The sequence below is a fragment of the Carcharodon carcharias genome, chromosome 8 (genome assembly GCF_017639515.1).
Source record: "Carcharodon carcharias isolate sCarCar2 chromosome 8, sCarCar2.pri, whole genome shotgun sequence".
Classification (NCBI taxonomy): Eukaryota; Metazoa; Chordata; class Chondrichthyes; order Lamniformes; family Lamnidae; genus Carcharodon; species Carcharodon carcharias.
The window spans coordinates 12,200,067-12,414,918 of NC_054474.1; the positions used below are offsets into that span (position 1 = coordinate 12,200,067).

Consider the following 214,852-nt stretch of genomic DNA (forward strand, 5'->3'; position numbering starts at 1 on the left):
TCCCCCCACCCCCCATCCCCGCCCCATCCCCCCACCCCCCATCCCCGCCCCATCCCCACTCAGCCCAGCCTCCCCCCCAACCCCACCCAGCCACTCCCCCACTCCTTGCCCTGCCCAGCACACCCCACCCCCACCCCCCCATCCCCACTTATGTTCCCCTCCTCTAACCTTCTTCCGCTCTAATCGGGCCCAACTGGGCCGCACAAGCGAAAAACATCAACGGGAACAATTCACATTCAAACTAATACCAATGTTCACCCCTCCCACCCGGGGAGGGGGGGAGTGAAGGCCTCTGCTCTCAGACCGCCCCCGCCCCCCCATAGCCCCCCATAGCCCCCGAACCCTCCCCGCAGCCGGCGCACTGACCTTGTCATCCGCCATCTTACCCGCGCCTGCGCACTCCGCTCTTCCCGCTGCCTGATGGCTGCGCACGCGCGGTGTCCGGCAGCCGGTCAGGTTGCGACGCTGCCGCTGGAGGGCGGTGTGGAACTCCAACTGGGAGATTGCCAAAGCTGCCCCCTCCTGGTAGAACCTGGAGCTAACACCTCCTCCCCCACACTGAATGATTCATTCTGAACGCTGAGTGAAAGCTTGAGAGTTAAACTCATGGAACCATTACGGCACAGAAGGAGGCCAATCAGCCCATCGGGTCCATGCCAGCTCTCCAAGGAGCAGTCCAGTCAATCTCATTCCACGCTCTGTCCCTGCAAGTTTACTTCCCTCAAGTGCCTAGTCAATTGAAATCATTCATTGTCTCTGATTCCACCCTCATGGGCAGTGAGTTCTAGGTTCTTACCACTCACTGCGTAAAAAGTTCTCCCTTACATTCCCTCCCCCTCCATCCTCATGTGTCCCCTCGTCCTTGTATCATAAACTAATTGAAACAGTTTTTCTTTGTCTACCTTATCTCATGCTGCTGTTATCTTGTACACCTCTATTAAATCTCCTCGCAATCTCCTTTTCTCCAAGGAGAGCAACCCCAACTTCTCCAACCCAATCTTGTCACTAAAATTCCCCAACCCTGGAACCATTCTGGTTCTCCGCACCCTCTCTGTACCTGTCAAGGACCCTCACATACTTCCTAAAGTGTGGTGACCAGAACTGGACACTATATTCTAGTTGTGGCCTAACCAGAGCTTTACAAAGGTTCAGTATAACTTTCTTGTTGTACAAAATGCCTCTGTTCATAAAGCCCAAGATCCCATATGCTTTGCTAATCTCTCTCTTTACAGAATAAACCCACAGGTCCCTCTGTCCCTGAACCAGTGATGGCTGTGCCTTCAGCTGCCCGGGCGCAAAGTCAATATGGAGTGAGTTTCAACCTCTCTGTTGATTCTACCTCTTCCTCTCCTCCTTCAAGATGCTCCTTAAAACCTCCCTCTTTGACCAGCATTTCATCACCTGTCCTAACATATCTTTTTGTCTTCATCCTCATGGATGCCCAGTTTCGAGTTGCTACATCTGTTCTAAATCTATCCCATTTAGTGTTGTTGTATGCCTTTAAGGGATAGCAGCATGCCACCATAATATGAGTGTTCAGCAGAGCAAGTGTTAATATGTGAATGGAGAACAGTACCGCCCAGGGCGTGGTGTAGAGAGTCACATGATGGCAGACTGTGTGTAGTGGAGTCTGGAAGAAGCGAGCATGGAGATAGCACCCAAGCAAGGCATTGCCTTCGATGTGTACATAGTTATGGGTTAACAATAAACATTCAACCACACAAGTCTACCAACCTCTCCATGAAACACCAAACCACCTTACAACATGGTGGCAGTGGTGGGATGAGGACCCTGAAATCCCAGAGATGCTGGCGAAGGAACCCAGATTCTCAAAGCATGAAAAAATTAAGAAACTGAAGCCTGACCTGAGAGAAATGTGCCTAAATTGAAGAAACAGTTGGAGATCTCCTAGACACAAAGCTCCATTGCAGACATGGAGGTCGATGGACTCCACCAAGGCATGCGCCAGAGCTGATCAAACGTGGAGTCAAGGGATCTATCTGGATCACAAAAAGGTTCAGCACATTTTTTTTTTAAAAAGGCTGAAAAAGCAGCAGAATAATCCACTGTGCAGATGAAAAGAAAAAGCTGAGTAAGCTGCAGTGAAGGACCCAGCCAAATCACAAGAAGGGTGAGCAAAATACAGTAAAAAAAAAGCTGAAATTACCCTTTAAAATAGGCAGCAATCAGGACCAGTACATTCAGGGTACAGCTACAAGAAAGCTGCAGCTATAGTTCTACAGCCGACGCAGTAACAAGCGGTGGCTGAGCTCGACTGAAGGGAGGAAAAAGCTTTTTAAAATGGTCGGCAGAGTTTAAAGATCAGCTTCTATTTGAGTCCCAGGCTTGAAGGAGCACATAGCTGGCCCAAACGATGTGTTTCAAATGTCTCCAGCAGAAAGAAAGAATCGTTAACTAGAACAGCCCCATCAGCACAACAGGAGCCTGCCGAAACTGAATAAAAGCACAGCAAGAACAGAGAGAGAAAAAAATTGCAACTGCGGTGTCATTTTGAAGCAAAAAAATTAAGGAGGTATTCACCTGTTATAAAAAAAGGCCATTGGTTGAAAATTAAAACTACCAGACCAATTTTGACTAAGGCAAGGACTAAACCAAACCCAAGATTGGGACTGTTGGAAAAGAAAAATTTTAGATTACAGGAATACATCAGGCTTAAGGAAGAAATCAGAAGAAGTACAAGTTTATAAGTCTTTATATTTGTTTGGTGCATGTACGGATGATGTAATCCTAAAACAAGATACAGATGAATCCTCAACCACATTTGATGAGATATGAAAAGCCTTTGAAAAATATTTTAAACTGAAAGTTGTGGAGAATGGAGACCTCAAAAGAAGGTCTATAACACCCCCTGTAAAGCACGGAAAGGATGAGGAGACTCCAGGCCGAGCGAGACAATATCTGAACAAACCACATGAGGGCGTCAGAAAGGCACAGAGCTTTCCAGAAGTCCCAGGAATCTACCTTTTTGGGAAACCCAAGACAGAAGTCCCAAATGATTTCCTTTTCAAAGGCACAGACATATTTCCACAACTGTACCAGCAGATGGTAGGGAAGAACAAGGGAAAAGCCCTGCGGCAAGTGGAGCAAGAAAAAGCAGAAATAAAAACAGAAAATGTTTACATCAAAGCTGAACTGGTAGACCTGAAGCACAAGATTCAAGCTGAGTATATGCCTTTGAAAACACACGATACACTGACGTCTTCAATAAACCAAACTGTTCGAGATCTGAGCAAATAAATTTCAGAGACTACACAAAGGTTGCAGGAGGAAATAGTGACCCCCAGTTCCACGAATGGCAAACTGAAATGGGAGTTGGGAAAACTCAACCAGCCGTACAGCCGGGCACAACATCAGGCAGAAACAACACCCAAAGAAGCTGCGGCCCTGAAAGGCTCCTTGAAGAATCAATACATAGCCATGAAGAGCTGAAAGAGATATTGAATACTACTTCAACAAATGCAGTGTTAGAGCTATCAGTAGCAACAAAGTAATACACTGAAGTGTAGTGTGAGTTGACAAGAGGTCAAAAGGAAAATAAACATTTGGAAAAAAGTGGCTTGTCCTTCAAGATCAAATGCAAAAGAAGTACATAATCCTTCAGCAGAATGAAGACTGTCTTAAACAGCAGAATGGGAAAAGAGCAGAAAAAACTCAAAGAGACGCTGTTGAATGACAAGAAAACTCAAGATGATGCAATTGAGCTTTGCAAAGTAAAGGAAAACCTATTGAAGGACCTTCACATGAACAAGGATCCCCTCAGGTCAAAGTTTGCTCCTCTGGAAAATTATGAAGAGAAGCAAAATAAATTTAATGCCACTCTGAAGGAGCTAAGGAGCCTGTAGGCAGAGAAGGCTCGGCAATGTTCAATATTCCAGGACAATGCCCAGAGCCCAAAAAATTGGCAGCATTGGTTGCGATCTGAAATTGTTGAATTAAATATTGATTCAGGAAGGCTGTGAAGTGTCTAATTGACTGATGAGGTTCTGTCAGTTTATGCTGAGCTTCATTTGAGTTCTGTACTACACATAATGACATTCGCTGACTGTTTTATGTTGTTTTGAGAAAACAGAAAAGACAAGAGGTACATCTGAGCTCAGTCACTATCTGCATGAAGAAGGTAAACAATGGTTGGCATGATGCTTTGTATTGGAAGATCCAGTCAGAAAGCCAGATGCTGACTGTCCGCTCCCCCCGCCCTCCACACCAAACCCCTCCGGATTTCCCCTTTTTTAGTTTGGCTTTCCAGTGTTTTCATTTATTCATTCATGGGAAGTGGGTGTCACTGGCTAGGCCAGAATTTATTGCCCATCCCTAATTGCCCTTGAGAATGTTATGGGGTACTTCCTTATTGAACCGCTGCAGTCTATGCATTACAGCAACACCCACAGTGCCGTTATGAAGAGAGTTCCACCATTTTGACCCAGTGACAGTGAAGGAATAGCAATATAGTTCCAAGTCAAGAAGATGTGTGGTTTGGAGAGGAACTTGCAGGTGGCGGTGTTCCCATCTATCTGCTGTGCTTGTCCTTCTCTGTGGAAGAGGTCGCAACTTTGGAAAGTGCTTCCGAAGGAGCCTTGGTGAGTTGTTGCAGGGTATCTTGTAAATATACGCACTGCTGCTACTGTGTGTCGGTGGTGGAGGGAGTTGATGTTGAAAGCAGTGAATGGGTGTCAATCAAGTGGGCTACTTTGTCCGGGATGGTGTTGAGCTTCTTGAGTGTTGTTGGAGCTGCACTCATCTAGGTAAGTGGAGAGTATTCCATCACACTCCTGACTTGTGCCTTGTAGATGGTGGACAGGGATGTCAGGAGGTGGGTTACTCTCACAGCTTTGCACGGTATCTCCCTGTATTTCTTTTGATGCTGAACTGCCTCAGATGGAAGGAGAGAGAAAGAAAGAGAGTGAAAGAACCAAAGACAGGGAATAAGATCAATGAGGGACAGAGATGTTCAGAGAGACGCAATGTTCAGAGCCTTCAATATGAAGCAAAAATGGCATCATATTCTCACCAAGGACATTGAAGACATTGCTAATTCAATGAGACTTTTCTGTGTCCACTACTCCTTTGGGAAATTATCTGCTGATGATTACTTAAACTGCCTCAGGTGTGAACTTCTGAGTTGGTACAAAAATTATATTTCACAAAGATTAACGGTTCTTAAAATACTAAAATTCAACCTCCTCCTCTCTTCCACTCACTGTAAGATGAACTGATTCCTAATGAATGGTATTCACACCAGCGCTCAGCAGAGTTATTGCGTCATAGAGTCAATACAGAGGGAGGCTATTCAGCCCTTCGAGTCCCTGCCAGCTCCCGGTGGAGCAATCAAGTCACTCCCTTTCCCCTGCTCTATCCCCATATTCCTGCAAGTTTATTTCCCTCAAGTGCCCATCCAATTTCCTTTTGAAAGCATTGATTGTCTCCCCTTTCACCATCCTCATGGGCCACGCTTCACAGATCATCATCACTCGCTGCGTAAAAATATTCTTCCTCACATACCCCCTGCATCTCTTTCCCAGAAGTTTAAATCTGTGTCTCCTAGGGCAGAAGTGTTATGGTTCCCCAACTGGTGGGTTGGCAGGGGTGGGTGGGGGGGTGGGGGGGTTGCCCATAAAATTTCCCGGGTGGTCTTCCTACCACCATGCGACCTGCCCCTCCGATCGGTTCATAATTTTATGTGGGGCGGGCAAGACCTAGGACAGCTCACCCCCCCCTCACCCTAACTGGGGCCTTTAAAGCATCAATTATTGGCCACTTAAGGGCTGCTTCCTGCCTGGCCGCATTTTGTTTTGGCCAATGGGAGGAGTTCAAGGACGTGGACGGAGAAGCCTGGTGGGTCACCCTGGCAGGGAGGGGTGAGGGTGGGGGGCGGGGGGCACTGGCCTCCTTTCTCTACTATCACTGGCCTCCTTTACAGATCAGGCACCCCCCTCCTGCAAGGCCTGGTCCCCCCGCCCCCACCCCCCATCCCTAGTTTTCCATCCCCCGCCCGGCTTCTCCATCAAGACCCTCACACCCTCCCCTTTTTGCCCGCGGCCTCACCCTGGCAGTGGGACACTGCGCCTCCCTGTTCCTGTGGGCCCTGCCATTTAGAATCTGGGTACTGCTTGTGGCTGGAGCAGTGGCCGACTCTCCTGGTGACGCTCCTGGGACTACAGAGCTACCGGCCAGTCAGATTGGCTGGCAGCTCTCCGAGGTGGGACCTCCTCCCGAGTGAGGGGCGGAAATCCCACCTTCAGCCAATTAACACTCCCCGCCAACTTTGGGCGGCATGTCAAGAAACCCCATCACCCTTAAGACTCTGCTCCTATCCCTGGTACCAGCGGCTAATGGAAACAGGTGGTGCCTGAAGTATTTGCTAATGTTGCCCATTTACTGGTACTTACCACACACTTACTGTATATAAACTAATTTAAAAAACTCTTTTCTTTTAGGTACCCGATCCTCTCAGAGGTTAGGATAGCCGGGGATCCCTGAATGAGTGTCAAAATTGGCAAAGGATCCCAGATTTTGCACTGCGATTTACAGGAGTTTCCTGGATTATGTGTTAATATTTGCAGAGGGTCTGCGGAGTGTCAGGATTTTCAGGAGCTCTCGAAGATGAGACATTATTTGCAGGGCGTCCGTGGGAGGCTGAGAACATTTGACAAAGTGTCAGTTTTTAACAGGGTTCTGGGGTATTTGTCAATGTATGCGCACACAAACATAGGAATTAGGCCACTCAGCCCCTCGAGTCTGCTCCGCCATTCAATAAGATCATGGCTGATCTGAATGTAACCTCAGCCCCACATTCCTGCCTACCCCCGATAACCTTTCACCCCCTTATTAATCAAGAATCTATCTACCTCTGTCTTAAGAATATTCAAAGGCTCTGCTTCCACTGCCTTCTGAGGAAGAGAGTTCCAAAGACTCACAACCCTCTGAGAGAAAAAAATTCTCCTCATCTCTGTCTTATATGAGTGACCCCTTATTTTTAAACAGTGAGCCCTAGCTCTAGAGTCCCCCACAAGAAGAAACGCTCTCTCTACATCCACACTGTCAAGACCCCTCAGGATCTTAAAGGTTTCAATTAAGTCGCCTCTTACTCTTCTAAGTTCCAGTGGATATAAGCCCAACATGTCCAACCTTTCCTCATAAAACAACCCACCCATACCTGGTATTATTCCAGTAAGCCTTCTCTGAACTGCTTCTAATGCATTTACATCTTTCTTTAAATAAGGATCACAGGGAGTATGATAGTGAGTATGTTGATATTTCCAGGAGTCCTCTAGTTTGAGAACCAACCCTTTGATTTGTTCATTCCGGATACTTAAAAATGCAGAACTCCTTACAACTCCCAGTCCTCCCTTCCTCCTTACAGTTTAAAGCTTTTAATCCAAGTTTACCATGATTTAATCTATTCTTTAATCTGCACTGCTACTGTTAAACTTGAAGCTATCCAGCAGCTAATGTTTCTCAATATGATTACGCAGCTTTTATAATGGATTTGATAGCGGGTAAAAATGTTCCCTATTTCAAGTACCTTTTACCCTTTGTGCATATCAACAACAGTACAGTATCTTTAAAGTGTTAAAGTGAGCCTAGGTGCTGCGTAGGAGGAATTTTCAGGCAGAATTTACCACAGAGCCTCACAAAGAGGTATTAGGACAAATTACTATAAGCTTGGTCAAAGTGATAGGTTTCAAGGAGCATCTTAAAGGAGGAGTGAGAGGTGGAGAGGTTTGGGATTCAGAAGGGGCTCTGCACTTGTTCAGGATGACTGGTGAAACCACTGAGGAGACTATCTCGTTAATAGCAGAGATTTTGGGGGGAGGTGTAGGAGGATCCCTGTATAACAATATAGGGATAAAAACTCAGGCCCTGGGAGATGTACAGTAAAGGGTTAATTCTAACAATAGCTACTGAGCATGTGCATAAGGAACTGAGTCATAGTGATGTCACTCACTGAGAGAAGATAAGTTGTTCCCCAGGGCTCGGTATTGGGACCCTTGCTCTTCCTGATATATATAAATGATCCAGATCTTGGTGTGTAGGGGACAGTTTCAAAGTTTGCGGATGACACAAAACTTAGGAGAATTGTAAACTGTGAGGAGGACAGTGTAAAACTTCAAAAGGACATTGTCACATTGGTGGAGTGGGCAGGTAGGTGGCAGATGAAGTTCAATGTGGAGAAGTGTGAGGTGATGCACTTTGGTACAAAGAACATGGAGAGACAGTATAAAATAAAGGATACCATTCTAAAGGGTGCTCAGGAGCAGAGAGAGACCTGGGTGTACATGTACACAAGTCATTAAAGATGGCAGGACAGGTAGAGAGAGCTCTTTCTAAAGCATACAGCATCCTAGGCTTCATTAAAGGGCCATAGAGTACAAGAGCAGGGAGGTTATGATAAACTTATATAAGACACTGGTTAGACCTCAGCAGGAGTATTGTGTACAGTTTTGGGCACCACACTATGGGAACGATGTGAACACGTTGGAGACAGTGCAGAAGAGTTTTAGGAGAATGGTTCCAGGGATGAGACACTTCAGTTATGAGGAAAGATTGAAGACGTTGGGACTGTTTTCCTTGGAGAGGAGAAGGTTTAGAGACAACTTGATAGAAGTTTTCAAAGTAATGAGGACAGAGTAGATAGGGAGAAACTGCTCCCGCTTGTAAATGGATTGAGAACCAGAGGGCACAGTTTTAAATTGTTTTGCAAAAGGAGCAAATGCGAGTTGAGAAAAAACATTTTCACAAAGCGAGTGGTTAGGGTTTGGAATGCACTGACTGGAAATGTGGTGGAGGCTGGTTCAATTGAGGCATTCTAGAGGGCATTGGATGTTTATTTAAATAGAAACAATGTGCAAGGTTACGGGGAAAAGGCAGGAGATTCGTACTAAGTTAAAATGCTCAGAGAACTGGTACAGACATGATGGGCTGAATGGCCTCCTTTTACACCATAACAATCCTGTGATTCTGAGTGAGAACCACCACAGAGAGGAGCTGTAGCTATGTCCTGATGTTATAACTTTGTAAGTCGTTAGTAATGTAGGTAAAGGTATTTTGAACCTTTGTCTCCAGCAATGGTTCTAGAAGATCTTCTAGAGTAAGAAACCAAGGAATCCTGAGACAAGCCACAATAAGATACCCCCAATGCACACCCCCCACCCAGTTCTGCTTCTGTTTTATATCAACCTGAGAGGGCAGGCAAGCTTCACTTTCAAGTCTCATCCCAAAAGACAGCACCTCTGACAGTGCAGCACACCCTCAGCACTGGTGCTGGGTCAGGTGTTCAGGTTTTTGCAAGGGCCTGGAACCCACAACCTTGAGGCATAGTCGATACAAGTAATGCTGCCTCGGACTAGATAAATCATAACGGTGCAAGATTTTAATGTTTGCAGCTGAAAAGTAACCTTAAAAAGAGAAATGAAGCAGTTAGGAATACAAGATACATGTGGCCTTCACAAATATCTACAACCAAGTAACAATGGGTTAGGAATCAATGGCACAAACATTTCTCCCCGTGCTGTAATATTATCAGTGCATTGATCCTGGGTTCTATATTTAGGAGCCAGGATTCATTCTGTATTCCACTGCCAAATTCATTCTGAATCAATATAAGAAAAATCTTGGATAAACAAACCATCAGCAACTTTTAACTCATTCCTCAGTGAGTCTGAATAGCTTGGACAATGTGACTCTGCCTTTAAATAAACTGTATTTGACCTGGATGACCTACTGTGCTTAGACGATGGACTTAAAGTGGGGGAAACGGGGGGCTCAGAAAGGAATTCTCCAGATTTCCTTCACCTCATGGCCTTGGCTTTATGTTTTATCCCCCGCCCGGTTTTAAGGATGGAAGGAGGGAGTCCAGAGGGCGTAACTTTAAAATTCGAGTTGGGCCATTCAGGAAGCATTTCCTCACACAAAGGGCAGCAGAAACCTAGAACTCTCTCCCTCCAATGAGCTGTTCGGGCTGGGGTCAATTGAAAATTTCAAAAAGATGGATAGGTTTCTGCTGAGTAAGGGCATTAAAGGTAGGGGGCTAAGACAGAAAAGGGGAGTTATGATCCAAATCAACCCATCACAGAACAGGCCTGAGAGGTTGAATGGCCTCCTCCTGTTCTTGCACTCCTATGGGGAGAGGGAGGTATTGGGTTCCATATATTGTGGTACACAGAGCATCACAATTGTGTGGGACAACAACAACCTGCATTTATATAGCACATTTAATGCAATAAAATGCCCCAAAGCATTTCGTAGGAGCATTATCAAACAAAATGTGACAGCAAGATGCATAGGGAGATATTTGGACAGATGACCAAAAGCTTGGTCAGGGCGTAGGTTTTAGGGATCATCTTAAAGGAGGAGAGAGAGAGAGAGAGAGAGGTGGAGAGGTTTAGGGAGGGAATTCCAGAGCCTGGGGCCCAAACAACTGAAGATATGGCCACCCAGTGGGGAATTGATTAAAATTGGGGATACTCAGGAGACCAGAATTAGAGGGGCGCAGAGGGTTGTGGGGCTGGAGGAGATTACAGAGATAGGGAAGGGGCTAGGTCTAGGAGGGGTTTGAAACCATGTTGGAGAATTTTAAAATTGACAGGCTGAATGGAACACCAGATCTATTGAAGATCATTATTTTTCACATGCCTGGACACTCTGTATCCTTGCTTCAAAGAACAGTTGTTGTTAATTATTTGTCAGGACCAAACAATATCTTGCCTAATATTCCCCCTGGAAAGTACAGCCTCACAGACTGATGGGAGATGTGACTGTGCCAGTGTCTCTTTTTATTAATTCATTTATGGGATGTGGGCATCACTGGCTAGGCCAGCATTTATTGCCCATCCCTAATTGCCCTTGAGAAGGTGGTGGTGAGCTGCCTCCTTGAACAGCTGCAGTCCATGTGGTGTAGGTACACCCACAGTGATTTTAGGAAGAGCGTTTGACCTAGCAGCAGTGAAGGAACGGTGATATATTTCCAAGTCAGGATGGTGAGTGATTTGGAGGGGAACTTTTGAGTGGTGGTTTTCCCATCTATCTGCTGCCCTTGTCCTTCTAGATGGTGGTGGTCGTGGGTTTGGAAGGTGCTGCCTAAGGAGCCTTGGTGAGTTTCTGCAGTGCATCTTGTAGATGGTACACACTGCTGCTACTGTGCGTCGGTGGTGGAGGGAGTGAATGTTTGTAGAAGGGGCTGCTTTGTCCTGGGCGGTGTCAAGCTTCTTGAGTGTTGTTGGAGCTGCCCTCATCCAGGCAAGTGGAGAGTATTCCATCACACTCTTGACTTGTGCCTTGTAGATGGTGGGCAGGCTTTGGGGAGTCAGGAGGTGAGTTACTCACTACAGGATTCCTGGCCTCTGACCTGCTCATGTAGCCACAGCACATATATAACTAGTCCAGTTCAATTTCTGGTCAATGGTAGCCCTCAGGATGTTGACTGAACAGGTTCTTGATCTCGAACATTCTGTTCCAGGAATATAATTGTTCCTGAGATGTGAGCAATGTTGGTAAGGCTGGCATTTAATGCCCATCCCTAATTGGCTTGAGATGATTGTGGCTGTTGTAGGTTCAATATGTCTGAAGAAGTCTTCATAATCATACGTAGGTTAACTGTAAGTCTTTATTGACTCTTAGAACTAGTTACAGATAAACAGTAAAGGGTACAAGCTAGAAGCTGTCTCCACGCTGGCTGGTACACACTGCTCTGTCCAACACTCAGCTGAGCCTGGGTATGGATCATGTGCCTTTTACATCACTATGTGGGCAGTACTGTATTCTGATCCACATTAACCCTGTATGTACCAGACCCTTATATCCCAGTGGGTGGTGAGCCTTCGTTAAAATAGCAAATGTTGACCAACTGAATAGCACTCCAGCTACTTCAGAAGGCATTAAGCGTCTCGCAGGTCGTATAGCCTGGAACCGAGTGTAGGTCAACAGGTAGGCTTGACAGGTGTACCCATCTCTAACAGATGGGTTTTGTTGATCACACAGTAGTTTCGTGGCCATTATTTTTGGTGTAAACCTAAAAAGTGTCAGATTAATTGAGTTCAGGCATTCCCCAGGAAGAGTCTCAAAAGCTTCAGGGCTAATAGTCCTATTAAATAACTATATTTAATCATGTTTTTTACTTGCCTTATCGAATCTGCTACAACCTTGTCTCCTTAAAAATTCCATTTGCTCATTGCCCCTGTGCTCTCACCGACTTGATTTAACATTTCTCATCTTGGTGTTCAAATCCCTCCATTGTCACTCCGTGGCCATGACCCTGCCTGTTTCTGTAAACTCCTCTAGCCCTACAGCCCTCTGAGATCTCTGTGTTCTTCCAATTCTGACCTCTTGCACCTCCCTGATTTCCATTGCTCCACCATTGGCAGACGTGCCTCCAGCTACCTGGGCCCCGAGCTTTGGAATTCCCTTCATAAACCACCTCGCTTCTCTACATCTCTCTCCTCATTTAAGATGCTCTCTAAGACTTACTTCTTTGACCAAGCTTTTGGTCAGCGGTCCTAATATCTCCTCAAGTGGCTTGGTGTCAAAGCTTGGCTCTCGCACTCTGGGAAGTCTTCACTACATTAAAGGTGCTATATAAATGTAACTTGTTTAAAAAGAAGTGGATAAATATTTGAAAATTGAAAAATAGAAAGGCTGTGGGAAAAGGGTGAAACTTCGGGAATAAGTTGAAAGTTCTTTCAGAATATTAGCACATGTGTGCAGGGAAACATCTTACTGTGCTGTAGAGTACTTTTTCACGTGTACATAGTTCTTGTCATCAGTGGACTCAATGGCCTCTTCTCAAGCCATGCATATAAATCTGAGTCTAAACAAATGTTCCAGAGATAAGCAACCCCTCCTGTAAGGAATGGACAGCACAGAAACAGGCCATTCAGCCCAGCTGGTCCATGCTCGTATTTATGCTCCTCATTAACATCCTCCCACCCTTCTTCATTTAATTCCCATCAACATTTCCTGCTATTCCTTTCTCCCTCGTGTGTTTATCTAACTTCCTCTTAGCATCTAGCAACATAAGAAATAGGAGCAGGAATAGACCAAAGGCCCCTCGAGCCTGCTCCACCATTTCATAACACCATGGCTGATCTTATGACTCAACTCCACTTTCCTGCACTATCCCCATATCCCTGGGATCCCTTGGTATCCAAAAATCTATCATTCTCAGTATCGAACATACTCAATGACTGAACATCCTTGGCCCACTACGATTGAGAATTCCAAAATTTCACAGCTCTCTGAAGGAAGAAATTTCTCACCTCAGTCTTAAATGATTGGCCCCTTATCTTGAGATTATGAACATTTGTTCTAGGCTTCCGAGCCAGGATAAAATAGACTCCCAGCATCTGCCCTGTCAAGCTCTCTAAGAATTTTCTATGGGCAGGATTTTTCGAATGGCGGAGTTTCTCGTCCTGCCACCCGAAGACTCGATGGGTAATGCATCCACCATGATACCAGCTGCCCCACAGCCATTTCACATTCCGGGGAGTGTTAATTGGCTGGAACTGGGACTTCCACTCCTCACGTGGGCAGAAGTCCCACCTCAGGTTGGTTGGCAGCTCTGTAGCCCAACAGCACCAGCAGCAGCAGCAGTGGCCAGGACTGGGACTGCAAGCCATCCCCAGGTTCTATTTCCTGGAGTCCAGGACCATGTAAGTGCAGGGGGCTTCATTACAGGAAGGGGAGACGAGGCCAGGAGAAGGGTTAGGGGTCTTGATGGAGGGGCCCAGGGCGGGGGGTGGGGGGGGTGGTTTGGTAGGGGGGTAGTGGGAGTGGGTGGTGTAGTGAGGGAGCACCCGAGGGGAGGGGGGAAGAACTTGGGGTTTGCCTGATGAGGGAGGTGTTTCCCCTTTCCTACCCAAGGCTCACGCAGGGTGGTCTGCTGGGCTTTCGCCTGCCTCTGAATTCCTCCTGTCAGTCTCAAAATTGAGGCTTGGGTGGGAAGGGGCCCTTGAGTGACAAATAAACCTGCCCAAAGGGGTCTGTAAAATTCTGCCCTCTGTTTCCATGAGATTACCACACATTCACCCGGACTACAAAGGCCAATTCTACTCACTCTCTGCTCCTGGGACAACCCTGTCAACCTAGGAATCAGTTCAGTGAAACATCATTGAACCCCATCTAAGGCCAATAAATTCTTCAATCTAACCCTGTAGCATTTATCCCATTTGCCTCAATCCCTCCACATGTCAACAAAATTCGAACTGCTTCTTGTGAAAGTATTTACAGTAAAATTCTACAAGCAAGGCAAAGGCTGTTCATCTTAATGCCAGCTAAAGCGACCACTTTTGATCAAACTGGGGAATCGGTGCCAGGGAAATTAAGCAACTTCCACTGCAGTTATTCAACTTCTCATAATTAAAGAGGCTTTTAGCATAGACCTGAGTAACCTCTGTGATTCAGGCTGGTTGCCTTGTGATCATTAACCCTTATTTCCAGAACGTGGTGAGATTATCTCCACATTTTCCTCTCCCTTTTGTTCTTGACAGTTTTGCTGTGCAGACAGTGTCGTCTTGACACATAGCAACGCTTTGCATTTTACACAGAATTACATTGAGTTCAGACCATTCAGCTCACCTCAGTTTGATGCTAGTAGTTATGCTCCACACAAGCCTCCCATTCTACTTACTTGACCTAACCCCATCAGAAGAATCTTCTAGAATCGTAGAATGATACACGACAGAATGAGGCCATTTGGCCCGTCGTATCTGTGTTAGCCCTATGTCCAACTCATTGGTGGAATGGGCAAACACTTGGCATTGAAATTTTATCACACAGAACATGTGAAATGATTCACTTTGATAAGAAGAATAAGCAGAGGTATTATAATATAAATGGTACATTTCTAAAAGGATTGCAGGAACAAAGTGTAGACACACAAGTCTTTGACATTGGCAGGTTGGAAAGGTTGTGAGAAAGGCATACAGGATCCTTGACTTTATAAATGAAGGCCTGGAGCATAAAAACGAGGAAGTTATGGTAAGTTGTTATAAAACACTGGTGAGGCTTCAGCGAGAATTATTGTGTCCAATTCTGGGCACTGCACAATAGAAAAAATGTCAAGGCCTTATAAGGACTGGAAAGAGTGCAAAAAACATTTACGAAGATGATGCCAGAATTGAGAGAGTGTAACTATAAGGAAGGGTTAAACAGGATAGGGTTCTTTACCCGAAGACAGAGAAGGCTAAGGGTTAACCTGAAGGAGAGGTCTTTAAGACTATGAAAGGGTTTGAAGAAAAGATAGTTCCAATTGTAGGGGAGACAGAATGCAGGAGATATTTATTGTCATGATCCTGGGGATGAGGGGCCTCAGTCACATAAAGAGATTGGAGAAGCTGGGATTGTTTTCCTTAGAACAGAGAAGGTTAAGGGGAGAATTGATGGGGGTGTTCAGAAACATGCTTTTGAGAGTAAATGAAGAAGGATTGTTATCAGTGGCAGGAGGATTTATAATCAGAGGACACAGATTTAAGATAATTGGAAAAAGAACCTGAGATAATATGAGAAATAATTAAAATTATTCAGTGAGCTTTTATGCTCTGGAATGCCCTCTAATCCTTTTCCGCTCATGTTTATCTAGCTTCCTCTTAAATGTACCTATGCCATTCACCTCTACTATTCCCTGTGTTAGTGAGTTCCACATTATCACCACTCTCTGAGCAAAGAAATTTCTCCTGAATTCCTGACCGGATTTATCAGTGACAGTCTTATATTTATATTGTCTTATATTTATGACTCCTAGTTTTGTCTCTCTCATAGTTGGAAACATTTTCTCTTCAAACCATATTGAACCCTCTCAGATGAGCTTTTACAACAATTGACAATGGTTTCATGGTCATCATTAAATATTTAATTCCAGTTTTTTTATTGAATTCAAATTTCACCAACAGCTGTGGTGGGATTTGAACCCGGGTCCCAAGAGCATTATGAAGAAGAGTCATACGGACTTGAGACATTAACTCTGTTTCCCTCTCCACTGCCTGAAAGGGTGGTTGAGTCAGAAACTCTCGTAACATTTAAGAAGTATTTAGATATTCTCTTGAGTTTCCATAGCCTCCAGGACAATGGGCCAGGTGCTGGAAAATGAGATTAGTGCAGTCAGATCTTTGTTGACTGGCACGGACATGATGGGCCGAATGGCCTCCTTCTGTGCTGTAAACACCTATGAGTCTATGAATCTTAAAGGCCTCCATCAGGTCAACACCTCGCCTTCGCTTTTTTGGAGTAAAGAGCCCTGTCCTGTTTAATTTTTCCTAATAGCTACAATCTCTCAGTTCTGGTATCACCCTTCAGTGCTTCTACATCTTTTTGTGATATGGAGGTATAACTCGTACAATGCTTCTTGCGTGAATAAAGACACTTGAAGACTCCTCATGTCAAGGATGAACAAGGAACACAGCAACAATGTGAGACATTTACTCCGTTATAACTGGGGTCACAGTCCGCATCTGCTTTTGCAGTGCGAGTTCATGTGAATGAGAATTGGGCCACTGTACCCAATGGCTGGTCTGTTTGGATTGCAGTGTTACAGCACTCGACTATATAACATAAATGTTATAGATCACCATTGAACATCACCGAACGAGACGACTTGCAACGCAACAATTTTCAATCAAATTACAGGCAGTACTAGGTATAAACTGTAATTCCCACCATTTAAAGGAGGGGGGGGGCACAAGATATCGAGGTCATGGAATAGTATTCTTTTTTATTCATGGGATGGGGGTATCGCAAGCTAGGCCAGCATTTATTGCCCATCTCTAACTGCCCTTGAGAACTGAATGGTTTGTAGGCCATTTGAGAGGGCATTTAAGAAACTACCACATTGCTGTGGGTCTGGAGTCACATGTAGGCCAGACCAGGTAAGGATGGCAGATTTCCTTAACAAAATATCTAAAAAAATACCTGGAAAAACTCAGCAGGTCTGTCAGCATCGACGGAGAAGAGTATAGTTGATGTTTCGAGTCTTCATGACCCTTCAACAGAACTAAGTAAAAATAGGAGAGGGGTGAAATATAAGCTGGTTTAAGGGGTGGGGGTGGGGGTAGGTGGAAGAGAGAAGTGGGGTGGTGGTTGTTGGGACAAGCAAGCAGCGATAGGAGGAGATAACCAAAAGATGTCACAGACAAAAGAACAAAGAGGTGTTGAAGGTGGTGATATTATCTAAAAGAATGTGCTAATTAAGAGTGGATAGCAGGACAAGCAAGGTACAGATAGCTCTAGTGGGGGTGGGGTGAAATAAAACTAAAAGGGCATAAAAGGTATAGATAAATGATTGGTGGAATACATTTAAAATAATAGAAATAGGTGGGAAAAGAAAAATCTATATAAATTATTTGCAAAAACAACAAGGAGGAGAGGGAAGAAACGGAAAGGGGGTGGGGATGGAGGAGGGAGTTTAAGATCTAAAATTGTTGAACTCAATATTCAGTCCGGAAGGCTGTAAAGTGTCTAGTCGGAAGATGAGGTGCTGTTCCTCCAGTTTGCGTTGAGCTTCACTGGAACAATGCAGCAAGAATTTCCTTTCCTAAAGGACATTAGTGAATCAGAAGTGTTTTTACAACAATGGTTTCATTAGACTTTTAATTCTATATTTTTTATTGAATTCAAGTTTCACCATCCACGGTGGTGGGGTTCAAACCTGGGTCCTCATAGAAGAAGAGTCATAGGGGTTCAAAATATTAACTCTGTTTCTCTCTCCACAGATGCTGCCAGACCTGCTGAGTTTTTCCAGCATTTTTTGCTTTTATTCCCCAGAGAATTACCCTGGATTACTAGGCCAATGGCAATACTACCACGCACTTTAACCAGGCGTGATCTGGTGAGAAAACACGGTTGCTTCTGCACAACACACATGCTAAAAGATGCTATAACCGGCAACTTTGAAAAGAAACGTTAATGGCCCAGATTTTGCTGTGGGAAACTGTCAGCTTTGGCCATCATTATACCACTGAAACTGACAGCAATTCTGGGCGTCTGCACAGACATACAATTACGTTGAAATCCAGAAGTTGGTGTCAGTAATTTTACGCTCCTCTGGGGGAGTGTGCTGCTGAGGTTCCCCCCAGAATCCAATCCCTAAGCAGTCGAATTAACAAAACCCTTGCGCTTTAGTCTCATTGTAAAAACCCCTGAAAAGGAGGCCATTCGGCCCATCATGTCTGCACCTTTTCGATTGAAGCGTAACTGGGTTTTGAACAGTGTACTAACTTCATAATTAACATTGGCCCTGGAATACTCATTTCAAACTTGTAGAATGTCAAATTTCTAGGTTATGATATAAATTTCACATGTTTAAGTTTATGTACCCTTATTTGGCTTCCAACTTAATCCAAGCATAAACATACTCTAAGTTTTCCTCTTCTTTTTGCCATCCTTTGCTGATTTCTGATATTTCCAGATCTTCTCGGCTACCGCTAATCTTCACAGATTTTGTACATCTTTTCTTTCAATTTGATGCCATTCTTAACTTCCTTAGTTAGCCATGGATGGTGCATCTTCCCCGTAGAGTTTTTCTTTCTCAGTGGAATATATCTTTGTTGAGAGTTATGAAATATCTCCCTAATTATCTACCATTGTTTCTCTACCATCTTACTTTTTAACCTATTTTCCCAGTTCACGTTAGCCATATAATTGCTTTTATTTAAGTTTGAGACACTAGATTGAGGCCCAAATTTCTCACCCTCAAACTGAACGTGAAATTCTACCGCATTATGATCACTCTTATCCAGAGATAATTTGCTATGTGGTCATTAATTAATCCTGTCTCATTATACATTATCAGGCCTAAAATAGCCTATCTCTGATTGGTCCAACAGTGTGCTGTTCTCAGAAACAATCTAGAATTCTCTATGACCTCATTTTCCAGGCTATCATTGACAATTTGACTCATTCAATCAATATGAAGATTAAAATCACCCATGATTATAGCAGTACCTTTATTACAAACCCCCATTATTTCTTGATTTAACCTCTGCCCTACCAGTGTAGCTGATGACACCCTCCTGTCCCTGACCACAGACCTGAAATAGGGGGTGTAACTGCCTCCTGGAACAAAGTATCCAGGTAACATTTCCCCATCCCTGATGCATCTCAATGTCCTATGCTCGGACTCCATCTCAACAACTCTGAGCCAAAGTTTCTCAAGCAGCAGATGTAGTTGCCGTGGAACACAGACAGAGGTGTCCACCAGCTCCCACATGTTACAGCCTTGCCAGCGATGCCCACATTGTATGGATGAATAAATAAATAACAACTCTTTTATGAAGTCAGTGGAACAGAAAGCAATTCTATGAATGGATTTTTATTGCAGTAATGACTGTCGTAGTGAGAAAAAGGATTTCAGGCCAACAAACGCATCATCATAAGTAATTTTAGTCACTGGACAAGAGCCATATTGATAATCATTTTCCAACATTCTCTCATAGGAGGACAGCTTTAAAAGTCCTATTATTTGGAGGTAGATTTAATGTATTTGTTGATCCTATGTATTACTGTTAGCCGTCAGGTTAGGGGCTTATCCTTATATCATCTTTTTGTACAAGGGTGTAACCTTTGCAATTCTTCAGTCCTCTGGCACCTTGAAGGAGGATTGAAAGATTATAGCCTGTGCATCCGCAATTTCTCCCCTTACATCCCTCAGTATCCTGGGGACTTATCAATTTTAATCCAGTATTTCTAATGTCTTCTCTTTATCAATAATAAGTCCACTAGCAGTGAGTTCAGGAGTAGGCCTTACAGGCTGTTGAGCCTGCTCCGCCATTCAATACGATCATGGCTGATCCTCTGTCTCAACTTTACATTCTCACCTGCTCCCCATATCCTTTAATTCCCTGACAGTCCAAAAATATGACTATCCCAGCCTTAAACGTATTCAACAATGGAGCATCCACAACCTCCTGGAGTGGAGAATTCCAACCTATTGAGTGAAGAAACCATCATCTCATCGTCATCATCTTGCATCTACACCTGCCCGTTTCTTGCATTTCCCTGGTTGATGTAGCTAACCCTGTTCCATGTAACCCCACCCCATTTATCTTGTGCTGTAATATCTCCCCCTCATTCTGTAATGATTGAATTCAGGTGAAACTTTACCCAGAGAGTAGCTGAGGTAAGTAGCATTGATACATTTAAGGGAAGCGAGCTAAACACACAAGGGTGAAATGTTGATGGAGTGAGATAAGGAAGGGTGGGAGGGGGCTCGTGTGGAGCACTAACAGCAGCACAGATTTGTCCCGATGCTGTCAGTGCCAAGTAAGGCTGAGGATTCACTGGAGAGCCAGCAGAAGAGGATGGAGGATGGAGGGATTGGATTAAGAGGAGTGATCACGGTTTTAACGGAAAAGTATGAGAAGTGATCTGAATGCCACTTTTAGGATTCTAGAGGGACTTGATGGCATCGACCATGACACGCTATTTCACAGTGTGCAGAGGCAGTAAAATAGGAAGGTGAAACAAAACTTCAATCGGAGGGGGAAGGGAAGAGGTGGAGAGGGGAGGAGGGAAGGGTGAGGGGGGTGGGTGGGAGGGAAGGGTGAGGGGGTGGGAGGGGGTGGGAGGGAGGGGGAGGGGGAGGGGTGAGGGAGGGGGGAGGGAGGGGGGGAGGGGGGAGGGAGGGGGGGAGGGAGGGGGAAAGTGGAGAGAGGAGGGGGGCAGGGAGAAGGGGGCAGAGGGGGGAGGGGGAGGGGGGGGAGGGGGAGGGGGAGGGGGAGGAGGGGGTGGGGGAGGGGGGGAGGGGGAGGGGGAGGGGGAGGAGGGGGTGGGGGAGGGGGGGAGGGGAGGAGGGGAGGGGGTAGGGGAGGGGGTGTGAGGAGGGGGTGTGAGGAGGGGGGCTGTGACGGGGAGGGGGTGTGAGGAGTTGGGGGAAGGAGGTGTGAGGGGTTGGGGGGAGGGGGATGTGAGGGGGTGTGTGTGGGGTGGGGGTGTGTGTGGGTGGGGGTGGGGGGAGGGGGTGTGGGGGTGGGTGGGGGGAGGGGGTGTGTGAGGGGGTGGGGGGGAGGGGGATGTGAGGGGGTGTGAGTGGGGTGGGGGTGGGGAGGGGGGGTGTGAGGGGGTGTGTGAGGGGGTGGGGGGAGGGGTGTGTGAGGGGGTGGGGGGAGGGGGGTGTGAGGGGGTGTGTGTGGGTGGGGGTGGGGAGGGGGTGTGTGAGGGGGTGGGGGGAGGGGGTGTGTGAGGGGGTGGGGGGAGGGGTGGGGGGAGGGAGTGGTGGGGGGAGGGAGGGGGAGTGAGGGGGATGGCGGAGTGAGGGGGGAGGGAGGAGGGGTGGGAGGAAGGAACATGAGGAGGGAGAGGAGATTGGAGGAGGCAGAATGGATTGGGGAGGGAGAGGGGAGAGTGGGAGGAGGGAGTGAGAGACGGGAGGAGAGAGATGGGATGGAGATGTGAAGGGGGAAGATGGAGAGGATGGAAATGGGGAAAGAAGGAGAGGGGAAGAGGGGAGGGAGAGGGTTGTGTGGAAGAAGGAGATGGGTAGAGAGGGAGGGGTGAGGAGGGAGAGAGGGAAAGAGACAGAGGGGAGGGGAGGAGAGGAGGGACAGGGAGGGAGATGTGGAGGGGAGCGAGGGAGAGATGGGAAGGAGGGAGAGGGTGAGGGAGGAGGGAGGAGGAGGAAGGTAGGAAAAGCAGAAGAGGAGGGGGAGGGGGATAAAGGAGCAAGAGTGGGGGGAGGGGGTAGAGGTGGATGGGAGGAGGGGTGGGGGGTTGAGGTGGAGGGGTGGAGGGGAGGAGGGGGATAGAGAAGAAAGAGTGGGTTGAGGGGAGGGGGTAGAGGTGGACGGGAGGAGAGGTGGGGGGGAGGAGGAGGAGGGGTGGGGAGGAGGAGGAGGCGTGGGGAGGAGGAGGAGGAGGGGGGGGGGAGGAGGAGGAGGAGGGGGGGGGGGGGGGAGGAGGAGGAGGGGTGGGGGGGAGGTGGGGGGAGGAGGAGGAGGAGGAGGCGTGGGGGGGAGGTGGGGAGGAGGAGGGGTGGGGGGGAGGAGGAGGAGGGGGGGAGACAGAAGCCTTGGTTTGGGAGTAGCTGAGTGAGGAAGCCATTAGTGAGCAGAGTGACTTAGAGCTGGCAGCTGTCACCAGACTGGGGAAACAGCAGCTGGATCCAGTCAGTCTCTGGGTCTTATGGAAAAGGCAGCAAACTGCTTGGGCCGCCGCTATGCTGGGGAAGGATTACATGCTGGCTATCATCATTGTCAACTATGACGGTGGGTAAGATACTGGAACAATGTGGAGGGGGGATAATATAAACACACGGCAGGCTTTGCCTCGCCGCTGCTCTCGGCGCTGTGCAGGGAGATGCTGCGGACCGGAGATTAAAACGTGGTGCATTAGCGGCTCTCCCCTTCCTCCCATTCAATCTCCATTCATTCTAACGATAGCGATTCTTGCAGGTTTTAACTCCGGAATTAAGGCGACAGAGGTGTCTTTTATGTACTTGGGGGTATGGGGCAATTTTCTGTGAGTGCTGTCTGTGTATTCACCCTCCGCAAGGAAATCACCATCAGATCAGAGGGACAGCAGCGAGTTGCCAGAGTGTGTGTGTGTGTGTGTCTGTGTGTGTGTTTGGCATGAGCTGCACAGAAGGGCACAATCCTGCCTTTTTGATTCCCTGGTCCGTCCGCACTGAGCAGGTCTCTCAACAACAGCAGCAACTTGCATTTAGATAGCGCCTGTTATACAGGCGAACGGCCACCCCCCCCCAAAGCGCTTGGCAGGAGGACCACCAGATGAAATTTTGACACCGTCCACATAAAGAGATATTAGGGCAGATAACCAAAGCTCAGTTAGGTTTTAAGGAGCATCTTAAAGGTAGAGAGAGAGGGGTAAAGGGAGGCGGAGGGGTTTAGGGAGGGAATTCCAGAGTTTGTGGAGTGGGCAGTTGAAGGTATGGTTGCCAGTGGTAGAGTGGTTAAATCAGGACCTCTCAACGTCTGGGCTCAGGGCTCAGCTTTAGCAGAAAGGGGATTGGAATTGGCGTGAGTTCCCATCCCAAACCCGCAATCAGAGGGATCAGCAAATAGCTGCTACTGTGGTGCTAAAGGGGTTAAGTTACGAGGAGCAGCTCCACTGACCAGGCTTGTATTCCCTCGAATATAGAAGATTAAGGGATGATCTAATTGAGTTGCTTAAGACGATTAAAGGATTTGATAGGGTAGATAGAGAGAAACTATTTCCCTGGCAGGGGAGGGGGGCTGGGGGGAACAAGGTGGCATAACCTTAAAATTAAAGCCAGGCCAATCAGGGGTGATGTCAGGAAGCACTGCTTCACACAAAAGGTAATGGAAATCTGGAACTCTCTCCCTGAAAAAAGCTGTTGAGGCTGGCAATCAATTGAAAATTTCAAAACTGCAACTGATAGATCGTTGTTAGGCAATTTATTGAGAGATATGGAACTAAGGCAAGCAGATGAAGTTAAAGATTCAGATCAGCCATTATCTAATTAATGGTGGAACAGGCTTGAGGGACTGAATGGCTGAAGGCAAATGGTATGTTGGCCTTCACGGTGAGATGATTCGAGTACAGGAACAGGAGCTTGGCCTAAATAGCCAAGTGGTTATGGTACTGGGCTTGTAACCCCAAGATCAAGAGTTCAAATCTCACAATGGCAAACTATGGAACAATGTGACTTCATCTGAAACAGATGGAAACAGGTTTGTACTCGAAAGAGTATCAAGAGTTCAGATCTCACAATGGCAAACTATGAAACAATATAACTTCATCTGAAACAGATGGAAACGGGTTTGTACTCGAAAGAGTTACATCTTCTTAACGCTTGGCCTAAATAGCCAAGTGGTTATGGTACTGGGCTTGTAACCCCAAGATCAAGAGTTCAAATCTCACAATGGCAAACTATGTAACTTCATCTGAAACAGATGGAAATGGGTTTGTACTCGAAAGAGTTACAGGAACAGGAGCTTGGCCTAAATAGCCAAGTGGTTATGGTACTGGGTTTGTAACCCTAAGATCAACAGTTCAAATCTCACAATGGCAAACTATGAAACTATGTAACTTCATCTGAAACAGATGGAAACGGGTTTGTACTCGAAAGAGTTACAGGAACAGGAGCTTGGCCTAAATAGCCAAGTGGTTATGGTACTGGGTTTGTTAACCCCAACATCAACAGTTCAAATCTCACAATGGCAAACTATGAAACTATGTAACTTCATCTGAAACAGATGGAAACGGGTTTGTACTCGAAAGAGTTACAGGAACAGGAGCTTGGCCTAAATAGCCAAGTGGTTATGGTACTGGGTTTGTTAACCCCAACATCAAGAGTTCAAATCTCACAATGGCAAACTATGAAACAACGTAACTTCATCTGAAACAGATGGAAATGTGTTTGTACTCGAAAGATCTACAGGAGCAGGGATGCCTTGCTGCAGTTATACAAGGCCTTAGCGAGACCACACCTGGAATATTGTGTGCAATTTTGGTCTCCTTATCTGAGGAAGGATGTTTTTGCTATAGAGGGAGTGCAGCGAAGGTTTACCCGACTGATTCCTGGGATGGCGGGACTGATATATGAGGAGTGATTGAGTCGGTTAGGATTATATTCGCTGGAGTTCAGAAGAATGAGGGGGGATCTCATAGAAACCTCTAAAACTCGAACAGGACTAGACAGGGTAGATACAGGAAGGATGTTCCCGATGGTGGGGGAGTCCAGAACCAGGGGTCACAGTCTGAGGATACGGGACAGACCATTTAGGGCTGAGATGAGGAGAAAGTTCTTCACCCAGAAAGCGGTGAGCCTGTGGAATTCGCTACCACAGAAAGTAGTTGAGGCCAAAACATTGTATGTTTTCAAGAAGGAGTTAGATATCGCTCTTGGGGTGAAAGAGATCAAAGGATATGGGGAGAAAATGGGAGCAGGCTATTAAGTTGGATGATCAGCTATGATCATGATGAATAATGGAACAGGTTCAAAGGGCCGAATGGCCTACTCCTGCTCCTATTTTTAATGTTTCCTGTTTCTCCTGTCCCATTGATCCTTCTGGGAATTAGGTTTGGCTGTGGACATAGAATTTTTCTCTCCCATTCACATAGTTAGCATTCACCATGAACAGTAATTTTATTGAAACAATGGAAGCCACTTGTGAGGGGGGTTGGGGGGGTGATGGGAGAATTTGAGGGAACAAGGGACTAACGCTCAGCTCGTCTGTTCCTGACGGCACCCTGCCTGACGTGACTGACCCAATGTACTTTCTGATAATTAGTTATGTCCCAGTGTAAGTTGCAAGGACTTGCAGCATACATGTGCCAGTCTTGTCTCCCACTCCAGCAGACTAGGGGTTCAATCCAACTGCAGAGACTTGAGCTCAAAATCAAGGCTGACAACTCCCAGTGTCTGAACTGAGGAAGTGTTGCATTGTTGGAGGTACTGTCTTTCGGGTGAGATGTTAAACTGATGTCCCTTTGCCCCCTGATGTGATAATGGTGGTGTAGTAATGTCATTGGGCTGGTAATCCAAGACCCAGGCTAATGCTTTGGGGACATGGGTTCAAATCCCACCATGGCAGCTGGTTCTGGATCTGGAATTGTAAGCTTGTCTCAGTAATAATGACCATGAAACCATTGCTGATCATCATAAAAACCCATCTGCTTTCACTAATGCCCTTTAGCGAAGGAAGTCTGCCATCCTTACCTGGTCTGGCCTACATGTGACTCCAGACCCACAGCAATGTGGTTGACTCTTAAATGCCCCCTGAAATGGCCCAGCAAGTCACTCAGTTCAAGGGCATTTAAGGATGGGCAACAAATGCTGGCCTTGCCAGCGCTGCCCACATCCCATGACAGAATAAATTTTAAAAATAATTAATAATTTAGGCTTGGGGCTTATATGAGGCTTAATTTGAAAGCTTGAACTTCAGAAATGTAGTAAACAGTGAGGTGGATAGTGACAAACTGGTGAAAAGGACTGACGTGATGCATGGAATTGTGAAGTGATTTATTTTGGTAGGAAGAATGAGTAGAGGCAATATAAACTAAATGCTACAATTTTAAAGGAGGCGCAGGAACAGAGAAACAGAGAGGGTTTATTTACACAAATCTTTGACGGGTAGGGCAAATTGAGAAGTCTGTGAAAAGACACACACAACCCTAAGCTTTAAATAGAGACATAGAGTGCAAAAGCAAGGGAATTTAGCTAAATTTTTTTATAAAACATTGGATCGGTCTCAGCTGGAGTCTTTTGGCCAATCCAAGCCATTGTATTTTAAGAAGGATGCCAAAGCCTTGGAGATGGTGGAGAGTTCGCTAGAATTCCTAGAAAATCTTCCAAACCCTCAACCTCTGCCATCTAGAAGGACAAGGGCAGCAGATAGATGGGAACACCGCCACCTGGAAGATCCCCCCTCAAGTCACACACCATCCTGGCTTGGAAATATATCGCCGTTCCTTCACTGTCGCTGGGTCAAAATCCTGAAACTCCCTCCCTAAAAGCACTGTGGGTGTACCTACACCACATGGACTGCAGCTGCTCCACAAGGCGGCTCACCACCAAATTCTCGAGGGCAATTAGGGAGGGGCAATAAATGCTGGCCTCACCAGCGACGCCCACATCCCCGTGAATGAACAAATAAAAAACATTGGGAACAGGGAAGAACTTAGAGCATGGAGAAATTGGAGAAGCTGGGACTTTTCTTCATTGAGCAGCGAAGGTTATGAGGAGATTTGACTGAGACATTCAAAACCTTGAAGGGTTTTGAAAGAACAAGTGAGTGGAAACTGTTTCCAATGGTGGCAAGTTTGGTAACCAGAGGACACCAATTTAAGGAGACTGCAAGAATCGGAGGCAACATGTGGAAATTTTTTTAACACAGCAAGTTGTTGTGATTTGGTGTGCAATATTTGAAAGAGTGGTAGAAGCAGAATCATTAATCGCATTCAAAAAGGAATTGGATAAATGAAAAAAGAAAAATTTGTCAGGTTGTGGGAAGCAGGGAGGTCTAATTGGATAGTTCTTCCAAAGAGGCAGCACAGACACTATGGTCCAAACTGATTCTTTCTTTGCTGTTTTTTCAATTATTCTATGACTCTTTAAGGACAGGGGCTCTCTCATCTGTCCTGGCCAATATTTATCCAGTGAAGCAGATTATCTGCTCATTCACTTCATTGCTTTTTGTGAGACCATACTGTGCGCAAATTGGCTGCCATGTTTCCTACATTGCAACAGTAACTATACTTCAAAAGTGCTTACAGAAAATGCCAGAAGTACTCGGCAGGTCTGGCAGCATCTGTGGAGAAAGAAACAGCATTAACATTCCAAATCTGTGACCTCTCATCTGATCTGATTTCATCCACAGTATTTTGCTTTTGTTCACAAGCACTTAATTGGCTTTGGGACATCCAGAAATCGTGAAAGGTGCTGTAGAAATGGAAGTTCAATCTTTCTGAAAGTGTCAGAAATATATGTCCTGTAATTCCACTTGCAGGTTCAATTCATTCTGTCAGGGTTACTGAAGAATCTTTGTTATAAAGACGTTATCAGTGTTAATATGAATTATACTGATTAGGCAGTTTTGCTAACTGTTCCCCTTAACATCTTGAAAACTTCGATTAAGTCACTCCTTACCAATTTTAACTTCCAGGGAATACAACCTTAGTTTGTTTAATCTCTCCTTGCAGTTTAACCCGTGGAGTCTAGTTATCATTCTGATGGATCAATGTTACACTCCCTCAAGCTCAGTATATCCTTCCTAAATTCTGGTGTCCGGAACTGTTCACAGTAACTCCAGGCTTGGCCTAACCAGAGCTCTGTATAGTTGAATAATGACTTCCACCACTTTGTATTCTAAATGGAGCACTTTCCTATTGTGAGGGCTCAGTGTTAGCATTGACTATTCTAAGGTCAGGTATAGATGCAGAATGGAGCTCCCTCTGTTCTGGTCCATCAACATGTTTGACAGTCAGTCTCAGAAACAGTGATCCCAGTGATCCGCTCTACCTGGGAGAGAGTCAGGACAGATTAGTGACTAAAAAGTCAGTATGGATTGTGAAAGCCAAATTGTGTCCGACTAACAATCAAGCTTTTTGATCACCGATCGGTGATTATAGAATGGTTGTGGCACCGAAGGGCATTCAGTCCATCATGTCCCTGCCAGTTCTCTGCAAGCGCACTCACCTAGTCCCACTGCCCTACCTCTTCCCATATGGCACAAATTTTTAGTATTCAGATAATTATCCAATTCTCTTTTGAAGGCATTGATTAAATCTACCTCCACCACACTCTCAAGCAGAGCATTACAGGCGCAAAAAAAGAGTTTCCTTATGTTGCAGTTACTTCATTTGCCAATCACCTTAAATCTTAAACCCTCAGGTTCTTGGCCGTTCCAGCAGCAGGAACTATGTTTTCCTATCTGTCCAGATCCCTCATGATTTTGAACACCTCTATGAAATCTCTTCTTCATCTTCTCTACTCCAATGAAAATCTGCATTCCTGGAAAATCATTCTCCTGAATTTTTTCTGCAGCTTCTCTAAATCCTTCACATCCTTCCCAAAGTACAGTGCCCAGAATTGGACACAATGCTTTAGCGGAGGCTGAACCAATGTTTTATACAGGTCTAACGTAACTTCCTTGCTTTTGTGCTCTCATGCCCCTATTTATAAGGCCCATGATCCCATATGCTTTATTAACCACTTTCTCAATCTGTCCTGTCACCTTAAATGACTTGTGCACAATTACACCCAGGTCAGTCTGCTCCTGCGCCCCTACAAGAGTTTTACCCTTTCTTTTATATTGTCTCCCTGCATTATTCCTATCAAAATGAATCACTTCACACTTCTCTGCATTAAATTTCACCTGCCACTTGTCTGCCCATTCCACCATCCTGTCTATGTCCCCTTAAAGTTTAACATTATGTCCTTCACAGTTCACAATACTTGTAAGTTTCGTATCATCTGCAAAGTTAGAAATTGTGCCCTGTACACCAAAGTGCTCAGTCATTAATATATATATCAAGAAAAGTTGGGGCCCCAACACTGAACACTGGGAAATTCCAGTATAAACCTTCCTCTAGTCTGAAAAACAACTGTTCACTACTGCTCTCTATTTTCTGTCACTCAGCCAATTTCATATCATAGAAACATAGAAACTAGGAACAGGAGTAGGCTATTCAGCCCTTCGAGCCTGCTCTGCCATTCAATATGATCATGGCTGATCCTCTATCTCAATTCTATTTTCCTGCTTTCTCTCCATACCCCTTGATGCCCCTAATATCTAAAAATTTATCAATTTCTTTCTTGAATATACTCAGTGATCCGGCCTCCACAGCCCCCTGTGGTAGAGAATTCCACAGAGTGACCACCCTCTGAGTGAAGAACATTTTCCTCAGCTCAGTCCTAAATGGCCTGCCCCATATCCTGAGACTGTGGCACCTGGTTCTAGACTCCCCAACCAGGGGAAACATCCTCCCTGCATCTAGTCTGTCTAGTTCTGTTAGAATTTTATACGTTTCAATCAGATCCCCTCTCATTCTTCTAAACTCTCACAGGCCCAGTCAAACCAATCTCTCCTCATACGACAGTCCTGCCATCCCCGGCATCAGGCTAGTGAACCTTCATTGCACTCCCTCTATGGCAAGTATATCCTTTCTTAGGTAGGGAGACCAAAACTGCACACAATACTCCAGGTGTGGTCTCACCAAGGCCTTGTATAACTGCAGTAAGACATCCCTACTTCTAAACTCAAATCCTCTTGCAATGAAGACCAACATAACTATTTGCCTTCCTAATTGTTTGCTGCACCTGCCTGTTTACTTTCATTGACTGGTGTACAAGGGCACCCAGATCCCTTTGTACATCCACATTTTCCAATATATCACCATTTAAATAATACTCTGCCTTTCTGTTTTTCACACTGAAGAGTATAACTTCACATTTATACATGTTATACTGCACCTGCCATGTGTTTGCCCACACACACAACTTGTCTAAATTGTCCTGAAGCCTCCTTGCATCCTCCTCACAACTCACACCCCCACCCAGTTTTGTGTGTAAGCAAACTTGGAAATATTGCATTTGGTTTCCTCATCCAAGTCATTTATATATATCGTGAGTAGCTGGGGCCCAAGCCCTGATCCCTGCGGTACACCACTAATCACCCTGCCACCCGGAAAAAGACCCATTGTTTCTGGTCTGTCAACCAATTCTCAATTCATGCCAGTATATTACCCCCAATCCCATGTACTTTAATATTGCCCACTAGCCTCTTATTTGGGACCTTATCAAAAGCCTTCCTGAAATCCAAATACACCACATCCACTGGTTCTTCCTTGTCTATTCTACTAGTTACATCCTCAAAAAACTCCAGTAGATTAGTTGAGCATGATTTCCCTTTCATAAACCCATGCTGACTTTGTTTAATCCCGTTAATGCTTTCCAAGTGTTCTGTAATCACATCTTTTATAATTGACTCTAGCATTTTTCCCACTACTGATGTTAGACTAACTGGTCTGTAATTCTCTGTTTTTTCTCTCCCTCCTTTTTTAAATAGTGGGATTACATTTGCCACTCTCCAATCTGTAGGAACTGCTCCAGAGCCTATAGAATTTTGGAAGATGACCACCAATGCATCCAATATTTCCAGGGCCACTTCCTTTAGTACTCTGGGAATCCATGCTGCTATTGTCCCTTTGATTCCATTAGCTCTAACTTTGATCAGAAGTCTGTTGTCTGCTGCACCTTATTAAATGTCTTTTGGAAGTCTGTGTACACCACATCAACAGCACTAATCTTATCGACCCTTTCTGGTACCTCATCAAGTTAGTCAAACGTGATTTTTCCTTAAAAATTCCAACTTGGCTTTCCTTAAATAATTTGCCCAAGTGACTGTTAATTTTATCCTGAGTTATCATTTCTAAAAGTTTCCCCACCATCGAGTTTAACCTGACTGGCCTGAAGTTGCTGGGTTTATCCTTATATCCTTTTTTAAACAAGAGTGCAACATTTGCAATTCTCACTGTTCTGGCACCATTCCTGTATCTAAGATTATGGCCAGTGCTCTGCATTGCATTTAATTATATGATAAATTATTAAATTGGCTTTAGTTTTTGGTTTTTATACTAATGAATCGATGAAATCATATTTTAAAGTTGATTAATTTAGATTAAATTAAAAGCTTACTAGTATACTTATCTCATCCGCTTTCTGTTTCTCCTCTCCCTCTCTCTCCCCCTCTCTGTTCATTATAATGTCACGCCGACATCACTTTTTGATTTTTCTCAAAGATGAGGTTATAAGTGGGCAAATGTTGTGGACTTGGATTTTAAAAAGGCGTTTGATAAAATTTTAATAAAATTTGTTAGAGTACCTAGCAAAATTGAAGCTCATGGGACTAAAGGGATAGTGGCAGTGTGGACACCAAATTGGGGTGGGGGTGGGGATCAGTTAGCTCATTTGGCAAGAATGTGGTGCAGGTGTTGCCAATGTACAGGTTCAATCCTCATACTTGCTGTGATTGTTCGAGGAGGCTTGCCCTAATGCTTGAAAACCAATTGTCTCTCTAATGGAGAGAGATGCCTATGGTACTTTGTGGACTATGGGTAACTGCCTTCTATCTGGATGCCTCATTGACTCAGGGACAGGCAGTAATGGTGACTATTGTTCTCTAGACTGGAGTGAAACATAGAGTGGTGTCCCTCAAAGATTGATGTTAGCATCATGGCTTCTTTTAGAGAGTTTAATTACCTCGACTTGGGTACACAGGGCATAATTGCAAAATCTGCAGATGAGACAAAACTTGGAAATGTTGGGAACAGTGAGGAGGATAGTTTAAGATACCAAGAGGACACAGATAGGTCTGTGAAATGGGCAAACATGCGAAAGATGAATTTGAATTCGGAAAAGTGTGAGGCAATTGATTTTTCCAGGGACTATGAGGAGGAGCAGTATAAACTCAAGGTCCCTCATGGCAGACTGGTACAGACGGTAAAGTCGCACGGGATCAGAGGAGAGCTGGCAAGATGGATACAGAATTGGCTTGGTCATAGAAGACAAAGAGTAGCAGTGGAAGGGTGCTTTTCTGAATGGAGAGCTGTGACTAGTGGAGTTCCGCAGGGATCAGTGCTGGGACCTTTGCTGTTTGTAGTATACGTAAATGATTTGGAGGAAAATGTAACTGGGCTAATTAATAAGTTTGTAGACGACACTAAGGCTGGAGGAGTTGCAGATAGTGAAGAGGATTGCCAAAGAATACAACGGTATATAGATCGGTTGGAGACTTGGGCGGAGAAATGGCAGATGGAATTTAACCTGGATAAATGCAAGGTAATGCATTTTGGAAGGTCTAATACAGGGAGGAATTATACAGTAAATGGCAGAACCCTTAAGTGCATCGACGGGCAGAGGGATCTGGATGTACAGGTCCACAGGTCACTGAAAGTGGCAACACAGGTGGATAAGGGAGTCAGGAAGGCATATGACATGCTTGCCTTCATTGGCAGGGGTATTGAGTATAAAAGCTGGGAAGTCATGCTGCAGCTGTATAAATCTTGGTTAGGCCACCCTTGGAATATTGCGTGCAATTCTGGTCGCCACATTACCAGAAGGATATGGAGGCATTGGAGAGGGTGCAAAGGAGGTTTACCAGGATGCTGCCTGGTCTGGAGGTTATTAGCTATGAGGAGAGTTTGGAGAAACTCGGATTGTTCTCACTAGAGCGACGGAGATTGAGGGGCGACTTGCTAGAAGTTTACAAAATTATGAATGGCATGGACAGAGTAGGTAGTCAGAAGCTTTTTCCCAGGGTGGAAGAGTCAATTATTAGGGGACATAGATTTAAGGTGAGAGGAGAAAACTTTAGAGGAGATGTGCGGGGGAAGTTTTTTATGCAGAGGGTAGTGAGTGTCTGGAATTCGCTGCCAGAGGAGGTGGTGGAAGCAGGTACAATAGTGGTGTTTAAGAGGCAGCTTGACAAATACATGAAAAGGATGGGAATAGAGGGGTACGGACCCTGGAAGTGCAAAATGTTTTAGTTTGACAGGCAATATGAGCAGCGCAGGCTTGGAGGGCCGAAGGACCTGTTCCTGTGCTGTACTTTTCTTTGTTCTTTGTTCTTAAACTTGTGCCGCAATAGAATACATGCTTTAAGTTGGGAATTAAGCATAGCTGTCCCCAATGGGGGAAGGATTAGGAAATCATTGCAGGAGTATATAAACCTGGGAGGACCTGGGAGAGTCTGTGACTTTACTTTGCTGTCTTGGAAACAAACCTGTTTTAAGCTACAGGCTAGCTTCAGACTCATTCTTCCTCAACAGACAAATTATTGGGAATAATACTCAACAGTACAATCTTAGCGGCCTTTGCACACAATTCCTTGAAGGTGGCAGAGCAACTTAAGAGCTGTTAGAAAGGAATATGGGATCTGTGGTATAGAGTTCTAAAAACAGGGTGGAGGTGATGTGTTACAGTTCACTCAGGGAATCCAAGTTGCAATGGTAACTACACATTGTAGCTTTGAGCTGTGGATAGTGATGGTGGAGGCTCCAACATTCTTTCCCTCACATGACTGACCAGGAATCTTTCCCGCTCTTACTGTCCACCTTTGGCGTGCATTAGAAGGATTTGCAGTTGATAATCAACCTGTTATGAACGCACCTTCCTAGAATAAATAAGGAGAGACTGTTTCCAGTGACAGGAGGGTTAGTAACAAGAGGGGCACAGGCTTGAGGTGATTGGCAAAAGAACCAGAGGCAACATGAGTTTTTTTAAATGCAACAAGTTGTGATGATCTGGAATGAGCTGCCCACAAGGGCAATGGAAGCAGGTTTGGTAGTAACTTTCAAAAGGGAGTTGGATAAATACTTAAAAAGGGAAAAGTGGCTGGCACTGGGGATGGAATGAATTTTAATAACCCTATCAGAGAGACAGGCACAATTTATAAAGTGCCTTTCATGACCTCAGCATATTCCAAATCACGTTACGGCCAATGAAGTATAGTCACTTGTAGGAAACACTGCAGTTAATTTGTACACAGCAAGAGCCCAGAAACAGCAATGTGATAATGACCAGATAACCTGTTTTTTTTAAGTGCTGGTTGGTTGAGGGATAAATATTGGGCAGAAGATCCCTGCTCTTCCTCATAATAGTGCCATGAGATTTTTTTTCCATTTATCTGAGAGGGCAGACAGCACTCCTGCTCACATTGTTCTCCCTCGGTGGGAACATCAGCCTGAATTAGTGTGCTCACGTCTCTGGATGGGGCATCAACACACAACTCTCTGAGTCAGACACAAGAACGTTACCCTTGAGCCAAGGCTGACACTAATGGATTAAAGCTATGTAAAATGGGCCCAAATTTCCTTTCCTCTCATAGCCCACAACCTAAAACCCCAGCATAAAGTCACCTGATCTCTGCTTCTGTCTGTTTCATTAGCTTTGTGTAGTCTGCCTGCTGCTCTCCTCTAGGAATTTAAATCTTCACCCAGCTTTCTCAATACATTAATATATGGATTTCAGCGTGCAGAGAGAGAGAGAGAGACAGAGAGGGTAATGAGTCTGTTAAACTGTTTTAAAATTCTCTTTCGACACCTGCAGCTTTCAAATTCCATTTTAGCAGGGCTTTGTTTCCAGATCAGCATAGCGTAGGATGCTTGAAGCAGAGTCTAATTTTAGCTCTGACGTTTCTAGTGAATTGCTGAAAGAGAGACAGAGAAAGAGAGAGAGAGAGAGAGCTGGCATTGAGGTGGATTAGTGCTCTGTACTGTTTGGTCAGAGAGAGTGAATGGAGGGCAGGTTTATCACTGCATGGGGCCTGTATGTAAATAGTTACACTGTAGTAAATCCTTCGGACATAACCTCAGTAAGTCGGTGCTGTGGAAAACACGCTGTTGTGCCAGTTAGAATAGGAGTAGGGTATTTGCCAACTATCCTTCTTTCTGTAATAACCTCTGACCCCTATCCCATTCTCTGTCACACTCTCTGACCCCTATCCCATTCTGTCACAGTCTCTGTCACAGTTTCTGACCCCTATCCCATTCTCTGTCGCACTCTCTGACCCCTATCCCATTCTCTGTCGCACTCTCTGACCCCTATCCCATTCTCTGTCACACTCTCTGACCACTATACCATTCTCTGTCACACTCTCTGACCCCTATCCCACTCTCTGTCACACTCTCTGACCCCTATTCTGTTCTGTCACAGTCTCTCACATTCTCTGACCCCATCTCACTCTCTGTCACACTCTCTGATCCCTATCCCATTCTCTGTCGCACTCTCTGACCCCTATCCCGTTCTGTCACTGTCCCTGTCACACTCTCTGACCCCTATCCTGTTCTCTGTCACAGTCTCTGAATCACACTCTGACCCCTATCCCACTCTCTGTCACAGTCTCTGATACATTCTCTGACTCCTGTCACAGTCTCAGTCACAATTTCTGGTTCAGCACCTTTCCTTTGTGATGCCCATTATTAAAAGCTCTGTTTCAGATTGGTTATAAATCTTCAAAATAAGCATTCAAATAAAAACCAAAAATGCTGAAAAATCAGAACTGCTCCCACTTTCTGATCTCATTTCCTCTTTTTCCTCTTCTTCATTACAAGATTAACTTATATTCTTAAAGCACCCAAGATGTCCCAAACCACTTTACAGCCAATTAAATCCTTTTGAGGTCACTGGTGTGATGAAGGATACACATTTTGCGCACAGCAAGCTCCCACACACAGCAATGTGATAACGACCAGACATTGTTTTCAAGCGAGTTTTTTTCCGAAGGGTAAATATTGGCAGGATACCACGGGGAACTCCCCTGGTCAGGAAATCCTCATTGAGATGGCACAGAGAGAGGCCACCCAGCTCATCATCCCTGTGTCTCTTTCTAAATATTGGCTGAGGAATTTATGAAAGCCATCGCTACCAACAGTGCAGCATGGCCTCAGTACAGGAACAGCCGAGATTTGGAGTTCAAGTCTCTGGCATGGAGCTTGAACCAGCAGCCTTCTGACTCAGAGGCAAGACAGCTGACAACCACTGGGCCGGGCCTGACAGATCTGTGTTCAGTTATTATTAGCCCACACGCACAGCTTCTTTTAGATGCACCCACGCCTCACAGACAACCCAATTCCATAGCTACTAACACAAGTGGATGTTGAACGTGGAGCAGCATTTCTTGAGATGTATGTGCTCAACCCAACTGTCAAGGACAGTGGTAATTAAAGCTTTTAATGGAAGTTGTTACAAGTGCAGCACAACCTCCTTGTACGGAGATGCCTACCACCCCTTTATAACGCTGACTTGCTTCATTAAGGATGACATGAGGACTTGGGAGTGGGTGTGTCGGGGGAGGTGGTGCTTTGGATTGGAATCCGATGGGTCTCTAATCGTCTGGGAGACGGGGATGCATTCCTACTCTTCCTGGCTCAACAAAGGAAAGTTACCCGGAAACCCTCATCGCTTTCCTGATCCTCTCCACAGTAGCCTGTCTCTTTAACATCCTCCAGCCTTGATTCCCAAAGGGGCTAAAATATGAAGGGGGAAGAAGTGATGCTTCAGTTGTAAAGAGCCTTGTTCAGACCCCCCTCTGGAGTAATTGGGTTCAGTTCAGGACAACACACCCCAGGAAGAATAAGCCCTGATTCACCAGAATGATACCAGCACATAAAGGGTTAAACTTTGAAGCCAGATTAAGTAAACCTGGCTCATGGATGGTCTATTTGGGGTGTTTAACATGATAAGTAGGATTTGTTAGGGTCAATATAGAGAAACTGTACTCCAGAACAAGTAGGCATAAGCTTAAAATAAGAGCCAGGTCATTCATGGGTAAAATCAGGAAGCGAGTCTTCACATAAAGGGTAGTGGAAATCTGGAATTCTCTCACCCCTGGATGGTGGGGGGGGGGCGCAGTGAAGATTTCAAGCCTGAGATTGATAGGTCTTTGTTGGGTAAGGGTATCGAGGGATATGGAGTAAAGGTGGGCAGATGGAGCTGAGGTATAGATCAGCCGTGATTTGAATGGTGGGATAGGCTGGAGGGGTTGAATGGCTTCTTCCTCTTCCTATGAAGGTTTCAAGGTTACAAAGGGGAATCGAAACAGGTTGCAGAGTGGTAGAGGATTCACAATATCCAGTGCAACAAATGATAAGTTTTTAAATCTCTTGGCGGGTGTTTGAAAGTCATGACATTGGTAGCAACATGCATACTGTGTCCCGTTATAAATCCATTAAAGTCTTCCAGTCACTCTCGTTAGCCATCAGAGTTGATATTGTCCCATGACCATCACTACTGTATCCTATTTGGTATGACTGTAATTGAAGGCATTGGGTTCTAGAATGACTTGGCACACCACACATTCTCAGTCAGGCCTCAGTCTGAGATCACCTTGTTCCACTGCAGTACATGCTCTCCATTTATAGCCTGTGTACCAAAATATCATCCTCATCTGAATAGTTATAATCAATAACGTGGCTATTTCTCAATCACAAGATGTCACTGTTCCCAACTGTGCTCTTCACACAATAGCTTTTAAACAAATTGGGATGTGGATGCTGCTGACATTTGTTCCCCATTCACAAGTTGCTCCCTGAGAAGGTGGTGGTGAGCCGCCTTCTTGAACCGTCGTGGGTAAATCCACAGGAGGGAGTTCCAGGATTTTGACCTAGCAACGATGAAAGACCAGTGAAAATATTTTCAAGCCAGGATGGTGTGGAAAGGAGAACCTGCAGGTGGTGATGTTCCCATAGGTCAGCAGTTCATGTCCTTCTAGGTGGTAGGGGTCGCGAGTTTGGAAGGGGCTGTCGAAGGACTTTTGACGAGTTGATGCAGTGAATCTTGTAGATGGTACACACTGCTGCCACTGTGTGGAGGGAGTGAATGTTTAAGGTGGTGAATAGGACAGTAATCAAGCAGCCTGCTTTCTTCCTGGATTGTGTTGAGCTTCTTGAGTGTTGTTGAGGCTGTGCCAAGTTACAAAAAGCGTAACATACTTTTTAAAATTTTCTCCTCCTCCTCCATTGATTTTACCCTCTTTTGAAGCTTGAAGTCACCATATGTCCTTTTAGGGAAGTGAGATTGCCTTAGTGGCTCCAGCTTGGAGATGAAGGTTGAAAACCAAGTCAACCGCAGCAAACTGGACAATCCGAGTGTTACTAGTTATTTTATCATTCGTTCACAGGATGTGGGAGTCGCTGGCTAAGCCAGCATTTATTGCCCATCCCTGTTCAGTGGGTATTTAAGAGTGAACTACATTGCTGTAGATCTGGAGTCACATGTAGGTTAGACCAGGTAAGGAGGGCAGATTTCCTTCTCTAAAGGACATTAGTGAACCAAGTGGGTTTTTACGACAATTGGCAATGGTTTCATCAGACTTTTAGGGCTCAACTTTCTGTGCCCACTGGCGTCGGGTGAGTGGGCAATATGGCAAGAAGGCCAAAAAATCAGTTTCACAATGTCGTGTAACCGGTTTACGATTGTCTGCTCAGCTGGTCAATGGTGTTTCCTGCCATTGGACGTCGGAAGCTTCGTTGTAATACATCTGCTTATCATTATAAGACCAGCCCACCGGACTGGTTCCCCACCCACCACGCTGGATTGGCCACCCACGTCAGCATCCATTGCCCGCCCACACATTTCACAACTGCTCATAAGCAACGTGCACCCGGTGAGCCCCACTTCGCTCGAGACTTTGGGGTTTGATGCCTACCTTGCTTCGGACAGCACGCAAATTCATCACTGCCAGGCGTCGCAGGTAGCACCACGTCACTTCCACGGAGGCTCATGGGCAGGTCTCTACCTACCCGGCCAGCCATAAGGTGGGGGTGGCTTTGTACAGCTGCAAGGCTAGGGCATGCTTGGGGAAGGGGGTGAAGTGGCCTCAGGTAAGGGAAGAGGCTGCAGGGCAAGGGCATTATTGGGGAAGGGGGGTATCCCAGGGTGTGTGTGGGGGTCACAAGTTGATCTGTGCAGTTAGCCTCAAGATGGTGAGGCCTGAGGAGGCAGTCTCCAGAGGAGATGAGGCCAGATGGAGATGTGAAGGTGTGTGTGACAGAGTGTGTGGTGATGTTCCTTGAGCTGGCAGTGAGTGAGATGCCAGTGACTGTGTGATGAGTTTGATTGTGAGTTTAGAGTGATGAGATGGGTAGCCTTACACTGGCGGCACGGATGAGATCATTCATCCTCTATCTGCACTGGACGCCAACCTCTCCTGTGCATTGGCACTGATCCTCCCTGCCATAGCCTACCACGCTGGGGTGGTAATGTTGCTGCCCCTCCTGTGGTCAGAGCGTGGATAGAGGACATCACGATGGGCCTCCATGGCATCCAAAAGGCACTCGAGGGATGCGCCACTAAACCTTCAGTCGTCTTGCCTTTCAATGCCATGTCTGATTTGCAGCAGCCCCGGGCTGGAAGTACTGAGAGGTGTGTGTGCAGCTGTACTTTAAATGTGGCGCTTGGTGTGTTTCCCGGGAATGCAGAGTTAATGTGGTGGGTTTGGGACCATACAGTGTGAGAAGCCCCCGTTGTGGCTGACAGGGAAACCATCACTTTACCCACCAATGCACTTTGCGCAAATCTGGGACATTTCTGCCCTTAGTTCCAGATTTTTATTGAACTCAAATTTATCTGTTGTGGTGGGATTTGAACCCAGGTGTCCAGAGTATTATCCTAGATTACTAGTCTAGTAACAATATGACTATGCCACCATCTCCCCTCCACTATTTAGGATTGATAAGCCATTCTGCATCACTGATGGAAGGTAAAGGAGTGGATTAATGACTGGGGGCTGAGACTTGTCCTGTGAGGTCTTCCCAATGTGTCATCAGCTGCAACATTTTAACTGCTTGAGCCCCAGCAATACAACAACAACTTGCACTTAAGTAGCAACTGTAATATAGTAAAAACATCCAAAGTTGCTTCACAGGAGCAATTATTAAACTAGGTTTGACACTGAACAACATAAGAACATAAAAACAAAAAACTGGGGATGCTGGAAATCCAAAACAAAAACAGAATTACCTGGAAAAACTCAGCAGGTCTGGCAGCATCGGCGGAGAAGAAAAGAGTTGACGTTTCAAGTCCTCATGACCCTTCCACAGAAGGACATATTTGGTCAGGACACCAAAAGCTTGGTCAAAAGGGGAAGACTTTAATGGCATCTTAAGGAGAGTGTTAGAGAGGCAGAGAAGTTTAGGGAGGGAACTCCAGAGCTTAGAGCCGGGCAGCTGAAGGCATGACCGCCGATGGTGGCTCGCTGGAAATTGGATGTGTAAGAGGGCAGAATTGGAGGAGGGCAGATACCTCGGAGGGCTTACTCAGGTTTCGGGGATATGGAGGGCCAAGGTCCATGCGGCAGTGAGTTCCACATTCTCGCTCCTCTGACGAAATTCCTCCTAAATTCTTAACTTGACCAGCTAGTGACTAACTTATTATTTTGCCGACTCTCCCAACTGTTCAGACCTCCTCACAAGTGGAAACAGTTCTACAGTTATTTTAAGACCTCTATCAGGTCTCCAGTTCTTTGACTGATAGCCATTATGGAGATGTGATTACAGACTGACCAAAGCTGGGAACTAAATATTCCAGGATACTTGACTTTTAGAAACGATTGACAAAATGGAAAGCGGCCGGTGGATGGGATGGGATAGCTCTGATATTACGGATGGGATCAAGACAGTGGATAGAGAGGAACTTAGGCCACACCCACTCAGGGTTTCCAGACAGCATTTCTCCCATTTCCAGCTCAGCCAGGAGCAGTGTCTGAGGGCCAAATGCACTAGACTCTAAACTTTGCCTCCTCCCTGAAACAGACCTCCAGCCGAGGACCAGTGCGAGGACAGCGCTCCCAGATCACCGTGGCCCTCGATTTCTACACTTCAGGATCCTTCCAGGTGGAAACCAGTGACATCAGCAACATCCCTTTGCTCACTGTGCATCACTGCATTAGAGAGGTCACCAAGACCCTATATGCAAGGAGTGGGGCCCTCTTTCTCTTCTCTCAAAGCAGAGAGAAGCAGAAGGAGATACTACTGGACTTTCCAATGATTCAAGGAGACATCGACTGCATCCACGTGTCTCTGCAGGCAGCACGTCTCAATGGGAAAAGTACCATAACTGCAAAGGGTTCCACTCCTTGGACGTGCAGTTGGTGTGACACCATGCACCAAGCATCATGTTGGTGAATTCCTGTTATCTTGGCTTTAGCCATGATGCTTTTATCCTGCACCAACTCAGTTCTGTAAATCTTTTCAGTACTTTCTTCAGTGCTACAACATCCTTTATTGTAATGTGCAGACGAGGGTGTTCTCAGTGCTCCAAGCGTGACTTTTATGCTTTTGTATTTTCATCCTCTGGAAGTGAATCCCAGCACTTAATTTACGCTGTTAAATGCTTTATCAGCATACGTTGCTACTTTTAGTGACTTATCAGTCTCTGCTCTCTTTGCCCCTGAACTCCATTTAGCTTCTTACCTTTGAAGATATAAGTGGCCTCCTGATTCCTCCAGTCAAAATGAACCATTTCACACTTTTCTATATTCATTTGTCATGTGCCTGCCCACTCTGCCAGCTGGTCTTGCTGGATTTTGGCATCATTACCTATACTCTCCTGTTCTCCCGCAATCTGGCTTTGTTAATGATGTGTGGTCATCTCCACCTGACATCCCTCTAGGTGCAGCATCAAGTACATCTAAAGACAAGTACATCCAAAGTCTACAGGCTGGCTGGAGATTTTCTCAGTATCCCAGTTTGGAGAGCGATGGTTTGACATGTATGTCAGACACTCAACTGACCAAACAAGAATAAGTCTAAAGAAATTGTATTGTTGCTACATAAATCATTGATCAAGCCGCATCTGATTCATTAATCATAGGGAGGGTATCATTATGGAGTGAAGTAGAGTCTATGTTAATGTAGAGTGTACATGGGCTCTGCAGGGGGTGGGGGGGGGTGGCGACACAATTGGTGGGTAGAGTTCATGGCAGGGTAGAGCAGATGGGGGCTCATTCCTAAATTATCTCACCTTGTCTCCTTACCCTGTTTAAATTGTTATGCCTTGCAAGCAATTTTTAACTAATAATGTACAATGATAAAAGTTGCTTGTTGCTGAGTTACACTGGCTCTCTGGATACTCATTGGCTGGTTATGTTGCTGAGTTACACTGGCTCTCTGGATACTCATTGGCTGGGTTATGTTGCTGAGTTACACTGGCTCTCTGGATACTCACTGGCTGGTTTATGTTGCTGAGTTGCACTGGCTCTCTGGATACTCACTGGCTGGGTCACGTTGCTGAGTTGCTGGCTGGCTTAGATGTATGCTTTGTGCTGGCTGCACTCATGAGCTGATTGTGTTGCCATAGAAACCGTTGATCTGGTCATGTTTGGGTCACATTTGGCTGATGGCAGTTGTCCCAATTTTGTGAATGGCAGGATACAACGACACAGCACAGACGGAGGCCATTCAGCCCATCATGAGTGTGCTGGGTCTTTTGAAAGAGTTATTCAATTAATCTCACTAACCTCCCCCCACCCAACCCCCACCTCTTTCCCCACGAAAATCTGTTTCAAATATTTATCTCATTTTCTTTTGAGAGATTCTTAAGGGGGACGTGGTGGGATTGGTTGCTCTCTGGGATGACCAAGCAAACCACTCCGTTCAAGGGCAATTAGACATCATATGTTGGCCTTGCCAGTGATGCCTACATCCCATGAAAGAATTTTTAAAAATGTGATTGAATCTGTTTCCATGCTCTTTCAAACAGTACACTGCAGATCATAATGCATAAAACAATTCTCCTCATTTCTCCCATGATTTTTTTGCCAGTTACCTGGGGCTGGATTTTACAGGATGCCCTAGTCTGGGAGCAGTGTTGATTGCTTTAGGATGAGACTTCCACTCCTTTCTCAGGAGGAAGACCCCCTTAGAGAGCTACCACCAATCATATAGGTGGCAGCTCTGTATTCCCAGCAGCGCCAGCCAGGAGAGTGGCCACTGCTGGAACTACAGGCAGTCCGGCCAAGGTGAGGAGGCCAGGTAAGTCCGGGGTTGGGGCGTCTCAGCAAGGGGTCTGCTGCAAGAGGGGTGGGGGATTCTGTATTCAAGAGGCTGGGAAAGAGGGTTAAAGGGGAGGATGACCTTGTGGGGAGGGTGCCTCCCATGGACCCGCAAAGGAGGTCCCATCCCCACCCACCCCCATCCCTTGCTCAACACCAGCCACGCAACTAAATCAGCCGGGGTTCTGGCATGATGTGGACCTACTCCTCCCACTGTGGGTAAAATACTGGTGGTGATGGGATGAGGCCCTTAAGTGGCTATTAATTGGTCACTTAATGGCCTCAATAGGCTCAGGGTGGGCAATATGGCCAATGACCTTCCCTTCCCAAACCCCCAACCCGTCCCCTATAAAATTTCGGACAGGTCAGGGCTGGAAGGGAAGGCTAGATTTTACGAGCTCCCGCCTCCTTCAAATCGCTGGTGGGGGAGGGGGGAGCATAAAATCCAGCTCTTTTTGCTGGTTCATGAAATGTGAGCCCATCCCTAATTGCCCTTGAGAAGGTAGTGGTGGACTCTTGAACAATTACGGCCTGTGTGGTGTAGGTACACCCGCAGTGCTGTTAGGGAGGGAGTTCCAGGGTTTTGAACCAGCGACAGTGAAGGAATGGAGATATATTTCCAAGTCAGGATGGTGAGTGGCTTGGAACTTGCAGGTGGTGGTGTTCCCATGTATCTTCTGCCCTTGTCCTTCTAGATGGTAGAGGTTGCGAGTTTGGAAGATGCTAGTTGAAGGAGGCTTGGTGAGTTCCTGCAGTGCATCTTGTAGCTAGTACACACTGCTGCCACTGTGCGTCGATGGTGGAGGGAGTGAATGTTTAAGGAGGTGGATGAAGTGATGGTCAAGCGGACTACTTTGTTCTGGATGGTGTTGAGCTTCTTGCATGCAGTTGGAGCTGCACTCATCCAGTCAGTTCGATCTATTCTCCTGCTCCTTCCTCAGTGCCCTGAAACTTTATCCAATTCCCTTCTGCTTCCACTGCCCTTTCTGGCAGTGTGTTCCAGATCACAAAATTTGTGACTTTGTTTCAATGGTGCATTTACAGACAATCTCTGGAATGATCAATCACTCGAGATAGACCCAGACCTCCCCCCGGGGTGGAGAACAATCCAGGACACGAGCGGAACATATTATTGGCATGTACCAACTGGCACTACCCAATGGCAGCACCCGGCGTGCATCTCGGATATCAGCCTGGGCTCCAAGAAACTGTCAACAGCCCTGTCACCAACCCTAGAGCACAAGGTGAGAGCGAGTGGGAAGGTCAAAGGAGCTATGGAATCATTTTGGAGCAAGAAGCACATTTTAGTCTTCGGGGTGTGTGCTGATATGTGTGCAGTTTGAGTGAGTGTGTGCGCCATTATGTGTGTGTTCCAGTGTGTGTATGTGTGCATTTGCAGTACGAGTGAGTATGTGTTCATGTGTGAGTGTATGTGTGCACCAGTGTGCCTGAGTTTGTGTGCCAGTGTGTGTGTGTTTGCCCCAGTGTATCTGAGTGTGGTCACCAGTGTGTGTTCATGTGTGAGTGTGCATATCAGTGTGAGCGTGTGCACCTGTGTGTGTGTGTGTGTGTGTGTGTGTGTGTGTGTGTGTGTGCGTGTGTGTGCATGTGTGTGTGTTCGTATGTGAGTATGTGTGCCAGTGTGAGTGAGTGTGTGCACCTGTGTGTTTGAATGTGTGTGCCACTGTGAGGGAGTGTGTGCATGTGTGTGTGTTCGTATGTGAGTATGTGTGCCAGTGTGAGTGAGTGTGTGCACCTGTGTGTTTGAATGTGTGTGCCTGTGTGAGGGAGTGTGTGCATGTGTGTGTGTTCGTATGTGAGTATGTGTGCCAGTGTGAGTGAGTGTGTGCACCTGTGTGTTTGAATGTGTGTGCCAGTGTGAGGGAGTGTGTGCACCAGTGTGTGTTCATGTGTGAGTGAGTGTGCATGCCAGTGAGTGAATATGTGCACTAGTGTGTGTGTGTGTGTGTGTGTGTGTGTGTTCATGTGTGAGTGTGTGTGTGTGTGTGTGTGTTCATGTGTGAGTGTGTGTGTGTGTGTGTTCATGTGTGAGTGAGTGTGTGTGCCAGGGTGAGTGAGTGTGTGCACCAGTGTGTATGTGTGTGTGTTCATGTGTGAGTGTGTGTGCCATGGTGAGTGAGTGTGTGCACCAGTGTGTATGTGTGTGTGTTCATGTGTACGTGCCAGTGTGTGTACGTGCACAAGTCAGTGTGCATGTGTGTGCTTCAGTGTCAGTAATTGTGTGTCTGTCAGTGTGACTGAGTATGTGTGAGCAGGCTTGAGTGAGTCTGTGTGCGTGCAAGAGTGCGTATGTGAGTGAATGAATGTGAGTGTAAATGTGAATTTTTCTGTGTTAGTGTGACAGTCTAATTAATCTTTCTATCATTGTCTTTGTGAATGGTGTGAGGTAGTTTATGTTAGTTTATGGGAATGTGTGAGTGTTATTTCAGTGTTTCTGAGTGTAATCTCCCCCTGTTTCTGACTGTCTCAGGCTCTTGTCCCAAGTGCCGCTGCAGTGAATCGTGTGTCTGGAGGAGGGAAGTTCAAGAGCAAAATGCCAGCTTCTTCGTCGATAAATCTGAGGTAAGACAGCACAATCCCATCTCCTCTGACTGTGGATCGGGGTGTTAATGAACTGATATTCCAGCTCCGCTTAGTGACAGAGCAGTGTGAGGCCCCTTCGATAGCTCTGCCCTGAGTTAAATTAAATGAACTGACAAAATGGATCAGTATGTCCCCTGTAAACATGTCAAATATATCAGGCAGCTTTAACAATGCATCACGGACTGAAACACCAAGTCTGCTGCATTGGTGGGTGATCTACATTGAGGCAAAGCATGTGGGTAATGGAAATTCAATGGTAGAAGGCCAGACCTTTCACTGAAATATAGAAACATGGATAATTTCTGGCACAGAAGGAGGCCACTGAGTCCATCATGCCCATGCAAATGAGAAAGAGCTATCCAGTCTAATCCCTGCAGTTTCCAGTCTGTAACCTTGTAGGTTACATCATCTCAAATGGGGGGAGATGGAGGCATAGCAGTAATGTCATTGGACTGGTAATCCAGAGGCCCAGACTAACATTCTGAGGGCAAGCGTTTAAATCCCACCGCGGCAGCTTATAGAATTTAAATTCAATTCATAAATCTAGAATTGAAAAGCTGGTTTCGGTAATAGTGACAATGAAACCATTGCCAGTTGTAATAAAAACCCACCTCATTCACTAATGTCCTTTAGGGAAGGAAACCTGCCATCCTTACCCGGTCTGGCCTACATGTGACTCCGGACCCACAGCGATGTGGTTGACTCTTAACTGTCCTCTGAAATGGTCCAGCAAATTCAGTTCAAGGGCAATTAGGGATGGGCAACAAATGCTGGCCTTCCCACCAATGCCCACACATATGAAAGAATATGTTTTTAAAATGTGTGTATCCAAGTACTTGTTAACGATGATGAGGTACCACCCCCTTCAGGCAGTGAGTTCCCTCTGGGGGAAACACTTTCTCCTCAGTTCCCTCTCAGCTTTCCACCAATTACTTTAAATCTATGTCCCCCGGTTATTGACCTCTCTGCCTAATGGAAATAAGTCTCTCCTATCCAATCTCTCCAGGCCCCTCGTAATATTATACACCTCAAATACATCTCCCCTCAACCTCCTTATTTCAAAGAAACATCCCCCAACAAATATCCAAAATTGAAAGAAAAGCAAAACACTATGAACGCTGGAAATAAAAATAGACAATGCTGGAAATGTTCAGCAAGTCAGGCAGCATGTGTGCAGAGAGAAACAGATTTAATCTTTCAGGTTAATGACCTTTCATCAGAGCTGGGAAAGGTTACAGGAAAATAGGTTTTGAGCAAGTGAAAGTGCAGAGGGGGGAGGGGAGGGGGAGGGGAGGGTGCGGAGGGGGAGGGGAGGGTGCGGAGGGGGAGGGGAGGGTGTGGAGGGGGAGGGGAGGGTGGGAAGAATAACTAAAAGAAAGGCCTGGATAGGGCAGGTGACAGCCTATCCAATCTTTCCTCATTGCTAAAATTCTCCAGTCCTGGCAACTTTTTTGTAAATCTGCTCAAGCCTGGGCCCATCCTTCCTGTCATGTGGTAACCAGGACTGAACACATTACTCTAGCTGTGGTTTAATAGCTGTTTTGTAAAGTTTTAGCATAACCTCATTGCTCTCATACTCTAGGCTTCAGCTAATAAAGGACAGTATCCTGTATGCCTTCTTAACCACCTTATCTGCCTATCCTGCTATCTTCAGGGACCTATGGACATGCACTCCAAGGTCCTTCTCTTCCTCTACACCCCTCAGTATCCTCCCATTTTGTATTCCCCCGTCTTGGTTGTCTTCTCCAATGCATCACCTCACACTTTTCAGGGTTGAATTGCATTTGCCACTTCTCTGTCCAGCCGATCACTCCATCGATATCTTCCTGCAGTCCATTGCTTTCTTCCTCACTATCCAACACACGACCAATTTTCGTATCATCTGCAAACCTCTTATTCAAGGCAATTGTAGTTACGTCGAACTGTTCGACCCAACTAGTCCATGTCTCTGTTTAACCACCATGGAAGCAAATAGTCCCAATCATGTTTATCCACTCCATTCTCATCTCTCATTAACTCTATTTTTCACCCCCTTTCATCCGCCTGGAAGTTCCTCTCCAAGTTACTCACCATCCTGACTTGGAAATATATCACTGTGAGGGAGAGGGACTACCTATTGGTGTTCGGGGTGTGGGAGGAGCTGCCTGGAGGAGTCAGGGTGGGGGAGGAGCTACCTGTAGGACTTGGGGTTGAGGAGAGGGTCCTCCTGGAGGAGTCAGGGTGGGGGAGGAGCTACCTGTAGGACTTGGGGTTGGGGAGAGGGGCTACCTGGAGGAGTCGGGATGTGGGTGAGGCTACCCAGAGGAGTCGGGGTCTGGGAGGGGCTGCCTGAAGGAGTCAGGGTGGGGGAGGAGCTACACGGAGGAGTTAGGGTGGGGGATGGGCTACCAGGAGGAATTGGAATAGGGCAAGGGCTACGAGGAAGAGCTGGGGGGGAGGGCTGCTACCTGCAGAGTTAGATTGGGGGAGGGACTGCTGGAAGGATAGGGGGCGGGGGGGGCGGGGGGGAGTGGGGCAGTGGGGGGTGGAGGGGCTACCTGTCAGAGTGAGGGTGGGGGAAAGGCTCCATGAAAAATGAAAGGGTGTGAAGTTAAAGGTAAAATCTTAAGAATAGGACAAAGAATTGGAAGAAAAAAGGAAAATCAAACACAATCTAAAAGAGTTACATTTGAATTTTTGTGTAAAATTGTGTTTCTAGTGTTTATTTTATAGTATATGGTTAATATAACAATAATTGATCTATTTCTGGAGCTTTGGACAGTTTTATTGCTGAGGAAACAATGATTGTCTCAGGGACACAGTGCAGCAACTGGAAAGCATAGGAAACCGGTTGTCTAGGAGATAGCAGCATCCTAGACTTGTAGCTGGCGTATTCCGTGCCAGCATTGCTGTGTCTCCATTGCTGCATCCCAAGGCAGCAAGAAGGATAAAATTATGAGGATAGGTTGTATTGACGAGGTTTGTCTTCCCTCGAGTATAAAAGATTAAGGGGTGACCTACGCGAGCTGTTTCAGAGGATTAAAAGATTTGATAGGATGGACAGAGAGAAACTATTTCCTCTGGTGGGCGAAAGTCCAGAATTTAGGGACATAACCTTAAAATTAGAGGTAGGCCAGTCAGGGGTAATGGCAGGAATCATGCAAAGGGTAGTGGAAACCCAGAACTCTACCCCCCACCCCAAAAAAAAGCTGCTGAATGGAAAATTTCCAAAGTGAGATTGATAGTTTTTTTTTGTTGGGCCAGGGTGTTAATGGATACAGGGTATTAATGGGTTTTGCCTATTGATGGGTTTTGCCTATTCCTTCATTGGTTTAGATCATGGCTGATCTGCATCTTAACTCCATCTACCTGCGGGCAGGTAGATGGAGTTAAGATGCAGATCAGCCATGATCTAAACCAATGAAGGAACAGGCAAAACCCATCTGGTTCGTTAATGTCCTTTAGGGAAGGAAATCTGCCACCCTTACCTGGTCTGGCCTACATGTAACTCCAGACCCACAGCAATGTGGTTGACTCTTAAATGCCCTCTGAACAAGGGCAATTAGGGATGGGCAATAAATGCAGGCCTAGGCAGCGATGCCCACATCCCACGAAAAAATGCAAAAAAATGGGCTGTTCCCACATGCAAAGTGTTGTATGGTCCTACTAAAGTGCTGGTGGGTTAAAGGTCTCAGTAAATGGGGGAGCCAGGCCACTTGTCTGAACTCTGGGTTTCTCAGCTGTTCATCAGAGCCCAGTGACTCTCTGGTGGGCACAGCCAATAGGCAAGGCTCATGTTAGCATTGCAAATTCGGCAAATGAGCCCCCGCAGTATTATCACAACGCTAACATTCCCTCCAGTAAAGGGAACACTGAAGTCATCTTATTGTGTATGTGTGTCAGGGGTGGGTAGTGACCTCATCTGTGAGACAGGAGGCTGTGGGTTCATGAGATTCGAGCAGCTATTCCAAGCTGACACTCTCAGTGCCAGCACTGAGGGAATGCTGCATAGTTGGAGCTGCTGTCTTTCGGATGAGATGTTAAACCGAGGCCCTGTTGCGGGTGGACATAAAAGATGCACCTTTCTCAATGAAGCACAAGACAGTTCTCCCCAGTGTCCTAGGTCAATATTAAGCCCTCAGTCAACATCACAAAAACACAGATAATCTGATCATTATCACATTGCTGTTAATGGGAGCTTGCTGTGCACAAATTGGCTGACACATTTCCCACTTTACAACAGTGACTACACTTCTGAAGTATTTCATTGACTGTATCTGTAAAGCATTTTGAGTTATCGAGTGGTCCTAAAAAGCACTATATAAATACAAGTACATCATAACCAGTGAAACGTTTGGGATGTCCTGAGATTGTGACGGGCGTTATGGAAACGCAGGTTCAATCTTTATCGTTGATTTCTCAGTTCAAATGATTCACTCCTCAGAAATACTTTCCTGTTTTGCAGGAGCGAACTCCTGTGGCAAGACAGCAGCCTCCAGCTCAACAGCGACCCAGATTCAAAGGTACAGCAAGTTTCTAGCTCCTACTTTTCAAATGGGGAACCCTCCAAAGTGTAACCATATCCCGTGCAATTAATCATTTACACATCGGATAACAATTTGACCCAGATCTTGCAAAAAATTATCATGCGATCGGTATTCACCATCACCAAACTGACAATGGGCAAAAAGAGGCACCTTCCTTTCGAAACACTGGATTCTGGAGGTACTGTCCCTTATGTTAAAAACACCAGAAAACACGTTTGCATGAAGGAAGTCCTTCTTTGTCATCTGATATATAACACGCTATTGGCATCATTCTATCTGTCGCAGTATACAAGGGGTTAAAATATAGCTTTCACTGACAGAAAGGAGAGCCCTACAGTGTGTTTTATTAGTTAAATTTCTAAACTAGAGGCCCAAAGGCTTTTGTCACACTGGAACTGGAATACAAGTGTGTGGAAATTATGTTACAGTTCCACAAAACCCTGAGAAGAGCTCATTGAGAGTAACTGCATTCAGTTCTGGGCACTGTAAGTCAGGAAGGTTAGACTGGCCTTGGAGAGTGTACAGTACAGATTTACCAGAATGATACCAGGGCTAAAAGGGTTAAATTATGAGACTAGGTTGCACAGACTAGGCTTGTATTCCCTTGAATATAGAAGACCGGTGGATGATTGAATTGAACTGTTTAAGATGATTGAAGAGTTTTATAGGATGAGTGAAGACTAATTCCTTTGGGTGGGGGGGGGGGGGGGGGGGGGGGGGGGGGGGGGGGGGGGGGGGGGGGTGGTGGTGGTGGTGATGGTGGTGCCCAGAACGGCAGTGGGGGAGACGCAAAACCTTAAAATTAGAGCAGGCTGTTCAGGGGAGGGCAAAGGCAGAAAGCACCTCTTTGTGCAAACAGTAATGGAAATCTGGAACTCTCTCCCCAAAAAGCTGTAGAGGCTGGGGGTCAATTCAAAAGGCCAAAACTGAGAGTGATAAATTTTTGTTAGGTAAGGGTATTAAGGCATATGGGAACACAGAAAGTAGGAGCAGGAGTAGGCCATTCAGCCCCTTGAGTCTGCTCCATCATTCAATTAGATCATGGTTGATCTTCTATCTCAATGCCATTTTCCCACACCCCACCCCCCTATCCCTTGATGTCTTTACAAACTAGAAAACTATTGATCTCTGTCTTGAAAATATTTAATGACTGAGCCTCTGAAGCCCTCTGAGGTAGAGAATTCCAAAGATTCACCACCCTCTGAGTGAAGAAATTCCTCCTCATCTCAGTCCTGGATGGTCTGCCCCTTATTCTGAGACTGTGCCCCCTGGTTCTCGAGCCCCCTCCCAGCCAGGGGAAACATCCTTTCTGCATCTACTTGTTGAGCCCTGTAAGAATTTTGTATGTTTCAATGAGATCACCTCTCGCTCTTCTAATCGCTAGAGAGTATAGGCCCAGTCTCTTCAATCTCTCCTCATAGGACAATCCCACCATCCCAGGAATCAGGCATCAGGCTGGTGAATCTTTGTTGCACATCCAGCAAGGCAAATAAATTCTTCCTTAGGTAAGAAGACCAAAGCTGTACGCAATGTTTTGTGGAACCAAGGCAGATGGATAACAGTTAAACCACAGATCAACCATGAACAGACTCGAGAGGCCGAATGGCCTACTCCTGTTACCATGTTCTGAAGGCCAAGACATTAAATTTAAATACAAACATCTTAAGGGATTGGTTCAAATATATACTTGATCGGCAGATTCTTTTGTGGGAGTTATTTAAGTTTGCTTGGTCCTAGTTTGTTCTTTAGAAAGTATTTCTCAGCCTGTAAGGTTCAAGTTGGAAAGTAGACCTAGGAAAATCGTTCCAGAGTTGAAGGGCTTGAGTTACGTGGATAGATTGATGAAGCTGGGGTTGTTGTCCCAAGAGAAGGCTGAGAGGAGATTTGACAGAGATGTTCAAAATCATTAGGGGTCTGGACAGAGTAGATAGGGAGAAATTATTCCCATTGGTGGAAGGGCGAAGAACCAGAGGGCACTGATTTTAGCTGATTGGCCAAAGAACCAATGGTAGATGAGGAAAAATATTTTTTAATGCAGCGAGCGGTTAGGATTTAGAATGTGCTGCCTGAGAGTGTGGAGGAGGCAGTTTCAGTTGGGGCTTTCAAAAGGGAAGTGAACAATTCTCTGAAGAGAAAATATTTTCAGGGCTACGGGAAAAGATGGGGGGGGGTGGGACAAGCTGAGTTGCTCTTGCGGAGAGCTGGCATATACATGATGGGCTGAATGTCCTTCTGCTCTACACATCGTTCTATGGTACTGTGTCAGAGAGTCTGCCTGAAAGTTTTGAAGAGATATACTTAGATCTGTAGCTGGTGAGAGGAACACCAGGATATGGACAGTGTATGTTAAATGTAATTTACTGACGTTACAGGCTTGAGAGGAGCACAAAGTCTATCATGGAGCAGTGAGGCTGAATGACCTGTAGCTGTGTGGTAAATGAAATGGAATTTGATTTATTGTGACATTTGCTAATTCCTGTTACCTTAAGGAATTTGGGGAGGCAGTGGCGTAGTGGTATTGTCACTGACTAGTATCCCAGAGACCCAGGGTAATGCTCTGGGCAGATGGTTAAATTTGAATTCAATAAAAAAAATCTGGAATTAAAAGTCTGTTGGTGACCAAGAAACCATCGCCGATTGTCATAAAATCCCATCTGGTTCACTAATGCCCTTTAGGGAAGGAAATCCACCATCCTTACCTGGTCTGGCCTACATTTGACTCCAGACCCACAGCAATGTGGCTGACTCTTAAATGCCCTCCAAACAAGGGCAATTGGGGATGGACATTAAATGCTGGCCCAACCAGTGACACCCACGTCCCTCCATTGAATTTTAAAAAAGCGTAATATTTCCTTAATATATAACAGTCATCATTGTTTCTGCTCACTTTTTCTCTTCTAATTTGATAAATTTGACAGATAAAGTTCAAGTTAAAGTCTGTTGTGATGGCATTCTGCTGCCCTCTGTAGTCAGGGAAGCTCTTGTAAGAGTGTGTTGTCTGAAGTGTCATTGGTGCAAAGTGGGGAAATGCAGCAGCAAGTTTGCAAACAGCAAGATCCCACAAACAGCAATGAGATATTGGTCAGGCAATCTGCTTTTTGTGATGCTGGTTAAGGGACAACTATTGGCCCAGGGAGAACTCTCCTGCTCTTTTTCGAAACAGTGCCACAGGATCTGTTACACCCACCTGAGAGGGTAGACGGGGGCCTCGGTTTAATGTCTCAGCTGAAAGACGACATCTCTGACAATGCAGCACTCCCTCAGTGCTGCCCTGGAGTGTCAACCTAGATTTTGTGGTCAAGTAACTAGAGTGGAGTCTTGAACCCACAATCTCATGACTCAGAGTGGGGAGTTAACCAGAGTGATACCTTAAATAATCCCGAATGTCCAGGCCTCTGGAAATTTTGGCCTTGGACACTATTGGACAATTTTCCTCCAAACCTGTAACCCTGACATCAGCAATCATTTAAAATAAAACCCACATCAGCATCCGCCTCAGATAGACTACAATGTCACCGCAATTCCTCTTGGAGCTGTCCCTTTGCACATTGAGGCAAATTGATACAATCCCTGTCCCTTCCTGGCCCACTGGTAGAATGCAAGCATGGTCGCCTGTCTATCTTAACGTTGGTCTCCTCTGTTTTCTCCTCTGTGCAGTGTTTCGCAGTGAGATCCCTGGGTTGGGTAGAGATACCAGAAGAGGACCTGACTCCGGGGAAAAGCAGCATTGCCGTGAACAACTGTATCCAACAGCTCTCCTACAGTAAATCTGAGGGAAGACAGAGTGGGCTAGCTTGGGGAGAGGTGTGTTTACTCACTGACTCCACCCCGCATTGCCACTCCCCATGGCAATATCATCAGCGTACACTTTTCACAGCCTCTCATAGAAGTTGTGTTAAACTGGAATGGGCTCGAGCCCCAGGTACATTCAGAGCCTTGAAATATTGTGATGAAACTGCACACAACCAGTCCCTAATCTACTGTGCCTTGCTGGTGAGGTAGTATAGTGGTTACTAAATCCAGAAGCTTGGGGTAATAACCCAAAGAATGTGATTTCAAATCCCACTGTGGAAGGTTCCAGATTTGAGTTCAGCATGCTGGGAGTTAAAAGTCGTCCAGTTGTTGTCATCCTTAGCTAGATGTTAATCTGAACCCAAGCCAGTTGGTGAAGTACGAAACACTAATACTTTTCTTGGTAATGGGTTTATTCACGGAATGCAGCATTACATGCGTCAGCTTCCTATCTGCCAACAGTCTCCCAACAGTCTCTTTTTTTTTTATATGCTCTTTTAAAAAAATCCCCAGAAAGTAAACAAATTAACTAAATAAACAAATTAACAGCCCCTTAAATGGAGACTGTAATAAAAGACAAAACTTTAAAGGAAGCTTATCTAATGAAATTAAACTGGGGGCTGATGATGTTCTCAAGTCCCTGCGGTGCCCACCAGCCACAGAAGGTCTCAAGCATGCCAGTGGACACCACATGCTTTCTCTCCAGGGATACCTGGGCAGGAATGTAACTGTGGAATAGGGGCAGACAGTCAGGTCTAATACAAACATACAAATTAGGAGCAGGAGTAGGCCACTCTGCCCCTCGAGCCTGCTCTGCCATTCAATAAGGTCACGGGTGATCTGAATGTAACCTCAACCCCACATTCCTGCCTACCCCCCGATAAACCCTTCCCCCCCCTTGTTAATCAAGAATAAGTTAATCTAGGTCTGCCTTAAAAATATTCAAAAGGCTCTGCTTGCTCTGCCTTTTGAGGAAGAGAGATCCAAACACTCACAGCCTTCTGAGAGAAAAAAATTCTCCTCACCTCTGTCTTAAATGAGTGACCCCTTATTTTTAAACAGTGACCTCTAGTTCTAGATTCTCCCATGAGAGGAAACGGCCTCTCCACATCCACCCTGCCAAGACCCCTCAGGATATTAAAGATTTCAATTAAGTCACCTCTTACTCTTCTAAATTCCAGTGGATGCAAGCCTAAACTGTACAGCCTTTCCTCATAAAACGACCTGTCCATTCCTGGTATTAGTCCAGTAAACCTTCTCTGAACTGCTTCTAATGCATTTACATCTTTCTTTGAGTAAGGAGATCAGTATTGTACACAATACTCCAGATGTAGTGTTACCTATGCCCTGTACAACTGAAGCATAACCTCCTCACTTTTGTAATCAATTCCCCTCACAATATATGATAACATCTTTCCTAATTACCTGCTGTACCTGCATACTAACCTTGCATTATTCATGCACTAGAACACCCAGATCCTTCTGAATCTCAGAGTCCTGTACTCTCTCATCATTTAGATAATAAGCTTCTTTTTTATTCTTCCTGCCAAAATGAATGATTTCACATGTGACCACATTATAGTCCATTTGCCAGATCTTTGCCCACTCACTTAACCTATCTATGTCACTTAGTAGTCTTCTTCCATTCTCTTCACAATTTACTTTCCTACCTATCTTTGTGTCATCAGCAAATTTAGCCACCATTCCTTCGGTTCCCCTCATCCAAGTCATTTATATAATTTGTAAAAAGTTGAGGCCCTAGCACTGATCCCAGTGGCACACCACATAACACACCCTGCCAACCAGAAAAGACCCATTTATGCCAACTCCCTGCTCCCTGTTAGCTAGCCAATCTTCTATCCATGCCAATATGTTACCCCCTACATCATGAGCTTTTATTTTCTGCAATAACCTTTAATGTGGCACTTTGTCAAATGCCTTCTGGAAATCTAGGTACAGTACATCCACCAGTTCCTCCTTATCCACAGCACATATGACTCCTTCAAAGAACGCCAATAAATTGGTTAAACATGATTTTCCTTTCACAAAACCATGTTGACTCTGCCAGGTTACCTTGGATGTTTCTTAGAGCCCTGCTATAACATCTTTAATAGTAGCTTCTAACATTTTCCCTATGACAGATGTTAGGCTAACTGGCCTATAGTTTCTTGCTTTCTGTCTCCCTCCCTTTTTGAACAAAGGAGTTATATTTGCTACTTTCCAATCTAATGGAGCTTTCCCTGAATCTAGGGAATTTTGGAAAATTGAAACTAGTGCATCAACTCTTTCGCTAGCCACTTTTTTCAAGACCTTAGGGTGAAGTCCATCCGGACCTGAGGATTTGTCAGCCCACAGCGCCTACAATTTGCGTAGTACCGCTTCCTTGATGATTGTAATTTTCCCGAGTTACTTGCTCTCTTCCATTTCCTGATGTACAACTATTTCCTGGTTGTTACTTGTGTCCCCTATAGTGAAGACTGAAGCAAAATACCTGTTTAATTCATGCGCCATCTCCTTACTTTCCAGTATCAGTTCCCCAGATGCACTCTCTATAGGACCAACGCTCACTTTGTTAACTTTACTTATTTAAATATCTATAGAAACTCTTACTATCCTTTTTTTACTTCCTCTCATACTCTAATTTTTTCCCTCATTAAGCTTTTTGTCATTCTTTGCTGTTCTTTATATTCTTTCCAACCTTCTGACCTGCCACCCGTCTTTGCACATTATATGCTTTTTCTTCAAGTTTGATACTGTCTTTAACATTTTTAGTTAACCATGGATGGTGGGCCCTCCCCTTGGAACTTTTCTTCCTTATTGGAATGTACATATTCTGTGTATTCTGAAATATCCCTTTAAATGTTTGCCACTGAACTTCTATTGATCTATCCCTTAACCTCATTTGCCAGTTCACTTTAGCGAGCTCTGCTTTTGTGCCCTCGTAATTGCCCTTATTTAGGTTTAAAATACTAGTCTTGGACGCGCTCGTTTCTCCCTGAAATTGAATCTGAAATTGAATCATATTAGCCAGATTATTTTGCTCATTGGGCGGGCGCCTGAGCGTAAAATGACAGGTGATATTTCGGCCGTCGGGCATGTGTGTGAGTTGGCAGCACACTGGCTGACAATTAACAGGCCTATTAAGGCCTTTTAAGTACCAGTTAAATGAAATTTTTTGCTACCCTTCCAACCTTACAGTTGGCGGGCAGGCAAAAAGGTCAAGGAGCCTTTGGATTTTTTTTAGGAAACCTCATCCACGGGCGGGATGAAGTTTCCGACAGCAAATAAAAATTAGATAAAATTTTTAAAATTTCATTGACAGCATTGTCTTTGCTCATGTGACAGAGTCACATGAGGGGACATATTTTTTGTAACATTTTAAAAGTCTTTATTTTTAAAATCTTCAGCTTCCTGAGATAGCTCTGTGCCTCGGGGAACTTTTCCTCCGCGCACCTGTGCGCACGGGCCAAGTTCCCCCCTGCACACACACACACCGCCCCCCCACCCCCCCAGTTTCACATTGGATGGGCCTAAATTGGCCCCCGCCAGCGTGAAAGCGTGGTCGCGGCCCGAAGGCGGGCGGTGGACGGACGGCTTCCTGATGCTCGCCCTCACTGAGCCTGCCCGATGAGGGCAAAATCCTGGGCGTTGTGATCGCTGCTACCTAGGGGCGCCTTCACAAGGAGGTTATCAGTTAATCCTATCTCGTTGCGCGATAGCAGGTCTAGTCGAGCCTGCTCTCTGGTTGGCTCCAGTTCTAAAAACTATCCTGAAAAGACTCTATGAACCCTTGATCTATGCTACCTTTGCCCATCTGATTTTTCCCACTCAACTGCCTGCTGCCTGGACCATGGAAATGACCACCTTGGCCATGCCCATGAGCAGACCCACCAAGAGATTCTCCGATTTGCCCACCTACCCCACCCACTGCACTGGGTGGCTAAGCACATGATTAAACAATGTCCTTTACCTGGGTATCACAACAATATAATTAACATACCTGTGAACACGGGGCCTGACCTGTAGTACCTCACCAATGTGGTTGACCCTTCACTGCCCTCTGAAGTGGCTGAACAAGTCGCTCAGTTGTTTAAAAACCTGCTTCAAAGGGCCCACCAATACCACCTCCTCAGGGCAACCAGGGGTGGGGCAATAAATGCCAGCCTTGCCAGCGATGCCCACATTCCAAGAAATTTTTTTTTAAGCAATTATTTGGTCGTTGGACAGAGTGCGATGTAAATTTCTTTGAAGAAAAGGCTAAAGAAAGGTACAAAACGCTGGAAAGACTGGGTATATCTGGGGAGGCAGAGACAGACTGAATGCTTCAGGTCACTGATTCACCCGATTCAGGATTTTGAAGCTGTCCATTTGTTGCCAGGTCCCTATCGACCTTGGTTAAGGGTCAGAAGGAGCTGGACAAAGTGATCTCTATCCACTTTGATTGAAATCGCTGAAAAATAAATTGAAAATAAATCTAAGGAAGACCCCTTTCCTTAAAGGGTGTGAAACCACATTGGGAGTGCATAGCTCTGATCCCTGAGAGGAGACAGAGGCACTGGAGAAGGTAGAAAGAAGGATTACAGGGATGGTAGCAGAACTGAAGAAAGATTGTTCAGGCTGAGATTCATTTTTTTATCCAAGAGAAGGCTAAGGGCTAACCTGAAAATTATGATAAGTTTTGATAAGAGCAGACATCTGCTTGTGGGGAACATCTAAACTAGGATAGTCACGAATAAACATCCTGGAGAATTCAGGGGAACCTTCTCAAGAATGTGGAACATGCTACCACAAGGAGTAGTTGATGTATTTAATGGCAAGTTAGATAAGCACATGAGGGTGAAAAGAATTTCAGATGAAGTGTGTGGGAGAAGACTAGAATGGGGCATATACACTGGTGTGGGATGTGTAATTCTACGCAAAATGCTTGGAGGTTCCTGGCTCTTTAATTTCAAAGCAATAAGAGAGTTTGGTAACTGAGATGTCGGTCTGGGTATGGTAGGATGTCGGTTTGGATACAGTGGGATGTCGGGTTGGGTACAGTGGGATATTGGGAAGAGTACAGTGGGATGTCAGTTTGGGTACAGTGGGATGTCGGATTGGGTACAGTGGGATGTCGGATTGGGTACAGTGGGATGTCGGGTTGGGTACAGTGGGATGTCGGATTGGTTACAGTGGGATATTGGGAAGGGTACAGTGGGATGTCGGATTGGGTACAGTGGGATGTCGGATTGGGTACAGTGGGATGTCGGGTTGGGTACAGTGGGATGTCGGATTGGTTACAGTGGGATATTGGGAAGGGTACAGTGGGATGTCAGGTTGGGTACAGTGGGATGTCGGATTGGGTACAGTGGGATGTCGGATTGGGTACAGTGGGATGTTGAATTGGGTACAGTGGGATGTCAGGATGGGTACAGTGGGATGTCGGGATGGGTACAGTGGGATGTCGGATTGGGTACAGTGGGATGTCGGGTTGGGTACAGTGGGATGTCGGGTTGGGTACAGTGGGATGTCGGGTTGGGTACAGTGGGATGTTGGGTTGGGTACAGTGAGATGTCGGGATGGGTACAGCAGGATGTCAGGATGGGTACAGTGGGATGTTGGGTTGGGTACAGTGGGATGTTGGACTGTGACCAGTGGGAAGCTTGTTGGACAAGCCTGTTTAGTTGAATGGCCTTTGCTGATCATTGACACTTTTGACGTTCTTCCTGCAGGGTCAGGATATGGTGATGGTTCTTAGGAAGGACACCTTGAGCCTGGTGGACCCTGTAGATCACAGTTTGATTCATTCTCAACCAATTATCAACATTCGTGTGTGGGGAGTTGGTTGTAACAACGGCAGGTGAGTTTAGGGCTCTCAATGCCTTTACATTCTCTGAGGAAGTAAGACACTCTGCTGAATGGACAGCGCTGATATTCCAGATTGAAACTCTGTTTCTAAGGGATTAATATCCATTTTCCCTTTTTGTTCTGTCTTGGGATTTGAGGACATTTGTTTTCAAGTAAAATTTTGATAAATTTACTTCAATAGCAAATAAAACTGACCAGAATTTGAACCACAGCCTCAACCAGTTGAGTTAGCTTCAACCTGACAAGTGCAGGGGGCAGAATTTACAATTGAATTAAGGCTGAACATTTGGACCCTGAACTCATCGCCCTATCGGTTGAAGCAATTTCTGAGCTTCAGTGAACTGCCCGGAATAACAGGGAGAATTTCTCTGCTGGCAATGATAGACCTCTTCTTCTAGATGGTTGTTAATCTGTAAGAAATGCCAACAAGCAGAAAGTGCCGTCATGAACCATGCCACTTTATAAAGAATGCCAATGAGCAACATACTTGGTGAATTGCCAAGAAGGTTGCACATTTTATATCGTCACGAGTATGTGAACTTCTTTGCAATCTCAAGAGCTATTCCTGCATTTAGGTATCATGATGTAATTGCTCCACCCCCCACCACCACCCACCCCCCCTCCCCCCCACCCCAACCAACCCCTCCACTCCCCCTCCCCCAGGCTCAGTGGGTTAAGGCACTGCTCCGTGTTGAACCCAAACCATGTGGATTGGTGTGTTACAGACCCAAACCCCAACCTGTGCCAGGGTGACAACAGAGGCCAACCTACAATTTACCTCAGTGCCTCTGGGCTGAAGGAGGGAAAAAGAAAATCACCCTTTGTGGGGGTAGCAATAGCGCCAAGATTTGAGGCTGCGATGAGATTTCTCTTCCACAGTCGAATAGCCTGCATGATTCCATGCATGAACAGCCTATTTGGATCAACAGACCTAGAGGACAGTGGGTGCTCGGGGAACCATAATCCCAGCAAGGAATTAACTAGGTGAGCAGAGGGGGGATATCTGCTTGGAGGATGAATCATTTGTTTACTATTGTGAATGGAGAATGCGGGGTGGAATGTTGGTATCTCCAGTGGAAGGTGGGACAAATGATCCGTTGGGCTGCCGATATGGGCTTTCTGCAAAGTTTTTGTCAAACCTCGAATATGAGATCATGGAGAGCACTTAAAGAAATGCTGGTTGAATGTGTTTGGTGGGTTGATGTTGACGAGCTCAGTGATGTTCAACACCTCATGGCTTCCGCTGGGTATTAGTTATAAACACAAAGGAACATGGGAACAGGAGGAGGCCAGTCAACCCTCAAGGCTGATATCCCATTCAGTGAGGTCACTACTGACCACCACATTTCGCTGAACAACTGTCAGGAAGGTGTGCAGCCATGCACAATAAATTTAGTGGGAGCCTGCGCAGAAAAGAATAGCCATATATTTTAAAGAGAACATTGGCTAATCTGTATCTTAACTCCATCTACTTGGCTCGACTTCGTAACCTTCAACACCCAGACCCAAGAAAAATCTATCAATCGCATTTTTAAATTGCCAATTAACCCCCAGCTTCAACAGCTCGATTTGGGGGATAGAGTTCCAGACTTCCATTTCCCTTTGTGTGGAAAAGTGCTTCCTGGCTACCATTGAATGACCTGGTTCTAATTTTAAAGTTGTTCTCTCTAATTTTAAGGTTGGAATCCACTCTGGATTTCCCCCCCACCCCCCGCCCCCCCAAAAACAGAGGAAATAGTTTCTCTCTATTTACCCTATAAAATCTTTAATTAGATCTTTTGTAGCTTAATACTTCATACTCAAGGGAATACAAGCCCAGTCTGTGCAACCTGTCCTCATGGTTTAACTCTTTTTGCCCAAGTATCAACCTGGTGAAAGTTAAGATCAGACAGGCCCTATAATAGGCAGCCCGGCCCGTTATATTCATTTGACTTGCGGGCAGAAAGTTTAAAATCTACACCATCTCCCTTCTACCTTGTGTTTGGATTTTTAACTAAGCTGCTGATTATGGATTATTCACAAAGTTAAGGCCAGCTCTTTCTTTCACTATATGTCTACTCAATGCAAACTGCATCCCTTCCTCCTCTCTGCTTGCTATTTGATTACACTGATGCCTGTTGCATGGTAGGATTTAGCAGTCTGTGTATGGAGATGTGGTTGAAGGTCAGACCTGTGTGCTGTATTATCCAAACATTCCTTGGAACAAAGAACATGCACTCCCAGGACGATTGATGATTGAGGGTTATTAGGAATTGTTGAATGCGATCTCCACCACACTGATAAATATCCAGAAACCTTTAACAAAAACAATCTAACTCATCGGGTTTTCATTCAAATCAGTGCTGTCTCCCTATGAGGAAGGCTAAAAAACTTCTATTTTCACTCCAATCTCACTGAAACGTATATCACAAGATGTTTCCGGAATGAAGTTAATGATAGGGATATGGATCTGGAACAAATGAATGGATGAGGTATCAGAGGGAACTTCTTCCCACAGAGTGGGTACATGTCTGTTGGGCTGGAAGAGATAGTTAACTGAAGGGACAGAGCCCGATGGGTGAATTGAGGGAGTGGAGGGAGGGAGTTTGATGGGTGAGTTGAGGGAGTGGAGGAAGGGCGTTTGGGTGAGTTGAGGGAGTGGAAGGAGCGAGTTAGATCGGTGAGTAAGGACTAGGGTTTAAAGGGAGAGTTGAGATACTGGAGGGGGAGGATTTGGTGTAAGGGTTAGGGCATTGAATTGAGAAAATTCAATCCTGTAAAGCATTTTCTCATCACTGACTTTTGTCATGTCCATTTAAACCCTTGCATCTTGATTCCTCTACATTGGCTTGTACTGGGGCAATGTTACCACAGCTCTCCTCAGTGACTATCAATACTGAATAATCCAGTATACACACGTTATCTATAGTAACAACCCCAGTGGACACCTCAACTATCCTCACTTGATTATCTGTAATCCTCATTATCCTTGTTACCATTAAATCTCAGGAGTTTTGATGGAAACCAGAGCTCAGTTTTGCATTTTTCAATTAAAATGAAATTGGTTTGTCAGACTCCAGGTCCCTGATCCTGGTAAGTATCTGTTAGTGATTCTACAAGATCTGATAGAATTTACCTTTGGACTACACCTGCCTTTTGGCTTCAGACCAGCACTTCAGGGCACTTGGACTATCTGGAATCATTGAATAACACAGGAGAGAAGGAGGCCATTCAGCCCATTGGGCTGAATTTCAACCTAAAATTGAAAGGGACTGGGAGTCCTAGTTCAGGATTCTCTTAAGGTTAACTTGCAGGTTGAGTTGGTAGTTAGGAAGGCAAATGCAATGTTGGCATTTATTTCGAGAGGACTAGAATATAAAAGCAGAGATGTGCTGCTGAGGCTTTATAAGGCTCTGGTCAGACCACATTTAGAATATTGTGAGCACTTTTGGGCCCCATATCTCAGGAAGGATGTTCTGGCCCTGGAGAGGGTCCAGAGGATGTTCACGAGAATGATCCCAGGAATGAAAGGCTTAACATATGAGGAACGTTTGAGGACTCTGGGTCTATACTCGATGGAGTTTAGAAGGATGAGGGGGGATCTGATTGAAACTTACAGAATACTCAAAGGCCTGGATAGAGTGGATGTGGGGAAGATGTTTCCATTAGTAGGAGAGACTAGGACCCGAGGGCACAGCCTCAGAGTAAAAAGAAGACCTTTTAGAACAGAAATGAGGAGAAACTTCTTTAGCCAGAGAGTGGTGAATCTATGGAATTCATTGCCACAGAAGGCTGTGGAGGCCAGGTCATTGAGTGTATTTAAGACCAAGATAGATAGGTTCTTGATTGGTAAGGGGATTAAAGGTTATGGGGAGAAGGCGGGAGAATGGGGTTGAGAAAGTTATCAGCCATGATTGAATGGTGGAGCAGACTCGATGGGCCGAATGGCCTAATTTCTGTTCCTATGTCTTATGGTCTTATGGTCTAAAATAGGGGTGGGGTTTGAATCAGATGGGGGGGGGGGGCAGGGGGAGGGGGATTGTTAAATTGTGAAAAATCTCCCAACTTGAACCTGCCCACCTCCAGCTTTAACTGAGGCAGAAAGCAGGTTTAAGCAGGTGGAGGTGGGTAGCTATTTTAGGTGTGGCAGTGGGGCTCCTCATTGATTGACTGTCAAACAATGAACTAATCAGTGATACCATTGACACTGCATGTGGGGGAATCCTGAATTGCAGGTTCTCCTGGACTTTCTGACCAAGGAGCTCCCTGGGGGCCAGGTCAGCCTAGACTTTCCCCATCGAGCCTGCACTGGCTCTCTCAAAGAACAATCCAGTTAGCCCCAATCCTTTGTCCTTTCTAAAATGCATTACGTCGCATTTGTCCGGATTAAACTCCATCTGCCATTTCTCCGCCCAAGTTTCCAACCGATCAATATCCCGTTGTATCCTTTGACAATCCTCTTCACTATCTGCAACTCCTCCAGCCTTAGTGTTGTCTGCAAACTTACTAATTAGCCCAGTTACATTTTCCTCCAAATCATTTATGTATTCTAAAAACAGCAAAGGTCCCAGCACTGATCCCTGCGGAACTCCACTAGTCACAGCTCTCCATTCAGAAAAGCACCCTTCCATTGCTACCCTCTGTCTTCTATGACCAAGCCAATTCTGTATCCATCTTGCCAGCTCACCTCTGATCCCGTGCGACTGCATTGCGGTCTTAACTAAAAAGAGGCCTGAAACCAGTTGGACTATCAAGTAGACAAGAAACCCCTCCGCAGAATTGTTTTTGGAAGCGATTATAGCCTTTCATCCCCGCAGCTGTAGATTAGGCATGGAACCTGTGACTCTGACATCCACTCGCTCTGCCACCGGGAGACCTCCTTGATTGATTTATTTATAATTGGTCCTCCAGTTACCTGAAACAACAGCTACCTGTCATTCTACTAAACAAAAACAAGACAAGATTGCAAATTCATACAGCACGATGTAGTTAATACTAACAATTTAAAAAAAAAACAACTGGATCCAATTTGTGTTCCAAAAATAATTTGATAACAAAATCCACAAGTGGGCCGTTCCCATCTCTGAATCCCAATACTGATGACAAAGAATAAGATCACAAGCTGGGTGTGTGAGAAGGGGATGCACCAAGCAAGCAAGGGAATGGTGTGCAGGAAAGGAGCTGCCTCAATCCCACTAAAAGCTAAGCTCTCTGCTTGCAATGCAAGCCTTGTTGTGGCTGTGTCATTACATTTTTGACAGTTTTGAAATCACTAAAATGAATATGTGACTTACACTTTTAGGCTGTATTTGCAAAGGATATTTTATAATACATTCATAATGCACCTTTGGCAGCTTACACTTTTATAGGTAGCAGCTGTTGGGTTCTTTTGGATGCTGATTGCTTTGTGTTCCAACCACCATGATAACACCAAAATCACTTACCTGTAATGTTCTTCATGTGATCTAGCTCCCTTACAGACAATGTCCCAGACATCACCATTTCTGGGTATTAACACCCAGAGGTGGCGACATAGTGGTATATAGTAACAATGGAGTTGTCCTGGGAGTCCTCAACGTCGACTCCGGACCCCATGAAGTCTCACAGCACCAGGTTAAACATGGGCAAGGAAACCTCCTGCTGATTACCATGTACCGCTCTCCCTCAGCTGATGAATCAGTGCTGCTCCATGTGGAACACCACTTGGACAGAGCACTGAGGTGGCAAGGGTGCAGAATGTACTCTGGATGCAGGACTTCAATGCCCATCACTAAGAGTGGCTCGGTAGCACCACCACAGACCGAGCTGGCCGAGTCCTAAAGGACATAGCTGCTAGACTGGGTCAGCAGCAGGTGGCGAAGGAACCAACAAGAGGGAAAAACATACTTGACCTAATCTTCACCAACCTGCCTGCCACAGATGCATCTGTCCATGACAGTATCAGTAGGAGTGACCACCGCACAGTGTTTGTGAAGACGAAGTCCCACCTTCACATTAGGGATATCCTCCATCGTGTTGTGTGGCATTACTACCGTGCTAAATGGGGTAGATTTCGAGCAGATCTAGCAACTCAACACTGGGCAACCATGAGGCACTGTGGGCCATCAGCAGCAGCAGCAGAAGTGTATTCAACCATAATCTGTAACCTCATGGCCTGACATATCCCCCACTCTACCATGACCTCCAAACCAGGGGACCAAGCCCTGGTTCAGTGAAGAGTACAGGAGGGCATGCCAGGGGCAGCACCAGGCATATCTAAAAATGAGGTGTCAACCTGGTGAAGCTACAATGCAGGACTACTTGCATGTCAAACAGCATAAACAAATGACGAGCAGAGCTAAGCGATTCCACAACCAAAAGATCAGATCTAAGCTCTGCAGTCCTGCCACATCCAGCCGTGAACGTTGGTGGATGATTAAACAACTCACTAGATGAGGAAGCTCCATAATTATCCCCATCCTCAATGATGAGAGAGCTCAGTACATCAGTGCAAAAGATAAGGCTGAAGCATTTGCACCAATCTTCAGCCAGAAATGCTGAGTGGGTGATCCATCTCGGCCTCGTCCAGAGGTCCCCAGCATCACAGATGTCAATCTTCAGCCAATTCAATTCATTCCACATGATACCAAGAAGTGGCTGAAGGCACTGGAGACTGCAATGGCTATGGGCCCTGACAATATTCCGGTAATAGTACTGAAGACTTGTGCTAAATACTGTTGATTCAAGATCAGGTCAGAGGCTAGGAATCCTGCGGTGAGTAGCTCACCTCCTGACTCGCCAAAGCCTGTCCAGCATCTACAAGGCACAAGTGAGGAATGTGATGGAATACTCTCCACTTGCCTGGATGAGTGCAGCTTCAACAACACTCAAGAAGCTTGACACTGTCTGGGATAAAGCAGCCTGCTTGATTGACACCACATCCACAAACATTCACTCCCTTCACCTCTGACGCACAGTAGCAGCAGTGTGTACCATCTACAAGTTGCACTGCAGTAATTCACCAAGCCTCCTTAGACAGCACCTTCCAAACCCACAGCCACTACCATCTAGAAGGACAAGGGCAGCAGACACATGGGAACACCACCACCTGGATGTTCCCTTCCAAGCCACTCACCATCCTGTCTAGGAACTATATGAGGTGGGAGGAGGCAGTGGAATTGTGGTATTGTCACTAACCAGTATTTTAGAAACCCATGTTAATGCTCTGGGGAACAGGGTTCGAATCCCACCACGGCCAATGGTGAAATTTGTATTCAATGAAAACCTGGAATTAAAAGTCTGATGATGACCATGAAACTATTGCTGATTGTTGTAAAAACCCATCTGGTTCACTAATGTCTTTTAGGGAAGGAAATCCGCTGTCCTTACCTGGTCTGGCCTACATGTGACTCAAGACCCATAGCAATGTAGTTGACTCTTAAATACCCTCTGAACAAGGGCAATTAGGGATGGGCAATAAATGCTGGCCTAGCCAGTGATGTCCACATCCTGTGAACGAATAAAAAAATTACTTAATCTGGAATTCAATTGTACTATGATCATTTTCACTCAGAACATCTTTTATTATAACGTTACTAATACAGCACAAAAATTGGATCCAACTGCATCCAAAATAACTTTATCTGGTGTTGGTTCCACAAGTTATTGTTCCAGGAAACAATAACAAAAGCATTATACAAATTCATTTTCCAGCCTACCTTTGGCAATTTCATTTATCCAGTCTATATGAAAATTAATGTTATACACAATTATTGTATTGCCTTTGTCAATATCTCCAATTATTTCTTGCATAACGCTCTGACCAATGGTGTAACTACTGTCAGGGAGCCCATAAACTACTCTCACCAGAGTTTTCTGGCTCTTGTTATTCCTAATGTCCACTCATACTTACTCTACTTCAGTTTTAAGAATTCTATGAATCATTCTATGATTCTATGATTTGGTATGTATTGTTTTTCTCACTCTTTCTATCCAAATTTATCACCTGACACATTTCTGTGTTGAATTTCATCTGCCATGTGTCCCCCATTCACCCCCTGTCTATGTCCTCTTGAAGCCCATCACCATCTCCCCACTGTTTACTATACTTCTGAGTTTAGTGTTATCAGCAAATTTTGAAGTTGCGCTCTGTACTCCCAAGTTCAGGTCTTCAATGTATGTTAATTCAGTGTTCTGGAACCAGGACACAAGCAGGAGTCAGGGAATCCAGGACTGAGAAACTAGCAGGAATTAAGTCTCGCAACCAAGCGGCCAGCAGGAGTCAGGATTCTCGAATCTTCTGCCAAAGCTACGTGGCTGACCTGTGGAGTTTGTACCTGGGCACCAGCTAACCATCTGAGTAAAAGTGAGGCTTTTGTTTTGGTCTATGCCTTTCTTTCCTCCTTTAAGAAACTCCTTCAAACCTACCTCTTTGACCAAGTTTTTGACCATCTGCCCAAATATCTCCTTGTGTGGCTGAGTGTCAAATTTTGCTTCATAACACTCCTGTGAAGCACCCTGGGACATTTTTATTTGGTTAAATATGCTATATAAATATAAGTTGTTTGGTGATATACACACATATATATATATATATATACACACACATATAAAACATTGATGCAAATGTTCTATGACTTTAATGATTAATTGATTGATTTTATTCATGCTGCCATGGAGACAGAGACAGGTAGAGTCTCCAATTTCTATGTCCTTTAAGTCTTCTTCCAGCATGTCTGTTTTTGAAAATTAAAATATTACATATTACACTGTCACAAATGACAATGTTTTTAGTACTGATTGACTGCTATACTGTAAAAAATGCTTCAAGGCATCTGGGACCTCAGTACACAAGGGAAACTCTGTGTGTTTCCTTGATTAATGAGATTTTAGGATTGAGAAAAAGGAGAGAAAGGTGGAGAGGGAAGTCATGTGAGTTACTGTGAAATCAGATACAGAATAGAGAAGGAAGGGAAGATCAGTTATTGAGACAGAAAAAAACAGGCAGAAAAGAAAAATAAGAAAAAAAAATCAAATTTTTCTATTTTAAGATTTCTAGCAACTGATTATATGCAAAAATGAGATTCAGCTGTTTAATTTGGTGCTATTCTGGGCCAGAGGGAGTGATTTGCAATGCATTAATAATTTTGGGCTCTTAATTGCCAGCCCTATCTCTCTGCAAAAGTGTAATGAAGAAAAACGTGCAACTATACAGTGTTTTTCAAGATCGCCCAACATCTCAAAGTGCTTTACAGCCAATTAAGTACTTTCGCTGTGTCGTGACTGTTGGAATGTAGGAAACACAGCAGCCAATTTGCACACAGCAAACTCCCACAAACAGCAATGTGATGATGACCGGATAACCTGTTCTTGTGATGCCGATTAAGAGATAAATATTGGCTGGAACCCTAGGGATAACTCTCCTGCTCTTCTTCAAAATAGTGCCATGCACCTGAGATGGCAGATGTGGCCTTACTTTAATCTGAAAGGCAGTACCTCCAATAGTGCAGCGCACTTACAGTACTGCACTGGAACGTCGGTTAGATTTTTGTGGTTAAGTCCTGGGGCTGTATTTTACCTGGCCCCATGTGTTTTGGGCAGGGTGGGCACATAAAATAGAGCAGGTGCCCACCCCACCTTCTCACCCATCTTCCCACTCACCCCCATAATATGGCAGCCCACCCACCATGTTCAAAGAAGTTAATCAAGAGTCAGTTAGACTTGCTATCCAATTGACCCTGATAATATGCTGCCCATGCCATAAAATGCTTGGCATGGGCAATCAGGCAGCCCAATTTTTTAATAAAGTTCTTCAAAGGGTATGAAGGACGGGAGGGTTCGATCTTTGGGGGCCGCCCTTTGCCAATTAAGGTTGAACCCCCCCCTTCCTTCCTTCCTTTCCTCCTACCCACTCACAGCCATACACCCACCCCCTTCCCACCCTGCACCCTCCCTGGCCTGCCCAAACCTTCCCTGCCAAAGAACCCGGACTTACCTGCCTTCGGGGATCCATGGACCTTCTTCTTTCTTCTCCTGCAGTCCCAGCAGTGGCCACTGATGCGCTCTTGGCGCTGCCGGGACTGATGAAGCTGCCGGCCACTCCAGCCAATGAGCGTGGGACTTCCTCCCCTTGGCCCTCCTTTAGTCTGCCCACGGTGTCCTACAGCTGCAGGGCGGGTTGGCGTGGAGCATGTTGGCTCTACGCCGACTTTGCTTCCTGGGATTCAGCCATCCAGCCGCCCCATATTATTCAGCCCAAGGGAATAGAAACCAGAACCTTGTGGCTAAAAGGTGAGAGTACTACCAACTAAGCCACAAATGGCATGTGCAGTTAATGTAAAAACTCAGCAATTTCTTCTAAACAATGGAGAGAGCTGTTTGTGCGAAGCGGGTGGCTTAAATTGACTACTGACTTCTGAAGATTGGCAACTTCACAGGCATATATCTTCTGCTATGAATGAGATGGGAGGATTGCACTGTCTGTCTCTCGATCACGGGTCGCAACATATATTTAAATGTTTTCTCCAGCTAGCTTACGGCCAAATATGTGCTTTACCTGTGAATCTCAGGGTGACCACTCAATAACCAGGTTTCTTCAAAAATCAACAAAATTATTGTATTATATAGTAATATATAAATATATTACTATATTTATTATAAAACCAGTCTTGTCAGCTAGAAGGCAAAGCTTATTAACATACAGTATGAAATATGAAAGTATAATAGTTACTCTTTCCAAATACCCAAAGAAGAAAATTAAATTGAGGAATTCGGCTAGAAGATCAAAACTCAATGGTTCAAGGGAAAAAGATGCAGTCCTTGAAATGGTGTCCAGGTTGTAAGGTTGGTCTCTCAGCGGTGACCTGCAAAAGAATCAATGAATCTTGCACTACTTTTCAGGCGGACTTTGTGGAAAACTTGCAGTCAGTCGATTTTAGAATGTAGAGCAACTTCAGAGCAACTTCCATTCATTCTTTGCTTTCGACTGGGTCTGGAGCTTCAGGAGCTGTTGTCTTCTTTCCCCAAGCAGTTGACCCTTCCTGTTCCCAACTCCCACCCCCCTCCCACACACACACACACACACACACCACCACCTCCCCCACTAAAACCCGCCTATCAGATTTTTAAAACAGTTTTCCAAGCATGGATTTTTTTCAAAACCATAAATGACCATGTGACCCTTTTGTAAACAGTTCGCTAGGGTCAAGAGGTTTCCAGCTTCTTTAAAACTGCTTAATTATCTTTTCTTGTAAAATGTTGCCTATTTCAGGAACAGCAGCAACCAGAGTTTTTTAAAATTTATTCATGGGATGTGGGCTTCGCTGGCTGGGCCAGCATTTATTGCCCATCCCTAATTGCCCCTTGAGAAGGTGGTGAGCTGCCTTCTTGAGCCGCTGTGGTCCATGTGGTGTAGGTACACCCACAGTGCTGTTAGGGAGGGAGTTCCAGGATTTTGACCCAGTGACAGTGAAGGAACGGCGATATATTTCCAGGTCAGGGTGATGAGTGACTTGGAGAGGAACTTTTAGGTGGTGGTGTCCCCATCTATCTGCTGCCCTTGTCCTTCTAGATAGTAGCGTTCATGGGTTTGGAAGGTGCTGTCTGAGGAGCCTTTCATTAACCCTTTAAGGGACAGCGCCTTTTAAAAAACACAACTCCTTCCAGAATGTTCTTAGTCCTTGAAGATGAACCATTTTCTGTGATTAAAGCGTTTATGAAACTTCATGCTCTGAATTTGTGCATTGATAAGGGTGTGCCTCACGGAATATATTATGATTCTTCCAGCATTATCTGGACCCTTGTATTTAATATCATGGGGGAGCCCTCTGCTGTCTCATCACCTCACTACATTGGTCTATCAGTGGGAGTGAAACTTGACTGAATCACAGCTTCTCACAGTACAGAAGGACAGTGAGATCTAAACTATGTGAGACGGGCTGTTTGAAGGCAGTGGAGGACAGGGTAGGAAAGTTTAGAGGATCATCCATCACAGTAGCAATGATAAAATAGAGGGAGTCTAGGAAGGTGAAGATAGCGAGAGGTTGGAAACCAGATTGGAAGGATGTAAAGATAGGGCAGGAGCTTCAAAGAGTTTTTGCTGTATTTTTTCCACCACAGTTTGCCCAAAATTGGCCAAACCAGGGTAATAGATTGAGGAATTTCAATCCAAATTACATCCAGTGCAAACGGAATCTCCGCAACACTTTGTGTTAGTTTAAAAAACACAATGAGGCCAGCCCTCAAAGCTGGCCAAACCCTCAGATTGAATGAATGACCTTGGTTAGTTTCCACTAATTGGACTCGTTCGCAGACTTTGAAAAGGCTCCAAAAAATTAAACTGACTCGTTTAGTCACAAGGACACTAAGCAATGCATTTTTAAAAGCTTTCAAGTGTTAATTTGTTTTTAATTTACTAAGAATCTGACGACTGTATGCCGGTGTATGTATTGTATTTGATATATTATCTTAAGGTCATGGAGTCATAGGGAGGAATTTTCCGTGCCCGTTGGCATTGGTCGTGTTCAGTGCCATGAGCGGACAATATGGCGAGAAGGACAAAAATCGGCTTCACGACCTCGTGAAGCCAGTTTGCGATCGTCCACTCTGCCTGTCAGTGGCTGCGTTTCCTGTCATCGGACATCGGGAACCTCATTGTAATACATCTGCATCTCATTATAAAGCTAGCCCACCGGAATCATCCCTCCACACTGGATCATCTGCCCAATCACGCTGACGCGTTTCACAACAGTATTTGTAAGGCATGCACTTGGCGGGCTGCACTTTGAGGGGAACTCGGAGATGAGTGCACAGTAACGTTGTGCAGTGCTGTTGAGAGTCGCTTGTTGGTTGAGGTGAGTTGAGAGCAGTTTGCTTGCACTCTGTGATCAGGGTCATGTCACAGACATGCACCTGATCCTTTGTCAGACTTCAGCACCTGACCCCTTCAGGAGCACAACGTCACTGGTCACAAATGCTGATGAGATAGGGGCCAGCCCCACCTTAAGGGTGCTGAGAGCACACAGAGAAAATGATGGAACTCCGTGGCGCCTGCCCACTACATTCTGGCAGCAATGACCAGCACCACCGAGGTGTAGACATCAGTAATGTTTCCAGGGAGTGTGAGGCTGGACCATCACTTTGATCTGAAGGCTGCACAAAGCACAGGGAAGAGACTGAGGCTGGACTGAGACACCTGCCTTTTATCTTGTGTGGAAAGATTTCCTGTCTGAGTGACAAGAACACTGCTCATCGGAACAAGGAGCCATAGGCAGGGAGATATTCTTGGGACTTTATTTATAATAGTGAACATTATGTACAAGTGATTAATACATGCGCTCAAGCTGTGCAAATACATCTTCTTAGCCCTCCTAACCCTGCTTCTAGCCTCATCTTGGTGCTCCCCAGACATCCACAACGGAGGTGGAGGCAGCCTGTTGACTGCTGCGCCCCATCTGTAATGACCTAGGCGGCATCCTCTGGAGGCCATGAACGGGAGGGCTCCGGCCTCCTTTTGGGGTCCTGCTGTGTGGCAGTGGCAACCACCTCAGCCTGTGGGCCTGGAGTTGTTTGGGTCACAGGAAGATGGGGTTTGGACGGGCTGGACACTCCTGGTGTGCACCTGCTGATCGTCCTCCCTATGGGTGCCCAAGGGCCCTGGGTTGGAGGAGAAGGGGTAGCTGGAGTGAGATTGAGCTGCCCCATGCCCCTCTCACGTTGATACTGTTGGAGGCCAACTATGGCATCAGTGATGGAGTTAATCCCGCACAGCAGTATAGGAGCAATATCCTGGACCAAAGTCTCCATGGCGGCTGCCATCCTACCAGTGTTGACCTTGGTGCATTGGCATGTTGGCGCTATCACCTCAGCCTGAAGGTGGATGGACTCCTCCATCGTGCCTTGCAATCTGAGGTGTGCAGTGGACATCCCTTCCTGATGCTCCTGAGCTTGCCTTTGCAGTTCCAACAACTGAGGTATAACTGAGACAAGATGCAGATATCTGGCCTCCAGTAATCCTCAGAGTGCTGGAGACCTGGGAAGTCCCTGCCTCCACCTGTTGTGGATCAGACAGCAGTGCGATGTGCTCACCAGATTGTGATCCCGAGGCTACTCTAAAGCTAGGTCCCACTGAGGTGTGTGTCTCTGCACTGGTGGAGGGTGTGGGTGAGCGCTGTGGTGGAACTTCAGGGAGGGTGCCTCCAGATTCCTCTTCAGAGGTTTCTTCGGGGCTTGATTGGAGGCTCTGGGTAATGAACTCCCTCGGCTGTTTCCCAGATATGCCTGCGAAAGCAAGGGGAGATAATTAGTGTATGGCAGTGGCCTGAGAAACAGGACACATCAATCACAGCGTGGGTGTCTGATGGATGTTGCACTGCTGGATCCTCACTTGGTAGAGCAGTGCCAACCTCACCGTCAGCACAGGAATGGTCCTGATCCTCGCTGGCCAGCTGGATGTTTTTGTTTTCAAAGTCCGTGAAGACCTTGATTTCAGGCATCCCTCCACCAGTCTGCGACCTCTCCCTTTTGTTGTGTGCCAGTTTGTCCTGCATGGATAGAGATGGAGGGAGTGTAAGCAGGGTGCCTGCCAGGCCAGATGGTAAGTATGCCTGGCCTGTGTGGGTGGTGAGTGGTCTCACAGATGGATGAGGACAATGACGGTGAGTGTGAGAGAGTGAATGGTGATGTCCTTTGAACTGGCAGCAAGTGAGGTGCCCTGTGGATGTGTGATGGCTTTGTGAGTGCATGAGTTGAGAGTGATGAGAGGAGTGACTTACCCTGGCAGAACAGAGGAGATCATTCAACGTTTCTCGGCACTGGGTGGCTGTCCTCTTTTGTAGGGCATTAGCTCAGACCAATGCTGCCGCCACCTCCCATGCTGGATTGGTGATGTTGCTGCCCCTCCTGCGGCCAGAGCTGGGATAGAGGACATCACAACAAGCCTCCACTGCATCCGAAAGGCGCTCGAGGGACCTGTCATTAAAGTGGAGGGCTGCAGTCTTCTTGCCTTTCAGGGCCATGTCTTCTGTGCAGCAGTCCTGGGCTGGAAGCCCTGAGAGGTGTGCACGCGGCTGTACTTTAAATAAGGTGCCTGGCGTGAGGAAGCGGTGAGGTGATGGCCTGGCAGGTGAATGTGAGCCCATGTGCCACCGAAACAGTGTGTTTCCCAAGGGTGCATAATTAATGTGGCGGGACTGGGACAATACGGCGTGAGAAGCCGCCATTGCAGCCGATGGATGAAACGGTCAGTTTTCTCGCCCGCTACCGCACTTAATGCAAATCTGGGACGATTCCACACATAGAGTCATTACAGCACAGATGGAGGCCAGTCAGCCCATTGAGTCCATGCTGGTTCTCTGTCGAGCAAAGTCCCATTTAGTCCAACTCCACTCACTATGTCCATAAGACACAGGAGCAGAAATTAGGCCATTCGGCCCACCGAGTCTGCTCCACCATTCAATCATGGCTGATAAGTTTCTCAACCCCATTCTCCCGCCTTCTCCCCGTAACCTTTGATCCCCTTACCAATCAAGAACCTATCTATCTCAGTCTTAAATACACTCAATGACCTGGCCCCCACAGCCGTCTGTGTCCCTGTAGCCCTGCAGATTTATTTCCCTCAAGGCTACTTCAATTTCCTTTTGAAATTATTGATCGTCTCTGCTTCCAACACTCTCGTGGGCAGCGAGTTCCAAGGAGTCATATATTTAAAATTACATTACTCACAAGTAGTGGATTAGGCACTGATTAAAATTGTTTATTTCTGTGGTAAACTCATCATCAGCTGTATTCATGAAACTGAAAATGGGCTTACCACAAAAAATAGCAAGGATTATTTTTCACTGCAAAACAATGTTTTTAAATGCCAAAATGCTGCTCGATTGCATTGGTTCATAGAAGATTTCATTGCAGAGAAAAGAGACATGCTGTCAAATCTTTTCATCTTGCACTCATCAGGACAGCTTGCTAGAATATCAATAGTAAAGGGAACAACAATTTATACTGCATGAGAAGACAGTGCGGTTGGCAAGTGGACTCTGATTGGTGGAGGCATTTCCATGGAGAATGCACCAGGAAACAGTTAACTGCCAAGCTTTTGTTCAAATTCAAACCAGGCATGTTGACTCTGATTGGTTAAGGCATTGCCATGGGAATGACAATCGGAAGATATTAGGCCGTAACTTCTGACTAGCATCGGAAAATGCTGACCTGCAAAAATTAGAAATAAATACCCACTTACCTGGTCTTGAAAATTACGTTGCTACTTCCATTTGCCAGATCTGCTTGGGGCCTCAAAGGCCACAGCAAAGTCTAGCTCCAGCAAATTCAAGGAGGCCACGCCCCCTTTTTCACAACTTTGCTGCCATAAAGCAGGTAAGTGTAAAGAGCCAGGGAAATTGACAGGCCAAGGGAAGGTATGTGTCTAAGGTAAGTGGTAAGGATTTGGGGGTGTCCGGGTGGGGTGGGGTGGATTGGAGTTCTGGGGTTGTCGGTGGGGGGGGGGGTGGGGGTGTTGGTCAGAGGTCCAGTAGGTGGGGCTGGGGCTGGGGGTGGTGGGGGTGGTGCTGGAGATCCAGGGGGGTTGGTCAGTCAGAGGTTCGGAGAGGTGGCGGCCAGAAGTCCGTGGGGAGTGGGGGTGTCAGGGGGTGTCAGATGTCAGAGGTCGGGGGTTCTGGGGTCATGGGGGTCCGAGGTTGGGGGGAGGGGTGGCGGGGTGGTTCTGAGGTCGGGGATGGTTCAAGGTTGGAGGGGGTCCAAGGTCTACACAGGTCGAGGAGTTGGGTGGGGGTCTGATGTCTGGAGGGGGGGGGGGTCCAAGGATTGGTGGGGGGGGGGGTGGTTGGGGGGAGATTCTGGTGAGGGGTGTCCGAAGTCAAGTGGGTGGGTCTGTGGCTGAGGTAGGGGGTGCATCTGAGGCTGGGGGAGTGTTGGGATCAGGGGTGCAGATCAATTAGAGATGCAGGGGAATTGTGGGGTGTCTGAGGTCCAGGGGGTTCATTGCGGGGGGGTGGTGGGTCTTGAGGTTCCGAGGTCTGGAGGGGGTGGGTGAGTCAGTGTTCCAGGGTTGTTGGAGGTCGGGTCGGTGGCAGTTGTCCGAGGTTGGGCTGGGCGGGGCGGGTCTGAAGTCCAGACAAAAGTTTCTTGAGGTAGTAAAAAGCAAGGTGGATAAAGGGGAACCTGTAGACGTGGTGTACTTGGATTTCCAAACTGCCTGGAGGGGGTGGGAGTGGGAGTCGGTGGTCCAGGGATGTCGACGTTCGCCGAGGGTTGGGGGGGTGTCGGAGCTCAGGGGTGGGGGGAGTCTCATGGGAGGGGAGGGATCGGGGATGTGAGGGAGTGCTGTAGGGTCAGTCTGAATCTTTATAATAGCTACTCAGAAGTTAGAACTTTTTCTAAGTAACTATTGATATAACCTCTGCAGGACCACCCGAGGTTTACAATTTAAACTGCATTTTCAGATGGTTCCAGTACAGTGCAATTGTCCAGGGGAAGTGTGCAATCCTGGGCAATACTGTGCAAACCCTTACCTGGGAATTTCCCAGAGGGATTCCCCAGTGCATCTTTGGGGTACCCACCATGAGCTCTGGGGAACTCGCAAGTTATGAGCTGTTATGCTCAGGATGTGCAAATGAGATTGAGCAGAAACATGAGGGAAAAGAAACACTTGCAAAATTTAGCAGAAGCTCTTTGGAGCTGTGTTTAAAGTTTTTATCAACCAACAATAATGACCTTGATTTCCTGATTTGTGGTAAAGAAATAGCTTTAATCGCTGACCATGAAGAAATTTGCCCCCAAAAAATCTAGTGATCTCTATGGAGTGGATTTCCACTTTCTTGAAGTCAGTTTGAATGTGGCTTCAGTCTAAGGGATCCCCACTCCAGCAACAGTGATACCATCAAGCAAGATATTCAGCCAATCACATTGAAGTACTCTCACAGACAGTAAAGCAGGAAGTTAAATAGGCTGAATTTTTCACTTGTAATTACATTTCTTTGGAGAGCGATAATTAAACGACTGGGACATGTATGTAGGATTAAGGTAGATGTTAAAATATCATCAAACAAACTTTATAAAAAATATATAAAATGGAGAAATTTGACATTTCACAAATATAAAATTATTTTGTCAGGCCCAGTGAGGCTGTTTATCACTAATTATGAACTTATTGCATGGCTAAAATCCCAGTTGACACTTCATTCAACATTATTTAACAGGTTGAAGGTTTTTGCAGCATATAAGTGGAAGCTTTTGTTAATTCACTGATTTCTACTTGACTGCAGTCGGGGAGGGGGATGCGGAGAGGACTTCAATAGCAGACTCTCTGGAAAAGCATAGAATTACTGACTGCAGTTTCTCAATCTCCACATTAAACTGTGCATGTGTGGACTCCAGGAGTTGCTGCCAGTTGCAGGGGAGTAATGACAGTGAATGCCGATATTTTCGCTCTCATTACTGTGGCAAACTCTGGCTGAATGTTATTGTAATCCACGTGCTCTTCAGTACTTCTGTTAGATCTATGGATAATTGGTTTATTGAAAATCCAAGTGCTGAATTGGGATGACAATACAAATAAAAGCAGTAATCATAATTCATGTCACAGTTATAATCAATCATTAAAATAAATAAAATATAAAATAATGAAAGGATTGCCCAATTATGAACATTTAAGTATGCAAATAATTACAGTACATTGCAAAATACAGGTCTCCTTAATTTACAAAATAAAGATGAAAGGTCTACTGCACTCAACACTTTGTATTCAAGTCCACTAATCAAATGTTGTTAGGTTGAGTTCATTAGATTCTCAATCATTTACATTCTATTTATGAGGTTTATAAAGTAGGGGATTAGACTGTGAGTAGTCTATTCGTTCCATATCTTATTTACGGAATGGTGTCTTTTCTCCTGAATTCCAGCACAAATTTAAGAGCGAGATAGATAGGTTCTTGATTGGTAAGGGGATCAAAGGTTACGGGGAGAATGGGGTTGAGAAACTTATCAGCCATGATTGAATGGCGGAGCAGACTTGATGGGCCAAATGGCCTAATTTCTGCTCCTATGTCTTATGGTCTTTATCTTTGTGTGCTTGTAGCAAAAGATAGTGGCAATGGGAGGTGGAATTCAAGAGTTTTCTAAAAAGGTCCAGACAGAGTTTTTTCTCACCTTTCAGCGAGGGGATCACATATTCAGTTGTTTGACTTGTGTCAGAGTAGTTTTGGTGTGTGTTATCTAGAATCAGTTTCAGCGCTCATTTCGGAATGCTTTTGAGTTTGTTCACATGATCATTGGTAAATCCAGCATTCCAAACTTATGCTGTGTATTCAACAATGGGTCTTATGTAACTGTTAAACCCAGTGAATAGATCAGTTTGAGATAATTTGTGATGCTTGAGAAGATATAGCATGTGAAATCTTTCATTCACTCTCTTAAGCATTTCACACACTTGGTAATCCCATTTGAGATCACTCTGAATGTACATTCCTAATAGGTGAGTGTAGGCTTATTGCACAATCTCAGCATTGTCTAGGAACATAGGAAATAGGAGCACAAATAGGCCATTTGGCCCCTTGAGACTGCTCCACCATTCAACTAGATCATGGCTGATCCTCTACCTCAACAACATTTTCCCGTGCTATTCCCCATATCCCTTGATGTCTTTACTACCAATAAATCTATCAAACTCTGTGTTAAATGTACTCAATGACTGAACCTCCTCAGCCCTCTGGGGTAGAGAATTCCAAAGATTCACCACCCTCTGCCTGATGAGCCCTGTAAGAATTTTGTAGGTTTCAATGAGATCGTCTCTCATTCTTCTGAACTCTAGAGAATACAGGCCCTGCCTCCTCAATCGCTCCTCATAAGACAATCCCGCCACCCCAGGAATCAGCCTGGTGAACCTTCGTTGCGCTCCCTCTAGGTTGATGAGAGGGGGATGGGGGAGCTCGAGGTGGGTGTTGGGATTGCATATGAAACACAATTGCATAGTGTTTCACTTTTGGGGCTTCGGTCTCTTGTGATTTGCTGTTGCCCACTCACTCAACAAAGTGAGATGCGTCAACTTGAATACCACACTCAAGAGGGTCAGGTCATCCACATATTTATAGCGATGAATAGGTGTGCTGATATCAGTACAGACATTGTTTATGATGGCTAAAAATATAATCAGGCCTAATTTGGTTTCTTGTGGGACCGCACTGTGTAGCGTTATCCAACTGGAAGTACTCAATTCGTATCAAACACATTGTTGTCAACTGTTGAGCAAGTTCCAGATCCAGTGTACACATGATGGGCTCCCTCCTAAGTGAAGGAGATCTACGCAGCTTTGCTGAAATCATTTAGCACTACTGTTGATGTTGATCTGCATCTCCTTCCTTTTGCTTTATGAACACCATGTCTGACAGAGGCAATGACTCAATTAAAACCAGCCAAATGGCTTTTATTCTACATCAGACATGGAACGTTCATGTAACCTGACACAAATTACTTCCTGTTCACTAAGAGCTAAATAGTCCCCAAAGATCTCACTGGTGCAGTTTTGATTACATTAAAAAAACAGTTTGAAGTAAATTTGGCAAAAAGTGAAAGAATTACAATCTTAATTACTCAGAATATTGCTAGTACATTTTGAAGAGGAAACTAGGGACAGCATGATCTGGTTCCAGAAAAGATTCAACCATGGCTCAGTGGATACACATCATACACATAGATACGCATCAACAGGCAGACAGAAAGAGACAGTGAGATGGACAGACAGACAAGGTGAGATGGACAGACAGACAGGCACAGTGAGACGGATAGACAGACAGACAGACAGATGCAGTCAGATAGACAGACAGACGCAGTGAGATGGGCAAACAGACAGACACAGTGAGACAGGCAGACAGACAGACACAGTGAGATGGACAGACAGACAGGCGCAGTGACACGGACAGACAGACAGGTAAAATGAGATGGACAGACAGACAGATGCAGTGAGATGGACAGACAGACAGGCACAGTGAGATGGCAAACAGACAGACGCATTGAGATGGACAGATGCAGTGAGATGGACAGACAGACAGATGCAGTGAGACGGACGGACAGACAGACAGACAGACTCAGTGAGACGGACAGACATACGCAGTGAGACAGATAGACAGACTCAGTGAGACAGATGGACTGACAGAGTGAGCCAGGGTGGGACCCAAATGACATTCCGATTTCTGGTTCCCTCTCATGACCCTCTGAACTGAGGAATGCACAGCTTTCCAGGAGGAATAGGAAGAATGCAATGCCCCAATTCCAGCTTTGTGTCCCACCATCTGTAATATTTAATGGTTTCCCCTCTCGGTGTATAAACCTCTCATAGGGCTCTCCAGAATGTCCCAGATACAAAAGAAGGGAACTCTGACTCAGTATTATTCCATTTTATTTATCTTAGTTTTTAATTAATTTTCATAGTTTTAAAAAATAGTTCTGTGAACATACAAAATCGGAGCAGAAGTAGGCCATTCGGCCCTTCGAGCCTGCTCCACCATTCAATAAGATCATGGCTGATCTGTTTGTGTTTCAAGTTCCACATTCCCAATAACCTTTGATTCCCTTGCCTAACAATGTGGGCAATATTGACAATGCCACATATTTTGATCATTCTTTGTTGCCCTGAGGAAGTGATAGTGAGTCGTCTTTTTGAACCACTGCAGCTCAACTGATGAAGATCCTCCCACAATAGTATTAGGGAGGAAATTCATGGATTGGGACATAGGAACAGGAGGAGATTCAGCCCCTCAAGCCTGAACTCCAATTCAGTGAGGTCATGGCTGGTCTGTATGTTAACTCCATGCACCCACCTTGGCTCTATATCCCTAAAAACACATAACCTAGGAAATAGTTATCAAGCTCAGATTTTAAATATTGCGTAGCATCTATTGCTTTTCTTTTGTGGGAGAGGGTTCCACAATTGTACAATCCTTTGTGTGAAGGAGTCTTTCTGGCCTTCACTGCTGAATGGCCTGACTCTGGTTTTAAGGTTATGGCTCCTTGCCCTCAACACCCCCACTAGAGGTAAACATTTCTGTCTATCTATCCTTACAAAATCCTAAAAATTCAATCAAATCAGGCCTGAACCCCTTCTATATTCCAGGGAATACAAGTTTCTCTAATCCCTCCTTATAATCTAACTCTTGAAGCCCTGGGAACATTCTGATGAATTTTGACTGGGCTTCTTCCAAGGCCAATATATCCTTTCTAAGGTGCAGTTCCCACAACTGTATACAATACTCCAGATGTGGTTGAACCAGGGCTTTGTATAGCCGTAGGAAAACTCCCTCTTCGTTATGTTCTAGACCTCCAGTTATAAAGGCTCCATTAGCTTTTTTGAGTAGTTTTTGTACCTGCCCTCTCCACTTTAGTCATCTGTGTATGTGGACCCCTAAATCTCTGCAGATCTGCGAATCTTATTGAAACATATAAGATTCTTGGAGGGGGATGCTTGATAAGGTAGATAAAAGGATATTTCCTCTCTTGGGGGAATCTAGAACTAGGGAGCACAGTTTCAAAATAAGGGGGTCTCCCATTTAAGACAGAAATGAGGAGGAATTCATTCTCTCATCGGGTCATTGGCGTTTGGAACTTTTTCCCAGAGAATTGTGGAGGCTGGGTTATTGAATATATTCAAGGCTGACTTCAACGACTTTTGTTCAACAAGGGAGCTAAGCATTATGGAGTGAATTATGAAGAAGGGTCACACTGGACTTGAAACGTTAACTTTATTTCCCCCTTCAGAGATGCTGTCAGGCCTGCTGAATTTTTACAGTTTTTGTTTCAGATCTCCAGCAATTGCAGTATTTGGCTTTTGTTCTAAGGGTTATGGGGTACAGGCAGGAAAGTAGAGTTAAGGCCACAATCAGATTAGCCATGATCTTATTGAATGGCGGAGCAGGCTCGATGGATCGAATGGCCTACTGCTGCTCATATTTTTTTATGATCTTATGATCTACACTGTTCATAGCTTTTTCCCATTTAACTAATACACCTGTGTATCCTTTCCTGACTCAAAATGGATCACCTCACATGTTAATTGAAATCCATCTGCCCACTCACTTAATCCACCGATGTCTGTTTGTAATGTTATGCTCCTGACAACATTACTTACTAGAATACCAATCTTTGTATCATTGGCAAACTTGCATATATGGCTCCCTACTGTATTATGTAAGCCATTGTCACAAACAGAGTGAGTAGCTGAGGGCCAATACTCATTTCCTTCCAATTCTACCTAACCAATCAGGGCAATGATTTGCCTTGGTGACCCAGCAATGATATATCTCCAGGTCACAATGAGGTTAGAATGGTGAGGAACCACAGAGGCGATGGTGCTCCTACAATATTGCAGCTCTTGTTCTTCCTAGTGATAGAAGTTACATGGGAGGAAAGTGTAGCTCAAGGGTCTGGCACATATCGGGTTAATTTGGGACTGAGTACAGTACCGCCCATGTACTGATGTAAGAGGCACATGACCCACACCCAGGGTCAGGCTAGTGTTGGGCAGAGCCATGTGTACCAGCAAGCATGGAGACAGCTCCTAGCTTGGACTTTTTACTGTATATTTGCAAATAGTTCTAAGAGCCAATAAAGACTTAACAGTTAACCGATGTATGACTACGAAGACTTCTTCAGATCTATGAACTGTACCCAACACCCTACAACATGGTGGCAGCTTGTGGAAAAACCCAAGACCTCACAGAAATAGCAGAGAAAAACTAAAATGCCTGAAGACTGAGAAGAAAATTCAGCGAAGCAGCCTGACCTGAAAAGAAGCTCCAGAAGCAGAGGCGCAGAGGAACAATCGCCAGGAGAAATCTCCAAAGAAAGGCTTGGAAGCTGGGGGCAGAAATTTCAAATTCCTTCCTGCAGCAGAAGACTTCATTGAATCTCCTTTGGAAGTCTAGCTTCAGATGCCAGAGTGCAGAGTCAACTGTCCAAGCAAGGGTCAGCTAAAGCTTTTAAAATCCCAGGATACAGCAAGTCCTGAGGAATGGTTAGATAGTTCAGTAGTCAGAAATTGCTGTTTAAAACTTCCATTGGAAAAAACAGATTCCTGAGTCCACGCCTGAACAGCCGAGCTTGCTCCAAGAAGGAAAAACAAAATGAATTAATTAAATGAATGAATTTGGAAGAATCATAACTAAAGCATCAGCTTTCAAGACCAGAAAAGGCCAGGATTTGACACTTTTTTGACCCTGAAACATTGTGCTGAAATGGAGAAGTCTGCAGCTAGTTGATCCAAGTAGCCATTGTTGAAAAGCTTTTTCAAGCTGAGCTCGATTGCCAGTGGCAGAGCCCATCAAAACTGGCAAGCACGGGTAAGCAAACCCTTTGTCTCCAAGTGGATGGCGATGCCATCTTGAAATTCTGAAAGCTCTTAAAGCAGAAGCTACACACTTAAATTTTTAACCATGGATCAGAATTCCGCACTTCCAAATCAATTTGGACTAATCCAAGGCTGAGATCAATCACACAATTGGGGACTTTGGAGGAAAAGGTTCCTAAGATACAGCATTGTTTCAGGTCCAGATTAAAAGTCAGAAGCAGAGCAGGTCAACACCGCAACCACTGAACATACGCTGCAACTCCCAGCCGGCACGCCAAAGCCACAAAAGCTGCTGGAACCTGGTAGCAGCTGCCCATTGCCGCTAGCGACACAGAGAGGTGAGCATATCACTAAACCTCATTCTAGTCACAGGAGAGCTCATCCTCTTCCACAGAGGACATTGCCACAACTCACACAACAGCAGAAGAAGTGAAAGAAATGACAAATAGACAAGCAGAATGTTCATTCGTCCCGCAAGAAACAAGTTAGAGTAGCAACTGCTGATTAGCGCAACAGCTGGACCGATCAAGTGCGGTTCAAGCACAAAAGAATAGTAGAAAGGGATGGAAACACACCCAGATGCCAGAACAACTTCCAAACCTACAGAAAGAACCAGCAGCGACAGATACAGCCACTCCTCCGACAGTAGTGTGAACGAGATATAGAAGGGTTATGAGGCCTCCAGGCTACCTGAACTTTTGAATTCAAGTACTTGAAGAGGGGAGATGGGATAATGATAATGTAGTAATGACAATGTAAGACATAAGGTAAATTATAAATACTTAAAATAGGTTGGATAAAGGCTTGGGGGAGGTGTAGTATAAGGGTTTGGCACACATAGGGTTAATGTGGGACTGAGTAGAGTACTGCCCGCACAGTGATGTAAGAGGCACATGACCCGCACCCAGTCTAGTGTTGGATGGAGCTGTGTGTATCAGCAAGCATGGAGACAGCTCCTGACTTGTTTCCTTTACTGTACATTTGTAATTAGTTCTAAGAGTCAATAAAGACTTACAGTTAACCTACGTATGACTATGAAGACTTCTTCAGACTTATCGAACTGTATCCAACACCCTATAACAGGAAGTTCTTTCAAAGTCACTGGTGAGTTGCTGCAATGCATCCTGTAGATAGTACACACTTCAATCACAGTCATAGACACGAATAAACTGATAAAAATATCAGACAGATACAGTCGGAGGTAAATAAATGCATAGGCAGATAAATAGATGGATGTGTGTCCAACGGGTCGATGTGATGCTTCAGGTGTGTGGGTGAAGAGAGTTAGCATGCTTTCCGCTTTTGTGTGCTAGTTTGCTTCTCATTTTCAGCCACATTGCTCTCTATCTGCAACGTGAAAAGGAGAGACAAATGTGTAAGTCTCTCCCTGTCAGTCCACAGTCTGTCCTTCAGCAAGCTCTCAGCTGTGCCTCCTCATGGTAACACGCAGGAACTGGGTCTCTCACGGCTTCAGGCTAAAGCTTCAGAGGAACACTGAGGAGGTGTGACCCCAGACATGCAGTGTGTGGGCCCACCAGCAAGTGCACACACCCTGGCACTCATGAACTATACTCCCAGCTCTGGGCAAATAGCTGCACTGCCTTGTGGACACCTTGGGAGAGTCTAAGGCTAAGGGGGGGTAAACCCTGACCAAAAAAATCAGGAGTGGGCTCCAAAGAGGACTGATGTCTAAACATGTCATCTTTCCGACAAATCTGGCAACCAAAGCAGTGCCTAACGCAGTGATTTGCATGTCTTGGAACCAATCGGGGAGGTCGAGAGGCTGGACCCTGATGCTTGGGCAGCCCAGAGTGGGAGATCTTCAGCCTCTCTCTTCTGCTGAAGTCTCCTGCAAAAGCCTCTCTTCAGGGTCTGCAGCCTGCCTTGTTAAACCTCACCCATTGTGTATTTCCAAGGGGTTTAGGATCGGCCTGTCTCTGACGGCCATTGTTTCAATATCCAGCACTTTGCATTTTAATCTCTTCCTTAGACAGTGATGAGTTTCGATGGGCTTGTAAAGTACTGAAAATGTCCCTCTTCACACCCCCTTGTGGGGGGGGCTATCTTGTTTTCTTTTCTCACCTTCACCCTGGAAGGTGGTCTTGCATGTTAAGTAGCTTGTTCTGTCTCATTTCAAATTGCAAAATTTCCATTCAGTTAAAAGTTTGTAAATCATATTTTTCAAAAATAAAGGGTGTGGCCTTGTGACACTCTGTCAATGCAAGCTATTGTTGTATAGACAAAGACGGTGGGTAGGCAGACAAACTGTAAATGGAAAGATGATTCACTGTAATGTTTGTTGCAGCTATAGGATATCTGCTAGGTGTGTTCACTGTTGAATCTGTTTCTTTTCCTCTGGGTAGAGATTTTGCCTACGTAGCGAGTGACAAGGACACATGCATGCTGAAGTGCCACGTGTTCCACTGCAACACACCTGCAAAAGCCATTGCCACTGCTCTTCATCAGATGTGCTCCCAGGCAAGACCTCTTCATCACTTGGCAAGCTAACTTATGGTCAGGCTGTATTCTGTTTATCCCGACAATGACTGCTGCTTTACCCCCTCGCTAATCCATAGGTGGTTCACCCCTATATTATGGGTGTTTTTTTCCTTTATTCTTTCATGGGATGTGGGTATTGCTGTCAAGGCCAGCATTTTTAGCCCATCCCTAATTGCCCTTGAACTGAGTGGTTTGTTAGTCCATTTCAGAGGGCAGTTAAGAGTCTTGCTGTGGGTCTGGAGACACAAGTAGGCCAGACTGGGTAAGGATGTCAAATTTCATTCCCTAAAGGGCATTAGTGAACCAGATGGGTTTTTTCAACAGTCGATGATAGTTTCATGGTCACCATTACTGAGACTAGCTTTTAATTCCAGATTTTATTATTTGAATTTAAATTCTACCAATTGCCGTGGTGGGATTTGAACCTATGTCCCCAGAACATTAGCCTGGGCCTCTCGATTACTACTCCAGAGACATTATCACTACGCCTATGATTGAGGATGAAGATTTCTTTGTGTGTAGCTTGTTAAGCTAACCTGTACGTAAGTACAGACTAGTCCTTCAGTGTAGCAGTCAGTGTCTGCCTGGACATACACGATGAGGTTGTTATAAACTTTGTAAAGGGGACCATGTCAATTTATATATGTTTAGACTTTCATAGCCATTCAATCACTTCAATTGATAATGCTGAAAGTTAAAATTACCTCAGCCACCACTCCATCACTCCCACCCGTTCAATCTAGAGTACTAACACAGTCACCTAGCTGTGTGTTGAGCAAACCTGTACTGTGTCTTGGAATCTAAAACCTTCTCCAACTCATTGCAGATCATGGCGGAACGAGCAATGACTGGTGACTCATCCAATGTCTCGGGTATGGAGGAGGGCATCTCCCCAGTCGACTTGCCACTACAAGGTATCTTTAATCTTATAACGAATTATTCATTTAGCAGAGCTCGTTCACTTGAGGTAGGAGCGTTTACAGCTGAGTCTAATGTTTTTGAGATACAGTTGGAATTAATGAGAGCCTGTGATTTTGAAAGTCTGATGCTGATAGTTCGAGCTCTTGTAGCGCAGTGGTTAGTGTCCCTACCTCTGGGCCAGAAGCTCTGGGTTGAAGTCCCACTTCAGGACTTGATGTCTACAGAAAATATGTTCATAACTTGGCCTGCTGCTCCTTCCACTATGGAAGGTGGTAAAAGCAGGAGTTTCTTGGTCAGCCATACTGCAGAAGGCAACAGCAAACCACTGCAGTACTTTGCCAAGCATAATCAAATCAATAATCATAATCATAATCAATCCAACGGAAGTCCATGGTGGCCAATGCCCTCTTAGGACATTGTACCTGAAGTGGGAGGATGCTGATGGGAAAGATTGATGGTAAAAGAGATTGAGGTAGACAAAGAATGATCTTTTCACAGAACCTTACAAACTGAATGAATGTGCCACCAACAAAGATGACCCATGCCTCTAGAGCATGATTAACATGGAGCTCCATGGTCACCAACACCCTCGTAGGGCATGGTACCTGAAAAGAGATTATCCAGATATCATCAACAAAGCAAACCTCAGGTCTGAAGCCATGACCCCCATGCCTTACTCTGTATCTATCACAATACTTCTCTGGTTTTAGGTCTTGAGGATGGATAGTTGGCTATCCATCTGAACACAGCCTGAGACATTCTATACCCTTCTTCTTTCTTCCTCACTAGGTCTTTTTCAAGGAGTGTTTTGAATCCGCTACCTTATCAGCATGAGCCAAGAGAAGCTGGTAGGCTGATGGCTTATAAATAATGTTAATTTTCAAGAAGGATTTTAAAAAAAACACCTTCACAAGGCTTAAGACTAAAGGAGAAGTCTCTGAGATCCAAGATGAAGTAATCTGGATGGTAGGAAATGATAGGGTCGCTATCATAGGGGTGAATGATTCAAAATGGGCAGCCAAAGGCTGTGAAGACCACTAGAGATCTCAGTTCTTCCTGATATTCACTAATGACCTCTACTTTATACTAACTCTCAACCACTTGTAAAAACCAGTGTCCCGCACAAGACTAGGCAGACACCAGATTGAAAAGCTAGAGCAAGAGTTGAGCTTGCTTTGACTGCAAAAGGGAAGATGAAGAACTATCATAATTCCAAATCCTTGATAGTGCATTCACATTACAAGTTAAGAAATAAACAGAAGCTACAACACAGAAACAGCAATATTTGGCCCAACCAGCCTCTCTTGGATTTCACTCACCGACAAATGGTTCTCATCACATTTACCACCCATGTTTCTATTTCACTTCAACCTCTTTCTCTTCAATCCTTTCAATCTAATCTTGAATGTTGATTTTGTTTCTGCCTCAACTGCTGACCCCGGAAGTGATTCCACAGCCTCACAACTCTCTGTTTGGAGAGGTTTAACTTGTACTTTGTTCTAAGTTCCTTATATTTAATCTTTCAACTATGGCAGCTCATTTTACACCCTTCAACCACTGGCAACTGTCAGCTTCTATCGAGTTTGGCCCATTGTTTCAGAGTTTTAAACACTTCTACTGTATCACCCCATAACCTGTGTTCTATCAGTAAAAGCCACAATTATTTGAAGCCTTTGGCTTTGTCACAATGTTAAACGTGTACTGAGTAAATGAAGTGTGACGGCATTAATTGGGGTTAAAATGAAGGTAAATAAGACTTTGGATTCAGGCTGTACCTGCAGGGTAACTGCGACTTTGGCATGTAGGGGAGCAACTTTATAAATTGTTGTGTGAACGCACCGTAGAACCATGGAATGATATAACAGATTGGAGGCCATTCAGCTCACTTTTGTTGGCTCTTGGAAACAGCAATCAAGTTGGTCCCCTTTTCTACCATTAGTGCAATGCAAATTAAGGGGCAATGTGATTAGAAGTGTGAAGAAATGCTTAGGAATGGCTCAGGGTAGAGAGAAGCAGACTACTGGCATGAGTTGAGGAGTCCGCAACACATCGCCATAGATAACGGATTAAATATAAGTGATACTTAACAGAGGGCAGGAGATACATGTAGTGATATTAGGGCAAATGACCAAAGCTTGGTCAAAGACATAGGTTTTAGGAAGTATCTTAAAGGAGGAGAGAGAGATGTAGGGAGGGGGAGAGGTTTAGGGCAGGAATTTCAGAGTTTAGGCTCCCAGGCAGCTGAAGACACAGCCACAATGGTGGAGCAATGGAAATTGGGGATGCTCTGTTTGGGAGTCAGTTTCCAGGATATAGACACAGATAATGCCCACAATGATCAAATACTGCACGTGACACAATGGTTCCTGCGCTGCTGGGACCATGCTGATAGTGGGGAGGGAGGATATGGAGAGATGAAAAAAGAGCTAGAGTGGAACAATAGAAAGATGAGAAAGAATGAATATCCTAAAGTGTTGCTTTAGGAATCGGAGAATATTTGAACAGAACATTCCCTCAGGAGAACAGATAGGTGGGATAGAATAAAAAGGAAATAAAGACTTGCATTTATATAGTGCCTTTCACTAACATTAGATGTCTCAAAACGTTTTACAGCTGATGAAGAAATACTCTTAAAGGCAAATCATTGTTGTAATGTAGGAAAGGCAACAATTACTTTGTGCACAGCAAGCTCCCACTAGCAGCAATGTGATAATGATCAGATAATCTGTTTTTAGTGATGTGATCGAGGGATAAATATTGGCCAGGATACTGGAGAGAACTTCCCTGCACTCCTTCAAAATATTGCCATGGGATTGTTTACATCCACCTGAGAGGAGCCTCAGTCTAATGTTTCATCTGAATGATGTAGAGTGTCAGCCTACATTTTTGTGCTGTTGTAGAACTTGAACCTCTGACTCTGGCGCACGAGATCTACCAACAGAGCCATGACTGACACACAAGCGTAGAGTGTACATGGGCTGTGGATGAGATTAATTGGATGCTGTTATGGACAGGAGGGGCGTAATTTAAACAGCACTAATTTCTCCTCTCATCACCCATCCATAAACAGAAAGGCGTTTTTGATTTGCTTCCCCCTTTACAAGCGTTGGCATATTTCCCAACCCCTCGGTTTTGGTGTGATCCAATTTTCTATGAATAACCCTACAGCAAACTCGAGGTAGGATGAGTTCAAAGGGTTAGTTTATTTGCACGCACTCAAAACGCAGGAATGGGGGAGTCACAATGCTGCCTCTTTTGCATTCATACAGTAAAAGAGGGATAAGGAAAATTAAGATTTACAGTGCAAGAGACCACACAGAAAAGAGATAGGGTTTCATGTGGGTTCGAAAGTCCAGAATCGAAGTCCAATGAGGTATTCCTTCATGGAGGAAGGCAGGTTGAAAACTGATGCTGGGTAATTCGCTTTTTCACTGGTTTTGACTTCACACGATGAGATGGGCACACAGAGATGAATCAGCCTTGTAGGTGATGGTACAGAATCTCCAGCAGAACATAGAGCACAAGGAGGCAATTCAGCCCCTCGAGCCTGCCCCGCCATTCGATACGATCATGACTGATCTCATTTAGGCCTCAACTCCAATTTCCTGCCCTCTCCCCATAACCTTTCAACCCATTACTAATTAAAAATCTGTCTATCTCCTCCTTAAACTTATTCAGTATCCCGGCATCCACTGCACTCTGAGGTAGTGAATTCCACAGATTCACGACCCTTTGAGAAAAGTAATTCCTCCTCATCTCTGATTTAAATCTACCACCCCTTAGTCTAAAACTATGGCCTCACATTCTAGAATGTCCCACAAGGGGAAACATCCACTCCATGTCTACTTTGTCTATCCCCTTTAGCATCTTATATACCTCAATTAGATCTCCTCTCAAGCTTCTAAACTCTAGCAAGTATTGGCCTAAACTGCTCAATTTCTCCTCATAAGACAAGCCCCACATCTCTGGAATCAATCTAGTGAACCTCCTCTGAACCGCCTCCAATGCAACTACATCCCTCCTCAAGTAAGGGAACCAAAACTGTGCACAGTACTCCAGGTGCAGTCTCACCAATGCCTTGTATAGTTGCAACAACACTTTCCTATTTTTATACTCTATTCCTTTAGCAATAAATGCCAAAATTCTATTTGCCTTCCTTATTACCTGCTGTACCCACATACTAGCTTTCAGCGACTCATACATGAGGACACCCAGATCCCTCTGCATTGAAGCATTTTGAAGTTTCTCTCCATTTAAATAATAAGTTGCCTTTTTATTCTTCTGACCAAAATGGATAACCTCACACTTATCCACGTTGAATTCCATCTGCCAAATTTTGGCCCATTCACCTAACCTGTCCATATCCATTTGTAAATTTCTTATTTCTTCATTTCAACTTACTTTCCCACCTATTTTGGTGTCATCTGCAAATTTAGCTATAGTACCTTCTATCCCTGAATCCAAATCATTAATATAGATTGTAAATAGTTGGGGCCCAAGGACCGAACTCTGTGGCACCCCACTAGTTACAGCTTGCCATCCAGAAAAAGACCCATTTATCCCAACTCTCTGTTTCTGTTAGTTTGCCAAACCTCTATCCAAGCTAATACATTACCCCTAACTCCATGTGATCTGAGCTTGTGCATTAATCTTTTGTGCTGAACCTTATCAAAGGCCTTCTGCAAGTTCAGGTATACTACATCTACAGGATCCCCATTATCCACTTTGCTTGTCACATCTTCAAAGAACTCTAGCAAATTCGTCAAACACAATTTACTCTTCATAAAACCATGCTGGCTCTGATGGATTGCATTTTGACTTTCCAAATGCTCCATTCCTACTTCCTTATTAACGGATTCCAGCAATTTCCCAATGACAGATGTTAAACTAACTGGTCTATAGTTTCCTGCTTTCTGCCTTCCCCCCCCACACACACACACACACACACACACACCCCTCCCCCCACCCCCAAATTTTTGAATAAGGGCATTATATTAGCATTTTTCCAATCCACTGGAACCTTTCCAGAATCCAGGGAATTTTGGAATATTATAACCAATGCATCCACTATCTCCACTGGCACTTCCTTTATGACCCTGGGATGTAGGCATCAGGTCCTGGGGACTTGTCACCCTTTAATCCCAATAGTTTGCTCAGTACTTTTTCTCTAGTGATGGTGATTGTTCTAAGTTCCTCCTTCTATATACCCTCCGCACTACCTGTTATTATTAGGGTGGTACTAATGTCCTCCACCGTGAAAATTGAGGCAAAATATTGATTAAGTGTCTCTGCTATTTCTGCATTCCCACTATTAACTTCCCAGTCTCATCCTCCAAGGGACCAACATTCACTTTAACTACTCTCTTTCCTTTTATATACTTGTAGAAGCTTTTGCTATCAGTTTTTACATTTTGCACTAGTTTTCTTTCATAATTTACCTTTGCTCTTTTTATTATTTTTTTAGTAACCCTTTGTTGATCTTTAAAAGTTTCCCAATCTTCCAGCCTGCCATTGACCTTTGCAATTTGGTATGCCTTAGTTTTTGCCTTTATGTTATCTTTAACTTCCTTGCTTAGCCTTGCTTTTTCCCCTCTTTCCATCTTTCTTCCTCTTTGGAATATATTTTACTTGGGAGGAATTGAATACCTCCTTAAATATTTGCCACTGTTCATCAACTGTCCTACCTTGTAGTCTTCCTGCCCAGTCCATTAAGGCCAAATCTGCCCTCATGCCTATGTAGTTACCTTTGTTTAACTCCAAAACACTAGTGTGGGACTCAGGTTTCTTGCTCTCAAACTGAACTTGAAATTCTAGCATGCTATGATCACTCTTCCCAAGAGGATCCTTTACTATGAGATCATTAATTAATCCCATCTCATTACATAAAACCAAATCCAGAATAGCCTGCTTCCTGGTTGGTTCCACAACATATTGCTCCAAGAAACAATAGAACCATAGAAAAGTTACAGCACAGAAGAAGGCCATTCAGCTCATCTTGTCCATGCCAGCCCGAGGACACCCAGGTGCCCTTTCTAATACCACCTTCCTGCACCCGGCCCATAGCCCTGCAGCTTACAGCACTTAAGGTGCAGATCCAGGTACTTCTTAAAAGAGTTTAGAGTTTCTGCCTCTACCACCAACTTGGGCAGCGAATTCCAGACAGCCACTACCCTCTGTGTAAAAAGTTCTTCCTCATGTCCCTCCTACACCTTCTGCTACTTATCTTGAATCTATGTCCCCTGGTTCTGGAATTCTCCACCAAGGGAAACAACTTTATCCTGCCCATTCTATCTGTTCCCCTCGTAATTTTGTACACCTCAATCAAGTCACCTCTCAGCCTTCTTTGTTCTAAGGAAAATTACCCCAACCTATCCAATCTCTCCTCGTAGCTACACTTTTCTAACCCTGGCAACATTCTTGTAAACCCCCTCTGCACTCTCTCCAGAGCTATTACATCCTTCCTGTAATGTGGTGACCAGAACTGCACACAATACCCCAGTTGTGGCCTCACTAGTGTTTTATACAATTCCAACATTATATCCTTACTTTTATATTCTATACCTCTGCCAATAAAGGAGAGCATTCCATGTGCCTTCTTTACAACCTTGTCTACTTGAACTGCTGCCTTCATGAACCTGTGTACTTGTACGCCAAGATCTCTCACTTCATCTACCCCTCTTAGTATATTCCCATTTATTGTGTAATTCCTGTAACTGTTTGACCTCCCTAAATGTATGACCTCACACTTCTCTATGTTAAAATCCATCTGCCACTTTACCGCCCACTCCACCAACCCATCTATATCATTTTGGAGATTATGGCTATCCTCTACACTATCCACTACTTGGCCAATCTTTGTGTCATCTGCAAATTTCCCAATCGTGCCCCCCACGTTCACATCCAAATAGTTAATATATAACATAAACAGCAAGGGTCCCAACACCAAGCCCTGTCGAATGCCACTTGAGACAACTTTCCATTCACAAAGGCATCCATCGACCATTACCCTTTGTTTCCTGTTACGAAGCCAACCTTTTATTCAGTTTGCCACATTACCCTGAATCCCATGGGCTTTTACTTTCCTGACCAATCTGCCATGTGGGACCTTGTCAAATGCCTTGCTAAAATCCATGTACACAACATCCACTGCACTACCTTCATCAACCCTTCCTGTCACTTCCTCAAAGAATTCAATCAAATATGTGAGGCAAGACCTTCCTTTAACAAATCTATGCTGACCATCCCTGACTAGTCCATGCCTTTCCACCTGACAGTTAATCCTATCTCTCAGGATTGATTCTACTAATTTGCTCACCACCAATGTAAGACTAACTGGCCTAATTGTTTGGCATTTCCTTTGATCCCTATTACATTCTCTGAACTCTCCCTCGAGGCTACCCTTGCCAATTTAATTAGTCCAGTCTACATGCATATTAAAATCGCCCATGATTATTGCTGTGCCTTTCTTACGTGCTCCCAGTATTTCCTGGTTTATACTGTGCCCTACTGCTGAACTACTGTTTGGGGACCTATAGATTACTCCCACCAGGGACTTCTTTCCATTGCTATTTCTTATTTCTACCCAGACTGACTCTATGCCTTGCTCTCCAGTGCCTATATCATTCCTCACTAAAGCACTGATCTCTTCCTTCACTAACAAAGCTAAACCATGTCAGTTTCCTTCCTGCCTATCCTTCCGAAACACCGAGTACCCTTGGATATTCAACTCCCAAACCTGTTCTCCCTGTAACCACGTCTCAGTAATCGCCACCAAATCATACCTATTTATCTCTATTTGCACTGTTAACTCATTAGTTTTATTCCTAATTCTACATGCATTCAGATACAAAGCCTTTAAGTTTGCCCTATTGTCAATTTTCCCTACTCTTATATGACTCTTTGGTGCAATACAGCGTTCACACACTCTGTCCCTTGCTTTCACTTTTTGGTAACAATCAGCCTAGTCACTAACCTGCACCCTTACCCCCTCCTTAAACTTTGATTTTTTATATTTCCATGCAACTGAACCCTCCCCCTCACTAGTTAGTTTAAAGCCCTAGCTACAACCCTAGTTATACAATTCGCCAGGACACAGGTCCCAGCATGATTCAAGTGGCGCCTGTCTGAACAGAATAGCTCCCTCTTTCCCCAGTACTGGTGCCAATGTCCCCTGAATTCGAACCCATTTCTCCCACACCAATTTTTGAGCCATGCATTTACATCTTTAATCTTATTGACCCTGTGCCAATTAGCTTGTGGCTCAGGTAGTAATCCGGAGATTATTACCTTTTTGGTTCTGCTTTTTAATTTAGTCCCTAGCTGCTTGTATTCCCTCAGCAGAACCTCCTTCCTCGTTCTACCTATATCATTGGTGCCTACGTGGACCATGACAACTGGATCTTTCCCTTCACACACCAAGTTCCTCTGCAGTCCAGGTGAGATATCCTTAACCTTGGCACCAGGTAGGTAACACAGCCTTCGGGACTCTTGATCCTTGCTACAGAGAACAGTATCTATTCCCCTAACTATACTGTCCCCGATTACAACTACATTTCTCTTTTCTCCCCCACTTGAATGGCTCCCTGTACCATGGTGCTATGGTCAGTTTGTTCATCCTTCCTACAGTCCCCACTATCATCCACATAGGAAGCAAGAATCTCGAACCTGTTGGATAAGAGCAAGGACTGAGGCTCCTTCAGTGCTACTTCTTGGATCCTTCTACCTGCCTCACTCATAGTCACACCCTCCTGTCCCTGATCACTGGCCGAATTTAAGGTAGTTAATCTAAGGGATTTGACTGTCTCCTGAAACAGAGCATCCAGGTAACTCTCCCCCTCCCTGATGTGTCACAGTGTCCGAAGCTCAAACTCCAGCTCATCAACTCTGAGCCAGAGTTCCTCGAGCAGCCAACATTTGCTACAGATGTGGTCACTGGGAACCACAATGGAGTCCACCAACTCCCACATCATGCAGCTACAACACATCACCTGATGCTGCATCTATATTTTGTTTAATTAGTTTTTCAATTTGTTTTTAGTCTTCAGTTCATCAATCTGTAAGATATTTCTCTTATTTACCTTTAATCTGAAAGCAAGTTAGAATAGAGATTCAAAATACACTTTTTAAAATCAACTGGAACTCGCTCTCTCTGCTGAGTTGAAGCTGAAGTGTTAGGCCTCAGATCCTGGGTCCCAGTAGTCACCTTTAATCTGAAATCAACTTAGAATAGGTAGTTCAAACTAGCAGTTACTTACCAACCAATGAACTTATGGTTTTTGTTGCTTTTTTTTCACTCAGTGACAGTGACTGCAGAGGACACTCTTCCCAGACTGCTTCACAGCGACGGTGACTGCAGAGGACACTCTTCCCAGACTGCTTCACGGCAACGGTGACTGCAGAGGACACTCTCCCCAGATTACTTCACGGTGACGGTGACTGCAGAGGACACTCTTCCCAGACTGCTTCATGGCCACTGCAGAGGACACTTTTCCCAGACTGCTTCACGCCAAGTGACTGCAGAGGATACTCTTCCCAGACTGCTTCACGGTGACGGTGACTGCAGAGGACACTTTTCCCAGACTGCTTCACGGCGACGGTGACTGCAGAGGACACTCTTCCCAGACTGCTTCACGCCGACAGTGACTGCAGAGGATACTCTTCCCAGACTGCTTCACAGTGACGGTGACTGCAGAGGACACTTTTCCCAGACTGCTTCACAGCGACGGTGACTGCGGAGGACACTTTTCCCAGACTGCTTCACGGTGACGGTGACTGCAGAGGACACTTTTCCCAGACTGCTTCACGGTGACGGTGACTGAAGAGGACACTTTTCCCAGACTGCTTCACGGCGATGGTGACTGCAGAGGACACTCTTCCCAGAAGCAATGTAGATGGGGCCAGATGTCCAACCTGGATCATAACTCCTTGTCTGTGAGGCCACTAGTTAGATAATTAAAAAACAGACTAAGACTTTGTAGTACAGCAAGGCAATATTACTGGTTCCACAAGCCAGAGGCCCATGTCTCATGACTCTCACCTCTTCACATTGTCTTTGACAAAGGGTTTGTATCCACATCTGGGTTCCCAAGAATGTTGAATTCTCTACCATTAAGAATTGAAAAGAAGGTTGCAGGGTCTCTGTCTCAGCAGGCGAGCAGACTCCAGTTGACCAGCCTGAGTTATGAAATGCAGATGGCCTTTGTATAGCTCTCTTTGAATTCAGTCTATGCAGCTGACAATGTGTTGATAGTGACTCTTTGGAGATAATGAGCTGCGAGTTTCTCTGATACTGCCAAGGTAGCTCCTTTTGTTCACGGGTCACAGACAGACATAAATTCAGCCATTTTAGGTCTTTGTCCAGATAGCAATGAGCATATCTTTATATATTTTGTTAAAAAAAAATACAAGGTGAGGTCTTAGTCCCTCACAATGCATACAGTCCATGAATACACAGATCACTGCGACTACCTGTCTCTTGTTCTTTTCCAGTTGATCTCCTGGAGGCGGTGAGGCAATCTGTGCAGAGGTTTAACGTTCAATATATTGGCTGTCTCCCTGTGGCCAATTCAATGGGTGAGTAAATCTCTCTGTGAAAAGCGGCTGCACGCTGGCCATAGGCAAGTTACTATCAGCTGGTCAGTCCCGGCATGAGGAGAAATTTGCCAAGAATAATCTTTGTCATGCACGCTGAAAGCTTCTTATTTAAGCAATTTGAAATAAAAATATGAACTGTGGCAAGTTATATTCTGCCTTTCTGCTAGGTTTCTTCCTTCCTTCCCTGAAGGTGCTTACTTCAACTGGGAAATTACCACAGACTTTGACAATTGGGATTAAACTTGTTTTTCTTATCCATTCTCGGGATGTGCACATCACTCGTGAGGCCAGCATTTATTGCCCATTCCTACTCACCCTCGAGAAGGTGGTGGTGAGAAACCTTCTTGAACCTCTGCAGTCCCTGTGGTGTAGGTACATCCACAGTGCTGTTAGGGAGGGAGTTCCAGGATTTTGACCCAACGACAGTGAAGGAATGGTGATATATTTACAAGTCAGGATGGTGAGTGGCTTGAAGGGGAACTTCCAGGCGGTGGTGTTCCCATGGGTCTGCTGCCCTTGTCCTTCTAGATGGTAGTGGTCATGGGTTGGAAGGTACTCTCTAAGCAGCCTTGGTGAGTTCCTGCAGTGCATCATGTAGATGGTACACATTGCTGCTACTGTGCATCGGTGGTGGAGGGAATGAATGTTTGTGGATGGGGTGCCAATCAAGCAGGCTGCTTTGTCCTGGATGGTGTCGAACTTCTTGCGTGTTGTTGGAGTTGCACTCATTCAGGCAAGAGGAGAGTATTCCATCACACTCCTGACTTGTGCCTTGTAGATGATGGACAGCTTTGGGGAGTCAGAAAGCGAGTTACTCACCGCAGGATTCCTAATCTCTGACCTGCTCTGGTAGCTGCAGTATTTATGGATGGTTTAGTTCAGTTTCTGGTCAATGGTAACCCCCAGGATGCTGATAGTGGGGGATTCAGCGATGGTAATGCCATTGAATGTCAAGGGATGATGGTTAGATTCTCTCTTATTGGAGATGGTTATTGCCTGGCATCTGTGTGGCACAAATGTTATTTGTCACTTGTCAGCCCAAGCCTGGATATTGTCCAGGTCTTACTGCATTTGGACATAGACTGCTTCAGTATCTGAGGAGTCATGAATGGTACTGAACATTGTGCAATCATTAGCAAACATCCCCACTTCTGACCTTATGATGGAAGGAAGGTCATTGATGAAGCAGCTGGAGATGGTTAGGCCTACGTCTCTACCCTGAGGAGCTCATAGAAGTATTCCAGATCCAAAAGAATATTGCCAGTATAATGTCAATGTCCTTATGGTAGTCACAATTTGTTCAAGAAACTAGATCCTCAATCTTAGATGAGGGAACATGTAAAGATGTGATCCCATTATACAGTCGATTATCAGTGTTTGGAATGGATGACTGACATATGCTGTAGCTGTTGGTTCTATCAGCTGGTTCAAGCAAGAATTGGATAAGTACAATAGTTTACCCTCTTCCTGGACAGTCTGGGTTCTTATGAAGTGGCTACTTTTGAATCAGTCATGATGCTGTGCCTCAATCAAGAGTCCATTTTGTCATGTGCAACCCTATATGGTGAGAGGGCTAAACTTGAATTTGCCTCCAGGGTAATTTCAATAACGGGAAGATAATCTGCACTGTCTGTTTTATGGTCTGATGCCAAGTGGTAAATGTGCACGTGTGTCAATGGCATATTCTAATAGAAAGCAATGGATGCGTTTAATTTTAGAAAGATAGAATGTGCATTTTTATATAGCCTTTCAGGACTTCAGCATGTCCCAAAGCGCTTTGCAACCAATGAAATACTCCTGTGGTGTTGTCACTGTTATAATATAGAGAAACATGGCAGCCAATTTGTGCACAGCCAGCTCCCATAAACTGCAAATTGATAAAGGAGCGGGTAATCTGTTTTACCTGATGTTGATTGAGAGTTAAATGTTGACCCCAGGAGAATGGGGTGAACTTCCCTGCTCCTCTTCGCAAAGTTGCCCGTGGGATCTTTCACATCCCCCTGAGAAGGTAGCCCAAGCCTTGGTTCAACAGCTCATCCAAAAAAGGACATGTCCAACAGCACCACCCTCCCTCAGTACCACACCAGGAGTGCTAGTGTAGATTTTGTGCTCCAGTCTCTTGAGTGGGACTTAAACCCACAACCTTGTGATTCAGAGGCACGAGTGCTACCAAATGAGTCCAGGCTGACATCATTGTGTTAAGCATTTGCAATAAATGGTCACAGATCAGAAAGAAATGCTTCAGTCTTCATCTTATGTTTGTGGGAACTTTACTGTCATATATTTTTATCAGTCAGTATTTTGCTGAAATATGTTTTTGAGTATAGAATTTTTAAATTGTTTTTTTATCATTGCATTCCTTCTTGGATATATATTTTCATTGGAGTATATTTATCAGTACATATGATAATCAGTAGGATATTCCTTCAATATCTATTCAAAATTGCACATATTTTGCAGTAAATATTTTATTACTTTCGATGTTATATTTGACATGTCTTATACCTTTTAATTGATTGCGTATTTTCAGTGGTGCATATTTTTGTTGGTATCTTTTTTCATTGATATTTATTTTCTGGGTAAGTGATAGACAAGTAAGATGTTTCCCCTGGCTGGGGAGCCTGGGACCAGGGGACACAATTTCAACTTAAGGGGGAAGCCACTTAACGACCGAGATGAGGAGAAATTTTTTTACTCAGAGGGTTGTGAATCTTTGGTATTCTCTCCCCCAGAGGGCTGAGGAAGCTCAGTTATTGAGTATGTTTAAAGCAGAAATTGGCAGATTTCTTAATACCAATGACATGAAGGGTTAAGGGGAATAGCGTGGGAAAAAGGCATGGAAGTGGACGATCAGCCATGATCGTATTGAATGTTGCAGCAGACTTGACGGGCTGAATGGCCTACTTGTGCTCTTATGTTCCTATGTTCTTAACCAGACGGGTACAGCTTCATGTAGTTTGAGGCAAGCTTGCAAACCAGGGTACAAAAATTCAATTAGATTCGAAATGATATTGTTTAAGCTTCTACGGGCATATGTTAAAGCTACAGAATTTGAAAACATGGTTTAATTCTTTTACAAAGCATAATTCTCACAAGACTGTATTGATTTATTGGTACATATCTTTATAAGGATATTTACATTAAAATATATTATTTTATCAGTACCCTAGTTTTATTTTCAATGGTATATTTCTATTTTGTTTTTAATTTTCTTGATGTTGATGTATTTCCAGGGATGAAGCTGGTGAATGGGGTGATCAGGAGTCTGCTGGATTCAGTGGACAGACATGACTGGTCATCAGTCCTCCTGCAAGTCACAGATACCACACTGTCTGTGTGTAAGGGGCAGGTGAGCCCAGGTTCAGATCCACATCCTCCACATCACTTACTCCCCATTCGTTTTCTCAGCCTCCATCCTGCAGGAACACCTTTCACAATCAATCCATAGGAACTCATTAATTCCTTCGATGGCCTGTACGTAACCCTTGTGTTCAGTTTTCATTTCTTCAGCTACCTAGTCCCCAAGCTCTGGGCTTCCCTCCCTGAACCTTCCTGCATTTCTACCTCTCTTCCCCCTATTTAAGACGCTCCCTGCTTTGACCAAGATTTTGGCCACCAATTTCTACTTATCTTTTTCTGTAGTCCAGTTTTGTTTGATAACATTCCTGTGAAACACCCTGGGATGATTTACTATGTTAAAGGTGCTATATAAATGCAGTTTGTTATGGTTATTCACTGCTACCAAGAGTAACTGACAAAGTGAATCCACTTTTTATTGCACTGAGTTCTGGTCTTATGCACTGATAACAACACAACAAGAGCAACAGGAAATCTCGAACCTTAGCGAACGGTGGGATCAACGGGCGATCTCCTTAACCAATGAGATTTATGGATTGGGATGAGAGGGCTGGATTTTATGCTCCCCTGCCGGCGGGTTTGATAGCGGTGGGATGGGGGTGGTCCTTATAAAATAGAGTGGGTGAGCTTCCCGCTGTCTACCAGCCTTCCTCAGACCTGTCTAAAAATGGGGCAGGCGTTGGATGGCTTGCCTGCTCTTGATCTTATTGTGGCACTTAAATGACCAATTCATAGCCACTTAAAGGCCTCATCCCGCTGCCACCAGAGTATATTACCTATGGTATGGAGAGGCCATGCCATGCGGGAAGCCGTGTAGCTTTAGCTGTGTGGGCTGGTGTCAGGCAACAGTGGGAGGAGGGAACCACCTTTGTGGGCCTATCAGAGGCAGCTCCCCACCACTCCCCACCCCCCCCACCCCACCCGCCAAGGTCAACTCTCCTTTAACCCTTCACCCTGGCCTCCTGAACCCGGCTCCCCAGCCCCCCCGTCAAGACCCCCGACCCCAGACTTCCCTGGGTTGCTCGGAGTGGTGGGATTGCCCATCTGGGATTACAGAGTTACCGGCCAACCCAGTTCGTCGGCAGCTCTCTTCAAGCAGGACTTACTTCTGAGAAAGGGCCGGAAATCTCGCTGTAAAGCAGCTAACGCTGTTCCCAGCATTACCGTTCTGCAGGTCAGCCATTGGGATCGTGGGCAGGCTCCCCCTGACCTTTGAGCTGGGTTGGGGGGTGGTGGGGGAGGTTGGTCAGGGACCACAGGACCCCTTAAAATCCTGTCCATGGAGAAGGAAATCGGGTGAATTAGAGTCAAACCAAGTTCAGAAAGGGAAATGAAGAGAAAGAAAGACTGGATTCAGACAGAAAAAGATTCAGAAGGGAAAAATTAAGAAAAATACTTCAAATTTAAAATTTTGACATTTACCATTGCTGATATTGGCAGAGATGGCAGGAGTGGAGTGGTTAGTGTGGGAAGGAAATAAACAGAAATTGGATTCATTCACGCTTCACACCCATCACGGAGAAAACTCTCACGCTCACTTGTTATCTTTACCTATGTCCCATTTCAGATGTATGGGTAATGATGAAGATGAACCCACAGCCTACTGTCCTGCTGACAACCAGGCTGAATGTCCTGTTTTTGAGTTGGAAATTCTACGCAATTCCTTCTGTCAAAGCCCTTTCTCTATTTTATCGATGCCACATTGGTAATTGGTCTACTGAAAATTTCATCTTTTGTTCCTTCTAATATCCAACTGAGCTCCTTGCTCTGCATCTTCACTGGGTTGAAACCAATATATTCATCTCCTCTAAGCGCCCATCTCAAGCTGTTAGCTGTGATTCAGTGGGTAGCACTTTCATCCCGGAGACAGAAGATTGTGGATTTAAGCCCCACTCCAGAGACTTGAGCACAAAATTCAAAGCTGACACCCCAGGGCACTGTCAAGGGAGTGCTGCACTGCCAGAGGTGCAGTCTTTTAGATGAGAATTTACCCCGTCTGCTCTCTCAGGTTGACCTGAAAGGTAACATAGCCACCATTTCACAGAGGAACAGGAGGAGTGCCCTGGCCAACAGTTGTTCTTCAGCCAGCACCTAAAATATATTATCTATTCATTTATGTCGATGCCATTTGTGAGCTGATGTTTCTTTAGTTATATCTTTTAACCTTTGTCCTACCTCTTTCATTATTGAAACTGGAATCTCTGGCTGCTCACACATGAAGTGAATCACTCAGCAGTTCCTTGGGAAGCAAATCTGAAGAGTTCTTCACACTATAAAGATCCTATTGTAGCCAACTCCCAAAGCGTTCTTTACACATTGCATTGAGGGATAGAAAATGTTACATCCTTCATTGTCGAAGCTTCTGGGTTAAGAGCTGGGCCACTCGGAAGTGGTATCTGGATAGGTAGCCTAACAAAACTTGGTAGAAATTGGACCTAATTCCATGAACAGATGTAGTCTTGAGACATTAACGAACAATTAGACTCATCATAAAACCCATTACAAGCTCAAAACATGTGGAGTCATTGAATATTCAGCACAGCAACAGGCCTTTCATGGCAAATGAGTTTCAGTATTGATAAATGTGAGGTAATACATAATAGGAAGGCTTCATAATCTTTGAAAAATAAATGTCTAATTGGTTTCGAAGAGCACAGGGACCTGGCATGTAGGTCAGAAAATGTCAAGACTTTGGTTAATAAGGCAATTTTTAAAAATAGACAAAAGACCCATTTCTAGAGCAGAGTATGATTCAGGTAAAATCAAGCAGATTTTGATGGAAAGGGACAGGGAACACTAATCAAGATTAGCGAGGAAGACAACATCAGTAAAAGTAAACCGGCAAAAATTAAAGGCGCTATGTCTAAGTGCATGAAGCATTCAGACCAAGATAGATGAATTAATGGCACAAATAGACATAAATGAGTTTGATCTTGTAGCCATTGTTGAGACATGGACAAAAGAGCTGAACTCAAAGACGAGCTGAGAGTGACTGCCCTTGACATCATGAACTGCAGCGGTTCAAGAGGGTAGCTCACCACCACCTTCTCTAGGGCCATTAGGGATTGGCAATAAATACTGGCCTAGCCAGTGATGCCCACATCCCATAAATAAATAAATAAGTAAAAAGAATATTATGGGGGTTACAGACAACTTGCCCCCCCACCACTCTCCCCGGAAGCAAAGTCGACGTGGAGCCAACCTACTCCACGCTGGCCCGCCTTGCAGATATAACGCGCTATGGGTGGGCTAAACCAGGGCTAAGTGGGACACCCTCAACGGGGAGGAAGTCGCGCCATCAGGAGCTGCTGGCCAATCCACCCCGGCAGCGTCAAGAGCGCGTTCATGGCTGCTGCCAGGCCTGCAACAGGAAACAAGAAGAAGGAGCAATGGATCCCCGGAATCAGGCCAGGGAGGGTAGGCAGGGAGCCAGAGGGGCAGTGTGAGTGGTGGGTTTAAGGTGGTAGGTGGGTAGGAAAGGTGTGGGGAGGCCGTTCCCCTGATCTGCAGAGGGCAACCTAGGAAGATGGAAGCCCCCCTTACTTCCTGCTCTTCGAAGAATTTATTTTAAAAAATCAGGCTGCCCACTCCCATCCCAAATGTTTTATGGTGTGGACAGGGTATCATCAGGGTCATATCTAAAAGGGCGAGAAGACTGAGGGTAAACTGATCTTCAGGATTCAATAGGACAGAATTAGAAAGGCTTCCCACATCTAGAGACAGATGAGGCAGATAAAGAACATGCTGCCACCTGTTTTCCATGACTAGTTTTTCCTGTCAGAGACTACAGCTTGAGGGGCACCATTCCATATCAAGCATGGTCGGCCAGGAGTCTCTCCTGCTCCTACCACCTGCCAATGGCGTCCGTTGGAAAGATTTGCAGGTTGATGGTCAACATGTTTGGCCACGTTGTGAACACACCTTCCCTGGCCATCAAGTCCTGGAGGTGGACTCGAACCCAGAGTTCCTGGTTCACTGGCAAGATGTGACTCACTGTGCCATGAGACTTCCTCTTTTTGATAGGATAGACGTAGAGAAATTGTTTCCACCTGCATGGGAGATCAGAACTGGGGTCATAAATAGTCACAAATAAATCGAATAGGAAATTCAGCAGAAAAGTCTTTACCCAGAGAGTGGAGAGAATGTGGAAGTCGCTACCACAGGGAGTGGTTGAGATGAATTGCATAGATGTATTTAATAGGAAGTTAGATAAGCAAATGAGGGAGAAAGGAATAGAAGGATGTGCTGATAGGGTGAAATGAAAAATGGTAGGAGGAGGCTTGTGTGGAGCAGGAACAGACCTGTTGGGCTGAATGGCCTCTTCTCGTGCTGTAAATACTCTGTGAGACTCCTCTGCTCCAGCAGACCTCTGGGCTAATCCGTTTGGTGAGAACATATATTTTTTGAACAATCTGTATTTTTTGTTGTGTTCAGGAGAGCAGGGAGCCGTGGTGGGAGTGCCGTGTGCGGTACCTGACATTTCTGGGGATCGGGAAGGACCCACGCACTTTTGGCCTCATTGTGGACACAGGACTCCAACGCTTCGAGTGCCATGTTTTCTGGTGTGAGCCTGACGCTGGCTGTATCTCCGAGGCCATTCAGGCCGCTTGCATGGTGAGTCTTCTTGTAGGTAGCACTGGGTGTCACTAAAGAGCCTGTATTGGCTCTTTCTGTTACTCCCATTCCCCATGGCCCTGCAGTTTAGGATCATGGAGTAACTGAACCTGGTAACACAGAAGGAGGTCTTTTAACCCATCGTGCCTGTGCTTGTTCTTTGAAAGAGCTATCCAATTATCTCCATCCTTTCCCTATAGCCATTGTAAAATACATAAACCCGGGGTAACTGAACCAACGTCAACACAATTCATAGCATGTATACCTATAGGGATTGTACATAGTGAGGCCTAATGAAAGGGGCCCAAGTGTGGGGTATTTCTTTTTAATTTATTCATTCATGGCGTGTGGGCGTTGCTGGTGAGGCCGGCATTTATTGCCCATCCCCAATTGCCCTTGAGAAGGTGGTGGTGAGCTGCCTTCTTGAACAGCTGCAGTCCTTGTTGTGTAGGTACACCCACAGTGCTGTTAGGGAGGGGTGTTCCAGGATTTTGACCCAGCGACAGTGAAGGAACGGCCGATATATTTCCAAGTCGGGATGGTGAGTGGCTGGAGTGGGACTAATTGGACAACTCGCTCAAAGAGCCAGCACAGACACAATTGGCCAGATGGCCTCCTTTTATACTACGATCTCTTCAGGAAATTGTCATTGAACGTGGAAAGTATCAGGTTCGACCCTGTTGGACTCTAAGGTGAAACATCCTTCGAAAGGGACAGAGGAGAGAAAATAATCCTCCCCCAATTATCTCTCCAGGGAATCATGCTGCCCCTCCCCCCCCACCTCCCGGGCTTTCCATCCCTCTTTAAATTATGTGCTGTTGTGGTAGCTGAACTCTGCCCTCGCTCCTCACGTGGTGTTGGTTAACCCTGTGATGTCCTTCTATCCAACAGCTGCAATATCAGAAGTGCTTGGTGGCCGGAGGTCCCTCATCAAGACCCAAGAGGGCCATCCGCTCGCAGTCGCCCCCCGCAGGCCTGAAGAAGCACCTATCGCCCCCAGCGACTGATGGTGCGGGACCCGCGCCCGGACCCCTCCTTTCCACCCCCAAGTGCACTGGCGGCTCCAATCTGAAGCGTGGCATGCTGGCACTACTGGACACTTTCAAACATAAGCACTCGGTGTTACAAATGCCATAGTGTCGCGGAGGAAGGCGCTGGGGGGGGTTGGTGGGTGGGGGGAATGGGGAATGTGAGGGGTGGGGGGAGCCGCGTTGGGAGGGGCACGAGATGGGAGGGAACTGTGTTGGGCGCAGAGGGAGAGGGGGTGAGTGGGGGAGGGAATGGGTTAGGGTGCTGCGTCAGGTGGGAGAGAGGAAGGGAGCCCGTGTTATGTAGGGGAGGGGGGAGGGGGGGGGGGGGGAGAGGAGTGAGGGGTGGGAGCCACATTGGGTGGCGGGAGGTGGGGGAGTCCCTTGCAAGGGGAAGGACCCCAGATATAGGGTGGTGGGTTAGGTGGGGGGTGGGGGGTTGGGGGAGTAAGCATGAGGGAGAGGGGGTTGAGTTAGGCGGGGCGAGGGATTGGCGTGATGGGGAGGGAGCCATTTTGTATATGAGGGGGTGAGGGAGAGGGTGGGGTGGTAGGGAACTATGTTAGGTGCATGGGGAGGGGTGTGTGGAGGAGGGTGCTGGGTTGGGTGTGGGAGTGGCAAAGGACGAGGGGAGGGAAGGGACACACATGAGGGAAGGATAGGGCTTTAATCAGTAGTGCATCTGAGGTCTTTGACAATTACTGTATAGAAATAGCTGTGAGTTGCATCCATTTTAATTTTGTACGAGTGTTGTAGAGCAAAGGGGAAAATTCCCGGTGGGAAATTTCCACATTTGTAAGGATGGTGTGGGACACGGAATTCATTTTGATTCTGATTTTGGCTGCAGTTAACACGAGAGGGTCTGAAAATCCTGGGGCACGAACTCACTTTGCTGACACAAGGGCGGACACCTGTGTAGGGCAAACTACACGAGCGAATTTTTAACACTGACTCTTCCCCAATCACCTGCCGCTGCTTTGTTGGAAGAATTCACAGGAAAAACAGAATCCCTGAGGAAATTAACCCAGAAGGACTGAAGAACAGGAGGAGGCCATTCAGCCCCTCAAGCCTGTTCCGCCATTCAATGAGAACCTGGCTGATCTGCATCTTGACTCTATCTGCCCAGGTTGGTTCCATATCCCTTGATGCTCTAACCCAACAAAAAACTATTAATTTCAGTCTTGAAACCTCCAATTGACCCCCAGCAACCACTGGCCCAGAAGGAAACAACAGTAAAAGCTGGGAAATAAGAACACTGGTCTGAAATGGTCTTATATACCTTAAAACAGAACACCAGTGAAAACTGAGAAATAAAAGAGTGCTGGTCTGAACTGTTTTCTCCCTTCTCGGGGAGGGTAGAGAGTTTCAGATTCCCACTATCCTTTGTGTGAGGAAGTGCTGCCCAATGTCACCCCTGAACAGCCTGGCCCAGATATCAAAGTTATGCCCCTTATTCTGGACTCCCCCATGAGAGGAAATGGTTTCTCCCTATCCACCTTACCCTCGTCATCTTAAGCACCTCAGTTAGATCACCCATGCTCAAGGAAATAGGGGAGGGATGATGGTGGTGTAGTGATAAAGTCACTGGACACATAATCCAGAGACCCAGGCTAATGTCCTGGGGACATGGGGTCATGGTGCCGTTGGAATTTGAATTCAATGAATAAATCTGGAATGGAAATTGGTGACCATGACATCAATCATTGATTGTTGTAAAAACCCATCTGGTTCATTGCTGCCCCTTGAGGGAAGGGAAATCTGCTGTCCTTACCTGGCCTGGCCTACGTGTGACTCCAGACCCACAGCAGTATGGCTTACTCTTAAAGGCCCTCTGAAACAGCCTAGTAAGCCACTGAACAAGGATATTTAGGAATATGATGGATACCAAATGCTGGCCTTGCCAGTGATGCCCACATCCTATGAAAGAATAATTTTTTTAAAAATTAGCCTAGCTTGTGCAACCTGTCATTGTAATCTCATGCTTTTATACTCAGTTCTTTTCTGTGAATCCCCCTCCAAAGCTGTTGGGGTAGCAGCTGCCCCAATATAACCTTGGAGGGTGAGAGCCCTTCTCCACATCCCCTCCCCCAATTAAGAGTGCCCGAGACTCTTCAGCACTGAAGACAACACTCACTGACAAACATTCCTCAGCTGTCAGTACAGCCATCAACCTTCTGAGTTCAGAAACCCCCGTGAAATCAACACCCTTTAGTCTATTAAAGGGCTGTGATCATTTCTAAAGGCTTCAAAAGGCATCATGCCAGCTCCCTGTTGGCGGTGAGTTGCATCAAAACCCACGAATGGCACAACGGGCAAGCTCTCCCAGGAAATGTGGGAAACCAGGACTAAATTATAACAGGCTGCACGGACTAGGCTTGTACTCACTCGGGTGTAGAAGGTTAAGGGATGGTCTGGATGGAGTTGGCCATTTAGAATGGCGCTGAAGGGAAATTTTCGCTGAAATTCAGACGGTTATGAATCTTTGGAATTCTCTGCCGCAGAGGGTTGTGGATACTCAGTCGGTGATTATGTTCAAGACTGAAACAAAAACAGAATTACCTGGAAAAACTCAGCAGGTCTGGCAGCATCGGCGGAGAAGAAAAGAGTTGACGTTTCGAGTCCTCATGACCCTTCAACAGAACTTTAGTTCAAAAATAAAATCAAAGCAGTGCAGATGCTGGAAATCTGAAATAAAAACAGCAAAATGCTGGAAAAACTCAACAGGTCCTAGTTCTGTTGAAGGGTCATGAGGACTCGAAACGTCAACTCTTTTTTTCTCCGCCGATTCTGCCAGACCTGCTGAGTTTTACCAGGTAATTCTGTTTTTGTTTTGGATTTCCAGCATCCACAGTTTTTTGTTTTTATCTCTATGTTCAAGACTGACATTGATAGATTTTTGTGCATTAAGGAAACAAGGGACATGGGATAAGACAGGAAAGTGGAATTCAGGTAAAAGGGGCTATATGGCCGATTCCTATTTCTCATGTTCTAACTTCCTTCCAGATAGTCCTCCCTGGTGCGGGGAAGGCTGGGCAGATGATCAGCCCCTGGGCTCCCCTCATGGGAATTTAAAGGGGCAGTGCTGGTATAACCAGGAGCCAGTTCAAATTCTCTCCTCACGGCCGGCAATTTTGGGCTCTTCGTGTTTTACTCGTTAAAAGTTGCCACTAATTAAAAATGTTCTTGAAGGTGATGTTATCACATTGTGATCACAGGGATTGGTGGAGAGTGATGTTGTGAACAACCCGTTGTTTATTAAATAAATGAAGATGTGAAAATGAGAATGATGGCAATTTTTAATAACTTGAGCACTCAGGCATCAGTGGAACTCATCTGACAACACTCAGTCTCACTGCTTCAATTGTCCCTTGCAAATCCTCTTTGCATTTCGATCTTGCTCCTACCAAAATGTCTGAAGTATATTCTCTGATAGAAAGAGTGAGAAATAAAAACTTCTCCGCCCCGCTCCCCCCCACCAAACCCGACCCCCTCCCCAAGTCAAGAACTGCAGAGGGCAGCAGGAGATGTTTCTCGGACAAGGTGAATGGAGAGAGTATGAGGGGAGGTAGGAGAGAAACTGAGAAAGAGACAAGTTCAGGGGAGGAATATGGCAGAAGCAGTTGACTGGATGCTCTCAATCTCGGTGACAAAGTCCATGAGCTCGTCACACTTCTTGTTGAAAATGAGGATGGAGAGTACTGGGTAGAGAGGGTTTAAGGAGAAGGTTTACAAAGAAGCCTCAGGTTTCATTTGCATTCCAGAGTGTTCCTGGAGTTTTGAACACCTTCACTCTATTCCCGCAAAACTCCTGACCTTACCTTCCTGGCTCCCACATTAGCCGATATTATTAATGGTCCTCCGTCTTCAGCTACTGTGTCCCCCTCCGCTTCAAATCAGCTTTCTGCCCCTGCCACAGCACTGAAACAGGCCTTATCCAAGGCACTGTGACAAAGGTAAGATTTCCCTCCTCACCCTGTCTTTGAAACGGTTTGACCACACCATCCTCCTCCAACACCTCTCCACTGTTGTCCAGCTGGGTGGGACTGCTCTCACCTAGTTCTATTCTTATCTATCTAATCGCAGCCAAAGAACCGCTTGTGATGGCTTCTCTTCCTGCCCCGGCACCATTCCCTCTGGTCCCCTTCCATTTTTGTCCAATTGCTGTCCCTTGGTGATAGCATTGAAAACACGTGCCTTTCCAACGAGTGCACTGAAGACACCCAGATCTACCACCTCACCACATCTTGCTACCAGGGTAATGTCGGACTGACTGTTGTCCTGTGTCACCCTCTTTCAGCAGGGGACACTGTAGCGATTAGGAATGCAACAACGGTTGAGTTTTCTCAACCCGATTACAGTACCGGCTTGAAAGAAGCTGACTCAACTCAGTTCTGAGGAAGAGTCACACTGGACTCGAAACCTTAACTCTGTTTCTCTTTCCACTGATGCTGCCAGCACTTTCTGTTTTTATTTCAACTCAGACTGGAGTTGAAACATAAAGTAAGAAATAGGAGCAGGAGTAGGACATTGGGCCCTCACCAACCTGCTCCACCATGGAATAAGATCATTTACTTCAACCCCAGCTTCCCAACCCCTTATCCCTTAATTGCCTAGTCCCAAAGTCCTGCGGTGTAGTGGTTCGAGTCTCTGCCTCTGAACCAGAAGCTCTGGGTTTGAGTCCCATTCCAGGACTTGATGTCCAAGGAAGATTTGTTTATAGTACAGCCAAAACTACAAATCCTTTCAACGCACGCCAATGGTGGGTGGTAAGAGCGAGAGAGATTCCTGGTCAGCCATGTGAGGGAAAGAAATGTGGAGCCTCCACCATCACTATCCTTTGCCCCAGACTGCAACATGCAGGTAAAAGTGCATGTTGCCGTAGCAACCACAGCCGCCTGAGATGAGAATCCCAAAGATTCGCAGCCCTCTGAGTGCAGAAATTTCTCCCCATCTCAGTGCTAAATGACCAATCCCCAAATGAACCTGTTTTTACTGTGTTATTAGAGAGTCTTAACAAAGGCAGGCTGAAGTTAATGTTGAAGTTGCGAATGAATTTTCTCCTCTGCATTCACTGCAGCAGCTTCAGCTGGACAGTGCACATGGTTCCAAACTGCAGCGCGTTGGAAAAAGGAATTGATCAGATCGCAATTATTGGCCGCAGTCATTTAACTGATTCACTTTACACAACATGGATAAAAGGCCATTTCCCAACCTCACTACTGAAAGGTGACGTGCAAACAACAGGCCAGGTTTCCACTTGTGGGGAAGAGCAAAATTAAAGGCCATGAATATAAATAAGACAATCACCAAGAAATTCAATAGGGAATTCAGAAGAAACTTCTTTTCTCAGGAGAGTGGAGAGAACGTGGAACTCGCTACCACAGAGAGCGGCTGAGGTGAACAGCATGTGGGGGACGGTGGCAGAGCGATAGCGACTGGGCTTTAGTAAGCCAGAGGCTCAGGCTAATGCCACAGCAGCTGGTGGAATTTAAATTCAATTAATAAATCTGGGGTTTAAAGCTGGTCAGCCTCACTGATGCCCTTTAGGGGAAGGCAATCTGCCACCCTTACCTGGTCTGGGCCTACACGTGACTCCAGACCCACAGCGATGTGGCTGACCCTTTGAAATGGCCTAGCAATTAGGGATGGGCAACGAATGCTGGCCTTGCCAGTGATGCCCACATCCCATGAAAGAATTTTTTAAAAATTTAGGGGAAGTTAGTAAAATGCATGAGGGAGAAGGGGATGGAGGGCTACAATGATAGATTTACATAAGGAAAGATGGGAGGAGGCTTGAATGGAACATAAATACCAGTATGGACTGGGTCGAACGTGCTGTGTATCCAATCAAACAAAATATGACACTGAGCCACACAATAAGGTATCAGGGCTGGGGGCCAAAAGGGTAGGTTTTAAGGAGAATCTTAAAAGGTGTCAAAAGTATTGAGGCAGGAAGGGGGAAATTACAGAGCTTAGGACCTCAGCAGCTGAAAGAACGATGGAAACTGGGATGCTCAATAGGCCAGAATGATCTAGAAGTTGGTTTAACACAGTGGAGATGAACCATCTGGGCACATCCAAAATGCTCTGAAAGAGAACCCCGCAGCACTCTTTACACCTTCAGGATGGGAACTGGTCGGTAAGGGGGCAATTGGAGTATTATGTGGGGAAAGGTGAGGTTATTTACTTTGGTATGAAGAATAGAAAGGCAGAATTTTTTATAAATAAATGTCGATGTTCAGAGGGATTTTGTATATGGCCTTTGTAGAAGGAAGTTAACATGCAGGTTCAGAGAGCAATTAGAAAAGCAAATGGTACGTTGGTCTTTTGCAGCAAGTGGTTAGAGTATAGAATAAAGTCTTGCTGCAATTGTACAGGGTTTTCGTGAGACCAGACCCGGAGCATTATGTACAGTTTTGACCTCTGTACCTAACAAGTGGATGGAACAAAAGTTTATTTAATTGATTCCTGTCCTTGTCCTGTGAAGAGATCAATGGGCCTATCCTTTCTGGAGTTTAGTCGAATGAGAGGCGATCTCTTTGCAATATATACAATTGTTAGAGGGCTTGCAACGGTAGATGCTGAGGGGCTTGTTTCTGCTGATCAGAGAGTCTAGAACTAGGGGGCACCATCTCAGGACAAAGGGGTCAGCCATTTTGGATTGAGAAAAAAGAACTCTTCACTCAGACACCTGGTGATTCTTTGGAATTCTCTAACCCAGGGAGTTGTGGATGCTCAGTCCAATAAGCATATTCAAGGCTGAGATCGATAGGGAACCAAGGGATATGGAGATGGGACGGGATTTCGAATCAGCCATGATAACTAAAAGGTGGAGCAGGCTGAAGCAGCCTAATGTCCGACTCCTTCCTGTTCCTTCTGTAACCAGTAGCAAGGGCAGTCCTGATCTGCACTCGGATGACTGGGCCCTCAAACTGAATTGCCCTGCTGCCGGTGTATGAAATAAAACAAAAACAAAACAAAAAAAAATCACCAAATCATAAGTTTTTATTTACAATCATCTTACAAGCCTGATACAGCCTTGTTACACTGGTATGCTGGGCCAGCCCACGGGTAACAGTGCCATGTCAGGCCCCATGTGGCCTCATTATAGTGCATGAACGATGGTTCTGTTGCGCAACTGTTGCACGTACTCCTTGGCCTGGTCAAAGCCGGTGGTCTCCTTCTCCACTGGGGGTCTTCCTTCCACCAGCTTGACGAAGTAGTGGCAGTAGACTCTATCCATGATGCCAAACATCCCTCTGCCATGGTATCGAATCCTCTTCAGGTACTGGCCCTTACCCGAGAATGACTCAGCTGAAAAAGGTTAGGGAGAAGGAACAGGAAATGAAATGGAGCCTGTCGGGAGATGGCCTAACTTTGTTGCTCCTTGCCTTCAACTTCTGTGCCACCCTGTGGCTCAGTAGGTAGCAGGTTTGCCCCCAAGACAAGAGGTTGTGAGTTCAAATCCCACTCCAGGACCTGAGCACAAAAACCTGGGCTAACACCCCAGTGCAGTGCCGACAGAGTGCTGCACTGTCAGAGGCGTTGTCTTTTAGATGAGGTGTTAAACTAAGGTCTTGTCTGCCTCTCAGGTGGATGTCAAAGATCCCATGGCATATTCCAAAGAACAACAGGGGAGTTCTCCCCAGTGTCATGGGTCAATATTTATCCCTCAATCAACATTACAAAAAGATTATCTGATTAATATCACATTGCTGTTTGAGGGAGCTTACTATGTGCAAATTGGCTGCCACATCTCCTACATTACAAAAATGACTATACTTCAAAGTATTTAATGGCAGTAATGTGCTTTGAGATCCCAGTAGATCTGAAAAGCATAACATAAATGCAAGTCTTTTTTTCCTTCCAAACGAACATCATTGAGGAGATGGTTGCGTAGTGGTAATGTCACTGGACTAATAATCCAAAAGGGTTTGGGCTAATGCTCTGGGGACATGAGTTCAAATCCTATCACGGCAGCTGGTGGAATTTAAATTTAAATAATAAGTCTGGAATTGAAAGCCGATAATGGTGGCCATGAAAATCCCCTCACTGGTGCCCTTTAGCGCCCCGCCCAGGTCTGGCCTAGCTATGACTCAGATCCACGTCAATGTGATTGATTCTTAACTGCCCTCTGAGATGGCCTAGTTAGCCACTCGGTTCAAGGGCAATTAGGGATGGGCAACAAATGCTGGCCTTTCATCCCATGAAAGAATTCAGAAAACTAAAATAGATTATATTATATTATTATAAAATAGATTATAGAAATAGATAGGTTCTTGATTGGTAAGGGGATCAAAGGTTACAGGGAGAAGGCGGGAGAATGGGGTTGAGAACTTATCAGCCATGATTGAATGGCGGAGCAGACTCGATGGGCCGAATGGCCTAATTTCTGCTCCTATGTCTTATGGTCTTGTTATATGGTTTATTCATTACATTGCTGTTTGTGGGAGCCTGCTGTGTGCTGTGTGCAAATTGGCTGCCACACTTCTGAAATTACAGCAGTGACCACACTTCAAAAAGTACTTCACTGGCTGTAAAGCGCTTTGGGATGTCCTGGGGTCAGGAAATGTGTTATAGAAATGAAGTACAATACTGGCGATTGCGAAACTACAGAATTGTCGTTAAATTACTGGGGTCCATCTTTACCTATGTACAGGTTTGACCTGTACTCCAGGTTGTGGTTCCTCACCGCTATTTCTTGAGCTTCCAAAAGAACCTGAAAGAGGCAATAAACAGAAACACAGATTTAAGAACAACACAGGGCACCCATCACAAACAAACAGGTCAAAACCCCAACTACAACCAGAGGGGAAAACGGTGAGACAGAGGGAGACTGCAAAGAAAGAAACTTGAATTTATACACCACCTTTCACAACAACAGGATGCCCTAAAGCATTTTACAGCCAATGAAACGCTCTCAGGATGTTGTTGTTGCTGTTTTAATGCAGGAATGTGGCAGCTACTTTGCGCCCGACAACTTGCATTGATAATGCAATGCAAACCTCCCAAGGCGCTTAATAGGAGCGATTATAAAGCAGACCAGGCTACAATCGGGAGATTTTAGCACCAAAAGCCCAGTTAAAGCGGCAGGTTTTAAGAAGCACCTTAATAGTGGAGGGAGAGGTAGCGAGGTTTGGGAAGGAAATTCCAGGGCTCAGTGCCCTGGCAGTGGTGCAGCAAAAGAGATGGGGGATGTACAAGAGGCCAGAGCTGGAGCAGTGAAAGATCTCAGAGGATTATGGGGTTATTGAAGCTTACAGAAAAGGCAATGAGATAATGACCATGTAATCCGATGTTAGCTGAGGGATAAATATTGGCCAGAATATCAGGAGAATTCCCCTGTTCTTCTTTAATAATGCTCCACCCAAAGAATATTAACTAATAGTATTCACCCCGAGAGGGGAGATGGGGTTTTAGTTTAATGTCACATCTGTCAGGAGGCACCTCTGATAGTGCAGCACTCCCCTGGTACTGCAGCCAATTGGTTGCCTAGATTTTGTGCTCAAGATTCTGGAGTGGGACTCAAACTCCCAGCCTTGTGATTCAGAGGTGAGAGTGCTCCCCAAAGCCAGAGTTGATGCCATAACTGACTGCGGAACTAATTCCAACAACTGGTGCGATTGCAATGTGAAGGCTGGTGAATTTATTTCCAGGTATCCTTCAGCCTCCTGCCCTCATCACCAGGCTGCGCTGATTTCTCGGGTATTGGCATCTCTCCAAGGAACACTGGAACAGGAGGAGGCCACTCAGCCCCTCAAACCTGTTCTGCTGCTGTTCAATTGGATCATGGCTGATCTGTACCTCACCTCCATGTCCTTGCTACCCTTATGAAGCAAAAATCTGATGATCACCAAAACTCCAACTGACCTAGCAACTTCCAGTGTTCCTGCAGTGCAACAGGCATGAAATGTACTCCAGGCAGTTCCCAAACCAGCACACTTGCAACGAAGTCAGAAAGTCATGGGTTCAAATTCCACTCCAAAGTCTTGTGCGCAAAATCCTGGCTGGTACTCCGAGTGCAGTCCTGAGGAAGCCCCGCACTGCTGGAGATGCAGTTTTCCAGATGAGACCCTATTTGCACTCTGTAGTTACAATCCGGGTGACTTTGGTCCAGTGTTAGTGGGGTAAAAGTGTGAGGACACAGGTGCAAAATCTTTACCCTAGGTTCCTTTGAAACTCAATTAAACAAAGTGTTGTAATTAGACTTAAACTGAAACCCTGTCTGTCCTCTCAAGTGGATGTGAAACACATTTTCAAAGAAGAGCAGGTGAGTTCTCCCCAGTCTCCTGGCCAATATTTATCCCTCAACCAAAATCACTAAAAGATTATCTAGTTATTATCATATTCCTGTTTGTGAGAGCTTGCTGTGCACAAATTGGCTGCCATGTTTCTTACATTTCAATGATGACTATACTTCAAAAAGATACTTCATTGGCTGTAAAGTGTTTTGGATTTCCTGAGGCTGTGAAAGGCGCTTCAGAAATGCAAATGATTTCTTTCTTTCTAAGTGTCAGTGTTTAAAAATTAACCAACCAGGCAAGTTAATATCACCAATTGTCCAAATCCCCTTATTCTTCAGTTGATTCCCTTACCTCCAGCATAACCTTTGCTCCCTTTTTGTCATTGAACTGCAGCTGGGCAACAGCTTGGTCAAAGGTCATCCCTCTGATCTGCAACACAAACATTAGGGTTAAAATCCTTCACACAGTCACAAGAATCTCATGCAGTAACTCACTCTTGTTCTCAGGCAGTCCCTCGGAGTCGAGGATGACTTGCTTCCACACTAAAAATGAGTTCTCGGGCGACTGAAGAGTCCAACGCGCGATCTACAGTCACTGATGACGCTTGGCTTCAGCTAGCCCTCGGCGATGAGGCTCGAAGAGTTCAGCTTCTTCCCGGATGTTTTCCCTCCAATTCGGGCGATCTTGGGCCAGGGATTCCCAGGTGTTGGTGGGGATGTCACACTTTTTCAAGGAGGCTTTGAGGGTGTACTTGAAGTGTTTCCTCTGCCCTCCTGGGGCTCGCTTGCCGTGTCGAAGCTCTGAGTAGAGCGTTTGTTTCAGGAGTCTCGTGTCAGGCATGCGGACGATGTGGAGCTGATTGACCCTGGTCAATGCTTCGAAGCTGGGGATGTTGGCCTGAGTGAGAACGGGTGCGCCTATCCTGCCGATGGATTTGCAGGATCTTGCAGAGGCAGCACTGCTGGTACTTCTCCAGAGTTTCAAGGTGCCTGCTGTACATGGTCCACATCTCTGAGCCATTTAGGAAGGTGGGTATCACTACTACTCTGTAGATTGTGAGCTTGGTGCCGGGTTTGAGGTCCTGGCCTTCAAACACTCTCTTCCTCAGGTGGCCAAAGGCTGCGCTGGCACACTGAAGGCAGTGTTGAACCTCGCCACCGAGGTACCTTAGACAGTACCTTCCAAACGTGCAACCTCGACCACCTAGAAGGACAAGGGCGGCTGATACACGGGAACACCACATTCTGGAAGTTCTCCTCCAAAACACACACCAACCTGATTTGGAAAAAAAATCGCCATTCCTTCACTGTCGCTGGATCAAAATCCTGGAATTTTCTCCCTAACGGCACCGTGGGTGTACCCACACCACACAGGCTGCAGTGGTTCGAGATGATGGATCACCATCACCTTCTCAAGGGCAATTAGGGATGGGCAGTCAATGCTGGTCTAGCCATTGACACCAACAACTTGAGGATAAATTTTTAAAAACGTAAATAAAGACAGAGCGAAAATTGGGAGCAAAGAAACAAACCATCCTTGGAGGATGAGGGAATCGGTCCAGACACTGAATGGAGCTGTTTGCTTCTTCTACTTGGGACCTGTCCCTTCCACACCATCCTGAGAAATTCTTTCTTTCTGGGTTGGTTAAACGCTGGGATTATATGCAGAAGGTGAACAGAAGACCCTCTGCGCCATGCAGCCTGTTGAGGTACAGGTAGAGAGGGATCCAGCAGGACTGATCCTCACTCCCTGACTCATTTCCCTGGGCCACTGTTGGCTTTGCCTGCAGGGTGCAATTTGCCCTCAGGGTTGAGAAAAGGCGGGGGGTTTCTACAGCTCCGAACGGAGGAGGAGGAGAACGTATGGGCAAGAAAGCCGAAGGTTTCTTTTTTTTTCTTGATGAGGTTCTCCACAAGCCAGGGGAAACCTATAAAAGAGGGAGCCGGAGCCCTTGGTCTCTTTGTGAGGGGATTACTGCCTCAGTCAGCCAGCTCGGCCTCGGCCTGTGGTGGGAAGAGAGTGAGATCAAGCAAGCTCCCCGGCAGGTGGGCAGATCTAGCAGACGCCCCCGAGGAGGGGAGGGTGGGGATTCCCACTCTGCAGTGGTAAGAATGGGACTGTGGTGCTGAGCCTCTCCACCACATCCCCATTCATTTACTGTCACTGAGCCGCTCAATTTTGGGTCATATAAAAAGGAGGAAACCCCAGATCCAAACTCCCAGAGAAGAACAGGCTTACCTTTCACATTATATAACCACAATATCCACAAAATATGCACATACCGTTTGCACCAGGCACATTACCAAAATAACCATAAAACAAGCCTTCACCAGGCACATTACCACAATAACCATAAAAAAAACTTACCATTTTTGCCAGATACCACATTTTGTCCTTGCTGTACTTGATTTGCCTCCTGCAGTGGTAAATCTCCTGTTGGAACATAAAGGACCTTTTACCATCAAATCCTGCACCCTCAGGTCAGTAACTGGGCTGTGGCTGCAGCATTGGGCCCACAGACCACACTCCGCAACCCCCCCCCCCCCGCCACCCCCACCGCCCCTCTTCAGCGGGACTTTTTTAAATTCTTTCACAGGATGTGGGTGTCGCTGGCGAGGCCAGCACTTGTTGCCCATCCCTAATTGCTCTCGAACTGAACGCTCGGCCATTTCAGGGGGCAGTTAAGAGTCAATCACATTGCTGTGGGTCTGGAGTCACATGTAGGCCAGGACTTTGACCACAATCGGTGATAGTTTCACGGTAATCATTACTGAGGCCAGCTTTGTAATTCCAGATTTATTAATTGAATTTAAATTCCACCAGCTGCTGTGGTGGGATTTGAACCCGTGTCCCTATAGCATTACCCTGGGTCTCTGGATTACTAGTCCAGTGACATTACTACTACCCCACCACCTCCTGAGTGTGATAACGGGAGGATCAGACCCTGACGCTTGAATCGTGAAGCCAACAGCTTCAGCCCTTCCAAATTTGGCTTGTGCCTGTGGAAAACATTCCGAGCTGCGGTAGATGTTAGAGTCAAAATCCATCCCAGGACAGGTGGCCCTGCCCTGGGGTTGAAGCCAATGACAAAAAGGTCAGGTGTGCAGTCACCTTTGACAAATAGTACAAAGCCCCAGCTCAGAGCTGCCTGATTTGGGCTCATCAGTGATTAGTTTGACCAATGGAAACTGTTGTGGATTTTGTATTATAAAGAGAAGATAGAGACTCCGGAGTGTCACTCTCTGGATAATAATGTGGAACTCACTATCGCAGGGAGTGGTTGAGGTGAACAATATAGATACGTTTAAGGGGAAACTAGGTGACCTTCTATTACTTTGTCCCTCATGTATTTACACTTGATAGGATTAGATTAAAGTGGGAGGAGACTCATGTGGAACATAAACAACAGCATCGACAAGCCGGACTGAATGGCCTGTTTCTGTGCTGTACATTCACTGCCATTTAATAACAGGCGCAGCAAGGGGTGCAACTTACCACTGGTCTGCGAGGCTCATGTGGGAGCTGTGGAGGGTAAAGCACTCGGTTCTTCCTTTCCCAGTTCTTTGCAGGCAGAGCAAGGCTGGTGTGTAAGAGGGACTGAGGGACGATGCTGCATGATGCGAGTAATCTGTGAGAGGAAAAGAACGACAAAGTTACATAGGAGCAGGAGAAGACCATTCAGCCCCTCGAGCCTGCTCCACCACTCAACTAGGTCAAGGCTGACCTCGGAACACCATTTTCCAATGCAATCCCCCATATCCCTTGATGCCGTTAGTGTCTAGGAACTTGTCAATCTCTGTCTTGAATATACTCAATGACGGAGCTGCCACAGCTCTCTGAGGTAGAGAATTCCAAAGATTCACTACCCCCTGAGTGAAGAAATTCCTCATCTTTGTCCTAAATGGACTGTCCCTTTATTCTGAGACTGTGTCCCCTGGTTCTAGAGCACCACCCACCCCTCCTCCCCAAGCCAGGGGAAATCTGCATCTACCTGACTGAAGGGTCATGAGGACTCGAAACGTCAACTCTTTTCTTCTTCGCCGATGCTGCCAGACCAGCTGAGTTTTTCCAGGTAATTCTGTTTTTGTTTTGTCTACCTGATCTTTGTAAGAATTTTGGAAGTTTTAATGAGATCACCTCTCATTCTTCTAAACGCTAGAGAATACAGGCCCAGTTTCCTCAATCTCTCCTCGTAGGACAATCCCGCCATTCCAGGGATCAGTCTGGTAAACCTCCGTTGCGCTCCCTCTATGGCAAGTACATTCTTCATTAGGTAAGGAGACCAAAACTGTCCACAATACTCTACAGGACCGGGCATTTACTCCCCTGTATATGCTGCAGCTCCCACTGCTGCTCTCTTCTGTCAGTGTTTGAAGAGCAGCCAATGTGCCTGCATCCTTCAGGGGTCAGTTTGCTTGTAAGATAGGTGCGTATGCAGGCCCCTGTTGCAAGTCTGAGGTTCAAACGGGCAGAGTGGGTGGTTTAGTGGGCACCCCTCTGCAGCAGAAGGTCACGGCTACGCAACCCACTCCGGAGGTTTGCACCCAAAATCCAGGCTGCCATCCCGGGCGAAAGCGCTGAGGAGGCTCCGCACTGTCGGAGGTACCATCTTTAGGATGAGATGTTAAACTGAGGCCCCGTCAACCCTCTGAGGTGGACTTAAAAGTCCCACAGTCACTATTTCATGTCAATATTAAAAAACAAGCAGATTAGCCGGTCATTATCACGTTGCTGTTTATGGGAGCTGGCGGTGCTGCATTACACCAGTGGCTGTGTTTCAAACATACTTCACTGGATGTAAAGCACTGTGGGACAGCCCGAGGTTGAGAAAGGCGCTATGGAAATGCAAGTCGTTCTTTCTTTTTAAACAGAGGACATGGTTCCTGAGTGAAGTCTCACCTGGAATGAATGCGTGTCAGCAAATTCCTCGCAGCAGCAGCAGCAACACCTTCAACAGAGAGAGAGAGAGACAGAAACAGTAAAACAATGAGAAACAGGGCGAAGGAAATAAAGTTTTTACTCAATAAGATTGGAGACAGGGTCTGACCTGACTGTAAGGAAGCTGCCATGTTCCTAACGCGCCCTCAGACGCAACTAATCCACACACACACACACACTTACAGATCAATCACTCGCTCCGCTATCGATGACAGGGGCTGGCTGCCCTGTTCCATTTGTGTATTAGGCGCTGTTGCTCGGTGATTGTGGCCGGGATTGCGGTCCCCGCTTGCGGGGCTGCTGCCGGGAGCGGGGGGGGGGGGGGGGGAGCGGATAGAGTCGGGGGTTGGGGGTGAAGAGGGGGGGGGGGGTGGGGGAGGGAGGGATTGCGGTTTCGAAAGGGACTTTCTGTCCGCGGCCGGGATCCGTACCCGGGAAAACTGGCAACAATCTGGGTGAAAGTGATACACCGCGTTCCACAGCCCAGAGAGGGAGAGAGAGAGAGAGAGAGAGAGAGGGGGAGGGTGATAGAGAGAGGGAGGGGAGGGAGAGAGGGGGAGGGAGAGAGAGAGAGAGAGGGGGAGGGAGATAGAGAGAGAGAGGGAGAGAGAGAGAGAGAGAGAGAGAGGGGGAGGGAGATAGAGAGAGAGAGAGAGAGAGAGAGAGGGAGAGGGAGAGGGAGAGGGAGATAGAGAGAGAGAGGGGGAGGGAGAGAGAGAGAGAGAGGGGGAGGGAGAGAGAGAGAGAGAGGGGGAGGGAGAGAGAGAGAGAGGGGGAGGGTGATAGAGAGAGAGAGGGGGAGGGAGAGAGAGAGAGAGGGGGAGGGTGATAGAGAGAGAGAGAGGGGGAGGGAGATAGAGAGAGATGGGGAGTGGGAGAGAGCGAGATTGGGAGGGGGAGGGAGAGAGAGAGACAGAGGGTGAAGGGGAGAGAGAGAGATAGAGGGGGAGGGAGAGAGAGAGAGATAGAGGGGGAGGGTGAGAGAGAGAGAGAGAGGGGGAGGGAGATAGAGAGAGGGAGGGGAGGGAGAGAGAGAGAGAGAGAGGGGGAGGGAGATAGAGAGAGGGAGGGGAGGGAGAGAGGGGGAGGGAGAGAGAGAGAGAGAGGGAGGGGAGGGGATAGATAATAGAGAGGAAGGGAGAGATAACAGAGGAGGAGGGGGAGAATAGAGAGGATAGAGGGAGAAAATAGAGAGAAGGAGGAGAAAATAGAGGGAGAGAATAGAGAGATAGAGAGATAGAGGGAGAGAATAGAGAGATAGAGGAGAGATAGAGGGAGAGAATAGAGAGATAGAGGAGAGATAGAGGGAGAGAATAGAGAGATAGAGGATAGATAGAGGGACAGAATAGAGAGAGGAGAGATAGAGGATAGAGGGAGAGAATAGAGGATAGATAGAGGGAGAGAATAGAGAGATAGAGGATAGAGGGAGAGAATAGAGAGGATAGAAAGAGAGGGATAGAGGGAGACAATAGAGAGCTAATATAGGGAGTAAGAAGGGGAGAATAGAGGGAGGGGGAGAAAGAGAAAATCGAGATAGATAATAAAGAGGGGCTGAGAGAGGGAGAGAGGATAGAAAGATAGAGCAAGAGAATAGAGAGATAGTATAGGGAGAGGGGGAGATAGCAGATAGAGGGATAGACAGAGAGGAAAACAAGTGATACATATTTGACAGCCCAGAGAGAATAACGAGATGAAGAGAGACGTGTAGAAAGGGACAGAGTGGCACAGGAAGGCGGTTAAAGAAGGAGATAGATAAACACAGGGAAGGGGATAGTGCGAGATAGAGAGAGACACCACATTCCAAAGTTCAGAGAGGGACATAAATGGAGAGAAAGAGAGATAGATTCATATACATAGAGAGAAAGACAGAGGGAGAGAGACTCAAAGATACAGAGAAACTAAAAAGGCTGACCAAGTCATAGAGAGATACAGAAAAGAGGAAAATATATACCGAGATAGGAGAGATTTATTTATATGCACAGAAATATAGGGGGAGATGGATGAAGAGAGAGAGAGATCGATTCAGGGATAGGGGAGGGACAGGGGGAGGTGCATAAAGAGGAAGAGGGAGTGACAGACAGGCGGACAGACAGAGGCTGGGAGGAACACGCAGAGACTGGGGGGGAGGAACAGAGATTCACACGAGGAGAGGGAGCCAGCGCCGGCTAACTCGGGGAGAGTGACCGGGATACAGAACCTGGGAGTTGGGGGAAGCTGCAGAGACACCGGCCGGTCTGCAGGAGTGGGGGAGAGAGAGAGAGAGAGAGAGCCTGAGGGAGCGGCTGAGAGAGAGAGAGAGAGAGTGTGTGTGGGGCCCGGGACACCGAGAGGCGACAGTCAGAGATGCCGGGGAAAGTGCTGACTCCCTCCCCGAACTGGTACTGCAGCCGCTGCAGCGACACTAACCCCCGGGGCATCCTCGGCTTCGGAGCTAAGAACAGCATCTTCCTCCTGGAGATCACCCCGACCCAGCCTCTCATCCTCGGTACACAGTCCGTCCACTTCCCTCCTGCTGGAAAGAAATCTGCATTAATATATCGCCTTTCACATCCCACCCCCCCCCCCCCCCCCCCCCCCACCAAAGGCCTTTTAACGCCGGAATTTCCTTTCCCAATCTCTACCCTCCTTTAAGACCGTCCTTAAAATTTACCTCCCCGCCCAGACAAAATCCCTCCATGGCTTCAGCCCTCCCTATCTCTGTAACCTCCTCTGCAATCTCTGTGCTCCTCCAATTCTGGCCTCTTGAGTATCCCCCTGATTTCCATGGCTTCACCATTGGTGGTCGTGCCTTGACCCTAAGCTCTGGAATTCCCTCCCTAAACCTCTCCGCCTCTCTTTCCTGTGAAACGTGCGGTTTGGGATGTTAAAGGCGCTGTATGAATGCAAGTGGTTGTTCGGAACCACTGGGCTTCATTGTAAAATTAGGGAAAGTATAGAGAGAATGTCGGAGTTTCCTTACACTGGGAGGTTTGTTGGGGACTGGAGCTCCTGATTAGATACAGTGGTGTAGGAGACCGAATCCATAAATGATCTTTAAAAGGAAGTGGATAACTAATGAATATTTTCAAAGGGTGATGGAGAATGGGACTGAGGGATAACTCAGAGGGCCAGCACAGATACAGTGGGCCAAATGGCCTCCTCTCGTGCTGGGGAAAATTCTGATTCCACTGACAGTTGTATTTGTCCGTGTATCAGAGAGATGTCTGCTTTTTTTTTTTACTCTCTTTTATTCAGCCCCTCCTGGTTTATAACTCAACGGCAGATGGGGGGGGGGTGGGGGGGGGAAGGTTATCGTAGAGGTTTAGACGTCGGGTTAAGTTGCTGCGCGGTGGTGGTGGTAAGTTTAACTGTTGCGTACTGTTCTCTTGTCTTTCCAGGAGAGTTGGCAGGTCACACTGAAAGGGTCACCGGGTTCACCTTTTGTCACCATCCAGGCCTAACAGACACCTGTGCCAGCACGTCTGACGATGGCACTGTCAAGATCTGGGACATTCAGACTAGAGCTGTACTCAAGGAACACACAGCTCACCAGGTCAGTCTCCCCACTCTCGTTGCCCTGTCCCCATCCCGGTGCAGCGATGATCATTTGTCCTTCGATTTTTCCAACCGGTCCATTTATTGCAGAATGACCTCTGATTTGTACCAAAGAAAGAGTTAGCATTTCTGTAAGGTCTCCTATAACCTCAGGATGCCCCCAAATTGCTTTACAGTCAGTGAAGTATGCTTTTTTTTAAAGTCTCGTCATTGTGGTAATGTAGGAAATGCAGCAACCAATTTGCACACAGCCAATAGCAATGTGGTAATAATCAGCTAAGCTGTCTTTGCAGTGATGTTGGCTGAGGATTAAATATTGGCCAGAACACCAGGGGTTAACTCCCCTGTGAAATAGCTCCATGGGATCTTTTACACACACACACACACACACACACACATTTAAAGTTCCATCCAAAAGGTGACACCTCAGCACTGTGCTGGGGATCCACGTTTTATTATTTATTTGTTCGTGGGATGTGGGGGTCGCTGGTTAGTCCAGCATATATTGCCCTGCCCTAATTGCCCTAGAGAAGGTGATGGCGAGCTGCCGCCTCGAACCGCTGCGGTCCCTGTGGTGTGGGTACACCCGCGGTGCTTAAACCATCTCTGGAGCGAGACTTGAACCCCCCCACAGCCTTCTGACTAGGAGGTGAGCTTGCTCCCACTGAGCCACAAAATATTTAATTCAGCTGATTGGGTTTCGTGAGCTGGTTTGGCCTGGATTCATGTTATAAAAACAGAAAATGCTGGAAAAGCCCAGCAAGTCAGTCAGCATGGATCCAAAGTCAGCTGGTGAAGTATAAAACTAGGCAAGTTCCTTTATTTACAGAATAAAGCATTACATACGTCTGCCTCTGACCTACCCACCCAGAGTCCCAACAGCCTCTCTTTTACTCTTTTGAGCAACACTAAACAAATGGTCAAACTAACAAAGTGAATTAAATTGATAGCCTATTAAAGTGGCACTGGAACAGAACCAAAACTCCAAAGAAAACTTATCAAATTAAATCAGAAGTAATTTTTGGGGGCTGACGATGCACTCCTGGGTGCCAATTGGTAGCAGAAGGCCTCAATGATGCTAGTGGACACCGCGTGCTTCCTCCCCAAGGACAGTTGGCCATGAACATAACCGTGGAAGAGGGGCAGCCTCTCTTTATAAGTACTCTAAGCACTGAATTAAACAGTAACCTTCACCTCTTAATATAAATAACACACCATTAACGTGGATCACTGACTTCTCATCGGAACAGAAATATGTTCGAGAGGAACAATATTTAATTCCAGTGTTGCAGTCTCTGAGCTAGGTGGAGGCATCTGAGAACAGGAAAAGAATGAAAGGGGTGCAGTGAGGAAATTCTTATTGCCACAGGATGATTTTCTACCGAGGAGTTCACATAACTACAGAACAGGGAAGGGTGTGAGTGATGGAGATGGGGTGAGTCTGGATGTATATCCAGTCTCCAGTCATCGTGGTGTGTGGAACAGGCCCGATGGGCTGTACCCATCAGTTTCTTATGTTTGTAAAGTATGTGATAGGGTGGCAGGCAGGAGAGATTAAATGAGGATGATGGGGCAAAGGCAAAAGGAAGCGGTAATGAGACGAGTAAAGAAACAAAGGGTGGGTTTGGTGTTGTGAATGGTAAGAGCAGCGAGAGAGGAAAACATGGAAAATCTGGTATCGCGAGAGGGTTGTCTTAGAATAGGGACAGAGAGAGAGAGTACAGGTCACCTCAGATCCCCACCGCAAGCCTGAGGCCACAGCACCTACACTACCAGCACTGAGAACCTACGGAAATGTTGTCGATGGCTAAAAGCCTAAAGTTATTAGACTCAGTGTTGTCTGGAAGTCTGTAGAGTGCCTAATCGATAGATGAGGTGCTGTTCCCTGAGCTTGCATTCACATTGGAACAGTGTGGGAGGTCAGAGTGTGGAGTGGAGGTGGAGCTTTGAAACAGCAAGTTACTGAAAGCTGGTGGTCACCTTAGCAAACTGAGTGGAGGCGTTAGTGGAGCGATCACTCAACTAGCTCCATGTAGAGGAAAAGCAAGCAAGAACTTGCATTTCGATAGCTCCCTGTGCCACCTCGGGATGTCCCAAAGTGCTTTACACTGAGATACTTGCTTTGAAGCGTAGTCGCTGTTCTAATGTAGAAACTGCAGCAAGCAATTTGCACATAGCAAGCTCCCACAAGAGCAACATGATAATAACCAGATAGTCTGTCCTTTTAATGGTGTTGATTGAGGGATAAATATTGGCCCAGGACAATGGGGAGCATGTACCTTACATTGGACTCTGTCCCCTGGCCCCTGCATATCTAGCCTGGCTGGGGAACTAGAGGTTTATGATTTCTGAATAAAGCGTCAGCCATTTAGGACTGAGATAAGAAATACTTTACTTGGAGAATCTTTGGAATCCTCAACCCCAGAGGGTTGTGGATGCTCAGTTGGTGAGTATATTCGAGACAGACGTTGATAGATTTTTAGGTACTAAAAGAATTAGAGCATGCAGGAAGGTGGAGATGAGGTGGAAGTTCAGCTTTGATCTGATTGAATGGTGGAGCAGGCTTGAAGGTGTTGCGCAGCTCTCCTGCAGCTCCTGTTTCTTATGTTCATGTGTATGACTGACACCGATGTTTCATTTGTTGCAGAGTCCCATCACCGCTGTCCATTGGTCTCCCCTGAAGAAAGAGCTGGTGGTGTCAGGAGATGAGAAGGGGATCGTGATCTGTTGGTGGCACAACAGAAATGACACCCATCACTTTTTTCCAGAACCCAGAAACATTTTCTGCCTCTCCTGCTCTCCTCACAATGAAGACCACGTGGCAGTGGGGTAAGAGAGAGGAAGCTGTGCACCTGATCTGTGCTTTTAAATGGCTCGGCGTTTATTGTAGCCAGTTGGTGAGATCCATTTAGTGTTGCCCGTGTTTTTTTTTTAAATTAATTCTCGGGATGTGGACATCTCTGCCCATCGAGAAGGTGGTGGTGAACAACCTTGAATACCACTGAGTGGCTTCCTAGGCCACTGCAGAGGGCAGTTAAAAGTCAACCACATTGCTGTGAATCTGGAGTCACTTGTAGGCCAGACCGGGTAAGGATGGTAGATTTCCTTCCCTAAAGGGCATTGGGGAACCAGATGGGTTTTGTGACATCCAGTAGTTTCATGGTCTGCATTACTGATCTTGCATTTCTAAAGCACCTTTCGCAACCACAGGATGTCCCAAAGTGTTTTAACACCTGTTGTGTACTTTTTTATGAAGTGTAGTTGCCGTTGTGATATAAGAAATGTGGCAGTTAATTTGCACACAGCAAATTCCCACAAACAGCAATGTGATAATGACCAGATAACCTGTTTCAGTGATGATACATATGAACATATGAGCTAGGAGCAGGAGTAGGTCACTTGACCCATCAAGCTTGCTCCGCTATTCAATAGGGTCATGGCTGATCTGATCGTAACCTCCTGCCCCCGATAACCTTTCACCCCCTTTATTAATGCGGAATCTATCTACCTCTGCTTTAATAATATTCAAGGACTCTGTTTCCGCTGCCTTTTGAGGAAGAGAGTTCCAAAGACTCATGACCCTCTAAGAGAAAAAATTTCTCTTCATCTCTGTCTTAAGTGTGTGACCCCTTACCCTTCCAAACTCCAGTGGATATAAACCTAACCTGTCCAACCTTTCCTCCTAAGACAACCCGTCCATTCCTGGTATTAGCCTAGTAAACCTTCTCTGAACTGCTAATGCATTCACGTCTTTCCTTTTAAATAAGGTGACCAATACTGTATGCAGTACTCCAGATGTGGCCTCACCAGTGTCCTGTACAACTGAAGCATAACCTCCCTACTTTTGTATTCAATTACTCTCACAATAAACAATGACATCCTAAGTTCTTGTTGTACCTGCATACTAACTTTTTGTGATTCGTGCACTAGGACACCCAGACCCTTCTGAAAATTAAGATAAAAGCAAAAAACCGTGTATGCTGGAAATCCAAAACAATTGTTAACGAAACGTTAACTGTGTTCCTCTCCGCAGTTGCTGTCAGACCTGCTGAGTTTTTCCAGGTATCTTTGTTTTTCCTTCTGAAATTTGGAGATCATCAATCTCTCACCACTTAGATAATATTTTTTATTCTTCCTACCAAAATGGACAATTTCACATTTGCCCACATTATATTCCATTTGCCAGGTCTTTGCCCACTCACTTTAACTTATTTGTGTCATTTTGTAGTCTCCTTACGTCCTCGTCGTAATTTAATTTCCTACCTATCTTTGTGTCGTCGGCAGATTTAGCAACCTTACCACGTATCCCTTCATCCAATCATTTATATAAATTGTAGAAAGTTGAGGCCCCAGCACTGATCCCTGTGGCACACCACTCGTCACATCCTGCCAACCAGAAACAGACCCATTTATGGCCACGCTCTGTTTCCTGATGGCCAGCTAATCTTCTATCCATGCCAGTATATTACCCCCTGCGCCATGAGCTTTTATTTTCTGCAGTAACCTTTGATGTGGCACTTTATCAAATGCCTTCTGGAAATCTAAGTACATCCACTGGCTCCCCTTTATCCACAGCACATGTGACTCCTTTAAAGAACTCCAATAAATTGGTTAAACATGATTTCCCTTTCACAAAACCATGTTGACTCTGCCTGATTGCCTTAAACTTTTCTAAGTGCCCTGAGATAACATCTTTAATAGCTTCTGACATTTTCCCTATGGACAGATGTTAAGCTAAATAAGAATTGCCTCCAAGACACTGGAGAGACCTCCCCTGCTGTGTTTTTTTTTTTTTGAAGTGTTCAGTCTTGGGGACGACACTTTAGGAAAGATGTCAAGGACTTGGAGAGGGTGCAGAGGAGATTTACTAGAATGGTCTCAGGAATGAGGAGCTTCATCAGTTATGTGGAGAGACTCAGAAGCTTGGGTTGATTGATCTTTGAATCAGCAAAGGTTAAAGAAGATTTAATAGAGTTGTTCAAAATTATGGAGGGTTTTTATACAGTAAATAAAGAGAAACTAGTTCTAGTGGCAGGAGGGTCAGTAACCAAATTTAAGGTGATTGGTACAAAAGTCGTAGGTGACAGGGGAAAGAATTTGCGCAGTGAGTTGTTGTGATCTGGAAAGCGCTGCCTAAGGGCAATGAAAGCAAATTCAACAGTAAATTTCAAAAGGAGTTGGTTAAATACTTGGCAAGGCTGCCCTTTATAGTGGAGATACTTTGATTGTAACCGAACTATGTTCCCATGAGGAGGAAAGGTCGGGTAAACAAATCCGGAGCTCCCTGCATAATGAAAGAGATAGACATTTAAGATGAAAAGAGAAAGGGTGCATGTGACAGATGTCGGGTAGATAGTATAATTGCGAATCAGGCTCAATGTAGAAGATTTGGAGGGGAATTGAAAGAACAAATAAGAGAAGCAAAGAGAGAGTACAAGAAGAAACTGGCAGCTAATATAAAAAGAAATCCAAAAGCGTATAAATTCCAGCGTATAAATATTAAAAGGGGTGGTTCAAGGAGGAGCGGGGTCAATCTGAAATCAAAAAAGAGATTTACATATGGAAGCAGGGGCACGGTTGAGGTACTAAATTAATACTTTGAATCTGCCTTCACCAAGGAGGGAGATGTTGCTCAAGTCACAGTGAAACAGCAGGTAGTTGAGACACTTGTTGAGTTAAAAATTGATAAAAAGGACACTGGCTGCATTTAAAATTGATAAGTAACCAGGACTGGATAAGATGTATCCAAGGATACTGAGGGAAGTGAGGGTGGAAACTGCAGAGGCACTGGCTGTAAACTTCCAATCCTCCTTCGATACAGGGGTGGTGCCAGAGGACTGGAGAATTGAAAAGGTAATATCCTCATGCAAAAAATGGTGCAAGGATTAGCTTAGCAGCTACAACCAGTCTTCTAACCTCAGGGGTAGTGAAGTCTTTAGAAACAAAGTGAACAGTCACTTCGGTAAATGCGGGTTAATTTAGGAAAGCCAGCACAGATTTGTTAAGGGAGAATCACGCTTAATTAACTTGGTTGAGATTTTTCATGAGATAACTGAGAGGATAGATGAGGGCAGTGAAATTGATGTGGTGTACATGGACTTCCAGAAGCATTTGATAAAGTGCCACACAACAGACTTCAGAGCAAAGTTGGATCTCGTAGAATAAAAGGGACAGTGGCACATGGATACAGAATTGGCTGAGTGACAGGAAACAGAGAGTAGTGGTAAATAGTTGTTATTTTTTTGGACTGGAGGAAGGTTTATAGTGGGGTTCACCAGGGTTTGGTGTTTAGGACCTCTGCTCTTCCTGATATATATTAACGACCTAGTGTGATAAAATGTATATATTTTTATATTTGCATTTACCTGTATATTCTGTGTATGTAAGGGTAAACTGTATGTGTGTCCAGGCTTAATCAAAGGCAAGGTTGTTGGAGTCAGATTGTCTGTAGAATGTAAGGGATGAAAGACTAAAGGTGTTATCTTCTTGCATTTTGTAATGAGGCCTTGTGGTGGGTGTTAACTTACAAGGACATACGAACAAGAAGCAGGAGTAGGCCCTTCAGCCTGCTCCTCTTACCAAGAATCCATCCATCTCTGCCTTAAGAATATTCAAAGACTCTGCTTCCACCACCTTTTCTGGAAGAGAGTTCCAAAGACTTGTGACCCTCTGAGTGAAAAAATTTCACTTCATCTCTGTTTTAAATGGGTGACTCCTTATTTTTCAATTGTGACCCCTAGTTCTACATTCTCCCACAAGAGGAAAATTCTCTCCACATCCACCCTGTCAAGGCCCCTCATGATCTTATATGTTTCAGTCAAATTGCTTCTTACTCATCTAAACTGCAGTGGACCACAAACCTAACTTTCCAACCTTTCCTCATAAGACACTGGAAACAAGAGTAGATCTGAAATTAGCATTTAGGAATAAGTTTTGAAATTGATTTGTAGCTGTTGCATTTCAAAGGAGTTTCAAAGGTGAAAAGAGTATTTGCATTTTGCAGGAGACTTGAGAGTAAACAGGAGCAGGGGCTTTGAATTTTATTGACCGAAAGTAGAGGTAAAATAGGAAAATGAAAGGTTTTGATATTTTGGGAACCTGAGTTTTCAAAGAGGTATTTAAAGACAATGGAGAACTAAGATGAAAGAGGTGATAAGTGGTATTTATGAAAATGGGATTTCAGCTGTCGTAGTTGCTGTGGGGGGGAGTCTTACTGAAGGCCAAGTCCTGTGTTTTGGAGTGTGCTGAAAAGCTGTGGAAGTCTTTTAATTGGAAAAGGCAACTCGGTTCTGGATGAGGAAAATATTTGTCCTGAGAAAGTTTGTTTTGAATCTCCATTTGGGAAAACCCACATCGGCGTGGAGTTGTTCTGGGAAGTCATGGATCGTACTTCTGTTTAAAGTGAAAGCAATCTCTTGGTTTGAGTAATATTTCCTGGATTTTATGGTTAAGAATCTATGAGGGCTGTTGCCAAAAAAGATAGTTTTGTTGAACACTTTTGATAAAACATTGCAGGGTTTTTTTGTGTAAGATATATTTCTAACAGTGTATCTTTTATCTTGTGTGTTTAAGCTTTTTTTTTCCTTTTTCTTTTAATAGCTTTTAAAATTTGAAGAATTAAATCATTTATCACTGGAGTCCCATGCTTTTGTGTTCAGTAGCTTTCCCTCCTTGTTTTTACAATACAGAAAAAAAAAATTACAATCAGCTGAGATTTCAGTCAGAGATCTGGCTTGCTCAGCATTAACATCAGCTGAGGTCTTAACACCTAGACCTTGGTGTTCAGGGCACAATTTCAAAATTTGTGGATGACATGAAACTTGGAAATATTGTGAACTGTGAGGAGGGCGTCCTTGTACACCAATCACTGAAAGCAAGTATGCAGTTAAGGCAAATGGTATGTTGGCCTTCATTGCGAGAGGACTTGAGGACAGGAGCAGGGATATCTTACTGCAGCTGTACAGGGCCTTGATGAGACCACATCTAGAGTATTGTGTGCAGTTTTGGTCTCCTTTCCATAGAGTGAGTGCAGCGAAGGTTCACTAGACTGATTCCTGGGATGGCAGGATTGTCGTCTGAGGAGAGATTGGGTTGACTAGACTTGTATTCACAGAGTTTAGAAGAATGAGTGGGGATCTCATTGAAATGTATAAAATTCTGACAAGGCCTGATAGATGATGGTTCGGCTGGCTGGGTGGGTGTATAGAACAAGAGGTCACAATCTCGGGATATGGGGCAGGCCATTTAGGACTGAGATGAGGAGAAATGTCTTCACTCAGAGGGTGGTGAACTGTAGAATTTTCTAACTATTTAGATTTTTAAAGGCATCAAGGGGTATGGGGAGAGAGCAGGAGGATGGCATTGAGACAGAGAATCAGCCATGATCATACTGAATAGCAGAGCAGGCTCGAAGGGTCCAATGACCTACCTCTGCTCCTATTTTCCATGTTTCTTTGTTTAAGCTGAGAGGCTCAAAGGGTCTCTAACACTGGACATGAAAACTTACCCATGGGCGCCATAGCAACTAAAGTGTCATTCAGCTCCCCCCTCTCAGTGGCCATCTCCAAGGCTCCTCTTGCATTGCCTTTCTACAACATCAGCTGGTAACACATCTCGAGGAATCCAGCTTCTAGATGGAGGTTGAGAGGAGATTTGATAGAGGTGTTCAAAATCATGAGAGGTCTGGACAGAGTAGCTCAGGAGAAACTGTTCCCATTGGTTGAAGGACTGAGAACCAGAGGGACACAGATTTAAGGTCATTGGCAAAAGAAGCAATGGCGACATGAGGAAAAACTTTTTACGCAGTGAGTGGTTAGGACCTGGAATGCGCTGCCTGAGCGTGTGGTGGAGGCAGGTTCAAAAGTGACATGGATCATTATCTGAAGAGAAAAGAATTTGCAGGACTACAGGGGAAAAGGCAGGGGAGTGACATTAGGTTCATTAATCTTGCAGAAATCCGGCACAAACACGCACCATTGGCTGAATAGCCTCCTGTGGTGTAACCATTCTATGATTTATCGGGACTATGAAGAATAAACAGGGATAGTGTCTAACTGAACAGTTCTTGCAAAGGATCGGCGCAGAAACGACAGGCTGAATGGTCTCCTGTGTTGTTAAATCATTCAGTATTCACTTATAATCAGGGCAGCTGGTTGACAGTGAGCAAATAAGGCAAATTCCACTTTTCGTGCAGAGATTCCATGGTCTTTGCTGACTTTGTAGATCAAATCCTGCAATGCTGTCCACCTTGTGATTAAGACTGCGGCAACAATGTGCCAGTTTTATCTGGTGATCTGTTTGCAATGGTTTAACTTATCCTCCTCGTCCTCTTCCCCACAGGTATAAAGATGGAATGATCGTCATCATCGATATAAACCGAAAGGGGGAGGTGATTCACAGGCTGCGGGGTCACGATGGAGAGATTCACTTCCTCTCCTGGTGTCCGCAGCTCTGTGACAAAGGCATCCTGGGTCACTCTGACACTACCTCAGGTAAGACAACCAGGCCCCATCACCTCTAGGAATACAGTCACAGGTTAACTCCACTGCCTTCAACTGGGGCTTGATTTAACGATACCTGAATAAAATGAACAGCTTTACATGGTTTTGTGCAGAGACTTTTATGACAAAAGGTTGGACAGGCCAGGCTTGTATCTGCTGGGTTTTAGAAGGGTAAAAGGCGAGTTGACTGAAACCTATAACAGGGTCGGTGTGGAAATTATGTTTCCTCTTTTGGGAGAATCTAGAACTAGGGGTCACTGTTTAATAATAAGGGGTCACCCACTTAAGACCGAAATGAAAAGAATTTTTCTCTCTGAGGGTCGTGAGTCTTTTGAACTCCCTTTCTCAAAAGGCAGTGAAAGCTGATTTATGTACAGTGCGTCGCTTGTACAGCACGGACACAGGCCTTTTGGAACAACCAATCAATGCTGTGTGTTTGTGCCCCACATTTACCTCCTCCCATGCTCCTTCATTTAACCTCATTACCATATCCTGCTGTTCCTTCCTGTGTCATGTGCTTACCTAGCTTCCCCTTTAAATGCATCCAAACAATTCACTTCAACTACTCCCCTATGATAGCAAGTGACTGTATCCTTTTTGTAATATGGAGACCAGAACTGTCCAAAGCATGCAAGTATGGCCAAACTAAAGTATAGATAACTTTTGCTTTTCATTTTTTTTTCTATCTAGAATTAGCCCCAGTGCTGTGGAATTTTTATGGCACTTTTCAACCTGTAGATTCCTTGTAGTACAGCAGGTGGTACCCTGCTGAGATTGCAGCTGAGGCTTATTGCTGGAACACTGTAGAGGGAGCTTTACTCTGTATCTAACTCCGTGCTGTACCTGTCCTGAGAGTGTTTGATGAGGACAGTGTAGAGGGAGATTTACTCTGTATCTAACCTCATGCTGTACCTGTCCTGGGAGTGTTTGATGGGGACAGTGTAGAGGGAGCTTTACTCTGTATCTAACCCCGTGCTGTACCTGTCCTGGGAGTGTTTGATGGGGACAGTGTAGAGGGAGCTTTACTCTGTATCTAACCCCGTGCTGTACCTGTCCTGGGAGTGTTTGATGGGGACAGTGTAGAGGGAGCTTTACTCTGTATCTAACCCTGTGCTGTACCTGTCCTGGGAGTGTTTGGACAATGTAGAAGGAGCTTTACACTGTATCTAAACCTGTGCTGTACCTGTCCTAGGAGTATTTGATGGGGACAGTGTAGAGGGAGCTTTACTATGTATCTAACCCCGTGCTGTACCTGTCCTGGGAGTATTTGATGGGGACAGTGTAGAAGGAGCTTTACTCTGTATCTAACCCCGTTCTGCACCTGCCCTGGGAGTATTTGATGGGGACAGTGTAGTGGGAACCTTACTCTGTATCTAACCTGTGCTGCAAGTGTTAGGTTTCAGATCGGACGTTATTTCATTTCTCATCACTGATGCATCTCATCTCCACCGTGGATAAATTTCAATTTATAATAATTTGTTTTACCTGCTAGAAACAGAGGGGCTGAATGGCAAACTTCTGAAAGAGGACACTGCCAAGGACTGTTTCCTGGCATCGGGGAGCAGGGACCAAACAATCCGCATCTGGAACTCCACAAAAGGCAAAGGTGATTGTCACTTCCAGCATAAATTCTTCTTACCTTTTTTTTCCAAAACGTAATTTCTTTCCCCAAAAGTATGAACAGAAGATTCCATTGTCTCCAGTCCTGAAAGGATTTCTTGGGGCTGCAACTATTCACCCTGTTTATTAACTGTTTGGGTGATGGGCTAGAAAGTCACAAATCTAGAATTGCTGACGTTGTAAGCAGTGTAGCAGTGCATGAAATTATGATGAGATGAGGGTAGGTTAAATGAATGGATTCCAGTGCGGGCAAATGTGAGTTGGCCATGGACCTGAAAGGGATAGATTAGGGGATCTTCTGATTGGGAAAATGTTGAAACAGTGGAGGTTCAAAGTGATTAGGGTGTCCGGGTACACACATCAGTAAAGCATCATGAAATGGTACTGGAAATGGTCAAGAAGGCTAATGGAATACTGACTTTTCTGTCTAAAGGAACGATTCTCAAACTCTGAGGCTTGTGAACTCCTGAGGGTCTGTAGAGACTTCCCAGGAATCTGCAAAATAGTGTGAAAGGCTTCAGTGTGACGATGCAGCTTGAACAAGTGCTGTCGACTGCCTGTTACTGGCGAGGTCCCATTGCAGGAATGCCACACACCGGGCAGGCAGTGTCACTGGAATCCTAGCGCAGCCAAACAGCCGAGAGAGAGGAAGGAAACCTAAACCTGCAATGGTGCCAGTGTTCCCAGCGAGAGCCCCAGAGCCTCATCCCGCTCCCTGAGGGGTGCAGAGTTGTGTGGTGAAATATTCAACAGGCGCATTGCTAAACCTGTCAGGTTGCCTTCCTGCTGAAGGGAAGACAAAAGTTTTGGTATCATCAACCTATCTCCGACAGACTGAGAAAAATTTCTTGCCAGCCCCTGGAACAGGACACTGCTGAACTTTACATTCAGAAATGTAAATGTGCATGGAGTTTACAGTATCATAATTCAGAAGGTGGGGGTGGAATTGCTAATACATTTGAACAAGTGTTCTTCAACTAAAAAAGTTTGTGATCCACTGACCTACATAGAGGATTCGAACATGGGGTAGAAATTACCTTTCAGATATATAAAGAGCTGGGTAGACCATTGTTATGACTGATGCAGTTGGTACAGCTGAGTTATTTAAAAATCCCAGAGGGAAACTTTTTAAACAGCTGCCATAACCTATCATTTTAAATGTTATGTTTGAAATGCGACTCTAAATTTAGGAATCAGACCACCAGTTCTCGAGGTTTTACATTAAACTAAATGAAACATTTTATTAACTTATACAGGTTTAAAATATATATATACACATGACTATAAATGACTACTCTCATAACTTTTAACAAATTCCCAAACTAATCTCTATTAGGCAACAGCAACCCATAGACTTAACCAGTTTCACCGTACGAATTCAAAATGAGGTTCTTTTCACTCTGGTTCCTGTGGAGACAGTTGGAGGCTTATAGCTGCCTTTTGTTCTAACATTGCCACTGCCCTACACACACACACACATGACTGCTGAAGCCATACCTACACCGCTCATTGAATGTAAATTCTCATTGTAACACCAACTTCTGAACTAAACCTCTCGAACAGTAAAACCCCTTTCATAGTACCGATTTTATTAGTAATATAAACATTTTGCTTGGTCTCTGCGAGATAAGTGTCAGTTTTCACCTCACTTCTTGAATGCTCGATTCAAAAAATGTGAATACACTCCATTTCTCTTATATATCAAAACTAGTACACATCAAAGCACCCAGACCAGCTGGCTTTAATACAATTAAGACACACCCACAGACTAAACCTCTATTTTAAAAGAAAAATATTTTCCAATCTTATTATATACATTAATAGTTTCATGACACCACACCTGGCGTTCTTTGACCAGATCTGAGCATCACACCTTAGGAAGGATAGACTGGCCTTGGTGGGAGTGTGGTGTAGATTTACCAGAATGATACCTGGACTGCAAGGGTCAGTTTATGAAGCGAGATTAAACAAACTAGGGTTGTATTCTCTGGAATTTGGATGGTTAAGCGTTTATTTGATCAATGGGGAACAGATAGGGTCGATAGAGAGAAACTATTTCTGCTGGTTGTAGAGTCTGGGACTTGGGGGCAGAGTCTAATCATTACAGCCAGACTTTCAGGAGTGAAATTAGGAAAGACTTTCACAGACAAAGGGCGGTAGAAGTTTGGAATTCTCTTCCGTAAACAGCAATGGATGCTCGGATCAGTTATTAATTTTAAATCTGAGATTGGTAGATTTTTGTTAGCTAGTGGTAATGAGGGAAATGGGGCAAAAAGATGGGTAAATGGAGTTAGGACACAGATCGGCCATTATCTCATAGAACGGTGGAACAGGCCTCAAGGGGCCGAAAGAGCACCTGTTGTTCTGGTGTTTTGTATATTTATCCCTGAATCATCACTGAAAACAGATTCTCTGTTCGCTATCACATTGCGCACAGCAAGCTCCCACGAACAGCAAATTGTCTGTCACTTTTCCTTCATTTGAAAAGTGGTGACGTTGGGCTTAAAATGCTTTGCGATGTCTTGAGGTAACAAAAGGCGCTTTAGGAATGCAGATTCTTCCCTTTAAGGCATAAGTAGATTGTGTGTAGTTCTAAGGCAGGATTCTCTGGAACACTTGATTATTTTGATAATGATGTGTCATCGGAAGCTTCACACTTGGCCCAAAGAGCTTGAGCCTTGTGTAGAGCAGCAACAACAATATCTTGCATTTATATCTTGAATGCCTTTCATTCCTTCTAGGTGTGATGACTCTGAAGTTACCATCGCTGAAGCGGAGAGGTGGGACTGATATGGGAATAAAGGAACGGATTTGGTTGACTGTGCTTTGGTCTCGAACCCGTGTCACTCAACTGGTCTCCAGCAGCTTTGGGTAAGGGGCTCACCTCAGTTTTCAGACCTGTTACACAAGCCGATAATGTGTCAACTTTAACGTAGAAAGCATGCAACAGTACACAGCACAGATTCACCGCAATAATAATGGGATTTCAAGGTTTTAAATTTTAAGGACAGGTTGCCAGGTGTTCCCCATGAGCTTATAAAATTGGCGGGTGACCTCATCAAGCTGTCCCATTCCCCTGTTGCCCTTGTGCTCGCTGACCTACATTGGCCCCCAGTCCAACAATGTCTTGACCGCGAATTCGGATCCTTTATTTCAAATCCTTCCATGGCCTCAAACCTCACTATCTCTGTAATCTCCTGCTAGCCCCGCAACTCTCCGATATCTCTGTGCTTCTCTAATCCTGGCCTCTTATGCACTCACAATAATAATTACACCATCGTTGGTGACCATGCCTTCAGTTGCCTAGGCCCCAAGCTCCCGAATCCCCTCCCTACAACTCTCCATCTTGCTCTCCTCCTTTGAGATACTCCTTAAAACCTACCTCTATGGCCAAGCTTTTGGTCATCTGATCAAACATCTCCTTACGTGGCTCAGTGTCATACTTTGCTTTACAGTGCTCCTGTGAAATACCTTTGAATGTTCCTTTTTGTTAAAGGTGCTATAAAAATATAAGTTGTTGAGGTCTTTGAAGCAAATTAAAGGAGCTGATGGGGTAAATGGAAAGAACTCTGGTTGGGGAGGAGTCCCGAACAAGGGGGCGTAAACTTAAAATTAGAACCGGGACATTTAGGAGGGAAATCTTCGGGGCGAGGCAGTGGCGATGTGGTAATGTCACTGGACGACTAATACAGAGGCCCAGGCTAATGCCCTGGGGGCATGGGTTCAAATCCCACCATGACAAATTCAATTAATAAATCTGGAATATAAAACTCATCTCAGTAATGGTGACCATGACATCTATCATTTGATTATAAACCCATCTGGTTCACTAATGTCCTTTAGGGAAGGAAATCCTCCATCCTTACCTGGTCTGACCTCCATGTGACTCCAGACCCACAGCAATGTGATTGACTCTTAACTGCCCTCTGAAATGGCCGAGCAGGCCACTCCGTTCAAGGGCAATTAGGAATGGGCAACAAATGCTGGCCCTGCCAGCGATGTCCACGTCCCAGGAAAGAATAAAGGAAAAAATGATCAAAGGGTAGTGGAATTATGGAGGAACTTTGCAAACCTCTAGTTAATTATATTTTGCACACCAACTTGATTTATATTGATATTAATAATGCAATATGGAGAAACGTTGTTACGCAGCAAGTTGTTAGGATCTGGAATGCACTGCCTGAAAGTGTGGTGGAAGCAGATTCAATGTTAACTTTCAGTGGCAAATTGGACAACTACAAGAAGTGGAATATTTGCAGGGTTATGGAGAAAGGGCAGGGTAGGTGGGATTAATTAGGTAGCTCTTTCAAAGAGCTGGCACAGGCACAATGGGCCAAATGGCCTCCTTCATTGTTGTATCATTCTGTGTCGTTGTGAGGACAGGTATTCATGTGCATTGATCATGGAGCAATAGTTTATGTAAAACCTAAACCTACACCATTAGATTAAAAAAAAAACCCTGCCATTGACTCAACTCGTTCGTCCAATGTGTTACTCCAACCAAATGGGTTATACTGCTGCCTGCCCATATGGGGATTGGGAGGAAAAATATCGCCTGTGGGAGGCGATTTGGCTCGCTGAGGTTGAACTTGGTTCAGGGATGCGATGCCCAATCTGCTGTCTGAGTTTCATCCCAGACTGTTGTTTATACTGCACCGTCTGCTCATTGTCACACTGGGAGTGTAACAGCACCCAGGGACTTCTTTGGAGGTGCAAACATTTATCAGAGTTGGAGGGGGTAACAGGTACATAGATCATTGAAGGTGGCAAGACAGGGTGAGAGCGTGGTTAATAAAGCATATAGTATCCTGGGCTTTATTAATACGAGCATAGAGTACAAGAGCAAGGAGGTTATGTTAAACTTGTTTTAAGTCACTAGATTGGCCTCAGTTGGAGTATTGTGTCCAGTTTTGGGCACCGCACTTTAGGAAGAATGTGAAGGCTTTAGAGAGACTGCAGAAAAGATTCACAAGAATGGTTCCAGGGATGAGGAACCTCCGTTATGAAGATAAATTGGAGAAGTTGGGACTGTTTTCTTTGGAGAAAAGAAAGCTGGGCGGAGATTTGATAGAGATATTAAAAATCCATGAGGGGTCGAGACAGATTAGATAGGGAGAAACTGCTCTCACTCGTGAAAGGATCGAGAATGAGAGGACACAGATTTAAAGTAATTAGTAAAAGAAGCAGAAGTGATATGAGGGAAAACTTTTTCACACAGTGAGTGGTTAGGGTCTGGGGTGCATTACCTGAGAGTGTGGTGGAGGCAGATTCGTCTGAAGCTTTCAAAAGGGAGTTAGACTGTTACATTCAAAAGGAAGAAGGTGGGGGATTGGCACTAGGAGAGTTACTCGTTTGGAGAGGTGAAGACACGATGGGCCAGTTGGCTTCCTGCTCTAATAGTTCTGTGATTCTATGTCAGGGGTAGTTCTGAGATTTAGTGAGGATTCAAATTCATACCAAAGTAAAATTTTCTTCTGAATTGCTAACCCATCCCTACTGCTCCCCATCCCTAGGAAAGAGAAGGCTGAGGGATGACCTGGTAAGAGGGTTTTAAATTTATGAAAGGGTTTGAAATTCTAGATGTGAAGAAGATGTTTTCATTTGTTGGGGAGACCCAAACTAGGGGCCATCAAAATCGGACAATCGCTCATAAATCCCAGAGGGAACTCAGAAGAAACTTCTTTACCCCGAGAACGATGAGATTGTGAAACTCACTGCCACAGGGAGTGGATGAGGTGAATAGTATAGAAGCTGGATGAAACATGTGAAGGAGAAAGGATTAGTTGAGGGGTGAGAGGAGGCTTGTATGCACCATAAATGCTAGCATTTTCCCGTCGGGCAGAATGGCCCAATTCTGTGTTCTAGCCTTGATGTAAATCGGTACCAATTGCCTTTCTTTGCAGGGGGGAGCTGCTGCTCTGGGATCTGACTAAGTCAGGGAAGCAGAAATGGACACTGCTGGGGTCATCGTCGGAAGGACAGAATCACAGCAGGATTGTCTTCAACTTGAGTTCGGTCTCCCTCCAGGATAACAGTGAGCTGCTGCTCTCCACTTCGATGGACCGGGATGTGAGTGCTTCAAATCATTTTGAAATCTGCTCCACTTGCCACCACCAACCCCCCGAGAATGCAGTTATTTCCAGATGTGTCAAACTGTGAGCAAGCATTCCAGCCCCTTTATACACCTGCAATTTTAATAGATAATACTTCCAGTTTGTTATATGGCCCCTCTTGCCACTTACCCTGACCATCCTTCACTGCCAGCTGCTTATGCCAGGCAAAGGGCACCAACTGACCAACTGTTTGCCATCACTATTGGAATCAATTAACATCAGTTCTGTTTATAACATATTAAACCCACTGACTATTTTCAGCAGTTCCTCTTTAACAGGAACGCTGTCAGCTCTGGTTTATTGTCCGTCTCTCTGTCTGCCCCTCTCTCAAATATAGGCCCATCCAAGCAGAGACTGGAGTTTTTTTTCCATTTATGGGCTTCGTTGGTTATGCCAGCATTTATTGCCCGTCACTAATTGCCCTTGAGAAGGTGGTGGTGAGCTGCTGCCTTGAACCGCTGCAGTCCACGTGGTGTAGGTACACCCACAGTGCTGTTAGGGAGGGAGTTCCAGGATTTTGACCTAGTGAAGGAACGGCGATATATTCCCAAGTCAGGATGGTGAGTGGTTTGGAGGGGAACTTCCAGGTGGCGGTGGTGGTGTTCCCTTGTGTCTGCTGCTCCTGTCCTTCTAGATGGTAGTGGTCATGTGTTTGGAAGGTGCTGCTTAAGGAGCCTTGGTGAGTTCCTGCAGTGCATCTTGTAGATGGTACGCACTGCTTCTACTGTGCGTCGGTGGTGGAGAGAGTCAATGTTTGTGGATGTGGTACCAATCAAGCAGGTTGCTTTGTCCTGGTTGATGTTGAGCTTCTTGAGCGTTGTGGGAGCTGCACTCATCCAGGTAAATGGAGAGTATTCCATCATACTCCTGACTTGTGCCTTGTAGATGGTGGACAGGCTTTGGGAGTCAGGGGATGAGTTACTTGCTGCAGGATTCCTTTGACGGGGAATAAGGAAATGGCAGAGAAACTAAACAAATACTTTGTGTGAAACAAAAACAGAATTACCTAGAAAAACTCAGCAGGTCAGAGACTCGAAACGTCAACTCTTTTCTTCTCCGCCTATGCTGCCAGACCTGCTGAGTTTTTCCAGGTAATTCTGTTTTTGTTTTGGATTTCCAGTATCCGCAGCTTTTTGTTTTTATTTTTTAAATACTTCGTGTGTCTGACTTCGCAGAGGAAGATACAAAAAAACCTCCCTGAAATACTGAAGAATCGAGGGACTAGTGGGAATGAGGAACTGAGTGAAATTAGTTAAAAGCAAAATACTGCGGATGCAGGAAATCTGAAATAAAAACAGAAAATGCTGGTAAAACTCAGCAGGTCTGGCAGCATCTGTGGAGAGAGAAACAGTTAATCTTTTGAGTCCATATGACTTCTTCAGAACTAAAGAGAAATAGAAATGTGATGGATTTTATACTGTTTAAGAGGGGGGTGGAGCAGGTGAGGCAAAAATGGTCAGGGATATGTGGGAGCTCAGGAGAGATTGACAAAGGTGTCATGGACACAAGACAAAAGGAGTATTAATGTTAGTGTTAAAGACTAAAGAAGGTGCTGATAGTGGCATAAAGGTAAGCTAGCAGAAAGTGTTAATAAGGGAACAAGGGTGAGCACTCTTGTGAAAGCACAACATAGAAACAAGTGACAGGCCTTATAGGGGGGATGGTTGGGGAAAAAGATTTAAAAAAAGGATAAGTAAATAAAAATAATACATTTTAAAAATGACTAAAAAAGTAGTAAAGATGGAGGCAAGAATTCACGGTCTGAAGTTGTTGAACTCAATGTTAAGTCCTGAAGGCTGTGTACTTAATCGGAAGATGAGGTATTGTTCCACCAGTTTACGTTGGGCTTCACTGGAATATTGTAGCAGGCCAAGGGCAGACATGGGCATAAGAGCAAGGTGATGTGTTAAAATGAAAGAAATTATTATTAGTCAAAAAGTAGTAGTGGAGAGTTTAATGGGGCTTAAAGTAGATAAATCCCCTGGACCTGATGATGTACACCCTAGAGTGTTGAAGGAGATGGCTGCAGAGACAGTGGATACATTGGTGGTCATCTTTCAAAATACCATAGGTTCTGGAATGGTTCCTGCAGATTGGAAGGTAGCAAATGTAACTGCACTAATTGAGAAAGGAGGGAGAGAGAAAACAGGGAACTACAGCCTATTAGCCTCACATCAGTAGTAGGGAAAATACGGGAATGTAATGTAAAGGATGTGACGCTTAGAAAATAATGGTATGTTTGGGCAGAGTCAGCATGGATTTATGAAAGGGAAATCATGTTTTACAAACCTGTTGGAGTTTTTTGAGGCTGTAACTAGCAGAATAGATAAGGAGGAGCCAGTACTTGTGGTGTATTTGGATTTACAGAAGGCGTTTGATAAGGTCCCACAAGGGAGATTAGTAACCAAAATTAGAACACATGGGGCTGAGGGAAATACACTGGCATTGGTTTGAGGATTGGTTAATGGACAGAAAACCGAGTAAGAATAGACAGGTCATCCTCATATTGACAGGCTGTGACTAGTGGGGTACCGCAAGGATCAGCGCTCAGGTCCCAGCTATTCATAATCTGTATCAATAATTGGGATTGTGGAGACCAAATCTAATATTTCCAGGTTTGCTGATGACACAAAACTAGGTGAGAATGTGAATTGTGAGGAGGATGCAAAGGGGATTTAGTCAGATTAAATCAGTGGGCAAGAACATGGCAGATGGAACATAATGCAAATAAGTGTGAAATTATCCATTTTGATAGGAAAAACTGAAATGCAGAATATCTTTAAAATGATGAGAGATTGGGGAGTGTTGATGTCCAAAGGGACCGGGGTCCCCTTGTTCATGAGTCACTGAAAGCTAACATGCTGCTACAACAAGCAGTTAGGAAGGCAAATGGCATGTTGGCCTTTTATTGCAAGAGGATTTGAGTACAGCAGTAAGGATGTCTTGCTGCAGTTGTATAGAGTCTTGGTTAGACCACACCGAGAATATTGCAGTTTTGGTCTCCTGACTGAAGAAAGGATGTGCTGGCCAGAGAGGGAGTGCAACAGACGTTCACAGACTGATCCCCGGGGTGGCAGGATTGTCCAAGGAGTGATTGAGGAGACGGGGCCTGTATTCTCTGGAGTTTAGAGGAATGTGAGGCAACCTCATTGAAACATGCAAGATTCTTACAGGGCTCGACAGGGTAGATACAGGAAGAATGTTTCCTGTGGCTGGGGGGAGGTTCTAGGATCAGGGGACACAATCTCAGAATAAGGGCAGACCATCTAGGACTAAGAGGGTGATGAATCTTTGGAATTCTCTACCCCAGAAGATGTGGGAGTTCAGTTATTGAGTATGTTCAAGACAGAAATTGTCTAAAAATCCTTCAAAGAGATTAAGGGATTTGGGGACAGTGCAGGAAAATGGTGTCGAGGTAGAACAGCAGCCATGATCTAGTTGAATGGCGGAGCAGGCTCGAGGGGCCGAATGGCCTACTGCTCCTAAGTCCTTTGTTTCTCTCTCTGTGTCTGCCTATCTGTCTCCATTAAGTTAAAAACCCCATTGACTGCTGTTCTCCTGTATCCTAGGTGAAGTGTTGGGAACTGAACACACTTGAGTGTTCCTGGACGCAGCCTACACTTGGTGGTTTTGTCTACAGCTTGGCTTTCTCACCTGTGAACATCGGCTCACTTGCTATAGGTGTAGGTGATAGTATGATCAGGGTCTGGGACACCATGTCCCTCCAGAGTTCCTATGACATCAAGACCTTCTGGCAAGGAATCAAATCCAAGGTCACATCTGTAAGTATCTGGCAATTCATCTCTCTGCTCTCTCTCCCTCACTCTGCTCTCTCTCCCTCACTCTGCTCTCTCTCCCTCACTCTGCTCTCTCTCCCTCACTCTGCTCTCTCTCCCTCACTCTGCTCTCTCTCCCTCACTCTGCCCTCTCTCCCTCACTCTGCCCTCTCTCCCTCACTCTGCCCTCTCTCCCTCACTCTGCCCTCTCTCCCTCACTCTGCCCTCTCTCCCTCACTCTGCCCTCTCTCCCTCACTCTGCTCTCTCTCCCTCACTCTGCTCTCTCTCCCTCACTCTGCTCTCTCTCCCTCACTCTGCTCTCTCTCCCTCACTCTGCTCTCTCTCCCTCACTCTGCTCTCTCTCCCTCACTCTGCTCTCTCTCCCTCACTCTGCTCTCTCTCCCTCACTCTGCTCTCTCTCCCTCACTCTGCTCTCTCTCCCTCACTCTGCTCTCCCTCCCTCACTCTGCTCTCCCTCCCTCACTCTGCTCTCCCTCCCTCACTCTGCTCTCCCTCCCTCACTCTGCTCTCCCTCCCTCACTCTGCTCTCCCTCCCTCACTCTGCTCTCCCTCCCTCACTCTGCTCTCCCTCCCTCACTCTGCTCTCCCTCCCTCACTCTGCTCTCCCTCCCTCACTCTGCTCTCCCTCCCTCACTCTGCTCTCTCTCCCTCACTCTGCTCTCTCTCCCTCACTCTGCTCTCTCTCCCTCACTCTGCTCTCTCTCCCTCACTCTGCTCTCTCTCCCTCACTCTGCTCTCTCTCCCTCACTCTGCTCTCTCTCCCTCACGCTGCTCTCTCTGCCTCACGCTGCTCTCTCTGCCTCACGCTGCTCTCTCTCCCTCACGCTGCTCTCTCTCCCTCACGCTGCTCTCTCTCCCTCACGCTGCTCTCTCTCCCTCACGCTGCTCTCTCTCCCTCACGCTGCTCTCTGTCCCTCACGCTGCTCTCTGTCCCTCACGCTGCTCTCTCTCCCTCACGCTGCTCTCTGTCCCTCACGCTGCTCTCTGTCCCTCACGCTGCTCTCTGTCCCTCACGCTGCTCTCTGTCCCTCACGCTGCTCTCTGTCCCTCACGCTGCTCTCTGTCCCTCACGCTGCTCTCTGTCCCTCACGCTGCTCTCTGTCCCTCACGCTGCTCTCTGTCCCTCACGCTGCTCTCTGTCCCTCACGCTGCTCTCTGTCCCTCACGCTGCTCTCTGTCCCTCACGCTGCTCTCTGTCCCTCACGCTGCTCTCTGTCCCTCACGCTGCTCTCTGTCCCTCACGCTGCTCTCTGTCCCTCACGCTGCTCTCTGTCCCTCACGCTGCTCTCTGTCCCTCACGCTGCTCTCTGTCCCTCACGCTGCTCTCTGTCCCTCACGCTGCTCTCTGTCCCTCACGCTGCTCTCTGTCCCTCACGCTGCTCTCTGTCCCTCACGCTGCTCTCTGTCCCTCACGCTGCTCTCTGTCCCTCACGCTGCTCTCTGTCCCTCACGCTGCTCTCTGTCCCTCACGCTGCTCTCTGTCCCTCACGCTGCTCTCTGTCCCTCACGCTGCTCTCTGTCCCTCACGCTGCTCTCTGTCCCTCACGCTGCTCTCTGTCCCTCACGCTGCTCTCTGTCCCTCACGCTGCTCTCTGTCCCTCACGCTGCTCTCTGTCCCTCACGCTGCTCTCTGTCCCTCACGCTGCTCTCTGTCCCTCACGCTGCTCTCTGTCCCTCACGCTGCTCTCTGTCCCTCACGCTGCTCTCTGTCCCTCACGCTGCTCTCTGTCCCTCACGCTGCTCTCTGTCCCTCACGCTGCTCTCTGTCCCTCACGCTGCTCTCTGTCCCTCACGCTGCTCTCTGTCCCTCACGCTGCTCTCTGTCCCTCACGCTGCTCTCTGTCCCTCACGCTGCTCTCTGTCCCTCACGCTGCTCTCTGTCCCTCACGCTGCTCTCTGTCCCTCACGCTGCTCTCTGTCCCTCACGCTGCTCTCTGTCCCTCACGCTGCTCTCTGTCCCTCACGCTGCTCTCTGTCCCTCACGCTGCTCTCTGTCCCTCACGCTGCTCTCTGTCCCTCACGCTGCTCTCTGTCCCTCACGCTGCTCTCTGTCCCTCACGCTGCTCTCTGTCCCTCACGCTGCTCTCTGTCCCTCACGCTGCTCTCTGTCCCTCACGCTGCTCTCTGTCCCTCACGCTGCTCTCTGTCCCTCACGCTGCTCTCTGTCCCTCACGCTGCTCTCTGTCCCTCACGCTGCTCTCTGTCCCTCACGCTGCTCTCTGTCCCTCACGCTGCTCTCTGTCCCTCACGCTGCTCTCTGTCCCTCACGCTGCTCTCTGTCCCTCACGCTGCTCTCTGTCCCTCACGCTGCTCTCTGTCCCTCACGCTGCTCTCTGTCCCTCACGCTGCTCTCTGTCCCTCACGCTGCTCTCTGTCCCTCACGCTGCTCTCTGTCCCTCACGCTGCTCTCTGTCCCTCACGCTGCTCTCTGTCCCTCACGCTGCTCTCTGTCCCTCACGCTGCTCTCTGTCCCTCACGCTGCTCTCTGTCCCTCACGCTGCTCTCTGTCCCTCACGCTGCTCTCTGTCCCTCACGCTGCTCTCTGTCCCTCACGCTGCTCTCTGTCCCTCACGCTGCTCTCTGTCCCTCACGCTGCTCTCTGTCCCTCACGCTGCTCTCTGTCCCTCACGCTGCTCTCTGTCCCTCACGCTGCTCTCTGTCCCTCACGCTGCTCTCTGTCCCTCACGCTGCTCTCTGTCCCTCACGCTGCTCTCTGTCCCTCACGCTGCTCTCTGTCCCTCACGCTGCTCTCTGTCCCTCACGCTGCTCTCTGTCCCTCACGCTGCTCTCTGTCCCTCACGCTGCTCTCTGTCCCTCACGCTGCTCTCTGTCCCTCACGCTGCTCTCTGTCCCTCACGCTGCTCTCTGTCCCTCACGCTGCTCTCTGTCCCTCACGCTGCTCTCTGTCCCTCACGCTGCTCTCTGTCCCTCACGCTGCTCTCTGTCCCTCACGCTGCTCTCTGTCCCTCACGCTGCTCTCTGTCCCTCACGCTGCTCTCTGTCCCTCACGCTGCTCTCTGTCCCTCACGCTGCTCTCTGTCCCTCACGCTGCTCTCTGTCCCTCACGCTGCTCTCTGTCCCTCACGCTGCTCTCTGTCCCTCACGCTGCTCTCTGTCCCTCACGCTGCTCTCTGTCCCTCACGCTGCTCTCTGTCCCTCACGCTGCTCTCTGTCCCTCACGCTGCTCTCTGTCCCTCACGCTGCTCTCTGTCCCTCACGCTGCTCTCTGTCCCTCACGCTGCTCTCTGTCCCTCACGCTGCTCTCTGTCCCTCACGCTGCTCTCTGTCCCTCACGCTGCTCTCTGTCCCTCACGCTGCTCTCTGTCCCTCACGCTGCTCTCTGTCCCTCACGCTGCTCTCTGTCCCTCACGCTGCTCTCTGTCCCTCACGCTGCTCTCTGTCCCTCACGCTGCTCTCTGTCCCTCACGCTGCTCTCTGTCCCTCACGCTGCTCTCTGTCCCTCACGCTGCTCTCTGTCCCTCACGCTGCTCTCTGTCCCTCACGCTGCTCTCTGTCCCTCACGCTGCTCTCTGTCCCTCACGCTGCTCTCTGTCCCTCACGCTGCTCTCTGTCCCTCACGCTGCTCTCTGTCCCTCACGCTGCTCTCTGTCCCTCACGCTGCTCTCTGTCCCTCACGCTGCTCTCTGTCCCTCACGCTGCTCTCTGTCCCTCACGCTGCTCTCTGTCCCTCACGCTGCTCTCTGTCCCTCACGCTGCTCTCTGTCCCTCACGCTGCTCTCTGTCCCTCACGCTGCTCTCTGTCCCTCACGCTGCTCTCTGTCCCTCACGCTGCTCTCTGTCCCTCACGCTGCTCTCTGTCCCTCACGCTGCTCTCTGTCCCTCACGCTGCTCTCTGTCCCTCACGCTGCTCTCTGTCCCTCACGCTGCTCTCTGTCCCTCACGCTGCTCTCTGTCCCTCACGCTGCTCTCTGTCCCTCACGCTGCTCTCTGTCCCTCACGCTGCTCTCTGTCCCTCACGCTGCTCTCTGTCCCTCACGCTGCTCTCTGTCCCTCACGCTGCTCTCTGTCCCTCACGCTGCTCTCTGTCCCTCACGCTGCTCTCTGTCCCTCACGCTGCTCTCTGTCCCTCACGCTGCTCTCTGTCCCTCACGCTGCTCTCTGTCCCTCACGCTGCTCTCTGTCCCTCACGCTGCTCTCTGTCCCTCACGCTGCTCTCTGTCCCTCACGCTGCTCTCTGTCCCTCACGCTGCTCTCTGTCCCTCACGCTGCTCTCTGTCCCTCACGCTGCTCTCTGTCCCTCACGCTGCTCTCTGTCCCTCACGCTGCTCTCTGTCCCTCACGCTGCTCTCTGTCCCTCACGCTGCTCTCTGTCCCTCACGCTGCTCTCTGTCCCTCACGCTGCTCTCTGTCCCTCACGCTGCTCTCTGTCCCTCACGCTGCTCTCTGTCCTCACGCTGCTCTCTGTCCCTCACGCTGCTCTCTGTCCCTCACGCTGCTCTCTGTCCCTCACGCTGCTCTCTGTCCCTCACGCTGCTCTCTGTCCCTCACGCTGCTCTCTGTCCCTCACGCTGCTCTCTGTCCCTCACGCTGCTCTCTGTCCCTCACGCTGCTCTCTGTCCCTCACGCTGCTCTCTGTCCCTCACGCTGCTCTCTGTCCCTCACGCTGCTCTCTGTCCCTCACGCTGCTCTCTGTCCCTCACGCTGCTCTCTGTCCCTCACGCTGCTCTCTGTCCCTCACGCTGCTCTCTGTCCCTCACGCTGCTCTCTGTCCCTCACGCTGCTCTCTGTCCCTCACGCTGCTCTCTGTCCCTCACGCTGCTCTCTGTCCCTCACGCTGCTCTCTGTCCCTCACGCTGCTCTCTGTCCCTCACGCTGCTCTCTGTCCCTCACGCTGCTCTCTGTCCCTCACGCTGCTCTCTGTCCCTCACGCTGCTCTCTGTCCCTCACGCTGCTCTCTGTCCCTCACGCTGCTCTCTGTCCCTCACGCTGCTCTCTGTCCCTCACGCTGCTCTCTGTCCCTCACGCTGCTCTCTGTCCCTCACGCTGCTCTCTGTCCCTCACGCTGCTCTCTGTCCCTCACGCTGCTCTCTGTCCCTCACGCTGCTCTCTGTCCCTCACGCTGCTCTCTGTCCCTCACGCTGCTCTCTGTCCCTCACGCTGCTCTCTGTCCCTCACGCTGCTCTCTGTCCCTCACGCTGCTCTCTGTCCCTCACGCTGCTCTCTGTCCCTCACGCTGCTCTCTGTCCCTCACGCTGCTCTCTGTCCCTCACGCTGCTCTCTGTCCCTCACGCTGCTCTCTGTCCCTCACGCTGCTCTCTGTCCCTCACGCTGCTCTCTGTCCCTCACGCTGCTCTCTGTCCCTCACGCTGCTCTCTGTCCCTCACGCTGCTCTCTGTCCCTCACGCTGCTCTCTGTCCCTCACGCTGCTCTCTGTCCCTCACGCTGCTCTCTGTCCCTCACGCTGCTCTCTGTCCCTCACGCTGCTCTCTGTCCCTCACGCTGCTCTCTGTCCCTCACGCTGCTCTCTGTCCCTCACGCTGCTCTCTGTCCCTCACGCTGCTCTCTGTCCCTCACGCTGCTCTCTGTCCCTCACGCTGCTCTCTGTCCCTCACGCTGCTCTCTGTCCCTCACGCTGCTCTCTGTCCCTCACGCTGCTCTCTGTCCCTCACGCTGCTCTCTGTCCCTCACGCTGCTCTCTGTCCCTCACGCTGCTCTCTGTCCCTCACGCTGCTCTCTGTCCCTCACGCTGCTCTCTGTCCCTCACGCTGCTCTCTGTCCCTCACGCTGCTCTCTGTCCCTCACGCTGCTCTCTGTCCCTCACGCTGCTCTCTGTCCCTCACGCTGCTCTCTGTCCCTCACGCTGCTCTCTGTCCCTCACGCTGCTCTCTGTCCCTCACGCTGCTCTCTGTCCCTCACGCTGCTCTCTGTCCCTCACGCTGCTCTCTGTCCCTCACGCTGCTCTCTGTCCCTCACGCTGCTCTCTGTCCCTCACGCTGCTCTCTGTCCCTCACGCTGCTCTCTGTCCCTCACGCTGCTCTCTGTCCCTCACGCTGCTCTCTGTCCCTCACGCTGCTCTCTGTCCCTCACGCTGCTCTCTGTCCCTCACGCTGCTCTCTGTCCCTCACGCTGCTCTCTGTCCCTCACGCTGCTCTCTGTCCCTCACGCTGCTCTCTGTCCCTCACGCTGCTCTCTGTCCCTCACGCTGCTCTCTGTCCCTCACGCTGCTCTCTGTCCCTCACGCTGCTCTCTGTCCCTCACGCTGCTCTCTGTCCCTCACGCTGCTCTCTGTCCCTCACGCTGCTCTCTGTCCCTCACGCTGCTCTCTGTCCCTCACGCTGCTCTCTGTCCCTCACGCTGCTCTCTGTCCCTCACGCTGCTCTCTGTCCCTCACGCTGCTCTCTGTCCCTCACGCTGCTCTCTGTCCCTCACGCTGCTCTCTGTCCCTCACGCTGCTCTCTGTCCCTCACGCTGCTCTCTGTCCCTCACGCTGCTCTCTGTCCCTCACGCTGCTCTCTGTCCCTCACGCTGCTCTCTGTCCCTCACGCTGCTCTCTGTCCCTCACGCTGCTCTCTGTCCCTCACGCTGCTCTCTGTCCCTCACGCTGCTCTCTGTCCCTCACGCTGCTCTCTGTCCCTCACGCTGCTCTCTGTCCCTCACGCTGCTCTCCGCTCGCTCTCTTTTCAATATGCAGGCCCACCAGCATGTGCACACGCCCTGGCACTCATGAACTAAACTCCCAGCTCTGGGCGAATACTGCACTGCCTCGTACATACCTTGGGGGAGTTGAAGGCTAAGAGAGTAAACCCTGATTAAAAAAACCTGGTGTGGAGTCCAAAGGCGGACTGATGTCCAAACATGTCATCTTTCTGGCACCTCCTGCGACTGAACCGGTGCTAAGTGTAGTGATCTGCATTCCTTTAGACTCAACCAGGGAAGCCTGGGGGCTGGCTCCTGATATTTGGACAGCCCAGGGTCTCCATAAATTTTGCCTAGGCTCACACCTTGGAGAGGAGACTCCAATTTTGCCCCAGAGTGTTAACACAACACAGGAGGCAGCGGATACGAGTGATAGGCCCAACTCGATTTGGTGTAGAGATAGTGTAGAGACAGTCTCCGGCGGTGGGAGGTGGGAGGGACATTGTGCCCCACTGGCTGCCCCCCACCCCCCGCCCCCCCCCCCCCAATGGTGAGGTGCTGACCCGCTGCAGGCTCTTTGTGTCATCGGGTAAAGGGAGCTCAGAATCTCAGCGAGTAGATAGAATCCATCACATCAGGAAATCAAACAAAAAGAAAGAAGATGCCAACTCTTCGATTGGTAAGCGGGAAGGTCAGGACCATGCGGGCGGGACTGACGGGCGACTTGCAGTTGGTCAACAAAACGTGCAAGACGGCTGGGATCAACATGGAACCTGGTTGGCTGAACACCGACGTAGCTTCCCTGCAAGAGAGCAGGCTCTCCCTGAGCGGATCACTGAAAGGAAAAACGTTCATCTGGCAGGGGAACACTTCAGAGAAAACAAGTGAGCAAGATGTAGGCATCGCTGTGATAGAACCTCCCACAAGTGGCTCAGAATGTGTTCCCTCCATTTACCTCCAGAGCAAGTTAACCTCTTGGGTACCTATGCTCCAACACTGTGCACCACCACTGAGACGAAAGACCAGTTTGACACTATTAACAGCAGAATCACTAACTCAGGACATCTTTACCTACTGGGGGTTTCAACACAAAGGTGGGAGTGGACCATGAGGTATGGCCTTCCTGTGTTGGACATCATATCCTGGGTAAGAAAAATGAGAATAAACAGAGGCTACTTGAGTTTTGCTGCTACCATGAGCTTTGTATAAATAACACTTCCTTTCTGAACGAACCACACCACAGGGTGTGTTGGAGACATCTGAGATCCGGGCATTGGCGTCAGTTGGATCTGATCATCACCAGACATGAGTCTCTGAACAGCGTTCTCAATGCACACGGCTACCACAATGTGATGCAGATCACACCTTGGTGTGCATCAGGGCTAGGGTACAAGCCTTGGAAGTGTTTTTCATTCAAAGCAGCCTAAAAACCAACAGTTCCTCGACGTGATTGAACAGGCCCTCTCCAGCATTCCCCACACAGAGTGCAGACACGAAATGAAACTTTGAGACACCATCTACAATGCCACACTCTCGATATATGGGAAACAGGAGAAAAAGGTGTTGACTGGTCTGAGGCTGAACTCACTGATGCAACCCGTCACTGAAACCAAGCAGTCGGCTCTCATTCGAGTGAGATCCGAGTGAGAAGACTCTGAAAGCACTAAGACCCACTCGAAGTAAAGTCCAGCAAACTGATCGGCGGTACGCCTGTGACTACTGGTTAGAGCTCTGCCAGAATATCCAGATATCCTTTGAGACAGGGAATGCTGGGGGCATGTATGATGGGATCAAACAGGTCCATCAGCATGGAAAACGACTCAATTAAAAACAAAGACGGGGAGTGTGGTCATCGTCGACTGCAATAAGCAGTTGGAGAGATGGGTGCAACGCTACCTCGAGTTTGTAATCTGGGGAGAACACTGTCACTGAGGAAGCTCTAGACACCACAGAAAGCCTGCCTGTAATTGCAGAGCTGGGTATTGAACCCACGGCGGAGGAGCTTAGTAAAGCTATTGACTCGCTTGCCATTGGGCAAAGCTCCAGCTGTTGCTTCTACCAATGGACTGAATTCCAAGAGAAAATCAAGGAGTCCGAAAGAGTCCTTTGTGGAATGCCAGTCCCGTCAGAACCACCAGTCTCAACATTGAGCAGCCCTCTGGCTTTCTGGCAATAGGACACACTCTCCGAATTTTACAACTTAATGTTGAGGGATTGTCGGTCGGCAAGCGAACCCTCTTTGGAGTGTTGGGTGCCATCCATTGACATCTTTTGCCTACAAGAAACCCATATTGGAACTGAAGATGAAGATGGTTATTACATCAAAGGCTTTGATCTACTGTGCTAACTCATGCTAAACACAGCCATGCCACCGATGTCTGACCCAACATTGCAACTGTGACACAATTTGGGTCAGCAGCTTCCATGTCGCAAAAGTGTATGAGTCTTTGAGTGCCAGGTGGGAACTGCAAATCCTGCCACTACTGTCTCATCCAGCTACCTCCATGGGAGACTTCAGCAGCCACCGCACTGACTGGGGTTCGTCAGCGCCAGAGAGTGACGGTGAACAGCTCCTAGACTGGGCCTCCAGAAACGACCTCACACTGATCAACAACTCCAAGCAACAAAGAACATATTCATGCAGATGGGGTCGGAATTACTCATCTGACCTGTGCTGGGTCAGTTCCCTTGAAGGTCACCCCCAACCAGCAGCGTGTCTAGCTCTGGGTGACTTCCCACAGAGTCAGCACAGGCCATCGCTCCCTCACATTGGTCTCTACACTGTTGATGACTGGAAGGCAAAGAAGGTGTGATGGAACTTGTGTCAAGCAAATTGGCCAAAAATATAGTGAGACCTTGGACCACATCATTGTAACTATATCTATTCATCATCTACCTGTGGAATAATTGTATAACCACTTTTGTAGTGCCGTTCACAAAGCTGTTTGCACAGCCATTCCTCGTGACTATTGACCCATCTACATCCCATTTGTTGATGTAGAGAGCGCAGAGCTCTTCAAGGGATATGTGTCATCTGGTGACCCTGATGAACAGACCACCTCATTGAGCCTCTCAATGCTGCTCGCCTGTTGGGAGGAAACGACAGCAAGACTCCATTTCGCTCATTCCAGTTGGGAGCACTGGAGCCTGATTCGCCATCTTGGAGCAGCCTAAAAATCTCCCACAAATAAATCACCCATCAGTCACTCCCGAGCCAAGTTGGCAGTTATCTGCTTCACGTGGTGAAGGCACCATTGGAAAATAAAATAAAACTCATCACTTGAAGGGAGGTTGGATAGATTTGGGTTGTTTTCGTTGGAGCAGAGAAGACTGAGGGGCGACCTGATCGAGGTGTACAAGATTATGAGGGGCATGGACAGGGTGGATAGGGAGCAGCTGTTCCCCTTAGTTGAAGGGTCAGTCACAAGGGGACATAAGATCAAGGTGAGGGGCAGGAGGTTTAGGGGGGGATGTGAGGAAAAGCTTTTTTACCCAGAGGGTGGTGATGGTCTGGAATGCACCGCCTGGGAGGGTGGTGGAGGCGGGTTGCCTCACATCCTTTTAAAAAGTACCTGGATGAGCACTTGACACGTCATAATATTCAAGGCTATGGGCCAAGTGCTGGTAAATGGGATTAGGTAGGTAGGTCAGGTGTTTCTCATGTGTCAGTGCAGACTGGATGGGCCGAAGGGCCTCTTCTGCACTCTGTGATTCTGTGACCTGTAACGAACTGATGAAACAACTCCAGCAACATGGAGAACGTGGGAGTCCTGATCCCTTCGAGATCACAGAACTGGAGAAAGCATATGAGGGGCCTGAAGTGTGGCAAAGCAGCGGGATGTGACAACATCGCACCAGAATCCCTGAAACAACTCTGGGCCCCCGCGCTCACACCTGGCTGTCTCAGTTCTACGTAAGAATCGTCAGCTCAAACTCCCTCCTGAAGGTGTGAATGTGGTAAAAATCATTGCCATGCCAAAACCTGGAAAAGATCCCACACTGGCAGACAGTTATCGACAATTTCACTACTCTGTGTGCTCCAAGATCTTTGAGCGTCTTATCCTGCAGCGCACATCTCCGGAAGTAGAGGCCATCTTTCATGTCAACCAAGCTGGTGTCTGTAAGGAACGCAGCACATGTCATCAAGCTCTGGCACTCACCACCTCCATCGAAATAGCTGCCAAAGGAACCTGAAGGCAGGCATGGTGCTGCCTGCGATACTCGATGGTGCACTGGCCTGCTCCTCAACCCGCCCAGAGTGCTTCCAACCTGGGTTGGGGCAGCTGTTGGAACACCCCTTCACCACAGACGACTCGAGAGCCCACCTTGGACAAGGGAGAGGTGCACGGAGAGTACAGGCCGACGGACTCCCAAAAGGGCTCAGTGCTAACCCCAATGCTGTTCAACGTATGTACAACTGACCTGCCAAGAGCCACTTGCTGATGATATCTGTTGTGTCACTCCAGCTCCATTCTGCTCTCCAGACCAGGCCCTTAATGAAAATGTTACAAAGTTGATGCTCTACTGCAGCACATGGCGTCTCACGTTAAATCTCTCAAACCATATCCAGAGCATTCCAACTGCACAGTGCCAGGGCCAAAACAGAATTGCACATCGTATATATGGTCAGAGACTAAAGCATGACCCCAACCCAACATACTTGGGAGTGACTCTAGCCAGGACTTTGTCCTTTCTGGAACATTTGAAGAAAACAGCAGCAAAGATCAAAACCAGATACAGCTTATTAACCAAACTTGCCGGATCTACTTGGAGAGCTGCTGCCACAACACTCTGGACCTCAGCACCTCCCCTATCAGACACCGCAGCTGTGTACTGTGCGCCTGTTGTACAGTACACACACATCTTGTGAACATTCAATTGAGTGCAACAATGCGCATCATAACTGAAACCCTCCATTCAACACCCTTCCCCTGGCTTCCTGTCCTCACAAACATTAGCCCCCACCCATCTGACACTTGAGCTTGTTGAAAGCGTCTGTGCTGCACCTCACTTACCCCCTCCATGATTACCTGTTCAACCCACCCACTGCCCGCCATCCATCTCAGCACCCCATATGGATCACCCTTCCTGAGCAAGATCTACCAGCAGACATCCTTTGGATGAAGAAATGTGAAACCCGGGAAGTCACTAACAAGTTCCTTATGACAAACCCCCTCTGTGGAATGGCAGGTTTTGAGCTGCCACAGTGAGAGTGGTCCTTGCTGAACCGGTTCAGGACAGGCCAGGGTCCCTGGGGCCTCAGTACAAACCCCTTATCCACTTGTGGAGAGACGCAAGCAATGCTGCACGTTACTGAGGAGTGTCCCCTGTACAGACTTAGTGGCAGTCTAATCACCTTAGTCCCCTCATTTGCTGGGTTTATTGCTTGACTTCAAAGATTTACATTCGCTAAATAAAATCATCTACAGAGGCTGTTTACTTCCATACCAGAACTGATGGAAGGCTGTTCAGCCTTCTTCAAGTGTGTCAAATCCTTGTCAGAGCACTGCTGTAGGCCAATGACGCTGCACCAGCATTTCCGCACTGCGGAACACCATCAGCGGCAAAGGGACAGACTTTCTCACGCCTGTGAAGAGTTTGACCATCGGCACCAGAAAGACCAATGTCATGATCCAGGATGTCACCATTCATCAGCATTGACAGTCTGACTTTGGAGGTGGTTGTTAGCTTCACCTATCCAGGATCCACAATCACCAGCAATCTGTCACTTGATGCTGAAACAGCAGACGCATCACAGAAGCTGCAGCTGTGATGTCCAAGCTGAGTAAGAGAGTGTGGATCAACAGCAACCTGACTGAGAACACAGAACTGTGAGATTACCAAGCCTGTGTCCACTGTGCATTCCTCTACAGTGGTGAGACCTGGACAACATAGGCTAAGCAGGAGAAAAGGCTGAACAGTTTCCACCTTCACTGTCTTGGACGTATCCTTGACATCCCTTGGCAGGACAAGGTCAACAACTCCGAGATCCTGGAGCATGCCAACTCCATCAGCAAACACTCATTGCAAAACCAATTCCAAATGCGCTGGCTCATCCACATTGATCAGCTGGATGTCAGCTGTATATCCAATGACCTTCTGTACGGCAAACTGGCCACTGGGTCAGACCTCTTGGGCAATCATACCTCTGCTACAAGGACACCTACAGGCGACACTGACACTCACTGACCGCTGTGGCCTCTGGAGGCTGACTTTGTTTGTTTGGAAGGGGCGAGCAGGAATGTAAGCTCAGCTGGCCGAGAAGAGGGTCCAGAGGAAATAGAGGGCAGCGAATCATGCACCTCCTCAGCCCCCTGTCTTCCTCTGCGGCAAATGCGACAGAGACTGCCATTCCGGAGTGGAGGCCCCCGATCCGAGACCAGGTGATGTTTAACACAAGTTGACCACCGTGGCACAAATCATCGTCTTACAAGACAGAAGGCAGAGAGGGTATAGAAAAACTTTATGAAGATGTTGCCAGGATTGGAAAACCTCAGCCATGAGGGGAGATTGGAGAGGCAGTTTTCTTTGGAGCAGAGGAGGCTGAGAGGGGAGATTGATTTGAATTGTATAAAATTATAAGGGCCCTCGATAAATTGGATAGGAAGGACCTAATCCCAATGAGCAGAAAGATCAATAGCCAATGGGGACATAGATTTAAAGTGACTGGTTTAAGGATTAGAGGGGAGTTAAGTAATTTTTTTCACTCAGAGGCTGGTGGGTGTCTGGAACTTGCTGTCTGAAAGGTTCGGAGAGGCAGAAACCGTTAATGCATTTAAAAAAAACAATTGGATAAGCAGGTGGAGTGCTGTAATCTACCAAGTGTGGTTTAGGCTGGATGGGTGCTTTTTCCTGTCTGCATGGACTTGATGGGCTGAATGGCTTCCTCTGTGCCACAGATTTCTGTGATTCTACAGCTCTGCACCTCCACCTTGGCAGCCGAATATATTACATTCTGTCCTGCGTGCTAAATCAGAGGAGGCCATTCGGCCCATCATGCCCGTGTTGGCTCTTTGAATGAGCTATTCAATCAGTTCCACTCCCCTGCTCTTTCCCTGTAGCCTGCAATCTTTTTTTCCCCTTTCGAGTGTTTGTCCAATTCCTTTTTGCAACTTATTGTAGAGTCTGCTTCCACCGCCCTTTCAGGCAGCGCAATCCAGCTCACTGTGCTTTAAAAAGAAAAATCCTCCTGTTGTTTCTGGCTCTTTTGCAAATAAATTTAAACCCGTGTTCTCTGGTTACCAACCCTCCTGCCAGCGAAAACACTTCTTTCTCACTTGCTCCACTGAAACCCTTTATGGCTTTAAATATTTTTATAAAATCTCCTCTGCTTTAAGGCAAACAGCCCCAGCTTGTCAAGACTCTCCGTATAACTGAAGTCCTCTCACCCTGCATTTCATTTTAGTAGTGACAGGGGGGTGACAGTGGTGTCATGGTAATGTCACTGGACCAGTAATCTAGATCCCAGGCTAGTGCTCCGGGGACATGAGTTCAAATCCCACCACGGCAGCTGCTGGAATTTAAATGCAATTAATAAATCTGGAGTAGAATGGGTGACCATGACAACCATCATCCATTGTCGTAAAAACACATCTGGCTCAGCAATGTCCTATTCGGGAAGGAAATCTGCCATCCTTACCTGGTCTGGCCTATGAGTGACTCTAGACCCAGACACTTAACTGCCCTCTGAATTGTCGGAGTAAATATTTCAGTTCAAGGGCAGTTAGGGGTGGGCAGCAATCCTGGCCTTGCCAGCGACACCCACACCCCCATGAAAGAATAAAACTCTCTTTATTCGTTATGTTTCTGTTTGTTGCAGTTGTGTTGGCATCCGACGAAGGAGGGCACGTTGGCATTTGGAACCGACGATGGCAAAGTTGGCATTTTTGAAATCTATTCAAACAAGTGAGTAAAGAGCCTGAATCAGGAAGTTGTGGGTTCAAGTCCCACTCCAGGACTTGAATATAAAAAATCCAGGCTGATAGTCCCAGCTCAATACTACAGGAGTGCTGCACTGTCAGAGGCGCAGTCGTTTCACCGAGTCTTTAAACCGAGGTCCTCTTCTTCCCTCAGATTGGCTGCATGACCTGAGCTTGTTTGTAGAAGAGCAGGAAAGTTCTTCCTGGTGTCCTGGCCAATATTCATCCTTCAACCAGCACCACTTTTTAAAAAAAAAAACAGCCTTTTGGTCGTACAGAACTTAAGTATTGCTGGAAAAAGAGATATGTCTAAGCTGTTCGTCTTGCAAGAATACCAAGATAAGGGAAAACAACAATTTATACTGTGTGAAGAGAGTGCTGATTGGTTGGCAAGTGGACTCTGATTGGTAAAGGTGTTGCCATGGAGGATGCACCATTGATGGTGACTGGCAGTTAACTGCCAAGCACTGTTTGAAATTTAAACTAAGCAGCTTGAACCTGATTGGTCAGGGCATTGCCTTGAGGAATGAGTCAGCACGTGGCTGTCTAGCTGAAACAGGCACTATGTGTAGATATTCTTTCTGCCTGCAAAGAACAGGGCCATGTGTAGTAATATATGTAGCTTCCAGTACGCGCAAATGAGCCACCCTGCGGCTCCGACTGACTATCTTAAATTGGTTGTCAGCGTAAATCTCAGCACATTGAGGATTATTTAGCAAGTGTTGTCCAGCCGCAGAATCACATCTAATGTTTGACACTGTGTTTTGAGTTTTGCAAGCACGAGCTGGTTGGGCATGGGCTGTACCCTGCCCGTTAACAGTGGCTGAGCCGGGCTGTTTGATACGATCTGCCAGTCTTTGGGACATACGGCCTACATACCGAGCTTCACACCGGCTCTGAAATTCATATACCGCGGTACTCCAGAACATCTTTTTGGTTTGACAGCAGCGGCCTGTTAGTGGCAAATACCACTCGTGTGCGCTACTGCATAGTAGCGGCGTGAAACAGCTCGCTTCACCTGTTGCTCAAATATTTGCGATACCTTGACCTTTCAGGATAATCCAAGGTAGGCTGGGCACTTTTCAGGGCCAAAAGAGACCTCTTAGGCCCATTCGTGAGTTTGTGAGATAAACAGCGCGAAATGATCAGATCAGGGTGGCCGTTATCTCACTTGCATGGTGAGCAAAAGGCTCGGGGCCCTATTTACAAGGTTGCCAATAAGACCAAAGCTCTAGCGTGTGGAATTGTGAGAATCCCTACCCGTATATTGACCAGCAAAACGGATTATCTGGTCATTATCCCGTTGCTGTTTGTGGGAGTTTGCTGTGTGCAAATTGGCTGCTGTGTTTCCTAACTTCCAACAGTGAAAAAGTACCTCAATGCACCATGTGGTATCCCTGAGGCCATGGGAGAGGCATAAATGCAAGCTGTCCTTTGTGTTTATCATGAAAAATTTTGAAATGTAGCCTCATGTTATAATGTAGGAAGCACAGGAGTCAATTTGTGCACAGCAGGATCCCGTAAACGGTAATGCGATAACAACCATGCAATCTGTGTTTTGGATGTTGCTTGAGGGATAAATGTGGACCACAGGACAGAATTCCCTAGTTCTTCTTAAATTGTGGCCACCTGAGGGGCGAGACGGGGGCCTCAGTTTAATGTCTCACCCAAAAGACAGCAGCTCCGACAGTGTGTCACTCCCTGTGTACTGCTCTTGGGATGGGACTTGAACCCACAACTCTCGCTCTCGGAGGCAAGTGTGATATCCATTGAGCCACGGCTGACACGTTTAATTCAATTGAATAAGGAAGTACAATTCCGTAGGGGGACTGAATGGTGGCTGCAGTGATGGTAAATGCACAGCCACTTGTGGGACTGAAGAACGCTCTTTCCCGGGATGTGCTGGAGTGGCATTTGATGCCCTCCAAATATCCCCAGTGTCCAGGGCAATGGAGGTACAATTCAGGCAGAGATCCTGACCCTGTTTTCCAATGATTGCAGCTTTTTTTCGCTTTCTTAATATTCTCTTGCTTCATAAGAACAGGAGCAGGAATCAGCCATTTGGCCCCTCGAGCCTGCTCCATTCAATAAGATCATGGCTGAACTTTGATCTCAACTCCACCTATCTGCCCAATCCCCATATCCCTTTAGTGTCCCAAGTTCGGTCAGAACTGGTCTTGAGTATACTCACCAACTGAGCATCCACCGCTCTCTGGGATAGAGAATTCCAAAGTTTCACAACCCTTTGAGGGTGAAGATATTTCTCCTCATCCCAGTCCTAAATGGCTGACATCCCTTTTTATCCTGACACCCCTAGTCGTAGACTCTCCAGCCAAGGAAAACAGCCTCTCTGTAGTTAGCCCTGTCAAAACCGTACAGAGAACTCCAAATGTGTTCTTGCCAATATATTACAGTAAGACTTCCTTCCTTTTGTATTCTGGCCGTGCTGTTTACCTTCCCGGTTGCTTTCCGTACTGGATGCTAACTTTCCGTGATTCCTTACAGACTACCTCAGATTTCCAGCTCCTATCACAGGAAGACTGTTTACGCCCTTACCTGGGGACCCCCATTGCTCCCCATGGCTTCTGGTGAGTCCCACTCCATTACTTTGATGCAGCGCCCGCGATTAACCCTTACCTGACCACTGACCCTGACGGATGGTGCTCTGGGTTTTCTCTCTGCCAGGTGGGGACGGAGATGGGCCTGGAATGATGTTGTACAGCTGTGCAGGAGAGGGCATTATCCTCCAGCACAACCCCTGGAAGCTGACAGCAGATGCCCAGGACATTAACCGGTTAATCCGGGAGACGAACGGAATCAAGGTAGGTGTGATTCCCACTCACTTCGATAAAAGGAGATAAAGCTCAGGAAGGATGCAGGTCGCTTCTGGAATTGGTGTTTGCATTTTTAAATCAAAATTGGGGCAATCTGTACATTAAAAGCATTAAAGAAAACAAAAAAAAAATGCATTTCTATAGCACCTTTCACCTCTCGGAATGTCCCAAAGTGTTTTACAGTCAATAAAGTACGTTTTTACTGAAAAAAAAGAGACATGTCAAAGCTTTCCGTCTTGCACTCATCAGGACATTTCGCAAAACAGTGTCCGTTATTAGATGTGATTCCACGACGGGACAGCATTGGTAAAACTGGTAACTAGCAGGATAGATACGGGAGAACCAGTGGATTTGGTGTATTTGGATTTTCAGAAAGCTTTCGATAAAGTCCCACATAAGAGATTAGTGTGCAAAATTAAAGCACATGGGATTGGGGGTAATATATTGGTACGGATTGAGAATTGGTTAGCACACAGGAAACAGAGCGTAGGAATAAATGGGTCTTTTTTGAAATGGCAGGCAGAGTGGGGTACTGCAGGGATCAGTACTTGGGCCCCAGCTATTCACAACATGTATCAATGATTTGGGTGAGGGAACCAAATGTAATATTTCCAAGTTTGCTGATGACACAAAACTTGGAGTGAGTGTGATGAGGGTGTTAAGAGGCTTCAAGGCGATTTAGACAGGGTTGGGTGAGTGGGCAAATACATGGCAGATGCAGTATAACGTGGATAGGTGTGGAGTTATCCAATTCAATAGGAAAAACAATTGCAGAGTATTATTTAAATGGTGATAGATTGGGAAATGTTGATGTACAAAGGGACCTGGGTGTCCTTGTACACCAATCACTGAAAGGAATCATGCAGATGCATCAAGCAGTTAAGAGGGCAAGTCGCATGTTGACCTTCATTGTGAGAAGACTTGAGTACAGGAGCAAAGATGTCTTCCTGCAGCTGTACAGGGCCTTGGTGAGGCCACATCTGGAGTATTGTTTGCAGTTTTGGTATACCTACCTAAGAAAGGATATACTTGCCATTGAGGGAGTGCAGCAAAAGTTCACCAGACTGATTCCTGGGATGTCTTATGAGGAGAGATTGGGTCGACTAGGCCTGTATTCACTGTTTGCTGAGCGTCAATAAATTGTCTTTCTTTATTACCTCCATTAGCATAAACTTCCAGGTCACAGCGAGTTGAACTGGAAACCTGATGGTAAAGCCCTGGCTATTGGGAACGATGATGGGTGAGAGAACAATATATTTCACAGCCTGTTTTTGTCATTTTAAATAAAATCAGTGCTTGCTCCTGTTACTTTTATGGTGTCGTTTTCAGTTGTTGTCGGAATATTGGCTAGGCCATCATTTAATGCCCATCCCTAATAACCCTTGAGAAGGTGGTGGTGAGCTGCCTTCTTGATCCGCGGCAGTCCATGTGGTGTAAGTACAATCACAGCGCTGTTAGGGAGGGAGTTCCAGGATTTTGACCCAGCGACAGTGAAGGAACGGCCGATATATTTCTAAGTTGGGAAGATGTTGAAAATGGGACACGTGTTGTAAATATTATTTTACTAGATTAGTAATATCGAGAATTTGGTTCAAATGTTGACATGGCAGTTTGAACAATAGAATTCAGTTTACAAAAAAATAACATCTGTAAGTAAAAAGCTGATGCCAGTTAACGTGACTACAAAGCTGTTGGATCATCATAATTCAGCTGGTTCACAAGTACACCCGTCACTAGTTTGACTGTACCAGCTGTACAGGATGGGGGCTGTAATTCATGCCTTCACTCACTCTACCAAATGCGCATACTCGCTCCTTATTACAAACAAAATTACACACATGCTACCTCGGTGGGATTGTGCTGTGTGCAAACATGGCTGCAGCATTTGCGCACATAGTAACTGTTGGTGAGCTTCAGTTTAATTCAGTGCATGGGCATATCTGAGACAGGTGGTGAGGTTTTCACTAACAGGAAATGCTTCCTCACTTTAGTGCAGTGATTAATTCTTCCATCACCTGTCCTTACCTGGTTTGAGCCTGTATGTGACTCCAGTCCCGCGGCAACATGATTGACACTTCGCTGCCGCCGAGTGGCCTAGCAAGCTATTCCGTTGTATCTGGGCAATAAATGCCAGCTTTGCCAGTGATACCAACGTCGCAAGGATAAGTGTAACATTTTTCTTCTTTGAGTGAAGATTTACTCTTTTTGAGGCGATCGTGAATAAGCTCTCTTGAAAAAGTGATTTGTTGATGGTTCCTTACTGAGTGTGGAAAATGGTATGGGAGGGCGTGAAGCATCAAGGGGACGCTAATCATTGTCCCACCGATGTAAGGTTCACAGAATAGCACAGCATAAAGGAGGCCATTTGGCCCGTCTTGCTTGTACCAGCCCTTTGAAAGGGCTAACCAGTTTGTCCTAATCCTTTTGCTCTTGCCCCATGCCTTTGCTAATGTTTCCATGTAATGTGGGTGGGCTGAGGGTGGGTGGTTAGAATGTTTCTATTGTATCCTTAACTCATTGCTGTTCTCATCTTTTTAATCCGACCCACCCCTACAGTTGAGGCCTGTTCTGTGTATGTTGTTTTGCTATTGTGTTTGTGTGTGGTTTTTTTTTTCCCTTAGGTCCATTGAGATCTTCCAGGTTCCTCGCTTGAAATTGCTGTGCACCATTCAGACACACCACAAACTGCTGAACGCCATCCGCTGGCATCACCCACACGGCACACAGCCTGATCTCAGCTACCTGCTCGCGTCTGGTTCCAACAACGCCATCATCTATGTTCACAACCTCAAAACAGTGCTGGGTAACAATGCTCTAACCTTGAATGTTTCTGGTTCTCATTTTTTGTTAGCCTTGTACCCACCACTGTCCTTGCCCTGCTGGGGCTGGTTCCACAATGCCCATTGGGGCAGGTGTGTGTGCATGTGCCAGCTATTTGACAATGGGTGTCGTCGCAGCCAGGCCAGATTCTCCCCCTTTTCCCCCATTGCACCATGCACAGCTGAGTCGCTGCAAGACTGGTTTAGTGAAGCCTCCTTTGCCTGAGAGTAACAGTGGGGGAGGTGGAAAAGGCTCGAGGGGCTGAATGGCCTCCTCATGGCAGGAACGGGCAGCGTGTTCTCTCGGTACGCCCAGTGAGAGCAGACGACTGAGCTCACCTGAAAGCCCCACCTTCCAGCCGTCTCCCGCGATCCCAAACGGCTGATGGAGGCTTGAGAACAGATTCAGTCCGCTGACAGCAAATTGCATTAGTGTGAGCGTGCTCACTACAGGAGTTGGGGACTGTAATACGCCCTCTCGCTTGTTCTGCCACTCACAGTCACTCGCTATCACACTGCAGGCGGTTCAGAGGAGGTTTACCAGATTGAGAGCTGGAATGAGCAGGTTGTCATATGGGGAAAGATTGGACAGACTGGAATTTAGACGAGTGAGGGGGTGACTTGATGGAAGTATTTCAGATCCTGAGCGGCATTGACAAGGTGAACGTGGAAAGGATGTTTCCTCTTGTGGGTGACTCCTGAACCGGGGGGGGGGAGGGGTGGGGGGGGGGGGGGGTGGTGGTGGGGGGCACTGTTTTAAAATGAGGGGTCGACCTTCTAGGGCAGAGAGGAGGAGAAACTTTTTTTTCACGGAGGGTTGTGCGACTTTGGAGGGGGGAGGAGGAGGAGGAGGGGCCGTTGGATATTTTTAAGGCGGAGGTAGATGGATTCTTGTTAGGCGAGGGACTCAAAGGTTATCGAGGGGTAGGTGGGAATGCGGAACTCGAAACCCAAACAGATCAGTGGTGATCTTAATGGATGGCGGAGCAGACTCGAGGGGCCGAATGGCTTACTCCTCCTAATTCGTACGTACTTGCTCGCTCACTCACACAATATCTTCTCGACGGGTTCGTGCCGTGTGCCAAAATGGCTGCAGCGCCGGTGAGCTCTAGGCCCTTCGGCCTGCGGGGCTTTTCTGAGGGAGGCAGTGAGGTTTTAAGTAACAGTGAGCGTGGCCGGCCGCTTTAGTTCAGCGGTTTACTCCCTGCGCGGAGTGAGACCAGGACAGGCAGAGGCCCCACCCCGGCTTGCTCTTTTTTTTCCCCAAATAAAAGAAACCCCGTTATCTTCCTTTCTGTGTACCTCAGAGGAACCCCCGGACACGCCGATGACCGTGACTGAGCCGTTCAGGACGCTGCTTGGACACACTGCGAAGGTCACCAGTCTGGCCTGGAGCCCGCACCATGATGCAATGCTGGTGTCCACCTGTTACGACGGCACTGCACAGGTAAGCTCCTGGCTCGTCTTGAGGTGGACAAACTGTGGAGGTGCTTGAACTTGACGCTTTTTTTGTTCCCCTCAGCGGGTGGGCATCCCTGGCAAGGCTGGTATTTCATTGCCCCCATCCCGAATTGCCCTGCAAGCGGCCACCCCTTCCTGAACTTGAGGGCGCCAAGGCCCTGGCGAGGTGCAGTGGAGGTATTCCAGAATGGTACCAGGGTTCAAGCAGCTCCATTGGGTCAAGTGACCGGAAGAAGCTGCGATTGTCCCCCTTTAGACCAGAGAAAGGTTAAAGGGCGATTTAATCGCAGGTTTCAAAATCATGAAGGGCTTTGATAAGAGTAAATAAGGAGAAGCTGTTTCCAGTGGCCGAAGAGTTGATAACCAGAGGGGACACGGATTTAAGGTGATTGACTAGAAGGGAGTTGGAGAGAGAATTTTTTTTGCACAGAGAGTTGTGATCTGGTATGCGCTGCCTGAAAAGGGCGGTGGAAGCAGATTCAATAATAACTTATTCAAAAGGGGGATTAGATTACATACTTGATAAAATTGCAGGGGAAAGAGCAAGGGGAACATGAGGGAGACCTCACTTTCCCCCATATCCCTTAATATCTCTGGTTAAGAAAAATCTAGCAATTTCAGTTTTAAAATGAACGATTGATCTGGTGTCAATGGCGGTTTGTGGAAGAGAATTCCAAACTCCTACCACCCTGTGTGTGTGGAAGTGTTTCCTAATTTCACTCCTGAAAGTCTGGCTCTAATTTTTAGACTCTGTCCCCGACCCCTAGACTCCCCAACCCGTAGAAATAGGGTTAATACAAAGAAACTTATCAGTTTCCCTTAACATCTGGAAAACTTCGATCATCTCGCCCTTTATCCTTCAAAATCCCAGGGAAACGACCCTAGTTCGTTTAGTCTCTCCTCGTAATTTAACCCTTGGAGTCCAGGCATCACGTTCTGGCAACTCTACGCTGCACTCCCTCCAAAGCCAATATATCCTTCCTTGGGTGTGATGCCCAGAACCGTTCACGTTACTCCACACCCAACCAGGGCTTGGTATGACTGAAACATAACTTCTTGCTTTCTAGTCCTACAGATGGCTCTTTTTTGAAAAGCTGGCACAGGCACAGTGGGCTGAATGGCCGCCTCCTGTGCCAAAGCTCCCGCGATGTTGTTGAGCTGGGTGTTCAAGGGCACTGACCCATCAGTGGGGGAGGGGATTGGCTAATGATTCTCCCTAATCCAGAGGGCGTGGGATTCGGAAGAGATGAGCGTTGCCATGGTTTTGCTGCTCTTGCCTGGACGGGAGGTAGAGGGTGCAGGGCAGGAAAGTGCTGTGGAAGAAGCCGCTGTGCATTGTTGCGTTCTGTAGCTCGAGTGTATTCAGATCTGCACAACATCAAACATCCACGTTTAAAACCCACAATTGCTTGTATCAGCAGAAAGTGCTGGCTGTTAACAATTTATAATAACACCAGTGTTGAAGGTGCCTTTGGTGTTCCATTTATTTTGAGCAGAAGCATTTTTGCTGACTCGCTCAGTAATAACGTGCTCTTCAAATTAAGAGACAATTCCACCAATTTTAACTGCGTAATTGGCAGCTGCGAAATATTTTTGATCTGTCGTGATTTCTGGGCTTTGTCGGTTTACACAATCTCAGATTATTGACTCAATAAATTGTTAGAGTGTAAATGGGCTGTGGAAGGAGTTTCGGGGAATGGAGATATAGAATGGCTACAGCACAGAAGGAGGCCATTTGGCCCATTGATTCTCTGTTGGCTCTCTGCCTAAGAGCAACTCAGCTAGTCCCGCTCTCCCACCTTTTCCCCGTAGCCCTGCAAATATTTTCCTCTTCAGATAATTATCCAATTCCCTTTTGAAATCCCCAATTGAACCTGCCTCCTCCACACTCTCAGCACATTCCAGATCCTAACCACTTGCTGTGTGATAGAGGTTTTTCCTCTGGTTCCATTGCCAATCACCTTAAACCTGTGTCCTCTGGTTCTCGACCCTTCCACCAATGGGAACAGCTCTTTATCTATTCTGCCTAGACCCCTCATGATTTTGAACACCTCTACCAAATTCCCTCTCGGCCTTCTCTTCTCCAAGGAGAACAACCCTGGTTTCTCCAATCAATCCACAGAACTGAAGTTCCTCATCCCTCGAATCATTCTTGTGAATCTTTTTTTCTGCACCTGCTCCAAAGCCGTCACATCCTTCCTAAAGTGCGGTGCCCAGAACTGGACAGATGCAGTGTGTATTGTAAGGTCCTCGAGGCGCGTATGTGGACTGGCTAGATAGGGAGACTGCCCCTCTCATGCAACGTGCTGTGTTCCCTGTGACAAGTTCCCTTTGTGAGAGCGCCGGATGCCTCCTGTGTTGCAGGTGTGGGATGTCCTGAAGGAGGAGCCTTTGTGTAACTTTCGGGGACATGTCGGGAGGCTGCTTGGGGTCCAGTGGTCTCCAGTTGACGCAGACTCTGTGTGGACAGGAGGCGATGACTTCACGGTACGACAGTGGGAAGTTTCAAAACAGGAGCACACCCAACCACCTAAAGGTACTGACTGCCGCTTCTTTATCTCACGTGTTTTCTAGTTATCGTTGTGCCTTATAGAGCCTTGCGATACTCTTTCCATCTTTAATTTTATGTGTATGTTTTCCTGCAGCTTCAGGACATCCCAGGGCACTTTGTAGCCAATGAGGTATTTCTGATGTGTGATCACTGTTCTAATGTAGGAAGTACAGGAGAGGTGGTGGCGTAGTGGGTTAGGGTTATCCAGCAACGCCCACATCCCATGAAAGAATAAAGGTGCTGATTTGCACACAGCAAGATCCCACAAATAGTAATGTGGTTATAACTGCTTCAGTGACGTTGATCGAGAAATTCAACATTGGCTAAGGACACTGGGAATAACCCTTCTTCCCCCCCCCCCCCCCCTCCCAGCACTTCTTCGATTTACTGCTTTAAGGCCCACTTGATGGGGTATTAACTGGTTGACTCAGGTTGATAGACAGAAATGGTTTCTTCTGCTGAGGGAATGAGGGACTAACTATCGGGAACATGTCGAGGGGCTGCTTGGGATCCCCTGGTCTCCAGTCGACGCAGACTCTGTGTGGACAGGAGGAGAGGACTTCATGGTGCAACCCGGTAATCTTACAGTTTAGTGCTAGGCCATTCGGGAGTGAAACCGGGAGGCCCATCTTCCCACGCAAAGGCTAGTAGAGACCTGGAATCCTCTTTACCCCATCCCCCCGGACTCCACCGGTCTGGATGCCGGGGGAGATGCTTGGAGCTTTCAAGAACGAGATCGACAGATTTTTTATTCGATGAGGGGATCGAGGGATGCGGAGGAAGTGCAGGTGGGATACAGGCAGCTCGGTGGGAGTCATTCTCATTACCTGCTCCTCCACTGCCAGACAACTTGTTCAAATGACATTGTACTGAGTAAATAAGAAGGAAAACTATGAGCTCAGAACTCCTGATATTAAAATGGTGGAAGCACACAACAGGTCAATCACTACCTGAAGGACAGCGAGCCGGGGGCCAGGGGGGGCAATGGGCCCACCTCCCCTGGCCCCTGGGTGACCCGGGGGGGAACTGAGTAAACCCAAAAGACAGAGTGTAGGACAAGCAGAGGGAAATAGAGTGACAGATGCAGTTTTAGTACCGAAGCTTCCTTCCTCGGTCCTTTTCCAGAACATTAACCCATTCCTCCCTCAGACACTGACTGATCTGCTGCACATTTTCCTGCATCAGTTTTTATTGCGCAGGGCGGGTGGGAGTCGAAGTAGATATCAGTCATGACCTCATTGAACGGCAGCGTGGCTTTGAGGGGCTGAATGGCCTCCTCCTCCTCCTATGTACTGGCCTAGACGTTGCAAACTTGAGAGCGGTGGTCAGGTTGTGGCTGATATTGATGCCTTTTACTCAAAGGCAGCGGACTGGAGGAATATTAAATGTTCTTTTTCGAATCAGGGAAGAAGGCTGCTGAACTGGACAAGAAAAGGACCAACTGTTCGAAACCCAAATCGAAAAAGGCCCGGAAGAGAAACGAGAAAGGGAGCGGGGGCCAGGAGGAAGACAATCAGGAGAACTCGATACAGAATGTTGCGAACAGCAGAAACGGCAGCACTGATCGAGAGGTGGAGCAAGACTGTCAGGATGAAGCCGAAATGGCAAAACTGGCCAATGGAATCTCTCAAACTCCAGGTACGATTTTGACTTTTATCCCTTTCCTCTTCACTTTCTTTCGTTCTTTGTGTCGTCGGCCGGGAGCACTGCCACCTCCTGGAGTTCATGCCTTCCTGCCTCTCTCCAGAGACTTGAGACCCCTGTGACGCCCATGCTGATTCCTCTCTGGCGCCAGTACTGAGGGAGTGCTGCACAGTCAGAGGTGCAGTCGTGGGGCCCTGGTTTCACATCTCGTTCCTGTCTGCTCCATTGGGTGGCATTTGGTGGGTGACTGGTATTGTGGTAATGTCACTGGAATAGTAACCCAGAGGCCCAGGCTAATACTGTGGGAACATGGGTTCAAACCCCACCACGGTAGCTGCAGGAATTTAAATTTAATTAATAAAATCTGGAATTGTAAGCTAGTCTCGGTTTCATGGCCACCATTACTATCAATGATTGTCATAAAAACTCATCTGGTTCACTAATGTCCTTTGGGGAAGGAAATCTGCCATCCTTACTTGGTCTGGCCTACATGTGACTCCAGAACCACAGCAATATGGCTGACTCTTAACTGCCCTATCAAACGGCCTTGCAAGTATTTCTCTTCAAGGGCAATTAGGGCTGGGCAACAAATGCTGGCTTTGCCAGCGACGCCCCCATCCTATGAAAGAATAAAGGAAAGAAAAGATTTCACAGCCTCGGTTTCAAGGGAGAGTGGGGCAGAGTGGGGGAGGGCATTGTGGTGCAGTTTGGGACAGTAGGTTCATTGCACATGCTCAGATACTATAATCAAATTCTGAGCCACGTTTTAACACAGCCCCGAGACCAAGCAGGGGCGATGGAAAGAGACTGAAGCTATCAGGCTAAATATAGGGAGCAAGAAGTGCAAAAGACAATTCAATGGATGGAATTAATCAGCAAATTATTGTGATGCGTCATGATTTTATATTTATTTTGGACATTAGAAATTTCAGTTACTGACTGAGAAAACAGCAAATGAAAATGATTTCAGAATTTTGAGTGATTCACAGAAGTCAGTGATCAGTTGGTACAATCTTCATTGATAAAATCCTAACTGTGGGTATAATATTTGATAAATTAGTTATTAATCATGACCAAAAAGAAAATGAACAACGGGAAGTCAAATCTTACATATGGGATTTGCATGTGGACAGAGATTTTGAACGTGTGCTCAGACTCTCTGAGATTTCCTTCAGTTCTGTGACTCTTGAGCATCCCTGGTTTTAATTGGAACGCTGTTGGTGGGCATGCGATCTGCTGCTCGGACTCTTAAGCTCTGGCACTCCCTCCCTAAATCTCTGTGTCACCACCTCTCCTCCTTTGGGACAAAACATACCTCTTTGTCCAAGCTATTGGTGGCCTGCCCTAATATCTCCTCGTGTGACTCAGTGTCAAATTTTGTTTGACACTCCTGTTAGACACCTTGGGGATGGACTTTAATTTACATTAAAGATGCTATGTAAATGCCAGTTGTTGTTGAATTGATGCACCTCTCTCTTCCATCACTGCCTGGCAGCATTGCTGGAGGAGCTCGGGGCACAGGAGAACATGGATCACATGGTTCCCAACACCTCACAGGCTACAACAAACCAAACTCCTCAGGTGAAGAAGGAACGGCTAAAAGATGAGAGGAAGAAGGAGAGACCAGGTAAGGAAAAAAAATGTCCCTTGTTTGGCGGAGAAGGCACATTGTGAAGATGCTGAAACCAGAGTACCGTGTATCCAATGGCTCAGTGTAGAGTTAAACCCCCTCAGCTGTGCTACGCTAATGTAGTTCAGCGCCATTCTCCATTGAGCTCCCTCCTTCACTGCATCAGCATGGGGTTAATTCCATCAAGTCTGAAATGGTGCCTCCTGCTGGTGCCATGTCCTAAGAAGGCATTGGCGACCATGGACTTCCATTGGATTGGTCCATGATTATTCTTGGCAAAGTACTGCAGTGGTTTGCTGTTGCCTTCGGCAGTATGGCTGACAAAGAAACTCTCCCACTCTTACTGACCACCATCAGGCATATGGGAATAGATTTACAGGCCGATAATCAACCAGTTTGGCCATGCTCCAAACACATCTTCCATGGCCATCAAGTCCTGAAGTGGGACTTGAAAGCTGAGTTTCTAGCCCAGAGGTAAGAACACGACCCACTGCACTGGAAGACCTCCTAACATGGTGCCACTTAATTAAAATGGACAAACCGGCTATTGGGCCCAGGATCTTCTAGCTGTGTATGGTAATACAATTAAAAAGAAAGAAGTTGGATTCGTGGTACTGAAAAGAGCCAAACATCCCAGAAAGAGCAGTCACTGTTGTAAATATGCACAGCAATTTAACTACAAAATATTTACAGCACTTAAACATTTGATCCACTAGCCGATGCTGGTGTTTATGCTCCTTACTAACCTCCTTCCACATTACTTCACCTCACCCCATCAACATACCCTTCCAATCTTTTCTCCTCGTGTGTTTATCTAGCTTTCCCTTAAACATTTTCACCTCAATCACTCCCTTTGGTAGTGAGTTCCACATTCTTACCTCTTTCTTTTTAAAAGAGGTTTCTCCTGAATCCCTCATTGGATTTATTCGTGACTCTCTTTATAGCCACTAGTCCGGTCTCCCACGGAAGTGGAATCAACTCCTCTGTGTCTGCTCTCTGAAGCACCATCGTAATCTTAAAGACTGCTGTTAGGCCCCAGCTCTGCCTCCTCTTCGCCTCAAGCAGAAAATGCACAGCAAGGTCCCACAAACACTGATGTGATTAAATAACCAATTAGCCTGTTTTAGTCTGAGTTAGGGGTTGAATGTTGTCCAGCACGCCTCTCCCCTCTCTGCTTCAATGGCGCAGTCCTCAGTGGAGAGCTGGTGTGACCCTCGGTTTAACGTCTCATCCAAAAGAAACGATCCCTCCAACAGTGCAGTGCCCGCTCAGAACTCCAATCCAGACGGACCATCCAGAGCAGTGTGGCGATGGACAGGCTCTGGTTAGGGTGCAGGCAGCAGAGTTTCGGATGAGCTCAAGTTAATGGATGGGGGAAGCTGGGTGTTCCACCCTACACTACATGGACTGCAGCAGTTCACAAAGGCTGCACTTTCCTCACACAACGACCACTTTCTTGGGGGCAATTAGGGATGGACAATAAATGCCAGCAACACCCACATCCCACGAGCGGATAAAAAGTGTGTCCAGCGGATGTTGGCATAGTCAGGTTTGGCGGTAACTAAGGGATTGGCGAGGGCTTCAGCTGAGACAGGACCAGTGTTTGACAATATTGACCAACCACTTGCACAAAAGCAAAATACTGCAGATGCTGGAAGTCTGAAATAAAAATAGAAAATGCTGGAAAAACTCAGCAGGGTCTGGCAGCATCTGTGGAGAGAGAAAGAGTTAAGGTTTCGAGTCCATCTGACTCTTCAGAGCTAAAGAGAAGTAGAAATGTGATGGACTTTATACTGTTTAAGAGGGGCTGGAGCAGGTGGAGCACAATAGAAGGTCAGGGCTGGGTATTCCTGTTACAACTTGCATTTCTATAGTGCCTCTAACGTAAAACATCCAAAGGCATTTCTCAGGAGCGATTGTCAGACACGTGTTTGAGGCAGTTTCTTGTGTTGCAGAGGCCACAGTGAGGAAGAAGAAAGGGCGGTCGGCCCTTCCCCTCAGTACAGTCAATGATCACCGATCAAAGGAAGAGCTGCACTCAGACTGCGTGAATCTCGCTAACATCCTCTACTCTAAAGGTGAGGCAGGCATGCACAGCAAGACTCTGAGAGATTCTGTGCACAGAGGGAAAGGACTTGTATGTATATAGCACCTCTCACCACCTCAAGACTTCCCAAGCACTTCACAGCCAGTTAAATACTTTTTGAAGTGCAGTCGCTGTTGTAATGTTGGAATTTGTGCACCGCAAGCTCCCACAAACAGCAGTGTGATAATGACCAGATGATCTGTTTTTTGACTTGCTGGTTGAGGTATAAATGTTGGCTGGGGCACCATGGGAGAGCACAGCTGCTGTTCTTCAATTTTTACGTCCACCTGAGAGGGCTAACAGGTTCAACGGTGTAATGTCTCATCAGAAAGATGGCACCTCTGACAGTGCAGCACTCCCTCAGTAGTGCACTGGGGAGTGCCAGCCTCAATTATGGGCTCAAGTCGCCAGACAGGGACTTAAAATCTCTGATGCAGAGATGAGACAGAGTGCCAACCCCTGAGTCATGTCTTAATATCTCCGTGAGAGTTCTGGTTCCTTTGCACATTGCAATTCATGTTACATGTCCCTTCCAAACCCAACTTTGTAGAGTCATTACGGTACAGAAGGAGGCCATTCAGCCCATCTAGTCCATGTCAGCTCCCTGTAGAACAGTCCAGCCAGCTTGCTCTACCCCATAACCCTGCATGTTTATTTCCCTCAGCTGCCCACCCAGTTTCCTTTTGAAGTAATTCATCGTCTCCGCTTCCACCTCGCTCGTAGGCGGTGAGTTCAGGGTCATTACCTCTTGTTGAGAAAACAAAAAAAGTTGGTCTTCATGTTCCCCCTCTATCTCTTGCCCAAAACCTCAAATTGGTGTCCTCCATGCCCTTGTAGCATCGCCTAATGGGAACAGCTTTACTTTGCCAACCTGACTAAACCTGTCGTAATCTTGGACACCCCAAAGCAAATCTCCCCCTCCGTCTCCTTTGCTCCAAGGAGAGCAAGCCCATCTTCTCCAACCTAACCTTGTAGCTAAAGCCCCTCAACCCCCCGGAACCATTCTGGTAAATCTGCTGTGCACCCACTAGGACCCGCTCATCCTTCCTCTAAAATTATCCACTGTCCCTGCCTCCCCTTTTCCTTGTCTGTGTTCAGACATCTGCTGAGAACAGGAACTATTTCACCTGTGATGCTGCTCTTGGACAAATAACCAGACTTGAGGGAGATGGGTAGCGTAGTGGTAATGTCACTGAACTAGTAATCCAGAGGCCCAGGCTAATACTCTGATGAAATGGGTTCGAATCCCACCACGGCAGCTGGTGGAATTTAAATTGAATTAATAACTCTAGAATATAAAGCTAGCCTCAGTAATGGTGACCATGAAACTATCACCGATCGATGTAAAAACCCATCTGGTTCGTTAACGCTCCTTAAGGAAGGAAATCTGCCACCTTTACCTGGTCTGGGCCTACATGTGACTCCAGACCCACAGTAATTTGGTTGACTCTTAACTGCCCTCTGAAATGGCCGAGCAAGACACTCAGTTGTGATTAAGAAGATGGCAGCCCACCACCACCATCACCACCACCTCACGGGCAATTAAGGATGGGCAGCAAATGTGGGCCTTGCCAGCAAGTCTCACATCCTGTGAATGAACTTTAAAAATTCACTGTACTGTCCCCATGAACACACTTCAACATGGCACCCCCATAGCAACAGCAACTCAAGAGTTAAACCTTCACCAACGGAAATGGGCCTGGGGGGGTGGGGGCTGTGGGGGGAGGGTGGGTTGGGGGGGTGGGGGGGGGGGGGGGTGTTGTGGGGGGGGGGGGTGGTGGGGTGGGGGTGGTGGTGGGAGAGGCGGTGGTGAATACTTTGGAAATGATCACTTTCATGCCAGCTGGTTATTTGACCAAGAGCAGCATCACAGATGTGAAAAGTTCCCTTTCTCCTCAGATGTTTTTTTTTATTATTCATTGTTGGGATGGGGGCATCACGGTCAAGACCAGCATTTGTTGCCCATCCCTAATTACCCTTGAACTGAGTGGCTTGCTAGACCATTCCAGAGGGCAGTTAAGAGTCAGCCCCACATTGCTGTGGGACTGGACTCATATGTAGACCAGACCAGGTAAGAACGTCTGATTTCCTTCCCTAAAGGGCATTAATGAACCGGATGATTTTTTTTTTTAAATTCCAGATTTATTTAATTAACTGAATTTAAATTCTCCAGATGCCGTGGTGGGACTTGAACTCGTTTTTCTGGATCATTAGCCCCGGCTTCTGAGCTAGTCCCATAACATAACCAGGATGTTTCCGTACCCCTCAGAATGTGCGACTGCTTGTGTGTGGAAGGTTACCTCTATAACCGTGCTTTCTGTCCATGATGTTGCAGAGTCTGGGAGCCAGAGACTGCCGGGGTCAGGGGAGGAGATCCAGTTGGGACTCTTTGTGGACAGACCAGCTTTGTACAGGATGTTTGAAGAGGAAGGTAAGGCCTGAGCTGCCCGTGTCCCGGGCGACTGTGCTCCCGCCAAGCTGCCTGTGTCCGGGCAACTGCGCTCCCGCCGAGCTGCCTGTGTCCGGGCGACTGCGCTCCCGCCGAGCTGCCTGTGTCCGGGCGACTGCGCTCCCGCCGAGCTGCCTGTGTCCGGGCGACTGCGCTCCCGCCGAGCTGCCTGTGTCCGGGCGACTGCGCTCCCGCCGAGCTGCCTGTGTCCGGGCGACTGCGCTCCCGCCGAGCTGCCTGTGTCCGGGCGACTGCGCTCCCGCCGAGCTGCCTGTGTCCGGGCGACTGCGCTCCCGCCGAGCTGCCTGTGTCCGGGCGACTGCGCTCCCGCCGAGCTGCCTGTGTCCGGGCGACTGCGCTCCCGCCGAGCTGCCTGTGTCCGGGCGACTGCGCTCCCGCCGAGCTGCCTGTGTCCGGGCGACTGCGCTCCCGCCGAGCTGCCTGTGTCCGGGCGACTGCGCTCCCGCCGAGCTGCCTGTGTCCGGGCGACTGCGCTCCCGCCGAGCTGCCTGTGTCCGGGCGACTGCGCTCCCGCCGAGCTGCCTGTGTCCGGGCGACTGCGCTCCCGCCGAGCTGCCTGTGTCCGGGCGACTGCGCTCCCGCCGAGCTGCCTGTGTCCGGGCGACTGCGCTCCCGCCGAGCTGCCTGTGTCCGGGCGACTGCGCTCCCGCCGAGCTGCCTGTGTCCGGGCGACTGCGCTCCCGCCGAGCTGCCTGTGTCCGGGCGACTGCGCTCCCGCCGAGCTGCCTGTGTCCGGGCGACTGCGCTCCCGCCGAGCTGCCTGTGTCCGGGCGACTGCGCTCCCGCCGAGCTGCCTGTGTCCGGGCGACTGCGCTCCCGCCGAGCTGCCTGTGTCCGGGCGACTGCGCTCCCGCCGAGCTGCCTGTGTCCGGGCGACTGCGCTCCCGCCGAGCTGCCTGTGTCCGGGCGACTGCGCTCCCGCCGAGCTGCCTGTGTCCGGGCGACTGCGCTCCCGCCGAGCTGCCTGTGTCCGGGCGACTGCGCTCCCGCCGAGCTGCCTGTGTCCGGGCGACTGCGCTCCCGCCGAGCTGCCTGTGTCCGGGCGACTGCGCTCCCGCCGAGCTGCCTGTGTCCGGGCGACTGCGCTCCCGCCGAGCTGCCTGTGTCCGGGCGACTGCGCTCCCGCCGAGCTGCCTGTGTCCGGGCGACTGCGCTCCCGCCGAGCTGCCTGTGTCCGGGCGACTGCGCTCCCGCCGAGCTGCCTGTGTCCGGGCGACTGCGCTCCCGCCGAGCTGCCTGTGTCCCAGGCAACCACTCTCCCGCCGAGCTGCCTGTGTCCGGGCGACTGTGCTCCAGCCGAGCTGCCTGTGTCCGGGCGACTGTGCTCCCGCCGAGCTGCCTGTGTCCGGGCGACTGTGCTCCCGCCGAGCTGCCTGTGTCCCAGGCAACCGCGCTCCCGCCGAGCTGCCTGTGTCCGGGCGACTGCGCTCCCGCCGAGCTGCCTGTGTCCGGGCGACTGCGCTCCCGCCGAGCTGGATTGGGACCTGCTTATTAAAGGGCCTAGGACATTTCGGATGGACAGGAAGTCCCGTAAAGGTGGAGGGGTGGCTCTGCTAGTTAACGATGGCATAAGCACAATAGAGAGGGGTGACGTAAGTTCAAGAAACCAGGATGTGGAAACGCTTTGGGTGGAGATGAGAAATGGTAAAGGCAAGAAGTCACTTGTGGGAGTCGTGTACAGATCCCCTAATAGTAACCACATGGTAGGAAGGAGCGTAAAGGAAGAAATAAATGTCAGAAAGGCATTACTATAATCATGGGAGGTTTTAATCAGATGGGCAAAGGTAGCCTAGATGAGTTCATAGAATGTTTCCGGGTTAGTTTCTTAGAACAGCATGTTCTACAGCCAACCGGAGAGCAGGCTATACTAGACCTGGTATTGTGCAACGAGATGAGATTTATTAATGACCTCTTAGTGAAGGTGTTCCTAGGCAGCAGCGATCATAATATGATTGAATTTTACATTCAGTCTGAGGGAGAGAGGAGTGGGTCTGAGACTATGTTTTTAAACTTAAATAAGGGCAATTATGTGGGCATGAAAGCTGAGCTGGAGAACGTGAATTAGCAAATTAGGTTAAGGGAGAGGTCAATAGAGATGCAGTGGCTAACATTTAAGGGGATCTTTTAGAATACACAGAATAGGTACATTCCAACGAGTAAGAAAAATTCCAAGATACAGACACACCATCCGTAGTTAATTAGAAAGGATAGTATTGAACTTAAAGAGAAAGTATATAATTGTGCAAAGATAGGTGGAAGGCCAGAAGATTAGACAGAATATAAGGAACAGCAAAGGATAACTAAAAGATTAATAAGGAGGGAAAAATTAAAGTATGAGAGAAAGCTAGCCAGAAATATAAAAACATAGCAAGAATTTCAATAAATATTTTAAAAAGAATCGAGTTAACAAAGTGAGCGTTGGTCCTATAAAAAGCGAGTCTGAAGAAGGAAATGGCAGGTGAATTGAACGGGTATTTTGTACTGACCTTTACTGTAGAGGATGCAGGTTATATCCCAGAAGCAGCTATAAACCAGGAAATGGAATGGAGGGAGGAACTTGGGAAAATTACAATCGTCAGAGAAGTGGTATTGAGTAAATTGTTGGAGCTACGGGCTGGCAAGTGCCTGGGTCCTGATGGGCTTCATCCTAGGGTCTTAAAAGAAGTGGCTAGTGAGAAAGTTGATGCATTGCCTTTAATTTTCTGAACCTCCCTAAATTCGGGGAAGGTCCCATTAGATTGGAAGGTAGCAAATGTAACTCCATTATTCAAAAAGCAGGAAACTACAGGACAGTTAGCTTAACGTCTGTCATAAGGCAAATGTTAGAAGCTATTATTAAAGAAGCTATAGCAGGGCACTTAGACAAGTTCAAGGTCATCAGGCAGAGTCAACATGGTTTTGTGAAAGGGAAATCATGTTAATCCAACTTATTGGAGTTTCTTGAGGAAGTAACATGTGCTGTGGATAAAGAGAAGCCGGTGGGTGTACTTAGATTTCCAGAAGGCATTTGATAAAGGTGCCACATCAAAGGTTATTGCAGAAAATAAAAGCTCATGGTATAGGGGTAACACATTGGCATGGACAGAAGATTGGCTAGCTAACAGGAAGCAGAGTAGGCATAAATGGGTCTTTTTCAGGTTGGCACGATGTTGTGAGCGGTGTGCCACAGGGATCAGAGCTGGGGCCTCAATTATTTACAATTTATATAAGTGACTTGGATGAAGGGATGCTTGCCAAATTTACTGATGACACAAAGGTAGGTAGGAAAGTTAGGTTGTGAAGAGGACATAAGGAGACATACAAAAATATGTAGATAGGATAAGTGAGTGGGCAAAGAGCTGGCAAACGGAGTGTAATGTGGGAAAATGTGAAATTGTCCATTTTGGCAGGAAGAATAAAAGAGTAGCATATTACTGAAATGATGAGAAATTGCAGAACTCTGAGATATAGAGGGATCTGGGTGTCTTAGTGCATGAATCACAAAAGGCTAGTATGCAGGTACAAGAAGTCATTAGGAAAGCTAATAGAATGTTATCGTTTATTGTGAGGGGGATTGAATACAAAAGTAGGGAGGTTATGCTTCAATTATACAGAGCGCTAGTGAGATCACATGTGGAGTACTGTGTACAGTATTGGACACCTTATTTAAGGAAGGATGTAAATGCGTTGGAAGCAGTTCAGGGAAGGTTTACCAGGCTAATACCTGGAATGGGCGGGTTGTCTTATGAGGAAAGGTTGGACAGGCCAGGCTTTTATCGCTGGAGTTTAGAAGAGTAAGAGGCAATTTGATTGAAACATACAAGATCCTGAGGGGACTTGACAGGGTGGATGTGGAGAGAATGTTTCCTCTTGTTGGAGAATCTAGAACTAGGGGTCACTGTTTAAAAATAAGGGGTCACTACTTAAAACAGAAATGGGGCGAAATTTTTTCACGACTGAGGGTTGTGAGTCTTTGCAACTCTCATCCTGAAAAGGCTGTGGAAGCCAAGTCTTTGAATATTTTTAAGGAGGAGGTGGATAGATTCTTGGTGAGCAAGGGGGTGATAGGTTATCAGGGTAAGTGGGGATGCAGATTTCAGGTCACTCTCAGATCAGCCATGATCTAATTGAATGGTTAAGCAGGCACGAGGTGTCAATTGGCCTAGTCCTGCTCCTTGTTTGTATGTTTGTAGGAGTAGGCCTTTAGGCCCCTCGAGCCTGCTTAACCATTCAATTAGATCATGGCTGATCTCCCACCTCAACACAACTTTCCCGCTCTATCCCCATATTCCTTGATACCTTTAATATCTAGAATATTTATGGTGAAATTCCTTCTCAGACCATGCAGAGGGTAAACAAAATGCATTGGTGTTCAGATTATTTTATAAAAATGAGCTTTATTTCCTGCTTCGGTTTTTGTACCCGGTGTGTTTGCTTCATATTACTTAACAGGTCAGAATCATCTAGAAGCCGGACACCCTGAGATGTGTTACCAGCTGATGTTGTGGAAAGGCAATGTAAGAGGAGCCTTGGAGATGGCCACTGAGAGGGGGGAGCTGAATGACACTTTAGTTGCTATGGCGCCCATGGGTAAGTTTTTGTGTCCAGCTTTACCGACCCTCTGAGTCTCTCAGCTTAAACATAGAAACATAGAAAATAGGAGCAGGAGTAGGCCATTCGGCCCTTGGAGCCTGCTTCACCATTCAGTATGATCGTGGCTGATTCTCTCTCTCAACGCTCTATACCTGCGCTCTCCTCATACCCTTAACACCTTTAGAGTCCATAAATCTATCTATTTCCTTCTTAAGTATATTCAGTGACTAGGTCTCCACAGGCCTCTGCCATAAAGAATTCCATAGCTTCACTGTCCTCCGAGTGAAGAAGATTCTCCACATCTCGGTCCTAAATTTTCTTTTCATCCATTCACGGGATGTTGGGGGAGTGAATGTTTGTGGATGTGGTGCCAATCAAGTGGATGGCTTTGTCCCTCCACCACCGACGCACAGTAGCAGCAGTGTGTACAATCCACAAGATGCACCACAGCAACTAACCAAGGCTCCTTCGACAGCTCCTTCCAAAAGTGTAACCTCTACCATCTGGAAGGACAAGGGACAATGGGAGCACCACCACCTGGAAGTTGCCCTCCAAGCCACTCACCATCCCGACTTGGAAATATATCAGCCATTCCTTCACTGGGTCGCTGGGTCAAAATCCTGGAACTCCCTCCCTAACAGCACTGTGGGTGTACCTACACCACATGGACTGCAGCGGCTCAAGAAGGCAGCTCACCGCCACCTTCTCAAGGGCTACTAGGGATGGGCAATAAATGCTGGGCCCAGCCAGCGACACCAAAAACCTGAGCATGAACTTCAGCAGGAAAAGAGCAGCAGCTGACTGCATCCATCCTGCAGTTTCTCAATGCTGAGCTCCATTTCCTCCCTGTTCAACTAACCTCCTTTCTTCCAGTCTTCTCCACTTGGGGGTGACAAGTGTAGTGGTGGATGATGGTGTAGTGGTGATGTCATTAGACTAGTAATCCAGCGGCCCAGGCTAACGCTCTGGGGGCATGGGTTCAAATCTCACCACGGCAGCTGGTGGAATTCGGAATGGACAGCAAACGCTGGCCTTGCCAGCGATGTCCACGTCCCCTGAAAGAGTAAATAAAAAGGAACCTCCCCTTTGTTCACTTGAATGTACGGACTGAGCGTGGGTTTCGCAGGATGTTCTGTCCTCCTGATAGGTATTTGTGCTGAGCTCGGATGGTGAGGCTTCGGCTGGAGGCTTGGGCAGGAGGTGATCGTGTTCCAGCCCCTTCCTTGCCTACTCCTCCTCATTGTTCAATCTCTGGATGTGTGTTTACAAGACGGACATTTATTCCCAATCCCAAAGCTGCCCATTGGGCCACCTAGAAAAGCTGCTTTGCAGGTTTTGATGCAACGGAATGAAGTTGCTCTTGCAAGGAGCCAGTATAGACTGAACGGGCTGAATGGCCTCCTGTGCTGCAACCATTCTACAATTTCAGGAGGCAGCTAAGAGTCTTGGGCAAAAGTTTGGCAGATGGAGGATGGAGTAAATGTAAGCTTGTTCACTTTGGCAGGAAGAATGGAAAATCAATGGACTATTTACATGGAGAGAGACAGCAGAACTCGGTGGTACAGAAGGACCTGGGTGTCCTGGTACATGAATCACATAAAGTTCGTATGCAGGGTCAGCAAGGGATTAGGAAGGCAAATGGAATGTTTATTGCAAGGGAAATGAAACATAAAAGTGGCAAGTTTTACTGCAGCTGTACAGAGCCTTGGTGAGACCAATCTTGGGTACTGTATGCAATTTTGGTCTCCTAATTTAAAAAATATATATTTATAATTCCTTTAGAAGCAGTTCAGAGGAGGTTCACTGAACTCATTCCTGGGATGAACAGGTTGTCATTTGAAGAAAGGTTGAATAGATTAGCCGATACCCACTGGAGCCCAGAAGAATGAAAGTGATCTTATTGAAACATATAAGATTCTGAGGGGCTTGATAGGGTGGATACCCAGAGGATGTTCCCTTTTGTAGAGGAAACTAAAGCTAGGGGACAGAGTTTAAAAATAAGCGGTCTTCCTTCTAAGATGGAGATGAGGAGAAACTTTTTCCCCTCAAAAGGTTGTTAGCCTGTGGAATCCTGTTCCCCAGGAAGTAGTGCAGGCTGAGTCATTGAATTTATTCAAGGCTGAGTTTGACAGGTTTTTGTTAGGCAAGTACAACACGGGGTTAGATACAGAGTAAAACTCTGTCTACACTGTCCCCATCAAACACTCCCAGGGCAGGTACAGCATGGGGTTAGATACAGAGTAAAGCTCCCTCTACACCGTCCCCATCAAACACTCCCAGGACAAGTACAGCATGGGGTTAGATACAGAGTAAAGCTCCCTCAACACTGTCCCCATCAAACACTCCCAGGACAGGTACAGCAAAGGGTTAGATACAGAGTAAAACTCCCTCTACACTGTCCCCATCAAACACTCCCAGGACAGGTACAGCACGGGGTTAGATACAGAGTAAAACTCCCTCAACACTGTCCCCATCAAACACTCCCAGGACAGGTACAGCACAGGGTTAGATACAGAGTAAAACTCCCTCTACACTGTCCCCATCAAACACTCCCAGGACAGGTACAACACGGGGTTAGATACAGAGTAAAGCTCCCTCTACACTGTCCCCATCAAACACTCCCAGGACAGGTACAGCATGGGGTTAGATACACAGTAAAGCTCCCTCTACACTGTCCCCATCAAACACTCCCAGGACAAGTACAGCATGGGTTAGATACAGAGTAAAGCTCCCTCAACACTGTCCCCATCAAACACTCCCAGGACAGGTACAGCACAGGGTTAGATACAGAGTAAAACTCCCTCTACACTGTCCCCATCAAACACTCCCAGGACAGGTACAACACGGGGTTAGATACAGAGTAAAGTTCCCTCTACACTGTCCCCATTTAACACTCCCAGGACAGGTACAGCATGGGATTAAGTATAGAATAAAGTTCCCTCTACACTGTCCCCATCGAACACTCCCAGGGAGTTGAGGGTTATGTGGAGAAGGGGAGTGATGGGTGCAGATAGGAAAGTGAAGTTGAGACCACAACCAGATCAGCCATGATCTAATTGAATAATGGAGCAGGCTTGAAGGGCCAAATAGCCTGCTCCTGCTCCTATGTGAGAGTCAAGCATGTTGCAGTGGTCTGGAGTCACATGTAGGCCAGACCAGGTAAGGACAGCAGATTTCCTTCCCTAAAGGACATTAGTGAACCAGATCGATTTTTATGACAATCTGTAGTTTTATGGCCACCATTATTCAGGTTAGCTTTTAAATTCCGGATTTTTTAACGTTGAATTCAAATTCTCAGACTGCCTCTGATGTAATTTTAGACTGGATGAGACTGTCTCCCTTTCTACAGGCTACTACAGTCTCACATGAAATCAAGTGGGGCAGCATTTTATTTATCCGATCTCTGTCAGTTCATAATTTTGCGGACATGTTTACACCTTTGCTGTACCTGTCCTGGGAGTGTTTGACGGGGACAGTATAGAGGGAGCTTTACTCTGTATCTAACCCTGTGCTGTACCTGTCCTGGGAGTGTTTGATGGGGACAATGTAGAGGGAGCTTTATTCTGTATCTAACCCTGTGCTGTACCTGTCCTGGGAGTGTTTGACGGGGACAGTATAGAGTGAGCTTTACTCTGTATCTAACCCTGTGCTGTATCTGTCCTGGGAGTGTTTGATGGGGACAGTGTAGAGGGAGCTTTACTCTGTATCTAACCCTGTGCTGTACCTGCCCTGGGAGTGTTTGATGGGGACAGTGTAGCTTTACTCTGTATCTAACCCTGTGCTGTACCTGTCCTGGGAGTGTTTGATGGGGACAGTGTAGAGGGAGCTTTACTCTGTATCTAACCCAGTGCTGTACCTGTCCAGGGAGTGTTTGCAGGGTACAGTGCAGAGGGAGATTTACTCTATATCTAACTCCGTGCTGTACCTGTCCTGGGTGAGTTTGATAGGGACAGTGTAGAGGGAGTTTTACTCTGTATCTAACCCCGTGCTGTACCTGCCCTGGGAGTGTTTGATGGGGACAGTGTAGAGGGAACTTTACTCTGTATCTAACCCTGTGCTGTACCTGTCCTGGGAGTGTTCGATAGGGACAGTGTAGAGGGAGTTTTACTCTGTATCTAACCCCGTGCTGTACCTGCCCTGGGAGTGTTCGATAGGGACAGTGTAGAGGGAGTTTTACTCTGTATCTAACCCCGTGCTGTACCTGCCCTGGGAGTGTTTGATGGGGACGGTGTAGAGGGAGCTTTACTCTGTATCTAACCCCATGCTGTACCTGTCCTGGGAGTGTTTGATGGGGACAGTGTAGAGGCAGCTTTACTCTGTATCTAACCCCATGCTGTACCTGTCCTGGGAGTGTTTGATGGGGACAGTGTAGAGGGAGCTTTACTTTGTATCTAACCCCGTGATGTACCTGTCCTGGGAGTATTTGATGGGGACAGTGTAGAGGGGGCTTTACTCTGTATCTAACCCCGTGCTATACCTGTCCTGGGAGTGGTTGATGGGGACAGTGTAGAAGGAGCTTTACTCTGTACCTAACCCTGTGCTGTACCTGTCCTGGGAGTGTTTGATGGGGATGTTGTAGAGGGGGCTTTACTCTGTATCTAACCCCGTGCTATACCTGTCCTGGGAGTGTTTGATGGGGACAGTGTAGAAGGAGCTTTACTCTGTATCTAACCCCATGTTGTACCTGTCCTGGGAGTGTTTGACGGGGACAGTGTAGAGGGAGCTTTACTCTGTATCTAACCCCGTGCTGTACCTGTCCTGGGAGTGTTTGATGGGGACAGTGTAGAGGGAGCTTTACTCTGTATCTAACTCCGTGCTGTACCTGTCCTGGGAGTGTTTGACGGGGACAGTGTAGAGGGAGCTTTACTCTGTATCTAACCCCGTGCTGTACCTGTCCTGGGAGAGTTTGATGGGGACAGTGTAGAGGGAGTTTACTCTGTATCTAACCCCGTGCTGTACCTGTCCTGGGAGTGTTTGATGGGGACAGTGTAGAGGGAGCTTTACTCTGTATCTAACTCCGTGCTGTACCTGTCCTGGGAGAGTTTGATGGGGACAGTGTAGAGGGAGCTTTACTCTGTATCTAACCCTGTGCTGTACCTGTCCTGGGAGTGTTTGATGGGGACAGTGTAGAGGGAGCTTTACTCTGTATCTAACCCCGTGCTGTACCTGTCCTGGGAGTGTTTGATGGGGACGGTGTAGAGGGAGCTTTACTCTGTATCTAACTCCGTGCTGTACCTGTCCTGGGAGTGTTTGATGGGCCGGTGTAGAGGGAGCTTTACTCTGTATCTAACCCCGTGCTGTACCTGTCCTGGGAGTGTTTGATGGGGACAGTGTAGAGGGAGCTTTACTCTGAACCCCATGCTGTACCTGTCCTGGGAGTGTTTGATGGGGATGGTGTAGAGGCAGCTTTACTCTGTATCTAACCCCGTGCTGTACCTGTCCTGGGAGTGTTTGATGGGGACGGTGTAGAGGGAGCTTTACTCTGTATCTAACCCCGTGCTGTACCTATCCTGGGAGTGTTTGCTGACACCAGTTCCCTATAATGGGAAAGGTACTGACATTCATCATGAGTTTTACTGGGAAGACTCTGCCACATTAAACACTGCTCTTTGTTCCCTTCAGCTGGGTATGCGGTTTGGATGAAGACAATTGAAGCCTTTTCCAAGCAGCTGTGTTTCCAGGAACAATACATTAAGGCTGCCACTTACCTCCTGTCCATTCACAAGGTCTACGAAGCTGTGAAGCTTCTCCAATCTCACCAGCTGTTTCGGTAGGTGGGGAACGAGTGGTTTGCATTGGGACGGGGTTAGATGTTGGAGTGTGGGATCATGGCTCTTGCCTCTGTGTCAGAGGTTATGGGTTCAAGTGTCAACACCAATGACTTAAGCACCACATCCACGCTGGCACCTCCAAGCAGGGTTTGGCGCTGTCAGAGGTACCATCTTTCGTGGAATCATGGGATAGACTCTGTTCAGCCCATTGTGCCTGTGCTACCTCCATTTAGCCCCTAATCCCCCTGCTTGTTCCCAATAGGTAATTTTTTTTTTCCTTTCAGGTAATTATCTTTTTTTAAAATTCTTTCACGGGATATGGGCATCTCTAGCAAAGCCAGAATTTGTTGCCCTTTTACCGAGTGGCTTGACCATTTCAGAGGGCAGTTAAGAGTCAACCACATTGCTGTGGATCGGGAGTCACCTGTGACCTTCCAGTAACCCAAGGAAACTGGGTTTGTCTAAATTGAAAGGAACTGTGCACGATTTTGAACATTTCTACCATATCTTCCCTTGTCCTCCCTAGAATAGAGAAGATTCAGTCCCGGCTTCTCCAGCCTCTTCACATTAACTGAAGCCCCTCAACCCTGACACCAGTTCTAGTAAACCTCCTGCACATCCTCTCTAAGGTTTTCACGTCCTTGCTAAAGTGTAGGCCCCTGAATTGGACACACTTCTCCAGATGAGGCTGGACCAGTGGTTGATTAAGGTTTAGCATAACTTCCTTGCTCATGTACTCTGTGCCTCTAGCGACAAAACCAAGGATCCCATAGGCTTTTCCAAACAGCCATCTAATCTTGTCATACAGACATTTGAAATAGGAGCAGCAGTAGGCCATTCTGCCCTTCACTCCTGCTCTCCCATTCAATAAGATCATGGACGATCTGTTTGTGCTTCGATTTCCACATTCCCATCTACCCCTGATAACCTTAGATTCTTGTTAGGCAAGGGAATCAATCTACCTCCGCCTTTAAAAATATTCATTGACCCCACCTCCACCACCTTCTGAGGCAGAGAGTTCCAAAGTCGCACAACCCTCTGAGAGAAAAAATGTCCTCATTTCTGTCTTAAAAGGGCGACCCCTAATTTTAAAACTGTGCCCCCTAGCCCTGGCCTCACCCACGAGAGGAAACATCCTTTCCATGTCCACCTTGTCAGTGCCGTTCATGATCTTGTATACTTCAATCAAGTGGCCCCTCACTCTACTAAACTCCAATGGAAACAAGCCCAGTCTGTCCAACCTTTCCTTGTAAGACAACCCACTCATTCCAGATACCAATCTAGTAAACCTCCTCCGAACCGCCTCATATGCATTTACATCCTTCCTTAAATAAGGAGATGAAAATTGCACACAATATTCGAGATGGGGTCTCAACAACGCCCTGTATAACTGAAGCATAACATCCTTACATTTATGTTCAATTCCTGCCACCTTCAAAGACTTGTGTACATAAGACCCCTGCTCTCTCTCTTTTCCTGCACCCCCTTTTTAAGATTGTAGTTTGTTTTATATTGCCTTCCCCTTATATTCTTCCTACTTAAATCTCTCCGCATTAAATTTCATCTGTCTGCCCAGTTCACCGGTACTCTCAGGAAATCTGTTAATCCCCCTCTTGCTGCTTGCTACAGTTCTGAGTTTGGGATGAGAGTGTGTGCGCTCGACACGAAGCCCAGGCTGACCCTTTGACCTGTAAACGCACCTCACGTTTTCCCCAAAATCGATGCTGTCTCTCATCCTGCTCCACCGTCTGTTTATTGAGGAGCCTGATTGTAATTCTTGCCCACACTCCCACACGGAGAACACGCAGCCAGTGAGCACTGACACCTTTTTGTCAGTTGTCTGTAAGTTATTCCTTTCTTTCTACCTTACACTGTGTTTTTACCCCTGCCCCACCCTCTCCAGCACTGAGAGATCCAAGTTAAGTCCATAAAAATTCTCTGGGCATTTTGTTTTCCAACAATTATTCTCAGAACTCCGGGAGTAAATTTCGAAACAAATCTAAATAAATTGAGAGAAATGATATCCCAAGTTGTGCCGAACCCCTTTCACCCATCAGTCTTGTGCTCACTGACCTTCATTGTTTCCTGATAATCTCCATATCTACAATTTTCATCTATATTTTCAAATCCCTGGCCCCTTTCCCTATCCCTGTAATCTCCCCTGTCCCTACAACTCTCCAAGATATCTGTGCTCATTCGATTCTCCTCTTTGAGCCTTGATTTTAACCACACCACCATTGGCAGCCGTGCTTTCAGCTGCCTGGGCCCTAAGCTCTGGAATTCCCTCCCTAAATCTCTCCGCCTCTCACTGCTCCTTTTAAGATCTATCTCTTTGACCAAGCTTTTGGTCACCAGTCCAAATACCTCCATATATACCTCGATGTCAAAGTTTGTCTGATGGTGCTATGATGAAATGCCTTGGGACACAATGCAAGTTGTTGTTGTGTATGACGCTGTTCCTGTTTCAATAGAGAGGCCATTGCCATCGCCAAAGCCCGTCTACAACCTGATGACCCTGTGCTGAAGGAGCTTTACACCAGTTGTGCTAATGTCATGGAGAAAGATGGCCATTACTCAATCGCAGCTAAGTGGTAAGAGTTTAGCCTTGGCAAAGAAATTGTCTAGAACACGCCCTAGTTTGCATCGTGCTCACTGGTTCCCAATTCTGGTTGGACATATTCACGGGGGAGTCATCACATGACCACCATTGGTCAATTGACAATTGACCCATCCGTCGTCATGGAGCTCACCTTCCCCTCCTCCCCCTCTTTCCCCCCCCCCCCCCCCCCCCCCCCCCCCCCCCCCCCCCCCCCCCCAACCCCAACACCACCCAGCCAATTGGAAAGCCAGAAAACTCTTCAAAAGCTGATTGGATGATGCTTGACTATCAATCAAACAGCCTTTTTAAATTCAATTTCCAATATTTTTATAACTAAAGTGTTGAAAAGGTAATTAAATCACACTGATTACTTTTAAACGCCACTATGATATCTTCACCCTTGTTTGCTCGTGTTCCAGAGGTCAGCCTTTCGTTTCTGGAGGGTTGGCAACCCTAATCATCCCTGGCTTCTGAATGAAGGAATAATCTTGTCGTTCTGGTCTCCCTTTTTTACGGGTCATCTGCATTAGAAAGTCCAGCTCCCTGGCTGGTGCCCTGGGTAAATGTCCCACCCAGTTTCAGCCTGACCAAGAGGATGCCAAGTTTGATGCCCAGACCCATGCTGTTAGATGATCTCGGGGAAGAATAAGCTGCGCCATTTAGACAGGCTGATCTGCTTCCCCCCCCCCCCCCCCCATCATTCAGATCATCTTCCTGTAAAAGGGCAGAAATGACCGTGGAAACGTACATGTCACTCTCGCTCTGGTCTCGCCCGAAAATGGAAACATCGTGGAGGCGTGGGCGACGGTGCAAAAAAATGATTTACTGGAAGGAACTGAGAGGTTTTACCCGTCAGGAAAGATTGAACAGGACGAGGCTCTTTTCTCTAGAAAAGGGAAGGCCATGGGGGTGACAGGTTGGTGGGGGTCCATAGGATTATGGAAGGGTTTTACAGGGTGAATGTAGAGAAGATTTTTCCACTTGCAGGAAGGATCAGAACCAGGGAGCCATCAGTATAAGATAGTCAACCAAGAAATCCAGTAGAGAATTCTGGAGAAATTTCTTTAGCCATCAGGTCAGTGAGAATGTGGAACTCACTACCGCAGGGAGTGGTTGAGGTGAACATTATAGATGTATTTAGAAGGAAGCCAGGTAAACACATGAGTGGGAAAGGAATAGGAGGCTATGTTGCTTGGAGTAGGATGAAGAGAAGTGGGAGAAGGCTGGTGTGGAGAACAAATGTCAGCTGGGACCTCTTTTTGTGCTATAAATAAGATGTAATATTTTATGTTTACAATGGATTGAACAGAATAGATGGAAGCAGCCTGATTCCAGCAGTTGCTGGTTTTCATTCAAAGGTCAGTGGATATAAGATCAAATGGAGCAGAGACAAGGAAGTTCCTCAGTCCGAGAGGCTGTGGAATTCACCTTGGGAGTTTGTGGTTGATGCAGAAACTGTGTCAACCTTCGAGTTTAGATGGGAGCAGTGAGCAAAGGTAAAGGGCATTGAACGGCTGTGGGGAACAGGGGGTTAAATCCGATTGGGACACTTTATTTATGCGGAGGAGAAACACGGACGGATTGGTTTGGCTGAATGGCCCGTTTGTGTTGTAACCGTGGTGTAAACGGGTGGGAGGGTTTCTATGTCGGGGGAGGGAGGGCGCGAGGGGAGCGGTTTACTGGTTGCCGTGACCAACAAGGCCAATTCCTAAGTGGCGAATGGGGTTGGAGGGGGGGGGTGGGGAGAGAGAAATCCGAGATCTCGTGATTTGAGCTAACGTAACAGCGATTGGCCGATTTCTGCTCAAGTGCGCCCCACGTTTTCCAGCTACCTAACGGCCAGATCGCCTTACGACGCGGCCAAGATCTTGGCGAAAAAGGGTGACGTGGCTTCACTGCGGACTGCTGCGGAGGTGGCCTCCATCGTCGGTGAGAGGGAACTGTCTTCCTTGTTCTCCTCCAGGTGTGCCTTGGACCTGCTGGCTCTGCGGAACTGGCTGGGGGCACAAGACGTCTTGCGCCCGCAGGAGAGTTTGTTGGTGAGTACGAGGGAGAGTTTTAACTTTCAGGGTCTCCCCTGACTTGCTGCGGGATCCCCAGGGGCTTTAGCACTGGGGTGTGACCATTAAAAGCCGGCAGACTGGCGGAGGAAAGAATGAGAGCGTGCGTTTCTGTAGCCTACGGATTGGGAATAGGGGTAGGCCATTCGGCCCCTTGAGCCTGCTTCACCGTTTGACAAGATCGTGGCTGATCTGACTCTGGCTTCAATTCCACATTCCCACCTACCCCCCCGATAACCTTAGATTCTCGATCGTCAAGGGGGTCAATCGAACTCCGTCTTAAAAATATTGTGACCCAGCCTCCACTTCTCTCTGGGGAAGAGAATTCCACAGACTCGCGACTCTCTGAGAGAAAAAAAAATTCCCCTCATCTCTGTCTTAAATGGGAGACCTTTTGTTTTTAAACTGTGCGTCCTAGTTCTAGTTTCTCCCATAAGTGGAAACACCCTTTCAGCGTCCACCCTGTCAAAAGCCCTCAGGATCTTTATATATTTCAATAAGATCACCTCACATTCTTCTAAGCTGCAACAGATACAGGCCCAACCTGTCCAAACTCTTCTCATAAGATAACTCCTTTCACAACCATCAGACCTCCCAAAGCGCTTTACAGCCAATGAAGCAGTTTTGAAGTGTGGCCACTGTTGTAACATAGGAAACACGGCAGCCAAGGTGTGCACAGCAAGATCCCACAAACAGCAATGTGAAAACGACTGGGCAATTTTTTGTTGTGTTGATTGAGGAGTGAATATTAATCAGGATACTGGGTATGATCTTGTTTGAAACAGCAGCCATTGGACTTTTTATGTCCAAGCCAGAGGGCAGATGGGGCCTCAGTTTAACATCTCATCTGAAAAACAGCACCTCTGGCAGTGCAGCAACCCCGCCCCCCCACCTCTGTACTTCATTGGGAGTGTCAGGCCAGATTTTTGCGCTCGAGTCCCAGAGCAGGACTCGAACCCACAGCCTTCTGACTCGGAGGAGCATGCTACCCGCTGCTCCACAGCTGACACACGGTTGAAAGAAACAAGAATTGTGCTTATACCAACACACACGAAATGGGAGCAGAAGTAGGCCATTCGGCCCCTCAAACCTGCTCCCCCATCCAATAAGGTCATGGCTGATCTGTTTGTGTTTTGGATTCCACATTCCCATCCAACCCCCTGATAACCTTGGATTCTTGTTATGCAAGGGAATCAATCAACCTCTGCCTTCAAAATATTCAACGACCCCCACCTCTGCCAACTTCTGAGGCAGAGAGTTCCAAAGTCACACAACCCTCTTGAGAGAAAAAAATTCTCCTCTTCTCCGCCCTAAAAGGGTGACCCCTAATTTTAAAACAGTGACCCCCCCCCCCCACCCCTCCTAGTTCTGGACTCACCCACAAGAGGAAACATCCTTTCCACGTCCACCTTGTCAAGGCCGTTCAGGATCTTATTACTTCGATCGAACCACCCGTCACTCTTCTTATGACTGCACCTTCCTTCGCTTCAGGGTGTCATTGTGCTGAGAATGCACGCACAGCGCTGTTAGGGAGGGAGTTCCCGGATTTTGACCTAGCGACAGTGAAGGAAGGGCTAATACAGGATGGTGTGTGCGTGTGACACTGATCACCAGCTGTTTTTATCACATTGGTTTTCACTGAACGACACCGTTACCCCCGCCTACAGTTTCTGATATCAGGCTAGAAATGCATGTTCCGGATGTAATTGTGTTTTAACTTTGTGCCTAGGGGCAAAGGTTGGTGCTGTGCACGTGCGAGTTGCTGTACCGGTACCTTGCCGATAGGGACCTGATTCTGTGGAAGAGCTTGAACTCGCCGTGCTACCATGACTGGACCTTCCGGAGTGAGGAACCACTCATTAACTCGGTGACTGCAGTCTGGCAAAGTGAGTTTGGGATCACGGGGGCCGATTTGGAGCGACTAAAGGTTGCTCACCAGCAGCTGAGGATGATGGAGCAACCCGAGACGTCTCTCAACACCCCTCCCAGACTGGTAACCACTCGTTCTCTCTTTCTCCCTCTCCCTCTCACTATCCAGCATACTCTCCCTTTCTCCCTCTCCCGTGCCCTCCCTCCGCCCCTCACCCACACAATTATCCCTCTTTGTTCCCTCCAGCTGCACTCAGTGCCTGTTCTGAACCTCTGGCGAGTGTCTGATTGACTTAACTGATTGACTGCTGGAGGCCTCACGGACGGGGCAGTGTGCTCTCCAGGATCCACATGTCAATGCTCAACAGCTGTGAACGGGACAGTGAGTGATGACGAGAGTGTGGCTGTTATTTTCTTAGCTCTTCTCCCCACCCCTATCCCAGGAACACTGAGGGTGATTCTGGGCTGTAATGACTCCACAGGCTGAGATTAACTAGCTCAGCACACACTGCAATCTTGTTCGTGGCTTTAGAGAGGAAGGAACAGGGGAGAGTTGTCTTGTTGCGTAGTTCTTACAAAGAGCTGGCATAGGCATCAGGGGCCGAATGGCCTCTTTCTGTGCTGTATAATTATTTGAGGTGGTTAACTATTAATGCTCTCAAATGCTCCCAAACAATAGGAAAGTTTAAGAAGGTGCGCCTTCCCACAATGCAACATGCGGAATGTTTTTTTAAAAGAAAATAATTTTGTGGGATGTGGCATCACTGGCTGGGCCAGCATTTGTTACCCATCCCTAATTGCCCTTGAGAAGGTGGTGGTGAGCTGCCTTCTTGAACCGCTGCAGTCCATGTGGTGTAGGTACACCCACAGTGCTGTTAGGGAGGGAGTTCCAGGATTTTGACCCAGCGACAATGAAGGAACGGCCGATATATTTCCAAGTCAGGATGGTGAGTGACGCTGAGCGGGCTTCTTCTGTGCTTTGAGATTCCACGATTCTTGTGGTTTGTGTGGCTTAGTACTGGACTTTCCAAATCAATAATTGGAGAGCTTTCATGTCGTAATGTAGAAAACCCAGCAGCCAATTTGTGCACAGCAAGCTCCCACAAGCAGTACTGTGAATATGGCCCAGATAATCTGTTCGTTGCTGATGTTGGCTGAGATTTAAACTCCTCAGCTCTTCTTCAAACTAGTACCGAGGTGTCTCTCAACATCCCTCCCAGACTGGTAACCACAGTCAGAGCACACTGACAGAACAGACAGGGCCCCTGTTTAACATCTTCATTTACTGTAGGAGTTACGCTGAATTTAATATGTGTGGAACAGTCTTGGAAGGAGCGACTGAGAGAAGGGAGAACACAATGCAAGGAGCAGGAGTAGGCCTTGGGCCTATTCCACCATTCAGTAAGATCATGGCTGTTCTGATTGTGGCCTCAACTCCACTTTCCTGCCTGTCTCCCATAACCCTTCACTCCCTTGCCGATCAAAAATCTGTTGAACTCAGTCTTGAATGTACTCAATGACCGGACCCCCACTGCTCGCTGGGGTAGAGAATTCCAAAGACTTGTGACCCCTTTGAGAGAAAAAAAACCCTTCTCCTGCCCATCTTAAATGGGAGACCCATCACAATTGAAACTGTGTATCCAGTTCTGGATTGCCCCAACAAGGGGGAACAATCCTCTCAGTATCTACCCTTCCAAGCCCCCTCAGAATCTGATGTTTCAATAAGATCGCCCCTCGTTCTTCTGAACTCCAATGGGGATAGGCCCAACCTGCTAAACCTTTCCTCACAAGACAACCCCATCCATTCCAGGAACCAGTCCAGTAAACCTTCTCTGAACTGCCTCCCATGCAATTCTAGACAAAAAAAAACTGAGCCTTGTAGCTTGGAGGGAAGTCTGAGAGAGGAGAGGAGACCCACAGTTCTGAAGCTGTGGAAAAGAGTGACGTTGAGTTGAAGATGGTGGGGTGAGTTTTGATGTTCCATGAGTAGAAGCTGGTGGAACATTCCATATAGATATCCAAGGATAGATTTGAATACTCCATCAGTGAAAATAACACTAATCCTCCTCTCTCCCAGCTGATGCTACACTTGGCTCAGGAACTGAGTCTTGCCATAACCTATATGCTGCTATCAGACTGGGCCCAGATGGTCACTGTCCTACTCAAAGTCGTTCTTCGTTGTATCAAGGCTGGAGACTTCACTTTGATGCAGGAAATCGGCAAGATTGTTCTACCTGAGAGTAAGTAATGGTCCCTTTATCTTCACTGTCCAATCAAACAGTCCCAGGACAGGTACAGCACGGGGTTAGGTACAGAGTAAAGCACCCTCTACTCTGTCCCCATCAAACACTCCCAGGACAGGTACAGCACAGGGTTAGGTACAGAGTAAAGCTCCATCTACACTGTCCAATCAAACACTCCCAGGACAGGTACAGCATGGGGTTAGATACAGAGTAAATCTCCCTCTACACTGTCCCCACCAAACACTCCCAGGACAGGTACAGCACGGGGTTAGATACAGAGTAAAGCTCCCTCTACACTGTCCCCATCAAACACTCCCAGGACAGGTACAGCACGGGGTTAGATACAGAGTAAAGCTCCCTCTACACTGTCCCCATCAAACACTCCCAGGACAGGTACAGCATGGGGTTAGATACAGAGTAAAGTTCCCTCTACATTGTCCCCATCAAACACTCCCAGGGCAGGTACAGCACAGGGTTAGATACAGAGTAAAGTTCCCTCTACATTGTCCCCATCAAACACTCCCAGGACAGGTACAGCACGGGGTTGGATAGAACCATAGGAAAGTTACAGAGCAGGAAGAGGCCAGTCAGCCCATCACATCTGCACTGGCCAATAAGGAGAAACAGAAACTAGCAGCTCATTCTAATCCCACCTTTCAGCACCTGGTCTGTAGCCTTGCAGGTTCCAGCACTTCAGATGCAGATCCTGGTACCTTTTAAATGAGTTGAGCGTTTCAGTCTCAACCACCAATTTAGACAGTGAATTCCAGACACCCAGCACCCTCTGGGTGAAAAAACTTTTCCTCATGTTCCCTCTAATCCTTTTACCAATCACTTTAAATCTGTGCCCCCTGGTAATCGACCCCTCAGCCAGGGGAAACAAGTCCTTCCTGTCTACCCTGTCTAGCCCCCTCATAATTTTGTACACCTCAATTAGGTCACCCCTTAGCCTCCTCTGTTCCAAGGAAAACAACTCAGGCCTACCCAATCTCTCCTCATAGCTGCAATTTTCAAGCCCTGGCAACATCCTTGTAAATCTCCTCTGCGCTCTCTCCAGAGCAATTACGTCCTTCCTGTAATGTGGTGACCAGAAGTGTACACAAAATTCCAGCTGTGGCCTAACCAGCGGTTTATACAGTTCCAGCGTTACATCCCTGCTTTTGTATTCAGTACCTCACCCAATAAAGGACAGCATTCCATATGCTCTCTTGACCACCTCATCCACCTGTCCTGCCACTTTTGAGGACCCGAGAAAAGCTCCCATTATTTATGCCTGATCATCCTCCCGTCGCCTCTTTTGGCTACTTCGTATGTGACAGTTGTGGCTGAACCTGCCTCTCGCTGATTGGTCTCTTCAGCCATTGGTAAAAGCGCAACGTTTGAAGCTACCCCGTCCCCAAATGGATTTGGTTAGCAGCAAGTCCATCATCTGACGCCAGTAACCTCTCCCACTGTTTTGTTTAAAAAAAGGTGTCGAGACAGTAGAGAAGGTGCCAGCAAAGATCGAGAAGGTGCCAGCAAAGATCGAACAGGCTTGGGGGCTCTTTTCTCTCGAAAAGATGAGGGTGACCTGATCGAGGTCTTTAAGAGTATGACAGGCTTTGATAGTTTAGACCTAGAGAAGATGTTTCCACTTATAGGAGAGAACAAAACAAGGGACCACAAATATAAGATAGTCAGTAATAAGTCCAACAGAACATTCAGGAGAAAGCTCTTTCCGAGGAAGTTGAGAATGTGGAGCGCTCTGCCACAGGGAGTGCTTAAACCAAATAACAGAAATGGGAAAGCTCGATAAACGCTTATTTAGAAGCATATGTTGATAGAGGGAGCTGAAGGGGCGGGGGGTGGGGGTAAGAGGAGGACATATGGAGTGTAAACATCAGCCTGGCACAGCTTTGGTTCGATGGCTTGTTTTTGTGCAGTATCTATCTTGAACTATCTTTTATATTCCAATGTGATACGGTTCCCTCACACTGCTGATCTCTCTTGGCTAGGAGTCGATTTCACCTCTGACCTGGAGGTCAAGCTGACCAGCACTGACCCCCTCGGCCTAGCAGCTCTCCGAAGCCTGCACGCGTACCTGTGTTACGGACAGGTGTACGAGCTGTGGTGGAAACTGACCGACGATGGCTCCGGAGCGCCGCGGGCGGGCGGGCACCAGACGGGCGCGGACGAGGAGCCAAGAACGCAGCGGGCAGGCAGGGCTGGGGAGAACGGCCTCGCCCACGCCGCCCAGCGACCCCCCGGCGGGGCAGGCCAGCTCCCGGACAGGTGCGCCTGTTTCCTCTCGCACGACCACGCCAGGCTCCAGGCCCTGCAGAGGCGGACGGCCGACGTCCAGCGGGGGGTGGCGGAACTGGTCAGCCAGCACCAGAGGCGATCGCCGGAGGCAGAGGGGGCGCAGGAAGGGGGGCCGGGACTGGACCAAGGGGCCGGACCCGAACCTCGACCTGAACCTGAGCCAGCAGCCGACTCAGCTTCGAACCACCACGGTCCTGAGTTTCCTTTAAGGTACAGCGTTGTGCGCCAAATTGCCAGACTAGATTTCCTGAGGTAAGGGGACCGTTCTCAAGGAGAGATTGGCTAGAAGGAGCCTAATACTCCCTGGAGTTTAGAAGAACGAGCAGTCATCTCAGCAATTGAGGGTGCGACGGGGGGGTAAATGCTGAGGGGGGCTGTTTTCCCCACCAAACCCCTCCCTTCCCCACCCCCCCCCCCCCCCCACCACCACCACCCCCGCCCCAGGCTGGAGAGTCTGGAACACGGGCACAGTCTCGGGTTAAGTTTTGGGTTGGGGGGGCCCACCATTTAGGGCTGAGATGATGAGGAGAAATTTCGGGGGGGGGTTACGAATCTTTGGCATCCTTCACCCCAGAGCGGGTTCAGTCAGCGATCATACTCGATGGATTTTTGATCGTGAGGGATCGAGGGACCTGAGGCCGGAGCGGGGAGAAGATCGACTGCGATCCGATTGATTAGCGGAGCAGACGCGGTTGGGGGGAGGAGTGGGAGGGGGGGTGGGGGGGGTTGGGGGGTGGGGGGTGGGCGTGCGTACGACCGACTCCCTGCTCCTCTTCCTTTTAGGCCCTGGGCAGCGCACGCAAGTAACTGGGCGCTGGAGGGCTGAGAGGGGCCGAGGTTTGACCCCCTCCCCGCTGGTTGCTGGGTTAACTGGTTGCAGCTGGCGTTTGGGGTGCGTTGAAGAGGCGGCCAGATTAACTTCGGTGTTCCCGATCCGGGTGGGAAGCCTCCAGGTTTCCACGGCGACGGCTGTGCTCTACCCCAAGGGCCAGGGAGCACAAACCAAGCAAGGGCCAAGTTGAAAAGAGGCCTCTCGGGAGATATTTTATCCATCGGTGTCTCTCCGCCCACCCCCCACCCCCCCAACCCCCATCACTCAGTGAAGCCACAGAGCAAGCCCACCACCAGCAGCTTGTATTTGTGTAGGCACGGCCGCCACCGGTGGAGGGATTAAAATCAGGGACGGGCGAGGGGCCGGAATCGGGGGAAGGCGGAGAATCGCGGAGGGCGCAGGGGCTGAAGGAGGAGGCAGAGGGAGGGAGGGTGAGGCCATGGAGTGGCTCATAGACGAGGGTGAAAATTTTAGATCTGAGCGTTGCCAGACTGAGACTGATGCACAGGCCGTTGAAGGAACGTTCTGGGTTTACGTTTGAATGGTGAGATAAGGAAACGACCAGCAGGAAGAGCCCGCTGGGCCTCTCACAGTTGTGATGTTTTTTTTTAGCAGCGTGACTTCCCCAACATTCCCACATCTGCCCGCAGCCCAGTGATCACCTGCAAGTAACAAAATAAAAAACCTTAAGGTTAAAGGACAAAGGGGAAGATTTCTCCTGGGCTGCATTGTGGCCTACAGGAACTGGGAAGGCCCTTTGACCTCCTGGGGCCTGGGCTGTGATAGCTTACACAAGAGCTGGGAGCTACAGTACTCGCTCCCTCCAGTTTGACCATGATGGAGGGCCAGTTGATCGAGCCGGCACTTTGCGAGACTGTTGTACAACATGAGTTGGCACCATGAGAATAGTGGGGAGAAAAACTGAAGGAGAAGCAATTATTAAAATAAGCTTGTTTTTGTCCTCTTGCCTGCACAGTAATGAAGAGACCAGCTCCATGACCACTCTGATGGAACAGTTACGTGACATTACCCAACAGCAGTCAGAGCTTGCAGAGGGTGTGAAGGTACAAACATTTAACTTCAATGTTCTCATCTGGAGTGGCTGCTGTGATTCAATGTGTATCCATCTCTCGCACTCTCTCTCCCTCTCTCTCCTTCCTCCCTCTCTCCTTCCTCCCTCTCTCTCTCCTTCCTCCCTCTCTCTCTCCTTCCTCCCTCTCTCTCTCCTTCCTCCCTCTCTCTCTCCTTCCTCCCTCTCTCTCTCCTTCCTCCCTCTCTCTCTCCTTCCTTCCTCCCTCTCTCTCTTCCTCCTCCCTCTCTCTCTCCTTCCTCCCTCTCTCTTTCCTCCCTCTCTCTCCTTCCTCCCTCTCTCTCTCGCTCCTTCCTCCCTCTCTCGCTCCTTCCTCCCTCTCTCGCTCCTTCCTCCCTCTCTCGCTCCTTCCTCCCTCTCTCGCTCCTTCCTCCCTCTCTCGCTCCTTCCTCCCTCTCTCGCTCCTTCCTCCCTCTCTCGCTCCTTCCTCCCTCTCTCGCTCCTTCCTCCCTCTCTCGCTCCTTCCTCCCTCTCTCGCTCCTTCCTCCCTCTCTCGCTCCTTCCTCCCTCTCTCGCTCCTTCCTCCCTCTCTCGCTCCTTCCTCCCTCTCTCGCTCCTTCCTCCCTCTCTCGCTCCTTCCTCCCTCTCTCGCTCCTTCCTCCCTCTCTCGCTCCTTCCTCCCTCTCTCGCTCCTTCCTCCCTCTCTCGCTCCTTCCTCCCTCTCTCGCTCCTTCCTCCCTCTCTCGCTCCTTCCTCCCTCTCTCGCTCCTTCCTCCCTCTCTCGCTCCTTCCTCCCTCTCTCGCTCCTTCCTCCCTCTCTCGCTCCTTCCTCCCTCTCTCGCTCCTTCCTCCCTCTCTCGCTCCTTCCTCCCTCTCTCGCTCCTTCCTCCCTCTCTCGCTCCTTCCTCCCTCTCTCGCTCCTTCCTCCCTCTCTCGCTCCTTCCTCCCTCTCTCGCTCCTTCCTCCCTCTCTCGCTCCTTCCTCCCTCTCTCGCTCCTTCCTCCCTCTCTCGCTCCTTCCTCCCTCTCTCGCTCCTTCCTCCCTCTCTCTCTCTTCTCTCACTCTTGTGTCCCTGAGTCACGAGGTTGTGGGTTCAATCCCCAGTCCAGAGACCTGAGCACAAAATCCAGGACATCCCAAAGGACTCTACAGCCAATGACGTATGTTTGAAGTGTAGTCACTGTTGTAATGAGGAAACCGAGCAGCCAAGGGTAAAGTAACATGGTGCTTATGTTAATAGACCAGTAATCCAGAGCCCGAGACTAATGTTCTGGAGAGATTAGTTCAAATTCCAGCATGGCAGCCAAGGCAATTTAAATGCAGATCGTTAAACAAATGTGGAATTCAAAAACTGATTATCAGTAATGGTCACCATGTAAGTTATTTAAAAACCCATCTGATTCACTAATGACCTTTAGGAAAGGGAAATCTGCCATCCTTACCCGGTCTGGCCTACATGTGACTCCAGACCCACAGCAGTGTGGTTGACTCCTCGACTGCCCCCTGACTCAGTTGTATTGGTAACCCCGAGCACCGTGGGTATACTATCACCACACGACTGCGGTGGTTCAAGAAGACAGCACCACCACCTCGAGGGCAGTTATCGATGGGCAGTAAATGCTGGCCTTGCTGGTGTTCCCACCTCACTTGAATGAATAGATCAACCCAATTTGCACACAGCAGGCTCCCACAAACAGCAATGTTATAATAATCAAATAATCTGTTTTTGTGTTGATGATTGAGGGTTAGATATTGGCTGGGACACCGGGGATACCTTCCTTGCTCTTGTAAGTCGTGCCATGGGATCTTTCACATGCGCCTAAGAGGGCAAATGTCTCATCTGAAAGACAGCACCTCCGACAGTGCAGCACTCCCTCGGTACCGCACCGGCAGTTTGAGTCGGATTTTTGTGCTCAACTCTCTGGACTGGGATTTGGATCCACGACCTTTTGACCCTGAGGTGAGAGTGTTACCTTCTGAGCCACAGCTGACATCAAAGGATCTTGCCCTGGAAGGAGGGTTTCTGTTTGTGTGGAGCATAAGTGCTGGCACAGGTCACATGGGCTGAATGGCCTCTTCCCATGCTGTACACTGGATGTAACCAGCGGGCAGTGTAAGATTGGACTGTCATTTATAGGCGTTTATAAAATGTCCTGGATGGTCTCTCTCTGGTACTGTCCTCCATTTCTCCCCCAACTAACTCGTGACCAGTTTTTTTTTTTTGGTGTGTTTTCTTCCAGCTTTACCCTTTCCCGGATGTTGTCGAGAGCAGCCTTGTCCTTCTCTCCATCTCCTCGCTTGCTCCCTCCGTCGTCCCCTGTGAACTCCGAGACCGGGCCCTGACGCTGGCTCAGACCTTCGGGACGGCCAAGACACATCAACGGGCAGTCCAGAGGTTCCTTCGGGAGGCGGCCTGAAGATGGAGACGACAGTGTTGGGAACGCTGCTGTCGGGAGCTGTGGGGTGTGGGACTGCAGAGCTAGGGGGGAACGGCTAGATCGTTTTCTCCTCGTTTTTGATCTTCAATCAGTTTGAGAGGCCCTAATAATTTTGAGGTTATGTGAGCAGGCGGTCTGAGTTATACCGCTGGCTGCGCTCAGCAGTTCAGTCTGGCCAGGGGGAAGGGGCACAGAGGGCTGAGATCTCGGCAAGGGTATTTAAAACAGTGTCAGTTACTGTAATAACACCGGCTGCGATAGTGAGCTGTTCCGGGTTAGATTATTAATGACAACACTCGCTCGCACTCAATCTTCAGGATGTTACTGGTTTATTTCCCTCCTCTGCTTCCACAAATTTCGGGATCTCAGGAACATCTCAACGTAGCTTGCAGGATTTTGCCGTTTATATAGTTCAGAGTAAATGAATACCACTGAACCTCTCCGTCTGTGACTCCTCTCTCTATCTCTCTGTTCCTCTCTCTTTCCCTGTATCCCCCCTCTCTCTCTCTCTCTCTCTCCCCTCCTCCTCGCTATGTTAATTTGGGGGAGATTTCACACTGATTATTCCATGCAGATACAGTTGACACTGCGTTGGACGTGTGTGCTGCGTGTTACCGATTGACTAACGAGAATGTCTCAGCCCCTTCGAAACATTAGAAACCTTTTAGAGGCTGACTGGCCCGGGGTCTCTCTCTCCCCAGTTTCCTGTTCACTCTAGACCCTGATTTCTTGTGGCAGTCAGGGGTCTGACACAAGGAAACTCCCCAAACCCACCTCCCTGAGGGTCTCCCAAACCAAATCCAGGGTCTGTGCGCACTCACTCCTTTGTCCTCTATGCTAAATCCAGGAACACATTCGGTGTGAGCCTGGCCCCCTCTTAACCTGCCCCCTGCACACAGGCTACTATTAGGGCCTATCTGAAAGAAACCGACTTAGCTTTGTTCCTACTGCCCATCCAGTTCAGACCTCCCGGCCGGCTCTCCTGTTTTTGTACAGGGTCATCTGGAGTTCAATAGTAAAGAAGCTGGAGGTTAGATCAATGTGGGCCAGGCTTGAGACGTCGTTCCAGAGTGCTGCGAAGCTGGCCAGTTCAGGAATCTTACTACCCGGTTCCAAGTACCTGGGTCACAACTCCCCAGGCGAATGACACTTTGTTAACTAATCTGGTGTGAGGTGCTGATGGAGAGACTGTAAACCTCAGCACAGGATTAAAGGCGTTTCATTTTCAACATGGGTACAGAGTGGCTTCGTTGTCCTGTCGAAGCTCTGTTGATGAAGTGATTTTGCTGTATGGCTGACAGTGAATAGGACTGCCTTTTTCTAATTTGTAACTGGGTTGTGAATATCATCTTTTTATACTAACAAAAACTAATAAAAGTTGTGGCACCAACATCGATCTAAATTCTGCTCCTCCTCGTTCATTGCTCTCTCGTCATTGTCCTTATTACATGCAGCGCCTTTATAAATAAGTTTGGCACAAGAGTTAGTCCCTGTTGAATAAATAGAGCAGAGCAGATGCCTGGAACAGGACCAGTTAACAGGAAGTTAACAGAACCATGCCACACTGGGCAGCTTTACTCTGTATCTAACCCCGTGTTGTATCTGTCCTGGGAATGTTTGACGGGGACAGTGTAGAGGGAGCTTTACTCTGTATCTAACCCCGTGCTGTACCTGTCCTGGGAGTGTTTGATGGGGACAGTGTAGAGCGAGCTTTACTCTGTATCTAACCCCGTGCTGTACCTGTCCTGGGAGTGTTTGATGGGGACAGTGTAGAGCGAGCTTTACTCTGTATCTAACCCCGTGCTGTACCTGTCCTGGGAATGTTTGATGGGGACAGTGTAGAGGGAGCTTTTCGCTGTATTTGACTCATTTAATTTTTGTGCCTTAGTGGATGTGCTGTGTAAATATAGCACTGAACACAGAACTGAGCCAAATGGACCACTTTGATCCCTGTACTGAATTGAATGATGGTGATGGGGAGTAATGCTGTACCTGACCTTGTCATCCCAAAGTGAGAGCTTGTGACCCCTGAAATCTGTCCAGCAACCTCTGAAAGATGCACTCTGGCAGCTCGACCCTTTCAGGGAAGAAGAAACACAGAGCGTATATTTAATTATTTTAAATGATATTTAATTTATTTAATGGGTTGGAGGATCATTATGATGTTGCGAATTAAGAGCAGGAGTAGGCCATTTGGCCCCTTGAGCCTGCTCCATCATTCAATAAGATCACGGCTGATCTGCTTGTGGTCTCAACTCCACATTCCGCCCACCACCGATTAACTTTTGACTCACTTGTTGGTCAAGAATCCATCTATCTCTGCCTTAAAACTATTCAATGGCTGCGCTCCACTGCTTGTGAATGCTTTAATAAAGTTTATCAGCATTTTTATGATCCTGTGTCATTACAGGTAGCCGTGCAGCATAGATCTTAAACTGCTTCAGTCTGCAGGATCTGGTGGCTTTTGGATGTATTCATTATTAAACTGACAGAGGGATAATTGCAAATGAGCAACTGTTAATATTTACAGGGAATTGCAAAGGTGACCACTAGATGGCACTGACACTGCAAATGTCAACAACTTGCATTTATATAGCACCTTAAAAGTTAGTAAAAGGTCCCAATTAACAGGAGCACCACAAAGCAAACTCTGACACTGAGCCACCTAAGGAGATATTATGACAAGTGAGCAAAAGCGTGGTCACAAAAAGGTCGATTTAGTGGTGAGTTGGAGGAAAATGAGGTGGCGGGATTATAATTGGAAAGACACGATAGGCCAAAAGTAAAGGAGCACAGATTTTTAAAAAATGTTTTCTTTCGTGGGATGTGACCTTCGATGGCATGGCTATCCCTATTTACCCTTGAACTGAGTGGACTACTTGGCCATTTCAGAGGGCAGTTAGGAGTCACCCCTATTGCTGTGGGTCTGGAGTCATATGTAAGGCCAGACCAGGTAAGGGTGGCAGATTTCCTTCCCTAAAGTGCATTAGTGAACCCAGATGGGTTTTTACATCAATTGACGATAGTTTCATGGTCACCATGACTGAGACTGGCTTTCGTACGAATCAAGGGCAGGAGTAGGCTATTCGACCCCTCGAGCCTGCGCCACCACTCAACAAGATCATGGTTGAGTGGATTTCTCCGCACTCCCACCTACCACAGCCTTTTGAGGAAGAGGTTCCCAAAGACTCGCGACCCTCTGTGAGAAAAAAAATTTCCGCCCCCCCCCCCCCCCCACCCCTAGAATATTAAGCTGGTCCTCTGGATTACTAATTCAGTGACACTACTAGTACGCCACCTCCCCCTCAGAGAGTTGTCAGGATGGAGAAGATTGTAGAGAGAGAGAAGGGTGAGGCCATGGAGGGATTTGAACAGAGATGTTACCGACCTGGGAGTTTAATATAGGCCAGTGAGCACGTGATGGGCGAATGGGGAAACAATGGAAGCTGCCGTCCCATGTTAATCTGTCGTCTGTTTGGTATAGTATTGTTATTAAATCTGTGCAGGCCAAGGGGTTCTCCTGAAGGAATAAAAGCAAAATGCTGCAGACTCTGGGAATCTGAAATAAAAATGGAAAGTGCTGGAAAAACGCAGCAGGTCTGGCAACCTCTGTGGGGAGAAAAGCCAGAATTAACGTTTCGAGTTGAATATGACTTCTTCAGAAGTGAAGGGAGGTAGAAATGGGGAGGGGCAGGGAGGGAAGGTCTGGGGTAGGGTAGAGGGCGAGAGAGAGAACTTTGAAGGAATCTCTTAGTACAAAGGGGCTATTCAGGTTACAGCAACAGTTCGGCACATGAGGTCATTGAGGGAGGAACAAGGACACCATTTAACAGGGAGAATCGAAAAAATGCGCAAGAGGAACTCCTATTCAAGGGGCCGGGAGAGTGCACAGGGTTGCCAACCCTCCAGGACTGGCCTGGAGTCTCCAGGAATTGAAGATCAATCTCCAGGACGCTGCTGTGCGCAACCCTGGAGAAAAATCATCAGGACATTAAAACAGATTGTTGCTTCTTGGTCATTTTCTTTGAACATTTCTCTTTACCGGATATAAAAACATTGAAGACGGGAGAAAAAGGCTGTTTGGCTGACATCGTCAAACATCATCCAATTGGGTAATGAGTCTTTTTGCTGTCCAGTTGGTGTAGGAAGGCAGTGCCTTCCATAAGGATGGATGTGTTGGCCGACTGATGGCTGGAGTGTGGGGGTAAGTCATGTGATGACACCTCCAGGAGTACACTTAGTCACAGTTAGCAACATTAAGAGTGCACAGGGAGGGAGGGAGGGATTAGTGGTTGTGGAATGAGCGAGGACACTGAGCTGATCTTGTGCTGATGTTCGCTTGGCTCCACAATGGGCCCCTGCTCGGGTAGGGGGTGGGGGTCTCGCATTGGATAATTGGGACCCAGCCTGTGTTCTGCTGGTAACCCGATTAAATGGAAGGCTTGAAGCATGGATGAGAAATCAGGGATGTGCTGGTGGGAGGTTCGACAGGGGGAGAGGAGGGGGGGGGCATGAAGAGGTGGGAGGAGGCTCGTGGTGATTATAAACACTGGCATTGGGTGGGACTGTTATCGTGCAGCATAATTCTGTTGAATTGCTGCTAGGCTGACTGGAACCATTTCAAATACAGCTTATAAAGACCTATCTGTCCGTGCTACACATGACGTTGTGCCACTTACGAGGAGGTGTGGATTGTGGAGCAGACTTGCATACCATTTCCCCCAGCACTGGACTGTTTTTTATTTCTTGACCGGCTGTTACTCCCCACATATCATTCCAAGCTTTTAATGAGCAGGAATTCAGCGGGGCACATACTGAGCTGACCACTAACAGCCTGTTTGTGGACTCGGAGCAAAGTTTCACTTTAAGTTGCTTTCCCTCTCTCTAAGCGTTCGCGACACAGGCACCAGGAATTGCATCTGTCCCCTCTGCTGGTTCACCTTCTAAGTTGGCCATGGTGAGCCACATCCCTACCGAATTAGAGAATGGTGCAGCAGAGAAGGAGGCCATTTGGTCCATCAAGCCTGTGCCAGCTCTTTCAAAAAAAATCTAGTCAGTCATGTTTCCCTGCTCTTTCTTAAACATCCCTGTGACTTTTTTTCCTCCTTCAAGTGTTTTTCTTAACCTGCTGCAGCTCTGAAGGTCCTGCCACACATCCAACCGAATAGGCAGATAGGCATCTCAACTAAACCAGTCACTTGAGTCATGCGGAACTTGAATATTGCTGAAAAGAGAGATGTTATCAAAGACTTTCATCTTGCACTCATCAGGACAAATTCCAAACAATCACAACAATTTATACACAGAGATAAAAACAAAAAACTGCGGATGCTGGAAATCCAAAACAAAAACAGAAACAGAAGTACCTGAAAAAACTCTGCAGGTCTGGCAGCATCGGCGGAGAAGAGCACAGTTGATGTTTTGAGTCCTCATGACCCTTCAACTGGTTCTGTTGAGGGTCATGAGGACTCGAAACGTCAACTGTGCTCTTCTCCGCCGATGCTGCCAGACCTGCTGAGTTTTTCCAGGTATTTCTGTTTCTGATTTTGTTTTGTTGACAACAATTTATACTACAGGAGAAAGGGGACCTGATTGGTTGGCAAGTTGACTCTGATTGGCTGAGGTGTTGCCAGGGTGGAAACACCTTTATTGAATTGCCAGGGAGCTTGGGGAGCCTGTAGGTCACTGTTGCTTTTTTCACGGCAACGCTTAAAACACCAGCATTGATCAGTTGGGCTGAATGGCCTGGTTCTATGCATTTCTATGTAACTGAAGTGTGCACCTAGAATGCAGTGTCATGGAGATTATGGGACTATTGGATTGTTTGAGAACTGGGAATATAGGAAAGTCAGGAGAGATGCCATACGTATCTGCTCAATTGTCCTCCATTTTCTGGCTTCAGTACCCAAGTACAACAACAGCAACATACATTTATATAGCGCCTATAACATAGTAAAACATCACAAGGCACTTCACTGGAGCGTAATCAGACAAAATTTGTAACCTAGCCATATATAGAGATATTGTACAGAAGAACAAAAGCTTCTTCAAGGTGTTAAGGAGTGTCTTAAAGGAGGAATGAGAGGTGGAGAGGTTTTGGGAGGGAATTCTAAAACCCAGGGCCTTGGCAGTGAAGGCACAGCCACCAACTGCGGAGTGATTAAAATGGACCATGCACAAGAGACCAGAATTGGAGGAATGTAGATATCTCAGAGGGTGCAGAGCTGAAGAATTTTACAGAGATAATTTACAGATTACCAGAAATATCTTTAGTTTCTATGATGAATATCTCAGCCTGCTGGAGACCAAACAGAATCCATTGTCCCACACACAATGCCAGTAGATAGAGAAGGTAGACATTCCTCGTTAACAATGGAAGGAGAAACCTCTATTATTGTGTAGGACTCTCATTAGTCAAGGGTTACAGTCATGTGAAGACACAACCCTGTGACAGGGAACCAACACTCTTCTAGCCCAGTGTCAATGCCACGCTCTCCTCAGTGCAGACCTAGGATGGACACATATCACCCACTCTTCCTTCTCTTTACACAAGCTGTCCACAAACTGGTACCAGATTCCACCAGTGTAAAGATGCTTCCCATCCCTCTGGGTACACCAGTAAGATAGACTGCACAATGCAGAGGAAGTGGACCTTACTGTTATTGAGGGCCCCAGGACTGAGACTCTATGGGTGGCTTGAGGTTTATGAATAGCACTTAGGAGTTTCAGTGAGGAGCGTGTGGGGTGGGGTGGGGTGCGGGTAGGGGTGGGGGTAAGGAGGGGGTTGAGGTGGGGTGGGGCTGGGGATGTCACCAATTGCAAGATGCTGAAGGCATGAATTGAGGATCTGGTGGCAGAGGGAAGTGGGAATTGGGGAGGGAGATGGGGGTCAAGAGGAGGCACTTGTGGTGCGGGATGGAAGTGATATTATGACAGGCTGAGATCTGGGATTGAGAAACATGCCAACTGTTTGTACCTCTGGGCTAAATCTGGGGTAACGCTTAGTTTGAGGTTCAAAATTAACCTTCCCTTAAAAATATTGGAATCATACGTGGCTATTTTGTTTTCTACGCTGTGTGATCATTTAAAAATTTTTTGCGCTGCCTTATACATGCATTAGTTAGCTCGGAGCAATGTCTGCACGGTACCTTCTGGGTAGCTGCATGCACATGCAGTTTAATGGGAACGTTGCTCGCAAACCCGACCAAGGTCTTGTTGAAAGGCTGAAGTGTTGCCATGACTAAGTGGATAGAACTCTCACCTCTTGAGTTAGCTGGTTGTGGATTCAAGCCCCATCCAGAGATTTGAGTACATATTCTAGGCTGAAAATTTTTTTAAAAAACACAATTTGAAAAAGAACAGGGCAGTAGCTGGGTCTGCATATGAATCAGGAACACATTCAGGTTTGTTTGTCTCTTTTTAGGTATTCATCACCTTAAACATTCAATCCCCCCCACCACCGACACACAGTGGCAGCAGTGTGTATCATCTACAAGATGCATTGCAGCAACTCACCAAGGCTTCTTCAACAGCATCTTCCAAACTCACAACCTCTACCACCAAGAACAAGGGCAGCAGACACATGGGAACACCACCACCTGGAAGTTCCCCTCTAAGACTCTCACCATCCTGATTTGGAAATATATCACCGTTCCTTCATTGTCTCTGGGTCAAGATCCTGGAACTCCCTTCCTAACAGCTGCAATTCAAGAAGGCAGCTCACCACCACCTACTCTAGGGCAATTAAGGATGGGCAATATTTGCTGGCCACATCCGATGGATGCTTTTTGTTTTACGTTGTGCAGGGCTGTTTAGGACCCTCAGTGTATATATTCTCATGGTGCGAGGAAAAACTATGTCAAACGGAGATTTTTGAAATCAGCCACAAAGCCCAAGTCACTGGGTTAAAGTCGCCCAGGCAACAGCTGCACAGAGGCAAGACTGTGAGTTATGTGTCTCCATTAAACGCAGTGGTGTCCATGGTTACCTTGCAAGTTTAACATATCCCATAAATAAACCAGCATAAGAATCGATTGGAGCTGGGAGACGGACATTGCAGCTGTCCAAAATTAAATGACAATACGACAATTAAAAGCTCTTAAAAAGGCAATTCCACCATCTTGCATTTGAAGTGGGGACTGCCTCTTGCAAAAGGAAAATTGCCAGTTGGAGCCTATAAATTAACGGATGAATTCTCCCTGTGAGTACTGGGAATGTGAGCTCATGGGAAGCCTGCCTGAAAAGTCATTCCTTCTCAGCAAATTAGCCCCGTTCTACTCTGATATCATTATCCATTTATATGTCCCCTTTAACCTAGTAAAAACTTCCCAAGGCATTTCAGAGGCACACCATCAAAACAAAGCTGACACTGAGCCACATAAGGAGATATTAGAAGAAAAGCTTTTAAGGAGGTATAAGTGGGATGAAGCGACTTAAGGGAGGAGGGGGAGGTGGAGAGGTTCATGGAGAGAACTCCGGAGCTCAGGACTCAGGCAGCTTAAGGAATGACAGCCCATGGTAAACTGGTGAAAAACTGGGGAATCGGAGGAGTGCAGGGATCTCGGGAGGGTTGTAGGGGCTGGAGGAGGTTATAAGAGGTTGAAAGTGGGCACGGGCAAGGAGGGATCTGAAAAGAATTTCAAACAGTGGCATTACCAGATTGGGAGCCATTGTAAGTCGGCGAGCACAGAGGGTAATGGGTGAACGAGACTTGCTGTCACAGAGTTTTGGGTGAGCTGAAGTTTACAGAGGGTGGGAAGATGACCAGGACAGCGTTGGAATAGTTGGGTCCAGAGGCAACAAGGACATTGGCCAAGGGACACCTCTCAGCCTTGAAGGTAGAAACATGACAAGCCCCCCTCCAGATATCAGTCCGCCCGTGCACCAAGAATTCCTGCCCCATATGCTGGCATCGTGCGGGTCAGTGGGTATAGGACAGGAGCAGGCCCCCCAACCCACCCCCATGGTCAAACAGCAGACCAATGTCCAGGTTCACACATAAGAACAGAATAGGAGCAGGATTAGGCCATTCAGCCCCTCAAGCCCGCTCTGCTATTTAATAAGATCATGGCTGATCTTCCACCCTAACCCCACTTTTCTGCCCTATGCACACATTCCTTGAATCCTTTCATTGAATCAGAAAGTTTACAGCACAGAAAGGGGCCACTCGGCCCGTTGTGTCTGTGCTGTCTCAAAACGAGCCTCCCAGCTTAATCCCGCTTTCCAGCATTTGTTCCGTAATTGACCCTCGATTTGAATATACTGAATGACTGCACATCCACAGCTCTCTGGGATAGAGAATTCTAAAGGTTCAGAACCCTCTGAGGGAAGAAATTTCTCCTCATCTCAGTCCCAAAATAGTTGATGTCTTATCCTGAGACTGTGACCTTGAGTTCTCCAGCTAGGGGAAACAGCCTCTCAGCATTGACTCTGTCAAACTCTCTGAGCATGTTATACATATCAATGAGCCACCTCTCATTCTGCTAAATCCCAGAGTCTCTCGGCCCATTCTACTCAATCTCTCCTCATATAAAAGCCCTCCAATCTCAGGAAAAATGGCTCCAATGCCACCAGCCCAACTGGTTTTGGGAGGGAATGCAATTGGTTGACTCCACTGCAATTACATTGTGTGAATGAATGCTGGTTGAGTACCATAAGGATCATAAGAAATGGGAACAGGACTAGGCCATTCGGCCCATTGAGCCTGCTCCAGTCAATAAGATCATGGCTGATCTGATTGTGGCCTCAACTCCACTTTCCCGCCTGTTCCCCATTACCCTTAACTCACTTGTCAATCAAAATTGTCTAAGTCAGCCTTGAATATATTCAATGACCCAGGCTCCACTGCTCTCTGTGAAAGATCACTCCAAAGGTTAATGACCCTTTGTAAGAAGAAATTCCTCCTCGTCTACCCCTAACTTTAAACTACGTTCCCTGGTTCCAGGTTCCTCCATGAGAGTAAATATCCTCTCAGCGACTGCCTTGTCAAGGCCCCTCAGAATCTTCTATGTTTCTGATAAATCACTGCTCATCCTTCTGGACGCCAATGGGTTTAGACCCAACCTGCTCAGCCTTTCCTCACAAGGAACCCCCTTTTGTAGAGTAGATGAATAGATTTGGTTCTGGGGCTAGATCAACAAACTCAGAGGTTGTGAGTTCAAATCCCACAATGACAGGTTGCAAAACTGAATTCAATAAATCTGATCATTTCAGCACTGGCATCATGAAGCGGACCTTGAACAATGCTGGACTGTTGTAAAGACCCAACTGGTTTACAGATGTCCTTCAGGACAGGGAACCTCCCATGCCCCCTCCAATCGT

General features: G+C 47.0%; 4 protein-coding genes across 5 annotated transcripts in view; 2 read left to right on the forward strand and 2 right to left on the reverse strand.

Moving 5' to 3' along the window:
* LOC121280992 (SLC35A4 upstream open reading frame protein) overlaps positions 1–458 on the reverse strand; it is a 6,499-nt gene extending 6,041 nt beyond the window's left edge. Inside the window, exon 1 of the mRNA XM_041193518.1 lies at positions 367–458. Within this exon, the coding sequence (XP_041049452.1) occupies positions 367–381 (15 nt within the window). The 5' untranslated portion in view covers positions 382–458. The remainder of the gene's footprint in view (positions 1–366) is intronic.
* A 21,672-nt stretch (positions 459–22,130) lies between these two features.
* apbb3 (amyloid beta (A4) precursor protein-binding, family B, member 3) lies at positions 22,131–107,168 on the forward strand. Its single transcript, XM_041194141.1, has 12 exons — positions 22,131–22,205; positions 44,019–44,218; positions 45,466–45,557; positions 50,023–50,080; positions 53,762–53,908; positions 59,608–59,735; positions 86,411–86,525; positions 87,373–87,460; positions 97,956–98,039; positions 101,294–101,409; positions 105,852–106,031; positions 106,923–107,168. The coding sequence occupies exons 1-12, from the start codon at positions 22,157–22,159 to the stop codon at positions 107,166–107,168; spliced, it is 1,503 nt and encodes a 500-aa protein (XP_041050075.1). The 5' UTR covers positions 22,131–22,156.
* A 6,878-nt stretch (positions 107,169–114,046) lies between these two features.
* Positions 114,047–122,526, reverse strand: mrpl22 (mitochondrial ribosomal protein L22). 2 transcript variants are annotated; one of them, XM_041193960.1, is made up of 7 exons: positions 122,425–122,526; positions 122,203–122,251; positions 120,799–120,931; positions 119,671–119,736; positions 117,655–117,732; positions 115,709–115,778; positions 114,047–114,373 (listed from the first exon to the last, which is right to left on the reverse strand). In XM_041193960.1, exons 4-7 carry the CDS (start codon positions 119,689–119,691, stop codon positions 114,165–114,167), a joined length of 378 nt encoding a protein of 125 aa, XP_041049894.1. In that variant the 5' UTR covers positions 119,692–119,736; positions 120,799–120,931; positions 122,203–122,251; positions 122,425–122,526; the 3' UTR covers positions 114,047–114,164. The 2 variants fall into 2 exon arrangements, with proteins under 2 accessions (XP_041049894.1, XP_041049893.1); XM_041193959.1 differs by having other exon boundaries at positions 122,351–122,475.
* Positions 122,527–123,760: 1,234 nt separating this feature from the next.
* On the forward strand, positions 123,761–205,924 carry gemin5 (gem (nuclear organelle) associated protein 5). The gene is made up of 28 exons (XM_041194089.1): positions 123,761–124,726; positions 125,619–125,773; positions 128,423–128,604; positions 135,115–135,266; positions 136,768–136,881; positions 139,637–139,766; positions 142,799–142,964; positions 146,578–146,790; positions 161,223–161,308; positions 163,828–163,910; positions 164,008–164,144; positions 165,323–165,396; positions 166,778–166,959; positions 168,283–168,422; positions 170,801–170,972; positions 172,392–172,625; positions 174,127–174,258; positions 176,217–176,339; positions 178,683–178,778; positions 183,249–183,386; positions 189,012–189,159; positions 191,632–191,751; positions 193,588–193,798; positions 195,549–195,812; positions 197,766–197,928; positions 199,926–200,442; positions 202,041–202,128; positions 204,335–205,924. The coding sequence occupies exons 1-28, from the start codon at positions 124,585–124,587 to the stop codon at positions 204,509–204,511; spliced, it is 4,539 nt and encodes a 1,512-aa protein (XP_041050023.1). The 5' UTR covers positions 123,761–124,584; the 3' UTR covers positions 204,512–205,924.
* The last annotated feature ends 8,928 nt before the right edge of the window (positions 205,925–214,852 follow it).

What these genes read in the sequence shown, in the direction of transcription:
- apbb3 (XM_041194141.1), top strand. Translation starts at nt 22,157, where the DNA reads ATGCTGGGGAAGGATTACATGCTGGCTATCATCATTGTCAACTATGAC. An exon ending in CACCAACCCTAGAGCACAAG is followed by an intron (nt 44,219 to 45,465) that starts GTGAGAGCGAGT and finishes TGACTGTCTCAG; the next exon opens with GCTCTTGTCCCAAGTGCCGC. An exon ending in TCTTCGTCGATAAATCTGAG is followed by an intron (nt 45,558 to 50,022) that starts GTAAGACAGCAC and finishes CCTGTTTTGCAG; the next exon opens with GAGCGAACTCCTGTGGCAAG.
- mrpl22 (XM_041193959.1), bottom strand. Translation starts at nt 122,372, where the DNA reads ATGGCAGCTTCCTTACAGTCAG. An exon ending in GGCAGCTTCCTTACAGTCAG is followed by an intron (nt 122,252 to 122,350) that starts GTCAGACCCTGT and finishes TCTCTGTTGAAG; the next exon opens with GTGTTGCTGCTGCTGCTGCG. An exon ending in CAGGTCAAACCTGTACATAG is followed by an intron (nt 114,374 to 115,708) that starts GTAAAGATGGAC and finishes AACCTTTTTCAG; the next exon opens with CTGAGTCATTCTCGGGTAAG.
- gemin5 (XM_041194089.1), top strand. Translation starts at nt 124,585, where the DNA reads ATGCCGGGGAAAGTGCTGACTCCCTCCCCGAACTGGTACTGCAGCCGC. An exon ending in GCACACCCAACCACCTAAAG is followed by an intron (nt 170,973 to 172,391) that starts GTACTGACTGCC and finishes TTTTCGAATCAG; the next exon opens with GGAAGAAGGCTGCTGAACTG. An exon ending in CAAGATTGTTCTACCTGAGA is followed by an intron (nt 197,929 to 199,925) that starts GTAAGTAATGGT and finishes TCTCTTGGCTAG; the next exon opens with GAGTCGATTTCACCTCTGAC.